The sequence below is a fragment of the Cyprinus carpio genome, chromosome A23, assembly GCF_018340385.1.
Source record: "Cyprinus carpio isolate SPL01 chromosome A23, ASM1834038v1, whole genome shotgun sequence".
In the NCBI taxonomy this organism is placed as follows: domain Eukaryota; kingdom Metazoa; phylum Chordata; class Actinopteri; order Cypriniformes; family Cyprinidae; genus Cyprinus; species Cyprinus carpio.
In genome coordinates, this window is record NC_056594.1 from 22,512,187 (window position 1) to 22,748,790 (window position 236,604).

At 35.5% G+C, this 236,604-nt stretch overlaps 8 protein-coding genes and 1 pseudogene across 10 annotated transcripts; 5 read left to right on the forward strand and 4 right to left on the reverse strand.

The window, feature by feature from the left end:
* Nucleotides 1-6,045: 6,045 nt before the first annotated feature.
* On the reverse strand, nt 6,046-14,747 carry LOC109059680 (specifically androgen-regulated gene protein-like). Its single transcript, XM_019076849.2, has 4 exons — nt 14,649-14,747; nt 9,618-9,792; nt 8,331-8,517; nt 6,046-8,252 (listed from the first exon to the last, which is right to left on the reverse strand). Exons 2-4 carry the CDS (start codon nt 9,720-9,722, stop codon nt 6,736-6,738), a joined length of 1,809 nt encoding a protein of 602 aa, XP_018932394.1. The 5' UTR covers nt 9,723-9,792; nt 14,649-14,747; the 3' UTR covers nt 6,046-6,735.
* Nucleotides 14,748-23,746: 8,999 nt separating this feature from the next.
* LOC109048119 (peptidase inhibitor 16-like) lies at nt 23,747-30,880 on the forward strand. 2 transcript variants are annotated; one of them, XM_019065799.2, is made up of 7 exons: nt 23,747-23,905; nt 24,031-24,317; nt 29,016-29,164; nt 29,300-29,375; nt 29,467-29,582; nt 30,293-30,384; nt 30,520-30,880. In XM_019065799.2, the coding sequence occupies exons 2-7, from the start codon at nt 24,162-24,164 to the stop codon at nt 30,723-30,725; spliced, it is 795 nt and encodes a 264-aa protein (XP_018921344.1). In that variant the 5' UTR covers nt 23,747-23,905; nt 24,031-24,161; the 3' UTR covers nt 30,726-30,880. The 2 variants fall into 2 exon arrangements, with proteins under 2 accessions (XP_018921344.1, XP_018921343.1); XM_019065798.2 differs by lacking the exon at nt 23,747-23,905 and having other exon boundaries at nt 23,957-24,317.
* Nucleotides 30,881-49,025: 18,145 nt separating this feature from the next.
* On the reverse strand, nt 49,026-62,217 carry LOC109059679 (serine/threonine-protein kinase 35-like). The gene is made up of 3 exons (XM_042713631.1): nt 61,532-62,217; nt 57,441-58,197; nt 49,026-49,789 (listed from the first exon to the last, which is right to left on the reverse strand). The coding sequence occupies exons 1-2, from the start codon at nt 62,049-62,051 to the stop codon at nt 57,479-57,481; spliced, it is 1,239 nt and encodes a 412-aa protein (XP_042569565.1). The 5' UTR covers nt 62,052-62,217; the 3' UTR covers nt 49,026-49,789; nt 57,441-57,478.
* Nucleotides 62,218-79,854: 17,637 nt separating this feature from the next.
* Nucleotides 79,855-82,161, forward strand: LOC109061629 (proenkephalin-B-like). 2 transcript variants are annotated; one of them, XM_019078736.2, is made up of 3 exons: nt 79,855-80,058; nt 80,191-80,328; nt 81,226-82,161. In XM_019078736.2, exons 2-3 carry the CDS (start codon nt 80,203-80,205, stop codon nt 81,838-81,840), a joined length of 741 nt encoding a protein of 246 aa, XP_018934281.1. In that variant the 5' UTR covers nt 79,855-80,058; nt 80,191-80,202; the 3' UTR covers nt 81,841-82,161. The 2 variants fall into 2 exon arrangements, with proteins under 2 accessions (XP_018934281.1, XP_018934280.1); XM_019078735.2 differs by having other exon boundaries at nt 79,855-79,990.
* Nucleotides 82,162-83,229: 1,068 nt separating this feature from the next.
* gmeb2 (glucocorticoid modulatory element binding protein 2) lies at nt 83,230-89,430 on the reverse strand. The gene is made up of 10 exons (XM_019078753.2): nt 89,351-89,430; nt 88,709-88,877; nt 88,557-88,636; nt 87,355-87,479; nt 86,416-86,519; nt 85,380-85,537; nt 85,174-85,245; nt 84,952-85,089; nt 84,123-84,245; nt 83,230-84,025 (listed from the first exon to the last, which is right to left on the reverse strand). The coding sequence occupies exons 2-10, from the start codon at nt 88,840-88,842 to the stop codon at nt 83,421-83,423; spliced, it is 1,539 nt and encodes a 512-aa protein (XP_018934298.2). The 5' UTR covers nt 88,843-88,877; nt 89,351-89,430; the 3' UTR covers nt 83,230-83,420.
* Nucleotides 89,431-91,877: 2,447 nt separating this feature from the next.
* Nucleotides 91,878-107,507, forward strand: scp2b (sterol carrier protein 2b). The gene is made up of 5 exons (XM_042713632.1): nt 91,878-92,034; nt 94,694-94,793; nt 98,149-98,278; nt 99,725-99,804; nt 106,550-107,507. Exons 1-5 carry the CDS (start codon nt 92,012-92,014, stop codon nt 106,643-106,645), a joined length of 429 nt encoding a protein of 142 aa, XP_042569566.1. The 5' UTR covers nt 91,878-92,011; the 3' UTR covers nt 106,646-107,507.
* Nucleotides 107,508-114,043: 6,536 nt separating this feature from the next.
* LOC109058995 (podocan-like) lies at nt 114,044-133,304 on the forward strand. The gene is made up of 10 exons (XM_042713633.1): nt 114,044-114,377; nt 118,577-118,902; nt 120,516-120,609; nt 121,499-121,563; nt 126,424-126,533; nt 126,613-126,769; nt 128,586-128,701; nt 128,829-129,486; nt 130,823-130,971; nt 132,724-133,304. The coding sequence occupies exons 2-10, from the start codon at nt 118,654-118,656 to the stop codon at nt 132,899-132,901; spliced, it is 1,776 nt and encodes a 591-aa protein (XP_042569567.1). The 5' UTR covers nt 114,044-114,377; nt 118,577-118,653; the 3' UTR covers nt 132,902-133,304.
* Nucleotides 133,305-136,651: 3,347 nt separating this feature from the next.
* LOC109058932 lies at nt 136,652-200,605 on the reverse strand (annotated as a pseudogene).
* Nucleotides 200,606-212,592: 11,987 nt separating this feature from the next.
* On the forward strand, nt 212,593-229,329 carry LOC109101788 (protein shisa-like-2A). Its single transcript, XM_042713634.1, has 3 exons — nt 212,593-212,891; nt 218,606-218,742; nt 228,230-229,329. Exons 1-3 carry the CDS (start codon nt 212,710-212,712, stop codon nt 228,412-228,414), a joined length of 504 nt encoding a protein of 167 aa, XP_042569568.1. The 5' UTR covers nt 212,593-212,709; the 3' UTR covers nt 228,415-229,329.
* The last annotated feature ends 7,275 nt before the right edge of the window (nt 229,330-236,604 follow it).

The following is a 236,604-nucleotide window of genomic DNA, read 5'->3' on the forward strand; positions in this document are numbered from 1 at the left end:
AGTACATGCTAAACTGAATAAAAAGGTTAAATGTTGACTAGAGGAAAAAAAATGTTCTTATTTAAAAAATGTTCATTTCATTATTATAAATGAAATTATTTGCATGGTTTCACTGTTATTAAAATTAGTAGATAATGGACCCGCTCACATGAAAAGTATTTTGTTGGAATTTTGTTGACGCAGACTATCATTGGCTCTGAATAAAATATGCTAACTATTATTCCCCCAGGACATTGTTTCCTTTTCCATATCAACAAACAAACAGAAAAGAGCAAATAAATCAGCTCTGAATCTATCCTAATTGTCCAGTCACTTAGTAGAAATGTCCAAATATCTGAAAAATGTCAATATTAGTGTGAGCTCTTCTGGGAGGCCATTAAAGAGGCTGCTGGTAAACCTCAAGGGTTTCGTAACTTTGTTGTTGAAAACCGCAGTAATGTGTGTTTGAGGAGATCATGATTTCAGCCGGACGCACAACCCTGCCGCCATCCTGCGGCTCTGATTCACCATCTTCATCCAGATGTGTGGCCCGAGTCTCTGTGGTTAAAGCGCTCTAGGATGTCGCAATAAAGGCATTCTCTTCAAATTTGTTGCTTCCTCTTTTTCAGCAGATGTGAAGGAGGAGTATTAAAGCAGGCCGAAGTACTTAATTCTGCACACTGCTCTCTTCTGCTGCTAATTAGACCTATTAACATAGCAAAAAGCAAGAAAAAATAGATGTTGTAGATGTTTCACTTCTGTTGAGCACCGGGGCCCTGCAGAGTTCAACACTAATTAAACACACCTGATCCAACTAATCAAGTCCTTCAGGCTTATTTGAAAATTACATGGTTTGTGTGTTGGAGCTAAACTCTACAGGGCTCCAACCTCCAGGAATTGAGTTTGACACCCCTGTATATGTAAGAATTTGCATGTGTGAATCACTTTTTAATATCAGTGTGTGAACAGCTTGTAATGAAACTTAAAAAAGAGACCTTCCCTGACTTTCTAAGTTGTCTGTGAAAGTCTATACACTGATTTTTACCGAGAAAATCAAAAGGATGTGACGATGGTGTGCTGTGTTTCGATCTGACACATAAAACGAATGCTTATGTCTGTACTATGATGACAATGAGTACCAAGGAAATGGATTAATATATAGACTCTTTGTTATTGTCCTCATGCATTACTGACTAACTGTTTTCTTGTTTGACACTGTTAAGCTGCTTTGACATAATCAGTACTGTATAAAGCACTATACAAATAAAGGTGACTTGACTTGACTATAGTCCCAAATATACTTTATAATCAAACTATAGTCATAGCAGTGTCATTTTAATTACCTCATGTGTCAACAAGACCCCGGTGAATTGCAGAGCTGGTGCAAACACATCCATTATGATTCTATGATCAGATGCTTTCTTAACTCTTGCTTTCTCACCGCTGTCATTTCTGTTGTTATTTCTGAATTCTACACACAGCCCCTTTAAGATGAATGGAATTGCTCACTGTTTTCTTCAGGTAGATTATAGTACTTTCTGCTGTTTAATTACTGAACACCAGCGACCCCAAAAAACTACAGACGTGTTGCTTTGCCTTCATCCATCATTAAAGAGGCCGCAAACAGCTCTGACCTCTAGAAACCGACCATCTGGACCTCCTGTGGCTGTGCAATCACTGCTTGCTCATTTAGCTGAGGCTTTTATATGAAGTGACTTACAGTTCACTTTGCAAGGACAATCCCCCTGGAGTAAGCTGAAGTGTCCCGATCAAGGGCACAATGATGAAATATCACAAACCAATCTTTGGGGGGTCTGAACCTGCAAACTTTGGTTGCCACTCCTGTTCATTAACCACCGGGATACAACAGCGCTATGATGATTTACATTAATTTACATTCTCTGCAGGGTCTGCGGCCGCCTGGAGCATGTTGATACCAGTGTCAGAATGATTATGTCATATAAGCATACTACTCTTTACTATCTACTCTCTTACTGTTGCAGCAGTATATAGTATGTACATTATACAAAGTATGCAGAATTTCCATTCATGGCCTGAATTTAGAATGGAGTACTGTGAGATTTTATTTTTTCATGGCAGAAATAGTAAATAATATAAATATTAGATGAAAAGTTTAATATTTAAATTAAAGTTAGAAATGTTGCCTTGGAATATAAGTTCAAGCATTAAAACTACAACAACAACAACAAAAAAAAACTTAGTAAAAGGTTAGTGAAATGTGAATTAGTATAAAAATTTCTAAAAATTGAATTGGATTATGATTTTATTAGTGGGAAAAATGATAATATTAGTGAAGCACTAAATTACTAACTAAAACGGGGAAAAAACTAATAAAAATAGAAGCTGATTTTTTTAAATGAACAAACGAATAAAAATAGAAGCTGAATAGAAGCTATGATAAAGCTTACTGCAAATGTTGCTTTGGCAAACTGAAATAAGTTTAAGTACTAAAATTACTAAAACGTAAATAAAAATGACAAAAGCACATAAAAACTCTAAAACTTTCAAATTAAAATGAAAACCAAAAATAAAAATATAAAAAGCTTACTGCATGGAATACTGTATCTCACAGTGTGGTTATCATTCACTAAAACTATTAAAATAGTTCTAGTTATTTGAAATATAGCTGAAATAAAATAAAACAAAATAATGATAAATACATCTAATACAAATATTATTTGAAAAACATTAGATGAGGAAAACTTTTCCCACAAATTAAGTAAAACTTTTTATGTTTGTATCATGGAAAACCTTACTGAATTAACTCAAAACAATTAATATATATATATTCATGTAATTTACTAGCAGTGGCCCATCTTGGCAAGCTACACATAATTTCATTTTGGTATGAGTATGTAGTGACATAATGCATTGACTTTACCACAGATATTATTCATTGATTAAATCTCCAAATGTTGGTATTTCACAATAACCACAAAAACACCAACATAAAGTCTTCTAAACCTGCAACACAACTCAACATTAAACAATAAGTCTTTCCTTTACTCAAAAACTTAAATTAAAACTTAATTCAGACATTTATGCTGACAATCGAGACCCATGCAAAGCATACTGGGAACTTGAAATACACAGTTCTCAAAATACAAAAGTTTAAGAACTGTTTCTTCTGTTAATTTAAGTAAATTGGAGAAGTACATTATCTGTGCACATGGAGACTCTAATAGACATTTCCACTAGAGGGAGACACAGGTTTAAAAAAAACTGCAGTCATGAATGGATCCAAAAAAATCATGGATCTGTCCTGACACCATTACCATTGACACCAGGACTATATTCACAATAGTTGTCAGCTGATGTGTTTTTAATAGCCAGTTTTGATCATATGAAAACTCATGCTAAATGAATTTAATTAATGAACTCATCACTAGTAAATCTAGTCTCACGAGTCAGGCCTAGTTAAAACAAAAGCACATGAAGCATCTCGGGTATGTTTTATCAGTTCTCATGTCAAATGGGATTCAAAATCTACTGACGTGAGTAATTTCTGACGCATCTTTCCTATCAAAGGCACGTTCAGTCATTCCAGAGACATTACAGATCTGTGTACTAGTGTTACTGTTTTTGATAGCGTTGATAACATTTCTGACAGATAAAATCATTACCTTTGCCTTAACTAATGTGGTATCCTGCCAACAACAATAACTGTTCGTTGACTTTTATTTTTGATTACTGTCAGTTTAAGTGCCGACGATACAGTATTGACAGATATTGCTATGAAAACAAATAAAAACCGTAAAATAATAATGAGGAAAAAAACACGAATAATCGGAAGTTAGTTCAAATCTTTTGCAAATAAGATAAGATAAATATATTGCTAAACCTAAACTGCAACTTCCAACTTTATTTACTTTCTGAAGTGTCAAATTAAGTCGAAAAGACAAGTCCAAAAACGCTTAAAATAGCTGGATCTGGCGCCCGCAACGATTGTTTTCATTCGGTCGCTACACATTCTTGCAAACTGTTTAAACTTAATTACAGGCCTACATGCAGACACGTACTCATATGATGTGTTTTAAACAGTCAGCAGATAAGTCATTCAGTGTAATGAAGTTAATTTTGTTTTTGGTAATGTTTGATGTGAGGTGATAGCTGGCTATGGCTTTGTTTTGTCATTTTGAAGATGTGTTTTGCTGATTGTTGTTAATATGAGATGGGTTATGTTGTGTTTGCTATGGCTATGCCTACTTGCGTTCCAGAAATCAACAGATATGTCTGTGATTGGCTACATTGCTCAACGCTGCAAACACGTGTTATAAATAGAAACTATTAGAATGTTTATCTGTGTTTTTTTTTTTTTTTTTTTTATATTGTTTTTTTTTTTTTATTTTTTGATATTTTTTATTTTTTTTTGTGTTTTTTAGATATTTTAAGTTTATATATTTCTTTTTTGCGGGAGTCCCTTGAATTACTTTCTGTTGCGTCGGCTCTAACATTTGCGTGCAGTTGTCTCTAAACTATTATAATTTGTTCCTTTTGTAATCTTTTGTATTGTCCTGGGCATTGTGCTATTGTAGTTATGATATTTTCTAAGCATACAAACTCCTGCAGCTGTTCAAATGTTAAATGATATCCTTGTGCTTGCCGAAGCACGTAAATCAGCCCAGCTCACTTCAGGCTCAAATGGCTGCTGACAAAGAAAAGCAGTCAGAAAACCCTGCTGCTTCGGATCAGGTTGGACGAGTTTCCGCCTCGTCTGACAGAAGCAGCTGATGTTATGAAAGGAACTCTCAGAATGTTACCTCAGCAAGACTCTGTTGACAAGAAAACATGGATTGCTATTCATGCGTCAGAGACCAGGACGACGAGCTCTGACTCAAAACGTTTCAAGGATCCGCACAAGATCCTGTTTTCCATGTACTAACAATTCAATATGAATCATATTAACAGACCTCCTCCAAAATCTAGATGCATGAACTCCTCAGTGTATGTCAAATCTTTATTTATTAAGGATCCCTCATAAATATATGAATTTAATTACTGGCATATGTTAATATTTTTGCAGAGCATGCTATTATTTTACAAGAATAACTTTTATTTTATTTAAAAGTTTTTAAAACCGTGTGATCGGCACTTTTTAACAAACAAATATGTGCACCAGAGATGAGATCATTTGAGCCAACCAATAATTAGAATATAGAATAACTAAATATTCATCTTGTGGTAATCTGATGTTTCAATTTTTTATTATTATTATTATTATATATATATATATAAAATATTATTATTGTGGTATTGTGTTGTTTAATTTTTTTATTGTTGTTATTATTATATATATATATTATATATATATATTTTTTTTTTTTTCTGAGGAAAATACTGCAACTACATTTACATTACACAAAAAGTGAAAGTGATCTGGAAACCATACTTATCTTAATGCTATGGTAATATAATATGCATTTACATCTTTTCTTAGGCTACGTCCACTTTATTGGGATCAATCTGAAAAGACATCTTTTGAGGCATCTCTATGTTTTGGCCTTCCACCAACTTTTTTTTTTTTTTTTTTTTTTGTCCAGCAAAAACAGAGCTTTGTTATCCATACAGCAAAAATTATATATATATATATTTTTTTTTTCTGGCCAAAATATATGCTATTTCATTAAAATATATTAATATTTTAAAATATAAACATGGCCAAAAATATATTGGTAGAAAATATATTTACATAATTATATTTTGAAACATATATTTAAGCATATATATATATATATATAATATATATATATATATATATATATATATATACACACACACACCACATATGTGTGTATATACACACCGCACACTTAAATAAATATTTTTTAAATATTTAAATATATATTTGAAAACAATATTTCCATAAAGCATTTTAAGTGAATAAAGTTGAAAATGCCATTTACGATTAGGTATTCAAAAAAGATGATGCCTATTTAGTCATGTGACACAGTTAAAACACTATACTGCAATACTAGGAAAGTGGATAGCAAGATAAAATAAGCAAGTGGTGGGGTATTTTGCTAATAAATGATCATTCCAGAAGAATAGCATGATAACTTTATTACTTCTAATCTTTCGTATCATCTCAGCAGTGTTGGGGAAAGTTACTTTTGAAAGTAATGCATTACAATATTGAGTTACTCCTTAAAAAGTAACTAATTGCATTACTTAGTTACTTTTTATTGAAAGTAACACATTAATCCGTTAGTTATTTTTGGCAACTGTAAAGGCCCTTTCATGCCAAAAGTGAAATTAATAAGCCTCCCAATTTCTCTCAACACAGAGACAGGAGAGGTATCAGTGAAAACAAAGTAGCATTACTTATTTGAAAAAGTAACTTGTTACTTTACTAGCTACTTGAAAAAGTAATCTGATTACGTAAATTACTCCCAACACTGTCTCAACAATTTTATGACATTTTAAACAGATGTTTCCAAGTTGACAAGCAACTTTTGGAAAACGATAGAAGAGCAGAAAATGCTGTTTTCAGGTTAATCCAAATTCATGTGGACGCAGCCTTCACAAAACAATTTAGAAGAAAGTGCAAATATTATGTTGTGTCACTTACTTAAGCAGGTAGCTAAAGATGCAAATCGACCACCAAGCCGACATCCAAAAGTATCACAAACAATGTCAAATCTGTATCATCAGCACTTGTCATTTCTATGCTAATGTTCCTAATACCCAGAATAAATTGTGAATTGAGTAACCAGAGAAAGTCAGTAGCACCATCCATTAGTCCCTCAGTAATCCCAGTTTCTTCAAGGCTTCCTTTCGATTCTCTCCATTTTTACTGTGTGGAGAGATCATCACGCTTATTCCGGAGCGGGGCAACTTTTGGCCATCGTTCCCTGGCTGAACCGCAGCAGCGTTGAGTGATTTGGTTGAATCATCAGCATGATGGCCAATACCAAAGTCCTTTGCGCTCCCTACAGAAGGAGGTCGAACTCTGCTCTTCCGTAACTGACCTGGCGACAACTCAACTTGGGTCCTGTCTGGGTTCGTTGTCTGTGGCACAGGGTCAGCGACTGTTCGAGACCTTGTGCGCTCCAGTGACGCCGTTTTGATCTCATAGGACCTTGTCGGTTGCCTCTTCAATGAACCTTCCCTGCTCTTTGCATCTTGGTGCTTTAGAGTATCTACTAGTAGTTGCACATCCCCTGGTACGGGGCTTTCGGAAAGTCTGGACAGTTCCTGAACGGGTTCTGTTGGGTTACAAAGTGACTGAGGCTTTTTAGCTCTGAATGTTGGCGAATGAGAAGGAGACACGCCGTGGCCCGATTCAACCTCTTCGTTCTTCAGCAGGCCTAATTTTTTCAAAGCCTCCATTCGGATCTTCTGCGGATCCATCTGAGCACGCTCGGTTTGAGGAAGCAATGAATGCGTGGTGCCTGGATCCTTGTGGCTTTTGATGATGATATTCGATGGGAGCTTCTTGGGTTTGGGCGCCACAGCCGGTGGGCTTTTGGGATCGCTGAACTCTTTCGGCACATGTTCTGAAGATGGCGATGGTGTCATCGGTTTGTCTGCTGCAGATTGGTGTGCAACCTTTAACGGAGTCAAGTGATGTGCTTTCTTCATGGAAACCTTGCATAGGTTTTCGGTCTCACTGTGGGATAATGGCTCACTTGACGTATCTGGGTCTGCGCTCACTGATTTGGTCGCCTCGGTTAGCTTGACAGATCCACCAGAAACATGAGGCTCCATTTTGGGGAGTTCGGGAATCCATTCTGGTGGCTCATCGTAAACCATTGGAGGTGGTGGCGAATAAGAGAGGCTTATCTTCTCCGGTTCATCCATGAAGTCTGAGGGTGGAGGAATGAATTCCAGCGGTACCTCTGAGGAATCTTTCTTCTCCTTCAGCAGAGACTTGACATCCAAACTCTTAGGTGCACCATCTTTGGCTTTCGATTCACTAGGCAAACTTGTTCTAACTGGAGGTTCAGGTATGAATGAAGGTGGCAAGTCCACCACATCACTTGATAGTCCAATGCTTGGTTTGGCAGGTGCTACTTTTAAAGCAGCTTCTTTGGAAACTGTCCTTCCAGGTTGTTGAAGGTCAGGGCTTGATCTAAACCCATCAGGTGCATCAATAAATGCCACAGGTGCTTCTTTGGGAGATGATTCCATTGGTTTGCTGACTATCTTTGCATTCCCACTGGCAAGGAGTAAAGGAGTTGGCACAAGGTACTTCTGAGATGGTTTACGATCTCTTCCAATCACTTTGTTTGGGTCCTCGTGGGCTGATAGCTCTGAAGGAGAACATTTATGAGCCATTATACAAATAGACCATCTTTAAAGGTACTTTAATTTATTCTGCTATTGCTTACCATCAGATTTGTTCTGGTAGATGGACGCCCGCTGAACAGTTTTATCTTTCATGCCATTAGTTGGGCGATCAGGCTCATCGTTAGACAAACCGCTGTCGTCTTCTACTTCCAGCGACTCAATGGTTTCCTCCAGGAACATGAGACAGGCTCTCTCTTCAGCAGAAAGGTGCTCTAGACTATCATCACTCTATTACACAAAGAAAAGTTATTTTTTATAATAAATTGATACTTTTATTCAGCAAGGATGCAATCTCAAAAGATTTCAGTTTCAAATAAATGCTGTCATTTTAAACTTTCTTTTCATTAAAGAATCATTCAAATTTAAAGGTATCACAGTTTAAACAAAAATAGTAGCACAACTTTTTTCAACATTGATAATCAGAAATGTTTCTTGAGCAGCAAATCAGCATATTAGAATGATTTCTGAAGGATCGTGTGACACTGAAGACTGGAGTAATGATGCTGAAAATTCAGCTTTGCGTCAGAGGAATTAAATTACATTTTACAATATATTCAAATAGAAAACAGCTATTCTAATTTATAATAATATTTCACAATATTACTGTTTTTACTGCATTTTTAATCAAATAAATGCAGCCTGGGTGAGCAGAAGAGACTTCTTTCGAAAACATTTAAAAAAAAAATCTTAGTGACCCTAACCTTTAAACATATTTAACATGCTTTTATGGTTCTTCTATGCATTTTTGTAGGTTGAAAGCTCCTCATATATAGTATTGGCATTATGTTTTTGTATTCAGAGTATTGTAGTAACATGATAATGAGTAAACAATGACAGAAGAATGGGAAAATGTTTTTCAATAACTTTAGTTCAAATTAGATAAAAATCACTCCATGCTTCCTTATTCCTCTTTTGAGCAGTATTGCTCAAAAGCAACTTTTCAACCCCTAGCATTCACAAGGAGCAGCAGAGACAGTTCTTTGTGTTCAAAAAATGGAATTTTGGTAACAGTTAACCCAAAAATGTTAATTTTACTTAATCTTTTATGACGCCCAACCCCAAAGGAGTACTTTTGTGATACTTTTCTAGTGTTTTTGGAGTTTAACAGATATTATCACTATAAACTGTCTTTGCAAGGAAAAGATCCATGCAAAGAATCCCTTATGTTTCATGGAAAAAATTACCGCAATAACAGGCTTGGAATTACATGATGGTGAATCAGAGTTTGTTTTGAGTCAACTGTTCTAGGATGTTCACAGGAACATGGGAACATTTATAAAAAGAAATCATAGATGTTCAAAGAAATGAATGAATGGCATCATACTCACAAATCCAGAGTTGCTGCTGAGCACACTATCACAGCTTCCTGCACTGTCCATTCCAGACAAAGAGTCAATGGAAACGCCCCCAGGCCAGGTGTCACTTTTTGGCATCGCACATTGGAGGAGGAACTGGCACGGGTCTTCAACGAGCTTTTTTAATGATGGAAAATAGAGGACCAATCTAGAAAAAAAAATAAATTATATAAATAATAAATAAACATAAATACATAAATAAACCATCAGATTAAGCGATCATCGTGATTATGATTAGATATGATGTTCTCTGTCCATGTTATTTTGGACACTACCATGATTTTTCCATGATAATGCTTTAGAGTATCAAGTCAATAACAATGTAAATAAATGTGCTAATCATAAAGTGCCCTAATGTATTTCAAAGTACAATGGTATTCCCCATCTGATAACATTGCTTTACCCCGACAGCCCTTTTCTGTCATGGAATGCATCTATCACGATCATCTTTGTAAAACTGACTGAAGTCACACTGTTGACGACACACTGTACAGATTTGTATGAGATAGGAGTTTAGAACAGACTCAAAAACTGACAAACTATGTCTAGAGTAGTCTGGGTTAAAAATGATTTCATCTTTCATAGTTTTGTTCATGGTTTTTGGAGATGAACCCAAGCATGTTTGCATCAGTGTCTTTAATATACTATTATAGTTTTTATTAATATTTTGAATGTTTTTATTATTATATTTTCCATTTTAATTTTGAAGTTTTAGCAATTTTTTTGTGCTTTTTAAATTTCTATTGGTTTATATTATTACAATATGTGTTTATTGAAAAATTGACTTTATTATTATTTAATTATTAAAATAATACAATTTTAGTAAATTAACAAATATGAAAACAAGAAGTGCTGTCTTGGCAACTAGCTGAAATATTATATATTTTATTCAATTAAATGTTTATTTTAATGTAACAAAATGGTTTTTATTATTATTCTTTATTTTTAGTTTAAGTTGTATAATAACCCTGGTTTGCATCTGTGTATTTTGAACAGATTCCACTGAATGACTGATGAATTTATCCCAAAATACAGTAGCGTTTAACTGGACACACAGCCTTTGGGATCAAGCCTATTTCTCTCCTAACAATGTATGATTATATGCTTAGTTGCATTTGGGTATTTGCGTTTAGCATTGTTTGTGCCTAATGTCCATGACCCATCAGGAGAGACCCGTCACAATGATTTGCACTTTTTGCATGCAGATTGTTGGTTTGCACAGGCAGCAAATCGATTAGTTTGTCAATGAATGTCTAAGCACAGATGGCTAGATGTTCAGTAAATGCCTGCATCCGCCCTGTACACAAAGAATATGCGCATGCCTTACACACCTGTTGAGATGAGCAAATCAAAATAAAAGCACTCTAAATGAAAGAGCTCAAAGCCTACACCCAGAGAACACAATGTGTCCAGATTACTAATATTATTAATGAAGAAAGTTTGATTTCAGAATGGAACTGCTAAAGCTGAATAAGATCTCTGGGCAAAATGAACATTAAACTCAGAAGCATTTTAGGGAATCACAGGTGAACTTCTGAAGTGAACACTTTTCTGAAAGTTAGTCAGCAAGAGTCTGCTGCCTTCTAAGATGCCTTCTCTTGGATGAATTCTAAAGCAGCATTGCGTAGTTATTTTGTGGAGAAGGCAATCCCAGAATGCATTGTGATGATCTCGGTGAAAAAAAAAAAAATGTATATACTTAAAATTTTGTTAGTTAACTTACTTAAAAGTTAATTAAAAATGTATTAAAAATCCATCATAAACTTTTAATCAATCAACTTTTAAAAAAAATTAAATAATTTAAAATAATTATATAACAAAATACATAATACATGACAAATTTTGTATTAAAGTCTTTTTAATTAATTATTAATTATTTTACATAATATTTCTGTTTGAATGTTTTTTTTTAGTGTTTAATGAATTTTAACTAAAAACAAAATTCAAGTACATTTGTCTAATGAATGTTTACAAAGACCAATAAAAAAATACAATAGTTATTTTTCTTTTCTTTTTTGTATTTTTGAAAAAAGTCTCTTCTGCTCACCAAGGCTGCATTTATTTGAACAGAAATACAGTGAAAACAGTAATATTGTTAAATATTGTAACATTAAAATAGCTGTTTTCTATTTGAATATATTTTAAAATGTAATTTATTGCTGTGATCAAAGCTGAATTTTCAGCATCATTACTCCAGTCTTCAGTGTCACATGATCTTCAGAAATCATTCTAAGATGCTGATTTGCTGCTCAAGAAACAATTCTGATTATTATCAATGTTGAAAACAGTTGAGCTGTTTCATTTGAAACCAAAATCTTTTGTAACATTATAAATGCCCATTTTGATCAATTTAATGTGTCCTTGCTGAATAAAATATGAATTTCTTTCTTTAAAAAAAAAAACGAAAGTCTTACTGACCACAAACATTTAAATACTAAAAATATGTGAACGTCCCCCTACGATCAAAAAAGAAAGGTTTTGAAACAAAGCCTGCATCCAAAAACAAAATGAACATATCGAGAGAGAATATTCAGAGTCAGAAACACAGACGACAGCAGCGCCTGGAGAAATGTGAACAAGTGAGAATGCCAGCAGCATATTTCAGGTGCTGTGCCTCGCTGAGGTGAGGTGAGGTAATTATAAACACACACCTTTCTGTGACTCCGTGAGAGAAACGACGCAATGAAGAGGGCGATGGCTTCGGCCAACACCTAGAAAAGCTGTGTTTGCCCAGGAATGTCACTGCGCCTGAATCTGCTGCAAATTCCTGATGCTCGCTGAATTTATTCAAGTATTAACAAAATCACCGAGCCTTATGGGCTGAGGGTGGTTTGTCTCTGACTATGACTAGAATGCAAACAGGTGAAATCGGATCGGTATGACGTGCCAAATGGAGCTTTAAAACAGCGTGAAGTTATCATCGCTCTTACCCTTGAGCCCACACACACTTTTGTTTTCATAAAGTGAATGTCTTTATGTTTTCTCTGTTTATTTGAGGGAGTGGCGGCTTAAAATAGACATAGAACAGGAACCAGGACATCAATGTTAAAGTAGAGCCAGCAAATATCAGCTTTTGTTTAATTTAATTGAAAATTTGTTTATTCAGTCATAAAAAAAAACAAATGTTAAATGCATCAGCTTGTGATGTAAATGAGATACGCCAGAGAATATGAAACTGATTAAAATCATTTTATGATAACATATATATATATATATATATATATATATATATATATATATACATACATACATGATATACATACATATATATATATATATATATATATATATATATATATATATATATATATATATATATATATAAAATGCATCATGTAAAGAGTCGTTTAAAGAACTATTAATTCCTTAAAAATCATATTTTATAATATTACTGGTGTTTTCTTTATTGTTTTATATTTTTGTTTTCAATGTTTGGTTAATTTTTAATGCCATTTTTAATGTAATTTTTAAATACCATTTTAAATCAGAATTATTTTAGTATCAATATACCTTTATGGTTTTTATTAGCATTTTAAATTAGTTTTTATTTTTCTATTTCCTAATTTAGTTTTATTAAAATTTTTGTCATTTACTATTTTTGATATGTCTATATAGTTTTCATTTTTATTATTATTATTACTTTTTTTCAGTTTTATTTATTTTAGTATGTCTAAATGCAATGCTTTCTTTGGCACCTAGCAGCAATAACAAAGTTTGGGTTTTTATTATTTTATTTTAAGTATATTTTATTTTCTTTCAGTTAAAGTTTATTCCAAGTAACAAAAATTGTTTTATGGTTTTAGCTTTAGTTCACTATAATCCTCATTTCAGTTACATAATTAAAACCATTTTACTGAATATTTATGTTTTATGTACTATGTATAGTAGAACAACAAAATATCAGCATTTGTTTACATTTATGTGGATGTGAAATTGTTTAAAGTCAATGATGTATTGCTATTTTTCAGAATCCATATTCTTTATTCAAAATGTGTGTGTGTGTGTGTGTGTGTGTATACATTAATATAAAACATAAGTTATTGTCTGCAAGTAAAAAGGAAAAAGTTTGAAAAACAATATTCAAGATGTTAGAAAAATATTGTATAACTTTTTATGACGCAGCTCCCTGGAATACTCTATTCTGATGGGCCAATCGCAGAATTCTATACATGCAAATTTTAGATTAATGATGTTCCACTGTATAATTAACTTGCTGCAGACAACTATTTTTCTACACCGTTTCACTGGTTATACAAAGTTTAACAAAAAAGGTGAAATATTTGGCCTGTGACATGAAGGCCAGCCATCTGCAGGTCCTGGCCAATCATTTACAGAGAATAAACACACACAGTCCACGTCCACCTGCAAAGTACACATGAACACAGCAGACCTCTGTTTGCATAACTCGATATACTCTCCCCATCATTCATACAAGCACAGCACACCAGAAAGATTTACGACCAGCCTTCAGCTGTTGAGGTGTGCACTGAAAACTAAATAAAACCACAATTAACATGCTTTCATTTTCATTAGATGAAGTATGAGCTGTTGCAAGATAAAATCAAGGAAGAATTACACAATAAGCAATTGTTCTCCAACAAATGTTTCATTCATTAAGGGAGATTTGCAACATAGCAGTATAATTTCTTGAAAAGTCAAATCCTAATAACTTATATATAAGCAAAGTAAAAATCCTTTGTTGTTGAGCCCTGAAAAAGTAAATATGGATGGACAGTTAAATGTCATTTTTTACTAACAAACACATATCACACATAAAAAATATAGTAAAGAGGGATTTAACGTGTGTCACACAATCTCTATCTGCCATGATAGTCACATAAAACTACTACAGACACACAGGTGACCTACATTTACGCTTTAATTGTTTGTTTACATGAAGTTTTGGGCCTTTTTATATTATTATTAAAGCGTATGAAACACTCTATCATTAAAAGAGTCTGAAAGTCGCGTCAGAAACCCATCAAAAGGCAGATAAAGGCTTACCTTGTCCGTCAGGAATTGCAGGCGCTCACCTGCGAGTCTGTCACCTGTTCTAATCTAAAACACAGAGCGCGTGAGTGTCTACACCAGTGTAGCGCTCTCAACCAATCAGAGCATGCGTTACACACAGAGCCGCAGCTGATTGGCTGAACGCCTGAGACTGCCTGTAATGAACACGTTACAGTAAACACTGCTGTTCAGAATGAAATTTAAGCGTAAACACAGTCTAAAATAGCCTGTTAAATAAAATACAGAATGTCACGATGGTAAACATACATTATTGTCACATATCCTCATCATGTTACGAACGCGAGTGTTTAAAGCGGCAGCAGATAAAATCGCGATTATAATACACAGAACGTTACAGTGTTACACTTTATCGACTAAGAACTTGTTGTTATACTACCTCATTAGTGCACTTCACTTACACTTCTACGCTAACAACTAGCCATTGGTTTTGTATAGAAAAAAGCTGCATTTAATTTAATTTCACTGAGCAAATGTTGCCTAGGGATGGGCGTTACCACTTTTGTTTTCGAAATGATACCAATACTTTTAAAGGCCAGTATCTTCGATATGAATACCCCTAAACTGAACTTTTAAATGATTCAATTTATTAAATTATTTAATAATTAAGATTAAATAGGTAATGATACCCATTTAACAGTATATTTGAAAGGCATTTTAACATTCAGAACGTTTTAATTACAATTTATTAGATAATAGTTTTGTTTACACGTGGTTAAAATAAGTTTACCATAATCTAGGAATACTATAGATGAACTTCGGTCACTGTATAGTAAAACCAATCTAGGAATACTATAGATGAACTTCGGTCACTGTATAGTAAAACCATGGGGATTGCAAGTTGCACACATAAAACAGCCATCTCTAACAATTAAAACACATCCTTCCATCTTTATTTTTAACTTTTTTCTGACAGTATATATATATATATATATTATATATATATATATATATATATTTTATATATATATATAATATATATATATATATATATTATAGTTATTTTCTTTTCTGATTACAAAAAAAAGTCCTCTAACACTAGCTTGCTCTATTCTTTTTCCTATTCTAACTTCTTTATTATAATTTAAAAATTTAAATATAATGTTTAATGAGACTTGTTATACCACTTAAAATCATTGCCTTTTGTTGTATTGCTACCATTGTTCATTTGTAAGTCGCTTTGGATAAAAGCGTCTGCTTGACTAAATGTAAATGTAAAAATAGAAACATGATCAATATTAACAAACTTATTTAAATAAATTAATTCCTGTAGGCTACCATTTCAGTTTGTTTATTGTGAAATAACTCAAACTTATTATGTTTTTCTGTCCTCTGGTAAGAAATATTCTGGACTGCGTTTCACAAAAGCATCAGTGGTTTCTTGTGATGACTTTTAGGAAAAGCAGCCCTGTGATGCTCATCCCTAATGTAGGCATGCTTTCCTTTGAGGGCACTGGTACATAGGTCTGATATTTTACAATTTCCCCATTAGCAAAAGCAAACAAAAGTAAAGCTCTGAGAAATTAGCTCATGGCTTTTGTTTAATGATGACATTCCACCTGGTCATTCATTGACTTGGTTCCGGTTTTTAAGTTTATGGTATGTAATCAATGTAAACCTGCCTGAACTCTGGGCGTAATCTGAATTCAAGTTATATCAGCCAGAAATAGTTCTTTGCTGCTTCTTTGTTGAAGTGAAGGTGCTGGAAATAACCATTAAACAACATCTGTAATGACTTGACTGTATATTGACCATGATATTTGTCAGTTTCTTAACCCTCATGTTGTGTTCTGGTCACTTTGACCAAAATTTCCCCAAAAATGCTAGTTAATGGAATCACATTGGACTAAAACCTACTGACTTTGCTCACACAGAGAATAAAATCTGATCATTTTTGTACACTTATTGGGATTTTTTCCCCCACCTTGTGTTACACTTGTGGTGTTCTCAGTCACAAATAACCGGCCTACAAAAATTGCTTATAAATTTCTCATTATCTTGTATTCAATCTTTTTGCCAACTTGTTTTTTTTCATTTAGCACAGGTTTTGTATTTATGCTTGGAACTGACTGATTGTAGGCCTCACTGATCTAAGCTTATGCACCTCAGTTTTGAGAGAAAACTGGCAAAATTATCCACAAATAACACTCAAAAATGAGGTGCATAAGCTGAGATCAATGAGAGGGAGATCAAAGATAGATGTTACAGTAGGTGACCTCACTCTCGCTTTCACGACAGACAACAAGCAAAGGACAAGATCGGACAATTACAAGGGAGGCTCCCTTTAGACATTCTTTTGTGTTAATGAAAAACAATGCAAGAACTGGACGGTCAAATGGAAAATATTATTAATGATGCAAAATCTAAGTGCTAACAAGACTTGCATAAATCGTCCTGTGGTATAAAAATATGAATCACAAACCACAAAACATGTTTAAAAATTTATTGCTGATGTGTTAGGATTGAGCTGCCGGTCAGAAAAGGAAGATTTGTGGGGTCCTTGATCCTTAATGCTTTTTTGCTGTGTTTTCATTGAGTCAGACACGTCCCATCATGATTCTTCTTTTACAGTTTCAAGGGCAAAGATTAGCCTGAATTAGCTTCTCTCAATCCACTTTTACCAACTGTGGCTTAATCTCACCGCCTGCTAAAACTATATCTGCGTTTCTAGTGTTTCATCAACACATGCACTTAATACACTCACCTGCAGCTTGTTAATGTCATGCCCTACTCCAGTCATTCAGCTACAACAGAACCACAAACACAGTTAATAGAGAACCAACTAGATACATTAGAAATATACCAGGCTTCATTAAACATCAGCCCCTCTTACAACTCAAGGAACTGTCTCTAACAACCAACTGAGCAAAGCAAGGATGACAGACTTCAGATCACGTATTCATGGGGTTTCCTCCATCAACTGGCACTGAGACAGAAGGGAAAGATCTTGGTTTGAAGCCAAGTCCTGTTCCTTTAGTTCATGAGCTAAATAGGGACATCTAGAGGAGAAGAAATGAAAGAACAAAACTGAAAGCAGTTACTTTGCATGAAGAATATCTCAGCAAATCAATGTTTAAAAATATTACATTAGAAATTTCCATTGGAGATCATCGGCCTATGTTGATTGATTTGTTTGTTTATTTATTTTTATTTTTTTAGTTACTTTGGTTTACCTATTTTTTTTTTTTTTACCTAAGCTTCAAAAATATTCAAAGTAGTCTTATAGTTCTAAAATATTAATCATTAAAAAACATTAATAATGCACATTTAATCTGGACTATAATTATAATATAAACATTTCATTTATTTTATTAATTTAATCATTTCAAATAATATTAAGCAATGATTTCTTATTGAGTTTTTAACTTTAAAAAATGTATCTTGAATATGATTTTTTTTTTTAAGATTTAATGTCTTAATATATCTTGAAGTATTAATTCTCAAGTAAATGCATCTTGTTTCAAACAAATGTAAGATATTTTAGATATTAGATATTTTGGAGATTTATAAAGTTTTTCTTGTGGTTTTTTGCTGGTGCACATTTTGTATAAAAAAAAAATTAAAATAAATAAAATAAAATCCACATTTTTAACAGAAAATATTGTTTTGCCATTTAAAATCAAATAAAATGACAATATATTTTACAATAAAAATATTGGATATTTAAAATGTAAGACATTTAAGTTATATGAAATTTTTTACCCAAACATTACATTATAAAGAGATGTCTTGTTTTGATTAGATAATTTGACCAATTCAGATCTTCGTCAGGACATTCTGTTGTTGGCATGAAGTAAATCTGAACTACAGACCGCTTTAGGGTGCAGGGATATTCAGGGCCGGACGAGTAGCTGCTAAAATCATGGAGGCCTGGCTGTAGTTCCCAAGAGAGATCCCATATGTCGTAATATGAGTATGTACTATGAATAAATATTATATATGTAATGTGTACATGAGCATATATCAAATATATCTATATATGATGCATATATGAGAATGTGTTGTCACCAGACTGAAAATAAAGGCAAACTCAGAAGCTCAGATCTTCAAACACAAATCCACATCACATCATTTTTATTCCCAGGTAACCCATCCTTTGGAGATTTTATGATGGTTTTGTCATTTAGAATGAACAAAAGACAAAAGCAGAATGACGAGTGAAATCCTTTATATAATACAAAACAGGTTCTGAACTGAAACAAATGAAAAAAGGGGATTTTTGTGCATTTCTTAACAATGGCGCAACACGTCATTGGATGTGAGCTGCCCACATGTGCAGTGTTTTGGTGTTTGGAGTCTGATGTTGCTATGCCTGTACATCTGGCCACTGGAATTCACAATCTGAACAGCGAAAGTGTCCACGCCTAGAACAACACCCTAAAGCACAGAGAGACTAAACCTGTTCAACACCAGGAAGATCAATCCTTCACTTTCAAAACCAGCAATATAAACTTATATAATATAAAATAGTACAACTCACATGAATAGATCACTGGAGAGCCAGATGCAAGTGAATTACGACCAAAATTAATAACTGATAAAAGAAGGATTTTGTTTAGTTTAGACACAATCAATCAGCTCATTAACATGGGACTCATTATTTAATCATTGAGGAGACTGACTGGTATGTGAAAATGAGTTCCCTAACATGACAATAAAAGATGCACGCCTACATGTCGTTAAGAAATCCCTATAATTGTAAGGATATTATCACCGAAGTTTCTCTTAATTTGCAGGGTTTGTTGTGGACAGTTATGTACCATCTAGTGACCACATAGGAACTCCACCCTAGCATCACCTCAGCAATCACTTCGAACACCCTAGCAAGCAACCATAGCAATACCCTATTGCAAGATCAAGGAAGCGGGGTAGGAGAGGTGGATTACGTGAGCGAGCGAGACGTTCCTCTGCCCTCTATCATCCTTGCTAACATGCAGTCCCTCCGAAACAAGTCTGATGAAGTGCAAGGCCATGTCCTATATCAACATGAATTTAAAGAAGCATGTATCCTGGCCCTGACAGAAACATGTCTGGGAAAAGAGGACTCGGATGCTGGCATTACATTGGATGGATTTGGTGCTCCTTTTCGTATGGATCGGGTTGCAGCGACCACTGGCAAGTCTCGAGAGGGCGGGGATGTGCCTGTACATAAATGAGCGCAGGTGCAAAACAACGTTAGTGAGAGAAAAGTTGTGTACAAAAGACATTGAACTACTCTCAGTCTCCATGTGCCCCTTCTATCTACCCAGGGAATTCCCGCAGATCTTCGTAACTGTTGTTTATATCCACCCGAAGGCTGACGAAAGCACTGCCCTACAACTAATCTATAATACTGTTCAGAAACTACAGGCAGTGTCCCACGATGCCCCAAATCTAATTTTAGGTGACTTTAATCATTGTTCATTGGACAAAATTTTAAAATGTTTTTATAAATATGTGTCTTGCCCAACTAGAAACGGGAACATTCTTGATCAGTGTTATGGCTCCATTAAAGGTACCTATAAATCTGTCCCTCTCCCCCCACTGGGTTCTGCCGATCACAACTGCGTGCATCTTATTCCAGCGTATTGCACTTGCCTTCAGAGGGGGAAAGTGGATACTAGGCAAGTGAAGGTCTGGTCTGAAGAGGCTTCGCTGGCTCTGCAAGGCTGTTGGACTGTACCTTGTGGGAGGAGTTTGTTCAATCTTCAAGGAACATACTGTAGATGAATTGACTGATGTGGTAAGCTCATGGGTTGCATATTGTGAGGACACTGTAATTCCTAAAAAAGTTGTCAAAATATACCCCAATAACAAGCCATGGGTGAGAAAACAACTTAAAGATTTATTGAAAAAGAAAAAGATAGCATTTAGACAAAATAATCTTCAGGAATTACATAGTATTCAAAAGGAGATTAAACGTAAAATCAAAAGGGCTAAATGGGACTATATACTTAAAGTGGAACACAAACTGAGTAATAATCTAGGCTCAGCATGGGACAGTATTAAAATAATGGTTGGTCAAAGTGATAAAATAAAAAATAAGGTGGCATTGGAAGGCTTCACCTCTGACATATCTTTGGCCCAAGAACTGAATCAATTTTATTCAAGATTTGACAAGCATGATTTTAGTAATGAAATTCTTGGCCAAAAACAGTCTTTACTGTCCCACCCCCAATCTGCTGTATGTTTCTCTGAGCAAAGTGTTGTGAACACCTTTAAATAGTGCAAAGCCAAAAAAAGTTCGGGCCCAGACAATATTGGTAGCCGTGTTCTTTCTTGTTGTGCGGAACAGCTATAGGCCCGATTTTTTCTTAGATTTTTAATCAATCTATGCGCCAACAGAAGGTCCCTGAATTATGGAAACAGTCAATTATAGTTCCTGTTGCAAAGAATAGCCACCCTAAGACTTTAAATGATTACAGACCCATAGCCCTTACGTCACTTGTGATGAAGTGTTTTAAAAAGCTGATCAACAGAGAACTGTCATCTATGACCAATTGCCTCCTTGACCCACTACAGCTTGCATATAGACTACATTTATATTTACATTTAATCATTTAGCAGACGCTTTTAACCAAAGCGACTTACAAATGACTAAACAGAGGGGTCCAGGATGCAACTGTTACAGTACTCAACCTCATTCTTAATCACCTTGAGGGCAAAAGAAATCATGCCAGACTACTGTTTGTGGATTTCTCGTCAGCCTTTAACACCATTCAGCCTCACCTGCTGGTTGAGAAGCTCTTACATCAGTTCAAACTGGAGGCCAACCTTGTGGGCTGGATATTAGATTTCCTCACAAATAGATCCCAGGGAGTGAGAGTAAACGGCCATCTCTCAGACTGGGCCCTTACATCACCTGGCTCACCACAGGGGTATGTTCTTTCCCCCCTTGTATATATTCTGTACACTAGTGACTGTCGCCCTGTGATTAAGTACCGATACTTTGTGAAGTTTGCTGATGATACGGTTATTGTCAGCTTATTGAACAATGAGGAAACTTCACACGGTTTGGTCATTGATCACTTTGTTACATGGTGTCAGGATGCCTTTCTTGAACTGAATGTCTCTAAGACCAAGGACATGTGTATTGATTTTAGGCGCAATGTCACAAACACTGAGAAAACTAGTATAAATGGTCAGGAAATAGAGGTTGTTACATAGTATAAGTACCTAGGATCCATTATTGATGATAAGTTGTGCTTTGACTCAAATACCAGTTTGCTTTGCAAGAAAGGCCAGCAGCGCCTGGCAAAGTTTAATGTGGATAAGACCATTTTGACCCTTTTTTATAGGTCTTTTGTTGAGTCAGTTGTTACCTTCTCCTTAATCTGCTGGTATGGGTCCATCACTGTAAAACAAAAAAACTCCCTTTCAAGATTAATTAAGGTGAGCAGCAGCATCACAGGTTCTACGCAGAAAGGTCTGGAGGAACTTTATCAGAAGCAGATGTTAAGAAGGGTTGAATCTATCCTGCTAGATAATTCTCATCCCTTACAGGCTGAATTTCAGATGTTGCCATCGGGATTACGCTTTGGGATTACTCCCAAAATTCAGAACCAACTGATATAAACGCTCTTTTGTGCCTGCAGCCATTCTGCTTCTCAATTCTATAAAGAACCACAGATAACTTAGTGAGTTACTATTTATTGATTGTTTATTGTTTTTATTATTTTAACCATGCCTGCATGGTAGGCAATTTTTGTATTGGTATTGTGTGTGATTAGTTATACTATCTGTTGCACATTGAATTGCCCCATTGGGGACAAATAAAGAATTTAAACATTGGGGACAAATTTGGAATTTGGGCTTTATAATATGGAGTTCTATTATCTAGTTAAATTTTATAACTACTGGTTAGAACTTATGGATGGAATTGCATAGAAATCCCAGCACAGCCTTGAAACCACATGGCAATACTTCACAGCACAGCCTTTAAGAATAATTTAGATACTTCATAGAAAATAGTGAGAACCACTCAGAACACCCTAGTAACCGCCTACCCACTCCCTGGCAATGATCATCATTCCAGAACATCCTGGAAACCTCTCATAGCAATCACTTAGAACACCCTAGCAATAAAGCAGTAATGGCATAGCAACCACTCAGAACAGAGCAGAAGCCCACTAGCAATAATCCTGAACACCCTAGCAACCACTTAGCTATTCCACGGTAACCGCCCAGAAGACCCCAGAAACCACCTAGCAACACTCCAGCAACCACCAGAAGAGCATCTTCCAGGCACTCACCCACAACACCTAAAGCAACCACCAGAAGAGCATCTTCCCATCAGAACATGCTAGAAAACGGATAGCAATCTCCCAGAACACAGTACCAACTTACCACATAGCAACTCCCTGGCAAGCACCCAGAACACCATAGCAACACCCTAAAAAACACCGAAAATGCCCTGGCAACAACCTAACAACCACGCACAGGACTCAGTACCACAGAACACAGTAGAAGCCCCGTAGCAATCATCAGAACACACTAGCAACCACATAGCAACTCCCTGGCAACCACCCAGAACATCCTAGCAACCATCTACTGTAGCAACACCCCAGCAACCACCCAGAACATAGTAACAGCCCCCAAGCAATCATCCAGAACACCCTAGCAACCACATAGCAACTCCCTAGCAACCACCCACAACACTCCAGCGACCACCTACTGTAGCATCACCCGAGCAACAACATAACAACTCCCTGGCAACCACCCAGAACACCATGGTAACAGCTTTGCTACACCCCAGCAACCACCCAGCAGGACTCTAGCACTGATACAAGGATTTTTGCACAAGAAAAACAAGAAAAAGTTGTAGGGCAATGAGAACAGCTAATAACTTTTAATATTTTTTAATAAATTAGACCTTATCTTTCCAAAGAAATAATCCTTTCTGTTAGCAGCTCAATTAGAAAGGCGGCAAAGAATTCCACCAGCGTCACTTGCAGTAAATGAGAGCTGGTTTTGTGTAAGGGAGGGACTCTCTGGGCACACAGGCTGAATATATGAGTGAATCCCTGCTGGAGAGAGCAGAGCCTGGTACTGAGGAAATGAAATCAGGACCTGGAAAATGTGGGCAGGTCAAATCCAATCAAACATCTGTTATCTCAGGCATTCCTCAAGAAAAACTGTTCTGACATGCTGCGTGACCAAAACAGTCATATCTCAAATCTTTGGAGTTTTATAGCGCTCCTTGTTGGACTTGACTCAGATGGTTGGAAATGAGTCATGTGAAGCTTTCTGAGGAGGTAAGGGAATTGAGCAATGTGCGTATGTGTAATATGACCATGGGCAGCTTAAATACAGACTGAAAGGGTGGGAGTGCTGAGAGGGTCCCATACTAACTTTCTCTCCCTCTTCCACACACAAACAGCCCAGAGAGAGACACTTTTACTTGCTCTGAAGACATTAAGGACAGCGAGTGACGGACCTGAGAGCAGCCAGAGAAGAGGTTTCATCTGACCACCGACGGCTTGTTTAGGCTCCTCAGGGACAAGAGGCAGCATGCATTGGAACGTGGCCCTCCGGAGCGCCGGGCTCTGGGTCATTCTGAGTTTAGCTGCCGGTCACCTGACCGAGCAGGAGAAATCAACTATTGTGGACATGCACAATGAGCTTCGCTCTAAGGTTTATCCCAGCGCTGCCAGCATGCAGAAAGTGGTAAGAGATGCATCTGATGCGACACATTCGGCTTTGGTTCTTTGGTGTAAACTAGATTGGTACACGAGCTACTGAATAAGACGTAAAATGCGAATGTTGTCATTATTTAAGGGCACTCATGCCACTCCAAACCAGTAAGAATTTCTTTCTTCTGTGAAACTTAAAATGAAATGAACCTTGCTGAATCTTTGAGCTTTTGTGTCTATTTTGGAGCTGGACAGCACTGGATGTTCTTCAAAATTCAAACATTTTTCTTTAAGGTGAAACCTCACAGATTAAAAAGCATTTAGATCTAGAAATTCTATGATTTTTTTTTTTTTTTTTTTTTTAAATATATACAGTAAAGTACCATTCAAAAGTTTGGGGGTTTGTAAGAAGTCTCACCAAAGCTGCATTTATTTAATTACAAATACAGTAATAAAAAAAAAGATTTCTATTTCAATATTTTTTCAAAAGTAATTTATTCCTGTGATCAAAGCTGAATTTCAGCATCATTACTCCAGTCTTCAGTGTCACATGATCCTTCAGAAATCATTATAATATTCTTATTTGCTGCTCAAGAAACATTTTTTGATTATGTTGTGCTGCTTCATATTTTTGTGGAAACTGATACTTTAATTTTTTTTGTGATACTTTTGTGATAAGTTTGTGGATTATTTGATCATTTACTTGAAATAGAAATCTTTTCTAACATTATCAATGTCTTTAGTGTCACTTTTGATCAATTTCATTCATCCTTGCTTAATAAAAATATTAATTTTCTTTTAAATAATAAAACCCAAAACTTTTGAATTTCTGTGTGCATGAAACATAGAAAACACCTTTCTCAACCACATGAGAAGGTCTGATCTCTCATCTCATGGGGGCTGTTAATGTTTTTATCACTGGTTTTGGTCTCAAGCTCAATGTTTGTGTGTTGCATGTGAGTTACGAGGTCAGAGCATCTCATCATCTGCCATCAATCACTGGAATTACATCCTTCACTGTCTCATTACTGCTGTAAACAATAATTAGCACATTAATATCCATAGTAATTGAGTCATCATGCGTGTTCATGGGTACAATTACTTTCAAAACACAAGAGAATCTAATACTGTAATCATGATTATAGTTTACCAAATGAAAACTAATGCCAAATGAAATATGTAATAAATCACTCACCATCTAGTCTCCTTTAAAGAGACAGTTCACCCAAAAAGGACGATTTTACCATCATTTAATTACTTGTAATTTGTACCAAGCCTTCTACCTTCGGCTGAATTTGAAGAATGTTGGTAACCAAACAGTTGCTGGCAGCCTTTGACTTCCATAGTATGGAAAAAACTCTATGGAAGTCAATGAGGACAAGAAACTGGTTCCATTCTTCAAAAAATCTTGAAAGACATTCATAAAGGTTTAGAGCAACTTGAGAGTGAGGACATGTCAGAGTTTTCATTTTTGGGTGTGCTGTCCCTTTAAGTGTTGTTGCCGTGTGAAACAGAAATCAACTTTACCATGTGAAAGCAAGAATCAGCACAAGGCTGGTATTATAATGCATGAGAAAGAATCATGAGATCACATTCTTTTTCTGATAAAGAGGGACTTTTCGAACAGAAACCATGAAGTGGCTTGATTTTGACTGGATGGTGTGTGTGGGGGCGTGTATGCAATGATACTGTTGCGCAATGTGTTTGTGTGTGTGTGTGTGTGTGTGTGCGTGCGTGAGACATGCTGAGGAATGTGTATGTTACATGAAACCGCAGGAACGTTGTGCTGAGGGTGAGTGTTTTAATAAAGCCCCATGTGGTCATCCTGTCTTACAGTCTGATATTTGTAATGTGGGTGAATTTCCGAGCACAACTATGAAAAGATTCCTAGTGGAAAAGCCTCTGGCTCTCTTATGAAACATGTTTTGTTCACTTACATTTACACAACAATGGGGTGGATTACACAAACCACATGTCTGGGTCATATTTCACTGCAAAATGAGAAGAAAAGATTTATTTTGCATAAAGAAAACAAAGCTTGCTCACTTGCTTGCTTATTTATTTTGTTTGTTTGTTTGTTTATTCCATCAGAAATTAAAGGCATACCAAAAAGCAGTACTTTATAAATACTTTACTATTAAATTTATTATGTACTACATTATAATACTGAGAACATTACTATTTGTTTGCATTACATTTTAATACAACTTTAAAAATGAATAGAAAAACAAAAATGTTTCGTATAAAGTAAATAAAGCTTGTTATTTATATATGTATTTATTTATTTATCCATTCATTCATTGATTTATTGATTTATTTTTGTGCATTATGGTAAAGAGAGCATGACTTTTTGTTTGCATTACATTTTAATGCTCTAAAAATGTTATGCATTTTTATGTAAAATAGTGTATATTGATGTAAACTTATTTATGTAAATTATAATTTGACAATTATAACAATTACAATTACAAACCCGATTCCAAAAAAGTTGAAACACTGTTTAAATTGTGAGTAAAAAAGGAATGGAATAATTTACAAATCTCATAAACTTACATTTTAAACACAATCCACATTTTATTCACAATAAAGTGAAAGTTTCAACTTCTAAAAGCTTAAGATGGCACTGTTTTATGATGTCTATATAATGTCATTAATGCTATGATAATGGTATAATACCGCCATACCTACTAACATTAACCCGTGAACACACACCCAGAGCAGTGGGCAGCTATATATCCAGTGCCCGGGGAGCCAACTGGGGGTTCAGTGCCTTGCTCAAGGGCACTTCAGCCATGGGTATTGAGGGTGGAAGAGAGCGCTGTTCATTCATTCCCTCCCACCTACAAACCCCTGCCAGCACAGAGACTCGAACCTGCGACCTTCTGGTTACAAGTCCAATTCTCTAACCATTAGGCCACAGCTGTCCCCCTTGAGATATTATGTTTTGAAGTTGAGTTATTTTGAAATGTCATGCCAAATATTGTCTCATTTGTGATTTCATGAGAGCTACACATTCCAAAAAAGTTGGAGACAGGTAGAAATAAGAGTCCGGAAAAGTTAAATGTACATATAAGGAACAGCTGGAGGACCATTTTACAACTTATTAGGTCGATTTGCAACATGATTGGGTATAAAAAGAGCCTCTCAGAGGGCAGTGTCTCTCAGAAGTCAAGATGGGCAGAGGATCATCAATTCCCCCAATGCTGCGGCGAAAAATAGTGTAGCAATATCAGAAAGGAGTTTCTCAGAGAAAAAACTGCAAAGAGTTTGAAGTTATCATCATCTACAGTGCATAATATCATCCAAAGTTTCAGAGAATCTGGAACAATCTCTGTGGGTAAGGGTCAAGACCGGAAAACCATACTGGATGCCCATGATCTTCGGGCCCTTAGACGGCACTGCATCACATACAGGAATGCTACTGTAATGGAAATCACAACATGGACTCAGGAATACTTCCAGGAAACATTGTCGGTGAACACAATCCACTGTGCCATTCGCCGTTGCTGTCTAAAACTCTATAGGTCAAAAAAGAAGCCATATCTAAACATGATCCAGAAGCGCAGGCGTTTTCTCTGGACCGAGGGTCATGGCTCATTTAAAATGGACTGTGGCAAAGTGGAAAACTGTTCTGTGGTCAGACGAATCAAAATTTGAAGTTCTTTTTGTGGGAAGTGGTGTGATATGTAATAAGGAGTACAAGTACAACCCAAGTTGTTATCAGCACTCAGTTCAGAAGCCTGCATCTCTGATGGTATGGGGTTGCATGAGTGCGTGTGGCATGGGGCAGCTTACACATCTGGAAAGGCACCATCAATGCTGAAAGGTATATCCAAGTTCTAGAACAACATATGCTCCCATCCAGACGTCGTCTCTTTCAGGGAAGACTTTGCATTTTCCAACATGACAATGCCAGACCATATACTCCATCAATTACAACATCATGGCTGTGTAGAAGAAGGATCCGGGTACTGAAATGGACAGCCTGCAGTCCAGATCTTTCACCCATAGAAAACATTTGGCGCATCATAAAGAGGAAAATGCGACAAAGAAGACCTAAGACAGTTGAGCAACTAGAAGCCTGTGTTAGACAAGAATGGGAAAATATTCCTATTCCTAAACTTGAGCAACTTGTCTCCTCAGTCCCCAGACGTTTGCAGACTGTTATAAAAAGAAGAGGGGATGCCACACAGTGGCTTAATATGGCCTTGTCCCAACTTTTTTGAGATGTGTTGATGCCATGAAATTTTAAAATCAACTTATTTTTCCATTAAAATGATACATTTTCTCAGTTTAAACATTTGATATGTCATCTATGTTGTATTCTGAATAAAATATTGAAATTTGAAACATCCACATCATTGCATTCCGTTTTTATTCACAATTTGTACAGTGTCCCAACTTTTTTGGAATCGGGTTTGTATCTCAAATAATAATTCTACACTAAAAAAAAATCTCTCTCAGAAATAGTCAGTAAACTTCAAAATGAATTTATATTAATTTATTAGAAATGAGAAATTATTTGTTTGTTTGTAAAACATAGTCCAATAATCATTTATTTATTTATTTGGATGCAAGGTTCACTCAACAATGACTGACCTACACAAAATATCTTTTAAACAATTTATTTCAAAGTTAATAAATACAGTATATTGTTCAGCTGTCCAAAAAAAATAAAAAAAATAATAAACCTTAAAGTCAAATAGCAATAAACTTGTTTCTGTCATTTTAGGTGTGGGACGAGACACTGCGTCTGGTGGCAGAAGCACATGCGGCAAAATGCATCTTGGAGAGCAACCCTCAACGAGAGAAATGCAGAATGGGTGAAAATATCTTTACAGACGCTAATCCATTTAATGCAACCAAAGCAATGCAGGTTTGGTACGACAAATATCCTAACTAAACATACTGTAAATAACAATGAATAAATAAAAGAAAGAATAAATACTGATGATCTGTGACATGCAGAAATATTATCTATAAACAGATTTGCATCTCTTTTCTTTGCACACACAGGTTTGGAGAGGGTGAGGATTATGAATTTGAAACCAATAATTGTCATGAAGACAAAATTTGTAACCATTACATTCAGGTGAACACTGTTTCTGTTCAGTGTGCGTTTGATTGGTTTTCACAGCCTGAATATGCAGATATGAAGATGCGTTTCTCTGTTGTTGTTCCAGGCGGTCTGGGCAGGCAGCAATAAAATTGGCTGTGCTGCGTATTTCTGTGACAAAATTGAGAATCTGAATTCTGAGAAGGCCACTCTTTTCGTGTGTAATTACTACCCTGTCTCTTCGTAAGTGTGTTTGAATAATCCAGACTGAACATGACCTTAGTGTTCTAGAATGCACTCTAAAACTCTCTTTAACATGACCTGAACAGTTTTAAGGCCCGCTCACACCAAGAACAATAACTGTAAAGATAACTATATTAGCGTCTACACCAGAGGATGATATCATCTATTTATTCCAAGCACACGCTCGTCTGCCTCTTTAAATTCTCTGGCTCGTTATAACAGGATTGATACTGCCTGGCAATGTTTTTATCGTTATAATAATAATAATAATAATAATAATAATATGTTTTATATATATAGTGCCTTTCAAATACCAAAGGACGCTTTACATAAGGCAAATAACAGATAGTATACAACATATGAACAGCCAAACAGCAGGCAGAGGTGAAGTAATGTGCAATTTAAAAGTTATATATTAGTTAATATATTCAGAGCTCGTTCAATTTCAAAAACTATTTCTGATATTTCTGCTGCAATGACAAAGCTGCTTATTTTTTATTACTTTTTTTCCCCATATTCAGTAACTAGTTAATTAAAAAATTAAAAATACAATTAAATTAACATTTAAAAAAAATCTATATTAATCATAATATATACATAATATGTAATTATTTATTACATTTACTATCAATTTCTGAATGTTGTTTCAAAGTAAATCCATTTATAAAAACCATCTATCAAATCCACCCTTCGTTTTTCCTTCATTACAGAGAAGATTTTAAGAATAAAAAACCATACGAGTCTGGAGTGCCATGCTCAGGGTGTCCAGAAACTCTACCAGTGTGTGAGGACAACATGTGCGGTAATCTGAAGACTTTATTAACACAAATCAATTTTTAAAGTCAACATGAAATAAAAGAGGGTGGAAAATGGTAACAGAAAACTAAGCTTTTACTATTTTTCTTGCACACACTCTCAAAACTCTCTCTCCTCGCAGTGGCAAAGGACAACAAAGATCTGACTGTGTTACCTGAGTGTCCACGAATGACGACGGAGCCCGCTGTTGTTCCCACAGAGCCCACACAAGTGCACGTTATTATTGAGACCGGCAAGGAAAGTGAACCAGACCATGGATCCAAGATGGACAGCGTCTCGGCTCCTCTGGTGATGCTTGTCTGGCTGCTGGCGGCTCTTGTTTTGTGAGGGTTTGGAGTGAATGAGATCCGTCATAATCTGATGGGACACAAACAAAACATTTCTTTAAAGGGGTCATCAGATGCCACTTTTCCACAAGTTGATATGATTGTTTAGGGTCTTAATGAAAAGCCTGTAACATAGTTTGGTTAATTTTTATTTATGGTTGTTTGTGTAAAAAAGATTTTTTTTACTGTGTAAAAAAGATTTTTTTTGAGAGTGTGGTTTTTTGTGGTTTTTTCCTTTAAATGTTAATGAGCTCTGCTGACCCCGCCCCTCTCTTCCCAGCGGCTCTCTGAGGGACTGTTTACTTTAGCCGCATTCATCGTGAAACTTGCTAATTAGCACATTATTAGGAAAGGCAATTTGCAAAGATTCATTAAAAAACCTTATACACTCTCAGAAAAAAAGGTACAAAAGTTGTCACTGGGGCAGTACCTTTGTACCTAAAGAGTCCATATTTATACCTTAAAGGTACAAAAGTGTATCTATCGAAAAGGTACCGTCCCGGTGACAGCTTTTGTACCTTTTGTTCTGAGAGTGTACTCACTTCTTCTGTAGGTGAAGCTGGATCACGAATGATTTGCGCGAACATAGACACATTTAGGTAGATCTAGAACAGTTCACCCCAAAATTTTAATTTGCTGAAATGTATTCAAGTCTATCCAAAAATGTAGATGAGTTTGTTTCTTCATCAGAGAAATGTAGATTGCATCAGTGTCTCAGCAATGGATGCTCTGCAGTGAATGGGTGCCAAACAGCTGATAAAAACATCACAATAATCCACAAGTAATCCACACCACTCCAGTCAGTTAATGTCTTGTGAAATGAAAAGCTGAGTGTTTATAAGAAACAAATCCATCATTCAAACATTTTAACTTCAAACCAGTGTTTCCAGAGAAGACTGAGTCATCTCGTCTGAATCAGGAGAGAAATATGTACAGATCAAGCACCATTTACAAACAAACGCAGTTCTAAATGAATATGAGGGTGGATTTTGATGTGAGAGACAACAGGAGATGGAGATGGAAGTGTTATTATGAATTATGGACTCATAGTTTGGCCAGAAGTGAGTTAAAAACGTCTTTATGATGGGTTTGATTCTTACAACTACACTTTTCACTTCACAATAAAAAATTAAAAAACAATTCAAAATACATATCTGGGGCATTTCTGACACCTTCAGAAGCGCTTCTGCCCTGAGCTCTAATATCTGACATTTTCTTTGACGTCTGCACGGAGATAAATGAACAGGATTTTGTGGATAAGGCCTAATGAGTGTAAAAAACATCTCTTATCTTGAGTAATATTGCTCCTGGCTGATATTAATAGGATTTGTGTATCTTCTAGTGAAGTATGACAGACTCTATAATGCAATTCTTGTCTTTAATAAAACTTTTGACTTATTAAGACTTAAAAATTAGCCCTAAATTTAAGATTTATATATTTGAATTGCGTATAAAATGTGGAATTAATTTGAATTTGGATTAGTTTTGACATAAACAAACTACATTTTATTGTATTTTAAATACACAATAACCAGGTTTATATATTTATAAACAATAAATTCAGTTTGTTTCAGTCTCATTTTAACTAACTGAATATTGCTTGTCCCACAGCTATAGCCAACCTTTAATCATGTTTATACTTTTTAACTGAAATAAATAAATAAATAAATAAAAATACACTTTTAATTGTTCTCACAAGAAACAGATTTATGTTAATTTTGGATTTAGCATTTTCAAAGAGATGAGCCTTGTGAAAATCGATGCATTTCAGAAGGCGGGGCATAGAGGAGACACAATAATGTACAGTATGTGGAAAATAATGTGTTTTTTTTTTTAACCTTAAACCCCATAAACATTTCATTACACCAAATACACAAAATAATGTTCTTTTTAGCAGCATCATATGACCCCTTTAAGATCATCTATTCATCCCAATGTCTTTTTAAGTATACTGTAAGGATGACACATTATTTCGTGGTTTGATTTAGTTTTTGATGCAACAGGCATAATGCTTTTGCATGACAATCATGCCTTTTATAGATTTACAGTATAGCATTTATTGTAATAAACAATTTTAATAAAAAGACATACTGTACACTCTCAGCATGTATTGCAGGTACATCCTTTTATATGAAGGGTAAATGTCATTTATATTGTGTTAAAATCCAAAATCTTCATAGAAATGTAAAAACTGGAATGGAAACACCTGAATGAAGTGGAACCAGATCTTATTTTGTTTACTGGATTGTGTTATGATTTATGCATTAGGATAATCATCTCCATCGATAATTCACAGATTAGCTGTTGGACACAACAGACATCACAGGATGGCAGTGTAACCTAATAAACCAGTTGACAACACACTGTTTTTAATGGACTCGATATAAGTGACTGTTTTGTATGTTCAACACACAATAAAAACAATTAAATGGGAGTTTAGTGGCTTTTAGTACATGTCTAAAATCATAAAATATACCGTTCAATAACACACCATAACTTCCACAACATCCCAGCATAAATGCTCTCGTGCGTTCACAAGAGAGTGGCGTATGATGTAGGACATAGGCGTAGTGTAAGATACCAAGGCAACATCTCATTTTAATTTAGTTCATCTTAGTGTAGGCTACTAAAATAACTAAAACTGAAATAAAAATGTAAAACCTTAATATGAAAAAAAAAAAACGATATAGACATAAAAAAAATTACAAAAATTACAAAGACTTAATTATATCTTAATTATATCAAACTAACACTGCAGCCTACTACTAATGAACCAAAAAAAAAAAAAAAAAATGCAAATTTCTAGATGCTGTATCGGATCAAATCAAGGGCCTCAGAAATGATTCATTTCTATTCATTCAAGCGTAATAGGATTAAAACACTTGTCTAGAATCTCCTCATAAGATCAGCACTGTTCAGCAGGACTGATTAACATTTACATAAAGAACAAAGCAAATGTCAACATCTCACAGTTCATCTGTGCAGCGAGATCAGATCCATCAGATGGGATATTCATTCAACAAGACAAACAGCACTTGAACTTTCTGCTCGTCGTGTCTCGTGTTAATCAGTCCCGAGAGAGACTCAGGTGAGTCCCAGCACCTCGGCTTTCTGACGCATGACATAACAAACAAGCTTAATTGCAAAAGCAAACAGAGCTCATATTGTGCCTTCTGCTTTGTAGAGGGTCTGAAGTAGAAAGTGTCAGTCGTGATACAAATAGCAGACAGCACAGGAGAGTAATACAAAAAATATTTATTTCTTTAGAACTCTGTATTTGTTTATTTATATTTATATTACTAATATAATAATAATAATAATAATAATAATAATAATAATAATAATTATTATTTATTATTATTATTATTATAATCAATAATAATTTAATAATAATAATAATAATAATCATTGTTATTATATAATAAATATAAATATTAGCATTTATATTTATATAATTATATTAAAGTACATAAGATTAAGAATGCTTATTTAATTATTTTAAAATACTTGTGTATTATTTTAAACGTTTAAAATGATTAACTTTTATTTATTCACTTATTTAAAATTATATACAAAATTATTTGTTTATTTATAAAAAAATAGTTTTTGTTTGTTTATTTTATTTATTTATTTTTAATATTTAAAATGATTTACTTAGGATTATTAAACATTGTTTAATTATTTATTATTTAAATGTAATTATTTATTTTAATTATTTACAATTATTCCACTTATTTTTTTTATTTTATATTCATTTATGTATTTATTGTAAATAATTTAAGATTATTAATTTCAGATGATTTGTTTGTTTGTTTATTATTTGTATTATTGTTTATTTATTTACTTATTTAAACTTTCCTAAACTTTTGGTTTCCTATCAGAGTTTGTGAATTTATCTCAGGGCTCACTGGATTGTTTCCTGGCTTGCAACTCTTTATTGTCAAGTGGGACTGTTTGATCCAGTGGCATCTCCGCGGGTCTCTACAGGCCTGATGTTCAGATTGATGGACCTCATCATGATGAAGCCTCGGCCTAAAACTGCGGGATTATTGAGTTCCACCGGGCCGGAGAGCCTTACCTCGTCCTGCAAACCAACACATCTGTCATGAGGGCCGTAAGCCTGCTTGACCAACACCCACACATCTGAGGAGCACCCCATCGCTCTGATGCTGGATTACACACGAGCAAATGAAGACGGAAGACTCATCAAACCTGCAAATCAGGCAGGACGAAAGAAAGAGAAATACCCAGTTCAGTGATCTTTACCTCCAATGCTCAGATGATCGCTGGACGTTCAAAGATAAGATAATAATCAAATGATAAAAGGTCACTGTTTTCATAAAACTGAAATCTGTTCCACACATGACAAGAATAACGTGTCCTTTTTTGAGGCTGTCTTTTTGAAATATTATATTATATAGAGTCGTTCTCACAAAACAGTGTCATTTGAGGGCTGTATGCACTGCAATTACTTATTATTATTATAATTAACATAATAATTAATGTTTTAGATAGATATAACTATATGTAGTCTATAATGCAATATTTAAAAAATATTGTTTTTATGAAAGTTTTTTTTATGAATATAAAACCATTTCCAGTTTTAATTCTTTAACATTTTAAAAGGCTATTTAACTTTAAAATGATGCAAATTATATTAACAACCCTCTACATTGCGAGTTAATCACTCGCATATGCAACTAAATGATGTCCAATAATAGCCATTGGCTAATGCATTCATAGATTTTACTCACCAGTGTGTGAGTTTGAGGCTGAGTATAAGTTTAGAACAGATATATTTTCATTCGCTTACGGAGCGCTTCAGTACGCATATGTGCTGTTTTTCAGTTCATCTCGCTGGATGCGCAGCGCACCTGTGTTTGTGTATTTGGCGCACCATAAACTCTATGACTTGCGCAAAGTGAGAGAGAGAGAGAGAGTCTTACATAACATGCAGAATTGATGGGCTACATGTAAACGATATTCTTTGTTGTATTTTCCTGTCAAAACAACTGAGTTCCTTTGGAATCTTCAGCTTTTAAGAACTGCAGGTTTCTCCGGTAGTGGGCGGAACTAATGGGCAAACTACAATCTCATTGGCTGGCGCTCACTTATTATCGTCCCTGTTTTTATTTCAGCAAATCAGTTCGAGCGAACACAGACAATGTGATTAATATTCATGAATATTAGATAAGCTTGTTAATCCTTGGTGCGTTTTATATTGTTCTTATTAGTAGAATTTGTATAATAATAATAATAATAATAATAATAATAATAATAATAATATTATCTTCTCAGTATTATTGTTAGTTTTTTTCCATTTTTTTTTCAGGAATGACCAAAAAAAAAAAAAAAAAAAAAAAAAACCCACTACCACCAGTTCAGTTAAACTGACTAATTTGCATTCATACATGGTTACCAATTTTTAATTCTAATTACTAAACTTATTTATTAAATAATACTTGATAATCATATTATAATGTTTGACTGACTGATGTTAAGAGAGTACATTCAGATATTTAAAAAGCTGGGTCATTTTTTGATTTATATATATATATATATATATATATATATATATATATATATATATATATATATATATATAAGTATAGGTAGTATAATATAGTATAGTATAGTATAGTATAATACAGTATTTAAAAAAAAAATAATAATAATTTACTAGCCAATGGCGATTCAATTGCCAAGGTGTCCGTAGAGGGTTATATTATGCTTTATTCTTATACATTTAGCTATAAATTAATCCATAAATCTATAAATCTATAAATTAATATAAACCAAAATAGTAAATAATATTTTTTGTTTAATAAATTAATCTTATTTATTTATATAAAAATACAAATTTAAATAAATTAAATGAACATTATTTTCATCCATATATATATATATATATATATATATATATATATCTATATATATATATATATATATAATTTATTTATTTTTTTTACACACGTAAATTTCTCTAATAAAGTGAGCAAATAAAACAAAGCCTTTACACTGAATGACATCATTACTGATCTGAGACAAAGGCCTAGAGCTGAGTGTTGTAAAGGTCTATGATGCTAATAGCGTTCATTGAAGACAATGTGACTCTAAAAATGCTGGTTTAGATCCGGCGCTCACTGATCGAGGGATTTTACCCTCGGCTGACATTGGGAAGAGTTTTAAGGGTTGTGTCTTCTCTAGTGATGCACAACAGTCCCTGTGTGCTTAATATTTTTATGAATCTCTTAAATCATTATCATCAAGACAGGAATTAAACTTCAGTGGCATTAACACTCACACTAAAACACGCCAACCAGAGAACAAAGACGAAGAGCACATGAAGGACACACGGATTCAGGGTACTTCTTCATGCACTGTCATCCTGAAATCATTTATTATTTTAAATATATGTTAATCTGCGTGTGTATGTGTGCATGGAAATAGCCTGTTGATCTGCAGCAAGTACTTCATTTGCTCAGGCTGTGTGTGTTTTTGTTTTAATATATGATCTTTTCAGCCATAAAATGACCAAGATCTCCAGGTCCCGCATCTTATTTGAGAAATAAACAACTTGATCCCCAGTGGAGAGAATCTTGCTCAGACTGTGAAAGCTGAAGCTCTTCGGGGATGAAAATCCACACAGATATTAAATCAAGAGCTCTGGCGCTCCTCAAGACAAATGTTAACAGCACTTTAGTGGAAAGCTATTACACTGTACAGCAACAACAGGTGCAAACAATTTATGCAGTCATAAAAACTACCTACTATTTTATCCTCCGGTCATTTCTGCACAAAATGAACTTTAATCCAACATCATAAATATGCCTTCAGACTCCATTAATGCTCTTGTTTCTTTACAGAGATTGCATTGGTTGAGACGAGACTGTGTTCATCAAATACAGGTGCTTCTCAATAAATTAGAATGTCATGGAAAAGTTCATTTATTTCAGTAATTCAACTCAAATTGTGAAACTCGTGTATTAAATACATTCAATGAACACAGACTGAAGTAGTTTAAGTCTTTGGTTCTTTTAATTGTGATGATTTTGGCTCACATTTAACAAAAAACCCACCAATTCACTATCTCAACAAATTAAAATATGGTGAACCAAAGACTTAAACTACTACTTTTCTGAACTCTGAATCAGTTAAACCATTGAGTCACAAAATGATTCAGTGCTCGGATCATGAATCGTTTGATTCGGATCGGGACTTCGGAGCGCGAATCATGAATCTTTTTCCTGATTTTATTTTTTAAATGAAATATTACAAAACATCAAATCATTATGGCAGTTATAAAAGCAAAACAAAGAAAGTAGGCCTATACAGAGATATAACTCACTTAAGAAAATAGCCAATGTTTTAATTACACAGTTATTCGTTTTTTTTTGTTTTTAGTAAAACCATGGTTAAGTTTCGTAAGGGTTGTGTTGCCAGGTTAAATTAAAAAGTAGTACATTTACGTTTTTAAAAGGACATAATATGATGAATATACAGATGCAGTTTTGATTGGTCTAGTATTAACAGAACTTTAGTATAGGCCTTTAGATATAGTTTCCATATACTTAGATCAACTTTGAATAATAAAAAAAGAGATTTAGAGCCAGATTTTTGTTTATGCTTGTGAAATTTAGCTAGTAGGAAACACAAATTAATAAAGTTATATTTTGCTATATTCTCTTTTGAGTAGTCAAACAATCTAAAGAAAAAATATATAGGCCTATATATAAATGGCCTATAGGTCTATGTAAAACAGTTCATTAGTTTGAAGGTCTACTGGTTGTGCTGTATTTTTGACTGACCAAAAAGAAGCTGTTCATTAGCGACATCTGTCAATGAAGTTTTCTACAGCGCGAGCAGCCGTGCCTCAGACCCGTGTTCTTGCCACATTTATGTTGTACATCTTTTTATGTCTTCACAGCTGCTAAAGTGCGTGCTTTAGCTTACATTTATATTCTATACAGGGTTAAATCTGGGGTCGCAATGCTCAGGGTAGCAGCTGCCACCCCGATAGATCCGACCGCCCCTGCACGAGACACCACCCTGTGTTTTTACAGTCTATAGACACTACACAGGCCTACATGATATTCCCGTGGTTCACGGCTGTTGCGCTGCTCGTGTCGGTCGGTGATTTACAGACACGAGGCCTCTTCAGCGCGTTCACCGCTGGGCGGCGCGCGCGGCCGTTCCTCCGGCGTTCAAGAGGCAAAGATGAGAAAAGAACCAAAGTTTTCTTGCAAGTCATTTGTGTTTTTGACCATCTTCTTTTACTTTCAAGATATTGACAATGTGGGAGTTTTTGATCGAGAAACATTAGTAATATGACATTTCTGCAATATTTAATATTAATATATTAACTATTAATATATTAAACATTATATATATATATATATATATATATATAATTTGTGCATTTATTTGACTTTTTTATCTCTTTTTCAAGATATTGACAAGTTGAGAGTTTCTGATCCAAAAATATGAATGTTTTAGTATTTATATAATGTTTCATAATTTATCATTTTATAAAGTAAGATAAAGATATATTTACACATATAATATTATTAATTATATTATTTTGTCTAAATGCAATAATTTCTATATAAATATGTAAAAGTTTAAATATATATACACACACATATACATATACACATATATATGTATATATAAATGTATATGTATGTATATATATATATATATAGAGAGAGAGAGAGAGAGAGAGAGAGAGAGAGAGAGAGCACAAATCCATAAAAATGAAAACAATTTAATTAAATATTTTATGCAACGTAATACAACAATAAATCATACAACATTTAGTCAGTATAGTATAGACAGTATAGTCTTATCATTTGGTGTGACAGAAAAACACAAGCTGTCCTCATTAACATACACAGGGACCTGAAACCAGCAGTCCATGTCATAAAACATTCTCAGAGGAATTAACAGAAATAAACACATGCCCACTACATAGTGCACAACAACGCACTGCTGGGTGTCCGAGGGTTATAACAACAGTCACCCTGCTGTACCACGTTCACTCCTCCTACAGTGTTTGTAACCTGCTCATGTCCCTCGCAGCACTGAGCACAGAGCGATGGAGATCTGGCCTCTGCCATGACTCTTAGTGGGCGGCTTTGTGTTCGTGCCACTGGCGCCAAGTGGGAACGACTCCCACATCCCACCACAACACCTTGCAGGCACTCTGTCATCGTGCAGCGGTGATATTTTACTGTGTGCCACCTTTTATTTACCCACATCAGACTCCTCTGGGTCTAAATGCTCTATATAACTAGGAACTACATACATTTCTGGATGACAAAGCACATCAACAACAAAACAAAAATTAGTCAGTGCGCAAAGGGTTCTTTTATGAAATATAAATGTATCTGAGGGTCAAAGGTCTTTTCAGACAGGCCTCTGAAGGATATCTGTGACCTTTATCACTACAACAGTTTTCAGTGTCCGTGAAGTTAGTCAAACTTTCTCCCACATGATGTGAAATACAGCTGTGTGAAGCTCATACACCTCCATCTGTTGTGTTCGATTATCAGCACATGTTTGTATCAAAATAATTGGGACAAAACTTTTTGGAGCCATTTGTAAAAATCTATGAATGTCAAAGCATTAGATCAAGGGTTTCCTTCCAGTGTTTCTACATCTGAGCATTTACATTTATGCATTTTTTCCAAATATATTTTAAGTAATATAAATGTACACATGTATATACAGTATATATATATTATATATATATATATATATATATATATATATATATATATATATATATATATATATATATAATATATATTAGGGCTGTCAATGATTAATCACGATTAATCACATCCAAAATAAAATTTTGTTTACATAGTATATGTGTGTATACTGTGTATATTTATTATGTATATATGAATTAACACACAATGCAGTATATATTTTATAAATATGTTATGTTTATATATTAAATATATTTATATATAATATAAAATATAAGAATATAAATATATAAATGTATATACATCAGATCTTATTTTCTGAAATATATAATTTATGTGTGTGTATTTATATATACATAATAAATATACACAGTATACACACATATACTATGTAAACAAAACTTTTGTGTTTGAAAAACCATAAATGGCAGCTTTAAGCATCAAATAGCTACTTTTGGAGGTCACTTCTGCATGCATGTCGCATGGCATTTCCCACAGTATAGACAACGGTTTGTGGTCTGATTTTACTTTATGCTGTGTCACTTTCCTTTGGGCCAAGAACAGATTAACTGTTCTATTCCCAGAAAACAGGATGAACCCCATCCAGGAGCTGTGAGGAAACGGCTCAGAAGAGCCTGGATCCTCCAGTGTTAGGTCATCACCTTTTAGTGGGAGATTCACATACTTTTGCCACTCACAGATATGTAATATTGGATAATCTTCATTAATAAATATTTAATAAAAAAAAGTACATGTTTGTGTCTTTTGTTTGATTTGGTTCTCTTTGCCTACTTTCAGGACTTGCGTGAAAATCTGATGATGTCTTGGGTTATATTTATGCAGAAATATAGAAAATGTGAAACTTTCAAGCATCACTATATATATATATATATATATATATATATATATATATATATATAAATTGGTTTAATCTCCTACAGTCATGACTTAATTACCAGAAATGGTTAAACAGTCTGCTGTGAGAATATGCCAAGTGTGTTCTTGAGAAGCCGCTGGCTGCTCCTGTCACGTGGGTGTCTGGCGGTCAGGCGGTGCTGTGGCACGTGCCAGCTGAGACGGATGAGTTAGGATTGTAGAAATGGGTCAGATCTGTCAGCCGACACTGTTCTGGGACATTGTGTCCCGGTCGTCTCTGTTCTGTCTGCATCTGCAAATGACCATTACTGTCTCACTTCTGTCTGAATCCCTCTTTTCTTAACCTCATCTCTCATATTTTCCTTTCTGCATCCCTCTAATGCTCCTCTCTGCTCATTTACAGTCTTGTTAATGCAGCAGATGTGTTTGCAACGGTCAGTTGATTAACTCCAGGTCTTAGGATAGCAAAGTCCACTAAACGAGGTAGAGCTCTTTTGCATTTGGCTCCCAAACTCTTGAATAGCCTTCCTGATAATGTTCGGGGTTCAGACACACTTCCTCTGTTTAAATCTAGATTAAAAACACAACTCTTTGGCCAAGCATTCAAATAATGCATCTCATAATTTTAAACTGCAGTTATATCTGATCAAATGTGCATTATTATTCTTTAGCTTGGGTTAAACTAATTCATTTTACTGGGTTGGAACAGCAGCTATGTTAATTATGTCTCTATTTGTTTAGGATTTACACAAGCTCCAGTCTGGATCCAGAACACCTGAGAAGAGAGGATGACAAATACAGCTTTCTTTAAGGTTCTCCTGTAGGGTTTCATACTGTTCTCACTAGCCTTAATTTTGAGTTTATTTCATATTTTATTTCTGTACACAACTGATATGATCTTTGCAACATGTTTTGGAGTTAAAAAGCATCATGATGCATCAGCTGCTGCATGACACCCGAAGTATATATTCTTTTTAGGTCATTCAGGTATAATGCACAGCATCATTTACATCATTATACTAAACTATTTAAATTCAGTGCATCTATGTGTGTATATATATATATATATATATATATATATATATATATATATATATATATATATATATACACACACACACACTGTATATACAGTATGTACACTGTATATATAAATATATACAGTACAGACCAAAAGTTTGGAAACATTACTATTTTTAATGTTTTTGAAAGAAGTTTCTTCTGCTCATCAAGCCTGCATTTATTTGATCAAAAATACAGAAAAAAAAATGTAATATTGTGATATATTATTACAATTTCAAATAATTGTTTTTTAAATGTATTATACTTTAAATTATCATTTATTTCTGTGATGCAAAGCTGAATTTTTAGGATCATTATCACATGATCCTTTAGAAATCATTCTAATATGATGATTCATTATCAAAGTTGGAAACAGTTCTGCTGCTTAATATTTTTTCAGAACATGTGATACTTTTTTAGGATACTTTGATGAATAAAACGTAAAAAAAAATTAAAAAAAAAAAAAAAAGTAGAAGCTATTTTTTTAAAATATAAATATTTTGTAATAACAATATACACTACTGGTCAGTAATTTGTGGTCAGTAATTTTTTTTTCTTTCTTTTTTTTTAAAATAAAATCAATACTTTTATTCAGCAAGGATGTGTTAAATTGATGAAAAGTGATAGTAAAGAAAATATATTATTAGAATATATATTATTCGAATTTTTTTTTATTTTGAATAAATGCAGTTCTTTTTAACCTTTTATTCATCAAATATATTAGACAGCAGAACTGTTTCCAACACTCATAATAAATCAGAATATTAGAATGATTTCTAAATGATCATGTGATAGACTGGATGTTACATGTGACACTGAAGGCTGGAGTAATGATGCTGAAAATTCAGCTTTGCATCACAGGAATTATTATTCTTTTTTTAAAGTATATTCAAATAGAAAACTATTATTTTAAGTTGTAATAATATTTCACAATATTACTGTTTTTTTTTTCTGTATTTTTGATCAAATAAATGCAGGCTTGATGAGCAGAAGAAACTTCTTTCAAAAACATTAAAAATAGTAATGTTTCCAAACTGTTGGTCTGTACTGTATGTATATATATATATACAACAGCAAGTACAAATTTAGGTACTTGCATTTAATTAGATTTTCATTTATTTTCATATTTTATACATATTCCACACACACACACACACACACACACACTCACACACACACACACACACACACACACACACACACACACACACACACACACACACACACACACACACACACACACACACACACACACACACAGGCCTACATATTAATCAATATTAATGATCATATTATGTATGTATGTACTAGACACACACACATAATATTCAAATATAGATGTACAAATAAAATTTCAACTTTTTAATGGATCCCCAAGTCTGTCTCCTTTATAAGTGACTCACAGCGTCTCTCAGTGTGAAAAGGCTGCAGACAATAAAGTGTCATCCATTAGTTTTTTTACCTTTTCAGCTCTCCGTACTTCTCGCTCCTCTCAATGCTTCGGCTCTTATGTGATTGTCCCGGTGACTCAACATGAGATGTCTGTCCTGCGCATAAAGATCATTAACAGGGAAGGTGGACTGATGTTTGTTTATTCGGCTGTTTTTGTGCAGTTCAAGCCACGTCCGTCTATAATCGAGATCAATGCTGGAGCTTTTAGTCACAGAGAAGAACAAAACTGTATGTTCTCAATGTGCTGATGGAGTCTTTTGTGACGGTGACGTGAGAAGAAAGTCTCTCTCGCTCCCGAATCATCCACCTTTCCCATCTCTTTCTCGCTCTTAACTCACAATGAAAGACTGAATGGATCTCCCGAGGTATATATTAAACTCAATGAGATTAATTACATTCACAGTCTGATTCTCCCACTTCTTCATAATGCAGGTAAAGAGTGTGCAAGCTGATAATGATTCACATGAACCTTCACCATCTTCAAAGAGCACCAATGAAGAGCGTGGAGGATCTCAGTAATGAATAACACAACAAAAGAGTCACGCTCATCAACAAGATGGATGTTATCTGATGAAACACATTTTTCATCTAATATGTTTGTTTCATCTGTTTTACCGACTTTTTGCACCAGATCAAGTCCTCCTTTATCAACATCAAACCACTGAGCATCAAGTCTGTTTCTGTCTCAAAGCAAACAGTAATAGTGAAAAATAAATATAACTTTGTAGTGAATTAATACTTTAATTCAGCAAGGATGCGCTAAATTGATCAAAAGTGACAGTAAAGACATTTATCATGTTAGAAAAACTTTCTATTTCAAATAAATGCTGTAATGTCATTTCCTGTAAAGGATCAATAAAGATTCTAATCTAATCTAAAATCTGTTCTGTTTAATTTTCTATTCATCAAAGAATCCTATAAACAAAAAGTTTACACAAAAATATGAAGCAGCACAAGTGTTTTCAACACTGATAATAATCAGAAATGTTTCTTTCATCAGCATAATATTTCTGAAGGATCACGTGACACTGAAGACTGGAGTAATGATGCTGAAAATTCAGCTTTATGATCACAGGAATAAATGACATTTTATGATATATTCACATAGATAAGAGTTATTTTGAATTGTAATAATATTTCACAATTTTACTGAAATGACTGTATTTTTGATTAAAAAAAAATTGGCCTTGGTGAGCAGAAGACTAAACTTAAAAACATTACCAATTTAGTGTAATTTTCTAAAAAAAATTCCTGCACATCAGAAACATCAAATCAATTCCTGAAGAGCATAAATAACACTTTAAGAGTTTCAGAGCAGCATGACACGAGAGACCGGCGTTTCATTCACACTCTCTCACTGGTCATCATCTGTCCAGATGTGCTGCAGTTGTCATGTTAATAATAGCATCCAACCACAGCAGCTCTCAGAGGAAAAACTCTATCACTTCCTGTCCTTGCTGACAGGAGCATGTGACATGTAAAAACAGCACTTCCTCTTTAGTGTGCACAAGAGTTTTGTGTTTACCTGCTCAATGTCTACAGATCCTCTGCCATTCAAACATTTCACATTTTAATAGTGTCCAGCTAAAAACAGACACTATTAGAAATAAAACTGATATGCTTGTGTCCAGTGTCTAATCTTGATTATCTAAACAGAAATTATTTGTGAAAATGATTTTAAAATTGTGTGTGTGTGTGTGTGTGTGTGTGTGTGTGTGTGTGTGTGTGTGTGTGTGAGTGTGTGTGTGTGTGTGTGTGAAATATGATCTAAACAGAGAATAGAATCATTGTAATTAACAAAAGTGAAAAATAATTTCAATATATGCATAAAAATATACCTTATAATTATTTTAATTATGAAACTATATAAAACTTTTGCTTACTTTATTGTAAAATATGATTTAACTAGAAGCATTTTAGAAGCATTTTTTATCATACAGTAAACAGAGTAGAATAATTTTAATATCTGTATGATTTTTTTTTGCAAAAAATTATGAAATTATAAGATTTTATGAAATTCCTTCCTTCCTTAAAAAGCATCATAAAAATACCTTGTACTCTGACCAAAAAAAATAAATAAAAATAAAACAAATAAAATAACATTAAAAATAAATAAATAAAAATGAAACCAACAAAGTAGCTGATGTAGCACCTGCAGCAGCTGAGTAACTATCATGAGTGTGAATGCTAATGGACTGCTCTCTACAGCTGCTCGACTTCATCACACAACTGACCTCCAGTGCTACGAGCTGCGTTTCCATGTGCTTGAGCCATCACTGCAAAACTGATTACAACAGATTATGATCCATCGTGTACTACTGACCTCTTTAACAGACCCTTTAGCACCTCGGCAGTGACCTTTCACTCAGCTCACACCTGTGATTATTGCGTGAGGATGCTGTCACTGAACAGTCATGCATTCAACAGAAGCTCACCGCAGTCACGCATGCTGTGCCAGTGTTTGTGTAGGTAATTAGATGTGTTTATACAGGCCAACGGTGAAGAACAAAGGCTGGAAGTTTGACAGACATCTCATGTGACATGTTTACGTGAAGTCAAGCGAGCCTTAAATGCAACAGAAATTTTGAAATCGATTATATTTTCGAACATGCCAAATGTGACCAAGTTGGTAATGATGATCATGGCTAAAATTGCAAAGCAAAACATGACTATACATCATGATAACATAAATATTAATTTCTATTTCAGAAGTAAAGTTAAAAATTATAGATTTGACATAAAAAGTCAAAATTATGAGATACTAAATAATAACTATGACATAAAAACTTAAAGAATGTAAGTCAAAATTATGACAAAAAGCCGAAATTAGGAGATCAAAAGTTTATATTACGAGACAAAGTTGAAATTATGACAAAAAGCAGACATTAGGAGATAAACGTAGAGATTAGGACATGAAGTTATAATTATATAAAAAATTAAGAATTATGACAAAAATAAATATTAGGAGATTAAAAACTAGAAATTATTATTACTGAAATTAGGAGATAAGTCATCATTATAGCATAAAAAGCAGAAACTATACACTAAGTCATATTTATCAGATTAAAAGTCACAAAAAGTAGAAATAGAGATGAACAGTCAAATTATGATAGTCCTTGAGATAAAACGTCAAAATTATGATATAAATAGAAATTAGGAGATAAAAAGTAGAATTATGAGATAAAAGTAAACAAAAATTAGAAACAATGATAAACATTTAAAGTTACGATAGTCCTTATAAGATAAAAATGAAATAAATTATGAATTACGAAATAAATAGAAATTCATAGATAAAAAGTAATTTATGGCAAATTATGATTTAACAATTATCAGATAGAAAGTCCAATTAAAGTAGAAATAAAGTGAAATTAGGATAGTCAAAATGAGCTAAGGCATAACTGTGCCAAAGCATAACATAATAATACATAACAACCAAGAAATATTTATTCCTATTTCTTTATTTCAACAAAACAACATTTTTACATACATAAGAAAGACTGCTTTGCAAAAACATCATCATGATTAATAGTATCATAATAAAAAAAAAGTTGTTTGTTATTAATAATAAAAACATTTATAAAATATCTGTAATCTCAAAATAATCTGTGAAACTCAGATAGAAAGAAAACAATTCAGTAGAAAGATAAGAGTTTGGTTTCTGTGTCTGTAGTGATTAGTCAATGTGCGAGAGAAATGGACTGTTAAATAGTCGTCGTGTTTGTTTGACCTGCAAACATTTTTCAGTGAAGACCTGAGGGACAACAAACATGACCTTACTGCCATGAGTCCAGGAGGTTTTTTGGCATTTCAAGGTGAGTAACTGTACACTAAAAGTACGATCCTAACCGCTTCAGACCTCGAATGAACTTCCTGTGGATTTTGTTTTGATAGAAGAACAACTAGAAGTTCCTTAAGTGAAGAAAGTCTCTGAAACACTGCTGGAGGAGGTATATCAGGAACTATCCATCCGTAAAGAGATCATGTGGAAAAATGCAAAGACCATAAGAAATGACTCAAGATTCATCTTGTTCTAAAACTCCCAACACAACAAAGAGTGAAATGCAAAGTCTGTCCGAGACGTTTAATACGTTACGAATAAAAGTACTGCCACTGAAAAGATGCAAAGAGCAAAAGACTGAACGAAACGTGAGGTAGAAACATGGAGTGTGTAAACCAATACATAGAATAAAAATAACTTCTAACTAACAGAAGGAAAGCTATTTCTACAAACGTCCAGATCACTGGAAAAATATCCCGTAGCTGTTTACTGTGACCTTAAATTTATGTCCTAAAAATGAACATTTACTGAGAACGTGCTCACCGTCAGGCCATCCAAGATGTAGATGAGTTTGGATTATAGTGATGTTTTTATCAGCTGTTTGGACTCTCATTCTGACGGCACCCATTCACTGCAGAGCATCCATTGGTGAGCAAGTGATGGAATGATGCATTTCTCCAAATCTGATGAAGAAACAAACTCATCTACATCTTGGATGGCCTGAGGGTGACCAGATTCTCAGCAATGTTCATTTTGAGGTGACCTGTTCCTTTAACCTTGAATGTGATCAGGATTACAATTAACATCCGTCTTTAGAATTAAACCAAATATCGAACACATTTTTTCAGATATCTGACACATCTCTAAAGTATCTGGTAGTGTGTTTAGGTGAAGTGAATTCAAGCTACAGTGACTCACCGGTGCTCACAGAAACAGAATCATGCAACATTCCGTATGGAACACGAGGCGCTACATTTCCTAACAATTCAAACTGTTCCATTCCAACGGAGCCAAAACATTCCAGACAATGTTAAAATAACATCCATTTTTAAAACGTTTTTTTTTTTTTTAAACGGAAAAGGAAATCAGACATTTTGCTACAACAATGTGAATCTGTCAGATGAAAACCAAGGCTAACAACAACAAAAGTTATTTGATCTCTCACCAAATTACTTACACAACATCATAAAAAAAATCAAATAATCTCCTGTTCAGTGGTATTAGTACGAAAAATAGTCTGCGTTTTGTTTATACCTGACCTGTATCTTGACTAAGAATATATCATTTGGATTAAAGAAAATTTTTGACAAAACTTGCAACTGCATTTAATTGATCCTGTCAAAAAAAATTGTATGAGTTTTGTTTATAATTGTATTTTTTTATATATATATATATATATATAGTTTATATATGTATATATATATATATAGTTTTGTTGCAAATACTTTAAGAGAACTATAATTTTAAACTAAAATGGTGACATTTTGAATAAAACAAAATTTAAAAAAAGAATAAAAAAAAAAAGGAGAATAAAAAAAATTAAATAATAACAAGAACTAATCCAAACACAAAAATGTAAAAGTAAGGCACAAAGGTGATTTTTTTTTTTACGAGGTGCTGTTGTTCGGGTCAGAAACATTCAGACCTACAGGAGAGACAGTCATTCACATTATACCATTCACAGAATGTCTTCACGGCCGTGAGCTTTATAATAACTTCCTTCTCTGTTTTTCTGTGAATATTCTACAGCATTCAACAACATTCGATCGATCCTACTGCTGCATTGTCTACATCTACCTATTTACATCTATACTGTCTGGTAAGAGATGCAGACCGGAAATGTTTTTTTGAGGACTGGTCCAAAACAACAGCACAGTCACAGCAGAGAACGAGAGGGACGTGAAATCATTGCTGGTGAGATCTGAGCAGGAGAAACACATGGTCAGTTTGGAAGACTTGCATCAGGAATCCAACACACCGAAGTAGAAAAAGCGTGTTAATAATAATAATAATAAAAAAAAAACCCTGCATAGCATTTCCTTATGAGGGGTCTTAAATATAGGTGTCAAGTCATTTGATTTCACTTCTGCTCTTTGGAAGCGGTCACAAAACGAAATTCACAGTTCCAGGATCCGCTGTCCCTTTTCCATTTCCATCGGTTTACAATCCTACTCTGCAAACCTGTAGAGAGAGCAACACAAGAGCAACAGTTACTCCACCGTACACAGCCATTCCCTGCAGAAGATCTTTTCCAACACTTCAATAAAATATAAAGAAATTCATGCTTTGATAAATCATAATCCTAAAAATTAAATCATGACATGTCAAGTCATAATTATATGACGTTAAAAGCAGAAACTCTTTAATTGACATAATTATTTGACGTTATAATTATTACTTAGAATCTCATAATTTCATCTTTTTATGTAATAATTTTTACTTTTAAGTTGTAATTATTACGTTTTAGGTCATAATTACTATATGACTTATTATTTCAGAATTTTTTACTTTTAGTCATTCTTTAGTCAATCTAATTTTGACTTTTTAGATTATAATTTTTTATTTTAAGCACAGAATTATTACTTACCATCTCATAATTATGACTTATGTCTCATAATTGCTACTTGTCTTAATTATGACATTTACATCTCATAATTTCTACTTTTTGTCATAATTATGTCTTTTTAGGTTGTAATTATTACTTAGTATCTCATAATTCAAATTTATGCCATAATTTTGACTTTTTTATCTCATAATTTTACCATTTAAGTAATTTTTTAAGGTTGTAATCACCACTTAAAATCTCATTAACTTGACTTTTTTAAAATTATGACTTTTTGCCTAATTTGTCTCGTAATTATAATTTATGTCCTAATTATTGTTTTAATCTCATAATTTTAATTTGTGTTAAAACAGACTTTTATATGCCATAACTGCTACTTATCTTAATTATAACTTTTATATCTCATAATTTTTATCATTTCTTTTTGTCATTTTAATTATTTTTTTTGTTTCTCTTATTTTTTATCATTTCTTTTTTTTTGTTTTTGTCATAATTTTGTATTTTTTTTGATTTATGTCAAAAATTTTTCTTTTTTTAATCTCATAATTTTACCTTTAAAGTCATAATTATCCCTTAGTATCTCAATTTTGCCTTTTATGTCATAATTGTAACTTTTTATGTCATAGTTATGACTTTTCTATCTCATAATTTCAGCTTGATATAAGATCCACGGTCAAGCATACTTTGAAAGGCTCGCATGCTCAACTGCGTGTGAGACAGACCAGAACATTGAAGATGCAATAGTTATATTTAGAAAGCATCATGAATAACTTATCTGAGAGCACAATAATTCAGTGAGTCAGTGAGTGACAGGAATAGAGCAAAATAAACACACTAGAGAGACCCACACTCATCGTTCATACACCGGACCCGTTTAAACACACGTCAGCTGGTTATTGATCACAGCTGCTGTCTGACCTGAACACAATAACATGGAGGTGCTGATGGATGTGTGATCTGAGTCAGCAGAATCCCACCACAGTATAAGCTGTTGTGTAACTGCATGCGGGCTTCCTTCACCACAGAACAAACCTGAGAGTGTTTCTATTATATATTCTCTATATTCTACTCAAGCGCACTCTAATCACAGGCTACATGCCTTGTTCTGTTGGTAATCGTAATCTGAGGTGCATGTGTCGGACAGCTGGCCAGTACATGATTTACTGATGCAACATGGTGTCATCAGATCCGATTTCATCCTCGGACAGCTATGGCTGTGCTCAATCCAATAATGCTGTCTGTCCAGTTGTTTTTCTGAGTTTGCCCTGATCAAATGTACTTTACAGTGATATTTCTCACAGAAAGACTACATAAACTAAATCGGATAAATAGACGCCTTTAGCCGGTTATTCTGTTATTCTGTGATGAAAATTAAAAATAATAATAATAATAATAATAGGTGTGTTATTATGTGATGATATTAATAATAATAAAGGTGAAGCTTCCTATAAATAATAAATAAATCAAATAATAATAAAAAAAAAAAAGAGAAAAGGGGTTTGTAAATTAATTTGGAACAATTTTCACACACAAAAAATTAACCAAAAATAAATATAAGAATATAAAAAATAAATAAATAAATATAAGAACTAATAATAATTAAGTATAAGGATTACTAATTTTCACAAAAAAATTACTACAAAAAAAAAAAAAAAAAACTTATTTAAAATTAATTTAATTTCAATAATTCCTGTTTGATGAAAAATAAAATAGGGCCCAAAATATTAAAAAATAATTAAAAATTATATAATTTTAATAAAAAGAATTACACATTACAGTGTCTACGAGTAAAAGACTAAACATTATAACACATTGTAATATACCCCCAAATTATTGTCCCTTCAAAGAAAATGGTGTGCATTTTATAATATAATTTAACATTCAATAGTTTTAAAAATAATTACAAGAAAAATGGCATTATAAATAAAAATTTACACATTACATCACATTGTGGTGTAGATTACAGAAAATGTGCATTTTAAATATTTCTTAAATAGTTTTAAAAATAATAATATTTGATATATATTTGTGAATTATTAGTAGTATTAATAAAATACAATTAATTAATAAATGTAGGCAAAAATATTAAGTAGAAAGACACACACACACACACACACACACACACACACACATATATATATATATATATATATATATAATATATATATATATTTTATTATATTATATTTTTTAAATTAAAATACTGTATTTTAATTACAACTTTGTAAAATGTACATTGTTTAATTACAACTTCGAACTTAAAATTTACCATTCTGCAAATGTTTTTTTCTATAAAACAAAATGTTATACATGAACTTCATCTGATTAAAAACAACTCTTCTCAACAGTTTAAGATTAACAATTAAAAAAGCAGCCTCTGATTGGAAACGTGTGCTGGAAAAACAACATGTTTTAGCCCAATTATCAGCTAAATGTTATTCCTGCTTACATAACAGTCTATAAACACTTGCTCCGGCAAAACCTCCCAACAATCCTGGAAAACACGCCAAAACCAGCACCAGCTTTCCCAAAGGAGCCTGAATCTCCACAACGCACATAAACAATGGTAGTATTGTGCAAGCGATGTGATCCGAAAAGAGACAAATGCTCTGTTAACTTACAAATGATGTGAAAACTCTGACTAATACTGGTGCATTCTAATGCATTTCTTACATTTAGTGTAGTGTATGTCAGCACAGAAGCTGCAGTGTGGATTATCATGATGTGAGCAGAGACGTGCCCGCAGGCAGCATGAGGAACACACTGTACATATTCCAGCTGCTGTGAACACAATGACCCACTTAACTACTGACGAGAATCACAGAAACAACACAGACACCATTAGATGAGCAGCTCGAGACGGTTCTGTGTAGTGGTGGGAATTACGGTTTAATAATTATAACAAGTAACAAAGATCATTTATAAAACCACTTTGTCTATTTAGTGATTAACTTGCCACTAATGTATTTGAATTACCTTCATTTTCAGGTTTTCTTAGAAAATACTGATATATAGACAATTAATTTTGATTAAACAGATTATTTAGCATATTATTTAATTGATTAAAGCGTTTAATCGATTGACAGCGCTACATTTTAATAAATTAAAGAGAAAGGGGGAAACGTGATAGCTCTGATTCAAATATAACTGATTCAGCAAAATTGTTATCTTACAATACAAATAACAAACTCAGCAAATAAATGTAGTATTAAAAATAAATTAAAATGTAAATAAATTTTATTTACAAAATTTAATTAAATAACAACAACAACAACAATAAATTAAATACATTAAATAAAAACGTTAAACAGCACTAAACAAATTAAATATTAAATAAATAAGTAAAATTAAAATTTGAGATATTATAAAACATTATAAATAAAATATTTAAAATAAAAAGTATCAAGAATAATAACACTGCATGAAAAAAATAATAAATAAAATATTAAATAATAAATAAAATAATTATATAAAATTACGAAACATTTTAAAACATCACTACACATTACAACTATATTATATTATTGTAGTGTGAATTACTGAAACTTTAAAAAAGCTATTAAATAGTATGTAAAAATACTAAAAATAAAAGCATAAGAAATAACACTAAAAATAAATAAACAAACAAATATAAAAAATATTAAATATTAAAAATTAAAGTTTAAAATGAATAAAATAAAATAAATAAAATTCTAAAACATTATTATTGATAAGAAAGAATATAATTTACACACTCTTACATATAATATGTACTTTTCATTCTTGTGGTGTGAATTACTGAAAATGTGCATTTTGTTTTTATTAAAAAAGGAGAAGCAATATCATTACAGCTATATTTAAAATTTTGATTCAGGACATTTGTGATCTTCTGTACCCAGTAAAACACACAGTATATGCACTATATACGCAGTAGCAATTGAGACGCATGCAGGCTGGCAAGCAAAGAACAAAATGTTCTGAACGTGAGACCAAAGACACCTCTGTGTCTCACAGGCTGCCAAACAGGGGCGTACGGGGTTAGGGAGGGAAGACGGGGGGCTTCTGTGCGCAGCTGAAATAAGCTTCTTGTCCCAGTCTAAGAGTCTAAGGAACAGAAAGCGCTCGGGGTGTCAATAAGAAAATATACCCCCTTTTACCCCCTAAAACAGCAGCCAGAATCACAACTCACTCCCAGCCTGCTTGTTTTGACGGATGGCTGCTTCCATTCAGCTCGTCTGGGAGAGGAAGGAGGGTTTGGGCCCTGGTGTGTTGCATAACTTCTCTAGATGCTCGCTGAAAGACGTACACGTACCTATAATTGCACACGACCCTCAACCAATTTGACACCATATCATCATTCATTTCGCTGGAGATGCGTGCTAGTCTGAGAGAGTTATTGTTTTTGAATGTTCTCGCCTCGGGACAACAATCCAGTGAGTTTTGATTAAAATTGTGCTTTAAAACGGCTTCTAAAATGCATTTAATTTCCTCTGGCCTTTTCAGTTCAGATCCATAAAAGAATGCAATATACTCTGTGGGAACACTGACATTGCATAACAATTGGTTCTTACCCAAAAACATGAAGCACCTGGTGGCGCATACGAAACTTTTCTGTTATTAAGACTTTCAAGTGTGCATTTTAAGCTAATAATGGCATTAGGAGTCAATATATTGTAATTAAAGACTTTAATGTCTTCTAATTACTTTTAATGGCATTCAGTGATTTACTTGCCACAATATAGTTTAAGATATTTTGGCAAGTGAATCTTATTTTATTTAAATATAAATATATAAATATTAAATAAATACAAATAATTTTTTTTTTTTAGTATATATTGATATTTAGAATATTTTGTTTAATCAGATTAATCAGCATATTATTTAATTTTATTAAAATATATAAATGACTGACAGCCCTGAATTTCCATAAAAAGAAAAGAAAGGTAGAGTAAAACATATGACTATAATTATTACTAAAATATATTAATTACTGATTTTGTACATTTCACTGATATGGATTATTACTGATTTAGCGAATATATAATTGTCCAACGTGAAAAACAAACAAATAAATAAATACATTTTATTAATCAAAATAAAATAATATAAACATTACAAAAACATTATTATTAAATATTATTAATATGAATAATTTACATAATATTACACACTTTACATTTACATTATTTTGGCATGAATTACTGAAAGTGTGAATTTTCTACTTTAAAAAGGGAGTATAATTAAACCTGAATAAACAGTGTCAGTATAATATATGCTAAAGTGGCTTCTAAAATGCATTTAATTTCCTGTGGCTTTTTGAGATGAATTGAATCCAACGAAAAATCCATAAAAGAATGCAATAATCTGATGTAACATGAAGCAGCTGGTTGGGAGTACGTCGTGTATTGAACTCAGACGTTATTGCCTCTGGCTAAGTGCATTCTGCTGCTAAAAAGGTGTCAGATCTTGTTAATCAGATCACTCATGGAGCTCAGGGTGTGGCGTCAGAAAACCAAACAGGCCTGTGAGATGTGTGATGGGTAGGGCACGGTAGTCTCGCAGGGTACATGCAGCCCCTGAGGCCAAATACGCAGGTTTGATTAGAGAAACACAAAGCAGCACAAAAGATGAGAAATTCATGAATAAGCGAGGCATACTGAAGATCGGCCTATAGCTAGAGAGAACCGGAATACCTTTTCTAGTTTCAATGAAGAAATTCTTCTTTAAATTCAAAACGTAGCAAAGTATGCAAATGCATTTGGTTTTTGACCACTGGAAATGTGTAGAATTGAACAATTTACTCTCGGAGCCGTATTGAGATCTAAGTATCTCTGGAATTGAACCATGTAGGGCTGTAAATACGTAAATAGCTCATTAAAAACCAAAATCGCTCTTTAATACTTCTTGAGTTGTAGTCATGCAAACTCTGGAGGGGAAAAAAGTGCTTTCTCTCATATTTGAATGGTCACCCTTGGCACATAATGCAACAAATATGACTAAAATAACAGATTTTACTAATAAACCTACCAATTTCGGTGTAAAAATAAAATGATGTAATTTGGCTCCACATCTGGAAACTGTTGACGCCCCTCTACAAAATAGTGGATTACTCTAGTAAATATACATCTATGACACTGAACGTTTTGGCTTTCGTCACTATTCATACTTGTCTTTCTTTAGAAAAAATACTATTTTTTATATATTAATAAACAAAAGAAAAAAATTGAGCCATGGAAGTTTCTGAAATTTGGTTGATTTTACATGGAATGACTCTATTGGGTTTTAATCTCAAACCAAGGCGATGCTAACCTCTGACTTGGCCTACAAAAATATGAGAGCTGTATACGCTTAAAACATCTTGAACAACCCAAGAGGGACTTGTTTTTGTGCATTATGGGATTTAACCCCTTAACTGTCACCCCCCATTTTTTAAAATAGGCATTTAAGTGCACTATCCAAATTTAAATTGTTGTACTCTATGAACACTTTGGAATATAGACCTAAGGTTGGTCTCAGATTCTGGCAGATTTGGCAGATTTTGGCAAAAGTGGAATTTTTTCAAAAAATTAAAGTATCAAAAAGTTATAGAAGTTTAAATGTACTGTAAATAAAATGCGCTATATTAATTTTCTTTTATTTATTATAAATATTTTACATAATAGGTTTTTACTCTAAAATTGGTATAAAATTAAAGCCTTGTTTCTAAATAAGTTATGTTCCAAATTTGAAGTTGATATGACTGAAAAAAATGTGAGTTTTTTATTTAGTTCCTTCATACCACAAACAGCCACTGGGAGCCATCAAAACTCCTTTTTTTTTTTGTTTAATGAATTTTTCCCCTAGATTTCTCTGTCAATTTTACTTCTATTACTCAAAATAACCACCAAATATGGAATCCTGATAATAAGTTTTTAATGATATGTTTGTTGCCATTATTATAAAAAGTTTTGATTCTAAAAGACCGTAATGCATTTTGTAATATGACACTTGACACTGCCCACTAAGGGGGCGGAGACGCCATAAGATTTTAAAGTACCAATGTAACACAATGTCCGATTTCAAAATGGTTTTCACAAGATGAATCTTGGGCTTCTAAGCTTTCAAATGATATATAATTTATGATGATTACTAAAAGATTTTATAGAGAAAAAGGACAACAACAAAAAAACAGCGCCAAGCGTCCCATAGGTAGGACGTTGACAGTTAAGGGGTTAAACTGCATTTGTTCTTGAATATTTTGATCTGAGGTGAACAAAAATGGTGAATATAACATCTAAAATGACAACCCACCTGAAAGTTGCGTGCTTGTTTCGGCCAATCGGGTTGGCTTACGCCGCACATGTGACGTGGTCCATTCTAACCTCCAACTGAAAGGCGTCGGGTCGGTCCTGTGGGTTGACCGCCAACATGTCCTGCAGAAGCCGCTTCACGCCTTCAGACATGATGCTCCGCGTCTTCTGTGGGATGTTCAGGACCATCTTCGGGTTCTCCAGCAAGGCCTCACCCACCGGGACGATCTCGGTTCCCTGGCGAACATATGTGCCGAGGAGCTCTCGCTTGGACTCGGCGTCGATAAACGTGATCCGTTCGATCATGGCCCAAATGATGATGCCGAGTGCAAAAATGTCCGCCTTGGCGGTGTAGTGTCCCTCCCACACCTCCGGAGCCATGTAGAAGTCCGAGCCGCACGCTGACGACAGCCAGAATTTGTTAATGTTCACCATGTTTTTGTTAACCTGGTTGTCGGCTTCGCTCTCCATGCAGCTGAGCCCCGCGCAAACCTTGCTGAGGCCGAAGTCGGCGACCTTGATGACCGGACTGCCGGATTTCTGCGAGATGAGAATGTTGTCTGGTTTGAGGTCCCGGTGCACGATGTTGTTCTTATGGAGGAAGGCCACAGCGCTGGTCATCTGCTTCATGAAACTACGGTTGGTCCGTGGGTCAGGCCGCCGCGAGAGGATGTACTGGTTGAGGTCCCCGCCGTCACAGAACTCCATAACAAACCAAAGATAACACGATTCCTCTGGGCAGCCCAAGATACGCTCACCTAGAAAGACAGTAGAATGCGGTTAGCATGCATTTTTGAAAGAAGACTCTTCTGCTCACCAAGGCTGCATTTATTGGTTTAAAAATACAGCAAAATCAGTAATATTGTGAAATATTATTAAAATTTTAAATCGCTGTTTTCTGTTTGAATATACTGTAAAATGTAATTTATTTCTGTGATGCAAAGATGAATTTTCAGCATCATTACAGCATCACCAGTCTTCGGCTGAAGTAGAAACATTTCTGCTCAAGAAACATTTCTTATTATTATCAGTTAAATTATGTTTTGTCAACCAGAATGGAAAGCAGTTAAATAACATACACTGATTAATAATTTAAAAGAAGATCTGTGCATTAACAAAGTCAATGATAGCATCTAACATATAGCATCTAATCTTTTGATTTTTTTAATACTCTTGTCCTTTTTTAAATGCAAACACCAAATTAAATATATTTTTAACAAGAACAACAGGGCTATTACAGTATCACTGAGATAATATATTATAATTTTATTAACTATATTTTTTATTTATATCTTTGTATATATTTTGAATTTATTTCCTATTTGTTTTCAATCTATATGAAGTTTTAGTAATTTTGTTGTGCGTTTTTAACATTTTTATTCATTTAAATTTTTTTATATGTACATGTAATTTTTATTCATTTTTATTTCCATTTCAGTTTTAGTTATTTATGAAGTTAAACTAAATAAAAATTAGAAATGTTGCTTTGGCAACTAGTTAAAATAAAATACATTTATTTGAAATTTTACTGCGGATTATTTCAAGTAATGTTTTTTTTTTTTTATGGCTTTAGTTTTAATGAACTCTTCTAACCGTGGTTAGAACTAGCATCTGAGGTAACTGTAAACCACTGTTGGCAAATCAAAGCCACTCCATAATCTACTCATGTGCTTCGTTGAGTTATTTGTGCCGAGTCAGGAGAAACGGCTCTTTATTGAATGTCGCTGGTCTGTAACTGATAAGCCGCTGTTTCGGTCTCATTAACAAACAGACAATGTTGTGTTTGATTAAACCCAGTCCATTTCAAACTACAGCGGCTTTACTCTTCATACTCTAAGCCTGAGAACTAAAGTGTTGGTTTAGCTGACTCGGACAGGTTAGCAAACCACCAATCAGACTTTAGCTGAGCACAGATTTCCACTGAGTGACACGTTTGGAGGACTTCAGCGTAAGTGCTGATAATCTGCCAGCGTTCTGTGATAAATAACACCGCTTCAGGAAACAAGGGTTGGGAAATGCATGGAGAACAGGTGGACTGTGACCCATACTAATGCTGGAAGAACTTCTCAACACTTGGGAATGAGTGTCTCCCATAATCCTAAAAAACAAATGCCGGTCATGAAGCTGTATCTCCCAAACTGAGGTTATTAAACATCATGACATTTGCTGCCATTTACATTTAAAAACAAAAAATTAAAAATCCACTTGAAAAATTGCAATTGACAAAGTCCTAGAGAACTGCAGGGGTTTTGTAAGCTGAAGAAAGGAAAATAAATGAAGGAATGAATGAATGACTAATAAATAAATCATTTTTAAAAATAAAAACAAGCAATCAAAATAAAACAATTAAGAATGATTAAATACTTGGAACTGTTTGTTCTGTAATAAATATAAAATCTTGAAAAAAAATGTAACGCTTCATGTCAAAACTATATTCAGGATGACCATGGAAATATTGGAGATTTTTAACGTGTTTAAAAAAAAAAAAAAAAAAAAAAAAAAATTCCAGGACTCGAAAAATCATGAAAAAAAAAAGTTTTTTTTTTTCTGAAGTTATGCACCACTCTAAAATATTTAATGAGCTAAAAATTGTTTTTTTGTGATTGTGATGACTTCATTTAAAAAAAAAAAAAAATTAATCTTTATCCGGTACCGTGAACATCTGAATGTGTTGTAAAATTATTGAAATATTAACTTAAAATTTCAGGAGTTACTTTTAGTAAATATTTAAGGTTAAAGGGGTTCAGCTGGCAAAGAAGTTTGGGAATCCCTGTTATAAAGTCCTGTAATAAATATAAAACCTTAAAAATTCATGGAAAAAACTTAGAGAGTTAATGCACCACCCTAAAACATTTAATGAGGCAGAAATTGTTCCTTTTTGTTTGGTGATTGCAATGACTTAAAAAATAATCTTTATCCTGTAAATGTGTGCAAAAGTACATCAACTCTGACAGTAAATCTACTAGAAAAATAATGGAAAAGTGACTCAAATTTTTAATATTGCACACAATTATCAAGAAGAAACATTTTAGGTCAAAGGGGTCTGGCTGAAACAAAAAAAAAAGGGAATTCTTCTTATAAATTAAGCCCCATAAATGTGTTTATTGGCCAAACTGACTTTTGACATGTCAATAATTCCCAAACACATAAAAATAGTTGTGTAATATAAATAAAAATAGTAATACACATATTTGCAGAACAACATTAGATGAATCAAAATGCATCAGCAAAATCATTTATATTGAAATCATTTCTAAACAAGCCAGTAATGTGAGGATTATTTCCATTGTGGACGAGGCCACTAAATGATGACACTTACATAACAGCAGTCAGCACGAAACAGATCCTGCTACTGCTGAGCACAACCACAAACACAGCACTCACACGTCACCACAAACACGCAACACACCAAACGCCAAAATGCCATTTCAGAAATTACAAACACATTCAAAAGCATTGTTGATGGAGTACAGCATGTCATACTGCAGGATGTGTAAATAATTAAATGTCAAAACTATATTCAGGGTTCACACACATGCATGCAAATATCAGGAACAATTAGGATTTCCAGGCCTTGAAAAGTAATACAGCTAATGAAAATATCTAAATGTCTAAAACACCTAATGAGCTAAAACTGTAAATGTTCACAAAAGTACTTGTATTCTGATCAATGACAGTAGAGTTTAATCTAATCTGATTTTAAAAACAGATCTACAAATGACATGAAAATTGCTGCATTATTAAATCTAATGTAAAACCATTCGAAAAAAAGTGACTTGAGTTTTGAAACTTGCACACAATCATCAAAGTAGATCAACAGAGGTGAACATCCAAACCTGGCCTACATGGGAGTGAAGGGGTTAATGCGTGAAGGGTGCTGGAACATGGTGTTCCCTCATGCACAGTATGCCTTCTCTTCCTATTTGGTGCACGTTTAATGACATGCATTTAAGATGCACAATAATACACATGCAGTGTGGAAAAAGTTGCATTGCTTTGATGCATCTCAGAATGCATATGCAGGCTGCTACAACACAAAACAATCCGACTCAGAAAAATAAATCAGATATCAAGTCACATTACTCAACTTACCTTTCAGTGAAGTTTCCACTAATCTCAAATACTGCTTGTTTCGTTTGTTCCCATGGCTCATTTTCTGTGCCATGCCGTTTCTTTGCAGCACGCACTCCTCCAGCTGCACCACATTCTCGTGCTTCTTCTCCAGGCTCGCCAGGGCCCAGAACTCGGCCAGCGCCAGCTCCACTTTCTCGGGCGCGTCGCAGCGGAGCTTCTTCACGGCCACGCGGGCTCCGGACCTGCGGGCGACGGCCTCGTACACCACACCGTAGCTCCCGCGACCCACCTCCCGGATCAAGCTGTACCGAGGCGTCTTGAAGAACATCGCGGGATGGAGAATGTCATGCCTGAGGAAGCCCGTGGAGAAACAGTCCCGTTCCTCCATGAGCTCCTCATCTTCATCGTTGGTCTCCACGGGCAGCGGCCGCAGAACTTTACCCACATCCCGCCTCATGTGTGCGCTGGGCGGCTCGGCTCGCTTGCAGCCCCGCCGGAGGCTCCTTATTGTCCCCTGTGTGCCGCTGCGCAGCTCCATGAATTTATGAACCCCCGTGTTAACATATGTTTCGGGGCAATGATCCTATATCTCATAACGTCCCTGAAAAGCTGCGGGCTGACAGTGGTCGTGTTTTTTATCACTTCCTCGATCAAGAGTCTGACATAAACAATAACAACTTCAACAGGAGAGCGCGGAGGGGGCGTGGCATCGGCGGCCTGTTCCATTTCATTCATAAGACGGGGGAGGCGTGTCACAAATCCTAGTTTAAACATTATTTATTCGCAGTGTTTCTTTCAATATACCGATACACAATTGAATAATATTCAAGTTTTTCCCCCCTATATTTTTTTCAAAAAATTAATACATTTCGTAAAGAAGCTAATCGTTCCATTGCATATGAGTGTAACAAAATCTGACAATAATTTAAACCTGATGTTTTTATTTATAGAATTGTACATTTTAATAAGAGGAGCGGGTATGATTGTAAATGGGCTGGCATCTGGATAAAATAAAATATAATGTCCAATATAATCTATAATATAAAAAAGGGGGGTATAAACACCCAATTCTTGTTTTTATTTATTAAAAAGAAGAAAAATAAATAAATGAAAGTTACTATATGTTGTTTATGTGTTAAGAACAATAGCTGTAATACTAAATGGTAAACGTTTTTGGGGTAGTGTTAATTGTTTCATGTTTAATTTTATGTTTGTGTTGTTAATGTGTGATGTGTTTTAAGTATTAATGTGGATGTATTCATGTCAGAATGGACAATAAAGTTAAACTAACTAATACTATATGTTGTTTATGTGTTTATTACTGATTCGAAAAAATATATATACAAGCTAGGAAGTACAATATAATAAACAAAATACATTATTATTAATAATAATAATCATTAAAAATTATATAAATAAAGATAAATAATAACATTCAAATGATTACAATTAGTAATTTGTTCATATACTAATTGATGTATTATAATATATACTAATTAACTGCTTACATGTAATCTGGATTATAGACTACTTAATCAGATTCTGAAAATTAAATTCTTGTAATTAGATCAAATTACATTTTAAAATACTTGTACTCAGACTACAGATTTTTTTTTTTTTTACTTTTTTTTTAATCGATTACATGATCACACATTTGGAATAAATTATCCATAATTGACTGATTCTCCCTAATTCCTCTTTTTCATCTTTTAAATTCCTTTCTCAAATAGCCTAGTTATACACATTCAGAAAGTCACACAAAGACCGGTCACAGGTCATGAGGCTGCACAACATTTGACTACTGGATTCACAAAAATCATTTTAATTCTAAGAAGTGTTTTCTCAACATTTCAACATTGCATTTGAATTATTGAATTATTATTATGTCTTTGGAAGGCTTTTGTCTTTCAAACACATTCAAATGCACAAATTCAGTTTATTTCTTATTTACATGTATGCAGGGATTCCTAAACGTGTTTTTTTTTTTTTTTTTTGTCAGCTGAATCTCTTTCACCTAATATGAAGTCCCCATGAGATTTTAAGATAATAAATTAATATTTAAGTATCACAAGTTCACGGTTCTCTGACGTTGGTTAAAGGTCACATGATATGCAGGTAAACATTTTTTTTAGTAAGTGTTTTATTTTGATTGTTGTTCTTTCAAAATGATTTATTTAAATTTTACATTTTTTATGATTTAATTATAAGCTTTTCATTAAACTCAGATCCCCCTGCAGTTCCTCCACAAGCCCCAGTTTTTGGAAACCTTGATGTATTGCAATAAGTGCACTGTTAATAACAAGAAATTTTATATATTTTCTCTTTCTTTGCAGTTTATGTCAATATGGTACAAGATTATTCTATTTAATTTAATGTCATAAGTGGCTTAGGTCAAAAGTAATAAAAGCAGTCTGATTATATTACCTGAAATGTGTAATGCAATGGATTACATTACATTTATTTTTATTTATTTTTTTGTCATGTAATTTGGAATCAGTAACAAATAACAATTTTTATGTACTCTACCCAGACATATATATATTCTGTTGCAACAGACCATTTCTTTAATGTTCTTTTAATGTTCTTGTAAATGAAATGTTAATTAATTGCTTAATATTTAATAATATTCGCAGATATAGATGTTGATTGTCTTTTGCATATCTGTTAAATAATTTTTCTCACTTTTTTTGGAAAGTCATCATGATTCTAAATCTGATGTGATTTAAGTTGTTCATATTGTTATTATTTCTAAAAAGTATTTTAATTAGATTTTTACATTTATTTTACTTTCTAATTTTATTTTTATTTTTTTTATTATTATTGTTTTATTTCCAAACCACTAACAAAAATCCTAATACAATTGCATTTTTTTTAAATAAAATTTTATTATTATTATTATTTTATTTAGTCTCAAATGTAAATGGCAGCACATTTTATGTTGTTTCTCAGTCTATCAAAGTTTGATAATTGGTGCAAGAGTTGCTAAAATGGGTGTCCTTTGAACAAATATATTGATTATTCAAGACTCAACCAGTGATTAGTTTAAGAAAGACTGAAATATGATTTTAGGTCATTTATACCAGACAACAAAAGCGTATACAAAGAAAAGAGTCTCTTTTCACTGTAATTTAGAGTGAAAGTCAAATAGCACCATTATATTGGTAAAGTTGTAACTCTTTTGTGAGACAAAAGAATTAAATCAATTCCAATGATTTCTCAATTTCTCCAAAGTTGGAGAATGGACACAAAACCTTCAGAAAGAATATAATGTCTTTCAGTTTGAATTCAAACACCGCAGGGCTAAGCTCAAGAGTGTACAGCGTTAATTGCTGCCCACTCAACGCCAGAGTTTCAGGTTAAAAGGCCTCGTGACAACAACACGGCGGCTGAAGATCAAATCACATCTGCACTGATTTCACATCATTAAATTCTGCCTCTCCTCCTCACGTTTATAAATTATACTGAAACACTTCAGGCATTTCAGCAATTTGATTAGACTTCTCTGTGACTCAGCAGCTAGTTAACTGAACACGATCAATGGCCACTGTCTGGATTTTAGGATCTTTTTGACTGCAACTTTCTCTTGACCCTCCATCGCCTCTGTTCTTTCTTACTGTAGGCAGATATTTTTTTGCTCAAGTTTCAGGGCCACAGTAATTTATGACTCACATGCCTCTCTTTCTCCTCTTTCGCTGTCATTCTCTTACTTTTACACACTGCACAATGCATCATGTCCTCTCGCGTTGCTACGGCAACATGAAGGCCAGCATAAATGAAAAAGCACGCAAGCAGCTTCACAATAACACCCTTGTGTTCATCTTTGAAAATCTGAAAAGCTGATCTGATATATTAATTATCCACTGATATAATAATATCATCAACTGCTTTATTAATAATTAAATTTATTAATAATTAACATACCAGATTTTAAAAAAAATACTAATTTACACCTGTGTGTATAAAAATACATTTACCTTATATGTCTCTTTATATGTGTGTGTGTGGTAAAGATATTTAATATTAAAAATGTACTGGAAAGACTGTAAATTTGGTGCAGAAACAATTTTCACTCATTAATTATTTTGTTATATTGTCTTTTGAAATGTACTCCATTAATCTTTGTTTAATGTACAACTTTGAAAAATCTTTTTTTACAGTGTACAAATATTTGTTTATAAAGGCACCATGAATAAATGATGATTTTAGGAATTATTTATTTTTAGCTGTACAGTTTGATCAGCTAAACATTTGTATTAAACAACCATTTTATAATGTATTTGACGAAAATGGGGAAAAACTAGTTATTACACATTGGTTACTTTTACAACCCACTCAGCTGGAGCTGGACAGACTCGTGGATGTATGACGTTATATACATGATGTTTGGGTATTGAAACAGATTAATATAGCAGCTGAGCATCATGTAGGGAGGGATGAGAGCGCTAAAGGTCTATCTGAGCAGACTTACTAATGGAAATCTTTTATAAGGTGGCATGAGAACAACCAAAGAGCACAGATTTTCAAATGAACACTGATAAAGAGGCAGCTCTTCTTCGAGCTCGGATTCAAAAGAGTGAATAAAAAAGATAACCTTTTACCCTTTTTAAAACACAGAATCCCTCTCTCGGTAACCATACACATCTGTCAAAGCATTGAGATCATTATAAACACATGCTCAAATTGACTTCACAAGTCATTTCTCATTAACCTGTGACACCTGCACTAATTAGCCCAAATCACATAAATTATTGGGTTGCATGTCCCTATAAAAAAATTTGTGATGTTGCAAGAAATGCATTATTATTATGTGTCATTTTATTTATTTTTTTTTTTTTTGATTAACTTTTTTTTTATATAAGTTTTTTTATATTTTATTTTTGTTTTTTTTTTTTTTTTTTTGATTGTCTATTTGCACCCCTTATTTTATTTTATTACTATTATACAGTCCTCCTTGTTGTAAACAGCACTAGAAATGGATAAAAAGAGAAAGACGAGGGGGAAGTGTCCTAAAATACAAAAACACATTAGTCAGGAATGTAACAAATTCAAACAATAACTGTGTGTATTACTAAAGCAGTCTAGGCTTCACAATAACTCAATTAATAAAACGCCGGATTAAATTCCCAGCTAATTTGCATATTCATATGATTATCTGACTGTGGGTGGGACTGCTCGGTGTTGTCTGTTGCCCTCCGGTGCCTTGCGCCCCCTTCTGTCTGAACACAGAACTGCACTTTAAGAGTCTGACACGAACATGAGCTTCCACAGAGAGATGTGATGCGATGTGTCACTCCTGTACAAATAAAATATGCTACTGCTGACCATTTCATCCAACAAAAGATTCATGACGTCAATCTTTTTTTTTCTCACATCACAGGAGTGTCCAGAGCTTCGCTTTCTAGTTGGAAAAAGCTATTATAGATGTGCAACTTTTTTTGCAGACACAAAAAGCATCTTTTTTTTTCACCATAAAAATGTAATATATCTACTTAGATGCTCTAGTTCTGAATTAAATGACACATTTGCGCAGTATTCTTCAATATTACACATAAAGTGTCCCTAATGCCTGACAGATATCAGTGAAAACACATTTTGAGAGCTCATACCTGTTTCTGTGATGCCCTTAGGCTCTGTAAACAACAACAACAACAAAAAAGATTCAGAGAAGCGGCTTTATTTGCCAATGAAAAATGCGGACTGTGTTTTGGACATAATTGTGTGACATGACATTAGAGGGCCAGGTTTTGGAGAGGTGCTCAAAATTTGAAATGTCTATATCTAAAAACCTTTAAAGGTGCAGTGATTTCTGAGAAACCTCAGCGAGCACCAGAACGCACTCAGCCAATCAGCAGTAAGGGGCGTGCCCACTCATGATGGGGCGGTGCCTGTTGCATTGCTGTTTTGTGATTTTGGGGGTGGGGCTATTAAGATGGGGTGTGATCCTTTTAGTTAGGGGTGTGTTTGTTTTGTTCATTTTAAATATAAACATTGACAAAAATGGCACCTTTAAAAGATAAATGATAAGCGCATAATCATAATTACTGATTATAATGACTTATACTGTGTTTTTACCATAGACTGTATAAAAATATGGATGTAGTGTCGGTGACGTCACCCATAGACTCCTGAAGAGTGGTTTTGAAGCTCAAAGTGTACAGAGCGGGCCGTCGCCATCTTGGCAGCGCGTCATATGACTCTCCCCGGATAATCGAAAATGGGCAAAAAGGCGGGAGCTGGTTGCTGAATCCACGCCCACCTAGCACGACGACATTGTCAGCAGCCGCAGTCCACCTGTCACTCACGTGGCCACGCCCTTAATTATGCAGAACTTTAAGGCTTAATATAATTTAAACGGATGAGTTATAAAAAAATTCACTCCCCTCACAGTTGTCATGAAGGGCAAAATTAGCAATATAGACAAAAATCATTTTTTTGCACCAGGCTGTAAACTTTTTTTTTTCTGTTGTAAAGTTGGGCATTTTAACATGAGGTGTCTAGGGGAATGACTCCCTTTTGCAGCCAGCCTCAAGCGGCCAGTCGATGAATTGCAGTTTTAGTCACTTCCTTATTGGCTTCACGAGAGAGAGCGCGAGGTTGCCGCTCGGTTTTTACGTGTTGTGTTGCGTATCTCGCCACGTAAACATAAAACCATGTCTGCATTAGTGATCGGAGAAATGACAAACAACAAGCACTGCTCTACACTGCTCAAAACCCACATTTGAATCATCAGTGGAAAATTCTTTAAATATGAAAACGTACTTACAGGCTGTGAGTCAGAAGCCCAGACTGTCCTTGCAAAGTTGGAACTGCCCCACTTTATAGAAACAGCCGTTGTGCCACAGATGGACACCAGCATTGTAGGCTCCTCTCTCAGGTCCAGAAAACAGTCCTCCATAAAATGTGCTGCACACATCTGTATATTTGGGGTAAACTGTTCTGGAACAGTGTTGTAAATACAACTTAACCTCTGATTTCTAGTTGTGTCAACTAGAATCAAAGTTATGCCTTCTTTCTTTGCGTGAACATTTGGGCAGCGTTATGCAAATCTTCCCACATTGTGATGTAGACATGTGGGGACGTGTTTAAATTAGGCATTTTAGGAAGGCATGGACAAGTTTTTAGTTTTATAACGAATATCTCTTTGGGTTTGAGACTTTAATCTTTACAACTTTACAGATCTTATCTTTGCACGAACAGCTTTTAATACTCCAAAGAGAAAGGAAAACTTGAAATCGCATCATATGACCCCTTGTTTCAAAGGGAAAACATGCAGAAATTCACTGCGCATAATCATTTTCTTTGCATTTCTTGGTTGTTTTGGTATTACACTCTTAAAAATAAAGGTGCTTCACGATGCCATAGAAGAACCTTTTTGTCTAAATGGTTTCATAAAGAACCTTTAACATCTGAAGAACCTTTCTGTATTTCACAAAAGGTTCTTTGTGGTTAAAGAAGGTTCTTCAGATTATAAAAAGGTAAGAAAGAGATGGTTCTTTAAAAAAAAAACTTTGACTGAATTTTTTTTTTTTTTTTTTTTTTGTGAAACCAAAAATGGTTCTTCTATGGCATTGCTTGAAGAATCTTTTGAAGCACTTTATTTTTAAAGAGTGTAGTCATCACATTTAGGCAATGGAGTCAATGTTAATGAAGGGCAGGACACAATCATACAAGGAAATTCGTGAAATCAGCTAAACAGTCAGGTGCAAACAGTGTGTTACAATGCCTTAGGATTGGCTTTACACATGACTCATTTTCTGTCTAATCCTCAGAAATGGGAACCAAAAGATGTGCTCTTATTATTGTCCCCCGTCATGTTCTCCTTGAACCGCAGGTGCCCAGTCCTGCTGCATCGGAGCGGAACTCTTTTGTCCTCCTTCCGGAAACACCGGAAAGCTCTCAGCCTCCACGCTCACAAAACGGCTCCATGCTGCTAACGAGACACACAGAGCACTGGCCGTTATAAACGCTGATCTGAGATCAGAACCGCTATGTCTAGCATGTCAACGACACAATCTCAGTATCTGATTTGAGATCAGGCCTGTGGGAGGAGAGGCGGCGCACTCTGATGTAAATGATTTCTGAGCAGTCAAACAAACTGAAAGGAAAGAGCTGCTGTTTATGTTTAAATAAATATGAAGAGAGGCAACAAAATGATGCTGCTAACAGTGAAATAAAACATGCAGCTATTATTACAGCTCACTGCAATACTTTAATCAGAAGGCTTTTATTATTCAATTCATCAACATTATTTCATAATGTTCTCTGAACGTTCATTAAGTAATGAAAACATTATTTCAGAATGGAACAGTATGAAACATTATTTAATGTTACATAAGTATCATTTTAGATGTTAGACGTGAATCCAACCAAAACGTTTAAGAAAAAAAAGTTGCATGAAGTGTTGGGAAGGTTACTTTGTAAATGTAATAGGTTACAGATAACAAGTTATCCTATTTAAAATGTTTCAAGTAGTGTAACTATTTCAATTACCTTATTAAAGTAGTGTAACTGATTACATTTGATTACTTTTCTAACTCATATTTTCAACTGTTAATCATTTCGAAACATTTAAAGCAGGCAGGGTTAACCTTACAGTAGTTCTCAACACTGATTACTGTCAGACTGTCAAAATCCTTCATCACTTGAATTAAGATTATTTAAAAATATATATCTTAAAGCACAGCAACCACAAACTCCGACTTTAGCACTCCTATTTACTTTGAGATCATTCTGAGGTTAAATACAGATTTAAAACCATAACAAGATATAGAAATAGCTATGATACTGTAATAATTCTGTTACATGTAACTGGTTACTCTCCAACACTGTGTATAAATGATGTTTTTGTGAGATGTTGAACGTTTTGAGAACATAATTAAAGCCCAAATAGCTTTGAGCAAATGTTTTACTATTGTTACTTGAAAAAACATTTGTTCATAACTTGAGAGAAGTTTGCCAGAATATTGTCCAATGGTCTGCCCAGATAGCACACGTACATCTGCAAGATATCTGTTAAAGATCGCTTCATCTACAAACATATGATAGACATCTCTAAGATTTCAGTTTTACATTCTAAATCATAAACATTTTCTAAATGTCTATTTGACTTCTGATAGGAAACGTATTGCAGATGAGCAAACACTCAGATGTAAATACAGACATCAAATAGACATCTCTGTGATGTACCTGTCCTAGCAGGGCGAGAATGTTGCCTATTAGCTGGGAAGGAAGTAAAAGAAGCAAAGCCCACACTTTATCCGTGCGTGTGGCGTCTTTGACATGTTGACAGCTTTATTGGCATGTCCTTTCGTCCTTAAACTTATCCTTCAATGAGCTTGTCCGTGCAGTAGCCTAACACTGGAAGAAAAAAAACATAAATATAAAGACCTATGACGTGTTTCTGTGTCTGAATAGCTCTTATTTTCACACTAGGAATTAGTACAGCAGAAAGTGACCTTGGTCTCCAAAGCAGAAAAAATGAAGCGTTGTGACAGATTGACTTCCCAGTCATCTAATCAGGACTTAATACAGAGACGCAAAGCCTCCGCTTCTGACTGATCTTCAGTTGATCTCACTAAATATCATTCAGTGCTGGAGAAAACACTTTCAGCTAGCTAATGATTTTTTTTTTTTTTTTTTTTTTTTTTGCTGCTTAACGTACTTAATTAAAACGAGCTAAATCAACACAACTGTTGAACATTTTATCACAGCTTTATATGTCAAATTGAAGTTTAGTTCATTTGTTTTGAGACTACATGAATCATTTTTGTTGTATTAACTGAAACTGCATGGATGGATGATTTGCACAGGACTGAACTGAGAGAGTAGGATCGTTCACACAAAAGACGATAACTAAAGTTTAAATAATTGTCCTAATTCTGTGAGAATGAGGAAGTCCACACCACAGCTATAACGATAATGACACACTCTCAGAAAAAAAAGGTACAAAAGCTGTCACTGGGGCGGTACCTTTTCAAAAGGCACACCTTTGTACCTAAAGAGTCCATATTGGGACCTTAAAGGTACACATTAGTACCTAAAAGGTCCAAAAGTGTATACCTTTTGAAAAGGTACCGCCCCAGTGACAGCTTTTTTACCTTTTTTTTTCTGAGAGTGCATAAAAGAACGATATCACTGGAATAACTTTCAGAATGATTTTTTCCCCAGCTGATAAAAACACTGACAGCAATCAGAGCGTGAGCATTTAAAGCGGCAGATGACTGAACTGCAGTGCGCTTATATTAACAAAACATCACTGTCCATGTATTAAAGTTAGATTTACATGGTTCTTTGTGTGAACAGGCATTTAATAATTTTTATCGACGGGAACGACCTGTTATGGTTTAATGTTGATTTATGTTGGACAAAAGTGAGACAACATGTGAATAGTAGGCTAAAGGTTGTGGTATGGTTATATAATGACTAGGGTTTGTTGCTTCATTTTATGATCGAGATATACTTTTGTCAGTGAAGTGACTGACCAACATGTATATTTAAGACAAATTAATTTTGTGTAAATATTTGCCTTTATGAATGTAAAATCAAAAAGTAGGTATTAAAGTGGATTTGACCAAATTCCATAACATTTGCAAAAACAAACAAGAGAAATATTACTTAGTTTTACTTGTTTTATTACTCGTTTTATTAGTGTATCTACTTATAATTTAAAGAAGTTAAACTACTACCAAAAAGTTGTAGTAACTACATACACAACGCACAGATACATTTATCTTTAAAGTGAACTCCACCCCTCGGATAGTAAAATTGATATTTTATTAAAAATTAAATATAATTTATTACTTGATATTTTGCTAAACTGTAAATTAGAAAAGGTAAAACTGTAAAGAATCTGTGAATATTTTTTCTTGCATTTTTTCTTTTTTTTTTTTTATGTCAGCCCAATAAGGACATTTTATGAACACTATTTTTCATTTCACACACTGTCCTTGATAAAGAATGCATTAATTATTTTCAGGAATTGGTGCTCATGAAATCTGTGTAATTTGGCAGAATCCTTTTCTTTTTATTTTCCAGTCATGCAAATAGTTCCTGATAACAGGTCTTCTCACAGTGGACCTTCATCATGTTTTTACAAATCTTTGAACACAGGTCTTAACCATGTTTCCTGCATAAATGTTTTGGGCTGAGTCGCTCATGCAGTCATATTTGGTGTAAATACTTCACATTCCTGTTGTATTTGTGTAAATGAACATGACTGTACAGAAACAAAGCATATTAAGCACATTAGAATATGCGGTATTAAAAAAATGACTAAAATAGCTCCAATCATCTGCTAATTCAAAAGCAGAATGTAAGCAGATCTTTGCAACATGTTTCATATGTTTCAAGTCCTTTCCTGAGATGTATTTTTATCAAAATGAATCACTGCAAACTTTGTCATCACATCTCTCTGAGCTCTTGAAAAACACTGAATTTGTCTAATGCAGTATGTCACATGGTGTCGTCGATCTATTTACCAAGCTGTGAAATAAATAAGTTTGTGGCATCTCATTTCACCTGTTAATGCTGCTCCAGGCCTGTCAGTTCTTGAGGGTGAGTCTGGGGTTATGGGATGTAATGAGAAATTAAAAGTTGCAACTCCCACAGTAATTATTTATGGCAACAACACAATTGTTTCTGCTGCTATGGTTACGAACACACCACATGCAGGAGAAAGTTCAGGTGCAATTCAATCTAAATTAATAGTTATATTTAAAAAAAAAATAATAATAATACTTTAAGAAGATACTTGAAAGACGTAGTACTTAAAGGGTTACTTCACCCAAAAATTTAAATTCGTCCATGTTTTACTCACTCTCGAAGCATCCTAGGTGTATGTGACTTTCTTCTTTCAGAATAATCCAATCAAAGTTATATTAAAAATTGTCTTTGCTCTTCCAAGGCTTTCAGTGGGGGTAAGCGGGTGTTTGTTGTCAACAGTTCCGAAGACGTGAAATAAAGTGTGCGCATCTGTAATAAAACATCCCTCACATGGCTCCGGGAGGTGAATAAAGGCCCCCTGTAGCGAATCCATGCATTTTTGTAAGATAAATATCCAGATTTCAAATGTAATAAACACTTTTTTCTCACATCTGCTGACTGTGGTGACTGAAGATGTGCAGGCGGAAGACGGAAGACATATGCGTCGCGTGGCGCCTCTGGGAAATGTAGGAGCAAAGGAAACCATGTTTCCTAAAGGAAAACCAGTCTCCTCTTGGCTTATATCGAAATCCTCCAACGTTTTTCTGTATAAATCCTCGTTTTATGCTTCTAATTCGTGACCGGCATTTTGTTTTGTTTTCTCTCCGGACTCGTCACTAACCATGCAGCACTGACAAACTACAACATCCGCCTACACGTCTTCCACATCCCACAGTCAGCAGGTGTGAGAAAAAAGTGTTTATTATGTTTGAAATCTGGATATTTATTTTGCAAAAATGCATGGATTCGCTACAGGGGGCCTTTATTCACCTCCCGGAGCCGTGTGAGGGACGTTTAATTACAGATGCGTGCACTATGGGGAAGTCATAACCTAATGGTTAGAGAGTTTGACACCTAACCCTAAGGTTGTGGGTTCGAGTCTCAGGCCAGCAATACCACGACTGAGGTGCACTTGAGCAAGGCACCGAATCCCCAACTGCTCCCCGGGCGCCGCAGCATAAATGATGCCCACTGCTCTGGGTGTGTGTTCACGGTGTGTGTGTGTGTTCACTGCTGTGTGTGTGCACTTTGGATGAGTTAAATGCAGAACATACTTGGCTGTATGTCACTTTCACTTCACTTTCACTTATTTCACGTCTTCTGAACTGTTGACAACAAACACCCGCTTACCCACATTGAAAGGCTTGGAAGAGCAAGGACAATTTTTAATATAACTTAGATTGGATTATTCTGAAAGAAGAAAGTCACATACACCTAGGATGCTTTGAGAGTGAGTAAAACATGGGTGAACTAACCCTTTAAAATCATTGGCTTCAAATGAATCATTGAATCTGATTATTTTGAATCAGATTCGTTTGAATTCAGTTGAATCTGATTTAATTGAATTCAAAGGAGAATGATTCATTTGAATCAAATTCATACAAATCTGATCCAACTGAATAATGTTCATTTGAATGCTTTTACATTTATGCATTTAACAGACTTATACAAAGCGACTTACATTGCATTCCAGCTATACATATATATATATATTTAGCTTTGTTCCCTGAAAATCAAACCCACGACCTTTTGCGCTGCTAACACAATGCTCTACCACTGAGCCACAGGAACACCGTTTGAATCAGGAATCTTTTGAATTCAGTCTATCTATCTATCTATCTATCTATCTATCTATCTATCTATCTATCTATCTATCTATCTATCTATCTATCTATCTATCTATCTATCTATCTATCTATATATTTATATATATATATATTAAAAGATATTGCCCTCTTAATATATATTAAATATACTTACCTTAGTTGATTCATTTTCAGCTCTTTGAGGCAGCTTATGTTTTCAATTTTGTAGCAAACTGTGTTCATCCTAATGGAGATCCTAATTTTTTGTTATATGATTCAACTCAACTCAACCTTATTTCTAATGCTTTTTCATAAACCACAATGGGCACCAAAGTGCTGTACATGAAAAAAGACAGTTGATCCTTGGAGTGAAGAGATCCCAGAGGTTGATGTAGACTAATCAATTCGGAAACATACTCTGGTGCCAAGCCATGGAGAGATTTAAAAACATATAACAGTACTTTATACTGGATTCTGTATTGAATCGGTAACCAGTGCAATGATACCAATACAGGGGTAATGTGGTCTCTTTTTTTGGTACCAGTTAAAAACCTAGCAGCTGAGTTCTGAACTAGCTGCAGGTGAGAGAGGGAGACCTGACTCACACCCAGATACAAAGCGTTGCAATAATTCAAACGAGAAGACACAAAGTCATGAACGACCCTCTCCAAAACACTGAAAGAGAGGACAGACTTCAACTTAGCTATAGATCTAAGATAATAAAAAAACAGCTATTTTTAACAACAACATTTATTTGGCGATCGGATTTAAGCTCGGAGTCAAAAATAAAGCCAAGGCTTTTCACAAAGGAAAGTTTATTCCCAGGAAGCAATAACGGATTGTCATTAGAATCCATACCACATCCTTTCTGGCCAAAAACAATAAACTCTTACTTGTCCTCATTCAATTGGAGAAAGTTGTTTGCCAACCAACACTTCACATCAGCCAAACAGTTATACAAAGACTCAAGAGAAGACTGCCCCCCATATTATTTTATAGGGAAATAAATTTGAGAATCATCAGCTTACTGATGGTAATTTATACCATGCTTATCAAATATCTTTTCTAATGGAAGCAAAAAAAGGGAAAACAAAAACGGTCCCAAAATCGAACCCTGAGAAACCCCACACATTAATGGTACAACAGAAGAAGAACAGCTTCCCAAACTGACTGAAATGGTTCTACCCTTAAGATATGAGGAAAACCAGTCTAAGGCTATACCCTGGACACCCACTTGGTCTTTGAGACGATCAATGAGGATATCACAATCAACCGTGTCGAAGGCAGCACTGAGATACAACAGTATAGTGATAGAAATTGCCCTCTACTTAGCAGCCTTGCTTAGGTATATGCAAAAGTATAGCTAATGACTTTTCCAAAAGTGTCACTTGCCTGTAATTGAACTGCTTTCCATATGCATCTGCCAAATTAATAATTATAAATGCAATATAATGGCTCTACTCCAAGATCTAGTGAGCTGCCTTGTTGTCTGCTGTCAGCTTAAGAAGCTACCTGAACATCGTAAGGGATTGATTAAACTATCTACGTCACCAGGATTTGGAACAGGGCCATTAACACAGTTTTTATAATGTATTTAATATTGACGCTAATGTGCAGGCACTGTTCATGTCTCATGTGCACAACATTTAAAGCATTTTCACAGGTCAATTTTAGATGTAAAACAGGATGTTTCCGTTTGTAATGACTCAGGATTGACATGCTTGTGTTTCCAGGTTACTGGGAAGGATACACACTGACAGTAGAATGGTAGAGTATATAAAAACAGCGTTCGCTGATGTGCGCACTTAGATAATTGAGTATTGTGTTTGAACAGGACCCCGCATTAGATTAATGATTTATTCAGGACTTACAACAGCGCTGGTACACGACACACTTCTGTCCAAACCGCCTCCAGGATTGTGTGGAAGAATGTTCCAGCTTGCAGTCTCAGGCATTACCTGTTAAAGTCTGCATGAAATCAACATTTACACTATTCACATACTGTTTTGTTTACCTCCTGGAAACGCAGCCCAGTGTTAAAGTGCTATACAAATAAAGGTGACTGGCAGCAACCTCCGGTTCACGTGGACAGTATTTCCTTTGTGACTTAACCCCATAGCCTATGTGCCAACTGTAAGAGAATGCTGTCTCAAAAGGACAACGTTATTTTGTAAACAGTGTCTTTTCTTCAGTGTTTGCTTCACAGTATAAAGGCCCGTTCACACCAAAGAACGATAACTAGTCTATACGGATAACTATAACTATATAGTGTCCACACCAATGCACGATAACGTTCTGTTTTATTCTGTTCTTCTTCTTCTTTATCAGCTGGAAAATCATTCTGAAAGTGATTCTACCGATATCCTCTGTGTCATTATCATTGTAGTTGCTGTGTAGGCTTCCTTAATTTTTTCAGATAATTATAATGCTATTGTCATCGTTATAGTCATCCTCTTATTACTGTGAAAACCTCACGTGTATGGAGTTTGTGAAGACGCGTATTGATCTAACATTTCATTTTTGGCTGATCCACGTCAATGAACTTCTCCTGGGAGGAGAGAAGATCAGTTTGTGCGTCCTCCGTGACAACCTAAATTAATAGGTTTTTTTTTTTTCCTTTGGTTCTTTGGCAACAAGCAGGAAGATCAACACGTTCAAATGAGCTCAGGAAACTAACACACATTATACTGTTAGGTGAGGTTGCTTAGAAACTGCCATTTATTTATTGAAGATCACTGACAGCGTGTCTCTCACTGTACTATGAGACACATCACAGCACATCACATAGCTCCAGTTCCAGGAGTGAGGTCTGAAGATCTGAGCTGTAACTAAAACTTAGTATGAGCTCACAATATACACAAATTATTTTAGTTTAAACCACCTAACATACAGACTCAATTAGTTTGTCTTGTTTACATTTTTTAGCCTTAGATGTGTCATCTTTTTTTTTGTTTTTTTGTTTTTTTGTAGAGTCTACACTTTTTATGAAATTAAAGATGAAAGTAAACTCTCCGGCTTACACTTTTTGAATGACTTCCATTACGAAATTTTCGAATAGGCCTACTGATTTTTTTCTAAATGCAGAAGAAATAGCTAAAACCTAAACTTACCTAACACGTTTGCAAATAACACTTTAGCAACACTAAACGTTATGTTACAGCAGAATGCATTAAATAGACGGAAAAATAAAATAAATGGAAGGAGGTAACCATAGCAACAGCTGATCGCTCGTTTCCGATAAGACTAGTATGTTAAAATTATGAACGGACTGTGTTACACATTACACGAATAACCACTTTTGTGTTTTTGGTTTTAGTAGGCTATTTATAAATAAAATGGCATGGGGGCCCATCAGGACTGCCTATGCATAGGGCCTGGGTTCTTGTGCAACGCCCCTGACTGGATAACACAACAAAAACATATAAATTGGATTATTTATTACTGTATTATAGTTTTGCATACCACAAGTGTATTACAAAACAAAAACAAACAAACAAAAACAAACAAACAAACAAACTAAACGTCAGTGTTCTGTTTAAGAACGTTTGAGTAAATAATAATACACTGTAAAAAATAAGTGTCATTTTAACTGTACAATTTTGTAAAAACGCTACAAAAAAAAAGTGTTAATAGGTTAACAGTAAGTTCCTGTACTATATACAGGGAAAAACTGTAAAAGATCTAACCTGACATTTCATGTAATTTTACAGTAAAATGCTGTTAATTTTACAGTTTTTTTAAAGTAAAAAAGAACAAATCAATGTATAATTTACAGTCAAAAACTGTAAACTGATATTCCCAGAATTCCCTGTGTGACGCTCCACATTTGAAAGTATTTTGTTTAAATAATCATGTTTTTTAATAGTTTTTTGTTATCAGTTGTACATTTGGGCTTTATGTTACATCTTCTGCTGTTTAATGAAAGTTTATTGAATTGTTTAAGTATCGTGTGTCACCATGATGGTGTTTTGTGTTTGCATGAATGACTTTGTGCACCTTCTATATATTAATTATAAACTTCTGCTTGTGGCGAAGCTACTTGTGATGAACTTCGATTCTTCATGTGGCTTTCTCTTTTACCACCTGCATTATTATGGTGGTTGTCAGTATGTTAAAGGTACAAAACAGATTTTAATAGCACTGTGCGTTTGTTGAATTTACTGGTTTACATTAAAATTTTCTTGTTTGTAAATAACAGTTTTTATACTGTAAAAATTTACAGTTTTTTGGCCGTAATTCTGTTTACAGTTTTTCTGTATTTTTTACAAAAGTATTCTGGCAACCACAGCTGCCCAAATTATTTTTTAAAAACTACAGACTTTTTTTTACAGTGTATTTTTTACAAAAGTATTCTGGCAACCACAGCTGCCAAAATTATTTTGTAAAAACTACAGACTTTTTTTTACAGTGTAATAATAATAATCGATTCATTAGAAATGGGTCATAATAGGATATTTCTACAGCACTAGATTTACTGCAGCTGTCTTTCCTTGAATCGCCCAATACCTAATTTTGGAGTTCCGGAAACTGAGCGTTCTGCGCTTGATGAACGGAGCGCACTGTCTACCGGAACATCCATTAAGCCCGGGAGGTTAACGGAGGACAAAGACTCCATTCGTGGAAATGAGGGCCTTACTCTCGTCTGGATATGTTTTGGAGAACTGTGATTTCTTTCACCGCAAATTCACCGGACTTGCTGAATGGGAATGCAATTAAAAAGAGAAGACAACCCTGCAGCCTTGAGCTACTGCAACTCGGTAGTGATAGAAGTTACCCGTGGCACACCCTCCTCTTCAAAGTGGGTGTGTTTGTAACTTTATGAAAGACTATTCTACCCTTGTGAAGTAAATAATTATATGTAACTTCGTATAGAAACATTGAAGCCTATCCATATAATGTTTAAAAAAAAACATTCGTAACCATTTTGCGTTAATATGAGCAAATTGTTTTTATTATTATTCCTGAAACGCTGCATCATCGCGTGGGTGGGACACGTTGTTCTCATTGGTTCATTCAAGTGGCTGTGTGGGCTGCGTGGATAAAAGTATGGAGACTGGATCCAAGTAAGAGCAAACCGTAGATGGATAAAGAGTGACTCCGTCAAAGGACACGAGGACAAAGAAGTTTCAGCCAGCTTCGCCAAGTGATCGCCTTGACGCTTGGAGAACAAGAAGCTCTGTAGGTACTCAAGGTAACAGAGGAGATTTTGTGTTGGCACACGTACCTCACTATATACTAAAGCTTTGGGATATTAAACGGGTAAGAAAAAAACAACATAGCCTACCTAGAGAAAGAAAGACCTTAAACATAATTGATGAATTGTTGAAAAACCTCAAAATCCCCCCAGCAGAGAAGATTATCTAACGCTCGTTTTCTTCTCTTGTGCCGCAGGAATCGCTGTAGATGATGGAGTGGTATGTCTTGGTGTTGATGCTGAGCTTGCCAACCTTGAGTCAGGCTGATTGTTCAGCTCAATGCATGAGATGCGCGCAACAGATCTCCGACCTGGACTCTGCAGTGAACCGCTTGGTAAGATTACTCTCAGTCCTGCTTATTTTGAAACAGTGTTTACATGCAGTTAACTTTGTCATAGATGCAATGAGAAGGGGATGAAAATGGCCAAACCGACAGAAACGGATTCAACTTGATTGGTTTTGTACTTGTGCTATGCACAGTGAAATAAAGTTAGCGTTTAATCAGAAGTGCAAATAGTATACAGCATTAGCCAAATTGAACAAATGAAGCATGAATGGTAATATAAATGAAAAAGGAGAGACAAGCTTCAAACTAAATCTAATACAAATCAAACATTTATAAACAAAAAAATAGAAAGGTATCTCTGTAATAGAAACATTTAGAAATGTTCGCATTTACAAATAAACTAGGCGCTTCTCTTTTGGGGCGCGCGCTTTCAGCACCATGGAGAGCGCGACGATAGCGCGCTCGGTAGATTATCATATTGAGGAAACTTATGCTGAAAAAAATATATTCATAGGCTATTAGACATGGCTTTCCGATGTAAAATTACTAATTACGGTTTCGGCATACAATTTTTAGATTAAATTATTATTATTATTAATTGTTTAGATGTTTTTATAGTTGTAGTTGTTTTTATAGTATGTTATTCGTAGAACTTTTAAACTGTATGGCATCAGACAATAAAACCCCTGAATTGGTTCTATTCTTAATGTTTAATCAATAACTATTTTGACTGTATGGAGTTCTCTACTATGATTGTTTTGAAATTAAAATGCACTTGATTGTTTATTATTAGATTCTGCAGAACATGCACTGGCTTCTTTCTTTCTATGTGATGGCTTTACTATCTAATACTAACTAATAAAACGCGTCAGGTGTCGGGATGGACAACTTTTATTTTCAAGTGCGCAGAGTCAATCTAAACCTAGGCTACTTTTCTTTCTGCAGACCTGCACTTTAGAATGTGAAGGAGCCGTTTCATCTACCAGTACATTGGACAGATGTGAGAAGGCTTTACAGGAGCTTTCAGATGAATTCGCAGAGCTCAACCCAGACGCCGACGGAGAACGCAGCGCGTTAAACGCGGAGGATCTCCAAGAGAAGGCGTCCAACCTGGTCAAACGATACGGGGGCTTCATCAAGAGGATCGACAAGAATAAAAATAAGTTTTTCGCCTCACCCTGGAAGGAGAACGCCATACTTAAAGGACTTTTCGCGAAGAAATACGGAGAGTCGCTCTCGAAACTGGGCGAGCGAGAAGTGGACGAGGGCGAAGACGTGTCCGCGGAGAACGAAACGGGAGTTTACGATGACGACGTGCCTTTAAACGAAGCCAAACGTTACGGCGGGTTTCTCCGCAAATTCGTGCCAAAAAGAAGCATCTTTGTGGATAACACCAGCCCGCAGGTGTTGCAGAAGAGATACGGCGGGTTCATGCGAAGAATTCGCCCGAAGTTGAGGTGGGACAACCAGAAGCGATATGGAGGGTTTTTACGGCGTCATTTTAAAATCTCCGTGCGCTCTGACGAAGAGCCTTCATCGTACGAGGACTATGCTTTATAAGCTATTGTATCATAGATAACCCAACCAGAACTCATTAAGCCAACTCATTTCAGTCCCTCCCCAAATGTGATGATCTTACACGTGTTGAGGCTGTTTACCTTCCCAAATGGCTGCTGACGCCATCAATCACCGTCAACCTGTCGATCATGCGCTCGGGACGTTTCTGTGACTGACCACTTGTTGTTCCCCGTTAACTTTACCCCCATGTAAGCAATCAGTACCCACTGCAGATAACGCTTGTTTAAGATGACCAATAAAGGACAAGAGCTTTACCTGCTGAAATTGTTCGGTAAATGTTTTGTGTGACTTAAAACAGCCGAAATGTTACGATTCACTACTATTTTATTAAGCTTAAACCATTTTGCTCTGTTCCAAAAAAGATGTTCCTTTCAGAATTGTCCATTTCAAAGTTAAAGAATAATGTTTAGCTATATAGCGCCACCTGTTGGTCTAATAAAAACGAATTAAATTCAACACTTGAAATTATTTTTTTCCTGTAGTGCTGTGATGAACAAAGACCTGTCTATATACAAAAAGAACCTTACATCTCTTCTTTGAAACAGCTAAAACACTTTGTTTTACTATGGTAAGTGTGTTGCATAAACTAATGCATAAATACAAGGAATATACATAGAGTCAGTTTTTTCAATGACCGCCTATTCTTAAAAAAAAATTGACATTTGATCTTGGATATCACATTGTTCATCGAGAGGTCAATTTGTTGGATTGTCTAATTTGTATTTATTTTGAAAGACAAGCCAGTTATGGTGCAAGTTAATGTGTTTTAAATAATTACGTCAAGTACAGATTTAATACTTTATGTAACAAGTATTTTCAGAAATACTAAAATGAAAGACATCAATATGGAAAAAAAACTGATAGATAAAATGTTATGTGAACAGTATAAATAATGGAGTGAGCGTTATATCCAAAAAACATAACTACAAATTATACACACACTGGTTAACCATGACAATTTAAGGACATAATGTGCCTTATGTTTCTTAAAAAAAAAAAAAAAAAAAAAAAAAAAAAAACAACCTTAAAGGGACAGTTCACCCAAAATGAAAATTCTGTCATCTACTCACCTTCAAGTTGTTCCAAATGTATGAATTTCTTTCTTCAGGTGAACACAGAAGAAGATATTTTGCTATTTTTTGGTAATGTTGGTGTTAAAAGTGTTAATTGTAGCCATTGGTTTGAATATTATGAAGATTAATATGGATGTTATTGAATTCATTGAATATCTTCGATTACTAACATTCTTCAAAATATCTTCTTTTATGCGCCACAGAAGAAAGAAACTCACACAGGTTTGGAACGACTTGAGGGTGAGTAAGTGATGATTAACTTTTGGGTGAACTATTGCTTTAAACATATCAGCCTATATTTCACCAAATTGTAGTTAGATTACAATTAAATCAAATGCAATGCAACAACTGCCATTCATAACAACACCATGGCTGTTTTAGCAAAAAAGTTTCAAACTGACCATAAAAAATGCAAAAAAAAGTTCATCATCTATAAACAAATTATATGATACATTGACATCAATAACTGAACTTCACAGATTCAGAATTTCACTCCTTCTGGTCATCCCTCTGTTCTGTAGCCGCTTCCGTCTGCGGCCCAACAGTCTCCTCAGTGGCAGTATTTACGCTACTGACGCCGCTGACTGTGCTCACGGGTACTGCTACTACAGTGCCGCCTGCGGCGCCCCCTACTGGTGCAGCCAGGTTCTGCACCGTAGCTCCAGATCCCACTGCGGGCAACGTGACCAGCTGAAACGGACTGACCACTTTGACGATAGTGGGTGCTGCGGAGCCCTGCGGAACCGCGCTGGTGCTCAACACAGTTAAATTAGAGCCTTCAGACTGGAGCTCGGTCCCACAGGGTGACGTCAGCACCGTGTATCCACCGATCAGGGGTGACTGAGTCTGAGTGGACAGCACCTTGTCCAGCGGGATGCCGGCGAGCTGCGTGATGGGCAGGGTGAAGTGTGTGGGCTGGACGGGCGTGGCAGCCACGGTGGCGGGACCCGAGACGGCACGGGTCAGACGGGGGCGTTTGGTAGTGGGAGGCGAGGTCACGGGGGTCAAGGTCATCAGGACGCTGTTGAGGTGCTGTGATTTGCTCTTTAGTTCTTTGGCGCGTTTGCGATGCTCGTCACACTGTTGCTCTAGGGCTATAAATGCAAAAAGTTAAAGTTCACTTTAAAAGCACAGAATAAACAAAAAAATCTGTGGCTGGATGAGGAGATTTACTCAAAAACAGGTACTGACCCACTAAGCTGCGTGTGTACTGCTCCCTACAGCGGTCCATCTGGCTTTTGTGACTGGCAAGAACTTTCTTCACCAGGTCCAACATCCCGAAGTTCTGGACGATGTTGTTGAGCAGAGCAGCATCTGTTGACAGATTACAGTAATGAACAATATCAAATCAGTTCAGAAGTCTAATAGAATATTTGTGTTTATCTGCAGCAAATTAAATCAGAAATAAAAACCACCATATATATAAAAAAAAAAAAAAAAAAAAAAAAAAAAAAAACAATCGTATATATATATATACATCCTTAATAAAATAAAATAAAAATTATTTATATAATATTAATTATATATATGTATGCATATATATAGAGAGAGACGCACACACTTACAAATTAATTTACAGTTAACTGAACATTAAACAACAACAAGAATATAATCTGTGTAATATATTCTGAAATATTCAGAAATACATAATTTATATGTATATATATATATATATATATATATATATATATATATATATATATACATATATATATATATATATATATATATTTATACATAAACACACACACAATTATATGTCATATTAAAAATGCATAAAATAAAAAAATACATTAATAATGAATCAAATTTGAATATCAAAAACAAACATATGCAACAAAACTAATTTCAAGCCCTGAAACATAAGAGCATGTACAGTACATCAAAAGGTTTTTAGGAGTATGAGAAGCAAATTTAGTTTAGTGTGTCCAAATGTTTGACCAGTAGCAATTATATGGGAAAATAAATGTTTGGTTCAAACTGATTGCAGCATTAGGTTGTTTAGCGCCGTCACTCTGACCTTTAACCTGCAGTGGCGGGTCTTGGATCCGCTCCTCCAGGCCTTTGAGAATCTCCTGGATCTCTCTCTGCAGGTCCTCCATCACCTCCTCCAGCAGCCCAGCATCCTTCAGTCCTCTCCAGAACGTCATGGTGTCCTCTGACATGGAGCAGACCGGCCGGCGAGAGCGTTAAACACATTAACTGCACAGATTAACTACAATACATTACAGAAGCCTCTCACCTCCGATAGCCGTGACCCATTCTGTGCTGTCGTCACCAACATCTGCAGAAAACGAAGCGGAGGATCCATTCACTGAAACATATTTACAAATGATTAATCACTGCTCAAACCATTCAGTGGAGCTGCTATGATAAACAGACGATGAACATAATAAAAATGTGAAAGCCCATGCATAAACTATCCGGATTCATTCTGTGTGTTCGTACAGTCCACGGAGGCAGGGGTCGCAGGAGCCGTTTCTGTGGACTGCTGGCTGCTGAGAGACACTCGTGACCCCACCAGGTCAATCTTGGTACTGCGGCAGGTGTTTGAACACAGTCTGGAGTGCTGATAAAAATCCAGCTCGCCCGAATCCATAATCTTCCTGCAGGAAAAACCAGGAGCTACAGCTGAACAATATACAGAATGATGATTTTAAAGTGTCAACATTTTATGGTGTTTTTATGAATTTTATTGTGTATATAATGACTTATATTCCAAAGATAATATTTTCGCTTGGAAATTGCTTTGAATTTATGGTACATACATACATACACTATTGTTCAAATGGTTTGGAGTTGTAAGATTTTTTAAAGAAGTCTCTTATGCTCACTAAGGCTATATTTATGTTATCAAAAATAGACCAAAAACAGCAAAATTGTGAAATATTATTACAATTTAAAATCACTGTTTTCTATGTGAATATCTTGTAAAATGTAATTTATTCCTGTGATGTAAAGCTGTATTTTCAGCATCATTACTCCAGTCTTCAGTATCACATGATCCTTTAGAAATAATTCTAAAATGCTGATTTGCTGCTCAAGAAATCTTTCTGATTATTATCAATGTTGATATTTTTGTGGAAACCATGATGCATTTTTTCATTGATGAAAAGAAAGTTCAAAAGAACCTCATTTATTTGAAACTGCAATCTTTTGCAACATTATAAATGTCTTTACTGTCACTTTTGATCAATTTAATGCATCTTTGTTAAAAGTATTTAAAGAATTAATTATAAAATAGTCTCAAACAGTCGTCATACTACATTGCACAAATAATACAAATATTTAATAATAAATCATAAAGGTCAGATAATCAGATATAATACCTTAAACACCTTCAGTGTTTAAATTTTCAGTTTGATAATCAATGAAATCTGGGATAACAATCTGTGCTTTACATTCTGCCATTTATTAATATTCTAGTATTAAACTGCCACTGCTGGGATGTATTTCTGGTTTATAACCTTCTCCTGCCACAAACCTTAACATGGTCCCATTGAGGCGAATGGCTCTCTTCCAGTCCTTCAGCGTGGACTTTCCTGCTATATAGACAAACTCTTTGGGACTGATGAGATGCTCGTTCAGCTGGAACACAGCAGTGATGAATATTATGAAGCGTTATGAGGAGCACGGCCACGGTGCCAGACGTGGAAAGCAGTTCTATTATTTCAAGAACAGATAAAACTGTCTATGTGGCAGAGGTACTGCTGGCCAGCGCAGTCCGTTACTCACAGCGGCACATTTACAGCAAAACAATGCAGTAGCTCCACAATCATTACTTACAGATCTTTTCTGAATGTATTCATGATGAGTGAACTATTTTCTTACTGTTTATAGAGAGATAAGGTTTATAGATGATAGTAAACGTTCTCATTCGAAGGAAAAAAAACATGAAAACCATGAAATAATACTGATGGATGTATGAAATTATGCAGTGACTGCAACAGGCTAAATAAATCAAAACTTATTAAAATCTTATTTAAACATTTTAAGTTTTTTTTAAAAAGTTATTACAGCAGATTTGCATGTTGATGCAATTTTAGAAATACAGATTCTGCTTTTTTTTTTTTTACATAAGACAGTGCTGTTTGCAAACATAATAAACAACCATAATAACATTTAATAAAAAAATGCATTAAGAATTTTTTTTTTTTTGCATTTTTATGTTTTGATGCAGTTTGAGAAATGCAGAATACGCAAACATAATAATTGCATCATTTGCATTTTTACATTTCTAAAGCAGATGAATGCATTCACCAAAAACAGAAAAAATATGATAAATTCTTATTATATCTGAATCGACTAGACAGTCCTCAGCCTTTAAATCAAAAAGTGAAAAATAAATTCAAGTGTGTCCAAACGTTTGACTAAAACACAATGCAGTGGTGTTTTAAAAGATAAGATTACATCATGTATTCACCTGCACACATTTGATGTTGATCCCGGGACACACAAACTTCTTCCAGACGAGGTTGGCTTTGCTGTCCCCACAGGTTATTGGGTAGAGAATATCACCCTCTACATCTGCATCTTCAGATATTTTCACTGCGCAAATATGAATACGGCATGTCTAATTACAAATAACCCATTAACTTTCAAAATTGTGTAAAGTTGTGTAACTTCCAAAAACAAAAAAACTGTGGATTTCAATAATTATTTTATTTCTGTCATAGTCGTAGTGCTAAAATAAGTATAAAATAATAAAAACTACACAACAAAAATACTCATTTTAAAATTAAAGTGAAAATATAAACAACAATGCATAGCAGTATGTGAATTAAATTAAAATAACACTGATATGATGAAACAGTGACCATATGTGTTACTCAACTGGTATACTACTAAATTGTTAGTAAAACCTAAAGTGGGTTACTGTGGTAAAATCACTGTAATGCACCCCTTCGAGTGGATTATCGCTTTACTAGAGTGCTTTAATCTGCGAAACACAATTCCTACTAGGGCTGCACGATGTGTCGTTTAAGCGTGCCGTACACGTCTGATTCGCGAACTAATGATTCCTTTGAACCGATTCAATTTAATGAATGGTTTAAACAACTGACCTGTCCCAACACTGAACTCACGAGACGTCTGAATTGGTGTATTAAAAAAAAATCTGTAACTCTTTACAATAATGTTCTATTTATTAAACTATTTAACTACATTATTTAACATTTACTATTACTAAACTGCACTTCTACAACATTGTTAATTTCAACAATTTAGGCTATAGCCTTCATTGTTGAAATCAAAAGTATTTGTTAACATAATTAATGCACTGTGAAGTGACATTACCAAACAATGAACAGCTGTGTTTTTTATAAACTAAGATAAACAAAGATTAATAAATATAGTAACAAAAGTATTGCTCGTGGTAAGTTCATGTTAGTTAATATGTTACACAATTCAAACCATATCCTAAAGTTACAAACAAATAATTTACTCTAATTTAAATAATACTCTGATGTTTAAATCATTTAAAATGAGAATGTAAGTGTGTGCTCAACCCCACATTTTTGTTTGTAAGAAAAAATTAGATTAGATTTCATATCGCAATATATATCGCAGAAAAAAAAAATATCGCAATGTAATTTTTTCCCAATATCGTGCAGCCCTAATTCCTACCCAACACAGTGTCCTTGGGCAGGGAGATGGTGGCACTAGACTCAGCCTCGGACTCCATGGTTTGCTCCATAATGTTTTCCCTGTGGAGGAACAGACAAAAGCTGCTGAGTCTGGAAGAGGTGCATGATGGGACAGCAGTGTTAGACGCTCACCCAGACTGTTCCAGATCCGTCGCCACCAGTATATTCTTCTCCTCCTCGGCGGGTGACGTCTGACCCGCGGTGTCAGGGGTCGTAACCACCACCACCTCCTCCATGTGCACGCTCACCTCAGAGGACGAGGCCATGACGTCATCAGCATCTGACAGGTGTCAATCAGCGTCTGATGGGGTAGAAATGATAATTAATTTTAAAAGATGTTTTTTTATTTACTCACTGTAGTCAGGTTTACTCAGACACACTTTTACAAATAAGACTACTCTGTTGGTACCATAGTAAAATTATGAATTGGATGGTTTTATCTTATATTTTTGATAAATAGCGCGATAACTAACGTTACAGCCACGTACCTTTGCATTCAAAAGATCCCTAAAAATACCATGGTAAATGTCCAATGCCATCGCACACTTTGTTAGTATAATAATTTATAGCATTCATTAATAATGATTAATTATAGTATGTAAGCGTGTTCACAAGATTATCAGTGTTTTGAGCAAACATCGCCGAATGTTTGCGCTTTTGCCCAAATTGACCGAGTTAAATACAAAAAAGTCGCGGGAAACGTGTGGGTACGTGGAGGAAAAATCGTAATTCAAATCACATGTAGAAAAAACAGAGTATAAATCGAAACTTTACCCGCAAGAGTTTGAATCCGTCGTGTTTAGGAAGCGCTGTGCAGACACACTCTACCGCGCACGCGCTCTCGTGACGTCACTCGCGGGGGCGTGATAAAGTGGGCGCGGTTGGCGGATTGTCTAAATATTTTTATTTTTATTTATTTTTTATTTTTTTTAAGTTCATGTCTTTGTTTTGTTTTAATTGAACAGCTGTTAAAGTTCTTCTTAGTATGATTAAAGAGATTTAATTAATTGTCCAGCGCTGAAGAAGAACCCAGTACTTTTCTGAGATTTCAATGACGCACAATGAAGGATTCGGGCTTTCTGGGCCTCCATGCGTCCACTCCTGGAAAGTTCATAACAAGCTGGTTTCATAGTAAACACGAAGTATACACAGGCAATATTTGGAAAATAAACGAATGAATAAATAAATAAATAGGTTTTACACTGCTGTTCACAGGTTGGGGAATTAGTAAGTATCTTCTATTCATCATTGCATTTGACCAAAACTACAGAAAAACAGTAATTTTGTAAAATATTATTACCATTTAGAATAATGGTTTTCTAAATGCTCTTCTTGGGAATTGAACCCATGACCTTGGTGACCTTTGAAGACAGGAATTATTGATATATATATATATAGTGTATAGTTTCCATATATGTTCTAGTCACAGAAAACATAAATCAACATGGTTTATTATGATTTATTTCTGAATTAAACAAAATATATATCTATATAATACTGATAATGAGACATGTTTCGAGATCGAAATCAGTTATCTTCAGAAAAAAAACGGATATTTTATATGTAAACATCATACATACTTTTTTCGTTTATTTCAGTAAATGTCATAAAACTAGCGAGTTGAGACAGCAGTAGTGACAGTAGTGTCGTATAAACACGGCTGAAGGAGCAAAAAGCGGAACAGACAAATGATTCAATTGAGTGAGTCATTTACGCTGGAACCGCTCCGATTGATTCAAACTCAAACTCGATTAACTAGGAAAAACCTAATCAAAAGTGCCATTCATTTTCGAATTTCAGCATCGCTTGTAATGATTTTAAAAACCACGTAGTGATGGGTGAAACGGAGCTTTTCGAAACTCTGAATCAGTAAACCAACCATTGCGTCGCAAAATGATTCACTGTTTCGAAGCGCTCCGATCGGATCGCGTATTGCGAATCATTTCATTTAGATCAGAACTTCGGATCGCGGATTGTGACTCTTTTTTCTGGTTTCTTTCTTTCTTTTATTATTGAACAGTACAAAGCATTAAACAATTAAGGCAGTTATATATATAATAATATATATTATATATATATATATATATATATATATCTCTCCTATAATATATATATAATATATATAGAAGAAAGAAAAAGAAAGTAGGCCTATACAAATCCCTTAAGAAAATGAACCAGTAGTTACAATTAAGTGTAGTAACCATTTTTTAACCATTTGTACGACAGCAGTTTAACTATACGGTTAACTGTTAGTGCAGTTTGTGGTTAAAATGTAAGGGATGTGTTGCACATTTAACAAAAAAATTAAAAAAGGTGTAATTATTGTCTGATGAATAATCTAACATAATAAAAGCTCTCTTTATGAATTATGAGTATGTTTACTATGACTATAAAAACTTGTCAAAATCAAACCTACACCCAAGATTCACGAAACTGTAGCACAGAAAGACATTAACAAATAATAATTTGTTTGGAAGTGAGAATCCTACCGCAGAGAACCGATCTAACCAGCAGATGGCAGCATAGGCTCTTGTTTTTTTTTTGCGGGGACAACAAAGTGCAAATAAATCTATGAATAACAGCGTAGACATTATACAATTTCTTTAAGTTTTTATCAGTGTCCTTTTCTAAATTCTGAGTAAATTGGAGATAACTCGGAGATAAATCATTGACAATCTCTGCTTACGTTTCAGGCTAATCATGCATTTGAACGTGTTCTTAATTTATATGTTTTGCTTTGAAAACTGTTTATCCATAAAAAAAAAAAAAAAAAAAAAAAAAACTTACGTGTAAAAAAAATCATATTGGAAAGTCTTAACTGAAAATTCATAGGCTAACAATAATAGCACATTTATATTTTCTAAAGTATTACGATCTTGTTTTTATATCTGCTTGAGGTGTTGTTGAGTTTTTTTCTTTATGCATTTTTATATTTCTCAAACCCGGTGCTAATTGTTTTTTTTTTGTTTATTTTTGAACGGTTAATCAAGAATAGTGTTTTTTTATTGTAATAGTTAAACGCGTAATTGTTATTTCTTTGTGAACGATAATATATTATATATATATAGGTATATATATATATATATATATATATATATATTATATATAATAATTGTATAATAATATATATAAAAAAGCAATATTCCATAAAGAACTCTCTGTACGGCTGATTTGCATAATATTTTAGGAGAATAGAAGGATCTGTGAGGATCCTCAGGTCTACTCAGGGGTCAGAGTTAAGAGTTAAAAGTTTTCAGTACTGTAGTAAAAGTGTAGTAGAAACAGAATAACCTCACACTTATTCAACTTCCCGATCAGTGTTTGATTATTCGGGTCTGCCTCGAGAACCCGGAAGTGGCGTTCGGACACTGCTACACTGTATCAGAGCTGCCAGCGGCCTTCTGATCACCTGTCTGCAGCTCATCTTCAGCAGCAATGCGAGCCCCACAGGTGTCGAGGTGAGGATGATGATGATGATGATGATGATGATGATGATCAGACCTGAGTTCACAGCCGTTATCTGCTTATCATCACAAAGTGTGTGTTTAGTGCTTCTGTAGAGCTGTGACAGCAGGTCGTTTAGATATGTGTGTGCCATTTATTACAGGATTTCTGCTTGTGATTCTCTAATATGAAATATTCAGAGTGTTTTGATTGATGACAATGGATTAAACTAACTCTTGACGTGCGTTTCTGGCTTACTCGAGCAGAATTCGCAGGAATAAGACCAATTCAGCATCCGAAATACACTGTAACTGTACAAATTACATTTGAGTATGTTTTAAAAAATATACTTTGGTATTACTATACGTTAACACTAATGTCTATCTATCTATCTATCTATCTATAAAAAACAAATAAAATATTATAAATAATATGTAGGTGAATGCCATCTTTTATATATTATTATTTTTTTTATTTTTATTATTTTTTTTATTTGTTGTTGTTGTTATTGTTTTTATTTTTTGTGGTAAGTAAGTGTTAATTTAATACTATAAATGTATTTGTTCATGAGAAAAATATTCAAGGTCGTGCAATTGTTCTTGATATCCAAAACACAAAAAACATACAGTTTGTGCAGCTTGTTGAAGAGCAAACTGTTCTCATCTTGCTGTCTCCAGCATGTTTAAAAAGTGAAAGTGACGTGACATCAGTGTTGGGGGTAATGCATTACAAGTAACGCGAGTTACGTAATCAGATTACTTTTTTCAAGTAACTAGTAAAGTAACGCATTACTTTTTAATTTACAAGAAAATATCTGAGTTACTTTTTCAAAAAAGTAACGCCAGTTACTTTGTATTCCCATTTTTTGACTGACAAGCCTCCTGTTCCCATATTGGGAGAAATCGGAAGTATGGAGGCGTTGTGTGCGCTGTGTGAACATGATGTTACTGTAGTTCTAGATTAAATGTGAATGTGTATTAATTCATCCCATTCACAAAAAAAACAAAAAAACAAAACAGATTTAGTATTCATCAAAATTAATCAAAACAGTGAAATGCAAACTCAGAATATGACGCAAACCTGCAATAACTAAAATATTGCAATAAACACAAATGTATCTATTCCCATTTTATTAACAGTGTCTTTGCTGCTGACCTTTAATGATCCAGTTCAACCATACTAATAATCAAAAATGACTTTAGATAAACTAACAATTGTGCTTCATTGTTTTTTTTTTTTATTGCTGAAGAGTGTTGAACCTTCTTCTCCTGTGTGCTACTGTACAGACGTGAATTTACTTTTCCTTCAGCCTGAGGTTTATTCATTTCACTTTTTGGTGTGAAAGGGCTTTTACATTTGCTATAAATAGAACTTCTTATATTAAAAACAATCAAGCCCTGCTCATATTTTAATAGTAACGTGAAAGTAACGCAAAAGGTAATGTAACACATTACTTTCCATAAAAAGTAACTAAGTAACGTATTTAGTTACTTTTTTAGGGAGTAACGCAATATTGTAAGGCATTACTTTTAAAAGTAACTTTCCCCAACACTGCGTGACATACAGCCAAGTATGGTGACCCATGCTCTGCATTTAACCCATCCAAAGTACACACACACACACACACACACACACACACACACACACACACACACACACACACACACACACACACACCGTGAACACACACCTGGAGCAGTTATGTGTTGAGGAGAGTCTCTGAGTAACTCCACATGTGTTGTGTGATCAGTTGTCCAGAGATCTTTGTGTCTGGATGTCTTCCTGCACTTTAATATTTGTGCTGAACTTAAAACAGCCCTGTTGTTCTTTTTAGATCGGGTATATCTGGGGTTTAAATGCATTTATGACAGGATGAGTGGAGAGAGATAGGAAAGTATTGGGGAGAGATCAGCATATAAAGTTGACTGGATTCCATGTTAATGGTTTTATTAAATTTTAAGTAATCAAAAAGCATGTCTAATTAATTAATCACTTCTTGAACATCTGAAATGTTATTTTTCCAGAAATTCTGTGTTGCATGTTTTAAAATTTTTCTGTATTTCTGATTTAATATAAATTTGTTATCAAAAACGTGCGTAATCAAATGAAGGCATATAACATTAAAACTTTAAGTAATATTTTAAAATAATTTGTGTAATTATTCATTAAAAAATAATGTTAATAATAATAATTGAGTTATCATTATTATTGTTGTTGTTATGAGAAGAACATTTTACTGTATAATAGGAATGTATTTCTGTCACAGTTTCTTCAAGTTAAACTGAACTTTTATTTTGACGGGTTGCCGCATGGTTTCTGTGTGTTTATGATATATATGACAATAGTTTTTCTTAAATGTAACAGTAAAATGCTCATGAAGTGACTCTCAGAGCAGCTCTCGAGATGAAGTTCATGTGTTCATGTCCTCGTATCGTGATTTAATTAACTGTACAGCACTTTATTTGAGTTATTCATCCAAAATTTGCCAAATTCTGTGATATTCCGTGTTATACGCTAAGTTCTATTTATATGACTAGATTCTGCATTGTGCAGATCTCACACTGTTGGTGTCAAACCTGTACTTAATTTCTTCCACGGATCACATAAAGAACTATTAGGTGAATTATTCCTTGAACCATGTTTTCTGAGTATGTATATATCTTTCATTCCCAGCTCTCCACGGATCCAGGCGGTGCTGACCAGCTCATCCTCGGGTCTAGAGGGCTTCAAAGCTCACTCCGTCTTCCAGGAGATCAGTAAAAAGCTGCACGAGGTATGAGAAGCCCTGCTCAGTTCAGTTCATTCATCTGAATTCATGGGCTGCAGTGTTAAAGCCTCTTAACACCTCAACATCCCTGCTCAAGGCTACAGCAAGATCAGTGTGAATCTGTGTTATTACCCAGCTTTAATCATGTCAGCAACGATCCTCTGTCAGGGTTCAGGCCTGCTTCTCCCTGCTGGCTGGTGTGAAAGGGTTTTTTCAGACTACAAAGTTACTGGGTGCTGAAAGGATCGTCTTTTTATTAAACACAATCCCTCTGTCTTATCCAGATGATCCTTTTCATGCCATTTCACATGCTTCACAAACTCTTTTAAGGTGTTTGGTGACATGTGTGTCCATCCCCTTCCCCAACCTGCTCTTTCATAACCTGGGTTATATTATAAATCGAGCCATGACAGAGTCTTCACCCGCTTAGCCTCGTCGTCCAAGTTTACAGAATAGTTATTCACCTCATGTTGTACCAAACTCATATGGTTTAATTTCTTCCTTGCAACATAAAAGGGAACATTTTTGCAGAATGTCTCAGAAAGTTCTTTAGAATGCAGAAATCTAAAGCTGTTTTCAACACTGATAATAATCAGAAAAGTTTCTTGAGCAGCAAATCAGCATATTAGAATGATTTCTGAAGATCATGTGACACTGAAGACTGAAGATCACAGGAATAAATGAGATTGTACAATATACTGAAATAGAAAACAGCTATTTTGAATTGTAATAATATTTCACGTTTTTACTGTTTTACTGTATGCTTGATCAAATAAATGCAGCCTGGGTGAGCAAAAGAGACTTCTTTTAAAAACTTTCACACAATCTTACCAACCTTAAACCTTTGAACAGAAGTCTGTTTATATTAAGCTACAAGAAGCAAATACTTGGCACAATAAAGGAGGTATATTTTATAGTTTTTTCTAAAATATAAAAGCATGCTTTCTTATATAAAAACTAATTTATACTGTGCGACACTTGACATTTAATTAAATTAAACTTGATTAAAACTTTTTTAATAATCTCTCTCTCTCTCTCTATATAGACATATTTAAAAAACAAACAACTCAATGTGAGCTAGCAGTAGTACTGCGATGAATCAAATTTTTTAGTTTCAGTTTTGATTTGTGCCGCAAGCTGTTCCAATCATTTCAAGCTGTAAGCTTCCCCTCTCCTAAAATGCAATGTGACATGCTTTATTTTAAAAAGAGTTATTAAAAGCACATTAACTGCGAAAGAGACTGTTCTCCAGGTGCGTTCAGTGCACGCGCTCCGAAGCAGCGCTAACACGAACAAGCAAAGTATATGTGGAGTTTCAGGCATGCGCATAAATGGTCAAATATACACAAAAAAATGTCAAAATGGTGAGTATTTACATAAAGACAGTCAGTTATGTCTTAAGTGAACAAAAACAATTGGGAAAGAATTCAGATGTGTGCCAGTATATTAGAGCCGTGCATTCTGTCTTAAAGAGACAGCAGCCTAATAAACCTACTGCTGTATGTGTCATTAATCTTAATTAAACAACAAAAGACAGAGAAAATCACTCACTGCTCTTGAATGAATCACTTTATAACTTTAATAAGGAGCAATGTATATTTGACTCATACAGCAATGCAGTGTTTTAAAGTTTAACTCTGACTTTAATGTGCATTTTGGTTGTTTAATGCAAATGATGACAAAAATAAACATTTTAAACTAAATAATAAATAGTGATGACAAAAATAAACATTTTAAACTTGTTAATTTCGATTAATCACCCAAAAAAGGGGTTGCGATTAAATTTTTTATATCTATGACAGCCCTATATATATATATATATATATATATATATATATATATATATATATATATATATATATATATATATATATATTATAATTAAATTTTAGTAATTTATATTTTATTTTATAATATAGAATTCTTCTCATTGAAATGTGTAGTATTTTTCTTTAAAATCATGCTTGAATAAAATATTTGCAATTATTCTCATGATTTCTGATCAGTCATTAGAAAACATGATTATAAGGTCAAATTTGGTGAATGTGAAAAAAGAATATCTTTAAAATATTTAATTTATATATTAAGTGCACATGTTAACTTTGGCAGCCATAAATGCGTTATGTAAAAATATTCATGTATTTTTTCTCGCAAATGTTTGTGTGTGACTTCAGAAGTCATTTTGTCTACTTTCATGTTTTTTTTTGTTTTAATTTGATTTTTTTTGGTGTGTTCGTCCACCTACATCGATTGGAAAGCATCAGCTCCATTAATATCTTTGCAACATGTCTTCTTTTGTGTTGCATCTTTGGAACGACATGTGGGTGAATAGACAACAATTTTATTGTTTGCATGAACTAACCCCTAAAAACCCTCATTTATTCATCCGTGCTTCTGATTATCTGGCCATATATTTGAGTCCAGTCTTGGTTACATTCGATGATGTGGCTAAATGTGCATGTTTGTGATTGTTCAGTCGTGACACTCGCACCCTCTTGAGAGTCGCCCTGTTTAACTCCCACACAGCCGAGACGCTGATAATCTCCCACCATCAGCCACATTTCAAATCCTGCCCAAAAATGACTCAAACAACGGCCTGTTACACAACCAGAAGGTCTCTGGGAAACACATGTGCACTTTTAGTTCTGCTCCATTACGCTCTGAAATTCAGTGTGTAATTTTACTGGGAAGTTTAATGCTGGAAGGCTGAGCGAGGCGCTTTATGTTAATAGCGCTGCATTTCAATGCTGTTTTGCAGCTGTTTATTGAATAAAAAGTGAGCAAGTGTAACAAACAGGATGGTAATGTTGTTTGAATGCACTGCAGGTGTATGGTAGCATTTTATTGTGTCTTTCCAAGGTTAAAATCAAGTATCATCCTACTTTTTTTTTCTTTGTTGACTTTAACCAAATTTGAGAGGTTTAAACAAAGATCACTTTAGTGGTTATTGCACATTTAAATACAACATTTTCTTATTCACTTTCCCCTATATATATATATATATATATATATATATATATATATATATCTATATATATATATATATATATATATATATATATATATATATATATATATATATATATATTGTGTTATATTATAAATATATCATGTATTTTTATGTTATAAGTGTATATAGATGTATAATATACTGTATGTATAATAATAGGGTGAATTCATGTTGTTTGGGTTACTTTTTGACATTGAGATTTACACATTTATTTCTGTTTGAGGAGAGCAAAAGTTATCTTTTCACCATCATTTAAGTTTAGCTGTGGTTCACACAGTTCCCGTGGGTTTTTAACTGATGTTTTCTGTGACTTTTGTGTGTGTGTGTGTGTGTGTGTGTGTGTGTGTGCAGGACGGAGACCAGTTTGTGAAGAAGATCGGAGGTGTGTTCGCCTTCAAGGTGAAGGATGGGCCGGGAGGAAGGGAGGCCGTCTGGATCGTTGATGTTAAGAACGGAAAAGGCTCCGTTCACAATGATGCTGGTGGGTCTGTTCTAAATGCAGACAGTATTGATCTGCGGACGGCTGACATTTTCCCGCTCATCTGTGTGTCAGGCTGCACACATCCTGTGTGTTTCTGAAAACTGCAAATGATTATCAGAAAAACTCCTGCTCTGACCACACACACACACACACACACACACACACACACACACACACACACACACACTTCCTACAATCAACATCAAAACCCACTTAAAATCAATTAAACTGAAATCGATTACCAAACAAATACATAAATGTAATTTTCAAAAAATTATTTATTTTCATGAACTTAAAGTTTTAATTAAAATGTATTGTGTTGATGCAAATTATACCTAATTAACAATATTATCAAAAAAGTTTTAAAACTTTTAATTAAAACGTATTAAATAAATACAAATCAAACATGATTAACAATATCATTTTAAAGGACTATTAAACTATTTTAATGAAAATGTATTAAACAAATACAAAAAATAGGCATAATTAGCAATATTATCAAAATTACAGCTTTTAAATATTGTAATTAAAATTAATTAAATTAATGTGAATTATTCATAATTAAAACAGCTTTTAAACTCTTAATTAAAATGTATTAAATACAACTTATACAAGATTAATAATTATTTGAAACAACTTTAAACTTTTAATCAACATTTATTAAATTTATACCAATTAGACATAATTAACCATTTTATTAAAATAACATATATTGCAATTAAAATGGATGTATTGAATACAGATACACGATTAACTACTGTTAAAAACAACTCTTACAATGTTAACTAAAATCTATTAAAAACAAATTATACATAATTTACAGTACTATGAAAATGACAGCATTTAAACTATTTTCTTTCAAGAATTTAACAAGTAAAAGCAGACTGCCATTTTTAATGATATAAAGAGTCTTTGCATTTTTTTGATTTTTTTCAAGTGTTTCTTTAAAAAAAGTGCATTTCAGATAAAGCTTTGGAATTCGAACAGTGACCAAAACGTTGGCGTAAATCTGCTCTGTTAGATCAGACTTAGAAAAATGAATTAGAAAATAGCACGTTTTGATCCCTCAACCATCTCTGTTACATGAAGTGAAACCTCATTTGAGAATGTGTCTCGAGGCATTTGGCGGCATTTCTCCGGGAGTGCAATCGCTTGTGCCCTTCCTCATCTGTTTAAATGATGTGTGAGTGTGTGACGTCAGGGACTTCAGTGTGCGGATGTTCACAGGTGTGTGTGTGTGTGTGTGAGAGAGTCTGTGTGATTTGTGTGGAGGATGAGAGGAAATGAAAGCAAGCGGGAATGTGTGTGTGGCCTAATGACCAGAATCAAAGCTGCTCACGCGGACCGGATTCTCATTCGTTGTGGAACAAGAGCTAAACGCACCAAACCAACAAGTGTTGAGCTGTTTCCCAGTCCTTAATAACGTTCTGCCTTTTTCTTTCTCAGACAAGAAAGCAGACTGCACCATTGCCATGGCCGACTCGGACCTGCTGGACCTCATGACTGGAAAGATGAATCCACAGACCGTAAGTCCTGATGAAGCAGACAGACAAATCACCAAAACAACCCTCCATCCGTCCGTGAAATAAAAGGAACCTTCTTATTACTTTTCAGTTACAAGCTAGGCTGCAAGAAATGAAAATAATCAGACTTTTTGTCTTTTTACCCCATTAAAAATAAGACATCAATAAAACAAGCTATTTTTTAAACAAGAAAAAGAAAACAGTTTGCTAGTGGATCAAGTAAAATGTATTTATTCAAGACATGTGCTCTGAAAACTACTTTTAATATATTGTGCAGTTTTAGGAATGTTTAGCTATTTCTTGAGTGATTTAATGATTTTTAAAAATATTTGTTTTACTCAATGCATGTTTCATTTGAAAGTACACTAGCATGCAAAAGTTTGGAGCCAGTAAGAATAAAAAAATAAATAAAAATATTATTAAAAATTATTATTCAGCAAGCATGCATTAAATTGATGACTGTAAAGACTTTCACATTTTTAAAGAAAATTTCTATTTCAAACAAATGCTGTTCTTTCCAACTTTTGTATTCATTAGAAAGTCTTCCACAGTTTCCACAAAAACATTAAACATAAGAATAATAATTAATGATTCTTGAGTAGCAAATCAGCATATTAGAATGATTTCTGAAGATCATGTGACACTGAGGACTGGAGTAATGATGCTGAAAATTCAACTTTGATCACAGGAATAAATTACATTTTACTATATATTAAAATAGAAACTGGTTATGTTAAATTGCAGTAATATTTCACAATATTACTGTTTTTACTGTATTTTTTCTGTAATCTTACCAACCCCAAACTTTTGAACTGCAGTGTGTTTCAAATTATACAATTAAAAAAGGTTGCAAATGTCATAGATTGCATATCATTTACCGGAAAATAATATCCTGAAAATAGTGGGAACCCTAGAATGGCTGCAAAAGCAGATCTCTGACATTTCCAAGTGGTTTGTATGGTTATAATTATGATTTTGGCTGATAAGTCTCAGTTTTCCTGTTTAGATGCACCACAGAGACTCATCCCACATGAACCCAGATGTTTTTCTTTCCTTTACACTCTCCTACGTAGATTTTTTTAAAGCATTAAGATCTGCATCTGTGTATGTGACGGTGAATTCAAAGTGGTATTGTTTTTAGCTACGAGAGCGCCTTTCTATATCAATCTGTGATTCACAATTGAATAAAGGAAATGTGAAGACATTTTCTATTTCAAGGTCTCTCTTTTGAGGAATGTCAACGTTGGGCCCTTAAAAGCACAGTTTGTGTAGCTCCCATCCTCCTTTTGTACATTGTCTCAAACCCCCCTCCTGTTTTCCGTGAACAGTATCTCCACAGATGCTCAGAAACACTCTCTCCCCACTCACTTTCCTTTTCTAATGCTAATGGCCCGCATTGAGAAAGAGAGATTATTGTGCGGCCTCCCGTCTGAATCACAGAGAGTTTCCATTCCTTCAAGTTTCCACACTTCACCCTTCACGGAAAAGCCACAGATAAAACGACAGATGTTTTTGACCCATGACAGATCAACAGGCTCCAGTGAGACCATTTATCCTGGTCATACTCAACCTGAACTGGTTCAGTAGCCGAATCCAAAAAAAAAAAAAAAAAAAAGCTGGAGACATTTTAAACGTATGGAAGCCCATTTCCGCCACTAAATAAAAAATAAAACAAGGTAATTGCAACTTTTTATTTCACAATTCTGATCTTCTTTTCTTGGATTAAAATAGTTTAAAAATCTGAAATGAAACAAAAACTATATTTAAAAAAAAAAATCCAAACATTCAGAACACATTTATATGGAAGCTCGTTTCTGCCACTGAATAAAAAATAAAACAAGGTAATTGCGACTTTTTATCTCACAATTCGGACCCTTTTTTCTCAGAACTCCGAGTTCATATCTTCCAATTCTGACTTTATAACATGCGATTTTAATAAATGAAGTCAGTTCTAAAAAAAAATTCGCAATTGCGAGTTTCTATCTCCCAATTCTGACTTTCTTTTTTTCTCACAATTATGAGGTCATATATTGCAAGTTTTAAAGTCATAATCATAATTAACTATTATGAAGTCACACATAATTAAAATACTATAAAGTCACACATAATTAACTATTAGAATTCTGACTATAACTCAGTCATGACTTTGTCATTTTGACTTTTCAGAATTGTGAGATAATAAGAAAGTTTGTTTATTAGAATTGCATGTTATAAAGTTTCCCTCAGAATTCCATTAAAAGAATGTTCAGGATTCGAATCTAACAGACAGCAATGACATCATAGTAATGTATAATGAATTGTGATTGCTTTGCTTGCTGAAAAGTGATCAGCCTTTTCTCTTTCAAGGATTTCTTAGATTCGACTTGTTTTTCTTCCTAGCATCTGTTTAACCACCTATAGCCACATTTGCATCCATTATTATTTATTATTTATTAGATCTAGTGTTAAAATGTGATATTATGCCACCACAAAGCCAATATGTGACCCTGTCTGTGAAATCCAGGCTAAAGTCTCAAAACCTAATTATGAGATAACAAGCATCAAAGTTGTTTTTCAATCATTAATTTCACTATGATTCCAATCTTTTACATAGCCTTACTCAGTCAATATTAAAGATATAAAGGTTACATTTTCACAGAATGTTCTACATCCTTATGAAGGATGGTTTTATGTAGAAAACAGTAAACCAATTAAATGTAGCATTGCATCACTTGCTCAGCAATGGATCCTCTTCAGTGAATGGGTGCCGTCAGAATGAGAGTCCAAACAGCTGATAAAAACATCACAATAATCCACAAGTAATCCACATCACTCCAGTCCATCAGTAAACATCTATTAAGTGAAAACCTGTGTGTTTGAAATAAACCAATTCATCATTTAGATGTTTTTGACTTTAAACCGTCGCTTCTGGCTAAAATACGAGCCTGTGATCCATAACATCCATAACATGCAGTGAAAAAGTCGTCCCGTCTTAATCAGGAGAGAAATATATGCACAAAACAAATACCGTTTACAAGCCAAAACAGCCATAAAAAAATATTTGGGTGGATTTTGATGTGAAAGTACAACAGGAGATGGACTTTTTTACTTGAAGAAGCATTATTATTATGAACTCATATTTTGGCCAAAAGCAATGGCTTAAAGTTAAAACGTCTTAATGATGGATTTGTTCATTACAAACACGCAGCTTTTCGTTTCACCAGATGTTAACTGATGGACTGCAGTGGTGTGGATTACTTGTGGATTATTGTGATGTTTTTATCAGCTGTTTGGACTCTCATTCTGACGGCACCCATTCACTGCAGAGCATCCATTGGTGAACAATTGATGCAATGCTACATTTCTCCAAATCTGTTCTGATAAAGAAACAAACTTAAATTTCAGCAATTTTTTTGTTTTTAGGTGACCTGTTCTTTTAATGTTCAGTACTCATTCTTGTAATGTAAATTAAATCAAAGTTCTTTCTAATTGGTTGATCACAACTTCTATTGAGTGAGTTTGGCTCACTCAACATTTTTGCTGAGCTCATTCCTCTCACCTTTCTTTCTCAATCATGTCTTGTCCTATTTCAACTATGTTCTTAAAACTGAGTGGGAAAAGTGAGTTTCAGAAGCTGCAGTTGAGTATAAGGTGGTGTTAAAGTCTATCAGCATGAAATCTGGTATTTTTATCTGACCTTAATTCGTTTTTATATTCTGTAATTGCTTCCACGCAGCTGGTAACTGATGTTTGGGAACAGACTGAAACAAAAAGTCATTAACCAATTTCACTCGCAACTGTTTTAGTGCTACCTGAGTGCTTCCTGTTAGCAGGGACGGAGGCGTACAGCTGTGCAGCACTTACAAACAAAGCTCTAATGAGTCACTCTCTGAAGTGGCTTCAAGGTTCATTCCTTCTGCGAGGAGCATTTCTGTCCTTCAAAAAAGGACTCATTAAAGGCTGTCATTACGACCGCAGTCGCTCTTGCTCTTTCACAATCATATCACTGCACTTTCTGTGTGACTTACAGAGCAGTTTGTGAGAGAATTCACCTGACCTTGAGAACTGACAATTAATCAAGTTTAATCAAATTGTTGAGTTTCGTTGTACCTTGAGTTTTTTTGTGAACTGTTTTTCCACTGGGACACAGCAGAAACATACATAAACCGAACTTTGAACATAGTTTTGAACTATTTTCTGAAAAGTATTACAAAATCATGTTTATATGATATTTACTTTGACTTATTATGTGATGTGTATAACAGTTGTAACCACACACACACACACACACACACACACACACACACATAGTCAAATTATTAATGTAACTTTTTAATAATGAATTGAGTATTGCATTATTTACTATTAAAGTAAATAATAGTACTTACTATGCCTGTTTTTATTCTGTTTTTGTTTGTCTTCCTTCCTTCCTTCCTTCCTGTATATCCTTCCTGTATATCCTTATCTGTTTTTCAGCATTTTGCCATAAATGTTAACTAAAACTATTTAAAAACTATTTAAAGAAAGAAATTACAAAATAATGTTTTGTACAATGTTCAATTCCTGACTTATTACAAACTACACAAAACAATACACATCGTCAAATTTTTATATGAATATACATATTTAATATTAAAGGGATAGTTCACCCAAAAATGAAAATTATGTCATTAATGACTCACCCTCATGTCGTTCCAAACCCGTGAGACCTCCGTTAATCTTCGGAACACAGTATAAGATATTTTAGATTTATTCCGAGAGCTTTCTGTCCCTCCATTGAGAATGTATGTACGGTATACTGTCCACGTCCAGAAAGGTAATAAAAACATCTTCAAAGTAGTCCATGTGACATCAGAGGGTCCGTTAGAATTTTTTGAAGCATCGAAAATACATTTTGGTCCAAAAATATCAAAATCTACGACTTTATTCAGCATTGACTTAAAAGATTCTCCCGGGTCTGTTATGAGCGCGTTCACAGCACATCCGGTTCGCGAACGAATCACTCGATGTAACCGGATCTTCTTGAACCAGTTCACCAAATCGAACGGAATCGTTTGAAAAACGTTCGCGTCAACAATAAGCATTAATCCACAAATGACTTAAGCTGTTAACTTTTTTAACATGGCTGACACTCCCTCTGAGTTCAAATAAACCAATATCCCGGAGTAATTCATTTACTCAAACAGTACACTGACTGAACCGAGCCAGATAACGAACGATACATTGACTCGTTCTCGAGTCAAGAACCGTTTCTGTCGGACGCGTCCGGTTCGAGAACCGAGGAGCTGATGATACTGCGCATGCGTGATTCAGACTGACACACAGCGCGTCTGAACCGAACTGGTTCTTTTGGTGATTGATTCTGAACTGATTCTGTGCTAATGTTATGAGCGCGGGTTAACCGAAGGCTTGAATCAAGGGCAATCATCGCCAATGAAGTCATTACGTCGAGCGCAAAAGAACTGGTGAACCGTTTTAGGCAACCGGTTTATTGAATCAAACTGTCCGAAAGAACCGGTTCGCGGGAAAAGAACAGAACTTCCCATCACTACCGGTGATCCGAAAACCGATGCAACCGGTTCTTGACTCGAGAACGAGTCAATGTTTCGTTCGTTATCTGGCTCAGTTCAGTCAGTGTACTGTTTGAGTAAATGAATTACTCCGGGATATTGGTTTATTTGAACTCAGAGGGAGTGCCATGTTAAAAAAGTTAACAGCTTAAGTCATTTGTGGATTAATGCTTATTGTTGATGCGAACCGTTTCAAACGATTCAGTTCGATTTGGTGAACTGGTTCAAGAAGATCCGGTTACATCGAGTGATTCGTTCGCGAACCGGATATCACTAAACTGCAGTGTTGTGAACGCGCTCATAACAGACCCGGGAGAGAAGTCAATGCTGAATAAAGCCGTAGTTTTTGATATTTTTGGACCAAAATGTATTTTCGATGCTTCAAAAAATTCAAACGGACCCTCTGATGTCACATGGACTACTTTGAAGATGTTTTTATTACCTTTCTGGACGTGGATAGTATACCGTACATACATTCTCAATGGAGGAACAGAAAGCTCTCGGACTAAATCTAAAATATCTTATACTGTGTTCCGAAGATGAACGGAGGCCTCACAGGTTTGGAACGACATGAGGGTGAGTCATTAATGACATAATTTTCATTTTTGGGTGAACTATCCCTTTAATATTGCATTTGTTTATTTATTTGTTCACTTTATTTGTTCGTTCGTTCATTCATTCATTCATTCACTTATTTATTTATTTTTGATTTCATTTGATTAGATTTTTTTGTGTGCTTAGTCCTGATGTCCTCTACAAAGTGTTTTTTTTTTTTTTTTTTTTTTTCATTTTTTATTATTATTTAAGTCATTGAAAAACAAAATCAGTGTATTTATTGAAAAAGAAAATCATATTCTGCTTTATAAACTATAATTATTCTGAGAGGCTTTTACAAGAATCCATTTGATTATCAATCAGACACAAACATTAAATACAAAATTACTGTTTTTGTTCATTTGTTTAAAAGGATGTTTTAATGGCCAAACCCCCATTTAGTATTATCTCCGAATACTCCTGTTGCTTTTGAGAAGTGTGGCTTGTAAGGTCACAGAAAAATAATTCACAAAAACAAATGTCCTCTACTGGGACACAAATTAATTTCTTGGACACAGATGAATAGCGTATCCTCTCAGGAGGATACGATTTAAAAAAAAAAAAATCATTGTTAATCTCTCTTTTGTGTCCTCTCGTTCATGCAGGCGTTCTTCCAGGGTAAACTGAAGATCACCGGAAATATGGGCATGGCCATGAAGCTTCAAAACCTGCAGCTGCAGCCGGGCAAAGCCAAGCTGTGAGAGGCGGAGCCTGAAAGAGGGCGGGGTCTCGAGTAGCTCCTCTCACTGAGTTCACTCTGTTAGAGTAGCTGCAGGAGTCAGACACTGAGAGTGTTTCTGCGCTAGTTTCAGCCTCTTTCTAACAAGGTAAAGGGATAGTTCACCCACAAATAAACATTTGGTCCTAGTTTACTCTGTTTTTTAATTCCTTTCCGTAAACATATGACTGTTCAGTCTTTTGCGAGGAAAAGGCTAAAATATAAGAGTTTGTGAATGTTATACAGTCATATGGGTTTGAGATAACATGAAGGTGAGTGAATTATGCCAGAAATCTCATTTTTGGGTGAATTATTTAAATGAATCACAGGAGTCTGATAGATGGATACAAAAATACTATATTAATACCGTTCTTATTGATTTTTCCTTTGATTGGCACCCATAACTGTTTAAATTATATTTGTGTGTGGATTAATTGTTTGCTCTGAAGGGCTTTTTTGGAACTGAAGCCCCGTAAAGTGCCTGTGAAATATAAACGCATGGGCTTTGATGGACAGATGTGTTGTTAAAATGTACAACAGCATTGCGATTCATTCCCTTTAGTCTTTATCATCAAGGTCATGAGGAGTAGGTTTACAGTGCTGCTTTAACAAACACCAGTTATATATATATATTTCTATATATATATATATATATATATATATATATATATATATATATATATATATATATATATATATATATATATATATCAGATCAGTGCATGGATATATTTGACGGTATCTTGCAGGTATAATTGTAGAATCGCATCAGTGTTTTTTGAGTTTTTCCCCATCAGATGCTAAAATACTTTTGTACTAAATAAACCTAATCTTTCTCATTAAAATGTGAAGTGTGTGTTCCATTTATGAGTTTAATTTGATTGTCATGAACAAAGCATCTAAGAATCATAAACTTTTGTTGGTCACAGAGCTTATTTTCCTCAATAAAAAAAAAAAAAAAAAAAAAAAAAAAAAAACCTATTGGGTTTTGTCGATACTTAGAGGATTTTTCATGTAATAAGAGTAATTTAAGTCCCTTTGCCTACAGGTCTGTTAAACAGCTAGTTATTAATGTGGAGGCCTGTGCTTTAGCATGAAAACTACTCATACATAAACCACCGTTCTTTTTCTTTCTGCCAAGTGCTCAGATCATGTTGAAACTCATTTGCCTGCATATCATTTCTTGCTCTTCTCGTGAGATGATCCGGTGTAAGTGTGTGTTCCAGCACTTGTTTCCACCCAAAGCTACTGGCCGATGTCCAGTCTGCCACGCTTTTGTTTTTCCTTTGAAGACTTCAGCTGAAACACTAAATCCCTGAAATTGTTAACGAGCTTTGACCTACATTCCACAGCTCAGACTCTCTCTCTCTGTCTGTGTCCTTCATTCGAAACCTTTATTTCTTCCATATCACATGCATCACAAGTTAGAGTTTTGATATTGTATTATTAGGTCATAGCTGAACTGTGTAGTTTCTGTGTCCCAAGCAAATTTGCAAAATTATGTTTTTCAAACAGGTTCCTTGAACATCCCCCGTCTGCTACAGGTCTGATAAATGGGACAAATCAAAGCTGATTTCGGCTGACAATCATAAACTCTTAATTAATTTTAGCATTTTTTTTATTTATAAATTAAATAAAATATTTTGTTTATAAATTGATTGAATATTTTACTCTGCCTCATTCATCAACATTATATTACTAAATTTTTACTTTGATTTTAGTATTTAGTTTGCATTTGTATTTGTTTTTTAAGGTATGTATAGTATTTATAATATAGTGTTTATTTAGTTTTAGTTACTTTAGTACTAACTTGAGCTTAGCGAGAATGAAAAATAAAAAAAATTAAAAATAAAAAAAAGTTTTTTTATATGTATATATTTTTTAATTCGGTTAAAATTTCAAGCAACAAAAGTTTAATATATTTTTTTAAGTTTAATTTTAAAATATTGGATATTATGATGATGACATTAATTTCTGCCATTTTTGCTTTTCATCATATATAACACCTCTTACCATGGTAAAATCAATTTAAAAATTGTTTTTTTTTTTTGTTTTTGTTTTTCATTTTGTTTTTCATTGCTTATTCTAATGCTATTGCAGTGATATAATTACAAGTCATTTAGATGAGACGTTTAGGTTTGATGGAGTTTAGCAAATCTAGGTGCATCTCGATAAATTAGAATGTCATGGAAAAGTTCATTTATTTCAGTAATTCAACTCAAATTGTGAAACTTATCTATTAAATAAATTCAATGCACACAGACTGAAGTAGTTTAAGTCTTTAGTTCTTTTAATTGTGATGATTTTGGCTCACATTTAACAAAAACCCACCAATTCACTATCTCAACAAATTAGAATACTTCATTTTTAGTGAATTGTTGGACTTCTGGAAAGTATGTTTATTTACTGTACATGTACTCAATACTTGGTAGGGGCTCCTTTTGCTTTAATTACTGCCTCAATTCGGCGTGGCATGGAGGTGATCAGTTTGTGGCACTGCTGAGGTGGTATGGAAGCCCAGGTATCTTTGACAGTGGCCTTCAGCTCATCTGCATTTTTTGGTCTCTTGTTTTTCTTTTTTTTTTTTATTGTTAATAATTGATTGTTTCTGTGTTTGGTTTATGTTTGGTTTTTTTGGTGGGTAGTGAAGAACAACATCATGGTCAATTAACCAACTTTTGGTGCTTTTGTCAGTGTGGGCAGGTGCCAAATCCTGCTGGAAAATGAAATCAGCATCTTCAAAAAGCTGGTCAGCAGAAGGAAGCATGAAGTGCTCCAAAATTTCTTGGTAAACGGGTGAAGGGACTTTGGTTTTCAAAAAACACAATGTACCAACACCAGCAGATGACATTGCACCCCAAATCATCACAGACTGTGGAAACTTAACACTGCAACAAGCAACTTGGGCTATGAGCTTCTCCACCCTTCCTCCAGACTCTAGGACCTTGGTTTCCAAATGAAATACAAAACTTGCTCTCATCTGAAAAGAGGACTTTAGACCACTGGGCAACAGTCCAGTTCTTCTTCTCCTTAGCCCAGGTAAGTCTTCTCAGGAGTGGCTTAACAAGAGGAATACGACAACTGTAGCCAAATCCCTTGACACGTCTGTGTGTGGTGGCTCTTGATGCCTTGACCCCAGCCTCAGTCCATTCCTTGTGAAGTTCACTCAAATTCTTGAATCATTTTGCTTGACAGACCTCATAAGGCTGCGGTTCTCTCGGTTGGTTGTGCATCTTTTTTCTTCCACACTTTTTCCTTCCACTCAACTTTCTGTTAACATGCTTGGATACAGCACTCTGTGAACAGCCAGCTTCTTTGGCAATGAATGTTTGTGGCTTACCCTCCTTGTGAAGGGTGTCAATGATTGTCTTCTGGACAACTGTCAGGTCAGCAGTCTTCCCCGTGATTGTGTAGCCTAGTGAACCAAACAGAGAGACCATTTTGATTCTCTGATTGGCATGTCACAATATTCTAATTTGTTGAGATAGTGAATTGGTGTTTTTCTGTTAAATTTGAGCCAAAATCATCACAATTGAAAGTAACGCATTTGGTATTCAGGCTGGATGATTTGTAGAAAAACAGCTGTTGATTTTTGTGCGCATGAAAGCATCCTAGAGTTTTTCACGGTGAAATGACTGTTAAAAGCCCTGTGTTTCTCTGTGGGCGTTGCATTGTATCCCACGTTTCTCAGTGACCTTTCCTTTGAAATAGTTTTCTAGTAGCTTCTTCTCCTGAGAGCTGATCTCAAAGCATCAAAAGCACCTTTCATGAACTCATATTGGTATTTAAATCGTGTCCTGTTTTCTAAATTTCAGAGAACAGATGAGCTAATAGGAAGGGAAATCAAGTTTCAGATTGGCTTGCCAGTGTGTGTTGTGGGTCTCATCTGTTGTCTGACCTGAGGGAGTGTTTGCCGGTCAGACTCACGGAGCATTGCGCTTCTCCAGGAAGAGTTTTGAGGCAATAAATTTCTAGGCCATCAATTTTATTGTCTGTTTCCTCATGTCCAATATAACAGTCACCAGACACAGAGGAATAAAAAGGAAAGTGAATTTTATTAAACTGCGGCTCTGAGCAGGTGTTGGGCCACCTGAAACACTTAAAGCCGAAGAGTGTGGTTTTCTTTCTGTGATGAAATACTTTATATTTTATCCTAGTTTAAAGGCAAAGTTCACTCAGAAATTGAAAATATTCTGAACATTTACTCACTCTCAGTTCACAGTCCAAACAGCTGATAAAAACATCACAATAATCCACAAGTAATCCACACCACTCCAGTCCAGCAATTAACGGCTTGTGAAGCCAAAAGCTGCATGTTTTTTAAGAAACAAATCCATCATTCAGACATTTTTAACTTCAAACTGTTTCTTCCTGCTAAAATAGGAGTCCATAATCCATAATAACGCTTCCTCCAGTGAAAAATTCCATTTCCTGTTGTCCTCTTACATTACAATCCACCAACATACAGTATTTGTTAAGAGCTGTTCTCTCTTGTAAACCGTACTTGATCTGTGCAGATTTCTCAGATTCGGACATGATGACTTTTTCACTGAATAAAGCAATATTATGGAAAGAGGACTCTCATTTTAGCCGAAGTAATGGTTTGAGGGTAAAAATGTCTTAATGATGGATTAGTTTCTTACAAACACACAGCTTTTCTCTTCACAAGACATTAACTGATGGACTGGAGTGATGTTGAGTACTTGTGGATTATTGTGATGTTTTTATCACCTGTTTGGTTCTCATTCTGACGGCACCTATTTACTGCAGAGGATCCATTGCTGAGCAAGACATAAATCTTTTAAACTAGGGCCGAGTGCAGACGTTTGCTGAGCTCTGTGGTCATGTTTCATGTTTATATTGTATATTCATCTTTACTGTGTGAGCGTCACAAATGATCTGCAGGACAAATGCAGCTGCTTTCAGTCCAGTTTATTGGGCTGAAAGAAAAATGTGTCTAGACTGGACGGAGGCAGTAAGGTGAGTATGCTTGCCGATTTCATCAGTTTTCCTTAGAGGCTTGAAGTGTTCAGGGTGCTGAAGATGAGCCTGACAAACTGTGACATGCACTCAAATATGTATTAATTATTTTTCCTACCATCTAAGGTCTTTTCAAGAAATGCAGTATGTTTAATTAGTAATGCCTGGATTGCAAGACCTGTGTAACGTGAGGAAACTTCATCCACAATTAATGATGCTCTGCCCTTGACGAGGAAATCATAACGAGGTGATCATGTTTCCATCAATCTCAGTATTTCAGTTAAGAAACAGAGATTTTATGTATGTTGGCGTGTGTAAGAATAAGGTTATTTGCTTCAGGTATATTCATTATAGACACCTTTTTCTCAGAAACGAAAGAAAAGTATGTTTTTTTTCTCTCCTCTTGATGAATAATCAAACCAAATGATGCAAACTGACTCAAAAGTGGCCTGAAGGCTGTTTGTTAAAGAATGCATCTTCGTTAGTTTTTTTTTTTTTTTGGTGCCAAAACATGTTTGTGTTAATGAGCAAATTAATTTGTCTAATGTGAAATTGATGTTAGGTAACTAGAATGAATGAAAATGTACATGTAATATCTATCTATCTATCTATCTATCTATCTATCTATCTATCTATCTATTTTTGTATGTATTTGTCTTTTTGTATGTATTTTTTTTTTTCTATCTATCTATCTATCTATCTATATTTCTGTTCTGCACATATTTTGAAAAAAATATTATGAATGATAACTATTATAAAGCACAACTTGTAAATAAGGAGCATCTAGTGTTTGATTATTAAAAACTATAACAGTTTTCAATGTAAATGACAACAAAGCTGAGTTTACTTGAAATAACGTTGTTGAATAGAAACAACGATTCAAGGTGGCTGAATGACATTACTATGCAAATCTGTTTGGATGAATTACATTGATTTGTTGCATTTAGTGAAACTTGTAAATAAGAGATTTTTTTATCTAAATGAGGAGCATAAGCAATTTGTCAACAATATTCATTAAATACAATGCTAAGTTTATTAAAAATTCAGATTAGGAAACAAGCTGTGAAATGCAGAAACAAAGAAATTTGTTTGTGTGTGTACATACTTAACCATATTTTGGGGACAAATTTGTACCCAAAGTGAGCTAACTTTTTTAAGTTTTCTGTGAGGGGTAGGGTTAGGATTATCTTATAAAATCTATAACTATCTATACATAAATACAATAGAAGTCTATGTAATGTCCCCATTAAGATAGCTAAGTAAACGTGTGTGTGTGTGTGTGTGTGTGTGTGTGTGTGTGTGTGTGTGTGTGTGTGTGTGTGTGTAAGTGCCTTCGTTTTTCAGGTTGTGGCTTTTCACCCCGAACAAATCAGAACATCAGACTGAAGGTCAACTGCAGTGACTCTCGTCTTGCCCATTTTCTAATTTTATAGCCATTAAGAAGACATTTCAGTGCATTGAAAAAGTCTGCAAGAGCAACAGTCTGAGATAATGACTGTGAAATGTGTTTACATGAGATGCTCCCCGTTTTTAACATTAGAGTTTGTCCTTGGCGGGATCAGGAATTCTCTGTCTGCACTCTCTGTCCATGTAGTTCTGAGTTTCAGAGTTCTAATGCTCGTCTCTGCATGTGACGTAGTTTTCATGCATTAATACACAAAATACATCTATATGAAATCAAAATGAGTGCTATTTACTTTCTAATAGCACAACCTGGTGCTATTATGCATGCTGCTTCAAAGAAAATAGTTTCTGAATTCTTCAAAAAATACAATAATTTGTTTTCTTCAATCATCCTCCTATAATTTACAATGCTTGATCTGTGCTTATTTATCTCCTGATTCAGACAAGATGACTTTTTCAATGGAGGAAGTGTTATTATGGATTAAAACGCCTTAATGAATAATTTGTTTCTTATAAACACACAGAGTTTCTCTTCACAAGACAATTGATGGACTGGAGTTGTGCGGATTGTGGCGGGACTTTCTCATTCACACAAGCATTTGATTGGACAATAAACTGTGTGGTGCAACATGAGTCATCAAAATTTCTATTCCCATTCCAGAAAAGAAAATGCATATATCTGCTGAAAATGAATGTTCATAGATAAACGTTTAGACATATGCTAGCATTTAGATGGCATATTATATCTATACAATAACGCCACGAATGTTCAACTTTAACTCACATTTTACAAATGACAGTAAATTATCAGTTGGCAATGAATTAAAACAATGTGCAACTGGATTTACCAAGATCTACAGATGCATGCGATAAGTGATGCAGTTCAAACAAAGAGACAAATAAAAACCACATGTTCCTCTGGGTTGACCCATTTGTTTCCTAAAGGCTTGGGAACTTATGTGAATGTCAAACTAATATTGTTTATAAAGTAAAGTGAGAACATTTCTCAAGCAGCTACTTATAGTATGTGCAAAATAATGTTTCCCAGAATAAGATAAAATCCACACCAGCCTTACATTTCAACTACAATCATGGAAAAGTTTGTTTGCGAGAGGAACAGAAGTAAGACGTTAATTTTTTGGCGACACCACTTTCCTCTTTCCTCTTCTGCGTTCTCTCCCTCTCTGGCTCTTCACACATCTGGAAGGTAATCCGGCTGACCGTGTCTCTCCAGTGCTGCTGAGCTTATGATGTGTTTGGGGTGTTTTAGGAAGATTTCATACGCTGGACTTTGGCTTTAACTCTGTTGGATATTTTCAGAAGAAGCGGAGGTATGAATTTATACTTTTATACTACACATACATGTAGTTTTCCCAGAGCATGTGAACTGATTCCAGCTGTGTTTGATGTTAAACAGGTGTGTTAGAGGTTATCTGGAGTCATGTGTTTTAGTATCTGACCCGAGGATGATGTTCTTGAGTTGCAGTTAGTGTTACATAACAGTGAACTTTAGGGAAAGCACAAACATATTGTCTGTATTTCTTTTAGAAACGACATTTTCTGCATTAAAATGAGGCTTTTATTGTTTGGCAAAGAAGTTGAGCATTAAATATGTATAGTGTGGTCCAAAAGTTTATTAAAAAGCTTCCTTTCTGCATTCTTTTTAGCTTTTCTTTGCTAATTAGATTATCAGGATAACAATTTGAGTGAGTTTAAGAATGTCTTTGGTGTGTATCTGGTGACTCTTTCACTTCCATAACTGGAGCTGTCCTGAGAAAAACCTTATGATCATGTTCTCCATCATGATTTGAGATGTTCAAAAGAACTTCAATGGAAGCAAAGAAATCACATGATTGTTGTCCTCATGATCAATTAAGTATTTTTTATTCACACTTCACAAACAAAGGTTAGGGTTGATGGTTCCCCAAACTTTTATGAACCATTGAAAATAACCATTTTGTTGTTGTTGTTTATTTGTTTGAAGATCATTTAAATAAACTAAAGAACTATTTTCCTCTATAAAGAACGTTTTGTGAAATGTAAAGATTCCATGGATGTTAAAGGTTTTTATGGAACCATCAAAGCCAATAAAGAACTTTTATTTTTAAGAGTGCCTTTTTATATCATAATACTTCTTTGTTTTAGGTTAAAGTGATCTCTTTTGGCCCTTGCTGCATATAAACTGCCTGCTATGCAAGTGATGAGTCACTGAAATCAATATTTCAGTATGATTTCACCAAGTAGAACATGTTCCTGGACCAGTGTTTCTGCAATAATATTCCTATCAGATTTTAAGGTCAGGATTGAACAATGTTCTCATCAAGCTATCATTATTTACTGGTGGTGGTTGGGAATACAGTTTGACTCGTATGTTGTAAGCAAATGATGTTGGAACACATCCTACTTGGCAAAATGACGGTCATGAGAGGTTTGGGGCAGTGCTGTTGTTGTTAACTAAAACTGAAATATGAAATAATTTTTATTATTCAAAATTAAGCTGAAATAAAATATAAACATTACACAAAAAATTAGAAAATTAGAAATGTTGCCTTGGAAATGAATGGAAATAAGTTTAAATTGAAGTGCTAAAATTACTTAAACTAAAACTGAAGTAAATTGAAGCTAAGTAGGAATATATAAAAAGCTATTATACTTATACTATATTAAAAAAATATAAAAAATATTAAATTATTATTATTATTATAGAAATTACAACGTTTCTAAAACAAAATAAATTAAAGATAGAAACTGGAAATATAAAAAATAAAAGCTAATTCAAAATATTAGTAAACACTATGATATATAAATTAGACAACTATTTTGGCTTGAGTTCAGTTAGAAAAGATAATAATATTAATGTAACACTGGAGCTGCTGTAAGAATATTCTGTCCTCACTGGTTACTAGAGTGAGGTTTTTCTAGAAGGTCTCTTCCCCATGCCATCTATTCCAGCTCTTGCAGCGATGTGAACCGTGTTTATATTAGACACCTGTTTGTGATCGTTGGAACCCATTCCAGAATTTTTTTTCACTGTTCATTTTCCTTCCAATTCCTTAGCAGGACTTTGGGAAACTGGGCTTCAGACGTGGAATGTTGGGGTTTGTATGAACACGTTGGAGAAAACTGCTCTCAGATCAGGGCTTTGGTGGTGTTTTCATGTAGGCCTGTCACAATAATCAATATATTGTCTTATCGCACAATATACTGTATGTACATGCCCTCAATCATTTTTGGTGAAAAATTATATTGTCCATTATATTTACTTAAAGTCACCATATTTTTTGCATTCCACTTGCACCAGTGTATTTTGCAGCTTCTGGTACATAACGCAGTGTAGTTGGTGCTATAGTTCAAATTTTAAAAAGGCTTCTACAAAATAAGTTTCATCCGCAGATATGGCCTTGTTTAGGGATCTGTGCCTTTGTGCATACAGACATCTGACTGATAAGAAGGTGATTGTGTTTTTCAGCAATACAGTGCACCCTTAATTTACAGAGAAAAGAAGGTCAGGAAAAAATCTGTAGATGGAAAAATCTCCATACAAGTTATTTGTGAGTTTAAATTTTTTCTACTTTACTTTTCACTTTTTGTTAGAAATGGTTTATTTACTATTTATTCAAGTTTTTTAAGGTATCTAATAATTGGATACTTAATTTACATGGTCTAAATATTCTTAAGAAATAAAAGTTTGTTTTAGTTTGGAGTTTTGTTGTTTTTTTTGAATTATTTTTCTTTTATATTATGAATATATATTTAGTGGCATAAATGGTCTTAAAATGATGTTAATATTATTTATCACACTCATTTCTGGGGCAATATATCACACAACAAATAGTTGTTATTGTGAAAGGCCTATTTTTTACGTGGTGGATGAACCCAGAGCTGTATTTGTTTACTGAGGCAAGATAAGCCACATTATCATTTGGAGCATTACAGTGATTAGCTGTTGTATCAGGCAGTTTGCTAATGTGCAAAATAATCACAGAATGAGACTGTCCCGTATTGACCCAGTTCAGTGAGAAATGAAAGGAATAGTTCACCCAGAAAAAAAAAAAAAAAGCTGATAATTTACTCACCCTTAGACCATCCAAGATGCAGTTTGTTTCTTCATGGGAACAGATTTGGAGAAATGTAGCATTGCATCAGTGTCTCAGCAATGGATCCTCTGCAGTGAATGGGTGCCGTCAGAATGAGAGTCCAAACAGCTGATAAAAACATCACAATAATTCATAAGTAATCCACTACTACAGTCCATCAACTAACATCTGAAAAAGCTGCGTGTTTAAAAAACAAATTATTTATTAAGGTGTTTTAACTTAAAACTGTCACTTCTGGCCAACATACAATAAACAAACCTGGAAAATTATATTGCTCTGAAGCTGCAGAGAGTAAATTTTTGACTGAAAAATAAATAAATAAATTTAATTCTGATCATTTAAATTTGTTGTTGGTTGTATTTGATGTAAAATGTTTGAGTTAAGAGATGTTTGACTTTTAATCGCAGATTTTGCTTTCTTCACACAGTTTGAGATCTCTTTTGAAGCTTATGGCTGTCTACCCATTTTTATTAGGGATACACTGATATGAAAATTTTGGCAGATACCGATAACTAATATTTTATTTTTATTTGAAAGCCAATATAAGAGATATGTTGGCCTGATAAATCTATATCCAAATTTTTATATAATTTTTTAGAGTCTGATTATAAAAAAAAGTCTCATCATTAAAAGCCACATCCCAAACACTTCAACATAAGCAGCCTAGTTTAAGCACAGTGTACATTTTAAAAATAGTTTTACTCTCCCATTACCAAATTTCATCATAAAAAGTCTTAGAAATAAATAAAATAAGGCATAAATAATGCAAACAAGTCATTTCAAGTCAAGTGTTTCTGGAGGAAATAATGCATTATTTATCGCCTTTAAGATATCGGCCTAATTTAACAGAAAACAGAAAATTGAGCATTTATCAGCCGATACCGATATATTGTGCATCCCTAATTGTTATATAAGAAAAAGTTGGATGTGATGTTTTTGTGATGTTTTTTCTTGCTGTAAAAATGCGCGCGGCCATTTGTAAATTCTATGGGTGTAGCTTCAGGTCTCATTGTATCCAGCTATTTTTAGCTGTACATAACAGTTTGTTTTGCTGCTTGATATTGAAAATTGGTGTGTCTTACAATACTATTTTAATGTATTATCTTAATTATGAACGCACTGCTTTGTAGTGCAAACAGTTTTACCTTTTACTGCACATTGTTATTCTTCTGGTTATTTACCTAGCGGCTAATGAACCGGAAGTTTGCCCATAGACTTACTTCCATGTTGAAGAAAAAGGTGGATAAAAAATAATTAAGATGTTATTTGTGTTTTTTCCTTTCTTTTTGGAAAGCTTTTTGTCCCTTTACCCCCCCCCCCCCCCCCCCCCCCCCCCTTTTTTTTTCAACCAAATAAACACGCTTACTGGATGAAAAATCTCCCTAGAAAAGTCATATAGTGAATCAGAAAGTATCAACTCTTTTTAATCACAGGTCACAACAAGTTTCTGACTGGATCGGTAAGCACAGATCTCGTTGTGCCCGAGTGAAAGCATTGTGGCCCGGAAGCCATGGGTCAGCGGTGTAGCCTACTGGAGCTGCTGTGTTTGGTTCTGTTGGGCTGGACTCTGGTTCGAGGTCAGGTGGAAACAGACCTTGATGAGGAGGACCCACCCGGAACAGTGAAAAATGTGGAGCTACAGATATCTTGTCCGGAGAAATGCAGCTGCAGCGGGGATGGAGCGGTGGACTGTAATGGAGTTAGTCTCACTGAATTCCCACAGGATTTATCCGAACAGACCCGTCAGCTGTCCCTGCAGGTGCGTGGGTTTGTTTGCAGATTCTGATTGCTTCCCCACGCAGACTTTTCCTGAATATTTTTGGTTCTTGTTTATGTGATGATAAAATCTGACAGAAATAATCAACTTCATCCAACCAAAATGTTTGGGATGTAAGAGTTTGGGAGGTCTGGTGATTAATGTATTCATAAATCAAAATGCCACTTGTTTAAAAACAAATTCTATATGTACGATTTTTTAAATGTTTTTGAAACATCTCTTCTGCTCACAAAGGCTGCATTTATTTGAATAAAAATTCAGTAAAAACAGGCATATTGTGAAATATTACTGCAATTTAACAGAACTGTTTTCTACTTGAATATATTTTTAAGTATAATTTATTCCTATGATTTTCAGCATCATTACTCCAGTCTTCAGTGTCACATGATCCTTCTGAAATCCTTTTAACATGCTGATTTGCTGCTCAAGAAACATTTCTGATTATTATCAGTGTTGAAAACACCGCTTCATATTTTTGTAGAAACCGTGTTTTTTTCCCAGAATTTTTTGATGAATAGAAAGTTTGATGGAGCAGCATTTATTTGAATGAAATAGAATTCTTTTGTAACATTATAAATGTCTATACAATATCTTTTGATCATTTTAATGCATCCTTGCTGAGTAAATAAATAAATAAATAAATTTTAAAATATATTGAAATAGAAAACAGCTATTTTAAATTGTAATACTATTTTCAAACACACACACACACACACACACACACACACACACACACACACACACACACACACACACACACACACACACACACACACACACATTTAAAAACGAATTAATACATACATACATGCATACACACAACACATTAAAAGGATAGATAACCTAAAAATGACCCTCATGTTATTACAACCCTGTATGTTTTCTTTGTTTAATGGAATACAAATGAAGACAGACTGCAGAATGTCCATTTTCGTTTTAATATTGACGCTGTTTAATTGTAAAAATGACAATCAAATGCACTATAACAGTAGTTCATATGACTAGTGCACTATATTTAAATTCTTCTGATGCCATATGATAGCTTTTTGTAATAAACAGATGAAAAATCATATCACTGTTCTCTGAGAATATGATGGGTGCTTGTATAATAACTAGGCCTTTCAGTTTCATGGCTTAATGGTTTAATTTAGGGTGATTAATAATAATCAAACTAATAATTATCATACTTATGTGCATGTTCCTAATTTATAAGTCGCTTTGTATAAAAAAAGTCTGTTTTATTTAAAAATGTAGATGTCATTAAAGTAAACCTACTTCAAGTCCAGTAAGTGTTTATCTTGAAATATTACTAACAATATTAAACCTATTCTCATGTCTCCCTTATAAACATCAGTAAACATTTCACAGATAGAAGACACATGAAGCACGAGCTGAAGATGGACGTTTGTACAATTACACTAAAAAATAAACTATCAATCAGATGACAGAAGGCATGCAGTAGATTGTCTGCAACAGGTTTTCCAGCAACTTACTGATCATGTTGATCATTTAGAGGCCTTAGAAATCTGCACATCTAATGTGATACAGTATGCTTTAACAGGTTAAATGTGATTTATTTTTCTGTTCTGTCCCAGAATAACCAAATCACTGAGGTCACGCTGGAGCATCTGTCGGGTCTTCAGCAGCTGGAGACCCTAAATCTACAGAACAACCGGCTCACGACACAAGGTACGGCTGATGAGAGGGTCAGCGGAGGACAGCGGCTAAAAACAGCACAGAATAATCTGTTACAGAGGGTCAGGATGAGAGAGAGAGAGAGCAGGATGGAGGGATGCAGAAGGAAAGGGTTTGGATCGCACTCTTTCCTGCATGTGTGGTCAACATGACTGTTTGAAGTGGAAATGTTTTCAGCAGATTACTTTTGTTTAAAGCAATAGTTCAGCCAAAAATTAAAATCCTGATATTATTTACATCTTCTCAAGTTGTTCAAACACACATGCTGTTCCATACATGTATACTTTTATTCAGCATGGATCCATTAAATTAATCAAAAGTGATAGTAAAGACATTTATAATGTTCTGTTTCAAATAAATGCTGTTCTGTTGAACTTTCTATTCAGCAAAGGGTCCTGAAAAATAAAATGTAATACAGATTCCACTAAAATATTAAGCAGTGCAACTGATTTCAACATTGATAATAATCAGAAATGTTTCTGGAGCAGCAAATCAGCATATTAGAATGATTTCTGAAGATCATGTGACACTGAAGACTGGAGTAATGATGCTGAAAATTGAGCTTTGATCACTGAAATAAATTACACATTAAAATATATTAAAATAGATTATTTTAAACTGTAATACTATTTCACAATTTTACCGTTTTTACTTGATCAAATAAATGCAGCTTTGGTTGCAGAAGAGCAGAAGAGACTTTAAAAAAATCTTAACATTTAAAAAACTCCAAACTTTTGAATGGTGGAGAATGTGTTTATGCATGTGTAGCTTACATAAACATTAATAATTCTTGAAATGAAACATGAAATTAAGGTATTTGCTGCATGTCAAGCAATGATTTGTGTGTGTGTGTGTGTGTTTGTGTGTGTGTTTGTGCGTGCAGGCCTTGATGATGAAGGGTTTCATATTCTGGAAAGGCTGAGTTATTTATACTTGGCAAATAATAAGGTGAGTCATCAATGTTTATTCTCAAAACTCCCATCTCTCTCTCTCTCTCTCTCTCTCTCTCTCTCTCTCTCTCTCTACCTGAATGCAGATCACAGGCTCAGAAGTTTTCATGATTTGTGTTTAATGAGGAATTTTCTCCCTTAAGTCCATATATCATTTTAAGAAAGTTTTCCATCCCTGTTTTTCCATCCTTAGTTGTTTTAAATACTGTACCTTTAAGTCTTTATGCAAATTACCTCTGTTATGATTAGCCTCATATTCCAGCATAGTTCACTCCTTCCTTCATCATTCTATAGACTGAATAGCTGTTCATATGTAAATGTGGGTAGTCATAAGTGAATGAGCTAATGATTGTGGCATCATAACCATAACTAATTTTGTATCCAAATTTCCACTTTTATATCTCTTTATTCTCTGATTGCCATGATGCTAGAGTAGTTGCCATGGCGTTGCTTTGTGTTTGCTAATGCGTTCTCAATGCATGTCAGCATAATACTACCCAGCTAAAAGGGAACATTCTTAAAACTTTGGTTAATGTTCTGGCAAGGTTCTGTCAAAGTTATGAACAAACGTTCTTCCAGTAAGAATGTTCGAATAGAATGTTCGTTCATTAATGGAACTTTCTTTCTGAAATATTTTAGTTGGAAATTCATCTTAATGTTTTCTGAAATGTTACATGTTTCAGAATGTTCAGAGAACATTCAAAAGTAACATTCCCATAATGTTTCCAAAATAATACAATGGAATTTTCTTTTAACATTCACATGTTTTCAAAACATTTAAAAAACTATGTTTTGAACGTTCAGAGAAAATTCAGAAATACTGTTTTTATAATTTAAATTAAATTAAATTTATGCATTTAGCAGACGCTTTTATCCAAAGCGATTTACAGTGCATTCAGGCTATCAATTTTTACCTATCATGTGTTCCCGGGGAATCGAACCCCCAACCTTGTGCTTCGTAATGCAATGCTCTACCACTTGAGCTACAGGAGCACTTTAGGAACATTAGTAAATTGTTCCTAGAACATATTATTGTTAGATGAGTATATGATTGTTAGTTTGGTCTGTAGAGTCTGGTTTAGTGAGATTTTCACCTGTTTTATGGTCTAGCTGGTGAAAATGGTGCTACTGATCACTTAGTATGCATATTATTAGAAGTACCCTTCACATCTGGAACACATAGGCCTATGGGATGTCTTCATTTTCAATGTTTTAGCATATTGTTCGCAGTGAATTAAAACAAAACCTGTGTTTCTATTCATCATGTAATCAGACTGTGGTGTGATTTAATTGCGACATTTTTGTTGGCAAGGGCACACACTTTTCATAACAAAGGAAAAAAAAAAAGAATGAGTTGTTTCGACAAATAAAACCTCTAAAATTTTGATTTTCTTTTAAAGGCCAGGGGTTTCGGTCACAGCCCCTGAGAGTGACTCACTAACATTCGTTTTCCAAGACCGAAGCCTTTCCCAACTCTGTTTAGCACTGACTGGAGGGAACTGGAGTTTGCTGTTTATGTTGGTCATGAGACAGTCAGTCGTGTTCTGTTATTGGCAGCCAGTTTGGCACTGTTCAGCTCCCCTCAATCCCTCGTTCCGTCAGTGCTGTGGACTGTTCTTATGCCAGCTGGTAACAGTGATGGCAAGGCTTTAACACGCACACATGCCAGCTTTCCCCATTAATCACCCAGCAGTGTGTGCCAGGCCATGGGCGCTAAAGCGGTCCCGGCGACCTCCAGAGTGTGCGCTGGACAGATTTGTCACTGATGGACTAAAAAAAGGATAATGGCAAGAGAAAGAGATCCTACTGAGATTGTATCAGACACTGGCTTTGTAATCTCACCGTCCTCCTGGAAAAGCAAGACAAAAACGCACCAATGAAAGCCAAAGCAAACGGCAGATTCTTATGCGCTGATGCGAATGTTTCCCGTCGAACATGCATTCTTGCCGTACTGAATGAGTGAATTTGGCCAAGTTGCTAACTTTGTGGCTTAAAATACATGCAAGACATTCCAACTTGTTTGAGGCATTTAAAAGCATGTTCGTCAATGGAACTGTATTCGTTGTCCATGAAATATTCTATACTTTTTACTTCTGTACATGGGGCAACTTTATTGGTTGTTCTTGAATTATTCTGTACTTTTTACCTTTGTAATTTGTTTTGTTGTTGTTTTCTGTACAGCCATTCAGGAACTATTAATGGAAAAGTTCACCCAAAATTAAAAATTGCTTAAAATGTACCTTTCCTCAGGATGTAGATTCCAAGGTGTAGATGAGTTTGTTTCTTCATCTGAAAAGATCTGGAGAAAGGCAGCATTGCATCACTTGCTCACCAATGGATCCTCTGCTGTGAATGGGTGCCGTCAGAGAGAGAGTCCAAGCAGCTGATGAAAACATCACAATAATACACAAGTAATCCAAACCACTCTAGTACATCAGTTAATGTCTTGTGAAGTGAACAGCTGTGCATTTGTAAAAAAAACAATCCATAACTTCAAACAGTTGCCATAATCCATAATATTGCTTCATATAGTGTTGATTTCATATAGTGTGTTGGTCCATCCCCTGTTGTCTTCTCACATCAAAATCCACAAACATGTTTGTCATAATATCACGTGCACATTTTCTTGATTCAGACAAGATGACTTTTTCACACACACAATGGAATTGTGGACTCACGTTTTAACCTGAAGTAATGGTTTAAAGTTAAAAATGTCTAAATCTAGGTTGTAGGTTTGATTTTGACATTGGTGAGGACAAAACAGAAGACAACACCCAACACCCCTCCCCCATTCAACTACCCCAATCTAAAGTTTTCATCTAAAGTTTATTGCTATTGTTGCCAACATACATTTATAGTTATTGTAGCCAACATTAGCATATTCATCAAATAGTCATCATTTACTCTAACTTCTCAGGTAATATCAATGGTATATTTCAGATGTGGTCAAAAATACACACACACACACACACACACAAACACACACACACACACACACACACACACACACCACACACACACACACACACACACATTCACACACGCACACACTGCAGAGGAATGGGGTCATCATGTCATATATATATATTAATATGTAATTGTTTGATCAAAATAGGGACAATTTAGTAGTCACTGGATATTGGTATAGGGACATGTCCCTAACATCCCTAACAAATTATAGACCCTTTAATGATGGATTTATTCAAACACACAGCTTTTCACTTCACAAGATTGGAGTGGTGTGGGTTACTTGTGATGTTTTTTCAATTTTTGTGATTTTGATAAAGAAACAAATTTATCTACATGTTGTATGGATTTAGAGTTGGTTTGTTTTGAGTTGAATTTCCAGCTACATCTTGAACCCACTTTGCATGATTCTAATCAAATGGTTAGTCCACCATGACACTAATTGACCTGAGACAAAACTGACTGTAGAAGAAGTACTTCATGCATGCTATAGCGACCCTACACTTGCATTGCATATGTTGCCAAGCTAGAGCTGTCTGCGATCACATACTTTTGTGAAGTTTTGGCCCTCAAAAACTTCAGACTCCTAGATATGCATCACATAATTAAAGCTCATTACTTAAAATAGTTTAATGGCCACATATGACAGATGCATCTATAAAGTAACTGTAGCATGTCGCATATCTTCTCTCTGCTCATATCATGTCTCTTTTCAATCTGTTCACTTCACACTGTTCTGCTCAGAAGGGTCTCTGGATGGCCTCTTTATTCTTGCTGGAGGGAAAGTCACAGAATAACACAGTTCAGCTCTTTTAGCGGCTCATGGTCACGATTATCTTGAGCTCTGAATGGAATCTTTCTTTTGCACAAAGAACTGTGACATAAATCTTTTTTTTTTTTCAATTGAACATAAAATATTTCACCTTGATGAATGTTAGACAATGGAAATCCAGGGTCAGTGCAATATTATGTTTTTTTTTTTTTTTTTTTGTGGTGCCTTGGTAAAATACTAGTTACTTATTTATTTATTTATTAAATAAAAACACTGTTGAAGCAAAAAAATAAAAAATAAAAAATAAAAAAATCATTAGTGTCACATAGGATGATCAGTATTTCAAGATATTGCTATATTTTACCTGACTATATCCTTTTTGTGATTTTTTGTTTGGTTTTTGTTTTGTAAGTTTCTTTGGGTTTTTAGTTTATTTTAAGTTAGTATTTTGTTTTTTTTATTTTTTTAATAAATTAATTCTTTTATTCAGCATGGATGCATTAAATGGATCAAAAATGGCAGTAAATATATTTATAACATTTCAAAATATTTCAAACAAATGCGATTCTTTCTGAATGTTGAACATTCTATTCATAAAAAAATACTGAATCCTGAAAAAATATTATATCATGGTTTCTACAAAAATATAAAACAGCGCAACTGATTTCAACACTGATAATAATCAGAAATGTTTCTTGAGCAGCAAATCAGCATATTAGAATGATTTCTGAAGATTATGTGACACTGAAGACTGGAGTAATGATGCTGAAAATACAGCTGCGCATTACAGGAATAAATTATACTTTACAGTATATTCAGTGTATTATGGTGTTTTGTTGATGTTATTTGAGATTGGCATTACAGGAATAAATTACAGAAGATACTAAAAAAAAAAAAAAAAAAACATTAAAAATTGACCAACTCTAAACTTTATCTTTGCTAGTTCAGCTCCCTTTTTTCTCTCACATAAAAAAAATATTTCAACTTGAATCAATCTTTCATGTCCATTAATTTATTTATTCAGTGACAATCCATGCAAATAATCCATTCCACTACATTGTGTTAATTTTGCCATAATGACCGACTTGTTTCGACGTTGTCCTTTAAACTTGTCCGCAGCTCACAGCAGCCCCCAAACAGCTCCCTCCCTCTTTGGTCAGCGCTGATTTCGCTGCTAACCAGCTCACTAAAATCTACCCCAACACCTTCGGCCAGAAGCCTGCCCTGAAGTAAGCCCAAAGCGCTCTTTCAACATGTTTATGTGTTGCTTCGTGACTTCATGTTAACGGTCTGTGTGCTGTGCTTCAGGTCAGTGTATCTCCATAACAACAAGCTTACAGATGCCGGCCTGCCAGAGAACATGTTTAATGGATCAGAGAACCTTGAGATCCTCATTATGTCCAGTAATTTCCTCCGTTATGTCCCTAAGGGTCTGCCCACCGCCCTCTACCGCCTACATCTGAAGGTAAGACCACTGCAAGGCTCATTAAATGATGAAAAAATGAAAGTTCAGTCACCATGTGTTCAGTCTCATGTCATTTTAAACCATTTCCATTTTTCTATCGACCACAAATATGCATTGGACAGTCTAAAGTGGTATTTTTTTTTTCACAAAATTTCACAAAACAAAAGTAGTTAGTAGATATATATATTTTCTTTTTTTTTGATTTATTTTTTGATGTGAGGAACAGAAAGTTTTGAAATGAGAAGAGCATCAATTCTTGGAGTGAGAGACTTGTTGCGTTCTCACTATTTATTAATTCCAGTCTCCGTCTACAATCAGAATCCTCAAGCACTCATTGTTCTGAAATAAAACTGTAAAAATTTTTAATGTTCACAGCATATTCAGAATTAACATTTTCAGAACTTAACGAGAATGTTAAAAAAACTTTCTTTTCTTTTTATCATCTGGATAATACCGACTTTTGAACTCCCACCAATATGGCCACCAAGTAAACCATCCTTTTTTTTTTTTTTTTTTTTTTTAAGTTTTTTCCTGTTGTTAAACCTGCTAGAATGACCGAAGTGCAGGTTGCAAATAAGTGACTTGGGATTTTCTTTGAATTTTCTTTCAGCCAAATGAACTAATTTTTATTCACGGCATTTTGTACATTTGCAGAGTTAAATTACAATGCTGTATTTCCAATTGCCAAATTCCCCAAGCACGTCTCAATCCGCAATCTTTGATAATAGTCTGAATTAGGAAGTCATTGTAGTGCAGCCAAAAATAAATTGTGTGAAACAAAAATGATTAGTTCCCCACCTGATTCCCTAATGCGTCTTCTGGTTCAGCTCTCAAATCTCATCCATGCTCGACACTGACAATCTCGTTTCATTCAAACATGGTGTGTTTTGGTGTGGCTGTCAAGTTATCAGCTGCTGATCAACATAGAACCTATCATGCTTATGTATTACATGTAGCCATCACAGACAAATTACTGACGACTCGTTAGGCTGTTCAGAGTCGATACTTTCTTCTGGGAGACAAATACTTTATTTATGATTTACTTTTTGCGTCTTCTGGTTTAGCTTTATTTATAATTTATTTTTAATGTCATTTTAGTTGAAATTTAGATTTATTTTTCTATTTCCATCATGTAGTACTGAATTAAAAGGGAAAACAATATATTATGGCAAAGTGTTCACCCTTTTAAAAACACATGTTGGGCTGAGCACTTTTTTTGTGCACTAATAATAAACTTTTTTTATACTTTTTATTTTGCAGATTTCTGAAGAAGTATTTATCCATTTTTTCAAACTATAAAAATAAAGATGATAATGATTATAGTGATTACTAAATTTGTTTGTACAATAGCTTCCAATTAAGTTTAAATTGATTTATGTATTTATTTGTTTGTTTGGTTGGTTGAAGTACAATACTGTAGAATTAAAATATCAGCCATGACATAAACATAATCATCTCTTGAAAATTTTCATTTTTTAATTTTTATGCGAATTCTTCAGTTTGTATAGATATTCTTAAAAAGTCAATATCAATGCATTACTAGTGTTGATGCACCATATTTGAATTAAATGAGATTGTCAATCATGGAAAATGTCATTGGTTCACTGACGTCAAACCTGGTGTGATATGTTTTGATGTGATTTGTTAATTTGTGTGAACAATCCATTTAAAACCTCTTTTTGACATCAAAAGAATAGAAGAAGGTCATCATAACAAATACAAAATATATGCTACATAATGGCATCATTGCCTCAGTGCACCTCAAATACAATTGGTTATGTGATTATCATTATTTTTTTTGTCTGATTTTATATAGAACAACAAGTTGGAGAAGATTCCCTCAGGTGTGTTCAATAGTTTGTTCCATCTTCGGGAACTTTACCTGCAAAACAACTTCCTGTGTAATGACGGCATGGATAACGACACCTTCAGGTCAGCTGACTGAATACACCAAATATAACATAATTTACCTTGCACTCTTTCTCACTCTTCCTAACCTTCTTGTAAAAACCCCACCTGAGCTGTAACTGATGGAAACTATCCTGCCTTCTCTCATCAGTCACTTGAACAGTCTGGAATATCTGGATTTGTCCAATAACAACCTGAGCAGTGTCCCTCTCGGGCTTCCTCGAAATCTCATCCTGCTTCACTTGGAGAAGAACTCCATCCAGAGCATCACAGTCAATGCATTGACTCCCATCCGAAATTTGGAGTACTTGCTCCTCCATAACAACCACCTCCACTCTGGCTCCATCCATCCGGCCGCCTTCCAGGGTCTCAAACGTCTCCACACCGTCCACATGTACAACAACCTTCTGGAGCGTGTTCCCCGCGGACTTCCTCGCCGCGCGAAGACCCTCATGCTGCTCCACAACCTCATCAGCGAGATCGGACGCAACGATCTGAACACGCTCTACACCCTGACGGAGCTCAACCTCAGCTACAACCGCCTCACCAGCGCCAAGCTCCACAGAGAGGCCTTCAGGAAGCTCCGCATCCTGGAGACCCTGGATCTGTCGGGAAATAAGCTGCAGACGCTGCCGTTGGGTCTTCCCAAGAGCCTCCAGGTTTTGAAGGTGAAGGACAATCAGATGGATGAAGTACCGGAAGGAGCTTTGATGGGAATGAGTTCACTGAGGGAGCTTTACCTGACCAACAATCAACTGAAGCTGAACTCCATCTACCAGGGAGCTTGGCAGGAGCTCAGCGCGCTCACGGTGAGAGATCATCAGTCAGTCAAGCAGTTTTATGATTGAACTTGACTAGAACAAAATGTGGCAACCATGAATGAATGAAAATGAATGAATGCATTTTACAGAGCTTAGAGAATTTTGGGGTTTGTGGTGGTGCTTGAGACATTATTGGTAATTGAGTTTTTCTGTTAAAAATACTACTAGTAATATAAAACATGATCATTTCTGACAGACTGATGGGCTCATGAATAATAAATATATAGAAAAATGGGGTGAAGTTTCTCAAGTGATCAACTAGACTGTTACAACTGGACCTAATGAAAATAATTATTATTTTTTGTTTATTTTTCATTTCATATTATTATTAATTTTTTAAAGTTTTTACATCACTTTTTGTTGTGTAAATATTTTAAATGTAAGTTTATATTTTTATAGTTTATTTAATTTCATTTTATTATTGTTATATATTTTTATTTTATTTTGCCTGTGTGGACTAAACTAGTTTTTCTGTTATCAGCTGGATAAGAAAAGCAGACCCTACACTCTTGATAAATAATAAATATAGAAAAATGGGGTAAAGTTTGTTAAGTGATCAACTAGATAACAGCCGTTTTTGTGCAAGTATCCTTGACTAATGTTATAAGTGGACCTCATGGAAATAAATAATTTTTTATTTTGTTTAGATTTTATTTCATATTTTATATATATATATATATATAGATATATATATATATATATATATATATATATATTATATATATATATATATATATATATATATATATATATATATATATATATATATATTATATATATATATATATCTCTATATATATATATATATATATATTCATTTTTTAAACTTTATTTATATATATTTTTGTAGTTTATTTCATTTCATTATTTTATTTAGTTTTGTTTTGCCTGTGGGGTAAGCTTGTTTTTCTGTTATCAGCTGGATAAGAAAAGCAGATTCTATGCTCTTGATAAATAATAAAAATATAGAAAATGGGGTAAAGTTAGTCAAGTGATCAACTAAATTGCCATTATTGTGCAAATAACCTTGACTAATGTTATAGGTGAACCTCATAAAACTGAATAATTTATTTTTTTATTTTCCCTGTGGAGTAAGTAATTACAGAAAGAGCTTGTTTTCTTTTATCAGCTGAATAAGAAAAGCAAACCCTACACTCTTACATGGGGGGAAAAATATTGATTTCAAGAAATAAGTGCTGTTTCCAGCCAAGGAAAGATTCTGCTGGACTGTAGAAGTCCAATTTCCCATTTTAAGGGCTTGGCTGTATCTCCCTTTGATATATGAAGAAAGAGGATGCTTGAACGTGTTTTATGTGTGTTTTAGACGCTGGATCTTTCTGGTAACATGTTGTCACACATTCCCTCTGACCTGCCCGAGTCTCTTGAGTTCCTTCACCTGCAGAACAACAGAATCAGCTCTGTTTCAGCCACAGCCTTCCTCAACACACCCAACATCAAAAGCATCTTCCTCAGGTGACTCGCTGATCCTTTACTTTTTGTCTTTTTTCACTCACTTTTCTGTGTATTTGGCATCCTTTCGCTAGGAATAAGGCTGGCGTCCCACTAGTTGATTGTTCAAACAATTTTCAGTTAAAACCTTAAAAAGAAATAGAAAGAAATCTCTTTATGCTCTTTTTGTAACATTATAAATGCCTTTACTGTCATTTTTGATCAATTGAATGCATCCTTGATGAATAAAAGTATTCCTTTGTTTTTTCTTACTGACCTCAAACTTTTGAACAGTAGTGCATATGCATTACATATAAATGTGTGTTTGCTCCACATTTAAATCATTATGGAATAGATGAGATTCATGTAAATAAACTGTAAATGATTGCACTATGATGCAAATGATCATGTAAATGATTTTGCATGTAAACACACTTTACAGCTGTTTCTGACGGCTTAGACAAGCACCAACACATGCAGACACTGAATCTTTATTTTTGGTGTCAAAACTGGATAAAAACCAGACAAGATCAAAATCTCATGTAAACATGGATTTGGACTAGTTTAGGTGCTGGTTGTGTGTTTTAATGGTGTATATTTAAATATATATTTTAAAATCATAAACAATATATTTATATTTCAGACACCTGTATATGGTGCAATACAAACCACAATGTAAAGAACTTTTTAAAAACTGTTCTTTAGTGAAACAGTCCTAAATATTTACTATGAAGAAAAAAAATAAAAATGTATTTTTAATAATGATGAGTGTTTTTTTGTTGAAAAGTGGTGATATAGTATGTTTTTTCATTTTTTAATTTGATGGTAATATGGAAATAGGGAATAGTTGTATTAACATGAAGGATTTTTCCATATTGATCTTTTACAGGTGTTTTACCTATATTTTTAATTTCACACTTCATTGCATTGTCTTTTAGAGTGAATGGAAATGTCTGTAAAATTACTGGATAATGTACTGGCATAGAATTAACAGTACATTATCCTTTTTTTTTTTTTTTTTTTTTTTTTTTTTTTTTTTTAAACAAGTGTAGACCTACATTGTTGTTTATTCTGTAAAACTTTCAGGACTTTTATAATACTCAAGAAAAAAAAAATAGTACTATGAATAGTGGTTTGTCCAAAAATGAAAATGCTCATTCACATTGGCAGAAGAACACAGATGTTCAAGAAGCATTAATGGCAGTGAAACAAAAAAAATAACAAAAAATGTTCAGTTGCGATATTTAGTTGATTACAGACCTTATACTCATGTGGGAGAGGCAGATTCCTCTTGCACATAATGTCCTATCTGATCTGTCTCTTTCATCAAAAAATGGAAGAAAATGTAAAAGATGGATTTATGTGCATCAATAAAACACTCTGTGCTCAGGCTCAGGTGGACAGGCCATATCATGGACTCGATGGACATTTCTTAATGGACATGCCTGAGCCATTACAACCCATGTCAGAGTAACTTTTTTTTTTTAGCAATTTAGCTAGTCTATTTATAACAGTACAGGCTGAAGCACCACTCATCCTCGCTGAACTCCTGCTTTGATTTGAGAACATGTGATGTTTCCGGATGAAGCCACTCATCTTTGATAAGAATTCGCTTCTCTCGCTGTTCAAACTGGAATGAGATGGCCTGCCTGATAATGTCTTCCAAATTGCATTTGATTTGCAGGTTTCACTTGTGATGTTTCTGAAATTAGACTTTAAAATCAGCCTTTATGTGATGCTTCCTTTGCAATAACTGTCGTTCTGTTTCTCCCTCAGATTTAATCGTCTCTCAGTTCATTCTGTGTCCGAAGAGTCTTTTTCTCACCTGTCCAGGCTTCAGGTGTTGGACATTGGCCACGGTAACATCTCTCCCAACCGAGGCCAAGCAGGAGAGCAGGTAGAGGAGGTAGAGGAGGAGTTATCGCACGAAGAAGAGGAGGAGAAACATTCATGAGTCACAGATGAAAAAACAGTCCTCCACTCAAAAATTTAATGAAAATGACAACCAGTTTGAAATTATAAATGCATTGTGGCTGCTGACAAAATGTGATTGTTTCCAGATGCATTGACTAATTACATCGGATTGCTTTAAAATGACATGTTAGACATGAGAATGGAAAATACTAATTGTGCTACTACTAATTTCTGTCTTTTTTCATGTAAAAAATGGCTTTATTACTGCAACAGTAAGAAAACAAAAGTCATATACTTTAATATCTGGTGCCGGATGCCGGAAAATTTTATTGGTTGTCTTTAATTTTTTTGTTTTTTGTGGTGCTCTTTCACGTTTTGCTCACAGCTCATTGTGTTTACATGCATAATACTGTTTTGTACTATGAAATTATAATTTCTTTCTCCAGAGAAAAGGCTTGGGTATTTATTATTATTTTCTGTAAAGGAATACTTTTTATTGAAAAACAAAAAACAAAATGCTGTCTTCTGAAGTCATAGGATAGTTTTGTGTGAGGAAGAGGACAATTGATAGTTTGACACTTTTTTTTGATGAATAACAGCTTAAATTTCAGTCTGTTCCTTAACAATATGACTTGACTGGCTTGATTGCTGGATTGTGCATCATTCAGAATCTACTAATTGAGGCTGTTTACACTTCAACAGTGAAAAAGTTTTGCCTTTGCGTTTTTTTCACATAGAGATGACAGCGTTGTCAAAATGATCCCTGTCCTCACAGATCTGTGAAAAGTGACTTAAAATGCTGTATGATGCATGCCAGGCCAGTAGCTGCCAATGTCACTGTGTAGAGAAACACTGTGTGAACATATGCATGCGCATGTAATCACCGTTTCACAGATTTGTGTTTTTGTAGTTTACACGGAGACGATGATATCATTTTCAAAACTTAAAAACACATTTCAAAAATGTGCTTTTTTAGGCCCCAAAGTGCCATTGTCGGTCGTGTAGATGAGCAGAAAAAAATAATAAGTTGTTTTTTTTTTGTTGATGATTTATTTTATGTGATCGCTTAGTTTGAATTTTTTTTTTTATCATTCAATTCCTGAATTAAGGTACAGTAGCAAAGAGGAACCAGAATTTTAATTTGACCCCATAACCTCATTTAAGATGATAAAAAACTTTAAAAAGTCTTGAAATGTGAATATTTTGTTGGCCTTAATGGACCAGGGTTGAAGAACCCTTCATTTGCAAGAATGCACCCCAAAAAAACCCAATTTCTTTGAATTACAATTACATGTAAATTCCACTTCCTGTCATTTTAATTCAAATTCCAGTTTCTAGTCAGGTTACACCAATTTCATTCAAATCGAAAACTTTTTTTGCACAACCCTGCTTGACAGACGTGGCCATTGTGTAGAAAAGACCTACATGAAGATTCTTCAAAAATTATCCTTTTGTGCTCAACAGAAAACAGGTTTGGAACGATATGAGGACAAGTAAAATATAATGACAGAATTTTTATTTTTAGGTAGTTTGACAGGCTTTCGAGTCTGTTAATTGATCTTTTTCCTCATCATCATGTACAGGATGATTTGTGCATTACTTCATTTTCTTCAGACACATTTAGGCTGTTCCTCAGCGTTATTCATCAGGTGATTTTCTCAGAAAATTGTTTTCAGAGCTTAATGAATGGAAAGTTCATCTGTAGCAGACGGGGTGTATGAATTGGCAGTCGGTTCCCAGAAAGATTTTAATTACGCTCATTTCCTCTCTAAACTAATGAACGTAAAGCGGCTTGTTTTTAATTGCTTTTTGAATGCAACATATGTTGTGTAGACGTGTGTATTGTGTGGATATTTTGCACAGTGTTATTTTTTGAACATTTTTCTTAGTAGTACCTTCTTTTGCGTTCAGCAGAAGAAAGAACTTTATTCAGGTTTAGAGCAACCTAAGAAAATTATGACAGAATTTTCATTATTGGGTGAACATTTTATTTTTTTTTCATTTTTGGGGGTTGTCGTGAATGGGTGTCCCTTATTTTGCCTCTTTGAAGGTGGCAACCCTAGGTGAGGTAACCTAACCGGTTTACTGCTAACTAGTGAAACACTTTAAAGCTGCACCTCAAAATACAGTACATGTTGGATGGAAACATTGTGCGTTATGATTGAGTTTGTAGCTCATTTCACTATATTTTAAATAGTTTGACCTGCAATTCAGTTTTCTGACAGTTCAAAAGGAAATCAGCGAAAGCATCCAGTATCTCAAACCACTGAAGTGAATGTTACATTTCTCAGTATATATTGCAGTAGATATTTGAGAAATTATTGTTGTATCTGATTTTATTAGTCTATACAGAGTGATAGTCAGTGTAAAAAAAGCAAATAGGAGAAGCAGATGTGCACAAGCAGATATTACTGTATGTCTTTCTCTTCAACAGCACACACTTTGCGGTCTTAATTGTAATGAAATCACTTTAGAAATAACAGCTGAGAGAAACAACATTAATATAGCCTACGTTAAAAACAAACGAGAAACCTTTTAGAGTTGACTGACAAGAATTTTTTTCAATGATCTATTATTGGTTTCTGAATTTAAAATTAATGATTGTTGAAGTCTTCTAAGCTAATAATTAAATGCAAATTAATGTTTATTTAATTTAGTCTAGGTCATATTTCCTTTTACTCACATGTTTTTTGAGGATAAGGGCATGTCATACATTAGCATCTAATTTCGCAATTGACAGATAAATACTTGTAAAGATGTCATGTTTGTTTGGACAAAACATTTGACACCACCAACAACAGGAAAGAAAAGTTTTTTTTTTAATCCTCCCTTTATATTAATTTTGCAATCCCAACTGTGCATAATTCTATGTTTGTATTTAACATAGAAGCCCTGCTATTTTTCCTTTAACAGGTCACAGATTTGAGGTATGGTTCTTGTTTTTGTCATTATGCACTTGCTTGAAGTTAGTGGTTTGTTTAGATCCCCAATGCTAATTGTGCAAATACTGCTGCTTATTCATATTGTGTAAATAAGGTCTGGGTATTACCAGACATTTATTAGTGATGTTTATTAAACTAGGATAAATTATTTGAAAGGAAAAAACATTTGGAGTCCCCTGCATTATTGACCAATTCATCTCAAACAAATGAGTGTGTATAAAATGCTTTATTGATGCATTATGTTCCACAGTATTAACAAAATATTGGCCCATGAATTCTATCATTAATTATCTACATACAGTACAGATATAATCTGAGGAAGTGGGGATATTTATTGGTTCACAGATGTTCCTTAATGCGTCATACCCAGGGTCCAAAAACAACACTTGCTAACCAGCAAAATGCCTGTAAATATTGGATTTTGGTGAACAAATCTTGTTAGGAGGGAGATCCATGAACTGAACCGAGGGTGTCAGATAAGAGAGATATATCAAATGTGCAGGGCTGCGTTTCCTAAAAGCATTGCAAGCCTAAGTTGATCGTACTGTAGAACCATTGTCACCAATGGAGCTTTTGGGAAAAGAGCAGTGGTACCCCAGGACTGGAATTGAGAACCACTGGTCTAGAGCTAAATGATGTTTCTAAGTTCAGTATATCTACTCACGCTGAAACAGTGTCTTTTAGTGATTCGTTTTTTAGTGATGATTTTATAATACAATTTAAATCATTCATTGATAAAAACATAATATATGAATTTGTATTTTTGCATTTGGATATTTTTTAGGTTTGGTCTGTGTAGTTTAGCGCATTTTGCTAGTCCGGGGTCACCCTATTAGTGTTGTGTTCTGGGCCCTTGGAATCATCCTAACCTTCCCCACCCCCCGTTACGGCGCCCCTGCTGTGCATCAATGTCAAACATCGAGAGAGGGATTTAAACCTAATTCAGTTAATCACAAAGAGCACATGGAGCACTCTGTATATATGTCAATGAGAAAAGCTGTGAGTACAGCTGAGCGCTTTAATCAGCTCTGAGAGATGACAGCAGCCGGCCATGAACTGCCCTGTGTGCCACAGCTTTACTGAGATGGGCCTTCGTAATCATCACAAATGAGAGTGGGCAGCGCTTCAGCAGAGATTAGTGACCACAACATGCACGTTTGACTGCAGAGCTATGTCTGAAATATACTCTACACAATTATGTGAGCGCAAATTGTGCCAGTGTGGGTTTCATTCTCAGTATTTCCACAAGAGGTGCTAGTTGGTAATAAGTGAAATTGAACATGACATGTGGCCATACTCTTAATTTGTCCCATCCAAGTGCACACACACAGAGGTGAGTAGAGAACAAACACACACCTGGAGCATTGGGCAGCCATTTTTTGCTGTGCCACATGGTATTGAGGGTGGAAGAGAGCACTTCAACAGTATATTATGTTTCTGGTGAGTAAACGTAGCATTCGCTGTTCTCGTACTTGTGTAAAGTATGTTTTTGGCCTAATTTAGCACACTTTCCAAAATGTGCATGACACATTACATACTCAAATTTAGTTTTGAATGAACTAGTTTCACAGTCCATATATGACTAGGATCACCCTTTATTTAGTTTTCCCAGGCTAGCACCTCTTACCTTGAGTGGTTTATTCAGTGCTTTTCGATATAGCCATAGCAATAATTTGCTGAACATTTGTTTTACAGATGTGACATGAGAACGGGCCTCGCTGAAAGGGGAGAGGAGAATATCCAATAACATAAAACATTCAATATCACAGTCAACACTGATCTTCACGCACACCTGCGAGCTTTACAATATTTTTTTACACGGCCTGCTTAAAAAGACAAGACAGAAAATATAAAATTATATATAAACTTGAGTAATAAAAAAACACGGAGTATATAGCTATGTTGTATTTACACTCATGCTTTTTGACAGTCTTGCATTATGCTACAGGAAAAGTTTTGCTCTCAAGGCCTTAAATGCATCGCGCTATGACCCAAAGAAGCAGGCTGGATTGGCATTGTGGACCCTGACCTGGTTTCTCATCCCATCCTGGCACTATCTAATGCACTGAATGGGGCAACTGGGATGTGCTGCCAACAATGGCATTACTGGGGCAGTGGCCCATATGTGCAGGGTCAGACCATGTGTCGCCTGTCAGAGAAAAACGGAAAGGAAATTATACATGGCCTGTCGTCCGTTCCCATGCAAGTGGATTTGTTTTGTCTGATCAATCTCAGTCTGCGTCATTTCGATGGACGCTATACGTTAGTCTCTAGACCGTTCATGTCGATGGCACAATGGTCCTTGTCTCTGTGTTTCAGGTGCCGCGGAGGTATGGGTGGCTTTTTTCGATCGGGAGGTGGCGGACGGACCCCTTCTTCCAGCTGCATGAGACGGGCCACGTCTGGAGGAATGTGCTCAGGTTTGCCCCCTGGTGGTGGGGGCTGGAAACTACCGTTGTTCTGCTGACAGTTCGGCAAACCTTGGTTAGTCATGGGCTTTGTTTCGCAGATGAGAGGAACCTATGGAGAAACAGAAAAAAAAGCCAACTCAGTATTTCTTCTAATGGACTGTATCTCTTTTGGAGAAATTTTGACTGTCCGACTATCAGAACAGTGTTGTTATTGTTAATTAAAACTATTAAAGAACATATTTATCATTGAAATAAAGCTCAAATAAAATAGAAATAGTAGCTGAAAAGCTTTAACTAAATGAAAATTTTAAAATTTGCCTCGGCAAGTGTAACCCCTCTCTTCCGGGTCCTAACTGCCACCCCTCGTTCTTATTTTAATGGGGTCTTGAACCTGGGTCTCTGGCATGGGAGGTGGGCACATTAACAAGGAGGCTAAACAATGCAGCCACTAGCGTGCCTCTTGAGATCAGAGGAGTAAGGTCTACCTGCACAGCACCTACACTGGCCTACGTTACACTCACCCCCCTAAACCTCACTCCCATCCGGGTCACGGCACCAATGTGACCCCTCTCTACTGGGTCATAACTGCCACACCTCGTTCTCGTTCCGAATGGGTCTCAAACCTGGGTCTCTGGCATGGGAGGTGGGTGCACTAACAAGGAGGCTAAAAAGTGCAGCCACTAGCATCAGTTGCTAGAGCACCTCTTTAGGGGAGTGAAGTTTACCTGCACAACACCTACCCACTGGCCTCCGTTACACAAGTAACTGAAATAAGCTTAATTGAAAATGTTCCTATTTTGAATTCATCATCATTTGAATTATTATGAGCATAACATCTTGTGCAACAATGTCGAATTGAAAAATTAAATGGTTTAATGACAGCAGCACTTGAGCTGACATCTGTTTTTTTAATTGTTGACGAAGGAACCAAGGTCTTCCTACACGACTGTCAGACTACAAAACAGTGTTGTTATCATTAACTAAAACTTTTTAAGAACATTATTGTTCATTGAGTATAAAATTAAATATAAATATTAAATAATCAAAACTAAAATGAACCTAACCGAAAATTTAAGTTTTAAAGTTGAAGTTGAAGTACTAAAATTACTAACTAAAATAAAACTAATACTGAAAAAAAAAACTAAAAAGGAAATAAAAATATGTTTAATATTTAATATTTTATGTTTAATATGTGAAATATTTTGAAAACAGTAAAACTACACAATACATTTTTTTTTCAAAGTAAAAAATTACGCTAAATGTGAATAAACATACAAAAGTAGATAAATAATACTAAAACAATACTGTACCAGGATCGCTGCACTTATTACAGTCTTTATGTTTTCTGTCCTAACAGCTATACGATAAAGCACAAGGCCACTTACAGTACATGCATGTGAGAGACAGGGAATTGTTCAAAGGGTCTGGCATTCAAATCAGTGCCCCAAATTATCTTTTTATGAAGCGGAAATTTTCAGGTACATTTTTGCTTCATGTGCATTATAACGATATATTACATTCTCAAAATTAATGCTTAATTATACCATTATTTAAGCAATATTTTATGAACAAATGTGCTGTTTGCTGAATATCAGTATGGCTTTGATTTGGCTGTGTGGTTCACATCAGTGATAGATGCAAGCTGAAATTTGACTACAGATGGGTTTTCTGTTGTGAATATCATGTAGCGAGGGCGTTTGAACATCTTTTGGTGGTGTTGGGTAGGGGTTAAATCTCAGAAAGACTCGAGAACTGAGATTCAGGCGTTTTAATGAGAAAGCCATAAGTTATAATTATTTTGCTCTTGAGCTAATTTGTCAAGTCAAGTAGTCCTTAAAGCAAGTGAACCTCAAGTTGCTCTTGGATAAAAATGTCTGCTTAATGACTACTTAATTACTAAGCGTGGAAAAATAAGATTGTCACCGAAGCACTTACGTTTCTGAAGAATAATTAGAAACAGCCATCAGCATATGGTGTACTGTACATATGCCTACAAGACAAATGTTTTCCAAGCCATTCTCCATAAATTTGATGCCTACGTGTCTATTTTGGTCCCATTTTTAACATATAGACATATTTTTTTCCACAAAACCATGTTTTTCCACCTCGTCGTGACTATCCTGTCTTTCTGTTTGTCGACATCTGCATATGATAGTCACAATCCCTCCTCTCGTCACTAAGTTTATCCTGATTTTACAAAACCTCAGTATCCTTGAGATGTCTTTGTGAGTACGAAAGGTACAACTCAAGTGACCTGTCCTGTTTGTCAAGAAAAAATAATTGAAATCCACTTTAGTTTTTTGGAGAATTGTGTTCATCGGTTACTTAACATGCATGTTTTCAACTGAGTTCTGTGAACTTTTTTTGTGTGTAGTGCTTCTCAAAATTCATATTATTTCCAAAGCAGCTTTACAAAGAATAGCACTTCACAAACCCCCACAGCGAGGACACAATGGGAGGGAAGAACTCTTTAAGATGTTTAAAAAATAACCTTGGGAGGCCTGAACTCAGTCTTTGTGTTTGTAGTTGTGATTGTGTAAATATATGCAGGTGTTAGTGTGTGTTTTACTCTATTAAATTATCATTGCATTACATTTCAAGAAGTGTTTGGGTTGATTACATGAATTTTCAAGCAGTGTGACATGCCGTCCTGTATTATACAGTATATATCAGGATTTCCCAAACTGGGGTTTGTGAAGTTAATAAAAAGCTAATAATTAAATCATAAAAATTTCAATTAAAGTAAAATTTATTTAAAGTAAACAATTAAAAATTTTTAATATTTTTATGTTTTTTTTTTATGCATGTATTTTATGTAAGAATGTTGTTGTTTTTTTAAATTATTGAACTATTAACATTAATTTAATTGAAGTACCCCTAGAAATTTTAAGTCAAAGGGGTTCAGCTGAAAAAAAGTGTTTGGGAATCCCTGGTATATATTGTACTTGAAAAAAAATGCATTTGTCACACTGCAGTATTATTCATGTGTAGGCGTACTACAGAAAAGGCTAAAAGTCCACTAAAAGTGTGAGGGGAAAAAACAACATGGAAATGGCTCCAAAAAACTTGTACCTTCGCTGGCATATACAATCCAAAAGTCTGAAAAGGTTTGCATTCATCATTATTCATTCATTATCATTAGTCATTTTGCATAATTATTATATATTATAGGCACAACATTTTGAGCAATAATTTCAAATTGAGAAATTAAGCTTTCTGGTTTAAGCACTTGAAGCTGACGTCAACAAAACTTGCAATTTGCAGGGCTTAACGCTAAGGATTTTCTATTCAAATTTTTACTTGTCCTGCCAATAATTTCACTGGCCCTGCCAAAATAAATAAATAAATAAATAAATGAAATTGTTGCTGTTATCATTGTTTTTGACCCATGTTATCTTATAAGCCTAACAAATATCAAGTTCATGAAATTGTTGCTGTTATCATTGTTTTTGACCCATGTCATGGACAACAATGGAACACAATATTCACAGCAATGGCCACAACATGAATAGTACCAAACATACAAATGGCAAATGATATCGGGATAACAGCAGACAGACTGAATGAGCACCGAACACAGATTTTTTTTTTTCACGTCTCTGACAGTTGACCTCCACGCTAGAGCCGCGACGTGCGGCCAGTGGCGGTGCGTTTGTCTCGTCTTGACAGGCGTTTAAACTCCAATCACAAATGCGAGGCGGATATGAAGTATTTTGCCCGGCCATGATAAAAGACCGCACATCACCCCACTTTCATCGTCGGTTTCCCACGTTTAACAGTAGATTATCAAGAAAACATTACCTGTCCGGAGTGCCGCGGGGGCAAAGAGCCACGCCGGAGGGAGGAGCGGAGAAACAGTTGAATCGGTGGTCAAGATTAGATTCTGACTGCTCTACGGAGGGCACGGCCTCTAACTTTCTAATGGGCCGCGTTGGCCTGCGTCGAATACGTACATCACTTTTTAATAAAACCATGAATCGCTCCCCCGCGATTTTGGCCATAATGGTCAAGTGGTTCCGCGGTTTCCCTGGGCCCTTGCGAATCAAGCTCTATTTCCCTAACAAGCCACACACACGCTATTGTCGGACCCTGACGTTTCTTCTTTTCCCCGACCGATCCGTCCGTACTAGTAGGTGTACTCGGCCTGGTGATACACACCATTACACAGTCCAAACAGTTTGTAACAGTACGAACGACACCAGCCACGCTTCCAAAAGATCGAGCCTTTCTCTGGAACTAAACACGCTTTGGTACAATATCCATATCCTCTTCCAACAGCTGGTTCCGTATCTGTTTTCTTTGATTTCTGTAGTTTGGGGGGCGGGGGGGGGGGGGTCTACATAATAAATAACATAAAATTAGCAGGATGCCTTTACACGATAAAACCGTTACTCGCTACGAACACTTATCTGTTCCAACAAAGAAATGACAATGCGGGTCTTGACTTTTGATCCATCAAGAAACTTGAAACGTTCTACTCAGCTGTTCGTCACCATAATAAGTAATAATGACAGATAACAACAATTAAGATTAAAATACAATTAAAAAATGCATAATACATCAAATAATATATAAAAAATATTAAAGATTAGAATAGGTAAACATAAAAGTGATAATATGTATGACTATAACTATAACGTTTTTGCGCGCAACTCACCTCATCTTGAATGCTGTTCGGAAGGATCAGTGACTGGAGTCTGCAAAAAACTTATGCCACTCGTCCGTTTGACGATCACACGGCATAGAATTCACATTTTCCCATATTCTCCCAACTAGAAGAACACGTCGATTTTCACCGTCACATATTTCCCCTTCTGTATTAGAAGATTTCGCCTGCTCTTTTGGAATCAATAAATGCCGGTAGTGAAAGAACGCGAGCTTACACACACAAACCCATTCAACATCTTACTGTTCAAAAATGGGGACCCAATTGGAGCATTGCTTTTGCCCAATTAAAGAGATCGGAGGTTGCATCCCGGGTGTCGACGGCGTTCCACGAGGTGCCAGACTCTGCCTTAAAGGGATTCTGCTTAACAATAGGCCAACCTTTTAAAAGAAAAGCGCGACCCGACTTGGTCAGGGGGCCAAATGGTACCTGTCTTGACCTTTCCACCGATCTGGCCAGGGACAAATTCGTCAACTGTCCTGAGCGTCTTTCACACTGGCCTCAGGCCATCAGGCAGTCCTCATTGTCGAGCATTTTTTTTACATTTTTTAGTAGTTAATTATGAATATTAAGATATTAGATTTTTGGACACTACTATAGATATACAATATATCTTAATTAAATAAATACAGTATATATATTGTCAACTTGTTGATTTTTGGTTTTTGTGTTTTGTTGTTTTTTTTTCTGTATATATATTGTCAACTTGTTGATTTTTGGTTTTTGTGTTTTGTTGTTTTTTTTTCTCCAGGTAACTCACCCCATCTGATCCCATCACATTGACCATGGTGCGGAATCGGTCTCTGAAGAGGTGAGGACAGACAGACATGATGCTAAAATTAACTTAATGCATTTTAAAGACACTGGTGGATAAAACATAGTCAGGATAGATACAGATGATGGATAAAAATAGTGGCTCCATGATGGGGAAATTTTCCCACAATCAAGTCCAAAGAGTGACTGATTATTTTGTTCGTTTCAACCTGTGGCACACTCTTAACCTTTTGAAACATCCGCGTTATGTGCTGTGTCGCCCAACATAAACTAATTTTACTGATATCCTAGTGACACATTACAAGATGTGAAATGCATTTTTGTATAAGAGTGTAATTTCCTAGTCTAGAGAGCGCCTAATCACAACAGAGCATGTATTTGGACCATTTGAAAGTGACCCAGACAATAATAGTGACCATTAAAGAGTGAAATGCATTTTTTTTAGTTGTTAATTTCTTTTCTAAGATGCGATTCAAGCGTAGTTTGTTTGTGAATTTGATTGTTTATGATAAAGAATACAATGCTCAAATACATCCACCTAGTGCATGTTGTAAGTCCGGATAAAAGAAAAACCGCAATGGAAAGCAGATCGTAGAATGTATACAGCTAGTGGATGTTTGAGTAGAATTTGAAAATAAATTTGAAATGCTTAAAGTGGACAGTTAATGGAAATTTGATGAGATTTTTGTATTTAAATGTGTAATACTTACAGGGCCCAATCAACAGCGATGTGACAAATAAGGGCCGGCCTGTGGGCATCCCAGCTTGCAAACCGAATGCGCGCTGTTGTAATATCTGGTAATTACTGGAGGAACATTGCTGTAATACTGGAGAACATGGTAAACAAATCATTACGCAGCAAACAAAATGTTATGAAGGACAAACAACCTATGTAGCATCTAAAGACCATTTAGAGTAAATAAATGGTGTAGTTTAGAGTAAATAAATGGTGTAGTTTCCACAAGCTATCTTGGCAACAATTGCCATGGATTTTATTAGCGAAGGTTTATTTGAGCATTTTTGCAAATGGTTTTTATGAACGAAAGATAAACAGAATGATTCATGTAAAAAGTATAAAAAAAAAGCTTATTGTATGGAAGATGTATTTGAGTAAGTTCTTGTGTCACCCATGCATTTTATGAACGACAGGGCTTTCAACAGCCGTGATTTAAATGCACACTGCACTGCTTCCTGAAGGAATAACATCTATCACATGTCACGCTTCGCATCCTGCCACAACGCTTCGATCTGCACACAATTTATAATGCAACGGGAAGAATAAAAGATGCTCTGACCTTCTCTCATGAAGTAATGAGTCTCTAATTTTTTTAGATTGTGTGTTTTTTTTAGATTTAAATTACATCAGCGACTGACAGTTTTAGGGAACGTTACTTGTTTTTTTAGATTGACAATGAAGCTTAAATATAATGACATCAGCGACTGACAGTTTTAGGGAACGTTACTTTTAAATACAACTTTTTACAATAATTCATTACTCATTGCAAATGATAACTAAATTAGGCCTGTTGTTGACTTTTTATTTTGTAGTTGCAATAAATTTAGGCCTGTTGTTTGCATTTTTTTTTGTGCATTAAACAGCGTGACCTGTTGCGCATGGGCCACTATACTACACTAAAATGGCAGTAACCTCGTTAATGGGCACTATAATAAATAAGAATGCAGTAACCTGTTAATAAGAGTAGCACAATAAATGTGCATTGCTGTTGCACTGCTTATGTCATTTAAATAGTAATTTTTATGATGTGGTGTATAATTTGTAAGTGTAAAATTAATGCAGTAAGCTGTTTTAATTTGGTATGTTTTTTAAATGTTGTTGTATTGTTTACATTGTAATTGCATTGCTTACACTGTAGTATGCAATAAATATATGCTGCTATTGCTTTGATTACAGTGCAAATGGTGTAAGCTGTTCATATAAGCACCACAATAAATGGCAATGAATGTGTGTCACTATTGTGCTACTTATGTGTACAGATTAAATGTTGTGTAAGCTGTTTATATGGGAATGAATGTGTGTTACTATTATTCTTTTTTTCTTTATGTTTTAAATGTTGTGTTATATATGCAGTATGCTATTACAGGCACTGCAATAATGTGTGCTCGTGTTGTGATGGTTACTTGTGTAGAATGAGTGCTGACACTTTTGTGCCACAATAAGTATATGCTGTCATTGCATGATGTTTGATGGTGTTGTGTTGTTTGTGCTCGTGTTGTGATTTCTACTCGCCGCTACAACATTAAGTGCACAAGCGGCGGATGTCTTTGTGCTGCATACATACGACCCGACCATGAGCATGTGTGGCGCAAGCGTCTTGTGCATGCATAAATACGTGTGAAGTGTGTTTTTGCGTTACATTATCTTGTTTTTTTGTAGTGTGTATTGTTTTATTACATTATCTTGTTTTTTATTAAATTTTTTGGGCATGTGCATTTGATGGATATTGGCGAGCTTGTCACAGTTTTCCTGGGACACAGACTTGCATCAGCTTTGGCAAATGTCTTCAAACAATGGGTGGAGTAAGTTTCAAACCTTTAAAAATCCTATTTAGTTTTTCTTCATGATTTGATTTCTGTTTTGTACAATGCACTTTCAAATCCATCAATTTTCTGATGCCCATGTTTTTCAGCCGAATTCGCATAATTGTCCAGAGTCCTCTGCTAATGGCCATTAGCATTCTGCTTGAATATCATTTCAGCAAAAATAGTCACAGAAGCTCTGCTATGCATTAGCATTCTGCTTAAACAAGCAGTGCGGATACTTTAACATTTAATATAGGTACACTGTTCATGCAAGTGTGAATTAAAGCTGGATGAAAGTTTGAAATAAAGCAAGATCAAACTTGATGTTTTCACAGTTCTCTGATTAATTAAATTAATCGTCAAATTATGTTGTTCCCCCGATTTCACATGTCAACGGAAAACAACAGAAACGCAGAGCTTGAGGCCAATGGGGCAGAAAAACATTGATCCTTGGTTTGATGGTTCAATGAGCAAATGTTTTCATTAAAGAGTGCATATGAGATGCTTCGTGTATCGATAAATCAAACTTATCAAAGATCCCATCAATGGCCAAAGATGGATTTGTAAGAGGTTTTGTGAGGAGTTTCTTTTCAACATGGTCATATAGCAACAGCACTCCCCCCCCCCTCAAACAAGCATCTCCTTTGTTCAGCATCAGAATGAACACAGCGCTGATTAAACTGGGGTTTTGGTGATATACAGTCATACAATACTGTTAGGAGAATAATTTTACATAATGTTGTAGGTATAGTATTATAAAATCTTTACTTTCCCATGCATCCGTTGATTGATTTTATAATATTTGCCAAATTCATTAGTTTGTTCATTGGAACATTCGAGAAACAGTTAACTGCACACCTCAAATCCGCTGTAAATTAAACTTATACATTAAACGCGGCCCGTAAAATATATACATCTCAATAATAAGCAACATGTAATGTTCCTTCTTTAAACAGTATAATACTTCAACGTAAAAAAAAGATTGTTACTTTTTCTTAACATTTTCTTAACTGCATAAATGATGTATTACCGTACAACCCTATATTCTGGCATCACAGCGCAGTGGATTAAAGCTCTTCCGAGCCTTGTTCATTTCTGGATCCTGGAAGATCTGCATGGATGCAAATACTGGTCACTCCATATCTTGCACAGCTAACTGGACGCTTGCTAGCTAGCTGGAACTGATTGTAAAAGTTATATTTTTCTTAATAGTGATAATTTTAATTAATTAGTTTAAAAGGAAAAAAATAATTTAAGTGATTTAATGTTTTAATAATACCAGTGATATTTTACTTAATAAGAACAACAACAAAAAATAATTTAAAAGGAAAAAAAAAAGTGAGTACCCTGAATAGGTGATGATTTTTGGCCAAAGTCAAGCTCGTAGGTTGTTGACCTTGTGCGATAAAAAATGGCAAGCATCAACAGCCTCATAACACGACGCAGTGCCTCCATCCAAGTTGATATTAGTGGCTCCGAACCAGCTCCGAGCAGCAGCACAAGGCGAGATGTGATCCGCACGCCCGGTCCCTATGTTGGTTGTTCTCCAGCCATGCACTTGACAGGTGATAGGCAGAGTGGGCAGAACTGCCAGATGAAAGGAGGATCTAATGTTACAAACTCCTGCTAGACTAACTATCAATGTCAGACTCGTCCACAGTTTGCCCCAAATTACCAAATAGTGCTGGCAATCAATTCAATGAACATGAATGGAAGGAAACTCAGACATGTCTTATCATTTTTTTTTTTAAATTTCCTTTTTAAATTTCGTTATAACACTTTTAAGATTGCTTCTACCCCTACTTGCTTTGTTTTGTTTATTTTTATAGTATTTCGATAGTTTTTGGCGCCACCATATGTTTGTTTGTTTTTTAGATAGTTTGTTTAAGTTATCATTATTTGTTGCATAGTTTAAGAGTTTTTAAATTCTAATTATTTATTCTGTGACGATCAGAGTTATTTATGCTTGTTTTTTTATATGATTTTTTCTTAATTCAGTGTGGAAAATGGTTTTAAAGATGCTGTGCAAAGATATTTTTAGAAATTTGTAGAAGATTATGTTTTTTGTGTGTAAGTGTTTGTGTTTGTGTGTTGGCACTTTTCTTTTTAATCAATAAAAAATATTGAGAAAATCACCTTTAAATTTGTCCAAATGAAGTTCTTAGCAATGCATATTACTTATCAAAAATGAGTTTTACCCTAATATTATGGGTAGGAAACAAACTAATTCATCGGAACATGATCTTTATTTAATATCCTGATAATTTTTGGGCATAAAAGAAAAATCTATCATTTGTGTTACACCATATCAAATGTATTTTATTTGGTCTATTGCTACAAATAGACCCCAGCGACTTAAGACTGGTTTTTTGCGCTCCAGGGATCACATAATTTGCACAATTTTTACTGTTTTTAAACTGATTTTTGTTTTTAAATAAAGGCGAGCCCTTGATGAGACTTATTTCAAAAGCATTAAAAAATCTTAAACTTTTAAATGGTAGTGTCCATATATTTATAAACATTTGATATTATATTATTAACACCAGAGGAACACTAACACTTCTGGTCTCTTACCACCAGAAATGGTGTTAAATTTTAGAGGATGATGTCATTAATGCACTAACACTAATTTGTTAGTTAAAGGGTTTTTTTTGAAAACATACTATCAAAAGGAATGCAATGTGGATTGCAGTTGTGTGTTTTGTGTTGTGTTGTACCTGGAGGAACGTGGCCAGTGAGATGAGAAGGGCCTGCAGGATTCCCTCGAATGTAACGATCCGGGCTCTTCTTGGTGATGAAGAAGTACATGCTGGGCAAGATGAAGAGGCCATGCAGAATGAGGCCCATCACCACAGTGATGGCATAAAAGCCCAGCTTCTTCCCCATCGCGGACGGGTCGCTCATCTCCAGGATCTTACCAGCCACCAGAAACACAATGCCGAACGGGAAGTACCTGCACAACAAACTAGCTGTAATTCACTAAATACCATTGCTTAACCCTGTAAAGCCTACTGTATCATATTTGATACTCAAATGTCTATGGTCTAAATTATCGGCATTATCAAAACTGAAAAACTTTGTTGCTCACAATCTACTACATGCCTTCTGTCGTCTGATTGATCGTTTAAGCGCTTTTAGCAATAGTGTATAGTATTTTTTAGTATAGATGTTTAGTATTTAATTGTTTATGTTTCATTCTTTTTGATGTTGAAATCTTTACTGATGTTTATAAGCTTTTAGCAATTTGGTAGAATATAACTTTTGCAATATTGTTAGTACTATGTGAAACCCTGGAACACAAAACCAACCCAGTCCATAAGGGTCAGTTTTTTATACATCAATCTGACAGATGCTGAAAATAACCTAAGCCTTTTGAATGTATGGTTTGCATTAGAGATCCAGACCAATATATTGGCCAAGATAACAACTAATTTGAACAACCTCACTTATTTGGGGAAAAATCTGATTGAAATCTGGACATCTGAATATGGTGGGCAAACAAAAACAAAAAAAACAAAAAAAAAAAAATAACCTAAATGAACTGAGAAAATCACACCTTTACAAGTGTGTCCCCCCCCCCAAATGGAAGTTCTTACAGCTATGCATAGTACTAATCTCCAAAAACAAAAAATGAACTCAAAAAATGAAAGGTTTTTGATATATTTTCAACACGTAGGAAACGTACAAAATAAATCTTCATGGAAAACATGATTTTTATTTTTAAACGTTACATCCTAATGAGTTGATTTTTGGTATAAAAGAAAAAAAATTCTAAATCATAATTTTTTGGATTGGATTTTGCAAAAACCCGGTACAATGTATTTTGTGTGCTATTTGCTGCAAAATATACCCCAGAGAACTTAAGACTAGCTTTGTGTGCTCCAGGGGTCACATATTTTCAAAGATTGAAGCACTTGCTTGGACTGCAAGCAGTTTTCGCTTTTCCTTGATTTCATTATCCCAGGGCTAATTTTGTTAGGAAAATTAGACATGAATATCAAATATCAATCGGCTTTTTTGAGGGAAAGTGTTATTTGTGAAATCTCTCAATCACTCATTGTCATTGCTTGGGTATATGCTTATGCATTAATAATGGTTTTTGATCCATAAACTAACATTTAAAATATCATCTTAAATAACTTCATATACAAAGAAAATAATCGAGCGAGACGACGGGATAATCATTTTAAATGTAAAGTAGATTTTAAATACTGTGTAAAAAAAAAAGATCTTCATTAGTTTTACAATTACAAGGCAATCAGAATTTTCATAATTAACTTATTTGTTTCATAATAAATTTAGTATCAGTATCTGCTCACCAAATTGGCGAATAAACAGGCTTATGGCTTTTTTTTTCATTTTTTTTCATCTGAATATTGAAGATCCATATTCTCAATATATTCAGAACTCATATGAAGTGGATAAAATCAAATCCTAAAGTATGTTTCATTATAATTAGATTTATTATTTTCATATTTTTGTTTCAGGGTTCATTATTTAAATAAAAGGTTAAATTATAACAAATAAAAAAATATTTCTGATTAAGATTTTAATATGGTCAGACTTTAGAGGGTTATGTTTAATATGGTTTATATATTATTTATTTAAAAAGCAAACTATTTATTTTTAATTTAAAAACCCTTTTATTTTAAATTATATACTCTATATATAAGATATATATATATATATTATATATATATCTATATTATTATATATATAGATATATAGTCTTACCAATGACATAGCGCAACGATTTTCAGCACTGCTTCTTGAGACTTTGGCATAAGTTCACCAACACTGCCGTAGGAACCCAACACCTGCCCAACATTTGGCCTTCGATAAAAATGAGCAGTGATGTGCAAATGTAAGATGCGATTTTTAAAATATTAAGCATATTTGATTTTCAAATTTGTGGTCCTGTGTGTCCAGAATTCTCTCACCCATGGTGGACAGAGAACATGACGATCCCCAGGACGTTCCTTGCCCTCGCTGGTGCCTGGAAGCCGTCCGCATCACCACGTTCAGGAGGCGTGTAGTCAGATCCAGCTGGAAGTTCTGGATGTCCGTCCCCGTTATCATCCTGAATCCAGTAAGATTAGAAGCGCGGCGAGTGTTTGTTTCTGTTAGACTGGTGGCCACTGTACGCCTTGGGAGGTTCTTCATATGGGGCACACTGTTGGTCCGATACTCAAAGAGAAGAAATACAAAATGAATCTCTTTTTTATTTTTACTTCGGTTGTCAAAGCCACATTTGTGATGAGCACAAGCTCCTCAAATGCATTTATTCAGTAATCAAGAAACTAACCTGCCCATGCTTATTTACATTTCAGGCACTCATGCTTGCATTGTTAATGTGTGTTAATGTTTTTGCATATATGCATTAATTCAGTAGATTATTGTGCCAGGTTATTCCGTTCCATTTACAGAAAGGAGGGATGACTGTATTTTTTTTCATGGCAAGCTGTGGATCCTTACCTGTTGAAAAGTGGCTTGAACCAGGGTTGGCTGGAAACATGTTTTCTGTTTGGTGGACTAAAATATAATCACAGTTATATACATGCATAGAGTAGCACTTGAACTGCTTCTGAATACTCTCAATATGACTTTCCTCCTTGAAAACATTTAATGTACGCCCACTTATAGTCACCTATAGTAAAATGTCCGTGCCAGTTCCTTAGTGTTTAACTGTTTTTTTAAATCATTTGACTTTTTTCTGTCAAGAGCCTGATAACATCCACATTAACAGCGCCATAATAATTTGTTTGAGAAATACAATTTCTGCAGTTGAAGGATGTTGACTTGTCCCAAGATTGCAACAAAGCATAGTACTAATCAAAAATTAAGTTTTGATATATTTACAGTAGGAAACGTACAAAATATCTTCATGGAACATGATATTTACTTAACATCCTAATGATTTTTGGTATAAAAGAAAAATCTATAATTTTGACCCGTACAATGTATTTTTGGCTATTGCTGCAAATATACCCCAGAGACTTAAGACTGCTTTTGTGCTCCAGGGTCACATATTTCAAGATGAGCACTTGCTGAAGCAGTTTCGCTTTCCTTGATTATCCAGGCATAATTTTTTAGGAAAATTAGACATAAATATCAAATATCAGGCTTTTGAGGAAAGTTTATTTGTTCATCTCTCAATCACCATTGTATTGCATTGCATTATAGGTTTTGATCATAAAACTAAACATTTAAATATCATCTTACAAAGAAAATATAGAGCGACGACTGATATCATTTTATGTAAGTAGATTTTATACTGTTAAAAAGATCTCATTAGTTTACATTACAAGCAATCAGAATTTCATATTACTTTTTGTTCATATAAATATTAGTATCTGCACCAAATTGCGAATAAAGCTTATGCTTTTTTTTTCATCTGAATTTGAGATCCATATTCTCAATATATCATACTATATGAGTGATAAAATCCTAAAGTATTTTAAAAATATATATTTTTTTTTCATATTTTGTTTCAGGGTTCAGTATTTAAATAAAAGGTTAAATATATAAAAAATATAAAAATATATTTCTGACTAATATTTAATATGTCAGAGTTTAGAGGGTTATGTAGATAATGTTTTATATATTTATTTATTTAAAAAAGCAAAACAATATTTATTTTTATTATAAAAACAATTTATTTAAATTATATATATATATATATATATATATATATATATATATATATATTATATATATATATATATATATATATATAGTCTTACCAGATGACAATAGCAACGATTTTCAGCACTGCTTCATTGAGACTTTGGCAGAAGTTCACCAGAGCACTGCCGTTAGGACCCATCCTGCCCAACATTATGCCTTCGTAAAAATGAGCAGTGATGTGCAAATGTAAGATGCGATTTTAAAATATTAGCATATTTATTGTCAAATTTGTGGTCTGTGTGCCAGAATTCTCACCCATGGTGGCAGAGAAAATGACGATCCCCAGGACGTTCATGCCCTCGCTGGTGCCTGGAAGCGTCCGCATCACCACGTCAGGAGGCGGTGTCAGATCCAGCTGGAAGTTCTGGATGTCCGTCCCGTTATCATCCTGAATCCCGTAGATTAGAGCGCGGCGAGTGGTTGTTTCTGTTAGACTGGTGGCCACTGTCGCCTTGGGGGTCTTCATTATGGGCACACTGTTGGTCCGATACTAAAGAGAAGAAATACAAAATGAATCTCTTTTTATTTTACTTCAGGTTGTCAAGCACTTTGTGATCAGAGCACAAGCTCCTCAAATGCATTTATTCAGTAATCAAGAAACTAACCTGCCCATGCTTATTTACATTTCAGGCACTCATGCTTGCATTGTTAATGTGTGTTAATGTTTTTGCATATATGCATTAATTCAGTAGATTATTGCCAGGTTATTCTTACATTTACAGAAAGGAGGATGACTTATTTTTTCATGGCAAGCTGTGGATCCTTACCTGTTGAAAAGTGGCTTGAACAAGGTTGGCTGGAAACATGTTTCTGTTTGGGTGACATAAAATATATCACAGTTATATACATGCATAGAGTAGCATTGAACTGCTCTGAATACTCTCAATATGACTTTCCTTGAAAACATTTAATGTACGCAACTTATAGTAACCTATAGTAAACTGTCCTTGCCAGTTCCTTAGTGTTTAACTGTTTTTTAAATCATTTGACTTTTTCTGTCAAGAGGCCTGATAACATCCACATTAATAAAGAAGCCAATAAATAATTGTTGAGAAATACAATTTCTGCAGTTGAAGGATGTTGACATTTTCCAAGATTGACAAAAAAGAAAATGATTCTTTATTCATTACAGGGTGAATTCAATCTTGTGCCCGTTTTGTGAGGTACTTCAGTGCAAAAAACTGCATCCTATTCACAAATAACCATGTAATCATGAAACCAATTATGTATTGGTTTCTATGGAATAAGAACCTTCAGAAAAATACACACAGACACACAATGCAGCAGTAAATGAATATATGTGTGTACTTTAGATACAAATACCTATGAAAACTAATGAGATCAACCTGGATTGTGAGTATAGTCATAGTATGCTGGGATCATGCAGCACATCTGAAATGGCTCCAATATTAACATCAAGACAAATTTCTGTGTTAACAGGTGGTTGAGTTTCCTTCAGGCATATACTATAAAGATTGAATAGGATGCAAATGTGCTGTTGGTTTGGATCTACTTAAAGCTGGCCCGGCTCATGTGGCCTTTTCACACTGAGTCATAAAGTGCTGGTATTGTTGCAGAAAAATAGCCAACCCAATGAGTTTTTCCTCTAATGGAATTTAAATGAAATGTTTATACTGAGCTCTCAGTTCTACATTCCAAGACTCTCATCATGCTGTACATCTGAAAATAGATGCTACCTACAGTAGTGCACAACCACAGCTGTGTGAATTCATTATGCATCTGTTTGTGTATTCATGCATGATATTTTTTTATTTTTGTGTGTGCATGCAAGTTCTTATTTCTCAATGGAAATTAGCTTTTCTTATGCATTATGCATCTGTTCATTAATTCTGTGCATTAGTGCATGGGATTTTTTTCATGCATGCAAATTTTATTTCTGAATGGAAAGTAGCTGCACATGCATTTTGCATTTGTTTATTCTGTGCATTAATTTTTTTTGTGCACTCAATTTTTTGATTTCATAATGGAAAATATCTGTGCTCATGCATTTTGCATCAGTTTATGTTTGTTCATTCTGTGCATTAGTGAATGAGTTTTTTTTTTGTGCATGCAGGTTTTTATTTCTTTGTTTTGCTTTTGCAATGCAAAAACATAAAGACTAACATGTTCATGTTAAATGTGTACTTGATGCTTTCATTTTTATGTTTATGTAGCGATTAAAATGAGTAAGTAGTGTTTTTGGCAGGGTTTATTTTTTCATCATTAGTGCACAAAATGTGTACCAACTACACTAAATGATCAATAGTCAATAGTCACTAATAATTACAACATTCCTATGTGCTCATCTCCCAGATAACATCATTTTGACAAGACCTAAGGGTTGTATATTTATTAAAGGACAATCTTTTTTCTTTGTCTTTTCTTTTTTTTTTTTACATTATTGCTTATTACTACAAATTATGTCAAGACTATTAGAGCAAGTTTTTTAGTGTTATGCTGCCGGTCACGTCCTCCTCATTATTTTGTTTGCGAACATTCGGACATATTGTTTGCCAAGTAACCTGCAATTAATCTGCTATTGCATATCGTTGTCTATAACCAAGCTCAATATCTCATCTTCAGCTGGTTTGAGTCATTCTCTGCTATCAGTCAAACAGCTTCATTAGTCCACATGCTAATGTTTTCAGTCAGCACACATGTTCTCTGGGTAATAAGGGGCTCATTTTAAAGCTATTAGAGAAAGCGAGGGATAGCAGATGATGTTATTAAGCTGGTCTTCGTTCTAATGAACTCACTGGTCGATATGAGGTCATGAAGCATGAGATGTTGAACTAAATTTGGAATCAGTTAACTTGAACACTGATAGCATGTTCTGAGTTTGAGAGAATGTTAATTATAGTGATCGTTCTAACTAACACAGGATTTACAGAACGCCCCTATAGAAACGGAGATTTATGTGACAAGAGGTCTTCAATAAAAGTGTTTGTTAAGAGGTAAAATTGATTGGATGCACTGGAACGAACTATGACATTGCAATGCATTTTTAACAGTCCTTTTCATTAAAGAAATGATTCCACCAAATAATCCTTCCATCAGACCACATGAGGCTTCTGACCGTATTGAGGGTCTTTTAAATGGCTCTGACCACACAAACAACAATTATATATCTAATGAAATGACCTTCAGCTGATGGAGTGTAATTTGAGTTATGAAACAGTTGATTTTAGTTACGTGGCTTCCTGGCCTTAAGCAACAAACATGCATTAGCATGAATGACACAAATATTGACCAGCTGGTTGATGCTGAGCTCACATAAAGTGGCTCTGAAAGGCATGTGGACACTTTAAATATATGATTGCATTAGATAACAAAATATGAAAACAAAAATAATTTACTGTATAGAAATACATTCCAAGCAAAAAAATAAATAAAAATAAATAAATAAATAAAATGCACATTTGCTTGGTTTGAAATCCTGAAACAGTAGATGTAGCGTTGAAGATGGTCAGCATTGTGTTTGTTTGTCATTAGTGGAACATGTTTTTATCTAATGCAATGGCATCCAAATACATTTTAGTGTCACTGTGCATTTATCAGATCACTCAAATAGATTCCCAATGCTTCAGCACAAGCCCTAGATGTGTGTTTGTGACTGATTTTAGAGACTCAAGTGCTCTCAAATGGGTCATATGAGATTATGACTGCAGTACCTTAAATCTAAACACAATCCAGTTGGCTGGAGATGGTATCCGTGATGATGGTTTAATGTGATTTATTACTGACCAGCCCAATAGTTACTAGTAATTCAGAAATCAAATTCTGTTTTTATTGGCAGATACTTTTATTTTACTACCACTGAGATACTATTATAGTGGTAATACTTTACAATAAGGTTCCATTAGTTAATGTTAGTTAATATATTAGCTAACATGAACAAACAATGAACAATACATTACAGTATTTTTAATCTTTTTTTTAGTTAATGAAAATACAGTTGTTCATAGTTAGTTCATGTTAATTCACAGTGCATTAACTAATGTTAACAAGCACAACTTAGTAAATGTTGAAATTAACATTAACAAAGAATTATATAAGCTGTAGAAGTATTGCTCATGCTTTAATCATGTTAACTGAAATGAAATGAACCTTATTGTAAAGTGCTACCCTTATAGTTTGTGTTCATCTTTTTAACGTGATATATGTATTTTTGTCTTTTAAATTATTTGTTTTTAATCTTAAATTGTTTTTATAATTATTAAAAATATATGCATATTAGTTTTGTTTATTGTTCATTTTTCCCCATACATCTGTTTTGATTTTGATTATGATTTCTAATAACCATTTGAACCACTTTGAATAACCATTGTATAATCTGATAATTAAATTAATTTTTAAAAAGTTTTATTTTAGTATCTTTGAAATACTAGTTTTTGTTAATATTTAGATTATATTTTATTATTTTGTTTTTAAAATGAAAAGGTTTTATTTTAGTATCGAGATACTATTATAGTTTGTGTAAAGACTTTGAATTTAATTTTATTACTTATTTGTTTTTAATACGTTTTAATTTGTTATCGTTATTAAAAATATTTTATTTTAGTGTTCAGATACTATCATAATTTTCTTAATATTTTCAATTACATTTTTTTTTATAATTTGTTTTCACTTTAATTTTAGTGAAAGTTTTAGTACTTTGTTGTTTTTTATTTTTGTTATAGTTTTTATTGATTTAAATGTATTGTATTAGTTTTAGTTTATTAAGTTTTAGTTATTTTAGTGAAATAAACGAAAATGAGAAATGTTGCCTTGGCAATATATAATTTTATATATAATAATATATATATAATTTTATTTCAGTTAGTGCTTTCAGTTAATGTTAGTAAACAATGACACAGTTGCCATTTTTGGGTTAACTATCCCTCTGTTTTCTCTCTATGCTGTCTAGGAGGACGATGAGGGCCGTCTGACCGTATGAGATCCAGGAGAGCATCGGCGGAGCTCATGATGGGTTTCCCACTGTCCTCAGAGTCTTCCTTCTGTGCCATTCCGCCCGGATGGATGATTAACACCATGACGATTCCCACCACCACGGCCAGGAATGTGGTCCACAGGTAGTAAGAGACGGTGATGAGACCCAGACGACTGGAACACTTCGCATCCAGCGCAGCCAGACCTGACATCAGACTGATGGAGAGCAGACAGAGACATGCTCGTGTGTAAGATATGGTAAAGACGAAAAGGGGTTTTCAAGCATCAAAACAATAAACATTTAATACGGCTTTAATTATAGTTTTTCCACAGAATGTGTCCTTTTTTTTTCTGAGCAATAAATATATTTTTTTATGCATTTTTACCATGATTAACAAAAGACACCCACTAAAATGTCATTCAGTATAACAATAGTTCATATCCCAATAAATCCTGTCAGTCATATTTAGAACAATAATTAGATGACATTAAAATACTCTATTTAAGGATCACAGTGCAGGCCTAAAATACTAAAATGTAATTTTAAATCTTTGCCAATCTTTGCCACTTTCCTTCAAACCACCAGGTGCAATTTAGTATGATCACTTTTTCTTGTACATGTATTTTTACAGTTTCATTTTTACAGAAATATATCTGTTACGCTGAATGATGATGGAACATTATTTCACCCATATTTTAACATTTCATTTCTCAAAAGCTGTTTGAAACAGACACTTTACTTGCATTTAATATGCTTTCTATGTACAGTATATATAATCAAATCTAATTTGATGGGTGTGTGTGTGTGTGTGTATACTACCATTAAAAAGTGCTATCAGTAAGATTTTTTGAAAGGTGTCTCTCATGCTCACCAAGGCATTTATTGCTCGAAAATACAGTCAAAACAGCAATATCCTGAAATATTATTAGAATTTAAAATGTAATTTATGACACAAAGTTGAATTTTCAGCATCATTACTCCAGTCTTCAGTGTCACATGATCTTCAGAAATCATTCTAATATGCTGATTTGCTGCTCAAGAAACATTTCTGATTATTAGCAGTGTTGAAAATCTTCATATTTTTCATATAACATTATACATTTTTGTATACAAGTTCAAAAAGATCAGCATTTATTTGAAACAGAAATCTTTTGTAAATTATAAATGTCCTTACTGTCACTTTTGATCAATTTAATGCATCCTGGCTGAATAAAAGGATCCATTTCTCATTTATATAAATATAAATTAAGTTGTTTTGATTTATTATTTTGTACTTATTTTTTTTTTTTTTTATTTTTTTTTTTTATTTTTTTTGTAGTTTTTTTAAATATATATATTATTTATTTGATTTAATTACATGGTTTTATTCCACTGCACAATCTGAAGTTATTTTGTAGCTGAACACATTATAATTTGACCTCTCAAGGCCTTTGAACTGGACTAGTTCAGGCACCTATAAAAAGCCCAACGCTGTCGTCCACATGTTTTCATCTCTCTGGGCACAGAGCTAAATCTCACTACAACACGAGCAGTCAGTCAGTCATCACACAAAAGCTGCCAGATTAACGTGTGTGAGAGAGAGAAGGTGCCCTCTAAACAGCTGCTCCATCAGCCACAGATTACATATTAATGACTGCAGCAGAAACATTGTTGTTTTGCATTTACATGATGTCATTTCTTGCACTGGATGGCTTCTTTTCTCAATATTAGATGATTTTGAGTAGAGTAACGTTTTGATGTAAAGTCATATATGTGGATGTTGAACTGTGAGGATAAAATTAAATTTGTATTCTGGTCTTTTCTTAATATCTATATTTTATATTATATCCTTTGAATTGGACTAGTAAGAAAGCACCTAGCAACTGTGTAGCAATATCTTGCTCCTTCAAACCTCAGGACACTTCACTGAGCTCTCAGTTGTGTTTCATTCTAATATAAATTTTGTCTTGCATTGCTTACAATTACAGTCATAAGTCAATAGTTGTCATACAGTAAGGCAAGGGCGTAGAATTTACTTGGGACGCTAGGGACATGTCCCTACCAATATCCAGCGACTACTACAATAATTATGATCAAACAATTAAATATAGGCCTATGTAACCACTGTTGTAATTTCAGCTGCATCTGAAATAGGTTGTACCACTGATATTACCTGAGAAGTTAAAGTAAATATGCTAGAAAACCACACGCTAAGAACATAAAAGGGAGCAGAAGTGTTTAAAACATACAGGTACAGATCAGCTGAATGATAAAGTTTACCCACTTTAACTGTATGTTCTTAAACTGAATGTAATGATGACAAAATCTTGTGTTATACTTAACGATTTGTAATTGTACATGCATTTGTATTTTTAAATAATGTGAGGAGCATGCATGAATATGGCTAAGAATCTGGATATAAGATTTAAAGTTATACATTAAAATAGGAAAAAAGCAGTTGAGTCGACTTAAAATATTAAAGCAACCAGCTGCAAAGCTTTTTTGAGTTTACTGAACTTTTTTTGTGTACAGGAATACACAAATTGTGCCAACTCATTTTTTAATGTTTGACTAGTAGTACACTCAACTTAAACTAGTAGTTTTAGTGAACTTTTATATATGATTTGGCAAAGCTTCATCCACTGAAGCTGAATAAACTCTGAAATGCTTTGCAACTGGTTGCTTTATTTTTTTAAGTTAACTCAACTTTTTTTTTTTTTATAGTGAATAGACACTATTTTGGGGTCAAAGCAGTAGCAGGTTGAATGTTTGTGTTGGACATAAAGACACTTGCAAACAAAAGAGCAATTTACCTAAACAACAGAACAACAGTATAACCACAGTATATGACCACAGTATAAAAGGATGCCGGGAAAATATGTCATCAGCTTGCATCCAAAGCATGGCAAGAAAAGACGACGCAGTGTCTTGGGAACCATGGTTACATGCATAACTTGAGATGTTTCCTTATGAGGGAACTCGAACTGCGTCCTCTAGCGTTCACTATGGGGAATGAAATACCCATGCTGCCATGCTGAGGGGAATGCATGCCAAGTACCAAGGTGAGCAATAAGTACCAAGCCTACTGCGTAGCCATAGAAGTTGCCCCTTGGCAACTGTTAGTGATGATATCCCCTTCAACCAAAGGCCTGAGCTACAAACCCGATTCCAAAAAAGTTGGGACACTGTACAAATTGTGAATAAAAAAGGAATGGAATAATTTACAAATCTCATAAACTTATATTTTAATCACAATAGAATATAGATAACATATCAAATGTTGAAAGTGAGGCATTTTGAAATGTCATGCCAAATATTGGCTCATTTTGGATTTCATGAGAGCTACACATTCCAAAAAAGTTGGGACAGGTAGCAATAAGAGGCCGGAAAAGTTAAATGTACATATAAGGAACAGCTGGAGGACCAATTTGCAACTTATTAGGTCAATTGGCAACATGATTGGGTATAAAAAGAGACTCTCAGAGTGGCAGTGTCTCTCAGAAGTCAAGATGGGCAGAGGATCTAAACTGCCGGCTAAAACTCTATAGGTCAAAAAAGAAGCCATATCTAAACAGGATCCAGAAGCACAGGTGTTTTCTCTGGGCCAAGGCTCATTTAAAATGTACTGTGGCAAAGTGGAAAACTGTTCTGTGGTCAGACGAAATTAAAATTTGAAGTTCTTTTTGGAAAACTGGGACGCCATGTCATCCGGACTAAAGAGGACAAGGACAACCCAAGTTGTTATCAGCACTCAGTTCAGAAGCCTGCATCTCTGATGGTATGGGGTTGCATGAGTGCGTGTGGCATTGGGCAGCTTACACATCAGGAAAGGCACCATCAATGCTGAAAGGTATATCCAAGTTCTAGAACAACGTATGCTCCCATCCAGACGTCGTCTCTTTCAGGGAAGACTTTGCATTTTCCAACATGACAATGCCAGACCACATACTGCATCAATTACAACTTCATTGCTGCATAGAAGAAGGATCCGGGTACTGAAATGTCCAGCCTGCAGTCCAGATCTTTCACCCATAGAAAACATTTGGCGCATCATAAAGAGGAAAATGCGACAAAGAAGACCTAAGACAGTTGAGCAACTAGAAGCCTGTGTTAGACAAGAATGGGACAACATTTCTATTCCTAAACTTGAGCAACTTGTCTCCTCAGTCCCTAGACGTTTGCAGACTGTTATAAAAAGAAAAGTGGATGCCACACAGTGGTAAACATTGCCTTGTTCCAACTTTTTTGAGATGTGTTGATGCCATGAAATTTAAAATCAACTTCTTTTTCCCTTAAAATGATACGTTTTCTCAGTTTTAAACATTTGATATGTCATCTATGTTGTATTCTGAATAAAATATTGAAATTTGAAACATCCACATCATTGCATTCCGTTTTTATTCACAATTTGTACAGTGTCCCAACTTTTTTGGAATCGGTTTTGTACATACCCAAAATGACCAGTTGAAGTGGGAAACATTTGTCATGGTATCACTGAAGATACACGTCTAGAGTGGGACCCAAGGTGAGAACCGGGGTCTGAACCACACGTGGACCCCAGGAGCTAAACACATTTCATTCAAGTGCTAGATTCCCTTGGAAATTCTGCAAGAACAGAAACCGCTGCCGCTAAAGTGTCGCTATGAGATTGTTCAACTCCCACAAGAGGCAAACTACAAAATATTCACCTATATACTGTGTAAGTAATCTGACGCTAACATGGCACAGCTGGGCATGTTTGCATGCGGTCCATCCTATTGTTCAAGGTCATAACCCTGATGAGCATTGTGGGTAATCCGTATCTAGCCGCAGTGACATTTCAATCTGGACTTGCGTGCTGATGGATTTATTAAGGAAATATCAAATCTATTTGTCTCTCTTTATCTGCTCCTGTTTACAGTGTGAGCTTTGACCCTCACCGACCCTCATCAGTGGAGAGGAAATAATCATAGAAATATGAAACATATTTTCAATTTATTCTTAATATTACACTTCAAAATACATGAATGTCACTGCATTATGATAACATGTGCCATTTATGAGTGCAATTTATTTTAATGGAACATTGCACAAACAAACACTTAAAAAAAAAATTTACACATGCATTGGCCTTTAAATACATAAAACACTAAATATAGTGTACAAAATGCAATGCAATGACGTTCAGACATTTTTAAGACTCTTCAAACAATTGCTCTGCCATGACAGTAGTAGGAGGAAAGTCTTGCAGCAATGCGGGGAATGTCACGCATATATCCGTGTATTGTTGAACAAAACAATGGCTGAATTAATGTTTGCATAGCTAAAAGTGTTCGTGCACTTGTACAAAGTAATGTTTTGTAATGGCCTCTGTTTTGATGAATTGCAACATGTTGCTTTCAATGTCTACAACAATACATTTATAACCCATAAAGTTGAGTCATGTCCCAAATGCTGAACTTTCTAGCATAGGACTAAATACATACTTTATGTTTGCAAACACCTTGTGCCTTTGCATGGCATAAATTACATCTTTTTTTTTATCATTGCATGTTTCTGATGGATAAAAGAATATATAAGACGTTTAGATCTATTTACATATAATTTTAGGGGGAAAATTATGCCTTTCGTGTCTTTTTTAAATGTCACATCCCACACATCTTCACAGAGAGCAATGTACCTGGCCTCTTTTCATGTGAGAGGGAAGAAAGACTATCGTCTGGCAGTCAGTGGCTGATTGTACGCCTCAGTGGGTCGACTTCAAAACAACAAATCCCCTCTGAAGCTCTGAGCCGCCTGACAGCCAGATCAGCGGTGTGACGTGACCCGAGATTTAGCTTCCACAAATATCTGCATGCACAACCAAATGAAGTGTGTGGCTGGAGATATGGCCAGACAAACAGGACAGCTGACTTTATTTACCTCTCTTAATTGTTTTGTGAAACTTGTTCAAGCTATTTCACTTTTTCAAAATAAAACATAAAATTGACATATATTGACAAATATAATAACCAAATCACTCAATGTAAATTTTCTCTTTATTATTTATACAAAAATAATATAATTTTATTATGAAAATTATAAAATGTGTATTATATGTGTGTGTGTGTGTGTGTGTGTGTGTGTGTGTGTGTGTGTGTGTGTTTGCGCATGTGTTTATGTGTATAAATACAATGAAATATTGTTACATTAAATTAAATGTATTATAATACCTGTATATACTGTATATGAAATATTATATATATATATATATATATATATATATATATATATATATATATATATATATATATATATATATAATATTTCATATACAGTCTATTATATGTCTATTATACACGAATCTTAACAACATCAAAACTCTTCCAATAATGAAAGAAAGGCGGATTTCCTGAAAAAAAAAAAGTCTTATGAACAGATAAGTTGCTTATATAATATATATGCTGCTTTTGTTTGGACTTGTTGAAATGAATTGTTTAAAAAAAAAAAAAAAGCCTGACAATGCTGTACATAATGATCGCTATTCAAAACAGTGGAAAATATAACTTGGCAATGCCATTTATAGGCAAACAGAGCAGTAACTGGTTTAGAGATTTTGAAAGATTTGATACCTACATAAACATTGTTTTGTTAACCTAGTCAGTACAATAAGTGTGATGCTAGGCAAACTATGTTGATCCCATAAAATTTATTATGGGTTCTGTCATTTACCCGTTTGCTTGAAAACTCTCTTCGACTCGAGGTTCAGTTGTTGTGGCCAGAGACATATAAAATATTTTATATGTCTATGGTTGTGGCTTCTAACTAATTTCACTGCATATAATAGTAACCTGACCTTCTTTTCTTGATTTGGTTATGACGTTGGCTAAACACGCACGGATGAATGATGAAAGCATGCAGTTTCTGGGGAAATCCGGCCCGACAACTTTAAAATATAAATAATGATTATAGGCTTACTGTAGTGATTTAGGGTAAGGCAAAATGCGTATGTGTGTTTGAGAAGTAGGCTATCTATAAAGGAGGAGTGACTGGTGATAGTTTCTGAATTTGATTGTGAGGATTTTCACTGAAGGATTTCTTGAGGTAATGACATGATAAATTCACCTCCATAACTGTGCTGGAAAAAGAATTTAATTTATTGAGAGCTGCTTTCCATCTCATTCGGCTCTGTCCTCCACTCAAAAATGACGCACAGTTTCTCTCTGTGTGTGTGTGTGTTTTGACACCCTTATTGTGGTATTTCTACATGCAAATCAAAGCTGTGAATTGTTTGAGGGTGTGTGGATAAAATTTTCAGAATTGGTCAGAAAGAATGATATTTTTTCAATAATTTCAACCAAGCAGGTAAATATGTTTAATGTAAAATAAATAAATAAAATAATAATATAATAAAACACACACACACACACACACACACACACACACACACACACACACACACACACACACACAAGTGCAGGTCATATAATTAGAATATCATCAAAAAGTTGATTTATTTCACTAATTACATTCAAAAGGTGGAACTTGTATATTATATTCATTTATTACACACAGACTGATATATTTAAAATGTTTATTTCTTTTAATTTTAAAGATTATAACTGACAACTAAGGAAAATCCCAAATTCAGTATCTCAGAAAATTTGAATATTACTTAAGACCAATACAAGGAAAGGATTTTTAGAAATCTTGGCCAACTGAAAGGTATGAACATGAAAAGTATGAGCATATACAGCACTCAATACTTAGTTGGGGTTCCTTTTGTCTGAATTACTGCAGCAATGCGGCGTGGCATGGAGTCGATCAGTCTGTGGCACTGCTCAGGTGTTATGAGAGCCCAGGTTGCTCTGATAGTGACCTTCAGCTCTTCTGCATTCTTGGGTCTGGCATATCGCATCTTCCTCTTCACAATACCCCATAGATTTTATATGGGGTTAGGGTCAGGCGAGTTTGCTGGCCAATTAAGAGCAAGGAATACCATGGTCCTTAAACCAGGTACTGGTAGCTTTGGCACTCTGTGCAGGTGCCAAGTCCTGTTGGAAAATGAAATTTGCATCTCCATAAAGTTGGTCAGCAGCAGGAAGCATGAAGTGCTCTAAAACTTCCTGGTATACGGCTGCGTTGAACTTGGACCTCAGAAAACACAGTGGACCAACACCAGCAGATGACATGGCACCCCAAAAACATCACTGACTGTGAAAACTTTACACTGGACCTCAAGCAATGTGGATTGTGTGCCTCTCCTCTCTTCCTCCAGACTCTGGGACCCTGATTTGCAAAGGAAATGAAAAATTTACTTTCAGAGAACATAACTTTGGACCACTCAGCAGCAGTCCAGTCCTTTTTGAAGCGAGACGCTTCTGATGCTGTCTGTTGTTCAAAAGTGGCTTGACACAAGGAATGCGACAGCTGAAACCAATGTCTTGCATGTCTGTGTGTAGTGGTTCTTGAAGCACTGACTCCAGCTGCAGTCCACTCTTTGTGAATCTCCCCCACATTCTTGAAAGGGTTTTGTTTCACAATCCTCTCCAGGGTGCGGTTATCCCTATTGCTGGTACATTTTTTTCTACCACATCTTTTCCTTCTTTTCGCCTCTTTATTATTGTGCTTGGACACAGAGCTCTGTGAACAGCCAGCCTCTTTTGCAATGACCTTTTGTGTCTTGCCCTCCTTGTGCAAGGTGTCAATGGTCGTCTTTTGGACAACTGTCAAGTCAGCAGTCTTCCCCATGATTGTGTAGCCTACAGAACTAGACTGAGAGACCATTTAAAGGCCTTTGCAGGTGTTTTGAGTTAATTAGCTGATTAGAGTGTGGCACCAGGTGTCTTCAATATTGAACCTTATATTGAACCACAATATTCTAATTTTCTGAGATACTGAATTTGGGATTTTCCTTAGTTGTCAGTTATAATCATCAAAATTAAAAAGAATAAACATTTGAAATATATCAGTCTGTGTGTAATGAATTAATATAATATATAAGTTTCACTTTTTGAATGGAATTAGTGAAATAAATCAACTTTTTGATGATATTCTAATTATATGACCAGCACCTGTATATAAAGCAGCAATAAACGTTTTCAGTCAGCAAGATTTCTGAAGGATCATGTGACACTTCAGATTGATAAAGATGCTGAAAATTCACAGGATTAAAGAAAATTAGAATATTGTGAAAAGGTTCAATATTGAAGACACCTGACGCCACACTCTAATCAGCTAATTAACTCAAAACACCTGCAAAGGCCTTTAAATGGTCTCTCAGTCTAGTTCTGTAGGCTACACAATCATGAGGAAGTCTGCTGACTTGACAGTTGTCCAAAAGACGATCATTGACACCTTGCACAAGGAGGGCAAGACACAAAAGGCCATTGCAAAAGAGGCTGGCTTCAAAAATGTGGGGGAGATTCACAAAGAGTGGACTGCAGCTGGAGTCAGTGCTTCAAGAACCACTACACACAGACGTATACAAGACATGGGTTTCAGCTGTCACATTCTTTGTGTCAAGCCACTTTTGAACAACAGACAGCGTCAGAAGCGTCTCGCTTCAAAAAGAACTGGACTGCTGCTGAGTGGTCCAAAGTTATGTTCTCTGAAAGTAAATTTTGCATTTCCTTTGGAAATCAGGGTCCCAGAGTCTGGAGGAAGAGAGGAGAGGCACACAATCCACGTTGCTTGAGGTCCAGTGTAAAGTTTCCACAGTTAGTGATGGTTTGGGGTTGAATGTCATCTGCTGGTGTTGGTCCACTGTGTTTTCTGAGGTCCAGGGTCATCGCAGCCGTATACCAGGAAGTTTTAGAGCTCTTCATGCTTCCTGCTGCTGACCAACTTTATGGAGATGCAGATTTCATTTTCCAACAGGACTTGGCACCTGCACACAGTGTCAAAGCTTCCAGTACCTGGTTTAAGGACCATGGTATCCCTGCTCTTAATTGGCCAGCAAACTCGCCTGACCCTAACCCCATATAAAATCTATGGGGTATTGTGAAGAGGAAGATGCGATATGCCAGACCCAAGAATGCAGAAGAGCTGAAGGTCACTATCAGAGCAACCTGGGCTCTCATAACACCTGAGCAGTGCCACAGACTGATCGACTCCATGCCACGCCGCATTGCTGCAGTAATTCAGGCAAAAGGAGCCCCAACTATGTATTGAGTGCTGTACATGCTCATACTTTTCATGTTCATACTTTTCAGTTGGCCAAGATTTCTAAAAATCCTTTCTTTGTATTGGTCTTTAGTAATATTCTAATTTTCTGAGATACTGAATTTGTGATTTTCCTTAGTTGTCAGTTATAGTCATCAAAATTAAAGGAAATAAACATTTGAAATATATCAGTCTGTGTGTAATAAATGAATATAATATACAAGTTCCACTTTTTGAATGGAATTAGTGAAATAAATCAACTTTTTGATGATATTCTAATTATATGACCAGCACCTGTACATACCAACCAACATACACTTTGTGTGTGTGTGTGTGTGTGTGTGTGTGTGTGTGTTGCACAGAGGAAGGCTAATTTGGATCAACATGAGGATGAAAAAAAGCCATTACAGATCTCATTTTTATGTGCACTCTCCATGTGGTGTAAATGTAGTGTGAACTGACTCGTGCAAATTAGAGTTTTCATAATACTTTATGAATCTCAGTAGAAAAAAATCACAGATGCAGTACAAACCGTTCACATGCACCACTCAAGGCGGCGGCTGAACAGAGGTTCACTGCAATGTCAGACCCCACTGAATCTGTAGAAATTGTTTTCACTGGCTCCAGTGCTCTCCCTTTGTTAAGGGGGTCACACTGTCATACTGCATCATTTGAAAAGTTCATCATATGCACTTCTATAGTATGGCTTTGTGTATTGAATAGTTGACATGATTGGTATATATATTTAGTTTCATTTTTATTTATTTATTTATTTATTTATTTTTGTGCCAAATACATTTCACTTTTAAGAACAAGCGACTACATTAGCATCTGATCTACTCAGTGGAGGAAGATATTGCCTGTTAAACAGTTTACAAGACTAAAAGCCACTAGATTATGGAAATGCGTCATATTTGCGTATTTTGATTAAAAATACTTAACTGCCAAGATCTTGAAATCAGATTTACTGGCATCAGTTACTGGCTCTCACTATGTCTTAGAAGATATTCATCAATACCAGACTCGGAAAGAAAGAATAAAAGAGCTGTAAAATCATGTCTAGTGTAAAAATGAGACTTAAATCAATAGTTCGTTTCAGTTTTAACAAAAAGGCACTTTTCCAGATGATGTTCCCGTGAACTGATACTTTTATATCTTACACTGTACCATTAAAAATGATAAATATAGCTCTGCTTTAAAAATACTTGCACAATACATTCAGTTATAAATTCTAGAATACTGCATTATTTAAAAAAATAAATAAATTAATTAAGCAGGCACATGACCTCGCATCAAGTTATGTTCTTGTTAATCATGGTTGTTTAAAATCTAATTTTGTGTAAAATTATCTTATCATTTGACACTATGATTGAATACCCAGTCAAGATGATGTTAAAAGTCGTGCCTGACATTATTTCTGATTCATCCATTACACTACAAATTAAAGGTCAAGTACATTTCATATTGGGATACATAATGCAGTTTTACTGTTTCTGCCTGTATCTTTTTCTGTTTCCAGCTTTCAGAGGAAACACATTCAGTTTCAGCTGTAAAGCAGCTCTGTAAAAGGTAGTTTAATTGTTCAGCTCAATTTGTTTAAGTTAATTTCAATGAAGTTCATCAATTATGAAATGAGTTCAATTCAGCTATAAGCAACTTTACAGAAGACAATAGTGTTATTTTTCGGCTCAAATCATTTCAGTGTTGATTAAATTCAGTTCCAGCTCAATTCAATTTAAATTTTGTTCTCATTTGATAGTGTCAGTGCCGTCAGATAGAGGACATTTCTGAATATTAACTGACTTTTAAACCCCAAGAGTGAATTGTAAATTGAACACAGAGAATAAACTGCAGTCTGATGACTTGTAATGCATATTTAAAAGTAATCTGTGAAAACTTTTCTGTTTCCCACTAATTAAAGCCCTCAGAGCATTCGGTATTCTTTACAGATGGATAATTGACAGGATCTTGCTTCATTACTGACGTCAGACCGCTGTTAAACAGCCTGTTTTAGAAAAACCAGCAAACCCTGTCCTCGGTTGATCCATAATGTCAAATACTCACCAAATCCAAAGCTGAAAGTTCATCCTGCGGCCGTGACCACGCATGCAGACACAACACGAATTGTATGAAGACAATTATGTTCAATCTGACATGTTTTTATGCCAACAAACGAATAAATAATGGGCATTTCAGTCTCAAGACGTCAAGTGCACTTGTGGTTTACAACAAAGACTTGCAAGAGAGATTTTCAACCGAGAGAAGTTATTAGAGGCTATAATAAGCAAGACCATAGAGGGTAACCGGAGAAGCAGTAAACACTCCAAACTGCATCAAACAATTTTCTTTCTTAGAGTCTTCACATTGACTTTATAATTCATCTAATGCATCAGACGGATGCTAAAATGGGTAAGAATAACCTAGCTGGTTTACTTCCATCCCTCAGTTTCACTGGTGACAAACAGAACTCTACAATGGACAAAAGTGATGCAAAATTTACGTAAATCAATAACAGACAGATGCTAACGGAAGCCTCGCTATCAAATTACCCGGAGATATTTTACAGTATTTAAATTCTGTGTTTTGTGACTGAGATAGAAAAAGGAGCTTTTCAAACTCAGGGCAAATATTAGTGAAAGTTCTAATGGAGTGTTTGATGATAAAGAGTCAAAGGTCAAAACAGTCTCAATGTTTGATTGCATGACTGAGTATCACTTTTGCACATCACTTGTCCACAAACCATGATAATTTTTCCTGGCATAGCCAAAACTCTTGTAAATTGTGCTTTTACTCATTACTAACTTTGCCGAATTAGTTCATTTGGATAAATTATGTAAGTTATACATTTTATGTTTCTTTTTTATTTGAATTGTTACCATTAAGAGTAAACTTATCTGTTCAAACAATACTGTATTTAATGCTGTCACCGGAGATGGAAAGTAACAAAGTACAAATTCTCGTTACTGTTCTTAAGTAGATTTTTCTGGTATCAGTACTTTACTTCACTATTTATTTTTCTAACTTTTTACTTTCACTCCTTACATTTTTACACACATATCTGTACTTTCTACTTCTTACCTTTACAAAACAGGTTTGTTACTTAATTATCTGTATTTTCGCCAAAATAAATCACTAATAAATCATAAATCGGTTAGTCTTGACTGGCAACGCTCTGATTCTCATGCACGCTTCCCTCTCCACATCTCTGCCAAAAGCTTTTGATCAGAGTAATCAGTGCGAGAGACTCGAGAATGGTGGAGCAGAGAGGCAAAACTACTGATCTGTTCAGGACTTCAAGTGTAGGTCAGTTTCATCTGTAAATAGGCTACTATAGTTCTGTCTTTGTCGACTTTAAGCAGCGCCTGAATTTCGGAGCAGGATTTGGTTTTGCGTTTATAATGCAGGAATTTCATGGAAACATTTCTGCACTATAGCATACAGTAGATTGAATCCAAACAGATTATAAGAGCAGTTCAGTCATTTTAAAACTTTCCGTGAGACGTAATTTCACAAAATAATAATAATAATAATAATAATAATAATAATAATAATAATAATAATAATAATAATAATAATAATACAATAGCACAACAGTACAACATGTTAACAACATGCAATTTATACATTTTTTTCTTGCATGTCATATGTGGGGCTCCGTGTGTAAGAAATGATCTTGCTTCAGTTTTAGTCTTAGTTTGTGACAGGCTGATACATATCTTGCTGCTGTTGTGATTATTTTGGAATTTTCCCCTAAAATGTGACTTAATTTTTCTGCATTCTGGTTTAATTTGTTGGAATGTGGGGAAATGTGCAGATCTAATGTTGTGATAGTAATCACAGTGCAGTAAGAAATGTTCCTCTGTTTCCAGCTCTTTCTGCGAGCACAGTGAACACAGTCTCTGTTCTCGGGGCTGCCATTTCTGCCTGTGTCGTCCTCTCTCTATAGCCAGACTGTGATCACTCAGTCTGTATTTTATTTGTGTCTTTCTAAATTTGGGCTCTTTTACATAGCTCAGGTATTCTGCTGGTTTGTAGTCTCTTTTCAGGTGTAAATTTTTCAGCTCCATCTTCTTTTGTATTTTTTTTTGCATCTTTAGAGGCAATGTAATTTAGTTTCTCTCTCTCTCTAAATTCCACAAATGGCCTCACATCCATAGTAAACTATGGTAACCAGTGGTGCCTGCATCTGTACACACTGTGCGTACCATGAGTGCTCTGAGCCGAGAAACATTTTCCTTGCGAATATTTTAGCAGTAATTACCTTTTTGTGTCCCGTATTTCTGTCGGATGAACCAGCGATGCCAATCATTCAGGATTTAATCATTCTTTTGAGTCAGTTCTCTCTTTTCGATGAACTGGCCAAACACACTTGGACCGCTCTTTCGCTGAATCATATTGCCTTCCCCTGGCCACCGGTCTGAAATTAACGGTGACTTGAGGCAAAAATGCCACCAAACTGGACAAAAATGCCCCTGCTCATACATTCATTAGCTAACAAAATGTAAGTTCTTTTGTATTAAGGTATTTATATGACATGAGGTCCCATTCCTGTGTGAAACTAAAACAGGAAGTAGTAATGGCTACTTTTTTACTTAAGTACAAGTCAGAGCCCATTCTTCTTTACTTTAACTTGAGTAAAAAAGTGTAGTCAATACTTCAACTTTTACCAGAGTATTTTTAAACATAAGTATCTGTACTTCTACTTGAGTGAAGGATGATTTGTCATCTCTGGTTGTCACTTGAACTGGTTTGTGCAAGACAAAGATGGAATTCATAAACTAAATAAATACATTTCCCAGCTGATCGATTAAGAATTATACACATTTTTTTTACTACAAGTTTTTGTAAATGTTGTGCTTAAATATACAAATTAGTCATTATTAATTAAATATGCACCAATTTCTAGAACATACTGAATTTCTAGAATATGACCATAAAATAAGTAGATTTAGTGTAAAAATATAGTAATTAAAAAAAAAAGAAAAAGAAAAAGAAAATAAAAAATTGATAGATTAAACATTCACGAAAATAATCGTTTGTTACAGCCCTGCTTTTTTTTATTATTATTTTTTTTTACAACAGCCAGAAAAAAAAAACAGCAAAAAAAAAAAAAAAAAAAAAAAAAAAAAAAAAAAAAAAAAACATTTTCATCATGTTTTTAAGAATAAAGTGTTATACAAATAAGTGTGAATCTTAACAAAAAAAAGTAATTTTTCTTACCTTAATGACAGATATATGTACATGCTTATATATATGTTTTAGGCATAAATTCATTTCATTTTGATAATTTTATCAGAAATGTTATTTTTTTCTGCAGTGCATTAAGCTCAATGCATCAATGCATATAATTTCAAAGACTTCAAATGTTTGTTGTTTTAGGTTACCAATGTAAGTAATGCAGCCTTTCTAAAATATTGTCATTAATTTGATATTTCAAAATTATAGTGATAAACATTATTTTAAAATATCAAAATATAAGTCTTACCACCCTACCATTTCTGTTTTTTTTTTTTTTTTTTTTTTTTTTACAAAGATATATCAATGGAAGTAAAATTGGTTGGGAATGCATTTCATGTTGACTTTAAAGTCTGACACTTTCATGTCCCACAAATTATTTTGTCCCAAATACTGGAACAAAAACATTACAATTTTCAATTATGGTTCTTCAAATCAGGACAGAAACTTTTCAGACATTGATTATTTACATCAAACCAGAGATTTTAATGAGTGCTTCTCAGAAGTTGTGAAATGAATTTCTGTATAAATATGAGGTGTTCGTTACAAGATAATCTTAACTGAACTAGACATACTGCCACATTTTAATCTAATCAGGAGAAAAAAGAAAATACTAGAGAACTATTATGCAGGAACATGATCTGGATTTGAGTATGGCATTCTTTCTGCATGATAAAAAACATTTCATGAGCTGAACAGAAAAATGCACATATATTAACTATATTTCAGAAAAAAAATTAAGTATTTATAGATTGTTCTCTAATTTTGATCTCCACTGTATATATATGATATATGAATGGTCATATGAATACCAGGATGTGCTCTTCTCCTTACTTGTGTGAGATACTTTAAATATAAACATATCAGGAGCTCTGCGCTTCCAGGAACTGAATGGGATTTTCTCCTAAATGGTGTCAGTGGACTGTTTCCATTGATGCCAGACCCTTTACCACACTGCTTTGCAGTTCACACTCCTCTCTGCATCAGTGGACCAATGTTTATGTCTTAACATTTCAAGTTTATGGCTGTGTTAAACACATCATCAAATCATACTTTTTATCTTTTATTCTGAGATTATGTGCTTTGAAAGTTTCATAACATGGCCAGCCATATTTCACTATACCAATACACAGAAACCAGGGGTCACTTATTTGGGGCTTGTTTTGTCATATCTGGTTGCTTATTTTTCTAGTAAGATTGCAGATAATTGCAATGCAGCTGGGTATTTGTGTAAAGGGTATTTGTTGTGAGCATGATGCACATGGCTAAATCAAGAAAGGCTCTTAATTTAGCACAGCTGTACCAATTTGTTTAATGACAAAGAAATTGGTTTATTAAAATGAGCTGATGGCAGGCGTGTGAGATGAAGCCAGGATCGCTGGGTTAGTATACTTTGTTTTTGTACATGGTTTTCTAGTAGGGTCAAGCTAGTTTAAGTGGCTGACCAGATTGATCAATAGTGGCAGTTAAGACATTTATAATGTTATCTAAGATTTGTATTTATAACTTTCAATTCATCAAAAAAAAAAAAAAAGTAAAAATCAGTTTCCACAAAAATATGAAGCAGCACAACTGTTTTCTTGATGTTTTTCACAAAATGTTTCTTGAGCAGCAAATCAGCATATTAAGAATGATTTCTGAAGGATCATGTGACACTGAAGACTGGAGTAATGATGCTGAAAATTCAGCTTTCACAACATTACTGTTTTTACTGTATTTTTGGTCAAATACTTTTGAACGGTAGTGTAGCACAAACATAAATATAATTTTTCAAGCTAGGAATGAAGATCTACAGACATAAAATCAGCTTGTTGTCCATCGAGAGCATTATCAAGTCTTACCTTGACACGACCAGAGGCAAAATCAACATCTTCAACATCCTCATCAGCAGCTCTCCAGGAAACTGGAAGTATTTCACTTCCTAGAGTAGAAAAGAGAGACAACAATCAACAAAACACTGACCAGTCACAACTTTCAAAGGAGAAAATGTTGAATATAAACATGTGAGAGAATACTTGATATGGCTTGGTGGATTTGGCCTCAAGGCTACTTTTCTAGTTTTCTGGAAAAGATGATTGTGTAAAAGCAGTCAGGCTTTCTTTGGTATATGGTTGCCCGAAAGCGATATTCATCGGCAAGGCCTTGTTTCAAGATGATCAGATTTTGCTTTCATATGAAAGGGCCATCAGACATCGAGTTGAGGTTTTGAATTTTAACATTCCCAGAAATGATCCAAAGACAATAAGGTTGCCAATTGAGAAATTACAATATAAGAAGTCTAATCAGGTGGCTCTGCTGTTGTTGTGTTGGGGTCAATTTTCAAACTGCTTGAACTCTGATTAAACTGTTTATTTCTTAAAAAATGTTTATTTAAAAAAAAAAAAATGTAGCTTGTCAAACTATAAAATAAATTACATGAGGATTTATGAAATTTGGGAATTATTTTCTAAATCATAAAAAAAAAAAAAAAAAAAAAAAAAAAATCACAGTCAAAAATCTGTCAGAAGTTGTTTTTGGTTTCTTTTTTGGAACTCAGTTACTAGACTGTTTCAGCACTGAAAAGAAGAATGTGAAACCCATTTTACCCTCGAAAGGGTTTGGTAACCAGACATTAAGGGACAGGATGTGCAAATAGCAGTAAATACTATTTACTCTAAATGCAAATAATGTTAGATACTATTTCAGGGTTTCTGCATGTTTGTGGAGATAAATTTAAGGTTTTTGTTAAGACCTTTAAGACCAAGTTAAGCAAATTTAAGGAATAAATGGAAGGGGAAACGTCTCGGTTACGTATGGTAACCCTCGTTCCCTGAAGGAGGGAACGGAGACGCCACGTCGGTGACCGACGAAAATGGGATATCGCTTCGATAGACCAATCTACTTCGAGTGTAAACTAAACGAGCCAATGCACATTGGCATGCAATTATTGCATCCAGCTGCCGCTGATCACAGCGTGAGTATAATAAGGCAGCAGGTGCAATGCATACCAGGTTTTCGCTGAGGAGCCGAGCCGGAGACCCGGCGGCTCAGCGGTGGTACAGCAACCATGGCGACGGGACGTGGCGTCTCCGTTCCCTCCTTCAGGGAACGAGGGTTACCATACGTAACCGAGACGTTCCCTTTCAGTCGGTCACTCTCGACGCCACGGTGACCGACGAAAATGGGATCCCTACCAAAGCGCCATGGATGCTGCCCCTTCCTGTGCCCTGTGCGAGCCACCTGCGCCCCTATTAGGTGTAGGCCGGGGCTCGGAACAAGTAGTTCCACTCACCATTGTCAAAGCACTACCTCACTGGTTGAGATTGGATAACACTGGGAAAACGTACCCGTTACACTTGGAACAGGGACGCTGCGGAGGCTCCATCCTTCCCGAAGGAGGTCTCGGGAGCAAATACACATATAGCATCCGTTTAGGTGTATATGGAGAAATTTGAGGTGATTCAAACCCTCCTGGAAAGGCAGAAGTCTGCCGGGGTAACACGGGCTCTAAGGCTATACCGTGGACTATACGCATACGAGTACCGCTTAGGTCTCAATATGGAACCCAGCCTTCCATGGTTCTCACGGATTCATCATGAAGGCCTGGCGCCGGACGTTCCGCAGCGTCCAGCTGCCTAGGGTGATGGAGGATCTCAACAGGGTCTACAGTACGGACACTCTGGAGCGGTTTTAGCAAGCCGACACTAACCGGGGCCTCTCGGTGCCACTACCCGTTTGAGGTGAGAACACATGAGGATACCGGCTCTACATGAAGGCTATAGAACCTAGCGAACGTGTTAGGGGTCGCCCAGCCTGCAGTTCTACAAATATCTGTCAGCGAGGTGCCACGAGCCAGCGCCCAGGAGGATGCAACACTTCTTGTTGAGTGAGCTCGCAACCTGAACGGGCAGGGCACACCCTGTGCCTGATAAGCCAGGGCTATGGCATCCACAATCCAGCGGGCCATCCTCTGCTTAGAGACGGCATTCCCCTTCTGCCCGGCCTCCGTAACAGACAAAGAGCTGGTCTGAGGTCCTGAAGCTTTGTGTCCGGTCTACGTAGCATCTCAATGCTCGGACGGGACAGAGCAAAGCTAGGGCTGGGTCTGCCTCCTCCAGGGGCAGCGCTTGCAGGTTCACCACTTGGTCTTTGAAGGGTGTAGTGGGAACCTTGGGCATGTAGCCGGGCCGGGGCCTCAGGATTACCTGGGAGTCAGCCGGCCCAAACTCTAGGCACGAATCGTAGACCGAAAATGCATGCAGGTCCCCTACCCTATTGATGGAGGCCAGTGCAAACAGGAGCCTGGGAGTTCGATGAAAGAAACTTTGGCTCGACTGAATGCAAAGGCTCGAATGGGCCCTGCTGTAGTGATTTCAGCACCAGAGTCAGGTCCCAAGAGGGTATGGAGGGGTGCCGGGAAGGATTTAACCTCCTGGCCCCTCTAAGGAACCTGATGACGAGGTCATGCTTACCTAAAGACTTCCCATTCACGGGGTCATGGTACGCAGCAAAAGCGGCAACCTGGACTTTGAGGGTGGAGGGAGACAGCCTTCGCTCCAGCCCTTACTGCAGAAAAGGAAAGCACGACCGCAATCGGGCATCTTCGGGGGTCTTCTCGGCGAGAAGAACACCACTCGACGAACAGGTTCCACTTCAAGGCGTAAGCGTGTCTCGTAGACGGTGCTCTTGCCGAAGTGATGGTGTTCACTACCTCCTGGGGCAGGTCACCTAGAACCTCCGCGTCCCGTCCAGGGACCACACATGGAGTTTCCAAAGGTCTGGACGCGGGTGCCAAATGGTGCCCCGTTTCTGAGTCAGTAGATCCTTCCTCAGAGGAATCGGCCAAGGAGGGGCTGTCGCGAGTAGCACTAGTTCGGGGAACCAGGTCCGCGTGGGCCAATATGGCGCCACTAGCAAGACTTGCTCCTCGTCCTCCCGAACTTTGCACAATGTCTGTGCAAGAAGGCTCACTGGGGGAAACGCATACTTGCGTAGGCCCCGCGGCCAGCTGTGTGCCAGTGCATCCCTGCCGAGAGTTCCCTCGGTCAGGGAGTAGAACAACTGGCAGTGAGCGGTCTCTGGAGAAGCAAACAGGTCTACCTGAGCAGCTCCGAACCATCTCCAAATCAGCTGGACCGTCAGGGGATGGAGTCGCCATTCTCCTGGGAGCATTGCTCGAGACAGCTCATCGGCTGTACGGTTGAGCAGGCCTGGAATGTGAACGGCACAAAGAGACCTCAGAACCTTCTGACTCCAAAGGAGGAGTTGGCGGGCGAGTTGTGACATGCGACGGGAGCGAAGACCACCTTGTCGGTTGATGTACGCAACGGTCGCTGTGTTGTCCGTTCGGACCAGCACATGCTTGCCTCGTAAGTGACCTTTGAGACGGTTCAAGGGAAGGTGCACTGCTAACAACTCTAGGCAATTGATGTGCCAGTGCAGCTGCGGGCCCGTCCAAACCCCTGAGACTGCATGTCCGTTGTACGTGGCCCCCCAGCCGGTGGTGGAGGCATCCGTGTAAACCACAGCATGCCTGGAGATCTGCTCTAGGGGCACCCCTGCCCTGAGAAACGCAAGATCTGACCACGGGGTGAGGGTTTGGCGACAGGCCGGTGTAACTTGGACCCGGTGAGTGCCGCGATTCCACGCCCCCACCTCGGGACTCGGCCATAAAGCCAGTGCTGGAGCGGTCTCATATGTAACAGGCCGAGCGGTGTAAGTGCCGCTGCGGCCGCCATATGCCCCAGGAGCCTCTGAAAGAGTTTTAGTGGGACAGCTGTCCTGCCCTTGTATGTATTCAAGTAGGCTAGCACTGACCGCGCACGTTCCTTTGTGAGGCATGCTGTCTGTTTGACCGAATCCAACTCCATACCGAGAAAAGATAACCTCTGCATCAGGGAGAGTTTGCTCTTTTCCCAGTTGACCCGAAGGCCAACAGGCTGAGGTGCTGGAGCACCAGGTCCCTGTGTTCGCACAACTGATCCGGAGATTGTGCTAGTATCAGCCAATCGTCTAGATAGTTGAGAATACGAACACCCTGCTCTCTGAGGGGAACAAGAGCAGCCTCCGTGACTTTCGTGAAGACATGGGGAGACAGGGACAGCCTGAAGGGCAGGACCTTGTACTGATATGCCCATCCATCGAATGCAAACTGCAGAAATGCTCTGTGGCATGGAAGGATCGACAAATGAAAGTACGTGTCCTTAAGGTCGATCGCAGCAAACCAATCTCGGGGACGGACGCACCCGAAGATGCGTTTCTGCGTCAACATCTTGAACGGTAGCCGATGAAGGGCCCGGTTCAAAACTCGCAGATCCAAGATCGGTCGTAACCCACCGCCTTTCTTGGGTACAATGAAGTAGGGGCTGTAAAACCCCGTCCTCATATCGGCTGGAGGGACCGGCTCTATCGCGTCTTTCGCCAGTAAGACTGCGATCTCTTCCCGCAGAACAGGAGCATCGGACGCTTTCACTGTAGTGAAGCGGATACCGCAGAACTTGGGGGGACGCTGGGCGAACTGAATCGCATAGCCGAGGCTGATGGTCCGCAGGAGCCAGCGAGACGGGCTGGGTAGCGCTTAGAAACCGTACAAGCGGGACCAGCGGAACCACAGCCGTACCCGCAGTGGGGCAGCGAGGTGGAACACAGGGACCCATCTCAGGCGGCTTGTGAGCAGGCCTGAGTGTGGTGCGAGTGTGGGGTGCAGGGCTCACCTGGTTCCACGGGTTGGCAGAGGGTGCGTGAGTAGGGCCTTTGTTGACGCTCTCGAACCGCCCGCTGCTGCCATCTGGCGAAGGAGGAGGATGAGTGAGGTCCGGTATTTGGCCGTCCGCAACTCTCCGTGCCCTCCTGGGACCCAGAGACAGAAAACCGCTCTCTCGTCGAGATTTCCAGATTCTCCCCTGGCCCTCCTCCAGGGGAGGGAGAGGTGCTTTCACCATCCCCCAGAAAGCGGCTACCTCTCTCTGGGCCACCCGTCCCGGGGCCTCTTGCTCTTCCGCTCGCCGCCAGGTTTTGACGGGGGCCAGGACGGGTGGGGCGGCCTGCCTATGCCCAGCTCTACGGCGCCACTTGCTGGAGGCTGCTGCGGATGCGGCGCGGGAGCGGGTGGACGCAGGGGGGCTGCCCTCGGCGACGAGCAGGCTGGGGCGTTGCAACCGGCGGACAGGTGGAGGCAGCAGCTGCCCGCCGGGCAGAAAGTTGGACCACCTCAGTCTGCTCCCGTGCAGCCAAGAACTGCTGGGCCAGGTTCTCGACCACGTCACCGAAGAGGCCGGTCTGGGACACAGGCATTAAGGAACTGATCTTTGTCGGCGTCCCTCATTTCAACCAGACTCAGCCAGAGATGGCGCTCCTGGACCACAAGCGTGGACATCGCACGACCCAGAGAATGCACGGTGACCTTCGTCGCTCGGAGCGCGAGGCCAGTGGCGGTTCTGAGTTTTTCAGAACTTCTGGATCGTAACCACCCTCGTGCAGGTCCTTCAGTGCCTTGGCCTGGTGCACCTGCAGTAACGCCACAGCGTGTAAGGCAGAAGCAGCTTCCCCGCAAGCCATATAGGCACCGCCGGAATCTTCATCTGACAGCTCTCCCTCCGATGCTGATATCGACATCTGGTCAGGGGGAGGCCCACTGGATACCACTGGTACGCTCTTTGAAGAGGGCCCAGCGCGTTCCGTGGGTTACTCCTCTGGATCGGAGATGCAAGAGGAGTGATGGTCCCCAGAGGGTTGGTTCCCTGCGGGGTTTGCCACCACTTTAATCCTCAAACCGCCCGTGCTACTGCTGGAAATGGTTTTCGTCTGTCGGCCGCCAGAACGAGCCCCAAATCGCGGCAGCGGCAACGGGACTCCGCCCCCTTTTTTGAAGGAAGCAGAGCCTGGTTCGCAGCTCCGAGATGGTCATTTTCCCGCAGAGAGAAGATGACTCATCCACGAAAGCTACCTCAGCGTGTTTGCCCAGACACGTGAGGCAGCAATCGTGACCATCACCCGTTGCCAGGTAACGACCGCACCCAGAAACGCACGGGTGAAACGGCATCCTTATAAGGACGATCCGTCGTCTTTACAAAGACGCACCCATGAAGCTCTTTTAGAGAAATTTGCTCTTTAGGAAATGCTCTTTTAGTGCTGAGGCACACAGGGGAATTGGCCGCTTGCAACACGACAGGGGGTAGTGCAGCCTGAAGTGTGCAATCCACTCGACGCTGTGGAACGACCACCGCTGAAGCGCCGTCTCGCCAACACATGAAGCTTCCGAGAGCGTGCTGAACTCGTAGTTCACCGCAGACACAGTTGAGCAGAACGATACTGACGCTCGGCTCCGAAATGAAAAGCTGGTATGCATTGCACCTGCTGCCTTATTATACTCACGCTGTGATCAGCGGCAGCTGGATGCAATAATTGCATGCCAATGTGCATTGGCTCGTTTAGTTTACACTCGAAGTAGATTGGTCTATCGAAGCGATATCCCATTTTCGTCGGTCACCGACGTGGCGTCGAGAGTGACCGACTGAAAGGGAACAAAGAAATTCCAGAAACTTGTTTTTGCTTTGGAAAGGTATGTTTTTCTAAACCCACTAGAAGATACTTGTTCTTGTTTTAATCATAAACTCTGGAATTTCTTTGTTTCCATTTATACCTTAAATTTTCTTAACTTGGTCTTTAAATTTATCTTCACAAACATGCAGAAACCCTAAAATAGTATCTAACATTATTTATATATATATATATATATATATGTATATATATATATATATATATGTATATGTATATATATATATATATATATATATATATATATATATATATGTATATGTATATATATGTATATATATGTATATGTATATGTATATATGTATGTATATATATGTATATGTATATATGTATATGTGTATATATATATATATGTATGTTTATATATATGTATATGTGTATGTATATGTGTGTATATGTGTATATATGTATATGTGTATATATATAAATTACATAAATATTGGAAATTGGAAAAGTTGCTGCTTAAGTTTTTATAATAGCAATTTGCAATTTGCAATATAAGCAATTTGCATATACTCCAGAATGTTATGAAGAGTGATCAGATGAATTGCATAGTCCTTCTTTGCCATGAAAATTAACTTAATCCCAAAAAAACCTTTCCACTGCATTTCCTTGCTTTCATTAAAGGACCTGCTGAGATCATTTCAGTAATCATCTTGTTAACTCAGGTGAGAATGTTGACGAGCACAAGGCTGGAGATCATTATGTCAGGCTGATTGGGTTAGAATGGCAGACTTGACATGTTAAAAGGAGGGTGATGCTTGAAATCATTGTTCTTCCATTGTTAACCATGGTGACCTGCAAAGAAATGCATGCAGCCATCATTGCGTTGCATAAAAATGGCTTCACAGGCAAGGATATTGTGGCTACTAAGATTGCACCTAAATCAACAATTTATAGGTTCATCAAGAACTTCAAGGAAAGAGGTTCAATTCTTGTAAAGAAGGCTTCAGGGCATCCAAGAAAGTCCAGCAAGCGCCAGGATCGTCTCCTAAAGAGGATTCAGCTGCGGGATCGGAGTGCCAGCAGGAATGGCAGCAGGCAGGTGTTAGCGCATCTGCACGCACAGTGAGGCGAAGACTTTTGGAAGATGGCCTGGTGTCAAGAAGGGCAGCAAAGAAGCCACTTCTCTCCAAAAAAAACATCAGGGAAAGATTGATCTTCTGCAGAAAGTATAGTGAATGGACTGCTGAGGACTGGGGCAAAGTCATATTCTCCGATGAAGCCCCTTTCTGATTGTTTGGGGCATCTGGAAAAAGGCTTGTCCGGAGAAGAAAAGGTGAGCGCTACCATCAGTCCTGTGTCATGCCAACAGTAAAGCATCCTGACACCATTCATGTGTGGGGTTGCTTCTCATCCAAGGGAGTGGGCTCACTCACAATTCTGCCCAAAAACACAGCCATGAATAAAGAATGGTACCAAAACACCCTCCAACAGCAACTTCTTCCAACAACCCAACAACAGTTTGGTGAAGAACAATGCATTTTCCAGCACGATGGAGGACCGTGCCATAAGGCAAAAGTGATAACTAAGTGGCTCGGGGACCAGAATGTTGAAGTTTTGGGTCCATGGCCTGGAAACTCCCCAGATCTTAATCCCATTGAGAACTTGTGGTCAATCCTCAAGAGGCGGGTGGACAAACAAAAAACCCACTAATTCTGACAAACTCCAAGAAGTTATTATGAAAGAATGGGTTGCTATCAGTCAGGATTTGGCCCAGAAGTTGATTGAGAGCATGCCCAGTCGAATTGCAGAGGTCCTGAAATAAGAAGGGCCAACACTGCAAATACTGACTCTTTGCATAAATGTCATGTAATTGTCAATAAAAGCATTTGAAACGTATGAAGTGCTTGTAATTATATTTCAGTACATCACAGAAACAACTGAAACAAAGATCTAAAAGCAGTTTAGCAGCAAACTTTTTGAAAACTAATATTTATGTAATTCCCAAAACTTTTGGCCACGACGTGTATATATATGTATATATGTATATATATGTATGTATATATGTATATATATATTAAGTTTTTTCATGGTGCTGTTTTTTGGCAGTTTGATACACAACACAAACCAGTAATTGAACAGAGCAGAAAGGATACAATTAAGCAGGAAACAGCTGCAATACATATTGAGTTTGCTGCAGCACTTCTCTTTACTGGCACTGAGCAAGACCACAGTCTGAAACTAAAGAAACTGCCTTGTACTAATGCCCAAATCTCTCTCTCTCTCAGTGCTTGGATGTTTGGACCACGGTCAGGACTCTGAGAAAGCCTCTTTGCTTTAAGCTCTGCTGGTTTTGTGTCATGCTATGAGAGCAGAGGACTGAATAATCCATCTTAAAACTCGGAGCGATGAGTAGACTCCATAGACTGCTCACAGACTAATACATAATTATAAATATGAATATATATATTTCCTGACTGGAATCTTCCATGGGGCGCACTCCACAAGGGAGACCAGCTCCAAAAACCAAGTCTGGGATGGCCAAAACAGGGCTAACAACAGGAGGTGGACCCCGTGCTCTTTCACTCTGCACAAGACCGTCCAAATCAACTTGACTGGCAGTCATACATACAGTCTGAGATCCAGCCATGGATGAGCAAAAGCATCTATCCCCAGAGTTGTTGGATGACATAAGGAGAAACAAAGGGGACATTGGGTTGATTCCTGCAACTCAAAGAGATCTACCTCCACCTTGCTGGAAACACTACAACTCTGAGCCAGAATATCTTTTAGCGTCAGCATCTTGAACTTCCCTTTGTAAAGGGAAATATTAAATCGATGCAGATCCAGGATGGGGCACAGACTTCTTCGAAACAAGGAAAGGAATAACGACTTTAAAAAAAAACGTGAATTATGTCTGAAGGAGGACTTTGCTCTAAAACTGTACTTAAGTACCGTAACTAAGTATTCTGTTTCAATGCATGTCTCTTTCTCTCTAAAACTGTGCTTAAAAAGAACATTATTTTGTGTATTTGGTGTAATGAAATGTGTTTATGGGATTTAAGGGTAAAAAACAAATTATTTTCCACATACTGTACATTATTGTTTCTCCTCTATGCCCCGCCTTCTGAAACTCGTCAATTTTCACAAGGCTTATCTCTCGGAAAAGCGAGGTGTGCTGTGATTGGCCAGCTATCCAGCGCATTGTGATTGGCCGAATGCCTCAAGCATGTGACGGAAATGTTACGCCTCTTAACATATTGTGATGCCTTCTCCGGCCGGAGCGACAAGACAAAAACATAAAACCCATTATAAACGTGATATAAACATGATTTCTAGTTGTGTTTTCTTTTGGAAGGCAAAAACAAAGTAGTTTCGCTTTCTCAATGAAACAGTGTCACACACAGCGGCCTTGAGTGAGTGGAGGCCGGAGGCATAGAGTGAGCCGCGGTCTATAGTGAGCCACGGCCGGCTTGAGAACGGTGCAGCAGGCGGATTCTACGAAGGGGTGTACCTTGGTCTTGCAGCAACCACATGTGACGACCCCGGGCTGGATCCGCTTCATCCACTGTGAAAGCAGATTCGGCGATCCACAGTGCAAAGTTGATGTATTTCTTCAGCGACCAGCATGGATCAGCTTCAGGCATGACGAAGCGGATATTGTCCTCTTTTGGAAGGCCAAACAAAGTTTGCTTTCACAGTGAAACACACAGCGTCTATACAACATGGTGGTGGCGGCAACAACAATACTACAACGAGAATAAAAGGTACACCTTCTTTCTTTGCGTGAATATCTGGGCGACGTTATGGAAATCTTCCCACATACTGACGTAGATATGTGGGGGAGTGTTAGAACGAGCCATTTCAGGGGGCGTGGACGAGTGTTAAATTTTATAAAGAATATCTCTTTGGATTTGAGACTTCAGTCTTTGCAACTTCACAGATTTTCTTTATTTATCAAGAGCTTGTAACACTCTAAAGAGAAAGGAAAATTTGAAATCGCATCATATGACCCCTTTTAAATGATAACGAGCTATTGCTTACTCCACCCCTCTCTTCCGTGGGGTGTGTGTCAATGCGCTGGATATATCAAAATGACCTTGCTCCAGTACAACAGTCTCTCTAATTACTCTGAACCCTTTTAATGTAATAGCTCCTTACAGACGCCAATTATTTCTAAGAAAGCACAATGGCTGGGAAAGAAAATCATCCCATCAAAATTTCCTATCTGCCTGTTGCAGTATTAAAAATGATATTCTCTTTCTTCCTATATGGATTAGGTCACTTTAATTATAGTGGGAGCCACGTTCTCGCTGTATCTGCAGGTCTTGGTGAAGAAATTGTGAAAGGTTTGGATCATATTTGTTGCATTTTTTTCTCATGTTGAAAAATGTACAGACCCATAATTTACAATGGAACAGTGATTGCCATTATTCCTTTAAGAACATCTTGTGCTTTGTTTTTGAATACTCAGTTTTTGCTGTAGAATTGTAATGATATACCTTAATGATATACTCTTTGTTCCTTCACACTGAGAAGAATTACAAAGCAGCTGATTAAAAATTAGCCATTGTTTTGTGCATAAGTGGCTCATCTACTGTATGTGTGATAGCAGAGGCCGGATTGCACATGTGTTTCTAAAGCATAGTAAGGAATATCATGCTTATATTATATGGTTAAACAGAGGCTGGGTGGTATACTGAACAACAACACAAGAGCATACCGCAAGACATTGATGGGGGTTACACAAGAAAAAGAATAATGAAATGTGAAAATACAGAGCACAATATGTCCCGAACAAATCAGATGAATAAGTTATTTAGTTGGTTACGTTTACTGTGCAGCATCATAACTTGCCTCATTAACATTGAATTCAACCGTTGTGATAATATTAGTTTTACTGTTTTGTACTCATCCTCAGGGTATCTAAGATGTAGATGAGTTTGTAACTTTATCTGAATAGATTATGGAAAATTTATCCACAATGTTGTTTTCTCCAGTGAAAAAGTCAATTCGACTGAATCAGGAGAGAAATATTCACAGAAAACAACGAAACAAGCAAAAAACAGTACAAAACAGCTCTAAACAAATATATGGGTGTATTTTGATGTGAGAGGACAACAGGAGATGGACTTTTTCACTGGAGGAAGCGTTATTATGGATTATGAATTCATATTTTAGCTTCAAGCAATGGTGTGTGTGTATATATATATATATATATATATATATATATATATATATATATATATATATATATATATATATATATATATATATATATAATTTTTTTGAACTACTATACTTTGGGTGAAGACTATTGTTTTGTATTACAAGTTTAGATTTTGGACTTGTAATTTTGGATATCTATTTTTAACACTCCATTATACTTTGAACAGACAGAATTTTATATATATATATATTTATTTTACCATATTTTTAGGAATACATTTTTTACTTTCCACTAGTCTGAAAGTAGACAAGGAAATCACGTTGCACTGATGCCAAATAAATGAATACATTTGTACATTTGAAAATATGAATCATTATGAATAATCTTAACTTTTGGTTTCTCCATAATTGATGGGATGCTTGCAAAGCAAAACAAGAACAAGTCTTTCTAGCAGTCTGCTGTGCTCTAAAAGCCACTCCATGTAAGTTTTAGAGCACAGTTTTTATTTGTTAGACTCTAAAAAGCAATTTAGGCATGAGTGCCTCTGTGTCCTTGCTGAGTGGGATATTTTAGTAGATGTTTAAGAGCAAAATCTCATAGAGGCTGAACACTGAACATCTGAACCCTCACTGCAGAGCCTCATTCAGACTTATGAACCGCTGTGGGTCAAACTAATGAATTTCACTCAGTTTCACCTTTTTTGAGTCTATGACTGTATTCTGAATTTATTTGGTATATGATTTGTTTCTTGTTCCTCTTAACTGTTCAGCCTATTATTTTTTAGTAGCCTATACTTCTAACAAATAACTTATTGGGGAAAATAAATGGATTTAGTTATGACAGCTGTATAATTGCTGTATAATATAGTTATGACAGCTGTATAAAAAAAAAAAAAAACTTTTCTATTTCAGTGCATGAAATGCACTTATTCATTTATTCGTTCATTAATAAATAAAACTATTCTTGCAAACTGTGTTTAAACAGTTTAGGCTATTCAATGACTTTTTAGAGCATAAATGCAACCCAGTATTTTGCCTTAACAGCAAATGTGGTAACAGATTTAATTTATTTCTTTTTATTTATGTATTGATATATCTTAAAAAACTGCACATTTAACTACTCGTCATATAACTGTCAGCAACTAGGTGTCAGAGTTAGTAAGCTACGGGTATATGTGTTTGATTCATTAAGATGAACCGACTCATTAGTATCCTTCGTTTGGGTACTTCAGTGGCTGCGCCTTAAGCTTCTTTATTCATTCTTTATGTATTAAACAGCTCTTTAGAGTCAATTGTTGTCAAGTCGTCTCGCTGTATGCTTTTGATTCTTTATCAGATTCTTTTTTTTTATTCTTATCAGTGTCATTCAAATCATTGACAGCTTTTTCATTAAAAAAAAAAAGTGAGGCAGCCACACCCATCTCCATAAGAGAAAAAGAGCCAGAAGACTTTGAATTTTTGTTTCAGTTCCAAAATCCATCAGATCCTGCCCATGTAAAGAAATATAATATAATGTACAATGTGGCCTTTCCTGAATTTTCTAATTCAGCTGGACCCTGTCGTCCAATTTTGCCATTCCCCAAAAAATTAACAAGGACGTTTGTTTCAGGGACATGAAGGACACCCCTGGTTAGGCTATTCTCCTGAGAATGATGCAATGTACTGTTTCAGCTCCAGGCTTTTCAGGAATGATGAAAAGTACAAGAGCAGGAAAGGCTGGAAGTCAGTGGGGATAAGTCTGTGGCTAAAGGGAAAATGAAGGAGCATTGCAGGACAGCGAAACACATGCTAGGCATCATTCGGTGGAAAGCATTTAAAAGAAAGGCATTTGATAAAGCTTTGGAAAAGGCCAACTTTGAAATGCAAGCAGCCAAAGAAAGAGAAAGGCAAAACAACAGGGAGGTTATCTAATGACTGACTGATATTATATTGCACTTGGCGAAACAGGCATGGCATTCAGAGGTGACAACTCTTACCAAAAAGTAGTATACTTCAAGTTTATTTTATTAAGTATACTTAAGTAAAGTTCAAGTATATTTAGACTTTTTGTAAGTATAAGTCAAGTATACTTAAATGTCATTTTAAGTATATTTCTGAGGAGTACATTAAGCCCATTTCTGAGAAGTACATAAAAAGTAAACTAAAAGCATACTTTCCTATTTTTAGTTTAAAAGAAGTATACTAATAGCACACTTGAATAAACTTCTTTTTCGTAAGGGAATGAAAACCTCTCTATTTTAAACAAAGGAAATTTCTTAGCGCTGGTTAGCAAATATGACAGTGTTCTTAAGCTTCATCTTGACAACATCAAGAAAAAACAAGCATGTTGTTAAAAATCTGGTGTGTCTCTACTCTAATATAGTATAAAATATCATATTTTTAGAGAAGGGTATTTTTGTGTGAAAGGTGTTATTGTGGGGGGTGAGGAAAGCATCAATATTTTCACTATTGATTAATCAGACATTGAACAGATGTGCTTTGTGGTGCGTTATGCACATGACATTCAGCTGTGTGATGTTCAGTTAACAACAGGAGTACAGCTTGAAAACCTAGTAATGCACTTGCTGAAGGACAACCAGCTGAAAGCGGAGGACATCCATGGCCAGGTTATGATGGAGCAGTCAAAATGAGCGAGCTTTACAAAGGACTACAGTCCAGAATACACAAGCAAAATGAAAAGGCAATGTATGTTCATGCTCATTGCTTGAATCTTGTATTAGTGGAGAGTGCAAAGTCTAGCATACACTTTGTCAGCTTTTTTTTTTACAGTATTGCCAAATCCACAAAACAACATGCAGCTTTTGTCCAAACACAGCAAGTCATGAATCCTGGCCAGCGTGCTCTTGAGCTTCAGAAGCTCTCCCAATGGAGTTGCAGGGAAACAACCCTCAGGACTCTCAGAAATTGCTACCCTGCAGTTGTCCAGTTCCTGGAAGATCTGACAGAGTCTGAGCCACCTGATCTAGCTGCGGGGGAAGCAGACACGCTGTTGCACAGCATTAACTTTGAATTTATTCTTTGCTTCAAATGCTCTTCAGCAGCAAGACCTGGACTTGGCAACAGCATACACTGTTGTAAATGGTGTCATTAACAGAATGAACACACTGAGGACTGAAGAGCTACCATTCAAGCAGAGACCAGAGGGATCAATGTGTCTGAAGAGATTCCAGGACAAGCTAGATGGTGAAAAGAACCAACAGAGATTAAGTACTGCTCCACATCAGTAACAGAGGACCACCAGCCACAGACTTTAGAGGAGTATATGAGGAAGGATGTACTTCACTTTTTTGGATTCCCTGATTCAGGAACTCCACAGGTGAGTTCAAGGTAAAGGGAACACTGACAAAACTGTGATGTTACTGCATTGCTTGATTGAGCCATTGAAGTGGAAAGACACTGCAAATGCTGCCCATACTCTCTGTGAGTTTTACTGATTTCAAGAGGAGGAGGAACAGCTACAAGCTGAGAGTTTTCCACTCTTCATACACATACTTATAAAAGAGTGCCCATGCAATTTTGTAAACATTCAAGGAGTCTGATGCTCATGTTGTGTTTCCAAGCTGCTGAAAATCTTTGCAATCCTACGAGTCTCAACAGCCACGTTTGAACGCTCATTCTCAAAGTTGGAGCTGGTAGAAACTAAGCTTCGCACTGTATATGGACAAGAACTAGATTGATTGATTGATTGATTGATTGATTGATTGATTGATTGATTGATTGATTGGTTGGTTGAATGATTGCGGCATACCAGAATGTTTGAAACACTACAAAAAAAAAAAAAAAAAAATAGTGTTAGTGTTACAAACACCAGATTTTGTAAATGGATGTTTATCTATTGGGGGGGATTTGACTGGCAAAAAAGTTTTACTTAATAAAAAGTACATTGTATAGTTAGCTTTAAGAGTACAAACATAACAATGTTTTTCCATCAAGTGCTTCCTCAAGACCTCAGGACACCTGCTTGAATCCTGCCATCTAGTGGAACAAGCCCACTAATTACTCATGAGACAAGTGGAGCTGAAGATCCGTGGTTAATCAGGTAATATTGTTCCTGAATCCAAGAATGCATTTCCTCACATAAAGAACTTTGAAGCTGACTCATTTTAAAGCCCACTAAGTTGTATGAAATTATACAATAGCACTACATGATGAACAGATTGAATTCTAAGTTGATAATGAGGTTGGATAAAAAGATACAAATTTATTTAGATAAAAAACTAAATAAATAAATAAAGATCATTATTCTTTCTGGAGCCTGACAGATGGTCATTATCTGTCGTTACATGGAAAAGAGCAGTATGCATTCTTCAATACTTCTCATGTTGTTTTACCTGGGTCAAAAGAGCAATTCATATATATATATATATATATATGATGTGGTCATAAAGTCTGCTCATGAAAATGAAAATCCTCAAATTTTGTTTTTAGAAATAGATAATAGATGAGTATTCAAATTTCCTACAGGCTTTTCTATGTTTTCCATCTGGAGATGTGGTGACGTCGGTAGCCTCCTTCTTAATCGTTGGTGATGCCCTCAGGATGAGCAAATATTGAAATACAGCTTGTCTTGAAAGGAATAAGTCATCCAAATGAACATTTTGTCATCATTTACTCACCCTCATGTTGTTTGCAAACATGTACGGCTTTCTTTCTTTCTTTACAATACAGTGAAAAAAGGCAGCATTAGCATTAGCATTGTCCAGCTACAAAAAGCCACTATAAAGCAGACTTGGATTATATCTTATAATTCCTCTAAATCCATACATCTTTTTCTGAGGAACACATTAAAATGTAATTTGTTATCGAATTAAATCTTACCATCCAACCCTTGCTCTCAAATCACGTTAATTCTCCCAGACATTCAGATCAGAGCTATTTTAGTGTAATTTAGCTACTATGAAATTTCTGTTCTTTTTCCCCTATATTTTCTGTTTTAATCTTAGTAATTTTGTTGTGTTTTTGTCTTTTTTTTTTCAATATGGTTTTTAAAAATATTTCTTTATTTTAAATTGTTTTTTGTCAATTTTTTTTGTTTTAGTTATTTCAATAGTTAAACTAATATACTATGTATGATTTATTTATTTCTGTATATTATAAATTTATTATTATTATTTTTTTTTTATGGAAGCCTGTTTCTGCCACAGAATAAATAAATAAATAAATAAATAAATAAATAAAGGTATCATCATTACACAATTGCATGTTTATATCTCTGAATTGTGATAAAGCCAGAATTGTGAGATAAAATGTTGCAATTACCTTTTTACCCAATAATAATTATTTTGTGTGGAAACAGGCTTCCATGGGGCTAGTTATTTTAGTATATTAAGTTAAACTAATAATAAAATGAGAAATGTTGAAATAAAATAAGTTTAAGTTATTTTATTTTTTATATTTTTGTTTTTTACCTAACCTAACCCTTTTACTTTATTTTAATATTTATTTATTTATTTATTTTATTTTTTGGTAAATTATAATAGTCCTGATTCAGACCTGGCACATGAATAGGGCCTTTCGCACCGCTTTAGTTCCAGAACTAAATGTACAGTACTAAAGTACTGGGACGATTTTGTGTGAACTGTTTCCCAGTACCATGCAAGGGTTCCATTCACACCCAGAGTGTGTACTAGGACGTGAAGTAAGCCGGTTGACAGCAATGCCATTTGTGCGTGGCGTTCAACAACGGAAACAAAGAAGAACAACGTTAACAACAGGAGGACGGAGGGTGCTGTGATCGGAGCTGTGTTTTTGTTGTGTCTTGCGGGTTTCACAATAATGGACATGGAATGTCGACGTATAACGTAAAGCGATTGAAAGAACGGAAAGGAGGACTAAGAATCTCCAATGACAACTGGCAGTGCTACATTTGCTACAAGTGCCTGCACTTCATCGTCCGTATATTTATCGCTGTTCGTCATACTTGCAAAATAAGTTGACACAATGTTTACAGTATGTTACACTGTGTTTTAAATAATGGCAGGTGAAAAGGTTCCTGCGGTGCGAAAGGCCCTAATGATGCACGTAAGAACCAGTCAAGTTAAAGTGCACTTTGAAGGTTCAGGTGTGTAGATTCAGCCTGTTCCTCACACAAAGACATTGTATAGCTGCCTTTAACAATGCATTTTATATGTTGTTGAGAATTGTTCTGTAGTGTTGAGTGCATATACTGTACAGCACAACAGGTAAATGGGCCACTTTCATGATGCTTTTAAGGTGCTTTTAGTTAGTTTTTAAGCATGACAGCCCCCATACAGTATATTGTATAACTCCACAAAAAAAGTTGGACATGTCACTCCTTCAAGTGTCTTGCTCAAGGATCGCAGCAGAATCTCATTTAGGGCCACACAAGCTGCAACCTTTAAAAGCTCCTGCTGGCTTTCTGAATGTGTGAGATACTCCCAATCACTTCACAGGCATCATACCAAGCTCAGGATTCATTTTATACCAGCATTAAAAAAAAAAAAAAAAAAAAACACACACAGCAGAATCCAGCTGAGCTTCAGTGAGAGTTTGCATTTCTGCTCACGTTCAGCTGCTTCGAGACCGAGAGAGTCCAGTGCCAGTAAGCATTCTCTCTTTAAACAGCAAGCAAAAGAGCTTTCCAAATCTGTCTTGGTGTTGAGACACAAAAATAAAAGTAATATTTTGAGGGGATTTCAGAGGTTTTTAATGGTGCAAACTGCAAACAAAATTCATCGGGTCAGCTTCACAGCTGTTGAAGCAAAATGTGAATGTGCACTTTTAGTGTGCTTCAAATTTTAAACATCTATTTTTAAAAAAACTGTACTTGCAGATGATATTAATGATACACAGCCAACTTAAGTGTACTTAAAGAGATTAAACTTTCATGACTGTTTCTTAACATGCTTAGGGGACACTTTTAAAAAGTGTCTAATAATGTCAAATGTAAAAGTTTACAAATTTTATATCATTGTTTTAATAATTGTTTGTTGTCCCTTAAAGACATATTAAACTATTTCATATTGCCTTAATTCAAATGAACAAAAATTTTGTTGTCCCTTAAAGACATACACTTATTTCCATGTGTTGACTAACATTTGATGTTACATTGTATTGTAACTTATTTTAATTTTATTTGATGTTATTTGATGTTGCATCTTATTTTGTTGTGTGTAAATTAAAAAAAATGTAAACAGCATACAAATTTATGCAAAGGTTTCAATAAGTAAATTACAATTAAGTATATCTAGACACAGTTTAGCATAAATGCTTGTCATTACCCCTTGAACACTTTAAAAGGCAAATATAATTACTTCTGTGTTATATATAAAGATGTCCCTGATTGAATCCTACTTACCCGGGTCGGTGGACTAAATGCTTGTCATTGCTATTTGTTGATTTTTGAGACTTATTTAATTTTTACATTATTTATATTTTTGTAATTTAATTGTAATTAAGTTGGTTTTTGTTTTTCTTTAAATTTAATGCTACGGGTAGAGGAAAGGAACACATTAAGGTCATCTACACAAGAGTTTCCATAGCTGAAGAAGATGATAACCATGAAGGCAAAGGGAACGTGCAGTAGCGTTAACAACAATCGTACCATACAGTCACAACTGATCACGTGCACAAGGAGGTGTGTGTTAAGTACACAGACAAATTGAAGATAATAATCTAGCGACACAGGTGAACAGCCGGGAACATTAACTAATCAAAGGACCGGGACACATTACCCGTGTATTTGCCGGAATCACAGTGTCCATGGTGGTGACAGAACCCCCTTCCCGGAAGGCGCGACCTCACGCTGTGACGGGACGAACAAAGGAGGGAGGGGGTTTGGGAGGAGGACAAAGTGGTGGCAAAGGTCAGGAAGAGAGGCAGGCAGATAACCAGGGTGGCAACGATGGAGGGAGGAGCCAGGGAGGAGACAGGAGAGACTTGGAGCATGGAGAGCCAGGCAGGACCCAGACGGCAACCATGAATACGGCCCATGGTGGAGCCGATGGAGAGAGAAGCCTTGGTGGAGGAAGGGCTAACGACTCCAGGGGGCGGCCGACAGCGGTGGAGCAGGTGGGAGAGGAGTCCGAGGCGGAGACTGAGAGCCGATGAACCAGGGTGACGGGGAGGATCCGGAGGGCCAAGGCTGTGCAGATGGCTTAGGCAACCGAGGCGTAGACGGGGATCTAGAAGGCCGCGGTGGAGCCGGAGCGACAGAGGACCAAGGAGCCCAACGGAGACGGTGGGATGGATCGTCGAGGCGCAACCAGAGGAGTGGAGTCCTGAGGCGATGGCGGGTCAACGACTGACCACGGAGAAGCTGGAGGGACGAGGGAGTCTGGCGGAGCTGGTGGACTGACGGGCCACAGTGAAGAGGAGGGAGCTAGGAGCCATGGACGAGCCGCTGGGTTGATGGGCTCAGGCAGAGTCCGGGCCTCGGAGGCTGGTGGCGGAGACAGGTGATCCTCCAGCCACAACGCCGATGGAAACTGACAGACACGCAGCGAACCCACATCACTGATAGTGGGCTGAGGGGGAGCAGGAATGGTGTGTGCTGCCTACATACTGTACGCCAGATGGCCACTCCCAGCACTGGGAGTGTCAGAGATAGGGGAGCGACTTCCATGGTCATGATGAGGCAGACAGACAGTTCAGAGCAGATAGACAGTTCGGCATGACCTCCATGGTCGTGATGGGGCAGAAAGACAGTTCTGGACAGATAGAGAGTTCGAAAATGACCTCCTTGGTCATAACAGGACAGACAGAGATTTCAGATGATGGGAAACTGGTTAGTTCTGAATAAAGATCCCCTGAGTCCTGCCTCAGTTCACCCTCAGCGGTGGTACAGTGGGTGAGCATTCCTCCGTGGTGAATGGAGATGGTGAATGAAATCCCCTTGAGGTCCACATCTGGACAACTGCACCCTGCATGCAGTGTTCTGGCTCGCTATGTAGAATGAGCAGAGCATGTTGTCCGGGTAGCTGGAACTGTTGGTGATCTCCACAAAGACTGCCGTGTGGACCTCAAGAGAAAGCTCCCCATGCTCAAGCAGGTGGAGGAGGAATTCGGGACGGTGGGTTATACAAAAAAAAAAAAAAAAAAAATATATATCAAAAACGGAAAATAAATGGGGGTAGATAACGCTGCTAAACTTTTCTTTTATGTGGTCTGGTATTCTGTGATGCTACATGTAGAGGAAAGGCACACAAAGACTAAGGTCATTTACACAAGAGTTTAATATAATCCAAGAAGATGATAATCCACGAAGGCAAAGGGAACATGCAACAAAATAACAACATCACAACATCAACCATACCAGACAACTGAAGAGGATGAACTTAAGTACACAGACAAATTAAGATAATAACTAGACACAGGTGAACATAATTAACTAATCAAAAGACAACAGAAACTACTGTATGTCAAGTGAAACATGAGAGGAAAAAAAAGTCCATGGTGGTGACACATTCAGTTCACACTTAAAGGGGTCCTATTATGCTCTTCTACAAAGTCTCGATTTAGTGTTGGGGGTGTACAAGAACAGGGTTTCATACTAGGTTGTTCAAAAAACAATGAAAACTGAAAAATTAACACAAAATACCTTCTTGGACCAGCTAGAAACTAGTAAAACCAGCTACCAATATTAGTTCAAATGTCTTTCCAAACTTGTGGTTTTTGTATGGTTTCTGTTAAAAGCAAAATTAGATTTTTTTTTCTCCTTTTGCAGTATTTGCATGGCTTTTTTCCATTTAATGAACAATAATGCTAAAAAATGACAAAAAGAACAGTTAAGTATCATTGAAGACGTCTGCATGATTGCTGTGTGTTTCAAGCCACTATTCACCCCAAAGCATGAAGTGCATATATTTCAATGAAACACATTAAGCAGATTTTCAGTCAACAGCTTCTTTTCCTTATACAACTCTAAAGGAACATGGAAAATGGTGCACAAATTGTATTGACTGCTTTTTATAATTTTTGCTTGACAACTTAATATTGACTTTCAACATTTTCATGAAAGAAAGAAAACTATCTTTTTATTCACTGTTTCCTATAAACGTGATATATCTCATTTGCTTTGCCAAAAAAATTATAAACACTGAAGTGCTTCAGACGCATGCGATGCATGGCTCGCGATCACCTCTTCGCAGCCTGCAGCATTTGTTAGTTGCCAGTGCTGAGATTACGTGGAGTCAAAACATCGCTGTCGCCGAGCTTTACACACAAACACGAAGCCACTCCAACAGATGCAGCGCTCAGCTTCTGCTCTCCACAATACAAACAGCAAAAGAGCGAGTGTGAGAGTCTGTATTGTGACAGGGCTTTGTGAAATAAGTCTGGAAATCTGTCTAGGAGAAGGACAGCAGGGTTTTACATTTATCAAAACTAGTCAAAGTTGAATTATAGGTATTGAAGGAAAAATAATATTTAAATGTCCAATGTCTCTGAAAAAAAAAAAAAAAAAAAAAAAAACTGTCAAAGTCAGTAAAAAAAAAAATTGTTTGTTCCCTTATAAAAAGACACAATAAACTGTACACATAAACAGATCAGTTATGATATTTTCATGATTTTCACGCACAAAAGCACTACTGCATTTTTTCTCACTTTTTTTTTCAAATGTAATGTACTGTAAAATGTAGTTTATTCCTGTGATGCAAAGTTGAATTTTCAGCATCATTACTCCAGTCTTCAGTGTCACATGATCCTTCAGAAATCATTCTCATATTCTGATTTGCTGCTAAATTATTCAGTTTTCAGTTATTATTGGTGCTCAGTTGTTAATAATGGTTCTTATTATTATCAGTGTTTTGTTTTTTCTTCTTCTGCTCAATATTTCTGTGGAAACCATGATTTGAAACAGAAATCTTTTAAAATATTATAAATGTTTTACTACGCCTTGCTCAATTTAATTTTTCAATTTAATATTTCACAATTTTTTTAGCAGTTTTTACTGTATTTGATAAAATAAATGCAGCCTTGGTGAGCATAACAGACTTCTTTCAAAAACATAAAAAAATGTTAATTATTCCAATTATTCCAAGTATAGGTGAGTGCATTTGCATTAAGAACAAAACTGTTTGAAAAATGTAACAAAAGTTGAGCTCTTCAAAGGTAAAATGAAAAAAAGATATACTTTTTATTGATGTTCATTACTTAGGTCTATTGCCATTTTGTATTATCTGCACTTGCATTTATTTTCTATATCATGTAGAAAATTGTATAAATGCGCGCGTGTGTGTGTGTGTGTGAGAGAGAGAGAGAGAGAGAGAGAGAGAGACTAGTGCTTTCAGGTTAGTTAAGTCCTTTCTCTGTCCTCTCATGACTCATACATAATTCAAACAAAATCACCAAACATCATAGGCTCTTGACCGATTTTTCTGTTTGCTTTTGTATAAAAAGAAATCAATAGACATATATAGCTGAATTTACAGAGTGTATTATATAAATATCACAAACACACACACACACAAACACACACATTATATATATATATATATATATATATATATATATAGCTTCCACAAATATCCCTCATGACCATATATATGGTCATGAGGGATATTTGTGGAAGGTATTCCAAGTACTTTGCATCCTTGATATGACTTGCTACTGAGAGAGAGGGTGGTGTATGTAGTGAGGCAAACATTATTTTGATCATTTCCTCTCACGGATAGCAATGGACCTGTTTGCATTGTGTTTCAAGCAGATAATTCCCATCAACAAATAATCTCTCAATATTGAAAGCTAAAATGCTGTGATGGCGAACAATCACAGCCAATTGGAATGTATTTTAAGATTTTGGTGCAATGTGATTTCACTATGCCAGAGATACTGCAAATTTCTATTTTATATGCATCTAAATGAATGAAATTGCCATGTTCCTGTACTTCAACTAGAGCTTAACTCGCAACACCAGGGTCAAGGGTTCAATTCCCAGTGAAGCATGTACTGACAAAACATCTGGATAAAAGCCGCTCTGGATAAAAACAGATGCCAAATGCATAAATGCACATAACATCTTTTATTTTAAGATCCAAACTGGGTTTCTCTTGCAAAATAAGGCAATTTGTTTTTTTTGTTTTTGTTTTTTTGAAAAGAACCCATTGCAATTTAACTGAAACGGCAAATAGCATCACCGACCTGCTTTAAATGCTGCGAGGCTAAGCAGCACTTGCTTAATGTACAATTACTAAGAGCATTTGTATGATTGGACAGTAATCCCCGGCCGTCTCAACAAATGGCCTGTGGAGGTTTTATTTTTAGGCGTATTTGAGAATCATATCAGAGGTTTTAGTCAATGCGGACATAAAATGAAAAAGGGAGAAACGCCACCTTTTGTTTGCCGTTCATTCAGTCACTGTTGTTTTAATCTAATGAAGAACTAGAAAATAACACACTGCGAAAAAATGACTTATTTTGTACAGTACAAATATCTCAACATTCTTAAATCAAGATTTACTTGAAGTAAAATAATTAAGGTATTAAGTCTTGTTTTCTGAAAAGCAAAAAAAGCTTAAAACAAGACAAAAGATCTGTCAGTGGACTAAGACAAATTATCATGTTTTTCTTTTGAATTAGGTTTATTTTCCTTGCACCATTAAATATATTTTTTCTTGTTTTAACCATAAACTCACTTAATTTTTAAAAGTCACTTTGCTTCTCAAGTAATTACATACTGCTTTGAGAATGTTCAAAAATGTTGCAATGCAGAGTTAATCCTAATATTGAGGAAAAAACTCTCAATCCCAATACATACATTTCCCAATCATTAAAAACAGGGCTTGATGCTATAACATTTATCCAATTGATTCAATACGTGATGGAGTCAACGTATAATCAAAAAACCCATATTGACCGACCAATAATCATAAAAAGCTCTAATTTTAGGCTTTTACTGGAAAGTCATCCATTAAAAAGCAAACCCAGAGGTCATTTGGACCAACTGAGACCATAATAGTCATCAGAAAGCCCATATTGATCAAACAATAATCATAAATCAATGATTTTAACCTTCTACTGGAAAGCCATTCAAATAAAAGAAAACCCAAAGGTCATTTGGACCATATGAGATGGTAATAATTTAATCGAAAACCCATATTGATCAACCACTAATCATAAAAAAATCATGGATTTTTAGCTTCCTGCTGGAAACTTATCCAAAAAATAAAACTCAAAGATCATTTGGACCAAATAACACAACTTGACCATCATAACTGAATCGAAAAACCCATATTGATCAACCAATAATCATAAAAAAGACAAGACACCCCACCCCCAAAAAAGGAAACCAAAAGGTCATTTGGACTGGGTGAGGCCATAAGGAGAAGTTTGGACCATACTGACACGGTATAGAATAGGGTTTATGGGAGGTTTTTGGGGAGGATTTTACATTGTATTGGTGGTGTTTGCAGTGAACATTCATTGTTGTCCGTATAGGAGGTCGACAGGAACACTAACCTGCTCCGAGAGGTTTTTGGAGCGCAGGAAGAAGCCGAGCAGACATCCGATAACGACGGCCAACACTGAGAGGATGAGCAGGCCATTCTGCTTACAGACCCCTTTCACTCGCACCCACACTGCATCCAGCGCCACGGCCATCGTGTGTCCCACGTCCACAAAACACCAGCCACACTAGCAGATCTCCATATATCCACCACCCAGATCCAGATGGGAGAAAGTCCCACGCAGATGGACGAGAAAGAATGGACTGACAGATAACAATGTGCAGAAAATTAGTGTGATTTTGCTCAGGATCTGGAGAAAACACTCATACTCTCATTCTTTCCTTCACCATGCAGCGATAGACTAAGAAGATCACCACACTTTTCAAGCATCCACTGTTTTCAGCCCATTCAGGACAGATCAGCTCCGCCCACCTTCCAGTGTTGAGCACAGTGCACAGCATCAATCCTATTAGTGAAAGCACACTGTGTAAAGGGGTCTGTGGCCTGGATTACACGCACAGAGCATCAAATGAAGATGAAACTGGTTGGATCTGTTCATAAATGACGTTGATTGTCATATTTATGGCCGTGTGGATGTTTACATATGTATATCAGGTGCATTTTGGGGTTAAAGTGCAACAATTTTTTTGCCTTTATTTGTAGAGATTCAGAAATGATTTAAAATGAATGACATTGTTTGAGCATCATGACCATTTTAAGAGCTAAACTAGGGGAAGAGAATTTAAGTTCCAATTCTTCAGAAATCTGCAAAATAAATGTAGATATGTTAAGGGATGTAAGAGTGAGAATATAGCCTTGGACACGATGCACATATGAACCAAAAATCATGGACATAAAAAAATTGTAAACCACTGTTTTAAAAATTTGGGGTCATTAAGATTAAAAAAAAATAATAATAATAATACTTTTATTCAGCAAGGGTGCATTAAATTAATCAAAAGTGACAGTAAAGACATTTATAATGTTACAAAAGATTTATTTTTCAAATAAATGCTGATCGTTTGAACTGTATATTTATCAAAGAATCCTGGCAGAAAATTAATCATGATGTTTCTTGAGCACCAAATTAGCATATTAAAATGATTTCTGAAGGATCATGTGACACTGAAGACTGGAGTAATGATGCTGAAAATTCAGCTTTGATCACAGGAATAAATTACATTTTAACATGTATTCAAAATGGTTAAGTTACAGTGCCCCTATTATGCCATTTTTAAGGTTCCTAATATTTTCCTAATAGTTTTGGGAGTCTCCTACAATAGGTTTACATGCATGCAAGGTCAAAAAATGCTTTTGTTTTCCCAAAATATGCATTTAATTTAATCACCTCATTTTCCAGCGATTCTCAAAAGTATGGAAGCCCGTGACTTTCAATTGCGAGTTAAATTGACTTTAAATTGACTTTATAACTCGCACTATAATTCTGACTTTATAACTCGCAATTGTGAGTTTATATCATGCAATTCTGAGAAAAAAAATCAGAATTACAAGTTTATATCTCACAATTCTGACTTTATAACTCGCAATTGAGAGTTTATTTCTTACAATTCTGTGAAAAAAAGAATTGGGAGATAAAAAGTTGCAATTACCTTTATTTTTATTCAGCGGCGGAAACGGGCTTCTATACAAACGATTCGTTCGAAGCAGTTCTAATGGTGCGTTCAAGTCATCTCGTATCGATCGTATTTACGAGTTGAATGCACATGAACGCCACTACAATATGGAAGCAGATTGGTCTCAAATATAATTCACGCAAAAAACACGATTCACACATGCGTAGACAATTTCACATGCATGAAACCTAATTCACGTACACACAAAAAAAAAATTCACGTGCGTGAAAAAAAAAAATATATTCACAAAAAGCAATTCACATGCGCAAAATAAAATTATATATTCATAAAATACATTTCACAAATGCAAAACACAATTCGTAGATATACAACTGTGCACAAAAACCTTTGAATGTTTAAAATGTACGAGTGTCTGAATGTACAAATCGTCATTTACTACGAAACTCGGATTTGTGTGTGTGTGTTTTTGAGACTTTCCTGGCAGAGCTCTCTTCCCACATGGGTCTGTCCTACTCTTTAGCCAATCAGATGCGAGCTTACCATTCAACCAATCATATCATAAGCCACTGAGACTGCATTCAGAAGCTCCCAGGTCGGGGAGGACGTCAAGAGAGAAATAGAAGCCCTGGCGTCAATTTTAAAATACTTACAAAATAATTAATCAGAATACTTACTCCTGCTCACTCACACCAAAGAACTCCCGCTCAAGCTCGCCGTCTCTGCAAGATTAACGATGGCAGTTTTGCACGCACAGCTACTAGAAGAATTTACATCTGTCAGACAGGTTGCTGACGTCATCCAAGCTTAGTTTGTGAGTTTGTGCTAAAAATCGCTAAAAATGGACTCAATTCCTGCTGTGTCCAGACTGTCTATGGGATTCTGTAAAGGCTTAATTTCCCTCTATGGGATTACTGATGGAAAGGCTTAATTTACGTTCTAATTAATCCATATTGCGCAAAAGGTTGCGGGTCTGAATGCAGTCTCAGTGGCTTATGATATGATTGGTTGAATTAAGCTCGCAATCAGTATGACAGAGCTTGGGAAGAGAGCTCTGCCAGGAAAGTTCAAAAACACACACACACAAATAGGGGATAAGTAAATGACGATTTGTACATTCAGACACTCGTACATTTTAAACATTCAAAGGTTTTTTGTGCACAGTTGTATATCTACGAATGTGTGTTTTGCATTTGTGAAATGTATTTTATGAATATATAATTTTATTTTGCGCATGTGAATGCTTTTTGTGAATATAGTTTTTTTTTTCATTTTTTTTTTTTGTACGTGAATTAGGTTCATGCATGTAATTCATATCATAAGCCACTGTGTCTACGCATGTGTGAATCGTGTTTTTTGCGTGAATTATATTTGAGACTAATCTGCTTCCATACTACAATATTGTAAATACCAGTGGGGAGCTCGGGATTTTCTTTAATCCCCGATCTGTAAAAGTTGGGGGCGTGTCAGTGATTAACATGGCGGAATCAATGGATGCAACGTCTGTAGTTGATGGTAAATTTTAATTGACTTTCAATGTTTACTAGTCTATAAACTGTCATTTATCATGATCATCATTAATCTTGTTATAAGCAGTAAGTTAATGAATTACAACTAAAAATCCTAACATTTGTGCACCTTTAGATGAGAAATGGTTTGATACGCAACATTGCACATGGCTTTAACATTTTTTTTATCTCTCCGTTTAGCATTTTTCTATAAGCAGAGTTATTAAACCTTGCTGTAATTTCTTGCTATTCATTAAAAGAAGGTACAGCGCCATCTTGCTCCGACGAAACTGACTTGAACGCACCTCATGTCTTCAGCACGACTTCCCTCCTCGTACGTACGAAATTCCCAGGAGGACTTGAACGCACCATATGATTCAGTTTCTCTAAACCCCTCCTTTCCGTGAGCCTGCTCTGCTCTGATTGGTCAGATGGCCCAGTCTGTTGTGACTGGTCTATCGCGTACAGCAGTGGTTCCCAACCACATTGCTGGAGGACCCCCAACAATGCACATTTTGCATGTCTCCTTTGTCTGACACACCCATTTCAAGTCTGTGAGTCTCTACTAATGAGCAGGTGACCTGAATCAGGTGTATTTGATTAAGGAGACATGCAAAATGTGCAGAGATGGGGGTCCTCCAGGAATGTGGTTGAGAACCACTGGCGTACAGCACATGTCGGAAACGATTCACCCATTGCCATAGTTCCATAAAAATCTATTATTTATCATACTTGCAGGTTGTGATTCAGAATAGAAAGCTGGTCCAAATAAACTGGGTACTGAGCCATCTTTCAAGAGCAAGCGTTTTGTGAATCCTGCGTTGAATTCCCTGAGAATAGAGAAGCAGCCAGCAGTAAAATGGGGTTGTACTGCTTTGAATTTTAACCACTGATTCTTTGCACCCTCATCTTTCAGAAGTAAAAAATAAATCAAATTTCACAGCGTCTCTTAAAAACATTTAAAAATTGTACCAACCATAAACTTTAAACAGTAGTGTAAATCAATAAAAAAGAAACAAAATGCCAAACTAAAATAATATATGTATGAAAAGTAATGTGGACAATCTGCACAGTCAGTGATTTAAAATAAATAAATAAATATTATGATATCAGAGAATCACAAGAGCGTTAGATGACATAATCCCAACACACCACACACATCTCCAGTCCTCATTCACAATTAATCTGAAGCACTAAAGGCTAAGCATGGCTCTCCAGCTGTCTTACTCATCAATGACTCTCAGAAGATAAAGCGCTGGGTCATTTGCTACACAGCGCGAACAAATAAAGAGCTTTTAATGGAGCACGAGCTGGAGGAAATCTGTGTGTCTGTCAGATGCGTCGTTAAAACCCTTCATTGAACCGCTGTGAGGGAAGACTTGTACATGACCTAGCCTCTTATTACTCATGATGATAGTACCAAAGTGACGACTAAAGGTCCATTAGCAGCCAAAACAAACAGCATTGCTCTCCCAACTGCATCTTCAAAAATGGTAAAGATTCAACACCAGATAGTGTACATTTCAAGTGTCAGACATAATTTGACATACTTTTGTCAACAAGACATCTTTATTTTGTGTAATTGTTTTTGACAGAATACAAAGAAGATACAACTCTGTGCTGTCTTCTGCAGGTCAGATGAATTGGTGCTAAGAGACAGGTGTTTAACTTTGGAAGCCCATTTCCACCACTGAATAAAAAATCAAAAAAAGGTAATTGCAACTTCTTATCACATAATTCTGACTTGTTCTGTTGTGTAACAGACCTGTGACTCTACAGTGATTTCTGGGTTACTACACGAATATATCTTTTGATAATGGCCAATTGTTCACTTCACTATTTTAGGTTACTTTATATTTTCATTATTAAATTGCAATAATTATTTTTATTTTTTATTTTTTATAAACTGAACATCATTAAAGCTTCAGTTCATTAAAGTTCACTTAAAGTGCAAACAGCCTTTGCCAACAAGATGGGCTATTTATTATACTTATTATATTATACTTAGTGCAAATTTACACTCCGAATCCTAAATTTCAAATGATTATAGAATAAATTGCAAATGTTCTGCCATACCTGCATGTTTTTGTGCACTTTAAAGCTTTTATTTAGTTTTGATGAACTTTTGCCTGAAATCTACATATATGGAAGAGGCTGATGTACTGGTTTGATGAAAGGCACAGAGGGAGAGATTTTCAGTACATGGAGAAAACTCTGATATGAGACTTGTGCGTCATATGTCGTGTTTTAGTCAGGACAGCCGTCAGCGGATGTTTACCAGTAGAGTAATCTGACTCAGTCTGGCTGTCCCACAAGCACACACACTGAGATGTACTGTCCCATTTTGACACACAATGGACGTGACCTCTTTAGCAGCTTTGTGCCTGTGTTTTAGGGCTATTTTGCAAGTATAGACAAAAAGTGAAACAATACCACAGTGTGTGCAAGGTTGTGTGTGCATATGTGATTATTTGTGCAATTGTGTGTTTGGTTTGTCTCGTCATCCCTCACGTCACATGTTTGCCCAGACTCCATGCTCAGTAATCCCACTCTTTTGCCAATATTTCTGCTCAATCTGGTTTCATCAGGTCAGGATTAGCAGAGATTAGTCAAATGCCCAGCCGCTGGTGTGCACATTCACTCATTCATTAATGATGTTAATGTTTCTGTCATCAGAATGGCAGCACATCACATTTCTGTTGCTGTATTTTTCAACCCCAGTCCTTTTGTATTCAACTTTGGTGTGCAACTTGTCATGCACCATTTGTGCTCCAGATGCAAACAGGACTTTGACCTGGTAAATCCCATTGACTAACATTGAAATATGGACTCAAACCATATCTAGAGACCAGAATAGACTTGGTTGGGTAAGACACTGCCTGGAACACCAGGCTGATAAATTGTATGCTTTTGGAAAATAATAGTCATGACAGCTGATCTATTATCTGTCATTTTAGCAGAGAACTTTGAATGATGGACAGTGACTCAAAATAAACTTACTATGGGAGGAGGTTGCAACACAGGGATTGGACACTATTGTTCATCGTCAAAGCTAATACTCCAGCTAGAAAAGAGGCTTAGCCTGAACAGACTGGTGAGTAGGAAACCAATTCTCAAAATTACCCCAGTTTTCTGGTCCATTTGAACACTATAATCATTCCCACATGCCTCGGGACAACAAAAGAGTGACAGGAAACTACAAGGGAGAGAAAATGGGTTCAGGAACTAATCTAACAATGAGTTTGAATTTAATTTAGCAGATTTTGACATTCCAGTGATGTAGAATTCATGTGGAATGGAATGACACTATGTAGTGCTTAAGAATAGTAATAACTTAGCCACAAAAAAGGTATTGGACTAACCAAAATCCTCTGTTGTGTGACTGTGTTGAATTTTATTGAAGTCTGTAAATTCCTCTTCCTCTCATCCTATGTCCATAACCAATTCAATCCATTCAACACTTTGCCCAACCTCTGTTAGCACTACAGCTCAGTGTATCAGGAATTTATGCATTAACCACTTAGCTTCCTGGATTTCCCAAGGGAGACTCTTTTTATGTCATCTGAAATAAAAGAACAGGCTGTTCGGAAATCGGGAGAAAAATGGCATTGTCATCAATAACAAGGTAGTTTCATCATACACAGTGAATGATCCATGTCACCACTTAAATATCGGAGATTCTCATTCTAAAAGAAATTTAAGACTACTTGCATGGTACTGCAAGAAATGTTCTATGCAAATCCAAGTTACACTGTTAATCCAGTTTTAGCAGATGTTCATATGAAATGACCTGCGATTAACTTGAACAGATGGTGGCATCTACAACAATGGCTCTACAGCACACCTTAACATATCATGGAGTCCACAACCTGATGCTTACCTTGATTTTTCCAAATGGGATGTGTGGTTTCACATCCTTGTCGGTCTTGGAACAACATTCCCATCAACTGATCAGATTTTAGGATTAGGTTTAAGGCCTTGACCCACCAAACTGACGGTTGGCCGTTGACCAGTGTTAGCCATCGGCGAGCGTCTGTCAGGCTAGTTTTTGTGGCATATTCCACACGTTGGCAGCAGTTTGCCCAATTTGACTTGTTAAACCGGTGTCATGGGAACTGTGATTGGATGTTCAGTCAGTGAATGAGAATTAAAGCAAAAGTGATGAAAACGAGCAAGAAAATAAAGACGGCACAGACAGAAGGTTGTTCTAATGTTCTCTTAGAATGGGACAAATAGAAGTTAGTTCGAGCATTCTCCAAGAACTGTTTATATCCAGAGTGAGTCCCCTGCCCACCCTTCAAGAATTGTATACAACCAGTGTTAAGAAAAGGGCTCCGAAAATCACTGGATCCCTTACATCCAAGAGAGCTATGATTTTTGGTTTCACAAGTTTCTTTCCCCAGGCAATCTACCTCACGAACATTCAAATGTTCTCACCTACTGTTTAATAAAAAGATGTGCAATACCACTTTTCTTTTTTTTTTTTGACTTAATAATACCCTGCATCTTATTCCATTCCTGGTAAAATCCGGTTGTTAGCAGTATAGTGTTTATGACAAGTGAAATGTGAGAGAAAATTGATTTGCCCTGGTTGTTGTTTTACAACATTAAGCCACATTAAGGGTTTTTCACGCATTTTTCCACTCCACTGCAACACCTTTGCACTCACACCTTGCATCTTTCAGTGTTTTAAAGACTCGGCGCTCAAGTCAAAATAAGTTTAAAAGGGTCATATGATGCAATTTCAAGTTTTCCTTTCTCTGTGGAGTGTTGTAAGTTGTTTGTGCATAGATAAGATCCCTAAAGTCTCAAACCCAAAGAGATATTCTTTATAAAGTTAAGACTCGTCCACGCCCTCCTAAAACAACTTGTTTAAACACACCCCCACATGTTTACATCACGGTGTGGGGATATTTGCATTTGCAAAACACCGCCCAAATGTTCACGCAAATAAAGAAGGCATAAGTTTGAATCTCATTGTAGTGTTGTAGAGATGCTGTGTGTTTCTTTGTGAAAGCAAAACTACTTTGTTTGGCCTTCCAAAAGAGGACACGACTAGAAATCAGTTGTTGGTGATTGGTCCAGAGCCGTAGAGAGACTGGCTCTGGATTGGTCTACCGCGTATACATTGCGTGTCAGAAACGAAACGCTCATTGCCATGACGGAATGACAGCCCTGGAGACTTGTCAATACATAGAAATGATGGTTTGGATTGTACCTTAAAAATTTGAGCCGGAGTCTGATGATGAAAAGGTTGAACTGGCTGATCGACGGGTGTTTGCCATGACGGGACAAGAGTCTGATTCAGTGGTAAGATCTGTGGTAATTATAAGATGTGCTAAAACAAATTTACTCTCACAGATTAGGATACAGTGTCTTCTTGACATGATGTTAACCACATGGAAATTTTACTGTGTTTGTGGGTGGGCAAGTTGGCGACGTAGAATGTGGGCAGACATTATAGAATAAGATTCAAATTCCCGACGACTCCTTTTTTTTTTTTTGATCGACAATAACTTTATTTATCTTGCACTGTTGGCTTCATAACTTAGTAGATAGAGAGTTTATGTTCACATACAGCTACTGTACATGACACACTGCATGAAAGTTAATATTCAAAAAGGCAATTTAAATTGTATTTAAAACACTGTTCCAGAACAGTTCAACCCAAATATTCAGATGTGTGCAGCCCATTTTATGGAGGACCATTTCCTGGGAGAGTAGCCTACAATGCCGGCTTTGCACAAAGGCTGTTTGTATAAAGTGGGGCAATTACAACTTTGCAAAGATAGTCTGGCGCATCTGACTCACAGCCTGCAAGTATGTTTTCATATTTAAAGAATTTGCCACTGACTATTCAAATGTTTTGAGCAGTGTAGAGTAGTGTGTCCTTTCTTAAATCTAATATTGGTTAGGTTAAAACCAAACCAAGCCATTCACAGAATGAGTAGGCTTTTCTTTTTTTTTCTTCTTTTTTTTTTGATTAAGTGTGATTAAGCAGTGTGTTAAACTATGCATAAATAGGTTTTGTTCATAATTGTTTAAGCAATTTACTAAATTATTTTTAAATTTATAAATGTTAGTTTAGACGCTTGAAAAGTCATTATTTAATGGCATTCAATGCAGAGCATCATTTTGCTCATTGCGCCCTCCTGTGGCCTCAGGAGACAAAAGTTTCCTTATTTAATCTGCATATAAAAATTATAAGACAGGAGATATGTTTACATTTTATTTTGTGTTGACTGTTAAAACAAAAGTTGACTGTTTGCTCCTAAAATGTTCTTTTATAGGAGTCATTTTTTTTGTTTTTTATTATGTGATTGATGGGAGGAAAAAAGCTGAAATGGGCTTTCCCCGTTCTCCTGCTGAGTCTATCCAGCACAGTCCTTCGGATCAGCTGAAAAGGCATTCAGAAAGACACTTTCTGTTTTGATAAGGTGTGTTAAAAGCTTTTAGTGACATGAATCAGTAAAAGCAGAGGTTGAACACAAGGTCACATCGTCATCATCTCTGGAGAGTTTCAATCACTCCGCTCACTGGCTCTTTCCTGTTGTTCTAACATGATGTTAATATTCTGTCCTTTTTGCTGACCTTTCTCTACCAAACATTTCCTTATTTTGCCTTGCTTTTTGCTTAGGTTTATCCATTGTCATCCTCACCGTGCCCTTGCTGACCCTCATTATGTTGTTCTTTTTTACTCCACATTCTTCTAATCATATATGACCAAATCTAAATCTAAAGTTCTACTAAAGTTCTAGATGGAGTAGAACTTTAACATTAGAGCTCAGACAGGTCCATGAGTAAAAATATTTTCTCTGCCAGCATGCATTATTGACACACATAAATATGTTACATGTCTGAGAGACCTTTACTTGCCTAGGTGATAAAAGGGTATTATTATTATTGAGTTGAACCTGGGCTCAGTTTCCTCTGGATGGAAGTGTGGAAGTAGACCTGAGGCTCTGGACTCTGCCATGTTACTGTGGCAACGCTGTATCAGCTTCAGGTATCTGGATGCATATAGCTGGGTCTTTAGCAGTGCTTGAAGTGGGCAATATTTTAGCCTTTAGAGTACCTGCACTGACATGTTACCGGTACTCAGAGTATAACCGTCAGGGTCTGGGTGATTATATGATCCTACATATGGTTAGAAAGGACTCATCTCGACCAATCACGTGAATGAATGGAAGCGGAGTGTGTGGGTCGCGAGAGCATGTCAGGTGAGGCGCGCAGAGTAGTAGAATAATAATTTATTATTGATTTATAACAAAAATAATATCTTAAAATGAAAAGAAGCAGGCTTTTGAGATCACATAATTTTTAACCGGTAAACTCCTGGAAAGTCCAAATTCAAACAGTAATTTCAAAACAGCGCTAATGCAGAGAAAACACGGCTGATTTCATCAGCGATTGCGGAAAGAATAGTGACTTACGTCCAGATGTCAGTAAAATTATTCTTTTTAGCGTGTATTTGGCTTAAAAGCAAGAGTGTTTTATAATGAGAGTGGTCAGAGATTTAGTGATTCTGAATGGATCCGTAAAGGCAGGTGGTTTAGTCGTCTTTGGCGTCTCCCCGTGGTCTAGTTTGGTATTGCACCTTGACTTGTGCTAATTTGTATTGAAAACATTCATGTGGCACTATACATACACTGTGAATTATTAAAAAGTACTTATTTATTTATTATAAATAAACAATTAAATAAATAAACGGGGGTGGGTACTTATTTTTTTCCACTCCAAGCACTGGTCTTTAGTGAAAAACACTGCAGCATCAGTATTCAAACTGGTATCTACAAACACAAGAAAATATGAGGAGGAAAAATCACATTTTAGCACAAATTTGATTCAGAAACCACCTACAGTCCAACTTGCACTGCATAACATGAGGCTGTGAGTATTTGAAGAAGATTAAAGATTTTTAGGTAAAAACAACAATAAATTGTGTACATATTTTGAGCAAGTACATAAAACTTTTTGTTCAAAACTTCAATTATTGAAAAATGGACTGAAACTGCTGACAGGAAGAAAATGACACGCTTTTCTCTATTGAAAACTTATTGCACTGTTGTGCATGAGAGTTAGACCACCATCAAACTTCAATAATTTAATTATTTAAGAATGGATTCACTGTTGTGCGAACGGCACCTCATGAAACTGCTTTAGGGACGACTTTTTGCAGGCAGCATTTTTGGCTTAACTGATTTACAGAATTGAACGCACAGAGCTTTGATGTGGGATATCAAAGGCAGTGAAGGATACATCTATGCTGGCTTCAAAAATTGACCACATGAAGGCATCTCAGGAGACAGGAACTGAAGCTAACATTGAGTTCAGACGTGCGTTGATGCCTTCCTACCTTGGATTGTTGTCTCCGAAGGCAGCATTTTAGAGTTTTCAGATGCAGTGTGGAATTGAGACCCACTGCTCAACACGGTAAAAACAGGGGTAACATTTCCATCACACGCTTGAGGTATTCGGCCAATCACAATACGCTGGATAGCTGGCCAATCAGAGCACACCTCTTTTTTCAGGCTGATGAGCTTTGTAAAAAATGACACCTTAAAGAAAGGCAGGGCATAGTGGAGAAACAATAATATACAGTATGTGGAAAATAATGTGTTTTTTGAACCTTAAACCACATAAACACATTTCATTACACCAAATACACAAAATAATGTTCTTTTTAGCAGCTTCATATGACCCCTTTAATGCACATTTAGGGTTAAATTAAATTCCCAGAATTCCAAGCGTTTTTTCATATTTGATATATATATATATTTTGTTGTTGAAATAACTGTTTTTAATTAGTTTTTTTTTTTTTTTTTCACCAGTTATGTTCAATAGGGTTGATTTTTAATGTTTATTGCATTATTTCAGTATCATGTGTTACCATGATGGTGTTTAGTGTCTGTGTGAATGACGTTGTGCACTTTAAGATAAAACTCTGCACAATACTTGCAGTCTGCTGGAAAATACTCAGATTACAACTATACTATCTATCTAGCTCTAACTTATCTGTCTATGTACTGTATCTTTTAGTCATTACAACTAAACCTCAAATATAAAATAAACCCTATATGTATACAGAGGATAAAAAAGGGAGAAAGTGAGAGTGGATACAAGAGAGCGACAAAGTGACTGAATCTGTGTGTGTGTGTGTGTGTGTGTGTGTGTGTGTGTGTGTGTGTGTGTGTGTGTGTGTGTGTGTGTGTGTGTGTGTGTGTGTGTGTGTGTGAGAGAGAGAGAGAGATGTGTGTGAGTGTGTGTGTTTTTGTGTGTTTTTTGGAGGTAGTCACATCACTGTTAGACTGACTGGAGTAACGCTCAGCCGGCTAATGAAACTCCAGAGGATGCTGTAAGGGTTTTCAGGCTTCAACAGGTGGCGGGTTTAGGGTTCGAGTCGCAAGCAGCATGAGCGCGGATTGTGCGGGATATTACAACGCGGACAATGTGTTTGTCAGCGGCTTCACGTGCCCCAAACACGACAGCGATGCGCTCGCGATCTTCTGCTGCGGGTTCAATGACGTCAAATACTGCTGCGACGATCCCAACAGCTTTTTCCCTTATGAGTATGGATATATGTGGTGGCTCAGGTAAAACACCGAGATTGTGTGTATTTTATCATGGATCCCTAATTTAAAATAATTATTCTACTGTATATGACATATATTATAGTCACCGTCAAGAAAACGTAGCTAATACTACAAAGTTTTTTTTTTTTTTTTTTTTTTTTTTGGAAGAATAATTGATATTTCGTGAAACTCATCATCGTACATTTTATAAGAATAGTTTAAAAACACTTTATCATCTAATTCACCTAAAGAGCTAAACTAAAGCGCAAAATGTGTTCATTTTCAATCTCCAAAATTTAAATTTGCTCATAATGCATTGCAGGTCATTAAATATTATTTTCTTGAACATATAGGAAGATAAACATTTTCCATTCAACAAAACACAGTGGTTATTTATAATGTCAAGCTCAGAAAAAGACAAATGACAGTACATTAAAAATGCTCATGCTTTATAGGCTATTTCAAGTCTTTCAAGACCATATGATATAACTTGTAAATCTCATCCATGCATGTCTTCATCATCCACAGCATGATTTTCAGAGAAAAATGACTGAATAATGAGACTTGTTCTCTTGATCACACACAGCTTTTGTATGGCTTCAGAAGCCATTGTACTAGTGCATAATAGTGATTTCTTGACAGTGTGAATTCACTTGTTATACGGATAATAAATATTCTGCAAAACAAAGAAAAAGAAAGATAAAGATGAAATGCAGTGTTTCCCAGAGCTACGATGCAAAACAAAACAGATCTTCTCAAGACAAACATTGTTTGAAAAAAAAAAAAAAAAAAAAAACATGGAAAAATTGTAGTGCAAAAGGGAGTGTAGAAAAGGCAGTAAAACAGAGGAAAGTTTTCCCATGAAGCTGAGAAACTGACACTGTATTTTGCTTCTCAGGTAAATTAATCTTGTTTTAAGCATGTTTATATTTTTTAAGAACAGGAATTTTCAGACAGTATGTGCTCTTACCTTAATTAAATACAGTCTTTCCAGTGCAAAGCAAAACACAACAGATCTTCACAAGACAACCTCTTTAAAATTATTTTAAATGTAGGCACGTACACAAAAGGAAAATGAACAGCAAAGAAGAATAAAATATACCCGAGATGTTGAGAAATTGTATAATATAATAAGACTTGTTCATTAAGCCACGGAATGGGTTTAATTGTTGATTGATCAGAGAAAGCGTTACAGGGTAGAACAAGAGTTCTTCATCAAGGTTGATCAGTGCTTATGTGATGTGGTATTAATCTCAGCAAAAAGTTTCAGTTAAGTGGTACGATTACACTCCAGGTCTTAATTTGATTATCACTTTCTGCACAGTAACTTCATAATGATCTCACAAGACTTGAAGAAATGCTCCAGAGCACTGACTGATCGATTAAACTGTACTGAAATGAGTAAATAATTCATGCAAATTGTTGCACTTATCGATGTCAGTAGTTAGAATAAAACGTTTAAGATTCAAGAATTGCATAATTTGTGTACACAGTGCAGATCCATTCATATGTAAATTGTTACAGTAACATTAAAGCTGCAATTTATGTCACAAATGGCAGAAATCTAGTCAAGTCAAGTCAAGTCAAGTCACCTTTATTTATAAAGTGCCTTATACAATACAAATTCTGACGAAGCAGTGTTAAACAGTGTTTTGATAATAGGAAGACAATAGTAAACAGTCACTTTTTCAGTTAAAAAATGTTCGGTTAAGAAATGTGTGGTTCTTGAATATTCTGATGAGGGATGATGATAAGGGCAACAATTTGCATTCATTATAAATATTCATGAATTTCACAATACCTGTTGAGAACATGTCTATTTCACCCCAAAAATCTAATGAAAATGGCAGGATGATGATATTATACAAAAATGAAGCCTGTTTTATGTCCATATTTCTTTTTTTTTTTTTTTTTTTTTTGTATTGTGAAATTAGTTTCATGACAGTTCACCATATCCCCCCTAAATCTTCATGACTTGAATGCAAAATTTCCCATTCTCCAATTGCTATGCAAAACATAGGCCTAATTTCTATTTTTATTTTTGGGTGTAAAATGATCTGAATGCATTTCTGCGAGGCTTCTGTCATGCTTTTTGCTATTAAAAGAGATATTCTTGGTGATACAAGGCTAAAATTATTATTCTGTTTTGTGATATTAATTATTAATGAACAGATGTATTTTTTTTCTCTCATTGTTGGTTAATTATGACTGATTAATGTTGTTTTTTGTGGTTGTTATTTTTATTTGGTTGGATCAAGTCATCTTCATCGCTTTCACAGGGAACTCAATGATGACTCTTTTCTTCATGTTCCACCGTGACATGACATTTAACAGCAGGACATTTCAGAGAAGTCTGTAGGCTCTCTGTAAAGGTGATTCACATATGGGGTTGCTCATGCTGCCCTACTGAAGTTTTATAGAGTTTTAAGAGAGTGTGATGAGGACCTTAAGCTCTGATCCATAGAAATAAAGGTTTGCACTTCTCCCCTCAGGCAGAGGCAACAGATCTCAGTGCACTAGAAATCTTTTTTCCCCCAAGCCATCTCCAGCTTAAACAGCTAACATATGAATCATTACCTGTGTTCTGTAATTATTTTCCGTAAATCATTCTGCATCTTTAATTATTGCCTTTGTCAAATATTATGTAAATATATATGCATATCTCTTTATTTATACAGTTCTATATAGAGTAAAAATGCACAAATTTGTTCATAAATCAATCCACTGTTCCAGATTCATACACATTATTTATTGCTAAGTATTACTAATTTCATTTTATTTTTATTTTATTTTTCTATTTTTTCTGTTCTCATGTCAGATGTGTATGTATGCATGTATGTATGTATGTATAAGGTGCACAAAACTTGTCTATGTAAAAAAAAAAAAAAAAAAAAACACAACAAATTCCTCGTGTGTTTGCGCACACCTGGCGAATAAAGCTAATTCTGATTCTGATTCTGAAATGGACGTCTTCGCAGCGATGACCTAGAAGAACCATTTTTGGGTCCCCAAAGAACCTTGCACTTTCCTCGTGTGTTTGCGCTTTTGCCACTATACCAACTATTGGCCATACAATCCGAACCCCATCCATTTACTTGACATTGGAAATAATTAAGTTACCATTATTTTTTCTTAGTGTAAAGGAGAACATTTTAATAAAGAGCCATTTTCCACCTTTTGCGAAATGGAAAGGTTCAATGGATCTTAAAGCGCTTCACTGCAACCACCCAAATCACCTTAGCATTGTGGCAGCAAGTTTTCTATTGTTCAGAAAATGTGAAAATCTAAGGCTTGCTGGTGCAGAAATTACACACTACACCTTTGATGATCTGGTGCTTGATTTTGAAGATATTACTTTATTGACTTTTGATGTGTTATTATGTGTTTTTATTGGTTGTCTAAATGACCCACCAATGTTGATGGTTGTCTAAATGACCCACCAAAATATTCTGCTTTGTAATCTCATTGAACACAGAGATTTATCTTTTCTCTCACTCATGGCCAATTAAAACCGCCATGGATCTAAATTTCGCTGGTGCAGAAATGACACTTTTCACCTTTAATGAGCAGTTCACTGTTAGTTTGTCTCTTTATTAATTAAGTCTAAATTACCCACTGCAGCTATTTAATTGCAATTTCTCCGCAGGTGAGCTCTGCTGATCAGCAAATTTTACATTCCAAATAATATGAAATAGGGGCGGATCTAGATCCTTTTTAAGTGGGCTTCAGCCCCCCCCCCATCCGTCATCTCAGCCCCAGTGAAACTATAATTAGCTATCTGTACGATAGGACCAGTGCTGCTTCCTCAAGAAAGTTTACCATTCTCACACGTTTTAAGTTTTGTCAATTTAAACATTAAAGTGTTTTTAAGTAGGGATGTAACGATTCAAATATGTGATGTTTCAAATCGGTTGAGATGTTGAACAAATCGTGATTCAGTTAAGGGTAGGAGTTTATATGAATGTATGTCTGAGGGGAACTTACTATCTTTAGAAAAGTTTAAATGGTATTTTTTTCTTTTCATCTTGCCTCTGTAAAATGCACATTAAAGTTCATAAGTGCGCTTTGTATACAGCGGTAACCAAGGAAACGCTTTAAGCGCCACCTGCTGGCAGAGAGTGAATCTGCATCTCGTTCAGCTCGTGTGCTGTTTCTGTTTCATGCAGATATTTTTATGTATAGTTTTATAAAACTGAAGTCAAATCATTCTGTTTTTGCTTCAATTTTTGAATTTCTACACTCTAATTTAGATTAAAAACTGCTCATGTTGCATGTATGCAGCATCTTTTTTTGGATCATGATTAAAATCCAGTGGTTGCCTTTAATTTTAAATGGAAAGAGCACAGACAAATCCTCATTTTTGTTTATATGAAGAGATTTTTTTTGTGTGTGTGTGTGTGTTACTTATTTATTTGATTTTGGGCTTGTTTTGAAATTTCAGTTTAGTTTTGTTATTTACATTTTACATTATATTTCAATTTTGTTATTTAGCAGACACTTTTATCCAAAGCAACTTACAAATGAGGACAATAGAAACAATCAAAACCAATTAAGCCATTCAAGTGCATGACAGCGTGAAAAAGATCTAAATGGGGTACACACATTTAGAAAATATTGGATGTAAGTCAGTATAATGAATCTGTGCATTTCTTATGTTAAAAATGTTTATCAAACAACAAAAGAAAAATAGAGAATCACTCACTGCTCTTGTCTTAACTAAGAAATGTTAACTTCTATAGCTTTATTGGGTATTTGTGTGTATTTACTTCATAGAGTAATAGAGTTTTCACAAGCACCGTTAAGTTTATTTAGGTAATTTGTATCTTTGTATCTAATGGTCTCTCTAGGAAGAGATACAAGAACCGCCCCTGATGTGAACCATCCATTAACATTCATTGATTTATGTAAGAGCTCATTTGCTGTTTTCAAAGCTCAGATTAATTTGCTCTCAAGCATGCAGAAGTGATGCAAAAATTGTTTGCGTTTTTAACCCCATGATCTTGTGGGGGAGGAGAAGAATGTTTCAAGTGAGTTCTTTTAAAGTGGAAAAACATCTAACCAAATAGTTGGAAGTAATGAATGTCTTTTATTCCAATCACATAATGGGTTTTTTGAAGTCAGAAATATGCAAATGTGTTTTGTGTGTGTATGTGTGTGGAAAAACAGATATGCTTTTACTAGATATCTTTTCTGTTCAGCATTAGTGGCCAACATCATAACTAAAACATACATGTCTGACTCATTATATATACATATAAGTTAGATACGTAGACAGATACAGATAGATCTGTTTCTTCTAGAATATTTAAAATAAAAAATATTTTATAATATATATATATGTATATACAGTACATATTATATATTATTATATACAGTATATATTCAAACACCATTTTGAAATCTAAATGCAATAATAATAATGATGAAGGCACGACGAAGATAATAGAAACAAATCCTTTTAAACCACAGAGCGAAGAAGGTCTCACACACAGGGTAACCAACAATATCAGACAACATAAGGAACAGAACATGGAGTAATTATACTCACTCAAACAAGGGTCTAATCACTAGATAAATAGAACACAGGTGAACAGAATGAACTAATCAACACATCATGGTGACATGAATAGGAAAAAAAACTGCTCTTTTCAATTCATTTCATTGGGCATTTGATATCAACATGATCCACATGTAAACTGTTTAATCTCTCTCTTTTTTCTGTCTCTTTTCTTTAGTTTGGGAGCCCTGGTTGGTTTATCTATAGCTGCTGTGGTGCTGTTAGCATTCATTATCACTATTTGTGTGCTTTGCTACCTGTTCATCGCCACTAAACCACGAGGGCTGGACAACGGGCTGCCTTTACGAGCACCAGGTATGAAAACAGCTTCAACAAAAGATTAATTTCTACATAAGAACACATCTTCAGAGGAAAGTCCTTGAGTTCCAGGAGAGGAGCTCAGGACTTAAATATCACACTTAGTATATTTTTAAAACCTTTGATGTGAGCCTGTTTGATGAGAGTTTGCTTTATTTGGTAAATGACATTTGCATTTAGTCTTTTACTAGCAGTATTACACTCAATTAAATTACTGACAGTGTTTGTTCATGACAGGTGTTTTGCCCTTGAATAAAGTATGCACTGTATCAATATATATATATATATATATATATATATATATATATATATATATATATATATATATATATATATATATATATAAATTATTTTGTGCACATTATCATCAACCTAATTTACATTTGCTAAAATTGATATTCCATTCAACTCAAAGTAATTTGTACTAAAGTTAATTAATTAATATGCCAAAATATTGACACAAGTTTACAGATATGTTTGCCAAAAACTAAAGCAGAAAAAAAATGTATAAATTGTGTGAGAAAAAAGAAAGTGACTTTTTCTCACACAAGTTATAACAACTTCTTCCTGATTGTGTTTTTTTTTTTTATAAATTGTGTATTGTGGCAATTTTCACTCAGAAACTGAGGTGCATGAGCTCAGATCAATGAGGTCCACAATCAGTCATTTCCAAAATAAAATACAAAACCTGTGCTAACCAAAAGATGTTGATAAAAAGATTGATTCATTAACACATCCCTTCACAACGATGTCTTTCCCTCATAATTTAAACAGGCTCAGATAACCTCACTACATAAGAAACACACTCTTAACCCAGCACTTTTAGAGAACTACAGAATGGTATCCCTTCTTCCATTCATTGCAAAAACACTTGAACCACCAGAATCTCCTGTCAACCCTATTAGCCAAGGGCATCTCAGGAACACTCCAGTGGTTTGAGTCTTACCTCTCAGATAGGTCCTTCAAGGCAACTTGGAGGGGTAAGGTGTCCAAGTCACAACATCTAGCTACTGTGGTGCCTCAGGGCTCAGTTCTTGGACCACTTCTCTTCTCTGTGTACATGGCATCACTAGGTTCTGTCATTCAGAAAAGTGGCTTTTCATATCACTGCTATGCTGATGACACTTAACTCTACCTCTCTTTCCATCCTGATGATCCGACCATAGCTGCTTGCATCCCAGTATGTATAACCATACATTTCTTGCTGGATGAATGACCATCACCTTCAACTCAACATTGCCAAGACAGAACTGCTTGTGGTTTCAGCAAAACCATCACTTCATCACAATTTCACCATCCAGCTAGGCGCATCAACCATAACTCTTTCAAAGACAGCCAGGAACCTTGGAGTTGTGATTTATGATCGGCTGAATTTCACAGACCACATTGCTAAAACTGGCCAGTCCTGCAGATTTGTTTGGCACAACAGTGGGAAAATCAGGCCCTTTCTATCGGAATATGCTACACAACTCCTTGTTCAAGCTTTTCTTTTGTCCAGGCAAGTTCTATCAAACCTCTACAACTAGTCCAGAATGCTTCTGCAAGATTAGTCTTTAAAGAGCCGAAAAGAGCATGCCACACCTCTGTTCATCTATTTGTACTGGCTACCAATAGCTGCTTGCAAAAAATTCAAGGCATTGATGTTTGCCCACAAAACAACCACTGGCTCTGCACCCCATTACCGTTACTTTTTTTTTTTTTTTTTTTTTTTTTTTTTACTGGATTTAACTGTTCCCTCGAGGTGGAATGACCTGCCAAATTCAGTTTGAGTAGCTGAGTCCTTATCCATCCACACTTGACCCTCTAACACTAGCCTACTCTATCTAATTGTTTTCTTTTTATTTATTATAAAGAATGACCCTCTAACACACGGATGGCCAAAATCATTCCTGGAGGGCCGGTGTCCTGCAGAGTTTAGATCCATCCCCAGTTAGACACACCTGAAACAGCTAATCAAGCTCTTAACAGGCATACTAGAATCCTCCAGGCAGGTGTGTTGAGGCAGGTTGGAGCTAAACTCTGCAGGACATCGGCCCTCCAGGACCGAGTTTGGGCACCCCTGCTCTAACACTAGCATTCTCTATTATTTTTCTGTTCTAATTGTTATTTTTATTTATAATTAAAAATATACATTGCTATGTGTACAGCGTACGATTAACCAAGACTTGTCACAGCACTTACATATTATTGCTCTTTTGTTGGTTTTGATTGCTTCGATTGTCCTCGTTTGTAAGTCGCTTTGAATAAAAGCATCTGCTAAAAGACTAAATGTAAATGTAAGATTTGGTGATAATACATCACAAGACATTCACACTGCCCACCATTTTTGACCGTGACCAAGTAAACGATTTTCAGCACAGCACAAAAGTTAAGCAGATTTCCCCCCAATTATTTAGTTTATAACAGATCATTAAATAGATGACAAATTTATTTCTGGATAATTAAGTTTTATAAAACTTCCCCACTTGATGCTTAAGTGCTTTAAAGGACCTCTGGTTATGTCACAATGCAAAGAAATCTTAATGGTCCAAAAACCAGGCTTCATGTTCATAACACAGATTTCTTTCTTTTGATTTTGAGGTTAAATGTGACCCATCTTGTACGCACACTTAGTTACACAGGGTTCAGAATCCATGCACTTAATGCAAGTCTATATAAAAAATATGCATTATAACTAGGGCTGTGCAATTAATCACATGCGATTGTCATGCACATCTCATCAGTAAAGCCAATTCCGTGATTAGTAGTAAATATATCTTGTTCATTATCGCAGATCAAATCGCCTGCGATAATGAACGCGATATTGCATAGCTTGTCAGTGATCTACAGCTCTGTATATTAAATGCCACTCCATCTGAAAGCAGGTGATGCAGATTTATTACTAATCACTGAACCGGCTTTACTGAGGAGATGCGGTGTTTAGATTGGGGTGATATGGATTGAATGTGGTTTGATTTTTAATTGCTATTTATAATGCTTGACTGGCAAAAGGTCAAGATTTGAAAGAAAAAATTAAAAGATTCGGAGATGGAGATTTAATGAGACAATCAGATGACATTCAGTTCTTTGTGTTAAGGAGTAATGTTCACTTAAGATTCAAATGGTCATAATTACTTATGCTAGCTCATTAACACGTACTTGAGAACATGTTTCTCTACTCTGTCAAAATTAAGTGTCTACTCATGATAACTACACAAATTATAAGAGTGAGAGATTTAGAGAGCCCAATACTGTACAACATGACAACAAGCTGAAAACAGACTGTAGCATGATGAAGCACATTAGCATAAATGGCCTGTAATTTATCAGTAATCAAACATAAGATGTTCATAAAATGCTTCATACTGAATGGCCTGGTTTCAAAGACAAGGCTTAGGTTAAACCAGGATTAGGCCATAGTTCAATTAGGACATTTATGTAGCTTTTATAAATGTGCCTTAGATAAAAACACTACTGATGTGCATTTTGAGACAAATCAATGGCACTGACATATTTTAAGGTCAGTCAGTGCAAGTTTCTTTCAGTCAAAACAGCCCAGACATGCGTTTTAGTCTGGGACTTGGCTTATGCCTTGTCTGTGTATAAGTGCCAAACAGATTAATCTCAAATGAACAAATGAATATATATATATGTATACATATATATATATATATATATATATAGTGGGTACGGGTGAACAAATGAATATATATATATGTATACACAGTGGGTACGGAAAGTATTCAGACTTGTCAAATTTTGTTTTTCACTCTTTGTAAAAAATTGTTGATTAATGAATTTTGTGTTAGCAATCAATGTAAACACTCTCACTTAAACAGATAAACAAGTCAAATGTATTGATCTCATTGTGATTCAGCACAAGAGAAAAATCCTTTTGTTTTGCCATCTCTTTATTACTCTTTATCATTATGACAATATAAATGGCTCTTATTTGATCTTAAATGTCAACTTAATTAGGTGATCTGATGAAGAGCTGGTGTGCTCAAAATGACTCTGTGTAAATGTCTACACTTTTGGTGTCATGGTGTGCTGACTTCCTCTCATTTTTCTGCTTCAAGTTATTTTTGTCTGAGCACCCACTTTAAGCAATTTGTCAGTGATGTGTGTGCTTGTTTTGTGTTTGCTTAATTAACTCTTTACAAACCAACTCATTTTACAATTATCCCAATATTTTTCTGCACATTTTCGTCTGTAATCCAAACTCATGAAAAACATGCAAGAAGTACATAGAATTGTGTTTCAAGTAATACAAATTAAAATTCATGTCAGTACAACAGATATAACCATGATGTATGCACTATTTTAAGAAATAATTATTTATATAAATATATATATATATATATATATATATATATATATATATACATACATATATATATATATACACACACACAGTGGGTACGGAAAGTATTCAGACCCCCTTAAATTTTTCACTGTTTGTTATATTGCAGCCATTTGCTAAAATCATCAAGTTCATTTTTTTCCTCATTAATGTACACAAAGCACCCCATATTGACAGAAAAACACAGAACTGTTGACATTTTTGCAGAAAACTTAAAAAAGAAAAACTGAAATATCACATGGTCCTAAGTATTCAGACCTTTTGCTGTGACACTCATATATTTAACTCAGGTGCTGTCCATTTCTTCTGATCATCCTTGAGATGGTTCTCGTTTGGGCAAGACCAAGATATAACTTTTTGGCCTTAACTCTAAGCGGTATGTGTGGAGAAAACCAGGCACTGCTCATCACCTGTCCAATACAGTCCCAACAGTGAAGCATGGTGTTGGCAGCATCATGCTGTGGGGGTGTTTTTCACCCTACATCTCAAACAAATGCAGAAATGTTATGGTGACTTAATGGCAGTTTTTGCCCAATGGACAATAAAAAGTCCCACAAACTTGCATTGCAGAGACTTTATGGTGACTTTATGGGCTTTATTTTGACTTAAACCAATAAGAAACCACATACACTGTTGGAAATCCTAATCCTAAACCTACACCTCAACCCATTACAAATGAACTTTTAAAACATACACCGCAAAACAATCCTTCATTCAGCTAGAGAATGAGAGGACGAGGACGGTCTCACTGCCTCCGTTTATCCTGGTCTTTCCCACACCGTTCTGTCTGTGACACAAATAATTAATGTCATGTCATCTGCAGTGTCACCTCTTCCCGTGGCCTTTAGCGTCTCGTGTTTTCTTCTTCTCAAACCCTGCAAAAAGACCCTTTTTGTTATTTTACAGAGACCCCATGACGCTTTTTTTGTTTTCAGGATGAAAAGAGGGGATCTAGAAATCAATGTGTAAAGGTATTGCCATGGGTGTTTTTCTTTTCTTTCATATTTTCATCTCTCTGCCTCCTCTGACCTTTTTTGTCTTCCACAATAACTTGAGTTTCTGATTTAAGCAGATAATGCAACTCCTGTGAAATACGGTGTCATGGTTAATAGATGGGTTTTTCGTTAGTTTCCATTTAGAGAATGACCATTCACCTCATCTACACACCACATTTAATTAAAGTTTATTTTACAGAGTTAAATTTATTTCATCAGTAATTTACTCCTTTTATCTTCTGTATCTAAAGTTAAAAGCTGCCACTGGAGCGATACCTTTTCAAAAGGTACTAAAATGCACCATTTACTAAAATGTACCATTTAGACACTAATATGTACTTTTTAAGGTACTAATATGCATTAAATAAAAAACTGTACGTTTTGAAAAGGTACCAACTGTGCCTTTTTTTCAGAGAGTGTTACTTGAAGACAAAATCACCTCTTGTATTATGTTTCTGGGTTTTGAATTTTAAGTATTTGTTAGAATACTTGTTTTTTGTGTGATATTTATCCCCAATCTAGTGCTGCTGCAATTTCAAAAGGAGGTGGCTGAAATCTCTCCAGCGATTGCTGATGTAGTTGCATTTTGGATGGAGTCAAACTTGTGTGGTGTATGTGGCCTGAATAAGCAGATGCATTAATACAGTTGGTTTCTTTTTTTTACTTGAGCGCATTTGCATTTGGTCTTTTCCTGATATAACTATCAAAAATATGTTCTGAGAACGTTTTGCTAATGTTCCCATTAAGTAATGAAAATGTTGTTTCTGAATGTTCTCTGAACTTTTTAAGTGGTTTAAAAACATTTTTCTTAATTATGCGAACTTTAGAGAAAACATTAATGGAATGTTCAATTTTATAATTTTACAATTTAAATTTCAACAACGTATAAATAAATATATAAATTTGTGCTAGCATTTTGCAAACAATATTAAAGAACAAACAACTTTGAACAAACATTCTATTAATGTTACTGGAAGAATGTTATTTATTCTATATACAGTATATAGAATGTACATTTTATTATTTTGTCTGTTCTAAAGCAAGTACTAATGTTTAAAAAAAGTTTCAGAAAAAAATCCATAAACGATATAAATTTTATATATATATATATATATATATATATATATATATATATATATATATATATATACACATACATACATACATACATACATACATACATACACATGTGTATGTACAGTATATGTATACATATGCATATCTATCTATCTAGAGAGAGAGAGAGAGAGACAGAGAAAGAGAGAGCGGCAAAGTCCTCAAAGTTTGGTGTCACCGCAGGAATATATTGCTTTAGAAAAACAAGTGATTTATACACTTTTTCATATTTTATTTTGTAATATTGGCATTGTTTTATTTTTGTACTACAATTTTTTTTTTTTTAATTATCCAGTATTTTGAGGAGTTTTACCTTTAATTTGTATTGAGGGACTAATCTGGTAAATTTAAGATATAAATAATATTACTAAAACTATACTTTTTATTCTTATTCCCTCATCGTTTTCACTTTTTATGCAGTCTCTTAAATCAAAGCGACCTTTCATTGCTTAACAGTGTGCATTCGTAGCATCAGTCTTTCTAAAGCTAACCCCTTAAGGATTCGAGGCAGTGAAGTATGTATTGTACAAGATTACCTGTTAAACTAAAAAAAACATAAAGGTTAAAGATACAGTGAACATCAAAGACGTTCCTCCCAGTCATTTATGAGAGTCTGCACTGCAAAGCGATCAATTGTGCTCGAACAGGAGTCTTTACGTAACACTACAGAGACGAGCAGAATACTTGACAGCCTGTTTCTCCTCAGAGAGATTTACTCGACTGCAAAAACAGCACGGCATTTGCATCTCTTCTGTTTAGCAGGTGCTTTTATGCAAAGCGACTTTCAAATTAGAACAATACAAGTAGAAGGGATTCACCCAAGGAAGAAAGCGGTGCAAGCAGCTGTCACATGACATCATTATTTTGCATATTTAATTCTGATTTGCATCCCAGTGTCAAAGCTTTGGCAGTTGGATTATAATGAATGGCATACTATTCTTTATATATTATATTGTATATAATTTTATTCATTTTTATTTTAGTTTTAGTTAATTTAGTACATCATATATATATATATATATACATATATATATATATACACACACATACATACACACACACACACACACACACACACACACACACACACACACACACATATATATATATATATATATATATATATATATATATATATATATATATATTACAAAAATATTAATAGTGTATGCTATTCCAAGTTCAGCCAATGAGTCCAGGAGATGACAAACTGGAGTTTTATATTATAATAAATTAACATTATATTATTTATCGCAGTTTACGTTCATTCATCACATTTAAAATGTGTATGCTCTGTTGCATACTGCCAAAATAAAATGAATAGTGCATTTTTTTTTATGCAAGTCTGTGCTGTTTTTACCCATTTTTATATTTCTGTTAATATTTCAAGAGTACTTTTGAGGACATTTATTGAGCTGTTCTCTTGCATGAAATGACAAAAAACATCTCATTTGTCCTTTCTCAGCACTCAACAGATATGGATTTGAATCGATGTACTGATCCGTGAGAGCTTGAGGAGTCACTTTGTCTTGAAGATTTCATAATAAATCATTGTTCTGTAGCTCAGGGTGCCATTGATCAAACATGCTTAGATAGTTCATTCAGTATCTCAATATCTCAATAACTCATCTAATAGCACAGATAACTCATTTTATTTAGTCATGTTCTTGTTTTTATTACAAATGATAAAGCCTTGCAAATAAGGTCCTGCTAGCATGCATGGCAATATTTGAGCATATAAATATTAAAAGGCAATTTCACCTTGTACGTCTTGTATTATAAATTCTGAAATGTCCCATGAGAGCTGTGCAACAAGCTCTTGATAATGCATCATAATGCCAAGATACATATTTAACATAAAAAACTGTTCCCGGAACTCACACTGGGAAAATATCACGCTGAGTCTTTATAAGGTGTTGCTATAGTTCATAAATGTTCTCAGTGTGAGATTTCTCCATGCAGTATTGAAGGCTTTTATGTCTCAGTGTGTGTGTTTTATCTTTATAAGCTGTGACGTCTTTGAAAATGAAAGTCTTTTTTTTTTTTAAATTCTTTTTTTTTTTTTTGTTTTATTTTTGGTTTTTTTGAGTTGTTTTTTTTTATTGAGATTTTTTTGCTTATTAAAATTTTTAATCATTATTTGATATTAAATTATTATATAAATATTAAAAAACTAAAACAAAAATGGTGCCTTGGTAACTAACTGAAAATTAGTTGCAGTACTAAAATGACTAAAACTAAAATAAAAATATATTAATAAATTAGAATTAAAATAAAATATTTAAAATTTAAAAATAAAAGCTAATTATATAAATAATATATAAGTCTATAAAAATCTGAACCAAAAATTCCGAAATTTTGTCTTGGCAACTAACTGAAATTAAGGTGAAGTACTAAAATTAAGTTAAATAGCTAAATAGAAATATATATATAAAAAAATAAAATAAAATAAAATAAAAAAGACAAGCTTTAATTATTAAAACTTAAACTAAAATTAAAATGCAATTCAAAATATTAAATATTAAATATAATACTATTCAAAAGGACAAAACCACAATGCAATTATTACAACTTAAATCAAAATTAAAATAATTAAAAATATTACATAAATACTAAAATGGAATATAAAAAACTGAAACAAAAATGTAAAATTTTAACTTGACAACCAACTGAAAAAATAAAGTACCAAAATTACTGAAACAAAAAAAATGACAAAGCACAAAGCTTAATTATTAAAACATAAAATTAAAAATAAACAAATAAATAAAAGCAAATTCTAAAAATAAATAAATAATGAAATGGTGTACAATAATAAAACTGGTCTTAAATCGAAAATCCCTTTTCACAAGGAATTAACAGATTTGTTTGACACATCCATGCGTGCTATTTTTATAGTGTGTGTATTTTTATACATCCTTCAGTATTTTCAATGCATCCTTGTAGACTCGTATTTACCAGTGAGTTTTGCAAAGATAAGCAGCAGAAAACTCTTCATAAAAATGTCTAATGTTTTCTGTTGTGTGTTTCTCAGGAACTGGGCCCAGTCCTCAGGAGGGTCCGAGTCCACTGAGCGCCCCGTCGGGACCGCAGGGTTTCCGCAAACATTTCCTAAGGGGAAAACTAGACTGTGACAACCAGCCTCCTGACCCGGACCGCCTGTTCCAGCGCTGCTTCATGGCTACGGTCACCACCATCAACGTTGAAGGACCTTCATAAAGCCCTGGAGCTGCAAATATGACATGAACAACATTACCCAGGAGTCTTTTCATCGGCTTTATCCAACCATCATGTGACTGATGTAACATTTTGAACCATAGAAAGAGTGTGGATTTGAAATCTGCCCCGTTTTGGCCTCAACAAACTCTGTTTTTGGAGACTGAAATTAATTGGGAATTGCCATAACATTACAAATCCTCTTTGTTTGCGTTTTTGATGCAAGAAACATTAAAGAGTTTATATTCATCAGGACTTCAGCTCTTTGAGACTCTGTAGGCTGAACCAAAGACAGAACTGAACTCAATCAAAGAGTTTGTTGTTCCCGAATCCCAGCCGTACTTCTTTCTCTCAAACAAGGTTTACAAAGCGATTACACATATGTTGTCGATGACTTGAAAACAGCTTTGAGCTCTGTTTGATCCATTAAGTGATTGCCATACTGCAAGAATCAAAAGTTGAAGTGTTTTTAATTTGCTCTTCTGCTTTTGTTGCCAGTTGTGGTCATACCATTAAATCACGTTGGGTTTTTTTTTCTTAAAAGGCACTTTTCACAAACAAGCCCCATTACTTATTTTAAAGCCAATATAAAAATCTTACTTTGTGTAGAGAGAGAAATATGAAATATCTTATAAAATAGTATCTGACCTAAAATGAACATGGCATGAAAGTATAAGTATATACATCTTTTTTTTTTTAAATCAATAACTACAAACAAGAACTTGGTCCAAACTAACTACTTCCTACTATGTGATGTTCACATTTTTATTTGTTGTTTATATATATATCTCCCTTGCTCGATTCTGACATTTAACAAATGCAAAACTATGTTAATATTTATTGATCTAAAACAGAAAAAGTTTACTCTGATTTTAATGTATGACAGTAAAGAAATAAAAGTTGTGTTTTTTTTTTTTTTTCTGAAGTGTATGCAAATATCTGGTTTCAACTCTCTCTCTCTCTCTCTCTCTCTCTCTCTCTCTCTCTATCTCTCTCTCTCTATCTATATATATATATATATATATATATATATATATATTAAATTCATATGTTTTTGTTTAATTGTCAGAATTTGTCACTTTAAAACTGTATTTTCAGAACAGGGTACAGAAAATGCAGACAAAGTTAGAATAAGTTGACAAACTACATTTTCTAAAGGTTAAATACCTCTTTTGTCAAAAAAGAGCGGTGATTGACTTCTTTTTTTTTAATAATTGTAAGCCTTATTTTTAACTCTGTATTAATGCAAATCAATCATTAAGATGTCTATTGTCTCAATAATAATTTTTTTTTTTTTTTTATTGAGTATTTATTTTCTACAAACTGTTGCTGTGGTCGTACTCTTTCAAAAGCTACCAGTATATACATTTTTAGGTACCAACATGTACTTTTAAATTTCTAATATTATCATTTAGAGGTAAGGCGCAAAATTTTACCTTTTTGAGTGCTCTCATAAAAAAAGGTACAGAAGCTGTTACTGGGGCAGTACCCTTTAGAATGGTACACATAAAAAAGACTGGGTTAAAAAAACCAACCCAAATTGGGTTATTTTTAACCCAAGGGCTGGGTAAATATAGGATAGAACACATGTTGGGTTAATTTTACCCAGCAAATTGGGTTGTTTATTTAACCCAGCATTATAGATTGATTCGTTTTGCTATACTTATTTTTTACTTCATAAATGAATTGATGTTTACATATTAACTTAAATCCTCTAAACTTGTGTAAAATTTTTCACACAACCACTGGTTTGCATGATAACTTTTAACCTTTGTTTTTCTTTATATATATCATATTTACAGTATAGCACATTTGAAATAATTTTTAATATGTGGGCCATATTGCCTATTTAAACTTGTTAGAAGTAAAAAATGAAACCTTTATAAGTAATTCACCTGTAATCAACCACTCCAAGGAAAAAATTATTTATATTCTGTATCTTTATGAATAAGATCATTTATTTTAAGCAAGGCAGGCCTTTCCATCACGTGAAAGCACTGTAATGATTTTAGATCAAATAAAATGTACACAAAGCTGTATTTTACGGAAGAAATGCATCAGTTCTATGGCACTTAGAACTGCTCTCTCCTGAAGAGGACGCATAAAACCCCGTGATAAATAACTCAGCTGCTGGGTTACGTCTGACCCAGGAACTTGGTAACACAAAAACTACCCAAACACTGAAAAAATAACCCCAAAAAATGACCCAAAGGACTCATTATCCCAGGATTTTAACCCCCTAAAGGGTGCATATAAGTACATTAAAGGTACATAATATTGCATAAAGTGTATCAGTTCCTTCATGGTACATATTTGTACCTTTCAAAAAGGTACTGCCCCAGTGAGAGATTTTGTTCCTTTTTTTTTTTTCTGAGTGTACCATATAGTGACCGCTTGTTGCTTTTTTGAGTGTGTGGCACGGAAATGTTTGGAAAATTGTTGGCTTTCTGTTCTTATGAATCGTCTGTTGTGTCCTGCTGAAGACTAAAGCTGCACTGAAGTGTACTTTGTAAGCCGTTTAGTTATCTATTATTTACTTCAGTTCTTCAGGGTTGCAACTTTGACTTATTGATTTGATTACAACTTGCTGTGCTGAAAAACTTAATGTACCGTTGAAGATTGCTGCCTTTCCAAAGAGCTGTATGACTCATTGATTTTTCATTGACGTTTGTCCTGAATGGCTTTGTTTGTTTTGAGCTGCTGATGTCTGTAATGTTTCACGATGCGTATTGTGTTTTTGCTAATATCTGCCTTGTCAGCGCCAAACTGAAAAATGATTTGCCTCTCAGCACGGCTAATTAACAAATGTGCATCTGATTCAACAACAACTCGACTTTACCACAGGACATCAAGATGCCATACAAGTTCAAGAAGATTTTTCATCTCTGAGCTTGAAAAACTGCATTAACTGTTCTTCTGTTGTTTATTTAATCAAAGACTGCTCATTCAACAGCATATCCGAGTTCAACACCAGTTAACGCATCCTGAGAAATCCTCGCTCAAACCATTAAATGTCTTGTTTGAATGTAATGTTATCTCGAGTCACTCTTTTAACGCCTTCTCCACATACAGTACATGCTCAAAGTGGTTAAACTAGTAGTTATAGGACACTCAACAGACTCATATTGCACACTTGAAGCATTTTATTTGTTCTCATGCTGTCCACTTATAATGTTAGTGAAGGTTTCTTGCCTCATACACTGCTCATTTAGTTCTGCACTACAATTTTACACGTTTTTTCTGACCTTTAAAGCTAAGCCGGGTGTTCTTTATACTGTACCTTTAAGACTTTATGTAAATGGCCTCAGTTTTGATTGGCTTACCTTTTAATGTGAAACAAATAACTGCAAGTTGCAGATTTGCTCTAATACACTATAAATCATTGGTTAATGATTTTTCAATGTTGTAAATAAACGGAAGATTATTTTAGTGTTCTTATATAGTGTTAAGCAAATAAATAAAAATAAAATATAGGAAGAAAGTAAGGAAGAAACGAAGAGAAAGAAAATATATAAAGGTTTTATCTTAGCTAGATGCCACATTTTTCTTTTTAACTTGTACTAAAATAAGTAAAACTGAAATGAAAAAAAGACATTTTATTGTTACTTGCTGTTTCTTTGCTAGAAATGTGTTTTGTTTGTTCAATCCTTTCTTTTAAAAGAGTAATTTTTTCCCCATTTGATTAAACTGTAGACGTCAAAGAAAATCTCACAACATTCAGAGGTATGTTGCGAATATATGAATACAATTCTTCATACAGAATTAAAATGTCAAAAGTCTTTGAATCATGTGCACATCTCATAAATGCGTATCATATCAAGTCATATCATGAATTTCTAATAGCTGAATTAATACACATCAGTTTTCTCCTCTCGTATACCTGCATGACCAAGTGTTATATTGACATGTCTAGCACATCGCTCTGAAACTGGAAGCGTGTGTGAAGCGAGCATATGGCAGGTCTGATGGCAGACAGGATATTATATCCAAACAGAGCAGGTGTGATCATCTGCATTCCTTCTGACCAGCTCTGAAAATCTGAAGTTGAGAATATGCGATTGATGTGGGTCCTTGACTATTAGGGTTTAGAAAGACTTAAAATAAATGATTGACTTGGCTTTATAGCAGTGAAAAGTTTTTATTTTTGTCTTGTTTTAAATATGCTGGAAGGATTTATTTCTGGTTGCTGGTTCACCTTATCTTTGAACTGCTAGAAAGAAAGATTAAACTTTCTTGTCACAATTACAGCACATACAGTATGTATGCTGTATATCAGCTTAATAACAATTAATCCTTTTTCTTTACTGCAGATCATTAAACGTTAAAATATTAAATATTTTATAATCTTTAGCGAAACCTGCATTCATCATCATCAAATTCATTATAATGTGGTTATGCTTTTGGTTGTCAGAATTAGGTTGAAACTCTAAGTGTTTACATTTTTTTTTTTTTTTTTATTATTTTTATTATTATTATTATTATTATTATTATTATTATTTTTTTTTTTTTTTTTTTTTTTTTTTTTTTTTTTTAATTTTATTTATTTATTTATTTATTTATTTATTTAGTTAGTTAGTTAGTTAGTTAGTTTTAGTGATCGAAAAAAAAGACACATCATTGTTTTAAATTGTATTTTCATAACAGGGTTGCAAAAATTGCAACAGTTGCACAGTTAAACCCAGGCGGTATTTTCTAAAGGTTAATCACCTCTTTGTCATTTTATTTCAAAAGAGCAAGGATTTTTAAAGGAATAATAATTTGTCATCATTTAATGCTCATTTGAAACCCATCATACATAGAGCATCATAAATACATCATAACAGTAGTCCACATGACTTGTGCACTCTATTTCTACTCTTCTGAAGCCAGTTTATAGAGAAATTGTAGTTTGCAATGAAAATGGTCACAGCCCTTAAATCTCATGTGATGTTGATGTCAAACTCATCTTGAGGCACCAGGTCTGAAATTGGGTACGCAAAATATTTAAATTCTGTGTGACTGAGTTTTTAAGTTTTGGATAAAAGACTGTTCCATCTTTTGACAAACTTCTGGCCAAATCCTATCTGTGGTGAGAGAGAGAGAGAGAGAAAAAGCCTTTTAGCTCTGGGGCTTTTTGAGACTGAAAAAGTCAAAGCAAGAAGCAAATTTATTGCAAAATAGTGACAGTGAAAGTGTGATTTGACTGAGATATTGTAGATTTCTTTGTCCCAAGAGAAATAAATTATGGAAATGAAATGTAGGATAAGATGTTCTCAACCTCAGACAGTTCTCAGGTCAAACACAGTCAATATTTGTGTGCTAACTCCTGGACAAATAAAAGTAATCCAGCAGATGTAAAATTTTATCCCTAACAGAAGCAAAAGTGAGAATGTTCTTAAGAGACTTTGTGCTCTAATGAAAAAAAAAAAAAAAAAAAAAAAAAAAACCTTGTTCTTTATATACAAACTCGAATAAGAAAATCCAAGATTTCAATATAGTCTTAAAGGGATAGTTCACCCAAAAACGAAAATTAACCCATGATTTATTCACCTTCAGGGCATCCTAAGCGTATCCGACATTCCTCTTTAAGACGAAATCAATCAGAGTTATATTAAAATTTGTCCTGGCTCTTCCAAGCTGTACAACGGCAGTGAATGGTGCCCCTGTTTTTGAAGTTTTTAGAAACTGCATTACTGTTATTAAAGGACTTCTGACTTCACACTTGTTCACAATCTCCAGAATTCTGATGCACTTCACTTGTAGTATGCTTTAGTAGTATAAAACTACTAAACTAGAAGTTTACTGAGACTATACTTCAAAGTGTACTAAAAATGCTACAAGTTTTTAATTAGTAAACTATCAGTATACCTATAAGTTCACTTTTAGTTTAGTTGCAGTACAAACTAAAATGTAGATGTAAACTAGTTGTGTACTCAAAGTTTACTACTGTTAAAAGTATACTTGTATATACTAGAAAGTGGGCCAATTTAGTCCCAAGGAGTATTGAAATAGTACACTTACAAGTATACTACTAGTACACTGATATTTGTATCCTTGCTTCATAAAATATACTTAAAAATAGTGTCAGTATAGCTACTTAATAAACTTGAAGTATACTACTTTTTGGTAAGGGTTACAATGGTACTCAACACTGATTACTGTCAGATTTTCAGAATCCTTCATCATTTTATTTCATTACAGTTTTTTTCAGTCGCTAACAAGCGTTTGTCCAACCAGTTGTCACATTTTCAAAACTCTACACACAATTAGCACAGCATCAGTCTTTTGTGGCCATACCATTCACACATTTCATGTCGTTTTCACACAATATGCAGTCAGTGAACACATTTCCACAATGCTTACATTTTCTTAACAGACAAGCTATACCTCCCAACAAAATTATGGATTGTTTTTGTAGTATTTACGAATGTTAACACACAACATCCCACAATAACAAAAACAATATTCCAAACCTTAGATACAGTATAAAAACCTCTGCTTCTGCAATGATATCAGTTCAAAAAACAATATATCTCAGCTGATAATAAACAAACAATTGAATAATTTACACATAGCTGATTTATGTTGGGTAAATTGGGCCAACCACAGCTGATTCCAGTCTGGCTTAGACTCAGTGGCAGGGGTTATTTTTTTCTATTACACTGACACTTATACAGTAAAAGGAGGACTTTGAGAAGTGATGTTTTTGGAAACAGAAACAGAAAAAGAAAAACACTGTAATGTCTGTGTGAGGAAGAGTAAGAGCAAGGGGCCCAGGGAGAAGAGCAGGCCCAGTGAGAGATGATGTGAGAGATGCAGTGAGAGATGCAGGAGCAGTTAGGTGCAGCAGCAGTGAGAGATGCAGTGAGAGATGCAGGAGCAGTGAGAGATGCAGTGAGAGATGCAGGAGCAGTGAGAGGTGCAGGAGCAGTGAGAGAAGCAGTGAGAGGTGCAGGAGCAGTGAGAGATGCAGTTAGAGGTGCAGGAGCAGTGAGAGATGCAGTGAGAGATGCAGGAGCAGTGAGAGATGCAGTGAGAGATGCAGTGAGAGATGCAGGAGCAGTTAGAGGTGCAGGGGCAGTGAGAGATGCAGTTAGAGGTGCAGGAGCAGTGAGAGATGACTGTGAGAGATGCAGTGAGAGATGCAGGAGCAGTTAGGTGCAGCAGCAGTGAGAGATGCAGTGAGAGATGCAGGAGAAGTGAGAGGTGCATGTGAGGTGAGAGAAGCAGTGAGAGGTGCAGGAGCAGTGAGAGATGCAGTGAGAGATGCAGTGAGAGATGCAGGAGCAGTTAGAGGTGCAGGGGCAGTGAGAGATGCAGTTAGAGGTGCAGGAGCAGTGAGAGATGATGTGAGAGATGCAGTGAGAGATGCAGGAGCAGTTAGGTGCAGCAGCAGTGAGAGATGCAGTGAGAGATGCAGGAGCAGTGAGAGGTGCAGGAGCAGTGAGAGAAGCAGTGAGAGGTGCAGGAGCAGTGAGAGATGCAGTGAGAGATGCAGGAGCAGTGAGAGGTGCAGTTAGAGGTGCAGGTGCAGTGAGAGATGCAGTTAGAGGTGCAGGAGCAGTGAGAGATGCAGTGATAGATGCAGGAGCAGTGAGAGGTGCAGGAGCAGTGAGAGAAGCAGTGAGAGGTGCCAGTGAGAGGTGCAGGAGCAGTGAGAGATGCAGTGAGAGATGCAGGAGCAGTGAGAGATGCAGTGAGAGGTGCAGTGAGAGATGCAGGAGCAGTTAGAGGTGCAGGAGCAGTGAGAGATGCAGTTAGAGGTGCAGGTGCAGTGAGAGATGCAGTTAGAGGTGCAGGAGCAGTGAGAGATGCAGTTAGAGGCGCAGGAGCAGTGAGAGATGCAGTGAGAGATGCAGTTAGAGGTGCAGGAGCAGTGAGAGATGCAGTTAGAGGTGCAGGAGCAGTGAGAGATGCAGTGAGAGGTGCAGGAGCAGTGAGAGAAGCAGTGAGAGGTGCAGGAGCAGTTAGAGGTGCAGGAGCAGTGAGAGATGCAGTTAGAGGTGCAGGAGCAGTGAGAGATGCAGTGAGAGGTGCAGGAGCAGTGAGAGATGCAGTTAGAGGTGCAGGAGCAGTGAGAGATGCAGTTAGAGGTGCAGGAGCAGTGAGAGATGCAGTGAGAGGTGCAGGAGCAGTGAGAGAAGCAGTGAGAGGTGCAGGAGCAGTTAGAGGTGCAGTGAGAGGAAAAAGGGCCACAGTAATTGGAAAAAGTGC

What these genes read in the sequence shown, in the direction of transcription:
- LOC109059680 (XM_019076849.2), bottom strand. Translation starts at nt 9,722, where the DNA reads ATGCCAAAAAGTGACACCTGGCCTGGGGGCGTTTCCATTGACTCTTTG. An exon ending in TCAGCAGCAACTCTGGATTT is followed by an intron (nt 8,518 to 9,617) that starts GTGAGTATGATG and finishes TTTGTGTAATAG; the next exon opens with AGTGATGATAGTCTAGAGCA. An exon ending in CTACCAGAACAAATCTGATG is followed by an intron (nt 8,253 to 8,330) that starts GTAAGCAATAGC and finishes GTTCTCCTTCAG; the next exon opens with AGCTATCAGCCCACGAGGAC.
- LOC109048119 (XM_019065799.2), top strand. Translation starts at nt 24,162, where the DNA reads ATGCATTGGAACGTGGCCCTCCGGAGCGCCGGGCTCTGGGTCATTCTG. An exon ending in CTGCCAGCATGCAGAAAGTG is followed by an intron (nt 24,318 to 29,015) that starts GTAAGAGATGCA and finishes CTGTCATTTTAG; the next exon opens with GTGTGGGACGAGACACTGCG. An exon ending in GTGTGAGGACAACATGTGCG is followed by an intron (nt 30,385 to 30,519) that starts GTAATCTGAAGA and finishes CTCTCCTCGCAG; the next exon opens with TGGCAAAGGACAACAAAGAT.
- LOC109059679 (XM_042713631.1), bottom strand. Translation starts at nt 62,051, where the DNA reads ATGGAGCTGCGCAGCGGCACACAGGGGACAATAAGGAGCCTCCGGCGG. An exon ending in AGTGGAAACTTCACTGAAAG is followed by an intron (nt 58,198 to 61,531) that starts GTAAGTTGAGTA and finishes CTGTCTTTCTAG; the next exon opens with GTGAGCGTATCTTGGGCTGC.
- LOC109061629 (XM_019078736.2), top strand. Translation starts at nt 80,203, where the DNA reads ATGATGGAGTGGTATGTCTTGGTGTTGATGCTGAGCTTGCCAACCTTG. An exon ending in ACTCTGCAGTGAACCGCTTG is followed by an intron (nt 80,329 to 81,225) that starts GTAAGATTACTC and finishes TTCTTTCTGCAG; the next exon opens with ACCTGCACTTTAGAATGTGA.
- gmeb2 (XM_019078753.2), bottom strand. Translation starts at nt 88,842, where the DNA reads ATGGCCTCGTCCTCTGAGGTGAGCGTGCACATGGAGGAGGTGGTGGTG. An exon ending in TCAACATCAAATGTGTGCAG is followed by an intron (nt 86,520 to 87,354) that starts GTGAATACATGA and finishes GCTGTGTTCCAG; the next exon opens with CTGAACGAGCATCTCATCAG. An exon ending in CTCAATGGGACCATGTTAAG is followed by an intron (nt 85,538 to 86,415) that starts GTTTGTGGCAGG and finishes TTTTTCCTGCAG; the next exon opens with GAAGATTATGGATTCGGGCG.
- scp2b (XM_042713632.1), top strand. Translation starts at nt 92,012, where the DNA reads ATGCGAGCCCCACAGGTGTCGAG. An exon ending in CGAGCCCCACAGGTGTCGAG is followed by an intron (nt 92,035 to 94,693) that starts GTGAGGATGATG and finishes TTTCATTCCCAG; the next exon opens with CTCTCCACGGATCCAGGCGG. An exon ending in TCAGTAAAAAGCTGCACGAG is followed by an intron (nt 94,794 to 98,148) that starts GTATGAGAAGCC and finishes GTGTGTGTGCAG; the next exon opens with GACGGAGACCAGTTTGTGAA.
- LOC109058995 (XM_042713633.1), top strand. Translation starts at nt 118,654, where the DNA reads ATGGGTCAGCGGTGTAGCCTACTGGAGCTGCTGTGTTTGGTTCTGTTG. An exon ending in ATGGATAACGACACCTTCAG is followed by an intron (nt 128,702 to 128,828) that starts GTCAGCTGACTG and finishes TTCTCTCATCAG; the next exon opens with TCACTTGAACAGTCTGGAAT. An exon ending in AGGAGCTCAGCGCGCTCACG is followed by an intron (nt 129,487 to 130,822) that starts GTGAGAGATCAT and finishes TGTGTGTTTTAG; the next exon opens with ACGCTGGATCTTTCTGGTAA.
- LOC109101788 (XM_042713634.1), top strand. Translation starts at nt 212,710, where the DNA reads ATGAGCGCGGATTGTGCGGGATATTACAACGCGGACAATGTGTTTGTC. An exon ending in GGATATATGTGGTGGCTCAG is followed by an intron (nt 212,892 to 218,605) that starts GTAAAACACCGA and finishes TCTTTTCTTTAG; the next exon opens with TTTGGGAGCCCTGGTTGGTT. An exon ending in GCTGCCTTTACGAGCACCAG is followed by an intron (nt 218,743 to 228,229) that starts GTATGAAAACAG and finishes TGTGTTTCTCAG; the next exon opens with GAACTGGGCCCAGTCCTCAG.